General features: G+C 39.7%; 13 protein-coding genes and 1 pseudogene across 19 annotated transcripts; 7 read left to right on the top strand and 7 right to left on the bottom strand.

Moving 5' to 3' along the window:
- Positions 1 to 15,007: 15,007 nt before the first annotated feature.
- On the bottom strand, positions 15,008 to 21,852 carry Wdfy2 (WD repeat and FYVE domain containing 2). Its single transcript, XM_065221606.1, has 5 exons — positions 21,350 to 21,852; positions 18,247 to 18,594; positions 17,921 to 18,160; positions 17,519 to 17,857; positions 15,008 to 16,243 (listed from the first exon to the last, which is right to left on the bottom strand). The coding sequence occupies exons 1-5, from the start codon at positions 21,508 to 21,510 to the stop codon at positions 16,105 to 16,107; spliced, it is 1,227 nt and encodes a 408-aa protein (XP_065077678.1). The 5' UTR covers positions 21,511 to 21,852; the 3' UTR covers positions 15,008 to 16,104.
- Positions 21,853 to 27,872: 6,020 nt separating this feature from the next.
- LOC135701468 (putative inorganic phosphate cotransporter) lies at positions 27,873 to 59,880 on the top strand. 3 transcript variants are annotated; one of them, XM_065222278.1, is made up of 5 exons: positions 27,873 to 28,356; positions 49,680 to 50,008; positions 50,079 to 50,954; positions 59,617 to 59,749; positions 59,811 to 59,880. In XM_065222278.1, the coding sequence occupies exons 1-5, from the start codon at positions 28,245 to 28,247 to the stop codon at positions 59,873 to 59,875; spliced, it is 1,515 nt and encodes a 504-aa protein (XP_065078350.1). In that variant the 5' UTR covers positions 27,873 to 28,244; the 3' UTR covers positions 59,876 to 59,880. The 3 variants fall into 3 exon arrangements, with proteins under 3 accessions (XP_065078350.1, XP_065078358.1, XP_065078352.1); XM_065222286.1 differs by lacking the exon at positions 27,873 to 28,356 and adding an exon at positions 46,718 to 46,861; XM_065222280.1 differs by lacking the exon at positions 27,873 to 28,356 and adding an exon at positions 49,292 to 49,593.
- A 405-nt stretch (positions 59,881 to 60,285) lies between these two features.
- On the bottom strand, positions 60,286 to 63,568 carry PIG-X (Phosphatidylinositol glycan anchor biosynthesis class X). Its single transcript, XM_065222409.1, has 5 exons — positions 63,356 to 63,568; positions 63,149 to 63,278; positions 62,938 to 63,086; positions 60,583 to 60,763; positions 60,286 to 60,490 (listed from the first exon to the last, which is right to left on the bottom strand). The coding sequence occupies exons 1-5, from the start codon at positions 63,457 to 63,459 to the stop codon at positions 60,332 to 60,334; spliced, it is 723 nt and encodes a 240-aa protein (XP_065078481.1). The 5' UTR covers positions 63,460 to 63,568; the 3' UTR covers positions 60,286 to 60,331.
- A 193-nt stretch (positions 63,569 to 63,761) lies between these two features.
- On the top strand, positions 63,762 to 66,784 carry Ced-12 (engulfment and cell motility Ced-12). Its single transcript, XM_065222024.1, has one exon. It carries the CDS (start codon positions 63,881 to 63,883, stop codon positions 66,041 to 66,043), a length of 2,163 nt encoding a protein of 720 aa, XP_065078096.1. The 5' UTR covers positions 63,762 to 63,880; the 3' UTR covers positions 66,044 to 66,784.
- A 724-nt stretch (positions 66,785 to 67,508) lies between these two features.
- On the bottom strand, positions 67,509 to 70,820 carry Patsas (patsas). 2 transcript variants are annotated; one of them, XM_065222039.1, is made up of 4 exons: positions 70,759 to 70,820; positions 69,509 to 70,614; positions 68,956 to 69,447; positions 67,509 to 68,896 (listed from the first exon to the last, which is right to left on the bottom strand). In XM_065222039.1, the coding sequence occupies exons 2-4, from the start codon at positions 70,436 to 70,438 to the stop codon at positions 68,705 to 68,707; spliced, it is 1,614 nt and encodes a 537-aa protein (XP_065078111.1). In that variant the 5' UTR covers positions 70,439 to 70,614; positions 70,759 to 70,820; the 3' UTR covers positions 67,509 to 68,704. The 2 variants fall into 2 exon arrangements, with proteins under 2 accessions (XP_065078111.1, XP_065078103.1); XM_065222031.1 differs by lacking the exon at positions 70,759 to 70,820 and having other exon boundaries at positions 69,509 to 70,724.
- A 9,622-nt stretch (positions 70,821 to 80,442) lies between these two features.
- ThrRS (threonine--tRNA ligase) lies at positions 80,443 to 86,147 on the top strand. 3 transcript variants are annotated; one of them, XM_065222014.1, is made up of 6 exons: positions 80,443 to 80,487; positions 81,471 to 81,516; positions 81,569 to 81,951; positions 84,170 to 84,247; positions 84,320 to 85,760; positions 85,830 to 86,147. In XM_065222014.1, exons 1-6 carry the CDS (start codon positions 80,458 to 80,460, stop codon positions 85,973 to 85,975), a joined length of 2,124 nt encoding a protein of 707 aa, XP_065078086.1. In that variant the 5' UTR covers positions 80,443 to 80,457; the 3' UTR covers positions 85,976 to 86,147. The 3 variants fall into 3 exon arrangements, with proteins under 3 accessions (XP_065078086.1, XP_065078085.1, XP_065078084.1); XM_065222013.1 differs by lacking the exon at positions 80,443 to 80,487 and adding an exon at positions 80,863 to 80,958; XM_065222012.1 differs by lacking the exon at positions 80,443 to 80,487 and adding an exon at positions 80,875 to 81,174.
- Positions 82,511 to 83,908, bottom strand: LOC135700924 (uncharacterized). The gene is made up of 2 exons (XM_065221598.1): positions 83,038 to 83,908; positions 82,511 to 82,979 (listed from the first exon to the last, which is right to left on the bottom strand). The coding sequence occupies exons 1-2, from the start codon at positions 83,863 to 83,865 to the stop codon at positions 82,512 to 82,514; spliced, it is 1,296 nt and encodes a 431-aa protein (XP_065077670.1). The 5' UTR covers positions 83,866 to 83,908; the 3' UTR covers position 82,511.
- A 4,366-nt stretch (positions 86,148 to 90,513) lies between the features above and the next one.
- Positions 90,514 to 113,722, bottom strand: Su(dx) (Suppressor of deltex). Of its 2 annotated transcripts, none has more exons than XM_065222191.1 (6): positions 113,355 to 113,722; positions 94,906 to 95,153; positions 94,313 to 94,815; positions 91,871 to 93,891; positions 91,608 to 91,806; positions 90,514 to 91,267 (listed from the first exon to the last, which is right to left on the bottom strand). In XM_065222191.1, exons 2-6 carry the CDS (start codon positions 94,937 to 94,939, stop codon positions 90,998 to 91,000), a joined length of 3,027 nt encoding a protein of 1,008 aa, XP_065078263.1. In that variant the 5' UTR covers positions 94,940 to 95,153; positions 113,355 to 113,722; the 3' UTR covers positions 90,514 to 90,997. The 2 variants fall into 2 exon arrangements, with proteins under 2 accessions (XP_065078263.1, XP_065078257.1); XM_065222185.1 differs by having other exon boundaries at positions 94,906 to 95,156; positions 113,359 to 113,722.
- A 7,398-nt stretch (positions 113,723 to 121,120) lies between these two features.
- Hel25E (ATP-dependent RNA helicase 25E) lies at positions 121,121 to 124,810 on the top strand. Its single transcript, XM_065222010.1, has 7 exons — positions 121,121 to 121,176; positions 121,447 to 121,667; positions 121,949 to 122,353; positions 122,550 to 122,668; positions 123,717 to 123,848; positions 123,911 to 124,313; positions 124,387 to 124,810. Exons 2-7 carry the CDS (start codon positions 121,469 to 121,471, stop codon positions 124,398 to 124,400), a joined length of 1,272 nt encoding a protein of 423 aa, XP_065078082.1. The 5' UTR covers positions 121,121 to 121,176; positions 121,447 to 121,468; the 3' UTR covers positions 124,401 to 124,810.
- Positions 124,811 to 131,853: 7,043 nt separating this feature from the next.
- Positions 131,854 to 152,325, bottom strand: LOC135701552 (uncharacterized). The gene is made up of 5 exons (XM_065222398.1): positions 151,877 to 152,325; positions 134,054 to 134,241; positions 133,774 to 133,891; positions 133,398 to 133,710; positions 131,854 to 133,330 (listed from the first exon to the last, which is right to left on the bottom strand). The coding sequence occupies exons 1-5, from the start codon at positions 151,936 to 151,938 to the stop codon at positions 133,061 to 133,063; spliced, it is 951 nt and encodes a 316-aa protein (XP_065078470.1). The 5' UTR covers positions 151,939 to 152,325; the 3' UTR covers positions 131,854 to 133,060.
- Positions 152,326 to 160,114: 7,789 nt separating this feature from the next.
- On the bottom strand, positions 160,115 to 160,862 carry ND-13A (NADH dehydrogenase (ubiquinone) 13 kDa A subunit). The gene is made up of 3 exons (XM_065221590.1): positions 160,686 to 160,862; positions 160,385 to 160,564; positions 160,115 to 160,306 (listed from the first exon to the last, which is right to left on the bottom strand). The coding sequence occupies exons 1-3, from the start codon at positions 160,803 to 160,805 to the stop codon at positions 160,238 to 160,240; spliced, it is 369 nt and encodes a 122-aa protein (XP_065077662.1). The 5' UTR covers positions 160,806 to 160,862; the 3' UTR covers positions 160,115 to 160,237.
- Positions 160,863 to 161,040: 178 nt separating this feature from the next.
- Positions 161,041 to 177,474, top strand: LOC135701496 (uncharacterized). Its single transcript, XM_065222308.1, has 4 exons — positions 161,041 to 161,526; positions 175,408 to 175,654; positions 175,873 to 176,421; positions 176,584 to 177,474. The coding sequence occupies exons 2-4, from the start codon at positions 175,417 to 175,419 to the stop codon at positions 177,156 to 177,158; spliced, it is 1,362 nt and encodes a 453-aa protein (XP_065078380.1). The 5' UTR covers positions 161,041 to 161,526; positions 175,408 to 175,416; the 3' UTR covers positions 177,159 to 177,474.
- A 13,182-nt stretch (positions 177,475 to 190,656) lies between these two features.
- Positions 190,657 to 200,909, top strand: LOC135701226 (sodium-coupled monocarboxylate transporter 1-like). The gene is made up of 9 exons (XM_065222003.1): positions 190,657 to 190,761; positions 197,125 to 197,574; positions 197,636 to 197,701; positions 197,763 to 197,814; positions 198,062 to 198,129; positions 198,936 to 199,090; positions 199,154 to 199,294; positions 199,357 to 200,281; positions 200,338 to 200,909. The coding sequence occupies exons 2-9, from the start codon at positions 197,125 to 197,127 to the stop codon at positions 200,362 to 200,364; spliced, it is 1,884 nt and encodes a 627-aa protein (XP_065078075.1). The 5' UTR covers positions 190,657 to 190,761; the 3' UTR covers positions 200,365 to 200,909.
- Positions 200,910 to 251,482: 50,573 nt separating this feature from the next.
- LOC135700906 (uncharacterized) overlaps positions 251,483 to 252,567 on the top strand; it is a 1,411-nt pseudogene continuing 326 nt past the window's right edge.

Below are 252,567 nucleotides of genomic sequence, written 5' to 3'. Positions count from 1 at the left end.
AATCTTAAATTTTTTTAAGTTAAGAATCGAACTGGAGGTTATTTCCAAAATTATGCACCCCTATGGCAATGACTAATTTCTTGTAAATTTCATAATATTTAAGTGCGAAAAATGAAATACCTAAAGTAAAAAACGTACCAAACGTGATCTACAATGTTGTTCTTTTGCCATATGAAGTTAAATAAGTGTATTAAGCTCCGTAAACCATGTTGCTTAGCAGCAGTATTAGTTATGATTTAGAAAATCTGATTCCCTCCCATCAATCAAGTGGTATAGAGGGGAATCTGAGATCTCGAGCTTGAAACTTGCTGTGGAAATTTTGTTGATCATAACTTCATGTTTGAATGTATGCATACATGCAGGCAAACATTGAAAATCGTTGTCATTATTGCAAATTTACCTATAGCCTGCCAATTTTCTTTAATTTACGATCCATCTGCGAATATGCAATCAAATCTTATATATTTCCTTTTTTAGGTAGCTGTTAAGCTGTTTCAGTGTTCTGCAACGAATACGTTGGCCTTCTGACAAATACTCTCAACCTTCGCTAACTCAGTGGTTTTCCCTTTTCAAAAATTGCTCACAACCGTTCTCCCTATCAACAAAACAGTTAGATAGTTAAATATAAGACAAATTAGACTAACACGGGTAACAATGCATATTTGTATGCACTGTCGTAAAGGTACTAGAGCCCGTTTAGTTGTTATCAAGTTTACGCATTTTCAAAGAGAAACCTGCGCCAGAACACTTTCAGCTTTGGAACTTCGCGCACCGCATGTCATGTTCGACGTCTAGTGTAGTAAACTCTTTCGTTTTAATTTGCAACAATTCAGAAAATTTACAACCGTACATAAATCTTGATACGAATGGCTACAGCACTCTACAATATTACCAAATACCAAGTCCAAGGGAGGCGTCTCTAGCTAAGATTTAGGGACGATTTTGTTTTGCTGTCGATGGAGGATGAAGAACGGAGAGCAGATGGATTTAGAAACAAGAAATGACAGAAGACTTTTCGTAGATTGATTTGCTAGCGTAGGATTTTTAGAGCATATAGATTGCTGATTCGTAATCTATGGAAGAATGGGATACTATTGGGCTGAATCCAATATACCATCAACAAGTGATCAACATTTTCTACTAAAAACTTAAAATAACATGTTGTATTTTCTTATGCACAATTATCTCCTCTCACATCCAGTTTGCTCAAGTCCGCCTTTTGGCGGGGTAAATTTAAAAATCAAGGACAACAAATGTCGAATTATTTAATAAATGTTGTGCTAAGGGTCGGAAAGTTACACTATTTTTCTATCATGAGAAATCAATTTCAAAACCATTCTGTTAAGTTATTTAAAAAAATGTTTTCGAAGATTTTAATAGAAAAAAGGGCAATTGAGGGTTAACAATTCATTTAACATGATCAATAAAGTGGCTCCGGTGGTGTAGTGGTAAGCGTGATTACCTCTCACCCCAACAGGCCTGATGCGCCGCCGGTATGTTCTGAGGCATAACATACTGATCACGCCTTCCTTCGGAAGGGAAGTAAAACCGTTGGTCCCCGGTTCATGCGTTGATGGATCGATAGGCAGGGTCAAAGTGTGGGAGCTGCCTCCCCGGCGTCGGTAGCATTGCTTCTCAGCATGGAAAACAAGATCGACGGAGAACAAATCAAGGAAAAAAATATACGATCAATTATGATTTGTGTTGAAGGAAGATTCTTTATGCAACATATGATATTGAAACAGTTGACTACAAGAAGCCATATTTCATCATTTCACTTATAGTAATAAGCTGCTAGAATGTTACGCCAATTGGCTCACTTCCTTGATATTCGGTTTAAAGCAACCGACAAACGCAGGTAGTGAAAATAATATGGCAAAAATAATAACTCATGCGGCCAATTAGCACTAATGACACTTTCTACTGATTAATAATGAATTGATACATAACGAAAATAATGTTACCTGTCGATTGGAGAAATATTCTAGGGAACTTGTGTTCGACTACCCGTTGGGTTGCTTTATTTTACCGCTTAAACTACAAACCAAATCGACAAGGTAACCCCTAGCAGGATGCATCAATCTGTTTGTGCACAGAGCTCAAGCAAGTCAGACAGTCGATATCGAAAGTTTCCACCATGTGGAATAAATTGTTAGTGACGGGATGTATCATCCTGATGGTTGCTGGTAGCAGTGTAGACAGCGAAAAAGGTATGATAAAAATATATATTAAGGTTCAATTTACTTTGATGCATTTTCGAAAAATGCAAATGCAGAGCTTTTTGCAATCTGAAAAGATGCCTCAAAAAAAACTGCATTTGAATTTTTCGAAAATGCATCAAAGTAAATTGAACCTTAATGAATAAGTCAACAAGTCCCTCTGACTAAAGGGGTATGCACATAAAAGCAACTTGTATTCTCTGATATGTCTATGGCAATCAATGCCAATTACCTTATGCAATTTAAGTTTGTCAGCCAGCCTCATTTAAGTTTGAAAATCAGACAGAATTTACTTCAAGCATAAGTTTTAGCAAATTATGATGGTTTTGGATGCATCCATTTGGTTTAACAGCTACCTTTGCTGAATAAGTGAAATTTTTACCAACTAAAACGTGTTTCTGGATTTCAGAGAAAAAAGATGATACCCATCAAAATGAGCAGGAACATACAACAGACACAGCCAAGGAAGCAAAATCCATCAAACAGAAACGTTCAGCAGGGGGGTATTACTACTATCCTAAGTATGACTACGTTCCAGAGCCCGATTATTATCCACAACACGAATACGAATCCTGCGAGGATCACGAGGACCACGAGCATCATGAGCCCAACAAGCACCACGAACACCACGAGCCCTATAAGCACCATGAGCACTACGAGCACCCCAAAAAGCACAAACCTAACGAGCTTCACGAACACTACGAACACCACGAGCCCACCAAGCACCATGAGCCCAACAAGCACCACGAGCACCACGAGCCCTACGAGCACCACGAGCCCCACGAGCACCATGAGCACTACGAGCATGATGAGCACCACAAGCCTGACGAACACCATGAGCACTATGAGCATTATTATACGACGACTACAACTGCAGCGCCTTTCAAGCTGAAACCGCTTAAAAAACCTCTGCTCGATCTGTTAGCTCCTCCACCAACTACCACAACGCATGCACCGTATACAACAGCCCACGGACACTACGATGATCACGATCATTACGACGAGCACTACACCACGACTACTCCGGCACCGCCTACCAAGCCATTCAGTGCCGAGCACCTAACTGCCCTATTGGGCAAAGTGCGAGACCATCGGGTAAAGAGTGTAAACTCTGCTGTAGGATACTTGTTCCCACCACCAAGCTACCGATCCGAATCCAGTAACTGCGGTTGCATGGAAGAGATTAATCAACTGCAGCACGCCATCCTTTTACTGCAGGAAAGCATCCGACAGTTGAGAATCTTCGTAGAGGCCGAGGAAGGAGCTATTCTTAATGGTAAGACTAAGGTTGTGAAAATTGCACGAAAGATCGATGAGACTGCATAGTTTGTAAGCTACAAGGATCAATAAACAAATGAAATATCAATCAATCAATCAATCAATACAGAGCGTCCCGTCAATTTCTCCTGTATCCGATTCAGGATAACATTGCACAGAACTTTGAGAACAATCAATATACAGTAACTTGATGCCTCGCCAATTGTCGCAATCAGTCAAATTCCTCTTCTCAAGGACCATCACTAAGTAGACCAGAGCCACGCTTCGGATAGCTGCTGCTATTTCCAGCAGTGATGCGCCATACCCTTGGTCGATCATGCCGAGATGTTGAAATGTGAAGAAGTTGTTTCTGTTAAACAGTGGGGTCGCAGTGGGGTACCCAGACAACCAGAAGTCGTATAACAATTTACAGACAGTATCGTAAAATGCTACAGTTTTAGTCAACATCGCATATAATAATGGCATACATTCCATTATATTTAAGTTAAACCATGTCATGCAAAATTCTGAATTATATGCGATAAATTATATATGTATCACAAATCAAATCGGATTAAATCGTAAAACTTTACAAATTGACCTTGTTATTACAGAGTATCGTATATGATGTTAAATCAGCTTAAAAAAAAAATCAAAAAATGGATAAGGTGACCATCTTGCTGTCGCTGTAAATCAATGAGCATAGGAGTATTGAGCGAAAACTTAAAACCTGATAACTTAAAAAAAACTTAAAAACGAAAAAAAAACACATCGCTGATATATTGGACAACTGTGTAAAAAACCTATATTTTCAAGGAAAAATATAAAAACATATTACGACCTTTGTCTACAAGCTATGAAAACCATAAAAACAAATATAATTAAAGCTTTTTGATACGAAATTCCATTTTTTTTTAAATATTATTATATTTTTCCTGAAAATTATTTTTAATTACCTTTTATTTGATATTTTGATCTTTGAAGTAGGCCAAGTTATGATTTTTTGAAAAAATATTGTTTTGGACCACCCCAACATGGAAATGGTCACCCTAATGACAAAATAAAAAAATATGTATCTAATATTTTTCGATAAGGATCAAACCCAAATTTTTTTACGAAATTATGAGAACCACTATATCGTTTTGCTATGGAATGGCTGTATCATAGACAAACAGACGTAACACATTGAGCATTTTCACTGTAAAACATCGTCATCTGTTGCGTACACTGACATGGGTAGTACGCTAAACAAATGGCGGTAGTGTGTAAACGTCAAACGCAATGGAATAGACTATGCGTGCTGTGCGGTATCAATACCCCTCGAGTAGAGATGGTAGCCGTTAGCTACCTATCGCAGAGCCCCTCGGCTTTCAGGCACGGCAAGCGACAACCGTTTGCCCCGTTATACGACGAGTAATAGCAAGCATCGCCATCGATCCAGCCAATCCTCATCAGATAGCCACAGGGTACGGACGTACAGGTAAGTAGCTCCAGCTACAACGGTATAGCCACGCATCGCGGCCAAGGCCAAAACTCCACATAGGCGATCCTGCCATGAGCTTTCTGGAAATGCTTTGATCATTTAGAAGGCGCGTCTAGAAGACGTGGTTAGGGATACCACAAGGCGCGTCTAATAGACCGCCGGAACATGATTTGTGGTTATGGAAACCACGAGGCACGTCTAGAAGACCGCCGAAACATGATTTGTGGTTAGGAATACCACAAGGCGCGTCTAATAGACCGCCTGAACATGATTTGTGGTTATGGAAACCACGAGGCGTGTCTAATAGACCGCCGGAACATGATTTGTGGTTAGGGATACCTCAATGTGCGTCTAGAAGACCACCAGAATGAGGTTATGGGTAGAAACGCCACAAGGGGTGTGAAAAGCACCGAAGAACGTTTGTCGATTATACAAATCGCAAAATGCGACTGGAAGACCACCGGAGTTCTAGTTGAAAAATGCTTTTCCAAATGCGCCGCCTATCATGTTTTTTTTTTCCTTATCAGAAATACGGGCGGATTCCATACCATTTGATGAATGCCCAGAATTGAACCTTGCCAAAAATTAAAATAAGAGAAAATTCCGTGGAATAAAATATATATTGCCAAGCTAGCCCATGTCAATTAATAATGGACTAAAGCATTTTCTTTTCCCCGCCTAGTTGAACATCATGTCAAACGACGGAAGATACGTGCGAGCGCCGATCGATGACGGCAATCAGGAAGAACTAACTCCCATTGTCGATGATTCGGATGATAGCGTAATGGACGAGCTGAACGACGGAAGTTTGGATTGTGCGGATGAGCTGGAGGTGGTGGCTCACGAAACAGTAGAGACGGAAATTCCAACGCTTCACAGCGATGACGTTAATAGCAGACTGCGAAAGCTAGAGAAGATGATTGAGAACATCGCTAAACAACGCCGATTTGAGACCCCAATGGTAGAACAGTGTGACGAAAACAATAGGTTTGGTCCGGACTCATCTTCGTTTCCTGGGTATATCGACAAAGGAAGCAACATCCGTTGGGACCTCATCCCAAAATTCCCAAAAGATATCCCATCAAACAAATTATGGGAGAATTGGCAAAGCTTCATCGAAAATTTCGAGATTGCGGCATCCTTGTCAACATTTGGATGTCCCTCAGACCGTGCCAAACTCCTATACCTGACAATTGGTAAGAACCTTCAGGACATTATAAACGCAGCGAATCTGCAACCAAACTACCATGATCCTAGGTGCTATTCAACCTTAGTCGAAGGTATCAACAATTATTTCAAGTCTATGACTGATACAGCCGCAGAACACGACGCATTTCAGGCCATGCGTCAGGCTAAGGGAGAGTCAATCGTAGCATTCCACGCTAGGCTGACTCAGAAGGTGCGCCTCTGCGGATACAGCCCAACCGATCAAATCCGTTTCATTCTGGCTCAGCTACTCAAAGGCATGCAAAATAGAGAGCTAGCAGTGGCTGCCAGAACATACGGACACAATGCAAACTACATCGCACAAGCTGGTACAAGGGTCGAGGCATACAAAGCTGATGAAGTGGTTACTGAACACAGCTCCGACGTTTATGCTGTCGATCGTGAAAAAGCGCCTAGCCGAACTAATCACGAAAGCCACCCCTCACGCAGTTTCAAGAAAATTGAGGAACGCAGGGCCACCAATCCGAAGAGGCCCAAGGGATTTTCGCAGAACTACCGTGAAGGACGACGATCTCGATGCTGGAGATGCGGGTTCATGTTCCATAAAAGCGACAAATGCCCCGCTTTGGACAAGCGATGCAATTCTTGTGGACGCGAAGGGCACTATGCTATAATGTGCCGCAAGAATCATGTCAACAACATTCGAGAGGAGGAATCAAGGCCGATGGTTTCACGCGAATGGAAAAAGGACCCGAACAACGATCAGGTATAAAACTGTTTTTTTTTCTATTCTTTTATTTTTTATTTTGTACTTATCTGTAGTTCGACCGAGAGATAAATCACAATAAACTGTATGAACTGCATTTAACTCTTACTATTCAACAGTATGTGGCTCACACCAAGGCTCACATAGTAATTGTACACACACAAATTGAAAAACCCCTCCACCAGCCACTTTTATTTATTTATGTTTTCCTCCCCTAGCAGATAAACGCAGTTGCATCTCTAAATGATGCAATTGTGAGTTGTCGTCTTAGCTCGTCCAGTCCATATGATTTCCTGGTTGACTCGGGTTCCGACGTGAACATTGTTGGGGAAAACGATTGGACACTCCTGGAAAATGAATTTATTAACAAAACGGCTAAGTTGTTACCTATCGACCACCTCATTCATAGAGATCTTCGAGCGTATGCATCAACAGCGCCGATGGTTGTACGCCGAGCATTTAGAGCTGAAGTCGAAGTTATAAAAGCGTCTAAGCCAATCGTCTCCGCAGAATTTCTCGTCGTGAATGGAGGTCGTCGATCAATACTAGGGCGGCGCACAGCTAGTGAGTTGCGACTCTTGGAGGTGGGCCTGTCGGTTAACAACTGTGAAACAACCACTAACGTGGAAACCTTCCCAAAAATGCCAGGCGTAAGCGTAAAATTTAGTGTAGACACATCAGGGGTGTTTTGAAAAAGTGATTGATGACGTTCCGGATCAATAAGTTGGATTACCAAGGCAAGGAAGAGCGTCATATGCATTTATGTTAGCAGACCAAAAACATATGTAACGTCACTTTTAAAGAGAGACAATTGAATCTTCTATTTTTGTTTCTGTAGCTGCTGAATTAAATAATGCATTATTTATTTAATGCAGGAGGGGGATGTGCGGTATCAATACCCCTCGAGTAGAGATGGTAGCCGTTAGCTACCTATCGCAGAGCCCCTCGGCTTTCAGGCACGGCAAGCGACAACCGTTTGCCCCTTTATACGACGAGTAATAGCAAGCATCGCCATCGATCCAGCCAATCCTCATCAGATAGCCACAGGGTACGGACGTACAGGTAAGTAGCTCCAGCTACAACGGTATAGCCACGCATCGCGGCCAAGGCCAAAACTCCACACGTGCCAACTTAGAAAAATTATCCATACCAAATTTAAAAACACACCTTAAACAACACCCAAATGATCCACAATCCATATTTTACGTAAAATTTAGCAACACAATTGTAATAATGTATCGCTAAATTTTTACAGAATGAACATTGAAATTGTACGAATTGTCCATAAACATATTGCAAATGGTAAAAAAATAAAATATTGCAAAACATATAAAACATGTGCGCCAAAGAATTCAAATCGAAACTATGTTTGATACAGTGCACAGTAGGCAAAAATTTACAAAACCACGACTAAATTGAATATCTCGGCTGCCAAACGGTTTCAGTCAACATATGATACATATTCTCAAAGGAAAAACTCTGCTGAATCGATTGGTGGTGGTTTCATTGGCTAGGACAATTTTTATAATATGGCCACTTTATCAGTCGTTCCAGATTATCCGGAGAACCAGAATATGGCCACTATACCCCAAAATGTAGTTTCCATATTAAATACGTTTTGATCTCTTGATTCTGAACAACATAGAAAAAATCGCAAGGTTCTAGGACAATTTTTATAATATGACGCACTTTATCGGTAAATCCAGATTATCCGGAGAACCATAATATGGCCACTATACCCCAAAATATAGTTTCCATATTAAATACGCTTTGATCTCTTGATTCTGAACAACATAGTAAAAATCGCAAGGTTCTAGGACAATTTTTTTTAATGTGGCCACTTTTTCGGTCAATCCATATTATCCGGAGAACCAGAATATGGCCACTATACCCCAAAATATAGTTTCAATATTAAATACGCTTTGATCTCTTGATTCTGGACAACATTGAAAAAATCGCAAGGTTCTAGGACATTTTTTATTATTTCATATATACTTAGTACTGTCAATTTCCAGTAATATACGTTAAGTAAAGTGTAAAATTATGTCGATCGATAGTGGCATTTCCTACTTTACCGGGCACTCGAGTTGATCCCGGCCCTCTATCTCAGTACACAAAAGTCTTCGTCAGTACACAATCGATTCAGCAGAATTTTTCCTTTGAGAATATGTATAACATGTTGACTGAAACCGTTTGGCAGAAAGGTTATTTAATTTAGTCGCGGTTTTGTAAATTTTTGCCCAGTGTGCAGTGTTGGAAAAATATAAAAAAAAATCATATCTCACCAAAGAACAAGATCATGCTCGATTTTCGTTGACAAAAATCAACACGCAAACAACTGCGGTTGATATTGCACGCTGTGATATAGGGAGCTACACCGTCGGGTTAAGCTCACTTATTTTGACATCTGGCAGCGGTTTGTTTACATGGACTTAGAAAAAAAAATATTAAATTTTTTTTTTTTAGATTTTTTGGAGAGGAATATTTTTTCGACTAACAAGCAAAGGTAAACAAACCACCACTGTATGTCAAACTGATGAATGCGGGTTCATCGCGTTCATTCGTGACGTCAGCGTGCAGCTTCCTATTGCAGCTCGGAATTAGGTTTTGCACCGTCGGGGCTAACCTCAATTAGGTATTGCACCGTCGGGGTTAACCTCAATCTGATGACAGTTCAGTGGTGCTGTTTACGTGGACTTAGTCAATTTTTTCTTGGGTAGATTTTCTGGATAATTTTTCAGATTGCAGTGAGATGTAAACCACACTTTTGCAATGTTCACGAGCCACATCCTTTCACCACGCATTTCCTCGACAATTTTCAAGTTAAAATTTTGAAATTTTAAAATATATTTTTTTTTTGAAAAAACGACGAAGTGCTTGTAAATAGTACTACTGAACTGTCAAAAAGCTTCAGCCGATTTTTTTTTTCCTCTGTTCGGGACCTAACACTACTGCGACCAGTAAATTGATCTATTGTAGTATATCCCGTGTCCTTAGTTTAGTGCATGTCGTATTACTCCATCACTATTGAGAAATGATGAAGTATTCGATTTTTTTTTACAGTTGTCACTCTTGCATTTATCGCAAGGATCCGACTCTAATTGAAAGGTCCCGCTATTAATACCCTTCGGAGTGTTGAAACACCCTCCAAAGGCGCGCCCCTTTGTCAATCAAAATTGGATTCCTTAGCAACAAAATTAAGGTATGACACCGATAATGACCATGCATCAGAACCCTAGTCTTAACCACTTCAAACTAGGGAACAACGAACAGAAGATTAGGAATCACATAGATGAAGACAACTAACTCATTTTTTTCCTTCTTTCAAGATCATCCTCGGTAGACAAAGCCGAGTCTTGTCACTATCAACAAGGCATAAAAAGTAACAAGGACTAAGATGTGTTCCTTGGATTACTGAAAAATCCTGTTCCCCTAGTCAGGAACTAGGGAACATCGAATAGAAGATTAGGAATCACATAGATGAAGACAACTAACTCATTTTTTTTTTCCTTGTTTAAAGATCATCCTCGGTAGACAAAGCCGAGTCTTGTCACTATCAACAAGGCATAAAAAGTAACAAGGACTAAGATGTGTTCCTTGGATTACTGAAAAATCCTGTTCCCCTAGTCAGGAACTAGGGAACAACGAACAGAAGATTAGGAATCACATAGATGAAGACAACTAACTCATTTTTTTTCCTTCTTTCAAGATCATCCTCGGTAGACAAAGCCGAGTCTTGTCACTATCAACAAGGCATAAAAAGTAACAAGGACTAAGATGTGTTCCTTGGATTACTGAAAAATCCTATTCCTCTAGTTTGAAGTAGTCAAGACTAGGAATCGGTGGTAGATCTTACATCCCGTAACGTACCACGAAAATGTGATCTACCCACTTTACGGGGCTCAGCCGATTAACACTGAGTTCATTTGTGACGTCACGCTGCCTAATCGGATGACAGTTCAGTGGTACACTCAAAAAGGTTCAGACGATTAACACTGAGTTACGGTGGTGTAGTGGTAAGCGTGATTACCTCTCACCCCAACAGGCCTGGGTTCAATCCCAGTCGGCGCCGCCGGGATGTTCTGAGGCATAACATCTCTGATCACGCCTTCCTTCGGATGGGAAGTAAAGCCATTGGTCCCCGGTTCATGAGTTGATGGGTCAATAGGTAGGGTCCAGGTGTGGGAGCTGCCTTCCTGGCACGTCGGTAGCATTGGTGCTAAGCACGGAAAACAAGATCGACGGAAAAAACAAACCAAAGGAAAAAAAAAACACTGAGTTCATTCGTGACGTCACGCTGCAGAACCTAATATCAAGCTAACAAAACTCACCAGCTGCAAATCTCACCAAACTGTGGTGAGATTGAATTACATGATTTTGGCTTAACACTCGAACGCAACGAAACTTCCATAACGGCTGGCAGCAGTCACTTCGTGTCTGCCATCGGTGAAGAGATAAAAGAGATAGCATTATTATACCTTCTCTTTCTAAGAAAACGAGCCGCAACGGAATCATTTTTGCATCGATGCAACTCACAGCTTGATTTTTGCCATTTTTGCACGTTGTGAATAGTCTCGCAATATCAAAGGAGCTTGTAAAATCAATATCAAGCATGATATTTTGCTCCAATATCACGACCGGAAAATATCAATTTGCTAATGATTATGCCATAACTGGTTTGATAATATCTAAACAGTTTGTTTTCCAAAATTTACGAAAACAATTAATATTGGAAACATAAATGCCCCAGTGTGCTGATTTCTGAACATTTTTATACAATGTTATGCATAAATGTAGGGGTGACACTCTTGCCCCGTATAGAGTTTATTTTTAGGAACATGATTTATGATCAATTAAAGGAAATATTTAATAATTTATCGTTATTAAAGCTTCAATCAACCTTCAATGGTGACGTCTGAATGCAGAAATTGTGAAAAAATAAATTGGTAATGCCGAAAACCTTATTTTATGATGCCGTATTCTTATAAAACAAAACTAGTTTTTCAATACATCACCGAAAAATGATTTTTTGCATTTTTTACGACTTCGATTCGGACAAAAGTTTCTAGAATGCTCCATAGGAATACCATGCTTTGATTCATAGTGAGATAAGATTGAAATGTTTTCATTTTCAAGATATATTGAGGGTTGCACTCTTGCCCCGGGTGACTTTCTTGCCCCTAGTTCCCCATAAATCCTCTAAGCTGCTAAAAATCTACCCCATTTAAAAATTGGCTCACTTCCTTGAGATTCCGTTTAAAGCAACCGACAAACGCAGGCAGTGAAAATAATATAGCATAAAAATAACACATGCGGCCAATCTGCACTAATGATACTTTCTACTGATTAATAATGTATTGATACATAACGAAAGTTATGTTACCTGTCGATGGGAGAAACCTTCTTGTGTAGCTGTCTTTGGACTACCCGTGTGGTTGGTTTATTTTACCGCTTAAACTATAAACGAAACCAACAAGGAAACCTCTGGCTGAGTGCATCAATCTGTATCTTCACAGAACTCAAGCGAGTCAGATAGTTGAAACCGAAAGTTTCCATCATGTGGAATAAATTGTTAGTGACGGGATGTATCATCCTGATGGTTGCCGGAAGCAGTGTAGTAGACAACGAACAAGGTATATTTAAAAAATGCATATTAATGAATAAGTCAACAAGTCTCTCTGATTAAAGTGGTATGCACATTGGAGCAACTTGTCTTCTCTGATTGCATCCATTTGGTTAAGGACAAGGTTGATAAAATCCATAAATGACCGTTGTCATGGCTGATTTGCCATGATAGCGACCATTTGTAGATTATATCAATATTGTCCCTAACAGCTACCTATGATTTCTGAAGTTTTTCACCAATTAAAACGTGTTTCTCTCCCGTTTGCATCCAGTTGTTTTAAATATAAGGTTGATAAAATCCACAAACGACCGTTGTCATGACTAAATTGATCAATTTAGATGGTCAAGTTTTGAACCTACCACAGCATGCTTTTGGCGCTACTGTATATGGACAACCAAATGTAAAGTACTGTGGTAGCCACAGAAAACCTCAGTATTTTCATTGATCCATTAGCATTGTAAAATAAGCCACCATAGCGGCCATTTGTGGATTCTATTAATCTTGTCCTTACCAGCTAATTATGTTCAATTAGTGAAATGTTTTACCAACTAAAACGTGTTCTTGGATTTCAGCGAAAAAAGATGATGCCCATGAAAAAGAGCGCGAAAATACAACAGACCCAGCGAAGGAAACAAAATCCATCAAACAGAAACGTAAAGCAGAGGGGTATTACTACTATCCTAAGTATGACTACGTTCCAGAGCCCGTTTACTATCCGCAATACGAATACGAACCCTGCGAGCACCACGAACATAGTGAGTACCACGAACCCTGCGAGTACCACGATCCCTGTGAGCACGACGAACACAACGAGCATCACGAGCACCACGAGCACGAACACCATGAGCACTATGAGCCTGACGATCACCACGAGCCCTACGAGCACCATGAGAACTATGAGCATTATTATACGACGACTACAACTGCAGCGCCTTTCAAGCTGAAACCGCTTAAACAACAGCTGCTCAATCTGTTCGCTGCTGCACCAACTACCACAACGCATGCACCATACACAACTACCCACGGATACTACACCACGACTACTCCGGCACCGCATGTTTTTCCACACAGTACCGAGGAACTGGCTGCCCTCTTGGGCAGGGTGCGAGACCATCACGTAAATAACGTGCAATCTTCTGTAGGATACTTGTTCCCACCACCAAGCTACCGATCCGAACCCAGTAACTGCGGTTGCATGGAAGAGATTAATCAACTGCAGCATGCCATCCTTTTACTGCAGGAAAGCCTCCGACAGTTGAGAATCAACGTAGAGGCCAAGGAAGGAGCTATTCTGAATGGTAAGACTAAGGTTGCCAAAGATGCACGAAAGCTCGATGAGACTGCATAGATTATAAGCTACAAAGATCAATAAACAAATGAAATAACAATCACCTCTTATTTCAAAACGAATGAAAATTATTATCTCCTGAACTATCATAACAACAAAACATTTCCAATTATTAATTAACTCACCGCGACAATTAAACTATATTTCTTATTTTCATATATAACGATATAACGTAATTAATAACAATTGAATCATTCACAATAATATTATCAATAGATGGGAGATTATCTCATCTGTTAGATGGTGTTATTACTTTGCTTGTTTGAATGATCGGCGATGGATGTCAAAAGTGACAGTTACGTTGTATCGAAGTACACCTGTATTTAAAAATGAGGTTTAATTTAGATAATGCTTGAAAACACGTTTGAAGTTATATGAGTAATATCAAAACATTTCGTGAGCCTCCCTTAGCTCAGCCGGTAAAGGCGCAGCTACAAAGCAAGACCAGGCTGGCTCGAGGCGGCTGGGTTCGATTCCTGGTCCGGTCTAGGAATTTTTCGGGTTGGAAAATTTCTCGACTTCCCTGGGCATAATAGAGTATGATTGTACTTGCCACACACTTATACTAATACGAAAAGTAGTAAGGCATCGAAAGCTCTCAATTCATAACTGAGGATATGCATCTAGAACACTAATAGCGAATTCGTTTATTATCGGGGTTAACACCAGTTCCAACCCAGTGTGAAACCGAACTTTTTGTCAGTGTGAACCTCAACCTGAGCTAGGTTTTAAAAACAAACGAGCAAACTGACGTTTGTTAGAAAACAAGCCGACCCAATCTTGATACCCGATCCAGGTTGGAACTGAATAATAAACGAATTCGCTATAAGTTTAGATCACAAACGACGTAAACTCGAAGAACGATGGGACGTCACGTGTCCGCTGGAAGTTCCTGCTGACTTTTGAAACCACTTGTCAACGGCAAGCCACATGGATGTAGAGCCAGTATGTCTTCAGGGACGGGCTGCAGAACTCGTAAGAATTTCACTCTCTTGAAACTTTCAGTCGTTGAATTAGCTTCAGTAATTTTGACTGGATCCGCAACAGAACATAAAAATGAAATCAAAAGTTCCGAAGAGAAATCAAACGTTATGTTCGTTCCAACGCACAGCCTGCTCTCCCAAAATAAAATACCGATCAATTTGTTTTTAAAAACGAAAGAATGAATGATATATTTATTATCTTCTGATTTATCATAACAATATAATTTTCGTGTAATATACATGCATGTATGCCGTTTTGTTAATGTATTTTCTACGTTTATTTTACATCTCTCGGAATAAGTTTCGGATTCGATTTGTTTCCCTTAAGTTTGTCACAGTTTTGTGTTCTTCACCTGACGACGTCTTCAGTTTCTTCGCTTCCCTACAATGAACATTGAAAGCACCAATTACACCTCTAAAACTCGTCTCTCTATCTTGTAGTGTTCGCGAGTCGTTGATTACTAGAGACAAGGGTTGTGATTCCTCGTGAAATCATAGACCAATGAAACCATGTTCAATACTTTCCCGGAAATTCGAAACACAAACTTTAAACGCGAAGAACTTCTATTGATACATAAACAATGAATAGAGTAACCAAGTATTATCTCTTCAACAACAACAAAAAACCGCTGTATTTGTAGTGAATACAGCTAATGAAAAAGGGGGACAACTCATCAGGTCGACAGATAACTCAAATTTCCACTTGTTTCCAGAAAATCTAACATACATTACAATAGTTATTCAAGTCTTATTGGCTACTATCATTATAGTTTTATTGTTAAAGTTTACAGTTAAACTACACAAACAACGGGCTCTCTTCGCACAAATTTTGGTATAGCTACTGTAACCACCCACGGACCCCACTTTCGTTCTCTTCATATATGTGAGTTTTAGTATTGTAGCCGAATATTAACTATGATGTCATTCGTTTATGAATTTTATTTCACCTAGTAGTTTCCAATTATAGTATAAAAAGTTAGTTACTTTTCATCCATATGTTACACGACGTTCCCTACATTTTAGTTACCTTCAATCACTTGTAATCTATTATAAACAAAATAAAGCCAAGCTTAAAACGATATTTATATGTGTGAGTGTAGTACAGTACAGTGATAATACAATTTTATTTCTGCAATCCAAAATCTTCCTCGTACCTGGCCAATATTAAACTGAGAAAGGGGGGGGGGGCTTCACGTGCAAAGCGGTTAGAAACGCGAAAACTAAACTGTGTGAATGCAATAGTTGGACGTAGCTCTTAAGGCCAAATGGAGGAAAGGTCCCAGATCTTGATGATGCGATCCTGTCCGACGGTAAGCAGTCTTTTTCTCGGCTCGTCCAGATCCATCGCCACGATGCTGTGCTTGGCGTCATGGAATGTCGCCAGGGATGGTCGCCTATAAAGGGGAAGAATTATCAAACACTTTCGTTAAATACCTCGTTATGCTCAAATCGTCTATTTTGCTGTGCTGGGCCCGCTGTCACAGTATAACATGTTGCCTACGCACCTGCCACTGGGCTGAATTGAACCGATTTCTAAATCATTATCTACATACCTAACTAGAATATTCTGTGAAAATCGAAAAACTACGAATCAAACTAATATCCCCAAACTTTTTCGGAAACTGCTAAGGTCTAGCTCCTCTTTCGCCTTTTCATATTTCAATTGATTTTTTTTTTAAATATTTCTCTATATTGCACTGGTAAGGTGACCCTGATAAAAATGTTATGGTTAATTTGCCAAACCATTTGTGGAATAGTTCAATCATTTGAGTTATCATTCGTGTATGGTATTTTTGTATTACTATGGATGGGTTTTGTGGGGTACACCTTACAATAGAAGGATGCACACCAGTCACACCCCTCATTCAGCTGTCATGTGAATGAACTTGTTGTTGATGTTAATTCAGCACGAGGATCCTAATGGTGAGCACGACGACAGTAGCTCGGACTGGTAAGACGTACGCCGTAAAAATATATTGCCAGAACCACCGTACCGCGCCACCAATCAAGGCACACGCACATTGCATCCGTCGGTGATCCGTTGCGGCAAATCTGACAGTTAGACAATAGATTCAGCTTTCACTTTGCCGCAACGTATCACCTAAAAGAAAGAGGAGACAATAGGGAGCCTTTTATGAACCAATTTTCTGTCAAACATGAACCAGCGCCTGATTAGTTGGGCGAACGTATAGAAACGCGAGAATGTTTACAACAGCAAATCTTTTTTCCTGTATTTTAACAGTCACTCACAATGAAATAGTTGTTTCACGGTCGTTTCCGCGAGAGAAGAAGAACATGTCACAGACAAAAAAAAGCCAGTTATCTCCTCTATCTCTTAGCGTATCACTAACGGATACAATGTCCTAATTTGAATTCCTGTTCTCGAAATTTGTGCATGGATTGAAGAAATTATAACTGCATGCTGCAACTCAAGAAAAATGCTCCAAATTTAAGAGATGTTTTGTTGAGTTTTAACAACATTACTCTTGAACCCGATTTCTGGTAGTTAAATTCAAAACTTCAGAGCCAATAGAAAATGTCAGCCTTTTGAGATTTCAGCCTTATGCGTAGGACACCCTTTTTTACAGCTTGACAGACATTGACTAACCTGATAAATCGTTAATCTGGTTCATATATCTGCTTCATATTAATTTAAAATCTATACTCACTCTTCGCTCTTCAATCGCTGGAAGCACTGCTCACACACACGCACATCGAACTCAAATCCCATGATGGGAATGTTGATCCGGTTGGTCGAACATTTGTCGCACACGGCCTTGCCACAGTAGCGACAATGGTGCTGACGGATTCCGATCTGCTTCTGGTCGATCATGGCCCGCAGATTCCAGAAGAAGGCCCTCGTACAAAGCTGGCATGTGTCCGATTCAACCCACTCCGGGGCTACCTTACGCATGGCATTCATCTCCCAGAACACAATCACCGAATCTTCGCCGGCCGAAACCAGCTGTTGCGTGTTGCTACCATACGTAAGCGCTGAAACTTTATTACTGAAAGAACAAATGATTTTCAAATCAATGTCAACCATACATTGACCTTTGACTGGGACTCACTTGTGTCCGTGTAGTTCGTATGTCGTTCCGCGTTTGCCACCAACATCCCAAACGATGACAGTTTGATCGTACGATCCGCTGAACAGAAGCTGTGGTCCCTCGGCCCAGTATAACGCTCGGACAGATCCAGCATGCCCTTTCATCGTCGTTACCACCGCCGCTCCAGTTGCGCTCAGCTTCAGCATTGTAATTTGGCCACTATAATCACCTACGAATGCATACTTAGAAAGGGAATCATATCTAGTTAGGAAAGGATCAAGTTATGGAAAATCAATTCAATCTACGCCGTTAAAAATAATCAACATTTCGCTCAATCAAAAGGATACTGCATGGCTGTGCATATGGCCTCGAACGTGTAGCAACCGAGACGTTCGCCAGTTTCGGTGCTGTGATAGACAAAGAACTTGTCCCGTCCAGCGGACAATATCCATCCGGTGTGTTTGGCAAAAATCACATTCGTAATGCGTGCTTGATGCGCTAGGTACTCCCGGATCGGTGTCAAGCGGTTGCAATCATCGGACAGTGTAAACTGTGAAATTGTTCCATTCTCCTGCCCGATGAAGAGTGTTCTGGTTTCCGGTGTGTAGAACAGAGAAGTGCATCCTGATGGCATATACTGACAAATCGATGGCCAATACTGGCCGGAGTCACGTCGCAACCACACGCGAATCGTTCTAGAAATAAATAAAGCATAAGCGTTGCCATCAGAATTCCAAGTTCATGTAGGTAACAGAGAGAGGCATACAGTGAGTAGTCTAGAAGCGAAGCTGATTAGACGCAATGAATCACATTTGTCGCTGTTTGTCGTAATGTCACGACCTCCAATCGATAGAAGAAAGAAGAAAACGGAAGATAACGGGTTTGTGTTATGAGCACATCGCTTTTCAGTATATGAGAAGTTAAAATTGTCTTTAAAGGCTACCCAAAAGAGGCACGTCATTTGAAGTTCTTAATTTCATAGGAAAAAAAAAGACTATTGTATCAAATTATATGGAGAAGCTTAAAATCTGAAGAAATTGAAAAAAAAACAACTTCCTCAAAAAGTATTGGTGTATAATGTGAGCCTGACCTATTGGTGGAAATAATGTTGTAATTGGTAGTTGTTAGCGTCCCATAATAATAAAAAAACATTTCTAATTAGTATATAATTGTTCTCACTGATGGTTGAAATTAATTTTTATTGCTAAATCACTGTCTTTCCTGTGAAACAAGAAAAAGGATCTGCAAAACGACAAAGTATTTTAACACATAAGCCCCGTTCAAACATTGCATAGCAAACCATGAATTCTAAAGAAATAACGATAAAACATTTAACAGGAACTATCAGAGTTGGAATTAAATGCCTAAAATGGGTAGTTGGACTGATCCCTTAGCTTTCTTAAAATTAATGAACCCTTCAAAATTTTCAATTCCCCTGCAAATCCAGATCATAACCAAATTTGTTCAAATTTGACACCGTTGTTAGGGACCTCAATACACATCGGAAGAGCAGTGGGGAATAGGGGGTTGTGATTCACCATACATACTTAACCCACCCTAATGTACATCTTTTAACTAAGAGACACACCTGCTTCAGAACGAGTGATATTAACAGTTATCATTCGTTGTTTGGGACGCAACCCATCTACTCATTTTTTGTTGGCATGGTTTTTCAGTTTTCTAACTGTAGTTTATCAAACAAAGCAGCTTGCTAGATTATTCCCAAGTAAAAACAGTAAAATGTCTAGGGTAGTTTGACACAATTTTCTTACGGGATATCTCCATTATAGTTAGGACGTCACTCAATTATCGAACTCCCAACTAAAAAGCGAATGATTAATGTATTCCAAAAAAAAAAGTGCGTTATGTCCCCAAATATGTTACCTTGAAAATGACTGTTCAGGCTTCTGGCAATGGCTTATGGCTCCTCGGAAATGCAAACTACTACTAGTTCATCCTCATACAGTGCATCGGTTATCCGATGGATTGAAACTGTGCTTCCGCAGTGCTATACCGATATCCGGTTCCAGATGTGGGCGGCTTGTTTCAATCTGTAGTATATTTTTAAAGGACACACCAGATTCAGATCTCCAAAATCACAGCCAGTGAATGCATGACAACAGTTTCCTGAATTTCTATGTTCAGGTACGCCGTCTGAACGTTTACGTGTTCGATCTGCATACTTCGTTGGTAGGCTACAGGATTCTTCGGGAGTTGCCCAACGAGTTTTTGGTGAAACCATGTACTACCAAACGCGCCTCGTAGCGGGTCACGTTTCCGTTTTTATCCTCTTTTCGCTTGAAATTCTACCTGCACACAACTTTACAGGCGCAAACTTCCTTCTGAGACTGCTCAATCGCTGCTCTCCAGAGTTCAATCATCGGACCATTGACGTTTCGTTGAATGGTTGTGGGATATTTGAAATCACCATTCCAACGGCTTCACAGTATCGGTAATCCCTTGTTGCTTTCTTCGAATCGCCTGACATTGGTGTGTCATCAGATTCACTTCTTGATTCTCGTTGACTGCAGTCCAGGGACAATCATTTTCAGTGGTTACCAACGTATATTCCTCCTCGTCTGCTTGAGTTTCTGAATGGGTTACTTTTTATATTATCCTACTTAAGACATCAATCAACACCATTTATTATATAAATGCTATCAATCGTTAAGGAAAAGGGGCGACCCCGACGTAGTGGTTAGCATCCAAACCTCTCACGCCAAAAGTCACGAGTTCAAACCTCACCCCCGGACAAGTCACGAATTGACCCAAAAGTGTTAAAGTGACTATAATAAAAAAATTATAATAATAAGAACAAGGTTCATAGAATCCACAAATGGCCGTTGCCTTTAGCTCATTTGTCTTGTGAAATTTTAGCGGTTTTTAAATGATTCTATCAATCTTGACGTTAAGATAACATAAAGCAACTTGCTTCAATCGTACTTTATCAACTTTCATTTAAAAAAAATACTTCTTTTTTATTTTAGTCTTAGAGAATACGTAAACCATTCATCATTGACCACTTTCTGCTTAAATTTAACATGGTAGATTTAGTAATATTATACATATAGAACGTATACCATGTATAATTTAATGAGTTTGAAGATAAGCAAATGAAAAAAAGCTGACAGTGAAGAATAAAAAGAAAAAAATCCATGAAAAAATATAAATCATTCCATATATATTGCACAAACATGGTCCACCAGCAAAAGAATACAGACACTAATTTTTATCAGTAAACAGAGCACCATTCGTATCTCCACTAGCCTCTCAGGTCATTGAACAGTACGCAAAGTTTGAATATTTTTCTCCCATCAGTGTAACAAAAATATGTGCCAAAAAACGACAGTGACCAGCGTAACAGCAACAGTCAGTAGATACGTACATACATAGTTGGCTAAGAAAAAGTCAGCAACGAACGATAAACAAGGTAAAATTCAATTAACATACTTGTCATCACAAACACTGATAACACCTTCCTCTCCGGGAATCAGTAGCGCTGCGTTCACGTCATCATTGCAGCCCTCCAGCTTGTTAAGCAATTCCGGCTTTTTCGTCGTACTGAAGCGATCATTTGCACTACGCGGTGCGGGCTTAATCTCTGCGGCCATTGTCAGCTTCCGATTCCGATTTTCACACTTTCCCGATCGCAATGAAAGTCTCCTCAAACGCAAATGGAAAAACAAAACTTCGAGGCTTTTTTTCCACCTGTGAAATTTTGTTCTTTATCGGTAAACTCCTGGGGCAGAAGAACAATAGGTAGTCGAAAAAATCACAAAAAACGCCCGACAACGATGACTAAAACGAAAAATAACAACTTTGGGCCGTTTTCTCCCAACTTGATGTGGTGTTTGACCACTATATTGCTGCTGGTTTTGGTTAGTTGGCGTAGAAAAATACGGATAGATTAACAATCACTTTACTCGGTAGATAATTGTCAAATGTTTTGACAGCGTACAGCAAACTCGCAATCACAGAAAAAATAGGTGTAGAATTCACACCCACACATGTGCACAAATCGATTGGCATCGTACAGCCACAAGGTGACGACGAAAACAACCGTTGGATTGTATTTGCGTCGATGGACACGTCACACTTCATGAATGAGTCATTCAAGGAACGTAAAGCAGCTTACGGTATGAGGTGTAAGCATGTACGGGATGTACGTCGAAACGAGGATGGCGGCGAGAGGATTTGAACGTGTGGTAGTGTCGATAGGCAGCGAACCTTCTCCACTATCAAATGCGGTGACCTTGATCCATGGTGTGGTCAGATGAAGTGTGAGTTTATAGCATTTTATGGGAGATATTTTATTTTGTGTTTTGAAATGAACGTTGAAATTTTGCTCGTCGGTTCGTTGCTGGCTGTAGTTGAAAATGTAATTTCACCTAAACACACGCTAATTTCATAATGCCAAATGAAATGGCACCAATTAAATTGAATGGTAAATTGATTGTAATTTCTGCTTCATTAGAAATGCAATGTGGCAAGCACAATAATATTCTTTGCCCAGGAAAGCCGAGACATTTTTTTCTAGACCGGACCGGAAATCGAACCCACCGCCTCCGGCTTGTGCCTCCGTGCCTTGGCTGACTATGCTATCTGAGACCCAGAGCAAATAGATAGAGTACAGCAAATATTTCCCACAATTATAACGAGTTACTCATGAAACAAATGAACCTGGTCTAAACATATAGGGTACGGTGGTGCAAATTATGCATTGCTAGTGTATGGCTGCTAAAATTATTTAAGATGTAGGGTAGAGAACTTCGGCCTAAGCACCCATTTTGGGCATATCAAGCAGAAAACATCAAATAAATCCATGATTTTGGCGTTAATAGGTAGATTATACGTTTGGTACGATACTTTAGTTCAAATGCTACCGAACGAAGTCAATAAAAACGCGTGATATGAATGTTTGCACCCAATATTCTCAAATACAAATGAAGCGCTCCGACCGAATCAATGTTTATCTTCATGCGACAGGCCGAAGTGAATTCATTGGCGTTTCAATGCGTTAGGCCGAGTTTAGAATCCGTAGGCCGAGTTTGGCGTCAAGAAGCAGTGTTAGACTTTTAACAATATCTCAACAATTTGTTTTTCTTTATCAAATTTTACGGTACGTACGGAAAGGTAAATAAATTTGGAAGCCATCAGTAATAATAACATTCCGCTTGGTGCTAAACTACGCTAGATTAAGAAAGACTAAGTGCGGGTTGTGCTTAATAGGCCGGAAATGGGGTAGTTAACCCTAATTGAGTATGGTTCGTTACAATGTTTTCTACAAAGATCAAGTGTGTTCCATTTCCAAAACAATTATTTTTTATGATATTTTAAACTTTTTTTTTATTTGATTCCAAAATGACAGTGGGACAAAACGCCTGATGCATCGCAACATTAATCAAATTAAAAAGACGTAGGGTCACATAGAATAATACATAAAACATGTGATAAAAGTGAATTCATTCCATTCATTTGTGACATATACTGTTAGAAGCTTCTATTCATCAAGCGCATTCCGTAGATACCCATATTGCATGGGTTTAGATGCATATTCGATGTCCGGAGGCCGCCATATTGGAGTTTGGTCCGCCATCTTGAATTTCAAAAGGCAGCGGATGTTGATTTTCCACTTTTGCTCATCATTCCCGGTCCGTAGATACCCATATTGGGTTTAGATTCGCTGTTCGGAGGCCGCCATATTGGATTTTGGTCCGCAATCTTGGGTTGAAATCCACCATTTTTATTTCATCCGGAATGCTGACCTAGAATTCGAAATGTCCCAGACTCTAGAATATAACATATCTTCGAATCCTATGATTTTCGATGATTTTGAACTTGGTTGATATTGGTGCTCATTGATTTTGGGAATCGAAAATCACAGCTGATATTGGTGCCTATGATTTTAGATGATATTGATCTTGAAAGATAGCTGATTTTGATTTTCTGATCTTGATTTTAGCCAACACTTTCAAGCTGATGGAGAGAATGGTGCCGTACGGTTGCATGCTCTCTTTTTCTCTCATCATCGTGCTTGGTGTTTGACGAGGAAAATCATGAATTCGAACGTTAACCGCTTGATCTGTACTCCTTTTCTTCATTATGTGCTGTAGATGGTGCTTGGCTGTTGCTTCATCTACCATCTCGACATAAACACAATTCCGGAACTGAATTATTATTATGGAACTGAATGTCTACTGCGTCTACAATGTTGAACTTCATGTTCACGGTGTACGACAGATGCATACGGTCGCTTCGGAAGAAATCCACTACCAATGTGTTCTCACGTTTCGCACCCATATTTAGAGGAAACCATTCGATTGTAGCACGATACCGCAGCTGATATAAGAAATACGTCTATCTCGCACGGGGCTTGGCTGTCAAGTGGTGATTCTTAATCGTCTATTGGTTGGTCCTTAGTTTTAAAGTGGTTAAGACTATGTTTTTGATGCATGGTCATTATCGGTGTTATTGCGTAATTTTGTTGCTATGGAATCCAATATTGACTGACAAAAAGATGCGCCTTTGGGGGGTGCTCTCACTCTTCGAAGGATATAAATAGCGGGACCTTTCAATTAGAATCGAGTCCTTGTGATGAAGGCAAGAATGACAACTGTATCAAAATCGAATACTTTATCATTTCTCAATAATGATAGATGGAGTAATACGACATGCAATAAACTAAGGACACGGGATATGCTACAATATGGTCACAGTGACGGTATGCTTACGGGTCTTAGTGACAACAAACTGAATATTTCCGGGTATGTTAGATTTAGCCGGTATATTTGGCCAATTTAAACGTTTTCGGCATTTTCAATGTAGACGTAAGACCGAAAGGTGTAAGATCAATTTTTCCCTCGTGTTCCATCTGGAACAACTTTTTTTTCAACTGCACGAATAGTGAGGTAACATTCAGCACTGAAATAGGAGCATTATCGAAACAAACTACTGTTAAAACATTCCAGACTGACCGCTAGGGGCACTGCCATTAAATAAACTGCGCATAATAGATTCTAACTGGGCCACATTTTATTACTTACCCAAGAATTAAGCAAGCGAAGACACCAAAATATTGGGTTATTGGGAGGTTTTGTGGAAATGACACATAGTGATGCTAAATGTAAAGAAACCGAAAATCCATCTCCCACTGATTCATCCTTTCACATATATACCAAATTGATATTTTAGAGCAATAATCAAAATAAACAGACAATACATGAAAAGGCTAGTTTCCAGTTGCTTTAAAGGCTAGTTGCCTCCCTAAGCGGACCCTCCGCATCCTAACTCTTCTGTTAATCCACTTAATGCTACTAGACTGTCTAAATTTTCTTATTTAAGTTCGTTTGATGATTATGATATCTATAGTCTAATTTAATAAATAATTTAAAACTCTAATCTACCTACCATGCTTTATAAAGTACCTGCACTTGTGAATGTAATCCAAAATTTAACGTGTTTCAAGTTGTTTTTGACTTTGATCTATATTTAATATATATTAGGTTCGTCCCAGGTGACACCTTCAAGTGACTAAAATGCTTCACTTTGAAGTTAGTTCCCTAGCTGATTTTTAAATTATATAGGGTATATGCTTCAACTACGCTCACATGTTTCCACTATGTCGCACCACAAAAATACGTATGGTTATGTCACAATAGAAGCACGCCACAGTGGAAATCCCGAGCCATAGTTCAAACACTTATCCCAAATCAAAGTGAAGCACATATAAGATTAGTTGCAATACCATGTACAAAAATGGTGTTTAACATTGTTCCCTGAGTAATACCTCAATGAAAACAACAACGAAAGCTTGTCATGCAAGTAGAAGGAGTACTGTTGGGCACTTTCTGAAATATTTCAATAGTATAATTCCCTTGCAAACCCCAATAAATCTATCTGCGTAAAAATAAATAAAATAAGAGTGATTTACGGCAAAACCCGCCAGTATCGCACCCAACGTCAGTGCCTATACGTAAGCGTACTACAACGCGGCTTTCAAATAAAGGAGTAACAAGTGTGATACTATCACTTCAGGCTAGAACTTTGGTTCTCTCATGCAATGGTTCATCAGAGAGGGGAAGCTCAGTAATCCTCATCGCATGCTCATGACGCTATTCTGTCACGGCAAAAGCCAACGATGCGGGACCTAAACCCACCGTCCCCAACGCTCCAGTATGAAGCATAAGATTAGGCCCGCCCACCAACGTCTAGATTACTAACTAGCCTAGGGAGGGATGTTAAGGTTGTCTGCATTTTCAGCTAAGTTGAGTGTAAAAGAAATGATTTTTACCTGCACTGATCATGAATGCTTTCAGCAATCTGAAAGATTTCCCATAAGAAACATATACAACTTGTTGATCCCCAGTCCCATTTTGAGCTGCACCTGTTGAAAAATACCGTAGGTCCCAAAATAAAACGAGTTACTCAAGCGCTCAAGTTTCAAAGTTTGTACATTAATTTACACGACATTAATGCATCACATAATGTGATGAACCACGCATCCTTCGACGATTAATAAGCTAAACATGTTCCGTTACGAATGCGATCAGCTGCGAACGACCGCCAACCACACGCGTAGCACCAAAATGATACTTCAACCCTGAACAGAACACGTTTAGCAATCAATCGGTGTGCTAAACGACACATTTATGGATTCTCGCATTTCCTTAATCACTTCACCGTCTCCTACTTACATATTAGTACACACAGGTATTTAATTTATGATTATTATAACCACTCGCTGGTTCGGGAGCTTACAATCTCTCACTTTACACCAAATCTCTCACGGTTCACGCATCAGCGCGCCATTCAGCAGGTAGCGGAACAAACAAACAAACATGAAAGCGATTCGAAAGCTCTTTGCGGCATCTTGACTTGACGTCGCATTCGATCTCAAGTGTGGAAAATCGGAAGTGGTTGTAGAGAATGTGCTATCGGCTACCGGAAAAGCCAGCAAGCAATTGATATAATATCGTCTTTCCGATGGGTTTGTCACGTTTTGTTCACTTCTATTTATTGAATTGGTTGGCAAAAAGTGCAAATGTGCCATTGTTTTGCTGATTGATAACAATTTCTATTCAAGTGTTCATGTAAATTTGCAGATGGATTATCCGACAAGGCTTTCATCGATGGTTCAAAATATTAATAATCACGCCATACCGGAGCATCGAACTCGAGACACTGATACTGCGGTATATACATGTTTTGATTTTAACTTTATTCGTGAGGTCACCAAGTCCACCGGTAGTAGGAGCACGCATGCTATCTAAGGTGAAGGATCTAAAATCATTACGGTTGTGCCTGCCAAGCATAGGCATATAATAAATCAATGAGATGATTTGACTCATCTAAAACCTCTATTAACGGTGGAGGTGCCTAAAACACTGAGGTGACTGATAGTACGATAGTTGGCAATTACAATTTCACTAAATAAAAGAAATGTAAACTTAGACGAAAACCTCACCATTCCACTACCCCATGCTAGCGACCTTCAGTGTTGTACTTTGGCAATACTTTAATGCGGGAAGCTTATTTGCCTGTCATATCACGCTGGTATAGTTACTTCGGTTCCTACACACAATGGACTGCATTCCTCCATAATTGAAATTTTATCATTTTCAATCGAATGTCCGTAGGTGCCCTCTCCAGCCTCCAGTTCCACTGGACCGCTCTCGCCTGCTGTTTAAGTTCCCGCTGCTCTCTCTTTAGCTAAACAATCACTCGAAAGGGAGAACACTACAACAGCTACCGCATTATTGGTACTGCTGCTGCTAGTCGGATCGACATTATCCCGTATCGAACAACAATCACAACACTTTTACCGCGGTCCTACAGATAGCGGCGCGAAGTAGTTTGCAGTAGCTGATTATTATTGGTAGTGTTAGTACACTAGTAAAACTACTATCGACGGTGGGACTCCATCGCTCGGTAGGTACTGGCGGAATCGGAATCGAGCAATCACTTCATTCTAAGTTTTGCGTTCGTTCAGGAATGAGCAAGGTGCTCTGAGCTCCAAAGCGCGCGAAAAAAAATCGTTCATTGTTCGTAGAACTTGAACGGGTGCAGTGCACACCCGGAGTTCTGAGTTATATATATTTTTGTGATAAAATCGGTAATTAGTTCCCACAATGCTATGTACCGGCGGTCTGTGATTTAAGCTGAAACTCGGGGGAAGTTGTTTGTTCAACACAGTGATTTGTGTGGCGGGCGAAGAAAGTTTATGCCAAATGCATGCTGGTTGACAGTTCCCCGATTCAATCGTGATTTGCAAACCGAAATAATTGGAAAGTAGCAAACCTGTAATAGCGTTCGAGCGATAAAAAAAAAAAGAGTCAAGTGAACCACAATGGGTGATAGCGAAAAAGCAAACCGCAGAAACACCATCGAAATGAATGGGTTTAGCAAAGACTGCTTATCCACGGAGAAACCCAAAATCAGCGACCAGGAAACAAATGCACGTTAGTATCCATCAACCAAGCCATGTGAAATTTGTTGTCTATATATCCAAATCCCATTCGTCAGCTTCTCACGTCCACATCTCGATCCGATTACGCAGCTACTCTCCATTATTGGCACAAATGACAGACACATTTTTCGGGCTGTAGGCACGATAACCTTTGAGCATACCTACATTCGTCAGAGGAGAACAGGTTCCACATTAAAATTAAAAAAAAACTCATTCCGAGTATCTTCAAATGTTTGCACGGAGCGAGATTCGCGCTATGTGAAGGTCTCACATGCGCTGCCATAATCAAACTCAGTGTCTGGTATTTGGGTTATGATGATATTCGAAAATCAAAAACAATTGCAAGTTTTTGCGAGTCGGCGTTTGATTTGCTTCCGTTAGGAACAAAAAAAAAGGCGATCCAGGGCACAGCATTTTTAACCCGTTCAACTACTCATTGCAGCGTGGTAAATGGAACGTAAGCGAATAGAAACAAATGGCTGACGATTGTTTGCAAATAGTTTACTAATTGGTTATGCAATGGTTCATATCAAAAGTTAACTATAATGTTCAACACATTTCTGTCATATTTAATGTACAATGTGTAATGTACTACAAAGGGCTTCAATTTTCATTTTTTGATGGATAATAATGTTATCAATAGTTGGAAAGAATGCCTAAAAATCAGAGTAGGACCAAGTATAATTGAATCAAATTGTGGGAATTAAAATTAACCAAATCTTTAAAATATTCATAAATATTTTTAATACATTAGAGAGTTTAATTTTTTCACATTCATATATCAGTTTTAAGTTATGTTCATGGGATCAATCTGTCGTTTTCAACTTCATATCAAACTAAACAAAACATCAAAAGAAGCAGCATCAGTTCAATGATAATATAAAAATCAATTCTGCTTATTCACAGTTTTTAGCTGTGAAAATTTTATACGTTTCGGTGAAAATCCAAAACGTTATTAAGAATTTTTTTGCTGCTGGCTAAACAAAAGTCTAATGGAGTGAAAACATACGAACTACTCTCAAAAATATATTCGTTCTACAATCTGACGCAATTGTCACCATAAAATTACCTTTTATCTAGACGAAACTTTGGGGAAACTTATCTGAAAAAAATCTGCTCAGAATTTCGAGAAACCAAGGGGGGATCAAGTGTGTGCAGTCTCCCCATCCCCAAAGAACATCACTAATTATGGGGAGGAACGTCAACTTATAGGATTAGGAGCAGATCAATTACCAATAAGTGTACAAGCACACCCAAATCTAGATTTGCGAATCCAAAATCGGTTTCAAAAAATTAGAATAAAAATATAAAAATTGAAAACAAAAAAATATAACCGCGCAAATTTAGGTTGGGGTGTAATCGTATTCCATTATGAAATAAAAAAGATGATATATGAGCCATGGATCAGCGATGCCCTCTAATGCCCGAAGAGATGAACCAGCCTATGGCTGAAAGTCTCTCCTTAATAAAGATAACCTAACCTAACCTCAAATTTCCGATTGTAAAGGGTGATACGGTCAAAATTTGGTCAATATCAACTTGACGTATTTCTTTCAATTTTGCATTTAAAAAACCTGAATACCCCTCATTTTGAAGGTGTGTGTGTGTAGAATGTTGCTCCTATTTTGATTTTGGAATTCACTCTTCAGTTGTCAAAATGCCGTCCAAGCAAGAAGAGCAGCGTATCAAAATTTTGCTCGCGCACCGCGAAAATCTGAGCTACTCGCACGCAAAGTTGGCAAAATCGCTAAAAGTTGCCAAATCAACCGTTACAAATGTAATTAAAGTGTTTGGGGAACGTTTGTCGACAGCCAGGAAGTCTGGATCGGGGGGAAATCGAAAACCGGAAGCCGCTGAGAAGACAAAGAGAGTTGCCGGTAGTTTCAAGCGAAACCCTAACCTCTCTCTCCGAGATGCCGCAAATAAGCTGGGTGTATCGTCTACAACCGTGCATCGAGCCAAAAAACGAGCCGGACTATCGACTTACAAGAAGGTAGTGACTCCAAATCGCGATGATAAACAAAATACGACGGCCAAAGCGCGATCCCGGAGGCTGTACACGACGATGCTGACGAAGTTTGACTGCGTGGTAATGGACGACGAAACCTACGTCAAAGCCGACTACAAGCAGCTTCCGGGACAGGAGTTTTATACGGCAAAAGGAAGGGGAAAGGTAGCAGATGTTTTCAAGCACATGAAACTGTCAAAGTTCGCAAAGAAATATCTGGTTTGGCAAGCCATCTGTACCTGTGGCTTGAAAAGCAGCATTTTCATAGCTTCCGGGACTGTCAACCAAGAAATTTACGTGAAAGAGTGTTTGAATAAACGTCTGCTGCCTTTCCTGAAGAAACACGGTTGTTCCGTACTGTTTTGGCCGGATTTGGCATCTTGCCATAACGGTAAAAAAGGCCATGGAGTGGTACGCCGCCAACAACGTGCAGGTGGTTCCCAAGGACAAGAACCCTCCCAACACGCCAGAGCTCCGCCCAATTGAGAAATACTGGGCTATTGTCAAGCGGAACCTAAAGAAGACCAAAAAAACTGCTAAGGGCGAGCAGCAGTTCAAGGCAAACTGGCTTTCTGCGGCGAAGAAGGTGGACAAGGTGGCTGTACAAAATCTGATGGCAGGGGTCAAGCGTAAGGCCCGGCAATTCGGATTTGGAAAAGCGGAAGCCTAACTGAATATTTTTCCTGAATTTTATACTAATTGAACTTGAAAAAGAAATTTAATTTGATTTTTTAAATAAACGATTTCACCGATTTACACGCGTTTTCCCTTGACCAAATTTTGACCGTATCACCCTTTATTTTAGCTTATTCAGATAATAAAAGGCTTATACAGCTAAAAAGAGACTCTTAATTAGCCAAATTGTTTGTTGGATATTTTGGTCAATTTTGGAGAGAAATCCATCTTGCTGTTAAACGAAACGTACGACACCCTATGTCGTTTACATATAAGGAACCTAGATTGAATGAAAAGAGCACTATAACTCAAACATTTGCGAATTTATGTACCTCAACTCATCAAAACTGGCCAAGTAGCTTCTCTTACAATCTGTAAGGGTAAGATTTGTTCCTATTGTAGTATGTTTCACGCTTTATATTGAAAGTATACGATTAGATTAAAAATAGAAGACAATTCGTTTTTCATCAATTTAAATATTTGAAAACGTGATAACTATACTATAACTATACTGAGATGAGATGAAATATTTCGTTTATTTTTAAATCAATAAATCGCAATCAAGAACGATATCTCATGTTTTACATTAAAAATCATCGTGATTTAGGACATATTTACCATATATTTTACATAGGTCATTCGGTACACCTGGAGATTACCACAACAGACAGAATCACAAATCAATTACGTTTTGATTTATGGAAGGCACTTCTCGCACATTATCGGTACAAACATTGATTTGAACCACTACCTTGTGATGACAAAAGTGCGAAACCAGAATCAATTTTGGTTTTATGATGGTTCTGTATACCATGCTTTAGACTTGAATAATGCTTTAAAACCTCTATAAACAAATAAATTTTCCTTGGGAATGGCTTCCATCTTCTTCCCCTACACTACAAATGGATGGCACAGATTTACACATGGTACATAGATGTAATTTCTGGCCTCAGTTGAAACATACATTATAACATATTAATTCAAGGGGTGAGACAACTTAAATATATTTAAACATATCATAAAATATTTCTAAATATCAACGAAAATATTAAAGTTTTTTCAAAAACTAATACATGTAAAAAAAAAAGAGTTTTTTGATGAATAATGTTTGCTCTACGGATAATTTTGTTTTTAAGTCTAAGTCAAAATATTTTGATATATTCAGTCAAGGTGTGCAGCCCCCTGCATTAATTTAACATGAAATTATTTAATTTTTTATTCATTTTCATAAAATTTTACATGCATTTGTGCTTTTACAAGGCAGTGAAAAATTCAATTGAATTTAATTTAATTTACATTGAACGAGCCGTGGCCAGTGGTGGCGGTGAGGGGGAGAGGGGGTACCCCTCATCCCTCTCCAACTGGGGAGTTTGGTAAAGAGAGATGATCAACCCGATTCGTAACTTCCTCAAAGTTGTCCTTGTTCGCTTTTTACTCTCTATATACAATTTTTACACTGCCGTACTCTAACGGAACTATCAACTCTATACTTTCATTTCCTCATCTATAACATGACCACTTTAAGTCTGTTATTTGAAACTTAGCATCTTCAACTATATATCAAAAATATTGTTTATATTCATAGAGTTATAATCCTTTTCCCTTTGTCCTTCTCCTGTTCCTTTTCCTCTTATCTTGTCAGAAAGCGAGTGACAGCGCTATAGCCATAAGCCATAAAAGGCTAGAACAAGAGTAAGTGCTCATATCCCAACTGTCAGGGGAAATGGAGCATCACTTAACTAGAGTCGGTGTATAATGAGTCACGCCAAGAGAAAAACAGTTGAACTCGCATCACGGTTTTCGAAAGATTCACAGCAAAAAATAAATTTTAATATTACATCCAAGAAGATGCACTTCAATCATGTCAAAAATGGCCACAAAAATAAACAAATGCAGTAAAAGCAACGTAATATCAGTTCATGCACTGTATTAATGATAATTTTGTCCTTTTTGGCAAGTAATATTACACCATATTTTCGACACAATTGAAGTGCATCCACTTTGATGTGATATTAAAATTATTTTTTTGCTGTGTTCCCTTTCTTTTCACTTGGCAACAGAGGACTTCTACATCAACTTCAAATGACTTCTAGCGAGAACAAAAAATAGCGGCTGTAGTGAATCATTATGTCAGTGATTTTATCAAATTATTTTATAAAAAAAATAATAGAAATTTCCATTACTGATCATTACCAAACGTATTCCATGACAATTTAATGCTCACTGCGTGTTTATGATCATTTCTTCAATTTTATTTTATATGTTATTGCAATACCTTTCGTGGACCTTTCATAGCATCGTAATGTTTGTTTACTTTGCACGATAAGTAGCCGGTTTGACAGTTCAATAGGTAGACTTGGCTTCACTCTTGGCGTGACTCATTATACACCGACTCTACACTTAACCTTTCTAGTTTAGATGCTTCCAACGACCAACCAATCATATAATTATCAAAAACGGATCGTACGGTACTGAGATGTCCACGTTTCATCCATTTATTACATTCTGAAGCATCGTGTTTAATATTTGATTTAAACAGACCCGATGTTTTCTAAATCATCTTGCCCCTTAAATGCTGCACAGTAGGCCTGGCCGTTTTTTATATGTGACGAATCTTTGATGTGAAACATATATCAAATAGACAAGAAAAATGATGGAGGTACATATATCAATCAGCCAGTTATTGAAAGCTGCCTGTGTTGGTGTTAGATTAGATTAGATTAGATTAGTAAAAGACAAAAAAAAATATCAGCAGCGCAGCAAATGCTGCCATTGGGAAATTACACTAACAAGTTAGACTCGTGATTCGTATTCATCGGAAAATGTTCCGGTCATAAAGCGTGTCCGGAAATATATTTTGTATCATCACACGAACGTTGGTTTAACTGAAATCCAAACAAATCTTTTTCTCAAAATTTATGATCCTTTACAACTTTGTAATAATAAATTTAAATTTCACCCTCACGTCCAAACTTTCGGACCTTTGACTTGACTCCTTCCATCAAAGTTTGGACAAGCTTCTCTCCCCTGTTTTGTAAGCTTTTGTCCACTTCTGCTTGAAGTTTTGAACCGATTTTGACTCTCCTTCCATTTTCCGACAATCAGCCTTCATTATTGTCCAAAATTTCTCGATCGGTCGTTGCTCTGGCTTTTGGAGGATTAATGTCACAAGGTACCACAATGACATTATTTTCCTCGTACCATTTCTTCGTCACTGCTGAGTAGTGGCAAGATACCAAATCGGGCCAAAACAGGGTGTTTTGAGAATGCTGCTTTCCCAAGTAACAATTTTGGTTTTATAAGGGTTCATGATTTAGACTTGTAGAATGCTACAAAACCTCGAAAAAGCCTGCAATGTTACGTGGGTTAGGTTTCTTCTGGGCTTTGAATGACCTCAGTCCACATCGCACTTTAATGTCATGCACAGTTGACTTAGCTACATCTACTTTTTTGGCAACATCTCTGATCGAAATGTTGAGCTTCCTCTTGTATATTTTCACCACTAGTTTCTCATCTTGTTTGTTGCGTGTTCCCCTTTTCAACTGCTTGGTTGGCTGCCTCTGCACCGTTTAGGTTTGTAGAAACTTGCTGATGACATTCGACACCATTTGTTGAGTCACCCCGAACGAATTCGCGATTGTTTTCTGTGAACGAATAGGATTTTCTAACCACTTGTCCAAAATAAGAGTTCGCAGCTCCTGTTGTCGAGACGTTCCTTTAATCGGCGTACACAGTGCTGCACCATCTTAATCGTAGAAGAGCGAGCAAGCGGTACACAAATTAGTGGGAAAACAGTGAATCTGTTCATCCCCGTGTGCTAGATAGAAAAATATGATAAAACGTCTAAAACCTCTATACGTCAATTTAAGAAGCCTTTCACGTTAGCCCTTTACACAATGGAAGAAGGAAAGCCTTTGATTATGATTTGTTTACTTAAGTATCCTGTGCACCGTCAGTGGTGCATACTATGAGACCATGATCGTGTTTTCTGAAAAATTATTCCCTTACTGCTTGTTGATAACTAATTATGACTGACTAGAATCGATTTGAGGACGAATAGAGAACTTCCATATCCGTAGATGGCTTGCGTCATCTATGAAAAATTGAAATTTGACTACCCAATTCTGTTTCATGTAATGGTTCACTTAGTTTTAGGATTCCAGAAACTAACGTAAACGGCACAATTTTTATCCTTGAAGATTTATGTTGTCAATCAATTATATTTTTTCCATTGCACGATTATTGCATCTAATGTATTAAATATCCTCTATATTTCAACTCAAATTTGTATGTTTTCAAATCCATCGCTGATTTGACCATGTCTATGTTTATGTCACTGTATGATGTTGTTTATATAATGAGAGCTCAGAGGTCTTCAGCTAACTACTATTCATTCAAGCTGGATGATTGCTTCACGGTTGAAATCCGGTGGTAATATGTATTGTTTATCCTGAGGGTGTTGGTTGTGGCAAATGGCTTGTTGTCACGACACAGAGCAAAATACCAAGTACCCACATGATGGGGTCATTATGTTAAATTTTTATGCTTAGAATTTGCAGGTCAGAAGTGAATATACTTCAGTCGAAAACTTTCCTGCCTAATATGGCACTGACGGGGATGCGTCTCGTAAGACGAAAGCAACAGATGCAGTTGACACCTGAACCACAATGTACCTGATAAGATGTCAATTTCAATTATTGAAGATGATTATTTTATGAGTGTATTATGAAACATATTATTCATGTTTATTAGTTACGCCACTTAATATTGTGTCATACCTAGTTGAAATTGCGTCACCCATAATAATCAATGAACTTAACTGTGAACGACTAAAATAGCGTTGATTTAACTCTTTTATAGACATGCAAGCGTCACTTTTGATATAAAGTCATAAAGGACTCGAAGTTCAGTTCATTCAAAATTAGTTTATTCCAAATGTGCAGTAATGAAATATGTCACCTTAAATTACAGCTCACATTATTAAGATCGGTTTGCCAAAGCTGCCCAATCTTCTTTCACTTACCGTTTTATCTATAGGGACCCATCTAATAACAGCGTAAACCGGCAGCTACGAGTTGGACGCGCTCGCAGCGACGAACCTTGATACTGAACTTAGTATCAGATTTTGCCCACGTGCCGGAACAGTGTGTTGTATTGTTGGCCATCATAAGTTCTGCACGCTTCAGTTGCTTTGCCGATCAGACGATCTAAGATCCAATGCCAGTAGTGTTGAGTGTAGCTGAATGGTTTCGGCCATCCACCGCTACCTTTATATAGGGAATAAATGTCCTGAACGTGATCAAACTGCTTAATTTGGAAAGCTTCCTGCCCAAAGTACTTTGCTGTGATTATTATTATTAGTGCCGGTCAATTGCGGTCAAGGTGATTCAAAAGTCATCATACCTCTGTGTTCGAAAATCCTCCGCAAATAGAGGCATGTTTGTGCTCTGAGGTTATGACAACGAACAGGGGAAAGAGCTGTCGATCCACATAATAATTTTATACAGGCAGCATTTGTTATCAATCCATTTCCACTGCCACTTCACGGGGTCGTAATTAAAAAGTCGACAAACAGTAGTTAACTTTATCAACCGTTGCAATTGCATACGTATTGGAAATCTCGGTTCCAACCTGATTTGCTATCAGTGAGATTGATAGTGCGGTATAGGGCCATAAACTATTTATGATGCAAATATTTAGAAAAAGCATTCTTATCAGTGAAACACTTACATAGCGACAGATAACAGTAATCTGGACAGAAGGAATCTCCAATAACTCACGATTTCAAGTGACCATTGTGAAAGGGCGGCATTGTTTTGAGCAATACTGAATTGGCAGTGCTAGTTCAGCGATCCATGAAGCAAGCTTCTACGCCTCGACGGGATTAACTTGTGTGTAGCGCCACTTTAACGGTGGGATTAGTTGTATCAATTTGGTGGTAGTGGGTTAAGGTTGCGTGCTGTTACAATTGTGACCTAATTTTCAATTATGCTACCATTGAAATCAGTTTACAAAAGCCACAGTGAAAAAATTCAAAATAAATTTACAGCAAGAGAGTTCCTGTTCTTGAACATCGCTGGTCAGTTCTCAAGTACCTAATCTTTAACATTTTCACTGGATGTACCGTTACAACGATTGGTAAGCACTTCATTTTCGTCACTCATGAATAATTTTGTGCGTAAACCACGACCACAAAAACCTGGCTAGGTTCTGCTCAAGGTATGCCATCATCCAGACGGGAGAGGGTTATGGTGACACCATTCATCAATTATAAACGGGTTTTTGTTTTGAATTTAACGGATTGTTTGTTGCACGCAAATCCAATGATTTGCCAACTGGATTATTGCTCAAAAAAACTAAGTGGAAGTTTTCCAAAATTTCGCTAGTATTTAGTGACTCTTAAGAAAAACGGTTCCTAATTGAATAATTCACCATCAGAAGCCCTGCCAGTTTGACATTTTAATTGAAGTCTAATCATTCAACATGTGAACACATCATCCATCATCCATCATCAAAAGGCAAAAGTTTCAGCTACCTCAGCATGCACACGTGCGCCCGATCTATATCGGATAGCAGGGAGCATTCGAAAATTACATAGGTACCTACATAATGAGTAGGAATTTGTAGCTCCAAAAGGTGGACACCAGAATAAGATATTCTCGATTAACCTGTGCGAATAGCCGGCGATCTACTGACCAGGTGTTATAGCATAACAGTAGAAATGACTGAGAAATTTTTCACTGAGTAGAGCAGAGCCAATTGATGACGAACTATCATCATCATGATTGCCATGACGGACGGCGTCGACTGACAACCGGACAAGCGGAACTGAGCTGAGCGTAGGCACCCGGCTTTGGAAATGTGCTGTTGATGATAATGACATGATTTTATTGTTGAAGCATGATCTAATGTGACGTTGATAGCACTGTTACGGCTTGGTCAAAACAATATGGACGAACAGAATGGCGGTGAGCATAACCGCTGTTGTTAAAAATAATTAAAACTAAGTTTTACATTGCTTCTACTCAATTCACTTTAAAAAATGATTTTCGGAAATTTGAAATCGTTAGATGTTGATATTTTGTACTTGTAAGTTACAAGAGAGATTGTAAAGCAAATGTTTGACACACAGAAAAAAACTGTAAATTTCGCATTCACTATCAGCGATTACATGATCGATGAGCGTTCAATTTGAATGAGTACTCACGGATCATAAAATCGCTGGAGTTTCTTCAAACTACCAAGGAAGATTCTTCCGATTTCCGTTGAAAAACTAACTTCTTATTTTACCTGAAAGTCTTTTCCGACACGGACAAGAAGCGGCGCGAGACTACTACCAGAGTGTTTTTTACTTTTCCCGGAATTATCTCTTGAACTTTCTTCCTTCTTTTCACGGAAGCTAGTTCCAGTTTACTCTGACTTCCACCGGAAGATTCCAGCAACTTCTCCTGAAAATACACTACCAGACAAAATTATAACACCTCGCACTTTTTTCTATCTTAAAAAAAGTTCAAAGAGCTGTATACATGAAGTTTTCTGAAATCTGAACTGCTGGTTGATCAAGTATCCAAGACTGGTATTATTTTGAACTTGATTGACGGAATCTATATGAAGTTTGAGCAACTTTAACAAATCTATGTAATTTTTGGAAGTACAATAATCGAAATGCGCAAAAATGTTGCTCAATTGTCAAAACCAGTGGCGTCCTGTAAACTCATTTTTTACCTGTGCACCAACTTTAAAATCCAGTTTTAATGCCATATTCATACTCATATCGGTTGAAAAATACACTTAATGTTCTAGTTTACTCGATATCTATTCATTGCAAGTAATATTATGATGAATGTTTATGTTTTGAGAGTTGGTGCACAGGTAGATTGAGGTTAAGGAAACGCCACTGGTCAAAACGTCATATAGTAATATAAGACTTTTGGTGTTACTAAAATCTATTCAGCACGAAAAAAGATACATCCGTTTCATTTTTACACCAACCGAAAAAATGGCAAATTTAAGTGCTCGTCTGCTGGTGCCTCGCTGGATACGCCCAAGACTGGACGGGCGGTAGCTGGTAGCCGTGAACGGTTCCTGGCGAAAGCACTAAACGCGAACCTCCTCCTTGATGACCATGTACCAATGCAAGTAAATTTGTTTTCGTTGAAGGAAATATTACAACAAAGGTTATTGCTATTAGATATTTTTACAAACAGTGCCAGATAGCAGATATGAAGCTCAAGTGGAGGTGCCGGGCACAAGTGTTATATCCTAGACAAATGGTATGTTATAAATTCGCTGTTGTCGTCGTCGTAGGCACATTCGTAGTCGCTGTCGTACTCGCCGTAGGCAGTATCGTTAGTATATTTAAAATTAACCATCAGTCGCTGAAACTATATGAATTATCGCGTATTTATGTTGCTCATGACATACCAAGTGAAAACTTAATCATATTTTGCCGTGGAGTGTTGTGGTTTTGAGATGCTCGATAGCCCTAGAGGGTCAGTTTTGCTTAATGAGCAGAATATCATGGGTTTAACCCCAAGCTCTCCCACAACATCATAAACGGCCATCGTTGGGTTCAGAGAGCATAAAGCGCAGCTAATAACCAATAGTTGAATTGTTTAAACCATGAGTTTTGGAAAGGGTGTATGCGTGAGCTATTTTGGAAGACATTGTTGGCTGCTTTCAAAGACGTCGCTTCATTTGAATAGTTTTTTGTTAAATCGGTCGTAGATTGTAGGGGCACGGTGGCTATAGAGCAACCGTTTTTGTTTAATGAGTAGAAGATCATGGGTTAAAACCCAAGCTTCATTACATTACTGAGTTTATCTATCATCCAGGCCACTATTGTAGAAAATTGTTAATATCAGAAATTGAAGGAACGGTTCGGTGTTGATAATTATATTTAAGAACGTAATGATTAGTTTTTCTCTGCCTTCACTCAGGTTAGATCCATTTGACGGCTTTCGAAAACGTTATTTCATTTGAATAGCTTGTTTAGGGCTTAAACAATCGTCACGTCAGTCATAGCTTGTTATGATAACCTGAACAATACGTAAAGAGCAAATCAAAATATTGAACGTCGTGTGAAAGATTTTAATGAAGACCTAAGTACTTTTTCGTAGCTTTTAGTTTTCGAATTTGAATGGCTTGTTTACTGAGCAGAAAAACGTGGTCCCAGGTCCTTTCATATTAAAGAGATGTATGGCCAAATCACTTGTTTATCGTGTATTTGTCGTCGTCGTCGGTGCCAGGTTTGAATGATCACAACAACTGGAGTAACGGTATGATGTGATACGAGGGGCTCGGTGGCCTTAGAGCGACCGCTTTTGCTTACTGAGCAGAACATCATGAGTCTAATCTCAGGTCCATCCACATTCAAGATTCGTGAATCGTTTTATTTGATAATATGTCTACATTGTAACATAACATAACAGCAGCGATGATTAAAAAGGAGCTCGTTTGCCTAGTGGCAAACATTTTTGCTTACTGAGCAGAAGACCGTAGGTTCAATCCCAAGCTCCTGCGCGTTATATGATCGTTAGGACATCAATTCAGCTTATCGTTTACAAAACGAACCCTGCTGCAAACCCTACCCTCTTACCCAATATCCCAGTGATTAATCGTGGAAGTGCACAGGTGTTCTCAGTTTCCATCAAAGCGAGTGTCACGTCAACACATTCCTACCCATTGCTTTCTTGACATGTTTCGTGCGCGGCCGGCGCTGGTATTTCTTAGTTTGAGATCACCAGTTTTTACACATGATTGCTAGTCCCAAGCATCGTCTATTGGTTCTCTGTGTAATTACAGCAAATCTGGCAATAACAGAGTAGCAATCATATTTCATTAAGTAGATTTGAACACTACTTTCCAAACGTTTTACCAAACCAACGATCGTTGCTACCACTCTGAATGTACAATTTTGTGGAAGTGATAAAATATGCAACTTTTAACTGTTCCTAAAAATCGTATCAGAATTAGCATTTCTTCAGGTAGAGTGTTCAACGAAATAACTTGTTTTACCTAATTTTGGGTAGCTGAATATGAATATTAAATCATATTTCGTTAAAACGAACGATTCAGTATCATACAAATGGTTTTATTTGAAAAACTGATCTTAATTGCCTACATTTAAGCGCGTTTTAAACTATTTTGCACAACTTTTTATGAAATTTTAACACCAGATTTTTCATCTGTGAACACAAGTCAAGTATGTATGCTAACATACATGATCAACTTCACCCCAGAATGGAAAATTTGTATTTTAGTATAATTATAATCTAATTTTTTATTTATTTTTTAATAAAGCAATCATGGGATGAACTAAAAACCAAAGATTTAAGTAGGAGAAATGGATGTAATGTCGGCCTAAATGCCCCTAATTTGGGCCCATACATAAATTCAGCAATGGACTAAATTTTCAATAGCGACCAAAAATATCCATTAGTATCGTCCCAATAATGCGTTCATCTAGAAAACATTGATAAATAGCAGATTTTTAGCGATGGGCCCAATCTTAGATCCATAGGCGAACATTCAAGCCATTTCCCCTATGTACACTAAAGGAGAAAATTAAATCTTTGAGTTGTATTAGTTAGGTAGTTCCATTTTTATACCTGTGAGCTTGATATTTTTTTTACATAGGGGATGAGAACTTAAGGGGGTTAGATTTTCTTTATTGGGAATGATACTGATGAAGACTGCACATTGTAGTCGAAATACGTATCTGTCATGGATACCAAAATTAATTAAGTGAAATTAAATGGATGATAACCTTTTTTTGCTGTTTTATTTAATCAATCATGGGACTTAAAAACTACATTCGCACATTAGAAAAGCATTTGTTAGTACAGGTTTGAGAGGAACTAGTTTGTGTGCCAAACATATTGTTGAAAACATATTCAGGTTTATTGGTAAAAAGTGATCGACTTGCCCCCGTTTAATGGTAATATAATTAGGTCCGCAGAGTTAAATACCAAAACGGACAAAAGTACAGTACTGGCAGAAATAAAGTGCTCTGTAGAAAACTTTTTCTTAAAAACGCGATTTTTTGTTATTGTATCGATATTAAAGATTAAGGTTTATTTGGAAAAAATATAGCATTTTCAGTGCTTCAAAATCAAAACACTGATATAAATTACTTCAATCAATTACAATTACAAATTTGTTTACATGCACTTTTGGCCCTGGTAGAAAAAGGTGCTCATTAGTGTTAGTAATTTTAGATGAGCGCACCTCTCTCTTCATTCATCTTGAATCTGTCATAGCTCATAGACGAGTGCACGGGTGAACTTTTGTTCATCTACTGAAAAAAAAATTGACACAACAGCGGGGCCCTGTTTACTAAAAATGAACACATGAATAATTCTCGCGTAACATTTGAAAATAGCCTATCTACTTTTGTAAACAATTTCCTAGGTCCTTTTCACGAGAACCGAAGTACGCCCACGCAAACCAAGGTGTACGGGAGAATTTTCCCTACGCGATGGTGTTGTTAGTTTGCGTGGGTGTATTCGGTTCGCACGAAAAGGGCTTAACATGTTTTGTGTACACAAGTTGATAGGCCCGTTTCAAATGCTACGCGAGTATTATTCATGTGTTCATTTTTAGTAAACAGGGCCCCGCTGTTGTGTCCGTTTTTGTCAAGTGAGTGAACTCAAATCCATCCGTGCACTCGTCTATAAGGATGCTGCACGCTGACGTCACGAATGAACGCGATGAACTCGCATTCATCAGTTTGACATCCAGTGGTGGTTTGTTTACCTTTGCTTCGTCATTTTTAAAAAGATAAAGATATCTTTTTAACATCCAATATTGAGACTATCACTACATTTCTATTCAATTTGCCAATATTATCGACCTACCACATCCCAGGACACCACTTCCTATACAGAAAATAATTTTGCGCCTAGTCACCACGACCAACATGTCAAGTCATCATAGTAGTTAATTGATTTAACATCACACTTTGTACGCTTTGGTTACATACGACCTGTCCAAAAGTGATTCTAGAGCTCAAACCTCCAGGTACACGGTAAGAACAAATATCCCAAAGTGACTCATTTTAACAAATCTCGGCACTATATTGCAGGAAGCCATTTGATTGTGTTCAATTAGTGTGGAATTGACAATTCGCCTCTACCCAAAAATAGTTAGTTGTCCCAAAAGTAGGTGAATATGATTATACTCAACGTGATTATACTCAAAGTCAAAAGTAGGCAAAAATGAACTGGTCGCTGGATATTTTTTCTTATCGTGTATATTTTTGAATCATCCTTTTGCCGCCTTTTGCATATCAGCTGATGGTTTCGAGCAGTGCAACCAGAACGACACATATGTTTTCTATAGAAGATTTCTATAGGTTCATTTACTTTCATTTTTTGTCTTGAAAAAGAGATTATAAGAAATTGTTTTAAACATTTATTAGTAATGGTTTCTAAATTGAACACGGTTTAAGCACCTTAAAAAGCAATAAAAGCATTGTTTTTACACACTTTGTTTCAATTAAATCGACAACACTGAATACGATGATAGATGATTCGTACATGCGGTGTGTAGAAAAAGGTTAAAAAACAGTTTCAGCTTGCAAAATTATTCGCGGCTCGCGTTTTTAACGATGCAAATGATATTATTTAAGTAAATGTCGTTTTTAAAAGTGAATTAACTTAAAAGTGCTTGTAGAAGCACGTGTCGGAAATGTTTTTAGTGTGGTTCTGAGAAGTGAAAGCTAGTGAAAACAGTTATGGAAATTTCAAGCCCTGAGCAGAACAAAATCGGCTGATCGTAGTTTTTAATGCAAATATTACCAATGCGTGAATGAATTGGCAATATTCATAATACTTCATAATAATATTCATACAATTCAGGCCCATGTTTAAGGTATGTAATTAGTAATTTACGGTTTTGTAGGAAGATGTCTTTCGTACGCATACCAAAACACGTTTATTTAATGATTGTAGGGACAGCCATTGTTACATGACGTGCCGTATCACCTTAAAGGGAAACCAAGAGCCATTGCTGTACGGAAACTCATCGTGAGAGACTGTGAAAATTGCAGCCATGTACGCAGTAAGTTATTCTGAGGCCCGAAAGGTATGGAAAAAGTGTCAGGAAACCGGATCGGTGGCGGACAAGTCAGGACGTGGCCGAAAACGGATTACTACTCCTCATGAAGATGCTTGTATTGTTTGTCAGGCGCGAAAAAGTTCAAGTCCGAAAGCAGAACAAAATCAAACGATCTATGTTTGCGAAAACAGTACGCGGAAAAACCTGTTGAGTTTTGGAAACACGTTCTATGGAGTGAAGAGAGTAAATTTGACCAAAGGGCGTCAAAAAGTTTGGAAAAACCAAGTAATAGTTTTTTGGGCCGAAATCTCCAGAACACTATTAGAACCACCACAGACCATTAGGGAACATTAGAACATTAGAACATCTATATGGATAAATTTTTAAACTTTTTTATTGGACAATTTTTTGTGATATTTCGCACAGAAAACCATTTTTAATCTTTCAAAATCAATTTCTGTGCTAAAATTAAAAATATATATACAGCCATTCCATAGCAAAACGATATAGTGGTTCTCAGAATTTCAAAAAGAGGTAGTTTTGTTCCTTATCGAAAAATATTAGACAGGTATTTTTTTATGGGTGACATTTCCATGTTAGGGTGGTCCAAAAAATAAGTTTTTTTTCTCAAAAATAACTTTTTTCATAACTTTTGAACCACTGGGCCGAATTCAAATATCAATATATCAAATGAAAGGTAATAACTTCTTACTAGAAATATAATGACATTATAAATGTGATTTAGTATTGCAAAACATTAATTGTATTTGTTTTTTATTATTGTCATGGTTTGTAGACAGAGAGCGCAGTATGTTTTTATATTTTCCTTTAAATTTTATGCTTTTTTACACTAAATACATACGAAATATCAGCCTTGTGTGTTCTATTTGTTTTTGAGTTATATTTTTTTGAAATTATCAAGTATCGAAGATGCAAAAAAATATTACAATTATGCAAAGTTTCATGGAAATGGTCGAGCCTGAAATTGCTTTTAATGTTTGGCAGTTTCACCTGCTAATCTGACATCTCGTTACGAAAAGAGGATTGAATTCGCACTCCAGCTGGAAGAACTTTTCTTGCATTTGAAGTTTTCTTATTGTTGGTGTGGTAGAAATTTCATCAGAAATAAAATAAACAAACTATTCTAATCTACAGCGCAACGTAAAACTTAAGAATCGTGAAAAATTAAGTGAACTTGAAATAGTGTTTTTAGTTGTCTAGTCTGAAAAGAACGCCTTTTTTGATGCCCACTGCCTTGAGCTTGAGACGAAGAGAAGAAAGCATACACTAGAAATCTCTGAGTACCAATCGGATCGTAAAATTCCACTATTAAGGTGAATCGTTGTGACATCCTTAGTCTCGGAACCACTTAGAAACATTAAGTGCACAAATATTAGCTTCTACGACACGTGCAACATTCAAATTGTTACTCTTCGTTTGCTGCACTGTTTGATACATGAAGTAGCAATTCCAGATGAAATTGGACACTGATTTCCGAGATTTGTGTAATTGAAAATTCGAAGTGGAAGTGCATGTATAGCCTACGTAGCGGCCATTTGTGGACTCAACAAGGAATCACCTTCAGCTGGGGACTGATCCTAGCATAGTGGTTAGAATCCATACCTCTCACGCCAAAGTCACAAGTTCAAATCTCACCCCAGACAAGTCACGCATGACCCAAGAGCGTTAAAGTAACATTAATAATAATAACAATAATAATAATAATAATAATAGTAATAAAAATAATAATAATAACCTTAAGGGGGGCGACCCCGTCGTAGTGGTTAGCATCCATACCTCTCACGCCAAAATCACGGTTTCAAATCTCACCACCATACAAGTCACGAATGTCCCAAGAGCGTTAAAGTGATTATATTAAAAAAAAAAAAAACCTTAAGTGGGGATCTGGAATAATAAAATTTATCAATTACACATTTCAAATCGAAAATGGATGAATTCTTCTCCAGTATTCTGACCAACCTCTCTTCTAACTTCTCAGACTAGACTCACAAGACTCAAAATACGTAACCAACATTACTGATAAAGCTTACTGATCAATGTTAATAACGGTCGACAACAATCGGTCATAAAAGAGAATATCACTCGTGCAAACATGCTATGGTATTTTGTCAGAATTATCCTGCATTCGGTTTGCCATATTTATGACCAGAGTAATTAAACTTGAGTCATATCTTGTTAAACTCAACTTAGCCCATCAAACTACAATGGCCATCAGAAGCGCGTGAACGGTCACCCTGATATCCTCAGGAGGAAATGTGTCACACTGCCACACTACATAAACTTGTTTTTGAGTAAACACTTAATTAATGCAAATATCGCTGACAAGCCGATCAAGTGTGACACCAGCAGGTAATCAACGTGCAACGAAAATTGAACCAAAACAGGTTTTCCGTTTCATTGATATCGTCCGTCAAACTCCACCCGCCTGATAAGGACTACAACCGAACGCTACAAGACTCCTGTTAGTTCTGGTTAAACATTTACCCTAGATAGGTGACTATCGTCTCGGAGAGGAAGATAGGTTCGTCTTCGCTTCGATTCGATTGATCAGTTTTCGCAAAAAGGGTACCGCCTTCGGTATAGAGTATAGCTCCGAGCTGTCGCGTGATAGGACATCGAAAAGACACTAGTGGAGTCAGTGCTCTTTAGAAAATTCAGCAACAAATTCTGTGCCGCGAATAATAAAGCAATTCCGGTCCGATAGCGAAAATGGTGCGAAATCGCCGTGACGAAGGTGAGCAGGATTGCTTAAATTATAACCCAAGTGAATTGGGAGATCAGTATTAAAAATTTTCGAAGATTCCTAAAAAAATTAATGGCTACTCATTGTAGAGTAATTAATTTTCATATACTAGAATAGATTGAAAGTAACTTCCACTGGATATTATGCATAAGGCGGGAAAACAAAAGTGATTGCATTCTTTGAGCATTTGTTTCACACGGTGTGGGAAATGAGATTGTTGAATTACTATATATAGGAAGGACGCACGTATGAATCGGGTGCCGTCAGTCGTCTAGCAGGAACTAGACGTTTTGGGGTCGATAATCGGTCAGTAGTGTTGTTCATCGCGGATATTCAGTAGAATATGATTAGGTAGAATCAGACAGTAGTGATTATATACTAATAGGTTAGTCAAGATGGTTTCTTATCACCGGTAGAAGCTACATCAATCAATTTTAAAGGTGTATGCTGCAGTGGTAGTGAGATAAGAAGAATAAGACTGACGACAAAATTGTTCTGCCTAGTTTGTCCAATCTAAGTCGCAGGTATATGAAAAATTGAGCAATGTGTGATTTTTTTTTATTTTTTTCAAATTTGACACATTTTCTGCATTGATTTAGTATGTTTTGCACTACTATGCCAGGTTCAATAAGTCGGGTATTTCTAATATTTTCTAATCTTTCATATAATCAGAAAATTATAAAACACTCTTCATGGAACTATGAACTAACGTGTCAAAGTGCTACGTCCACTGCGAATTGTCTATGTCTCCAATCCATAAACAAGGCATCGATGTAACTAAAACTAACACAAAATCATCTTAAAAACTATGTATCGTCGTATCGACACATAACCAACCGAATGAAACCCTACTCCATTCCTTTCCATTTGATTGGTTTTGAGAGAATGAATGAATGAAGTTGAGAGAAAAATGATTCTCTGCGAAATTGGCAACGGCAAGCCTCAAATCTTACTCTCAGCAAAGGGACCTCAGATAGTAAGGTCAGTAAAGGCACAGTGTTAACAAGTTGGAGGCGGCGAGTTCGATTCTCGATCCGGTCACGGAAATCTTTCGGGTTGAACATTTTCCTTGGGCACATGGTTGGCATAGAATAGTGCATCCTGGAACGAGACTAGTTTTTACAAACGTCGCGACATTTTTTCCATTATGATTTCCATGACATTTACCACCCTGAACAGAGCACTAAATTGAGAGCCGGCTGATCGCTCGCTACAGAAGCGTACACAATTCTATAAAAAAGAAGAGGAAGAATCGTACAGCAACAGGTTGGATGGATCGATACAGCTATCGCCAATGACTAATATTGATATCGCCACTGAAATCTAAATAAACGCTGTTAGAAACATTCTCAGGTTAGAGAATTGGGTTTAAACCTTATGCTTGATCCAAACCGATTTTATTTTTTCAAAGCAGCCTGAAAATTGTTTCTTTCAGTATTTTGTCGAAATTGTTTTCTGGGTGAATACTGAGACTTTTTAATATGGAAATTTCACTAATGCAGCTTAAATGCAGAATTTCATGAGATTTTAAGTTATTTTAAAAGGATTTAAAAAATTTAATGTGAATAGCACGAAACGGTATTGAAATGATTCCAATCCAAAAATTAAATTAAATTAAGCAAATTAAGTCAAACACAATTGTCAATTAAATTTAACCGTTCCTTTTCTGGACATATAAAATTTCAAACTAACTCTTTTTATTGGGTTCAATTTTAAATTAAAGAGGCTTTTATCATTGCCTAAAATCAAGCGATTTAGCCGAATAGGTAGATAGGTTCATTCTCTCATAAAACCGCCCCTATATACGATATCCTCAGTTGCGCATACACCTTCAAACGGCCACACTATACAGCTGTAACGATAATAACAAGAGAGCGTGAATTGAACAAATTTACGTTTTCATTCGTATTTTGTACCAAAGCCAGACAGCTGCACAGCAGTGGAGAAAACTGTTTCGTAAACAAACGACCCGTATACAGAGGAAATATACTGGTGATGTCTACAGTTCAAATAGAGGAGAAGACACTATGTGGATCTCTTTATCCATATCACTACGCGGAAAGAATCCTTATATCTGTACTGACAAACGAGGTGTCTCTCTCTAGGCCACGCTGGCTGTGAAGGAACTCGTTTCACCGCATTCTACAATCAGCCTTCTCGTTGTACTGTTGTTCCGAATCTCCAGACGACACATCGTGTGCCGTCGAACTTTCTGTGTCAGTGACTATAGTGCATTATATACGCCTAATTAATTCCATACGGTACAGAAAAAAATCATTCTCAAGTGACGAACATCTGGAATCAGAACATTGAGCCCTGAAAATGGTTCCTTTTCTTTGTTCCTTTCTTTAACTTTGCTCTAACCGAGAGATACAGCCAAACGCAGTCAAAAAGTGTGGAAGTGAATCATACTGAATCATACGCATACAGAAACTGATGCCATATGGCATGAATGCAAAAAACGAGGTGCGATAGTGAACCTGAAACGTAGACAGTCAGCGTCGACGAGCTGCAATAATGCATTATGCTGGTGGCCTTGCAATCGTTCTCGCTTATCGTTTCTCGTGCATTGAGTAGAGTGCAAGAACACAACCGTTGGAGTGTGTACTGTCGGAATAGCCAAAGCAAGAGCTATATGTGGATATAGCATATACATAAGAAAAATATGTTCAACTGTTGCGGTAGACGCTATGACTACCGTCCCATCGATCTTGCATTTCAACGTAATTATCGCAGATATTTTTAGATTATTGGGGCACTCAAGAGTTTTATCCGAATACTAATTTGATCTTATCTCTATTCTTTCCAGCAAGTGGCTTCGGTGTCCGCCATGTACAAACGTTGCTGCTTTTCTTCGGCCTCACGGTTGCCTATGCCCTTCGGGTAAACCTATCGGTGGCAATCGTGGCTATGGTTGATAAGACGGGTACTACAGGGGACTTCGATCACTTCGACTGGAGTGAGCAAACCAAATCTGTGATTCTCAGTAGCTTTTTCTGGGGTTACGTTGTAACGCAAATCCCGGCCGGCCAACTGGCACAACGAGTAGGTGCGAAGGTACTGCTGCTCTTTTCGTTGGGAATCTGCTCAACTCTTGCCGTACTGACGCCACTGTTTGCACACCTCGGAGGCAGTAAGGTGAGCTATATTTAGTGTAAATATAACCTTGCAGCAAATCTTAGTAAAATCATACGTTTTTACATTCCAGCTGGTGATAGTCCTCCGAATAGTACAAGGCCTTAGTCAAGGTTTCATTTTCCCATCGACTCATACTCTCCTATCGAAATGGGCTCCGGTTTCGGAGAGAGGTCGTCTCGGCACGTACTGCTATGCTGGGGCCCAATTCGGAACGGTTGTGATGCTGGCCATCAGCGGCTTCCTTGCATCGTCTCCCATCGGCTGGCCCGGGATATTCTATGTGTCCGGAGCTGCCGGTATCCTGTGGACCGTTGTTTGGTTCTTCTATGGAGGAAACTCGCCTGTTGAGCATGGATCTATTTCCCCAGAGGAGCGGGATTTCATTGAAAACTCGTTGGGCAACCAAGATCACAGCAAAAAGATCATAACGCCATGGAAGGCCATTTTAACATCGGCACCGATGATCGCCTTGACGGTCGCACACTGCAGTCACAACTGGGGCTTCTGGACACTGCTAACCGAAATGCCAACCTTCATGAAGAACGTTCTCGAACTGGACATCAAAAGTAATGCACTGCTATCCAGTTTGCCGTATCTGGTCATGTGGATTCTCAGCATGATTTTCAGCCCGATCTCCGACTTCCTGATCAACAGACAGTACCTTTCTCGTGTAATTAGCAGAAAACTGTTCAACACAATCGGTCTGTGGATTCCAATGGCCGCCCTGTTGGGACTGGCTTTCGTGCCTAAGGGAGAAAAAGATTTGGCTATCGTACTGTTAACTACAGCCGTTGGAATCAACTCGGCAACCTACTTGGGCTTCCAGGTGAACCATATCGATCTGGCACCGAATCATGCTGGTACAATGATGGGAATTACCAACTGTGCGGCCAACATTATGTCCATCATCGCCCCACTGATAGTCGGAATTGTGCTGCAGGATGCGGTAAGTAGCTGGATATCAAACTCTTCTACGTTCCACGACCATGTTTCATCAAGCATATATATGTGAAAATCCATATCCGGTTCGAAAATTGCCTCAGAGAGTATTTTCTTGAGTGCCATTGAGCATATAGTAATTTCACTTCTATCAGCATTGGTCGTTGGCATTGATGTACGTAATGGGGGTGCCTGGGATGCCTCCTCCAGAATGATGCAGGTAACTCCTGATTTTTTGACGTACGATTACGTCTTTCGGCAATATATTGGAGGTGCAATTTAAAAAAACCAAAATCGACCGCGTTACGAAAAATGCTCAGGTTTTGACCACTTATAATTCTGTCAATAGCGAATGGATTTTAATTCTAAACAAGCCAATCGATGGGAAATTGTTCTACGACTCTGCTAAAATGAACAGCACTATTGAAAATTACACAAATGTCCAACTGTTGCAAAGGTGACCAACATTATCACCGATTGCCTGCAAAAAGCGATTTCCCTAACACAGATGTCAAAGTCGAATTCCATCAGGTCTCGCCGAACGATGCTTGTTCAATCACCGTGTTTGGTGGTATCCGGTCGGTCGTCATCAGCAGCAGCAGCAGTGCTTTTGGTGCGTGGCGGTGAACATTGTTCTCCAGTCTAGGGGCACGGAATAACCTTTAATTCCAACGCAGGCAACGGCTGTAATTAAATTAATTCCATTAACTGCTGCTTTAATTACATTAATTACACAATGTAGAATATTAACTACTTTTTAACTCCATTAATTACAGTTGAAATTTCGTAATTAAAGTACATTAATTACATTTTAAATACTTTAAGTTTCATTAATTACGGATAGATAATTTTAATTACCGTCAGTACTACTTCAAAACGCATTAATTACTTTAAGTACTTTTGATTGCATTTTAACTTCAACGCACTGGTTCTTTGTATTGCGTGCCCCTCGTCTCCAGTACACAACGAAAGGCTGCCCGCAAGCAGCGAGCTGCAGCCCACATGAGCGTCCATTCACCGAAGAAGGAGGAAGAAGCAGCACCGCTACTGATCGGATTCAGTTGCTCGTCGTGAGCCGCTGTGGGCCATCTATGCCAAGCGCTTCACCCTCGTACCAAACAACATACAGTTCGTCAGCCTTATTCGTGTTGAACACCCTATTAGTTCAGCATTACTCAACCATCACGACAAAACGGTTGTTTTTAGGACCAATATAAATTATTGTTGTTTAAGAGTTAATTTTTATTGAATATTCGCTCGCCTTGTTGCCAGCCACATCACCCCCAAAGCTCTTTGATAATGTACCCAGCAGCCTAACGTTTGTGGTCAAATGCGTAACAGTATTGACGTGATACATAAAAATTCTCGCAATCACCGAATATCACATGATCTTGTCAATTAACCAGAAACACTTTGAATTAAGGACGCTAGAAAAAAGCAAAAAAATCTTAAATTTATAAGATTGATAGCGAATATCTCACGATTGAAAATTTTAGCATGAAATTCCTCCAATCAATTTATGCTTTTTTTTATTATCTATTGAAAAACCAAAAATTCCGTGCGTAATGTTCCCTAATACAATTCGTATGGTTATTTTGCTTAACGACGTGTTTGGGGTATCATCCAAACCATTTGTGAAAAAGTTCGACAATTTGGGTTATCCCGAGTCCGTAATCCTACGTGAAATCTACGGTCGTGTCTTGGATACAAACTCTTACTGTTTTGTATCGAATATATCGAATATATAAACTATGTAAATCTCTAAATATAAATTATATAAATCTTCAAATATCGAACATTTAAATTATATAAATCTTCAAAAATTCTGGAGGGAGCCTAGATCATTCTAGAGGGGTGCTGGTCCCCTAGGCACCATCATTAGCTACGTCAATGTAGTTGACAAGGCTACGATTTACGATTACAGTGCAAGTCGATTGATGATGGGAACCTTAATAAACTTCCAAAAGGTGCTGGCGCACACCTCTCATACCTCACCAGCTTGGTAGCTTCGTAAATATCACTTGAACTGAATAGTCATCATTGTCATGATCAGTAATGCTAAATACTCATATCGATAACAACAAAATGCTGATTTTCACTAGCCACTTGATAACATTATCAGTTCATCTAGTGTCAAGTATCAATGTCGCTCGCTTCAATGTCAGTGTTAGTAATGTTATGGCAAATGTTTCTCATTTGTGCAAGTTTATTGGTTAGCATTTTTTAGAGAGCTCATTGGTACTATTGAAACAATATAATGGTCACAACAAATAACAGAACTACTGAAGTAAGATTTTTTACTATATTACAATGTGAAAGTCGTTTGCACCCTACCGGTATACAGTATTGGACGAAACATTTGCAACCAATAAACCAACATCATGAAACTATTCAGAAAAAAAAGTTATGGTAGGTAAATTTTCAGAAAGACTTATGCAAACGTTTACAAACAGCATACTTCAGGTTTATTTTAACAAAAAACTCATTATTCATACAGAATATTTCATGAATTAAAAAAAAAATACAAAAGAAAATGGACAAAACAAGTGCAACTTTGCATATTGTTCGCCAAATTTTGCTTGGCTTCCAATATTTTGTAGCAAATCCTTTATTGTCGATTACAGCCTTGCACCTTTGGGGCATAGACTCGATCAGGTTGTCAATAAAGTTTTGTGGAATCGCTGCCCAAGCCTTTTGGATTTGTTCAAACAATTAATCCTTATTGCGAACACCTTCACGATCAATTCTTTGATTCACGATCTCCCAAAGATTCTCGATTGGGTTAAGGTCCGGAGATTGGGGTAGCCAGTCCATCACAGATATCTGGTTATCCTTAAACCACTGTTTGACCACTTTGGCGGTGTGCTTGGGGTCGTTATCTTGTTGAAAAATCCATCTGATTGGCATATTCCATTCAGCATGAGGTAGCATGACATCTTTTAGGATGCCATTGTACATGAAACGGTCCATAATTCCAACGATGCGATGAATCGGACCAAGGCCGTTAGCAGAAAAACATCCCCAGACCATTACGTTGCCTCCACGATGTTTCACGGTCTTTTGGCAGTAGCGTGATTTTAAGCGTTTTCCGATTGGTCGACGTACACGGCAAATTCCGTCGCTCCCGATGATGTTGAATTTCGATTCATCACTGAACAGGACCGTCCGCCATTTCTGCACAGTCCAGCCTATGTGAGATTGAGCAAACAGGAGTCTTTTCTTCTGATTTTTCAATGAAATTAGAGGTTTCTTCGCAGCTTTCAGGCGTCGGGAGAATAATCCGGCTTCAACGGTACGTCGTCTGACTGTCCGGTCCGGAACAGATAGCTGCAATTCCTTTTGTACCTTGAAGGATGACTTAAAAGGATCCTTTTTAATGCATCTGGCAATCATAGAGTCCTCTCTGGAAGTGGTGGAACGTGGTCTTCCCCCTCTGTGGGAAGCAGTAATCTTCCCGGTTGCACGAAATTTGGAACATAGTCTTGATATGGTCCACTTTTTCACACGATATTTATCACAAACCTGTTTTTGCGACATTCCGCACTTGTAGTCCTCGATAATTTTCTTTCGCAATTCCAATCCAAGGCTGTAAATATTGAAATCTTAAAAGGTTTATCGTGCAACATTTACCTTGCGATGGTAGAATAACGCAATATACAACACTTTTGTTGTAAAATGAAACCTTTCCCACTTGTTGCACCAACACTTTGACAGTAAAAGCAAAAGAAACCGTAATGTTGCACTTGTTTTGACCGACGCAAAATAGTGCTTGTCAACAAAACTCTAACGAGGGGCTGTCATTCAATTACTGATTACTCATGTAATCATGTAGTACAAATCCAGACTTCCGAACCATCAACTGCAGTAGCTTACTTTCGTTTCAATTTTAGAACACTGACATTTACTGTCGCGTTTTGTTATTGTTCGATATCAGTTGCACATGTTTTGTCCAATACTGTATGTACACCCGGTGAAAACTTACTATTTTAAATTGGCTCACTACTTGACTAGCCTATTGGTCCCAAGCAAATCGATTAACGTACCCCATTCTAGTCGAAATTCTAGTACTACACTATGTTTGTTTTGATTCGCTATGAAAGTTTGACAGATAAAATGAGACGTTCGTAAGTTTTCCTATGTTTCGAGGGGTGCACCGATTAGCTTAGGACCGAAGAGAGTACTAGAGCTGAGCCAAAAAGCACGTTTCTTCGCGACCTTCTGGTCTTAGAGTTACCTCTATGATATGTACAAGTTCTATTACAGATTTGTATAAGGTTGCAGGTTTTTGAATAAAATATTCTGAAACATTTAATGTAAAATTAATTGCCAGGGAAATATCTAATATTAGAAAACAAGTTGGCAATATGTCGAATAACCGATGGAGTTACCTTGAAGAAACCAGACATTGTAGATCAGTTTTTCTAAATTTAGGCAATTGCATCTCAACAGCCAGGGTGCTGGAACCGTAGTTTTCGCCGTGTGAACAAACAAATATGGCATCGATGGCTGATTTTTTTTCTCAGTTATTGCAATGACAACAATTCAACAATTTCAATTGACGTTAGATATGGCTCCAGCAATTGCTTTCACTTCCGGCACTGATATTCGTACATTCAAAAAAGTCCACACGTCTGATCGACGTGTTTAAACACTTGATTTTTCATATGCACAATCACATTTATTTTAAGTGTATTTCACCATGGTTTCAATATATTCAACACGTTGATTTCTAGTGTTTCAAACTTTGAAATGTTGATAATCTTTCTCTAAGTATCAATTCATGTGAACTACACATTGAATCTAACATTTAATCACACTATTGTTCAAAACCGATGATTTTGAAGTGTTTTGCATTTCAATGCTATGTGAATTACTTGTTCTGCCAGGTAAACATCGAAAACCTGATTTGTGACTTCATTCTTATCAACCAGTCTCATAAAGGGTGATACGGTCAAAATTTGGTTAATATCAACTTGACGTATTTCTTTCAATTTTGCATTTAAAAAACCTGAACACCCCTCATTTTGAAGGTGTGTGTGTGTAGAATGTTGCTCCTATTTTGATTTTGGAATTCACTCTTCAGTTATCAAAATGCCGTCCAAGCAAGAAGAGCAGCGTATCAAAATTTTGCTCGCGCATCGCGAAAATCCGAGCTACTCGCACGCAAAGTTGGCAAAATCGCTAAAAGTTGCCAAATCAACCGTTACAAATGTAATTAAAGTGTTTGGGGAACGTTTGTCGACAGCCAGGAAGTCTGGATCGGGGGGAAATCGAAAACCGGAAGCCGCTGAGACGACAAAGAGAGTTGCCGGTAGTTTCAAGCGAAACCCTAACCTCTCTCTCCGAGATGCCGCAAATAAGCTGGGTGTATCGTCTACAACCGTGCATCGAGCCAAAAAACGAGCCGGACTATCGACTTACAAGAAGGTAGTGACTCCAAATCGCGATGATAAACAAAATACGACGGCCAAAGCGCGATCCCGGAGGCTGTACACGACGATGCTGACGAAGTTTGACTGCGTGGTAATGGACGACGAAACCTACGTCAAAGCCGACTACAAGCAGCTTCCGGGACAGGAGTTTTATACAGCAAAAGCAAGGGGAAAGGTAGCAGATGTTTTCAAGCACATGAAACTGTCAAAGTTCGCAAAGAAATATCTGGTTTGGCAAGCCATCTGTACCTGTGGCTTGAAAAGCAGCATTTTCATAGCTTCCGGGACTGTCAACCAAGAAATTTACGTGAAAGAGTGTTTGAATAAACGTCTGCTGCCTTTCCTGAAGAAACACGGTTGTTCCGTACTGTTTTGGCCGGATTTGGCATCTTGCCATTACGGTAAAAAGGCCATGGAGTGGTACGCCGCCAACAACGTGCAGGTGGTTCCCAAGGACAAGAACCCTCCCAACACGCCAGAGCTCCGCCCAATTGAGAAATACTGGGCTATTGTCAAGCGGAACCTAAATAAGACCAAAAAAACTGCTAAGGGCGAGCAGCAGTTCAAGGCAAACTGGCTTTCTGCGGCGAAGAAGGTGGACAAGGTGGCTGTACAAAATCTGATGGCAGGGGTCAAGCGTAAGGCCCGGCAATTCGGATTTGGAAAAGCGGAAGCCTAACTGAATATTTTTCCTGAATTTTATACTAATTGAACTTGAAAAAGAAATTTAATTTGATTTTTTAAATAAACGATTTCACCGATTTACACGCGTTTTCCCTTGACCAAATTTTGACCGTATCACCCTTTATATGAGAACAACCGTGGCCTAGTGAGATCGAACGGTAAGACAACGGCAGTAGCACACCCCTACAGTCCAGGATCAATTGATCATTTAGATGGTCATGTTTTGAACCCACCACAGCATGCTTTTGGCGCTATTGTATATGGACGATCAAATGTAAAATACTGTGGTATCCACAGCACAGTTCTGTCAAAACGTCAGCATTTTCATTGATCCATTCCCAAATCAGACCCATTAAAAGAAGGCAAGTGTATGCTCTGGCCCTCCTTTGACAGCTTTGTTTATATATTTTTCAATGCAATTTTGGAGTCGTTAAAGTAGAAATCGATAAAGTAGAACATTGTAGAACATTGAACTTTAATGTGCAAAGCTATTGATATCACCATGTGCGGCACATAGACTCAAAGTGTGTCACAATTCGAACCAATAGTGTTGAGGTATTGTTCAAAGCATAAGATTCACACATTAAATGGATGTGTTTCACAATAAGTGCAAAATTACGTGCACTCAAAAAATAAATCACATTTCCGATGGAAAATATCCATTATAATTTCACATAACTTTCATGTGATCTCATAATTCCGGAGAACTTCGAGATTTGGGCGTAATTGCTATTGTAAACAAATACCGTTCCGATTCAAATTTCGGACGATTCAAATTTCGGACACTTTCATTTTTAATTAAATATTACATCCAGTTAGAAACAAAGTAATAATGTTAGATGATCGTGGAGGGCACTAGTCAAAAAAATTTAAAATTTACAAGACATGTGGATCATATTCGACCGAGATAATCAACTTTTAAAAGTGTCCGAAATTCGAGTTTAAGTGTCCGAAATTTGAATCGGCACGGTATGTCAATCGCTTATTTCTTGCGAATAAAAGCTCAATCTCGCGAACAAACTATTCCGAATGACAGAGGAATCATTCCTCTACATGAGTGTTAGTTTTCTAGGGTGAGTTTTTATTCGCGAGAAATCGGTGATTGAAGTGTTTGTTTACAATAGGGATTACGCCCAAATCTCAAATCAGTCCGGAATTGGGAATCGCACCACGAAATCACATGAATCTTATGTGTCCAATGAAGTTCATGTGATTTATCACATAGAATTCAGGTGATCATATGAATGTTATGTGAATTTCAGGTAAAAATAATTAATTTTGTTATTGGAAAAATATCATGTGCGTTCCCAATGGAAACTATATCAAAGCTTTTTTCAGTGTGTGGAACTTTTTAAGCGTAGCGAGCAGAGCAAATCCACGCCAACTAACGAATCGATTTTATTTTACCCTCTCCGAATACCATGATACTTCACATAACTATTCATTAGGGGCAGTGAACCAAGTTTATGCTAGAATTCGGCCATTTTTACTCTCGCCTTATTTTTTTAAACTGGCATATATAGGACATTGGATTCTCATTTCAGGAAAAAAAACACACATACAAACTGAAAAAAAACAATCACAACGTTTCATTGTTAACAGTTGTTTTTTTTTTTAATTTTTTGGCTTTGTTTTTTCAGAGTATATTTTTTTCTGAAAAGGTAATCTAGTTTCCTACCACTTTATCTCAGACGTCATTTCGATTAGATGAGCCGTTTTCATGCTATGATTTATTGAAAAATATACGCCATGTTGTAAAATTAGGCGAGAGTTAAAATGACCGAATTGCAACAAAAACTTGGTTCGTGGCCCCTAGCAAAGAATTATGCGAAGTATCATGAAGGTCTGAGAGGTAAAATCTGAAATTAGGGTATATTTTTCGCAATTTGACATGGATTCGCTCAGCAGCTCGATACGAATATGACTTGGAAACAATTGAAAATCTTACTTTGAGCAGTTCCACTCCAAATTACGAATCGAAAAAACTCGGCCTTCTCTGTTTTTCATGAAACTATGCGTAATTATGTGTTATGGGCAATCATTCATATTTTTACAAAAAATCGACCATCTTGTATTTTTTTCTCAAAATGGCGTTTTTGTAATTTTTCAATAAATTGTAGCACGAACACGTCTGATCGAAATGCCGTCTGAGACAGAGTTGTAGGGAAAATTAAAGTCTTTCTGGATCAAATATCCACGGATTTTTTTTTTAGTAATGTTGAGTATAAATTCCAGAAAACTGTTAAAACTAAAATATCTCAAAAAGTGTATCTTTAATTTCTATAACTTAAAAAAAAAAAATTTCCGCTCGCACACGCTTTCAATATCACGCGTGGTATTGGAACAAAATATCATGCTTGATATGATTTTACAAGCTCATTGTAACAACAAGTAAAAATCAAGCTAAGAGTTTGACTCGACGCAGATTTAATCAAACTTTGTTTAACGCACTAGACAAGGGTACTAAAAATAATATTTGTATTGCCATTTTAGGATCCATTGTTGACATTTTTACTGATTATTTGAATTCCTTTTGAATTTTACCTCTTACAGACGGACCCAGTTCAGTGGCGTACAGTGTTCTACATATCTGCCGCAATTTACTTCCTAGGTAATTTGGTATTTATAATATTGGGCAAAGCCGACATCCAGCCCTGGAATGAACCCCGACCGGATAAGAAGGATGGTAAGTGAAATCGTTAGCTAAACAGAGGGACATTTCTTTCATCCTTCTATTTACCTTGCAGATGATACCGAAGCTGCCGTGCCAAATAATCAAAATACCACCGAGCGAGTTGACCACGTGGATTGAGAAAACCGAAAGAAACTAGATACTTTTAATTAATAAAGTATACTTAGTCTAGTCCAAAGTTGATATGATTCAAACAAAAACAGCCTATTCAAATCATGGGTAAACCGTTAAAAATTTCGTCCTAACGAAAAGTAAAAGAATACAAATCGAGTGCTCTTAAATTGCTGCTGTAAGCAAAGCAGAGACGCAGGGTTTCCAGAAAAGGCTTCCGATGTTATTTGTGACTACCTATTAGTCGTAAGATACAAACAACAGGTACTAAGATAGAAAGTTCAATTAGGCTGCAGGACTGAATCTGAGCATTCCAGTTGCATAATTTAAGAACTGTAAGATATCGATTATATTTTTGTGATTGTTGCCCAGAAAAATGAAAGTATATATTTTTAAAATACAACTAAAAAAAATAAGACTACTTACGATTGTTCGTTGCGTTTTATTTGAGATCGTATGTCGGCTTTACAAAAGTTTTTTGTTGATGCGCTTACCCGATTTGATGATGATGTAAATGAGATACATGCTACCGATCCAGCTGACGAGAAGGGTGGCGGGAAGGACGAATCTGTACGACGAACTGTTACCCACCGGTATGAGGACACTGATCACTGTCGGTACATTCTGCAATCGAATATCACACGGATGTTTCTTTTGTTCAATATTCCTCGAGTAAATGAAATAAAAGATAACGCGAATAGAAATGTTCAACCTACACTAAACTCCAGCTCCTGCCAGTCGCAGTACTCGGCCTCATTAAGCTTGTCATAGTCGTATATCTGGGCACTGCTCGGACAAGGATACCGGTAAGTTCCCATCGACTTCAGAAGGCGTTTGGTGCTCGATCCGCGGCACTGGACGTACAGAGTTGGGCTTTCGATTTGAATGCGCTCGAATCTAGTAGGGATGAAAAAAGAATAAGAAGCATGTATCAGCATAATTAAAATTCACAGTGCAAATTCGATATCTTTTCTTTCCTTAATTTGTTTTCCGAGCAGAAGTTTGACATTTTTGTTTCACCCATCTCTGGGGAAGCTGTGGCGTATTCAGGCTTTATTATTGATTAAACTGGGTGACGGCCCCGGCGTAGTGATTAACATTCATACCTGCCACGCCAAAGTCACGAGTTAAAATATCATACCCGGACAAGTTATGAATGACCCAAGAGTGTTTAAAGGGCTATTATAATAATAAAAAAAAAATGTTTGAACTACACTCATAAAAAATACACGTTAATGCTACGTGAAAAATCACGTAACCTCTTTAACACCCCACTTCGATCATTTGCACATGGCTCACGTCTAAAATTAAATTTTGATAACATTTACGTGATTTTCATGTTCGTTGATGCTAAGGGAATTTCAAGTAAAAAGTAAGTGATAATCGTGCACACTCTACAACATATACACATCCAATCTACGTGCGAATGCTTCAACTTTCATGTATACATGATGGTAGTAAAATTGATAAATATATCACTTCAATGTGATTGTGTGTGATTGTGGTGTGCTTACGTAAAATGAGTTTAAGTGATTTACATGTATGAAAAAGTTAAACAATATGGCTGCATCGATTTTATTAGTGGAAGAAGTGATTCAGCATACTGCAACTGTTTAAAGGTATTTTTATATTATTTCGCTTTATTTGAAATCCGTCATACACTGCTAATTAAATTTATTTCGATTTCATAGGCTGATACAAGATACAATTTACGGGGATTTTCCAAAGGTCAATTTAACCTGACTGGCAGTAAACAGTGCAAACGGATATTGCATCTGAATCGTCATGATCAATTAAGTGTTGGAAAAGCGAAATGGTTAGTATTAACGTTTCAATGACATACTTGACGTATTATTAAAAAAATACTAAAAATGTTTAAATATACTTTTCTTGGAAAAAATGGAAAACAGAATTTGTTAAATCTGGTAAAGATCACTTCAAAATCACGTCAACATTACGTGCAAATCCATTCTAATTATAGTGGAAACCACGGAACGTAAGCGTAAGATGAACAGTATTTTCCAGTAAATATCATTACAAAATCATGTAAACATTACGTGATAACCGCTTCCAACTTAAGTGGAAATCACGTTATATTTACCTTACTGTTCACGTTGACCGCTGAATGGGAATATTTTTGGCTACCTGTGTATTAACGTAAATGTTACGTGAAAAGTAGTATGGACGAAAGTGACCTATGTTTTCACGTAGATCGGACGTGCATATTTTTTGGAGTGTAAGTTAACTTCTAATCAAAAATAATAATTTGTAAGAATAAAGGGTGTCCACGAGAGAAATTAACCACCAAAAGTTCCGCCTTCTTTTAGTTCGGCATGATCTTCAAAGGATACCATATGACAATTAGTAGTGCCAAAAATGTGCAGCTGTTGATACCAAGGGGGGGAGGTGGCCGTCAAATACGAACAATCGTCGCCTACCTCGCATAACTGGTTCCAAACGTAAACAAGCCATAAGAAACCTACAGCGTTTGTTTACGTTTGAAACCAGTTTCATACAAGATGATCAGTAGGCTGATTTGACAGCACTTCCCCCCTCCCCCCAGGTTGATACTGGCTAAATTTGGAACGACATCTATGGTTAAAATGAACAAGCATCTACGACCTACGCCCTTAACTGCCTGGATAACAATATTGTGAAATAGAATGCACGATATTACACTTTTTGATACCAAGTGGATCTTTGTAATTTACGAAAAAAATAATTAGATTTTGACGAAGGTTTATGTGAGAGTCAATTCTTCCAATTACGATGTCAAACAAATTATTGTCAATATCGATTGAAATCATTCTTTTGACAAATCCTAGCATTGCCTATAATAAACAATTATGCAAAGTTTAATGCTAATCACAGAAAGTGAAATTGCTCAATTACAATATGAGACCCATTGCAGAATTTATTATTTTTTTTCACCGGAAACATCAGAATTCCAAAAAATATTAGTCTTGATCAATAGCTAGTAGAGCTAAATAGAAGAACTGAAGTTGAAACCTGTTAACTCATATAGTGGATCAGAAAGAATGTTTTTATTTAATTACAAAAAAAAAGCTTACTTCCTTTCCGATGGATCGTGATACCGGAAGTGGATAGGCAACGTTATGTTCACTTCCTTGCGTACAGTCTCGAAAAGGTACAGCGAAAATGGACTCGCCTTGCTGGCCGGTTTCTCCACGTCGACATACAGCGGAATGTAGCTGTTGATCTTAAAAATAAGAATAAAAGTTTTTTTCATACAATCGGAGATTGGAGCAATTCTACCCGTACCTTTTTGAACTTCTTCAAGTTCGTCAGCTGATCGGTATCGACGTACACAGCGGAAGGGAATTGCTGCAGAAGCATGAAATCACAGGACATTCTACCTATTCCACCGAATTTCAGTGTGTAATGGACATCTCTGACAAAATGAAGAAAATAGTGATTATTTTTCGCAGAAAAAAAAACATTTTGAATGCATTATTGATTTGGACGCACCTATGAAAGCCACTGTTGTAAATATGCATGTAAAGAAAGGAACCTAGGCACGAAGCATTTTCAATTACAGCAAACAATATCAGAAACGGAATGAAACGAATCATTTCTACACAAATTGAGCAAATTTCACCAATATTCCATGTAAATTAACACAAAACATTAGATAGCTTAAAAACTCTACGCGAATCCAAATAACTTCCGGGCGGTTTGTGTTTGTTTTGGATTTTGAGACTGAGACGGATCAGGTATGGCATTGTTCACCGCTTAAACGGGCTTCGCTGTTTGAATTTGCTGCATGGGCACAGAGCATTTTAAAATTTGTTTGCAAACTTTCGCACACAACCATCCCGAGTGCTTGTGTGTGCGAAGTTTTGATTAATCACATCCTGATTGTCATTTTCTTTCTTATCGTGTCGGGGAGAAAAGTTTTTGTTCGTAGAAAAAGTCGGATTTTCCCGTAAAACCGTGATCCATTTGTGGCCGATGTGTGCTCTCCCGTAGGAGTAGAGTGTTGTGCGTGTTTAAATGTTACCGAAAGCTGCCAAAATGCCAGCGATTCGTGATAGTCATGTAGTGAAAATTGCGGTCCAATTTGAGACGGGAATCGCCCAGCTCATTGAGTTTGACCAGAGGCAACCGCTCACTGCGATCATCCAGAACTTGTGTCCATACTGGGCTATCCAAGATCCAGGTTGCTACGCGCTAAGGTTCACTGATGTGAACAATTACTACGTAACGGAGAAAAATCGTCACGAGGTGAAGAACGGATCGGTACTGATTATGGTTCATTCACCGTCGAAGATGGCCAGCGATATCCTGGAAAAGCTGAAAGGCGGAAAAGTGGACGAGATGTTGAAGGTACTGACGGAGCTTCCGGCACTGAGTGCGGATGTTACGTTCGCACTGGAGTTTATCAAAGAAAAAGGATTGGACGAAATTGTACGCATTATAGAAGAACCTAAATTTGGTGAAAATATTCTCAAATATGCTCTGTCAGCTTTCGTTAAGCTGATGGACCACGGAACCGTTTCTTGGGACGTTTTGCAATTATCTTTCATACTGAGAAACATCGCGTTTATCAATGGAAATAGCAATAAAGAAGTTATTCAATCGGCGTTGGCAATTTTGGAAAATATTGTTCAAAACAGTAGTAATTTCTCGCTGGTGGAGAAGGATGTTACGCTGGAAGTGCTTTTGAAATTGCTTCAAGATTCGCCGTCAACGGTGATACAGCAGAATACCATTGCCCTCATAAATGCACTGTTTATAAAGGCTGATGACGGCAAAAGGAAGATTATTGCAGCAACCTTTAGTTCGAAACAGTATCGGAGTGTCATCAATAGCGTTATCACGGCGAATATGGGCGCGGAAATTGCCCATCAATTGTACGTTTTGCAAACGCTGACGCTGGGATTGCTAGAACAGCGCATGAAGACTCCGATCGACGTTCAGGATCAGGATGCCCAAGAAAAGATCAAGGAACTTCGCAGAATTGCCTTTGAGGCAGATGGTATAGATCCTATTCCGGATGTAACGGCCCGCCGTCAGCATGGTGGGTCGTACTCAATCCACTACAAGAAACTTGGGTTCAAATGCGACATTAATCCGGCGCAGGATTTTTTGGAAATCCCCCCTGGTGTTCTAGCCCTGGACTGCATGGTTTATTTTGCTCGCAATTATACCCAAAATTACACCAAAGTAGTGCACGAAAACAGCTGCAGAGCGGACGAGCATGAGTGCCCCTTCGGGCGGACAAGCATCGAACTGGTCAAGGTTCTTTGTGACATTCTTCATATCGGCGAATCTCCATCGGAACAAGGACAAGAGTTCCATCCAATGTTCTTCACCCACGATCACCCGTTTGAGGAATTCTTCTGCATTTGTATCGTTGTCCTGAACAGAACCTGGAAGGACATGCGTGCCACCACGGAAGACTTTGTCAAAGTCTTCAGTGTCGTTCGAGAACAAATCACCCGCAGTATTACGGGGCGCCCTGCATCCCTGGAAGATTTTAAAGCCAAAATTCATACTTTCACTTACAATACCATCACCACGCTTCGTCAGCAAGAACGAACTTCCCGCGAGGAGTGTGAATCTACGGCGTCGGCCATCGTCTCTCTAAAGGAGAAAATCACACCGGAAATCATGTCGCTCATCAAGGAACAACGGCTCGGCTACCTGGTGGTTGGAACTCGCTTCTCCAAGTACACCGGAGGCAAGCGGGAACGGGACAAGTACTGGTACGCTCGTCTGTCGCCGAATCACAAGGTCATTCACTACGGCGATTGTGACGAAAAGACGGTACCGACCCTGGAAGAACTCAACAACAAACTTCCGGTCATCGACATCCGCCAGATGCTTGTGGGAAAGGAGTGCCCCCACATGAAGGAAATGCGTGCGAAAAAGTCCACCTTCCCGCTAGGATTTTCGCTCGTCACCGAGTCCAGCGACCAGCAAACGTTGGACTTTGTCGCTCCGGATGAGGCCACATTCAACTATTGGACCGACGGTATCAACGCTCTTCTAGGGCAACCGATGCTCAGCAAGCAGAAGGATGACGATTTCGAAACGTTGCTATCGATGGAAATCAAACTGCGACTGTTGGATACCGAAGGGGTAGACATCAGCAAGGACCCACCGCCGATCCCGTCAGAGCCGGAAAACTACGACTTTTGCTTCGACAGTTAAGGTAATTGTGTATGTGCTCGATCTATATGATACGATTTTATTTATGCTTTACTGTCTGGATCTGGAACCAAAGTTTTTTTTTTATATAAATTGATATACTTTTACGAGAAGTTAAAGAAAATTCATTCCGATGGGGGAAACTATCATTAGAAACGATGGCCGGCTTATGATAATCGTAAATATTAGCAGGGCAAAAATAGGTAATTATTCTTGTAATCTTAACGAATGGAAGCAGGGATGCATTTTGTGTATTTGAGCTTATGTAATTTCAGTAACCAAGACGGTTAGACGGAAACTCGCAATTTTAGCACAATATCCTTGCGCTTAAGCATTTATTTTTTATGCGCAATTGTGTGTTGAATTTTAAACGTAGATAACACTATGCGTCACATGAACGAACAGTTCATGTTTAAAAGAAGGGGAAATACCGTAAAAATGATTATGTTTTGTTCTTTTGATCATGAGCTGTTCTATCATATTTTATTTAAATGCAGACCGCGCGAATATATAAAATGGAAGTTGCCCGGCGCACTTCGCTATATACACACTCAGAAATTATTACCGACTTCGGCAATAATGTTACCGAACTTAAAACACCTGAACGTTCGGTAAAACTTTGACCCTCATTTCAAAAGCTGTTTCACTTAATTCCAATTTCAAAACACTGTCCATGTAGAAATTGTTCGATTCGTTCAATCGTTACAATATCCGCTCATGTGCGCGTCATTGACGTTTATATAAGGTCTGGGCCAAAGGGCTTATTGGTGTTAGTGAAATGTGCAAATGGTTAGTGGTGTTCGTATTATATTGCAATGTTTATCTTTTTACACGAAACAGCTGTTGGCAGTGACGTATTTCTATCTGTTCTCAGTATGTCGGCAGTGACGAGAGCCTAAATTTATAAAGAAGCGACATGTCAAAATTGGAACAATCGATTGTCTGTCAAAGTCATAGAAAAAGTCATTCCAATCGAGCACAAGACCTGTCAAATGGATAAGATGTCGTCTCTTTATAAATTCAGGCTCTTTAGTCTTCATGTACTACCAATAAACGCATAACAGTCCCACTAGAATAGGGAATCAAGCAAAGATGTACTGCCATTAAAAGCCTAACAGTCCCATATGGATATTTGTCAGAAATGAGTTATCCATTAGAATCAATTGTAAACTACCGGTATTGTACACTGTGCATTAAAAGTTACATATTTTGTTCAGTAAATATCGTGAAAATACCAAAACCAGGTTCTCCCATCCATGAGAGCCAAAATAGAAATAAATGTTCAACAGCGTTTTTCTCGGCTTGCTGTCTTTCCAGATGGGACTGGGGCTTTCAGACTCGACTTTCTCCGATTTGCATGAATTGTATTTCACGCGGAACCATTCAAAAGGTCGAATTTTCATCGACCGATTTTATTTACCGTTTTTTCCTCATTTTTTTTCACCGAAAAATAAAATCCAATGTGGTATGACTTGTTACAAAAGTTTTATTCGAAGCGTTATAGCCATCAAAATTTACGGTAAAAATATTTCTTTCATCGAGATACAATCTGGTATTATAACAGTATGGAAAGCAATAAATATTGAAAAACACAGGCATCCGCTGCTGTTCATGAGTTTTCAGAATACATTTTATGTAGTTTTGGAGTGTGTTTATATTTTAATCTAAGTACTAAAACGAAAACAAAACAAACACTATTTTGTGCAATTTGATGAGTTAACCTTTAAATACACATACACGAACGAAAATATCAATGCACATTCGTAGGTTAATTTACTTCGGAAAATAGTTTCGTGTATTATTATATCAAATAAAGTAAAGACTATTTCTTATCAACATTCACCTTCAACGTAACATTAGTTCGCATATAATTTTTAAACTTTAACAATATACGATTCTTAGTTAATATCTATCAAAAATGAAAATATACTTCCTCCCGTCAGACTAAAATCAATATCGTTAATATATTGTTCCACTACGAAAGTGAAAAGAAATAAATGATCCCAATAAATCAGTGAAGAAATAACATTTAAATACGTATCTATGTGGACTATAGTAAAATAATGTTCGCCCAACAGGTTGAATCGTATAGAGCGCAAAAAAAATTACATTCGTGTACTCAAACGTATTTGGAAAAATAATAAACGTATTTTATAATCAATAACTGAGAATTCCGTTCTACGTACGGATGGAATTTGAAAGAACTTCCTTTCTCAGTGTGATCACACCACGCGATTGATAATAATAGGTATCCAAAAGTGAGCGAGAAGTCGCTTAAGGCCCACGCACATTAGATCCGGATCGGACGCGTTGCGGCAAAGTGACAGCTAAAGCTATTGTCTAACTGTCAAATTTACGTCAACGCAACGCAAGCGGATCCAATGTGGGTGGCCCTTTAGGGAACAACTCTTTTGCTCATCATTCACTAATCGACAAACGGTGCTGTACGGTGTAAGCAAAGTCAAATGCGGCTGCAGCTGCTTAATCTTTTCTCTCGCTAGCTTTCAAGCTCTAAGCTTCGACCTTTCGGATTTGGTGCCGTAAGTATATATCTGGATCTAGAGTGGTGTAAAAAATGCGGAGCAAAAATGGAATCCAACTGCAAGGCGCTTGCCCCTAGCTGCTAGTTAATCGTTTCCTATTCACGCTCGGGTTGGGTAATTTTCAAAGATTCTCGTCCAGCATGTAGTCCTGTTCGTCCTGGCGGTCCGGCAAGCAAACGAAGAACTCGAACAGATTCAGCACCGGACCGCGGGAAAATGGGTTCTGATAGCGACCACGTTTGTCCCGTAGATATGGGTAACGTTTGTAGTTGAACATCTCGTTGGTCGTGAGGTTCATGCATGCGTGGAGGATCTACGGAGAACGTTTAAGGTTAGCTTAGGAACCTGAGATTGACCCTCCATTATGCTTACCGAAGTACAGGTGAGAATCCATCCCAGGCCACAGAAAACGAAGGCTTCCACCAGTCCTAGCACGTACAGTAGACTGAATCCTTCGATCATTACACAATAACAGGCAAAGTAGATCGTGAATGAGCAGTTGATCGCTACGCTCAACACAAACAGCAAGAACCACATGCGATTTCGCAATCCAACGCAGTTGTAGATAAATGGGCAGTGATGATCAAAGTACGACACACATCTGTTGCAGATTCTGCAATGCTTGGCTCGCAGTGGTCTCAGGCATCGGCAGCTGTGACATAGTCGTGATAAAAATGCATTACGTTTCTTCCACTTATCAAAGTAGGGAATCTGTTTGATGGCCCGGTAGTACGTATCCGAGTTTAATGGAATATATCCCGGGTCACGACGATTGGCTATGATCCAACTAATCCACATAACCGCATTCCAGTAGATGAAACAGTAGTGCGACCTCCGTAGAACGTTCCACGTTATTGGGATGCACTGAAATGAAAGATCGTTGATGATCCGTCATCTATAGCGAGTATTAAGTAAACCATCTTACCCTGATCATATACATTGGATACCCCCAAAGCAGTACCGAGAACAGAAACAGAATCAACGGGCCCTTGGAGGCCCCAGCGCCGCCAAACAGCAGACTCCAGATCTCCGAGATCGGTGGCATCCATCTGGACTTCTTCTTGATCTCATTGTGAAGCAACTTCACCACATCGTTATTCCGATGGCTCTGAGCCAACATCAGCGGAGTTTTCCCATTCTTATCCCTCGGTTCTAGTTCCAGGTTACGTTTTTCGCAAAGTATCTTCACACACTGCAAATTACCCGACAGGCAAGCCAAATGCAACGGTGTCGATCCGAAGTTGTCCGTTTTCTGCAGATCCACGCCCGAATACATCAGCAATCTGATCAAATCGGCATGCCCTTTATACGCCGCCCAGTGCAGTGCCGTATCGCCGTTGATGTCCGTAAGGTGGTTCTGAGCACCCATTCCAAGCAGATATGCTGCAGTAGCCGTCCTTCCGTACATACAAGCCGTCATAAGTGGTGTCAGCCCCTTAAAGTCGGCAGCATTAACTGCCACTCCGGCTTGTAACAGAACTTGCACAACCGCAGCATGACCCTTCCTGCAGGCCCAATGGATAGGCCTCGGACCTTGCGTTCCCAAACAAGGCAGATCTACCGGAGCATTGCGTTCTACCAAGTAGCGCATCATCTCCACGTTGCCATCCAAAGCAGCCCAGTGAGCCGGAGTGTACCCATGCTTATCCCTTGCACTCAACGCTTCCGGGCCGACCTTCTCCACCAGGTTTTCCACCTCCGACAACTCGCCAGCCTTGATCACATCGAAGATGTCGTCCATGCTGCTTTGGATCAAGACCTCGGTGCTATCCGACCGCACCAGCAGGTTACTGTCCTGGGTCGGTGTCTTTTCTTCCTCGGTGTGGGGATGCTCGTCGTTTTCCTCCGTCACCATGTTGCATGATGCCGTCAGTGGAAGCGCCCACACGAGAGTGCGAGCGCTGCCGGGACTCGGATGCACTCGGGACTGCGTTTTGATACCGTTATCGAGCGCCACTTTCACACGGGAAGCTTAGTTAGGATGGGGATGGTCTGATCTCGTCAGTTGCCTGCTGCGGTGGTCGGAAGATTCTAGAAGATCAATATATATATCGTTTTAGTTAGCACCTACGGTAACGGTTGAATTGAATTCAATAGTATGGATTCAGGAACTAGGGTACAATTTGAACAACTTAAATCGATGGTAAGATGTTCTATTTTGGGAAACTAATTCACCTAGATTCAGAAGTCTCCGAGCCGTCTGTGAAAAATGTAAGGATATCGATTAATGTTACTGGGATGGTGGATATGACACTAGTGCGTCATGCGCATTGCAAACGCATCCTTAAAATCCTGCTGTCCTTATGGTGATTATGTTGGAATGTGTAGAAAGTAGAGACGAAAACAAAAGTAATTGAGATAGGTCAGTATCGTTTTGATACATATGTTACCCATTATGTACAGACGTTATCAACAAGAGATATGCGAAACAGGCTTAACTCATTCGTAATGCCATGCCCTTAGTCGCAACGTTATTCTCTCGGAACTCGCTACACTGGTATGTTCGTCATATTAATTTGAATGTAGTATTATGCCTTGTTCAGACTACAGAGTTATAACATGTTACAACGGTTGTCAAATAGTTGCAACACAGAAACCACCCTCAAGATAGAGATATAACATGTTATAACTCTGTAGTCTGAACAAGGCATAAAATTGTACATTACAAAATATCTTAGTCACTACACTCCACTGCGTCCTAGCAAGAAGTACGGTCGACTTAGTTCGCGCTCCGTTATTTTGGAAGTTTTCTCGCTATTCGCTTGATTTAAATTATCAGTTTTTTCTCGCTTAGAGTTCCTAGCTAAATAATTAACTAAAAGTGAGTTTTTTCTGAGAAGAAAGTGTGTTTTCGGCATCATCGGAAGGAAAATAGTTTTTGCGATTGCCAATTCGCCAACCATTTTGCGCACCATCGGTGCGTGGTAACGCATACCTGCACACGGATCATCGTCATCGAGTGTCAGCATCTGCCTCCGCATTTACACCGCTCATCTATCATCGTGTGTTCAACTGAGTGCCGACCCTTACATAAGCACACACCAACGAAGACCGCCCGCACACGCGGATCGAAGATCATCCACGCTGCGCGTCGCTCCGCTGCTGCTGTTTAAACGCTCGGTGGTAGTAGTATAGGATTATCAGATAAGTTTTTATTCTTGTTTCTCTCTTTCGCCCACCAGTTAAATTTTAAGTTTGTGTTCTGTGTTTGTAGTTTTTTTTTTTGTGTATTGTGTCCGAGTGATTATCGTTTCAGTGGTAGAGCGTTTTTCGCTCCCACTAGTACGGCAAAATGGACATTTTGTCGCAAGACGAAATGGACGTTTTGTCAGAAGATGACACCACTTTGCCACGCGATGGCAAGAAGGGTCGAAAACGTACATCATCTCAGAAGAAAGATGATGTCATCCCTGATTCATCGTCTCAGTCTGGCAAAGGACAGGCTCAGATAAACCCCCGATCGCGAGCCTATCCAGATGACTCGACTGGCCCATGGGTTGTCTACTTTCAGCCCAGAAACAAACCTTTGAATGTAATGCAAATTACTAATGATCTGACGAAGCGATACTCGGCCGTGACTGAAATTACGAAGGTTAGGCACAATAAACTTCGTGTCTCCGTCTCTAACCTTAAGCAGGCTAACGAGATTGCTGCCTCCCAGCTCTTCACGCTCGAGTACAGAGTTTACATCCCAGCTCGTGATGTGGAGATCGAAGGTGTGGTCACCGAAGCGAGTCTGACCCCCGAGATCTTGGAGAAGCAGGCGGTTGGCCGTTTCAAGAACCGTTTGCTTCCCCCGGTGAAGATACTGGATGTCCAAAAACTGGGCTCAGTATCTGTCAGCGAGGGTAAAAAGAGTTTTACCCCCACAGACTCGTTCCGTGTGACCTTTTCTGGTTCAGCCCTTCCTCACTACATCGAGCTGGGAAAACTTCGACTACCTGTGCGTTTGTTCGTTCCCCGGGTCATGAACTGCCAAAACTGTAAGCAGTTGGGACATACGGCCTCCCACTGTGGCAGCAAGGCACGCTGTTCCAAATGCGGGGAGAAGCACGAGGATGGCGCCTGCACAGTCACTGCACCAAAATGCGTGTACTGTAAGGGAACTCCTCATGGTCTCTCGTCATGCCCGGTGTACAAACAACGCGGGGAGAAATTACAACGCTCACTCAAGGAACGTTCCCGGCAGTCTTTTGCGGAAATGCTTAAGACGGCCACGCCATCGACCAACGACAAAAATCCATTCTCTCTTTTGTCAGATGACGAGACTGACTCTGACTTGGCTGAGGAGGGAACTTCTTTCTGTTTTTCAGCACGGAAACGAAAACGCATCCGTTCGCGGAAAGTTGAGAATGAAGAACCCCAAATCAGCTTGCCCAAATCAAGGAGTGGTGGAAAAAAGGAAGTTTCTACTCCTCCTGGATTCAGAAGAACTGACTATATCCAGGATTTTCCACCTCTCCCGGGGACATCCAAAACCCCTGATGTCCCATTTTTAAGAACAGAAGCCCCTTCTTCATCTGGGTTGTTCTCATTTGATAAAATTGTGGACGATATCCTCAAGTACCTGAATATTTCTGATCCTCTCAAAAGCATTGTTCTGGCAATGCTTCCTACTGTGAAGACCCTCTTGAAGCAATTGACATTGAAGTGGCCCCTCATTGCAGCAATCATTTCCTTCGATGGATAATTTTCCAAACGAGGTCGGGGATTTGATCACAATTCTACAGTGGAATTGTCGAAGTCTTATTCCTAAATTAGACTCTTTTAAGTTTTTAGTTCACAATAATGATTGTGATGTATTTGCTCTTTGTGAAACTTGGCTCTCTTCAGATATTGATCTTCCTTTTTATGATTTTAACATTATTCGACTGGATCGTGAGGATCCGCGTGGAGGAGGGGTACTTTTGGGGATTAAAAAGTGCCATTCCTTCTATAGAGTGAATCTTCCACAATTTACAGGTATTGAAGTTGTCGCATGTCAGGCTATTATTAAAGGTAAGAGCCTTTGTATTGCTTCTGTTTATATTCCTCCTAGAGCCGTTGTGAATCGAAAACAACTTTCAGATATATGTTCAGTACTTCCTGCTCCACGGTTGATTATGGGAGATTTTAATTCCCACGGTACAGGCTGGGGGGAACTGTATGATGACAACCGTTCTACTATGATATATGATCTCTGTGACAACTTCAATATGACAATTCTTAACAATGGAGAAGTAACACGTTTGGCTGGTCCATCCTCAAATGGAAGTAAATTAGACCTCACACTTTGCTCTAACTCATTATCGTTGGATTGCACGTGGAATGTGATCCAAGATCCCCACGGTAGTGATCACTTGCCGATCAAAATTTCGATTGCCAGTGGGTTCAATCCGTCGGAATCCGTTAACGTCGCGTACGACCTCACCCGTAATATCGATTGGACAACGTTCAAGACCGCGATAGAGGAAGCCGTGTCGTCGGTAGAAGGGCTTCCACCGTTGGAGGAATATAACTTCCTCTCCAATCTGATCTTGGACAGCGCGCTTCGAGCTCAAACTCGGCCGGTTTCTGGAACGTCTTTGCGTAGGAAACCTCCTTCCCCTTGGTGGGACCACCAATGCACTGAGGTTTATCGTAAAAAGTCCGACGCGTTTAAGCTTTTCCGGAAACGTGGAACACCCGTGTATTTCGAAGCGTACTTGGCTCTTGAACGCGAACTCAAGAGCCTCATCAAAGCCAAGAAACGCGGATACTGGCGGCAATTCGTGGACGGATTATCGCGTGAAACGTCGATGAATACGCTTTGGAACGCGGCGCGAAGGATGCGTAACCGGTCTTCGAACAACGAGAGCGAGGAGTACTCAGATCGTTGGATTCTCAAGTTCGCGCGAAAAGTATGTCCTGATTCCGTGCCGGCACGGATGATTCCTCGCGAAACGACGAATTCGGTAGACGAGATCAGCCAGCCTTTTTCAATGCTGGAGCTCTCACTCGCGCTCCTTTCATGTGGCAATTCGGCTCCGGGGGCTGATAGAATCAAGTTCAATTTGTTGAAGAACCTCCCAGATGTCGCTAAGAGGCGCATGTTGAACTTGTTTTGTCAGCTCCTAGAGCTCAATATTGTTCCGGATGATTGGAGGCAAGTGAGAGTTATAGCCATTAAAAAGCCTGGAAAACCCGCGTCAGATCATAACTCGTATCGTCCCATCGCGATGTTATCGTGCATTCGAAAATTGTTGGAGAAAATGATCCTTTTTCGCTTGGACAAATGGGTTGAGACGAACCACCTACTCTCAGATACTCAATTTGGTTTCCGTAGGGGCAAGGGAACGAACGACTGTCTCGCGTTGCTTTCCACAGAAATTCAGTTGGCTTTTGCTAAAAAAGAGCAAATGGCTTCTGTGTTCTTGGATATTAAGGGGGCTTTTGATTCAGTATCGGTTGAAGTCCTTTCAGACAAACTCCACGCTTGTGGCCTTTCTCCATTAATTAATAACTTTTTGTACAATTTGCTGTCAGAGAAACATATGAGCTTTTCTCATGGAAACTCTACAGCTTCTCGATTTAGTTACATGGGTCTCCCCCAAGGCTCATGTTTAAGCCCCCTTTTGTATAATTTCTACGTCAGAGAAATTGATAATTGTCTAAGTGACAACTGCACGCTGAGACAACTTGCAGATGACGGAGTAGTGTCTATGACAGGGCCCAGAGAGGCTGACCTGCAAGGACCCTTACAGGATACCCTAGACAATTTGTCTACTTGGGCTATTCAGCTAGGTATCGAATTCTCCACGGAGAAAACTGAGTTGGTTGTTTTTTCTAGGAAGCATAGCCCAGCACAACCGAAGCTTCAACTTTTGGGTAGGCCGATCACTCATTCCATGTCTTTCAAATATCTTGGGGTCTGGTTCGATTCCAAATGCACCTGGAGATCCCACATTGAGTATCTGAGACGAAAATGCCAACAAAGGATCAATTTTCTTCGAACAATTACCGGAACGTGGTGGGGAGCCCATCCACAAGATCTTCTGACGTTGTACCGGACAACGATTTTATCGGTTTTAGAGTACGGTAGTTTTTGCTTCCAGTCGGCAGCTAAAACGCACATCATCAAGCTGGAACGGATCCAGTATCGTTGTCTTCGAATCGCGTTAGGATGCATGCACTCGACTCATACTATGAGTCTTGAAGTGCTGGCGGGCATGTTGCCACTCTCTGATCGGTTTTCGGAATTATCCCTCAGGCTCCTCACCCGTTGTGAAATTATGAACCCACTGGTGATTGCAAACTTTGAGAAGCTTCTTGAGCTAAACCCTCAAACTCATTTTATGTCATTGTACTACGTGTACATAACACTGGATGTCAGCCCTTCACAGCATAATCCTCATCGTGTATGCTTCTCCGACTTCGGCAATTCAGTTAGTTTTGATTTATCCATGACGCGGGAGATTCGTGGGATCCCAGAACATCATCGTTCTATGATTGTTCCGTCAATTTACGCTGCAAAGTTTGGCCAAGTTGATTCCGCAAGATCATTCTTCACAGATGGATCACTAATAGAGTCGTCCGCTGGTTTTGGTATTTTTAACGAATTTCATAGCGCCTCTCGAATGCTTCAAGCTCCTTGTTCCGTATATGTTGCTGAGCTGGCGGCAATATACTATACGCTAGAAACGATCGCCTCACTTCCACCAGATCACTATTTTATTTTTACGGATAGTCTCAGTTCTGTCGAGGCTATTCGCTCCATGAGGCCGGTAAAGCACTCCTCGTATTTTCTCATGAAAATACGAGAGCTTTTAAGTGCTTTATCTTTAAGATCTTTTGTCATCACCTTTGCATGGGTCCCATCTCATTGCTCGATTCCGGGCAATGAGATGGCTGACTCACTTGCTAAGGTGGGCGCTATGGAAGGCGATATTTACGATCGACAAATCGCCTACGATGAATTTTTCTTCATTTATCGTCAACAGTCACTCGTCAGCTGGCAGAATAAGTGGAGTGAAGGGAGTTTGGGACGATGGCTATATTCGATCATCCCTAAGGTGTCGAAGAGTCCTTGGTTCAAGGGGTTGGATGTGGGTCGAGACTTCATTCGTATGATGTCTCGCCTCATGTCCAATCACTATTCGTTAAACGCTCACTTGTTCCGTGTTGGGCTGAAGGACAGCAGTCTCTGTGAATGTGGACAAGGTTACCAGGACGCAGATCACATTATTTGGTCTTGTGCTGAGCATCGCGGAGTCAGATCTGAACTGTACGATTCCCTTCGGGCTCGAGGTAGACAACCTAATGTTCCAGTTCGGGATATTTTGGCTAGACGCGATCTGGAGTTTATGAAACTCATATATGTTTACTTTAAGAATATTAACATTAGATTGTAAGTTTTATTAACCTTGTGTTTAGTTTGTATTTTGTACGTGTGGGGTTTTTTTTTATGTTTGTTTTCAAGATGAATAGAAATTAGTTCATGTTTTAGGATTAATTAAATATTTGTATCGTAAACCACATTTCAAACCTCCCTCTCCCTTTTCCCATCCAAAAAAATTGTAAATCTCCACTAACCTCGAGACAACCGCGAGTATCCGGTCCAGCTCCTTTAACTTTAAATATAAGACATAAATAATGTATAACGAAAATGATAACTCGGCTCTGTAAAGTTTATTCGATTGAGCCTGTACAAATAAAGTAATTAATAAAAAAAAAAAAAAAAAATATCTTAGTGATGAATAATGAATTATGCATGGATCAATGAGAATGCTGAGGTTTTGACAGAACTATGCTGTGGTTACCACAGTATTTTACATTTGATCGTCTCATGCTTGGCATACACAGTTTTGGTCACGAAATGCTCATTTGCTAATAACTTTGCACACAGTTGACGTAACATAGTTCTTTTTGAAGCAGTAGATAGAATGGAGTGTAAGCTTGTTATAGATATGTAAAAAAAGTAGATTTTAATTCTAGTAATAAACTGTATTTATTTTTGCGTAATAAAAATGAAGTGAGAAATGCTCGCTGCACATCTCGGACTTTAAGTGTAAAAAATCATTGGTGTTGATTCAAATGTTAAGATTTACCTACTCTTTGCATATCTATTGTAAACTATGATCCTAATCTATCAAGTACATTAAAGAAAAACAAATTTCAACAACTGAGTGAAAAGTTTTTAACAAATGAGCAATTGGTGTGTACAACTGTGTATTCCAAGCATGCACCCAATTTCGATTTTGAATTTCACCCAAACAATTTGCTGAATTGGTTTCAATAAAATATCTTGGAATTCAGTATCCAGTATTTTGCGATCGCTTATGGCCGCCACAATCTGGCTGAGTTTCTGGTAGGGAACATAAGATTTGAAGTTTGGCTTGTGTCGTTTGACGTGTAAACGATCAAATTTGAACGTTTACACGTCAAACGACACAACCCAAACGTCAAATCATATGTTCCCTACCAAAAACTCAGCCAGAATGTGGCGGCCATAAGCGCTCGTAAAATGCTGGATTAGTATTTTTAGTATTCCTGTCTACTTAAATGACAGGTCACGCAAAACATGTCTACGCTATCTGACAACAATATGTGTACTTAAGCCCCAAGAAGTTTCGTTATATGTGATCTTGTAATGCTTGTACGTTTTCTATAATGCTGAATTAAAGCAGTGATCTGTCATTTCTAGCAGGATGTTTTTGTGTGTGTATGTTTTTTTTTTCATAAAACCAAAGCAGAGAAAAACAGCGAATGCAGCTCTTCAATTATTTAGAAAAATGAAGAGGAAGACCGACCTTCCACATCCATAAAATTGTCATCCACTAAACTCCTTTAGCTGTAGATTTCAGACATTAATAATGTATAACGGAAATGATAACTTGGCTCTGTAAAGTTTATTCCATTGAGCCAGCCTGTACAAATAAAGTAACCAACCTGCGTTTGCTTGTACACCTTTTCCACGGAATGACCAACCGTTCGGAAGAAAAAGGTTGCGGATGGTGCCAGGAAGTTATTCGGGTGATCATGCTTTTAAATTATACTGTATCAAAGGAGAAGGGTGATAGAATCTACAAATGGTTCACGCACAAAGCTGGCACTTCATGCTCCGCGGTAAGTGTTGGCAGCTTTTGTAAACAAAACAAATTACTCTTGTTAACATATGCATGTTACTGCTATAATGTGTTTTTTTTAAATTTTGTTGTTATTAATAAACGTTTTGTTTGAATTTATTTCACCTCGATTACAATACTTTTTAACTCAATAAGAAATCTTCTGAATATTTTCTAAGCAGAATGCTCGTTTGGCGCACATTTTGACGGTTCTCGCTGCTCAGTTGACTCCAATGTCCTTTATACAAGCTCTAAGCCAAAGGACTTATTTGTGTTAGTGAAATGTTTAACTCCATGCATCTACACGGATAGAAATCTCCTTATACCTTTTGGCAAATTTCTATTGCTGATTTTTCATAAAATGTATAAGTCAACTAATAAGCAGACGCCTTGCAAAAAGTTAATGAAGACCATGTGTCAAATGAAATGTATAAGCGATCACACATACCTTTTATGCATTCTTTTAGGACCTATGTGGTTTGTCTTATGGAATGTATAAGGCTGATGTTTTGGCAAAAATGTATAAGTGAAACACATGAATAAAACAATTGATTTTCGTTTCGTGTAGTAATCCTATAGAGATTAACGGAAGCGGCTATCTTGAGTCAATCCAATGACGTTTATATAAGGTCTGGGCCAACAGGCTTGGTGTTAGAAGTAAATATCAATGCCAACATTTCAAAGGGGCGTAATTGCTTTTGTAAAAAATGGCTTTAGCCGTCGATTTCTCTCAAATAAAAGCTCACTCCTCCATGTTAACAATGATAGCTGATATAGGAAACATTCCTATACCTGTTGATGTTATTAATATTCATGAGTGAGCTTTTATTTGCGAGGAATCGACGCTTAAAGCCATTGTTTACAAATGTAATTACGCCCCTTTGAAATGTTGGCACTAAATATATTGTTAACATTGCTGAGCACTTCAGCCCATTTCAAATGGTATTCTAGATTTTTTCCAAGGAAAACAAGCATGCAAAGATGCTTAAGTAGTAGATTTTTTGCACCCACAAAGTTTCAATGGAATCTAAGAGGTGCTGCGTCTTTATCTTTCGAAATAACTCATTTCAACTCAAGCACTTGATTGGCCGACTATTTCATCTTTTTCGGTCTTACATTGAAAGATCTATAGGATTGCAACCCTATAGATCTATCTATGTAAGATCAAGAAAGGCTAAATGATCGTATTGTGGTATATTTGTGGTTAATGTCCGACTTGACGCCACTGAATCAGATCAGATAAAGCCATTGACGTAGCTAGACAATTTATCTGGAGGGGGCCTAGATAATTCTGGAGGGAAGCCTAGATAATTCTGGAGGGGGCCTGGCCCCCCTGGCACTCCCATTAGCTACGCCAATGGATAAAGCATATGACCAAGTTGTGAATACTTCAAAAAGTGCATATTTCTGAACCGTTAAATTAAAAATATGTTTCAGGATGTTGAAGTCTATCTGCACAATGGCAGTTAGAAATATGTAATCAGTCATGTTAAAACCGAAGTCGTATTCTCAAAAAAAAAAAAAACGACACCCCTCTCTAAAAACGGTCAGTTGACAAGGTTTTATCAACATTAAAATTCGCGACTGCGCATGAGGAAAACATTCATATTTTCTCTATACTGACACTGATGTTGTGAAAAACTTTCACTTTCGAGCCACATTTCGCCGCATTGAAAGTACGAAAACGTATCAAAACATCATTGAACTTCAAATTCAGTTTTTTGGAGCGCTAAAACTGCTCTAAAAGTGTCTAAACACATCAAAGATCATTTGTGGAGTGTCTCAAGCAAGTATGGGAAAGAACAACAAATCAAATAAGCAGGTATGTCGCACAAATGTTTCTTTGCCAGTGCATTCAAGTGCGTTATATTCTAATAGTATAAGATATGATGATAGTATGAAATGGATTACGTGTATAATAAAACAAATTGTCGTATTTTTAAATTTACCTACCTCATTTAAAAAATCAATCTGTTAACAATCTATAAAGAGGAATTTCAAATCCAATTCCAAGGAAATTCCCTAAATGATGCAACCTGCGCTACCTTTTACAGTTTTTCATCTCAAACTCCTTCCGTTCCATCGATTCCGTCCACCGACCACCACCCATCGTACCCCTGCAGCAAAACAAATCATTTTCCCCCTCCCCTTTTTTTATCGGCTTTCAACCTGAAACGTCATCTGTAGCTCGTTGACAGTTTCCCTTGGATCCTTCTTGTGTAGTGTTGTGCAAAAAATGACTGACAACGTGCCCGTCGCCGAGCTAAAAAAACTGGATTTGAACCAGCAAAAGGCATGAATTTGTAACATTTTTAAGTAAATTTCACCTAACGAACTATTGTGCTGGAGAATGCGCCTATCGGCGTTGGTGGCCGGCCTCAATCGGACTATTAATTTGCGTTTGAATTTGTGCAGTAGTAGCTTGCTAGTGCAACAGTACCAACAACAACAGCAGCAGCAACTGCTGCGGCATCCGACTCAGCCGCCTCGGAGCCAATTTGCGACACTGGTTCGTGGAAGATAGTGTTCCGTTTTTTAGGTTCAAAAGTGCCTTAATCCGTTTTTAGAGTAGATTTTTTTTTATAAGTGGACTTCGTCCAAGTGGAATTTGTGTTAATTTCGTGTGACCGCGGGCGAGCTCCCAAATTCATGCACGTCAGCACTTCGGTTCCCTTTCACTGTTTTGTTACATCATTTTCTGTATAAAACTGCTTAGCATTATGGATGAAACATTTTCATCTTGTTTACACATTCGATTCTTTTGCAGCATGGTAAATTTTCTAATGCTTCATTTCCGTTTTTCAGGCAAGTAAGATGAAGAAAGAGAAGCAGAAGAATCAACAGGAAAAGGGTAAGTTTGAAATGATGCATTGTTGATCAATGACTCATTGTTTGTTTTCCAGGAAGCGGCGGTTCATCTACAGCTCCAGCAGAGAAGCCTGCTCCCGAATTCATCGATCATCGTATCAAATTGTACGATGAACTAAAGGTGCAGTATTTGGACGAGCTTTCCAAGAAGCCAAAAAATCCAATCAAGGTAACCCTTCCGGATGGTAAAGAGATCGAAGCGACAAGCTGGGAATCGACCCCGTACGATGTGGCTAAGGGTATCAGCCAGGGACTGGCCGATAATACGGTCATCGCTCGCGTGAACAACGAGCTGTGGGATTTGGACCGTCCCCTGGAGGTTGACTGCAAGCTACAGCTGCTGAAGTTTGACGATCCGGATGCGCAGGCCGTGTTCTGGCACAGTTCGGCGCATATTCTCGGCGAAGCGATGGAGAAGGCAAGTAGTAATCCATTATTGTGGTTAACGATAAATTCCAATTCGTATCTATTTAAAATATTTTGGATGTTTTCTGCAAAATCGAGGACTTACTTTAATTTTGTTTTTAGCCATTTTTAAACACTAAACGTGATACACTTTCAATCAGGAGCATGCTATTACTATCAAATCCAATGTATAAACCATTTACCTCACATTGATTTTGGTACCCACTTTCTGGTTGTCAATGAAGATCAAGTTTTGGAATTTCGATTTCGAAATAAAAATCAAAGTTTCGGTCTGTTTTCAATATATTTTTTTCAGGGCAATGAGTAACAATACATTGATTAATTAGAAGCCTAATATTTTTTTACTGGTGTTTTACGATGATTAAAAAATCAAAACAAAAATATTGAACACCATGTTGAATCTATTTTCTTATACATCTATTTTAAATTAGTTCAAGCAAACAAAACTGTGTGCAAGTGTACTTTAACGTTTAATTCTATAAATGTAATCGACACTTAAAGTTGCGATAACGGATTCTAGCACAAATACTAATGACCTCATTTTCCATCTCTTCACAAATATCCCAATCGCACAACGTCCTGGATCAAGCCCCGCATTCGGTCTCGGAACATTGCATCCGCTGCCTCAGTCTTGCTGAAGAGATTTTTGTCGTCCACATTTTCCCCTCCACTCTCTTGGGCCTTCTTTGCCAGCTCCATTTGCTTTTCGATATCCGGCACCTCTTCGTTCGGTGTACAGATGATCGGTAGCACCAGCAAGCTAATCAGTAAGCCAAATCGTCCGAACCGTTTCAGTTGCTTCTGGAACGCTGACTCCGGGAATTGACGTTCCGCGTCGCCGCCCAAGAGATTCAGATAGTCCACGAGAGATGTGTAGTACGTCTGGAGCAGTTCTTCGTAGTGTTCGGCACGAAGCGCTGCATCAGTCGACGTGAATATGAAGTACATCAAGTCTAGCACGGGTGAACCATAACGGCACAGTTGCCAGTCGATTAAACGTATGTCCTTTGGAGTGATGCTCTGAAAATACACATTCTTAAATGTTACCATGGAATGGAGGTTTAAACATTCTACTTACATCGCTTCCATAGCTGTATAACATATTGTTGATCCAGCAATCGCCATGACCCAGCACAGCATAAGGCTCAGCTTCGTCTACCTTTGCGTCCTCCTGATACAAGTCAGTAACCACTCCACGGACAGATTCCATCTTCGTCCTACACAACGCATCGCTTTCGTCTAGGGCATGGATTGCCCTTTCACATGTTCCGTTCATCATCCTTGTCATGCCCTTCGTCGGATCGAACGTAATCAGTTGGCTCAGTGGGTCACTGAAGTGCTTGAATTTTTCGAAAGCTTCCGGTTGCTGGTCCTTTAATGCAAACGAAATCGCGTGCATTTTCCCAAGTTGCTTCACTAACATATGCGTATGATCATAATTCACCGGTTCCAGCTTGTTCCACATCTGGAAATGTGTCTCTCTCATATCCTCCATGATTATTAAACCTTCCAGTTTTTGCATATCGCAATAAGCATAGTAGCTCTTGGGGAAGTTCCAAAATCCTTCAGGATTGTACTCCTCAATGCCTTTCTCCTGTTGAAATTTGCTAATCATTGGTAGAACTTCCTTGTAAGCCTTGACTTCTCGGTGGAACAAAGAAATGGTATACTGCTTGCGAATTTCGTGCGTTGGAAGCGTCTTGCACAGGACCACCAGCTCATCACGACCGGCTTCCCGGATGAACACCTTAAATAGCTCACCCATGTATCCGTCGCCATTATTGGATCCATCTTCGAACTCGAACCGGTACAGTCCATCTGTGAATCCTTGTTCCGAGGCTACCTTCTTCAAGCCACCCTGGATGTATTCCGGGAGTTTCGCAAATGCCGATGATTGATCCGCCATTTTTAGTCTAGCTCACGTTTGAATCTACACATTTTTTTGGCAGAACGTTTCATTTTTATGGGATACTATTATCTGCGGTCGTCCATCCACTATAGACGATAAGATAAACAAATTTGCAACCTGCCAGATGGTCGAACTTTCTGTGTCCGTAGATAGCGCCAAATGGCAAGCACTTAATTTGATAGCGCAATCGATGGGTGCACCCGTGTAAAGCAGATCATGCGAGGTGCTTAGTCATCTAAATACAAGATACTTTACCTCGGTCAGTGGGGCGATTTGTAAATTGGTTTTATTTTTGTTGTAGCGTTACGCCGGTCACCTTTGCTATGGTCCACCAATAGAGAATGGATTCTACTACGATATGTTCTTGGATGGAAGTGGAGTGAGTATTTCCTATTGCATAACTAGACAACTAAACTAAGTTCTAAAACGAAACTGTCCTCTCGCCTTGTAGATCTCCAACCAAGACTACGGTGCCCTGGAGAGCGAGGTCAAGAAAATTGTCAAGGAAAAGCAACCCTTCGAACGGTTGGAAATGAAGAAGTCTGACTTGTTGAAAATGTTCGAGTACAACGAGTTTAAGTGTCGTATTCTGAACGAGAAGGTTACAACCGAAACCACAACCGTCTACCGATGTGGTCCGCTGATCGATTTGTGTCGTGGACCTCACATCCGGCATACCGGCAAGGTGAAGGCATTGAAGGTTGTTAAAAACTCTTCGACCTACTGGGAAGGTAAGGCTGACGCCGAATCTTTACAACGTGTTTACGGCATTTCCTTTCCCGAGCCCAAACAGCTGAAAGAATGGGAAAAGATTCAGGAGGAAGCCGCCAAGCGTGATCATAGAAAGTTGGGCAAGGAACAGGAACTGTTCTTCTTCCACGAACTCTCTCCGGGTTCGTGCTTCTTCCAACCGAAAGGAGCCCATATCTACAACTCGCTGATGAATTTCATTCGTACCGAATATCGCAAACGTGGATTCCAGGAGGTGATCACTCCTAACATCTACAACTCTAAGCTGTGGCAGACTTCCGGTCATTGGCAGCACTATGCAGAGAATATGTTCTCTTTTGAGAGTGAAAAGGAAACATTTGCTCTGAAGCCTATGAATTGCCCGGGTCATTGTCTGATATTCGATCACCGTAACAGATCCTGGCGCGAGTTGCCTCTGCGAATGGCTGATTTCGGTGTTCTGCATCGTAACGAACTGTCTGGAGCCCTGACCGGACTGACACGTGTGCGTCGATTCCAGCAAGATGATGCCCATATCTTCTGTATGCCCGAGCAGATCGGACAGGAAATCACCGGATGTCTTGAATTCCTAGCACATGTGTACGGAATTTTCGGTTTCACCTTCAACCTGGTTCTGTCCACTCGCCCTGAGAAGTACCTTGGTGACGTCGAAGTATGGAACGAAGCCGAAAAGGCTCTGGCCGAATCTCTGGACAAGTTTGGTCAACCATGGAAAGAGAACCCCGGAGATGGTGCTTTCTACGGCCCGAAGATCGATATCACAATTATGGATGCCCTGAAGCGTAATCACCAGTGCGCTACAATTCAGCTTGACTTCCAGTTACCCATCCGATTCAACCTAAACTACATTGACGATAACGGCGAGAAGAAGCGTCCGGTTATTATCCATCGGGCTATCCTTGGTTCGGTTGAACGTATGATCGCCATCTTGACTGAGAGCTACGCCGGAAAGTGGCCCTTCTGGCTGTCGCCGAGACAGGTTATGGTGGTTCCCGTTGGACCGCAGTACGACGAGTATGCCGACAAGGTTCGTCTACGCTTGCACGATGCTGGTTTCATGGCCGATGCCGATCTGGACGCCGGTGATACCATGAACAAGAAGATCCGAAACGCACAGTTGGCGCAGTACAACTTTATTTTGGGTAAGATTGGTTGCAAGGTCGAAGACTGGTGTGAGAATCTCAAACGAATTTTAATTTTGTATTCAACAGTTGTCGGCGAAAAGGAACGTAGCTCGGAGACGGTCAACGTGCGCACTCGTGATAATAAGGTTCACGGTGAAGTGTCGGTCGCTGATCTAGTTTCAAAACTGCGCAGGCTAGCAGATGAGTTCACCTTAGGTGAAGATCAGTTCTAAGCTATCTACTGGTTCCGGAATGCAACGGTTCAGATTATTCAGACTTTTCTGATGCATTTAGGTGCCGATGATTCGAGCTCTTGGAATATTATCCAGTTCTAATAATTTATAATTTCATAGTTGCTTCAAGCAGAATACGTTTTCGTCTGAAATAAAATATGCAGGAATAAAACGGGTTGGGTTTTGTTGAGTGTCCGAAATGTCCATGGTACCTATCAGTGTTGGAAAATTATCAAAAAATCAAATCTCACCAACACTGCGGTTGATTTTGCAAGCTGTGATATCGCAGCTCGGAATATCAAGCTAACAAAACTCACCAACTGCAAATCTCACCAAACTGTGGTGAGATTGAGTTTAATGATTTTTGCTTTACACCCGAATGCAACCGAAACTTCCATAACGGCTTGCAGCAGTCCCTCGCGTCTGCCATCGGTGAAGACTAAAAAGAGATAGTTTGCTTTCTCTTTCTAAAAAAAACGATGTGCAATGGAATCATTTTTGTGTCGAGTTAACTCTCAGCTTGATTTTTGCACGTTGTGAATAGTCTCGCAATATCAAAGGAGCTTGTAGAATAAATATCAAGCATGATATTTTGTTCCAATATCACGCGTGATATTGTGAGCGCATGAGAGCGGAAAAATATCAATTGATTTCTGATTTTCGTATATTCGACCGCCATATCATTCTGCCGCGATTCTATAACATTTGCCCGTATGTCACTACTTAGTCCGAACGTCACTAGCCCGAATGTAACACAAACCGTATCGTTTGAAATTTGCCTGATCTTAAACTCAGTATAACTTTGTGGACTTTGTCATCAAATTTCTGAAATGTTTAAATATCTGATATTCTGAAATTCAGGGTGGCCGTAGTTGATCATTAGGGGTAGTACTCAACTTGGCACTGATGAAGTCTGCAAGTAGTAGACGAAATACGCGTTTCTGTCAAAATATAAGCAATTATAACGGAATTTAAAGGAAATAAACCAACCCACTCAAAGCTCTTCATAAAGCGATTCAGTTAAAGGGTTAATTTTTAGTTCTCCTTACAATGTTTTTGAAATACTTTGCAGAATAATCTGGAACTAATATTTGAAAAAAAAATTCTTTGGAATTCTCATCAAAATTTTCTAAATAATTTTTCAACGTGTCAGAATTCTCAAATTTTGTCCAAGCCCATGCGTCATGATTGAAATTTCGAAAAGTTCAAAATTTTTAAAACTGGCATTACCTCAGAATCATGAAAGTTTTTTAAGTAATCTTCAAATAATTTCGTAATCCAAGATCTCAAATATTATTCCGTAAATCTCATGGGAATTTATATAGGAAATAGTTCAATCGATCACTTTATAACATTCAGTACAATGACCCACTCGACTCAATAGTGTTCAGCCTAGTGCCCTTCGAAAAATTTACAAGTTACTTACAAAAATTTCGTAATATTCTGTGACTTCCAAATTTCGGATTTCCAAATATTATCTAAAATTGAGTTTAACAATTAGCTGTGATCTTTAAGCCTTATGCATTTTAAAATTATTGAAAATTTAGTGGTTGCTGAAATTAACCATGTCGTTATTTTCTAGCATATTTAGCTGTTTGAAACCGGGGAAAAATACGTTGGGCACCAGGGCAAAACCGGAAATGTTATTTTTAAAATCCAGTGGCCACCCTGCTAACCGTATAAATATTTTAAAAATATTCAAAGAAATGGTTGATAAAAATAATGGTCCAATAGTGGATAATAACGGATGGTATTCTATAGTCAGGGCAATTTCTGAATCCTGGGCATAAATTAAAAGTTAGATATCGGGTTATAAAAGGAACAAAATCTTTTATAACCCGATATCTAACTTTTAATTTATGCCCAGGATTCAGAAATTGTTCAAGATTGCAAGATTGGAGGGGACGACTCTGATGAAAATAAAAGGAAAATGGGATCGCTCTGATGTTTACAGAACTTTCTTGAAGTTCTTAGAAATCCCGTGAAGATCATAGATTTTCCTTAAATTTGCTAAATTTTCCCTCAAATTCACGAGAATTTTCCTAAAATTCTAAGGATATCCCTGATGTTCGCAGAACTTTCTCTGAAGTTCGTAGAATTTCCCTGGAGTTCACAGAATTTGCCTGAAGTTTTTCAAAGTTCGCATAAATTCCTGAAGTTTGCATAACTACCCTGAAGGACTTGTTATTTAAGTAAACATTCTGATTGTTATACATGTAATCATTTTTTATAAGTTGTTTCAGGTTTCTAACATGCCTTGAACTGAAATACGTACCATGACTGCTCTAAAGAATCGCAGGTTACCTGGCTCATACCGAATCAGCAGGAACATTAACTCGTCTACAGTGTTTCTCGGCAGCAACCATTGTGTGGTCCTCCTCAATGTTCTTCATCAGCAGTTCTTTCAGTCGATGCGTCGTCGACTTCGGAAAGCAACCGTTTCGTGATGAATGTGTGAGTGCTGACCACATTTTGCGTCCATTGCTGCAATGGAAGCGCTCTGCTCCCCGTTGGCGAATCTGCCATACAATGAAACCATTGGAAGCGGCTCCCGTTCTGGTGGAGGAGGCTCATTGGATTGCGGAAAATAAAATGTTTATTGTGTTGTACCTTTTGATTATAGAGCTTTTCGACGTCTAATCGGCGCACACTACTATACCATTTAAATCCAACGAGTGTGAGTAAGAGGGAAACAGATTAGTGGGAAAATACACCGTGATACATGTGCGATAGATAGAGAAAGACGATTAAGCATCGAAAAGGTCTATAGTTATAAGATGTATTGTATAGTGAACAAGAATCCTCGGCTGTGTAAAGTTAATTCGGTTCAGCATTATCAAATAAATAAATTAATAAACAAATTAACTCGTCTATGCTATGTTAAATCAGACGAGTATACGTTGTATCTACAGAAACTGCGTAGCGATTACAGCACATTAAACTTAACTTTAAGACTTCCATCCCGATAAGATCTTCAACTTAAGCGGGGATACTGAGTTGATTGTTTTGTTTCGATTTTATTATATTAGTATTTTGAATATCCCGTACCCTGAATAAACAATCAAATCTAGTGATTCAATACACTCGGAATATTTATTTTACTATTATTTTCATCCGTCGTGATTGGAATCTTTCTCTTGTTCCTCATTATACCAGCTTCCACTGCATTTGTATCAGCACTATGGAATAAGCCTCAGTACTTTCACGAAATTGAGCGTATTTTTTATTTCTACGCCACTAAAAGACAACGACAAAAGCGATCGAGCTGCAGGCAATAAACAAAGGGCACCGCAACAATAGCCTTTTGGAGTATACAGCGTGATTGCATGATCGACACCAAGAGATACAACTGATGCTACCGTCTTCCTTCGACAACAGCTGAGAGCGAACTGATTGTGGCGGCATTGTCAATATTGTATACATATGTTTGCCTAATCTTTGTTTACTGAAAAAAATATGAGACGCCACTGTAAAGGTGATATTTACTGAGAATGAAACCATCGGACATCGGTTAAAGATCTTTTTGCTGATATTGTTCTTTATTTGTAAAACAGAAAAAAACATAATTTATTTCATTGGGGAAATCGTTCTGTTTAGAATATCAAATATTTACACTAAAAAAATCCATATATAGAAAGAATATAATACAAAACTTGCCGTTTAAACAAAACTATCAACGAAGATTTTACATCACTATCATAAAAATTGAAAAACTCCTAAAAGCTTCGCCAATAGAACCCAACCTAGAATTGCGCATTTTGCACTGTTTTAGACTTCTGATCGGTAAACAAACTGGCACAGTATTTTTTTTCGAAAATGTCAGAAAATCTATATACCGACATATTTGAAAGTGGCAGCAACTGTAAGCCACACTAACGTACTCGAGGCTGCATAACCCTTTGATGAGGCCAACTTTTAAATATTTTGGCCAGTGCGAAAACATTACTGTGTAATCATTTTAGCGCCAGGAGTCTATGAAAGTGCGAAATGCACAATAATGATATAAAATTTTACTTCATACTGTCGTATCACCGGTTTGAATAAAATTGTTTTATTGTTGCAATTGCTGGTACCACGCCATCAATCAATTTATTAGTTTTTTTCCCTATCGGATTCATATATCAAGTAGCTATAAAAGATGTCGGTTTCAGGATGCATAGTAAAAAATAACGATTAGGTACTCAGACAAAATGTATGAAATTTTCTCTTTTCCAATTTACTAGACAGCAGTTACAGACAGTTCTTTTTACGTTATTCAACAATTTGGTAATTTCTAACATGGCCCCGACGTTGTCCTTTCATATTTGTTTTTCCTTTAAGTGAAAATGATACTATTATGATGCGCATAATAAGTCAAACCGAGGGTAAGAAAAGTTGCGGGTTGAAATCTATTGTTTTGTGGGTGGTTTTCTTTATTGATTGGTAAAATCGAACTTCCAGTGAAGTTGCGCTAGTGGAATAGCTATTTTTTACTAGTACGTTTTTCATCATTATCATAGACAACAAGTTTTATTGTGAATGTTTTTTTTTTTTATTCCTTTGCTGAAGTGACGTTTATTTCGTCTAACTTTTGTCTAATTTAGCTAGGCCTAGTTGCTTTGTTTTATTTACAAAAGTTTAATAAGATATATTACATTATTTTCTTCACTTCTCTTTTTATGTATCACGATTTTTTTTTTGGAACAAGGGAAAAACTAAACGGATTGCTCCGGGTTCGTTTTCTAAGGTTTGGGTTATTTACAAATTTCAATGTAGTCCATTGATTAATGCCGGTTATTTCCGCATCCAAATAAAGAATTCGGTTGTAAAAAAAATGTCTGGCTAAAATAATACGCTAAATTGGATAAAATCACAATATACAACCAACCGAGAACATAACAACTTTCCACATAAAAGCAGAAAAATACCGCTTTGTTCTAATCAATTCAAATTGCGAATTTTCTATCACCGCAGATATTTCTGTCGTTTCACATTTCCACTCAAAGTTGTATCCCACCGCCAGCATGCCAGGAATGAGCGCTTTTACTCCTGCCCAAAGCCTTCCGTTTCTTCGATTGCGTAGTTTAGCTTCTCGACCAGCTGATCGTAGCTCTTATACGGCGGTAAATCCAACCGGTTGAAGCACGTGTGTGACCGGGGGAGCCACGTGTCCTTGCCGACCTTTTCGATGCAGAACCGCTGGGGACCGTTCGAGCCCATCAGTTCGGCGAATCCACCGACCGGCACCCGACACGTTCCCGTCACAAACTGTAGCAGTCGGGCGCGCTTTTCGTTGTCAGTTTCTCGTACAAACTGTAGAAGAATCAATTGTTAGCTTTGCTGCCATGTATGCGTGAATATTTAAGTAAGGCGACCAGAGGATGGGGGGATGTCCCTACATTTGCTCAAGAAATTATCAAAGATTTACTTTTAGAATCTTGAGATTCTAGAAATTCATTGAACTACTTATACTTATATCTAAAACAATATCTTTGGAATCCTTTGAGAAGTTCTCCCTAAATTGCTTGGTTTTAAATGCCTCAAGCTCAACATTTCCAAATTCTTAACGGAATTGCCATCAATCTTCTTCCAATTATGTTTCCAACACATCTCCCCGATCATTTGTTAGACGATTCCGTTTGTCGATACTAACCTGCCAGAACCACACCATCTGCTTGCTGTTACGATTGTAATGCCGGTAGATCGAATTCCGCTGCCAATCGTCGACGTCGATCTCCTGCATACCGCAAAGCATCAGTTCCAGCTCCCGCTCGTCAAAGTACTTCAGCCACTCCAAAGGCACCACCTCGTTGAAACCGTCCAAAAAGGTTTTGGTTTGCTCTTCAATACCTCTGAAAATTGAATGGGAAAATTTAATGATGACCTTTTTTTCCATTCAGTTACACAATAATCTACCTCGTCATTCGCCATTCGGTCATGAGTGAAATGTACTCCTCCTTATTTTCCTCCGTTACTCGTTCCTTATCGCCTTCCTCTTTCAACTCGTGATGAATAATCTGCCCCAGCACCTCGAAGTCCACACTGAACCACAACTCCAAGCCACACTCGTCGATATTGTTATCCCGCACCCAGATGAGCGAATTGTAAAACTCCGGGTCAATCGTTTCGATATCTTTGGTAGTTAGCTTCTTGTTCAGCATTCGCTTGTAGAACGGCATCGTAAAGCCAGAGTAGATAAACCGCCCATGGTACAGAGCCATCGCGATAAATCGGCCAATAAATTTAAAATACTGCAAGTGATCTGGATTGACGTAGCTGGCAGGATTGATTTGTAGACTGTAGTTGTTTTTGTTGGCATACTCGAACAGACAGTACATTGGATTGAGCACCTCATGCGATAGCAAGAAGAACCATTCTCGCGAAACGCCACCGTAATCCAAACCTTCTTCCCCTCGGAAGATGATGTACAGCCGTCGCCGTAGTTCGTAAGCTGGTAGTCGCATTATTTGGTGGTAGGAGTCTTCAAACAAAGTTTGACGGGTGAGAGTAATCTTGATATGAGATGCGAGGGCATTACTTTGACACAGGTACCGGAATTGACTGAGCTTCCATCGGAAGGACCGTTCGTAGGCTCGTGGAACTCCGTAGACACCTTTTCCACCCTTCGGTGCACCAGGCCGTGGGTCTTCAAATGTAGTTTTTCGATTGTTATGATCTACAAAGAACCGCTCCCCGCTTGCTGTGTATCGGATCTCCCATCCCGGCGGCAGCGGTCCTTCGGCAAGCATGTTTACTTCTTGACCTTGAGTTCGGGGATCTTCCCATTGCGTTGTTCGATTTTTGTGATTCACAAAGTATACACGATTATCCGGTTGAACCCGTTTTTCCCAACCATCAGGAAGTGTTCCTAGGCCATCATCATCCTCTTGCACGGATGTCGTGTTCGATTGTTGAGCATGCTGAGGATATAGGAACCTTTGATTACCCTGTGATATGATGTGTTGGCGTTGGCCTTGCCAATGTTGGAAGTGCATTAGCCGTTCGCTGTTCGGCCGCTGCCAGGTCGTTGTTCGAGTGTTATGATCTACGTAGTACACTCGACCTCGTGCATCTCGCCGCATTTCCCAACCTGCAGGCAGTGGTTGTGGCTTTTCCCAATACGTAGAACGTGTGTTATGGTCCACATAGTACCGACGACCGTATTTATCGACTCGCATTTCCCAGCCCGCCGGAAGAGGTTCGTCATCAATTGGATTTTGTTGCGCCGCTGCTGCTTCTAACAGCATCTGTTGATCGGTTAGACTTCCACCGATGGGAACCAACGCACCTGGTGATGCTCCTGCTGTCGCTACTTGCTGTGGACCACCGTTCATAGGCACCAATGCACCACTCATGCTCGGCTGCGCTTGACCATGATTAGCACCATTCGGAACGCCATTAATCAATGAATCTTGCGATGAATTAGAATACACCGGACCAAGACGCGGATGTCCAGTTGCCATTGAATGCATCGTCTGAGCTTGTTCCTGTTGTTGCTGTTGATCCCAATTTATCCCACTACTCCGGCGGACAGCACCGGTTGATGCTCCGGGACCCATCGGAGAAGCTCCTCCGACCATTGGCATCGCAACACCGTTACCCATTGTGCACGCCGAAGGCGATGCCGATCCAGTGGAATGTATGCTTAGATCGTTGAAATTTGCCGCAGCACTGTTAACCGATACACAATCACCCAAGCTATTGATATTACCGTGACTGTTGCCGGCCAAAGGGGAATGATGGGGTTGTACTGGGTACTGTGTAGACGACGATTGAATACTTCCGGGGCCACTGGAAGGGGGTTGCAGCTGTGACGATTGAGACTGTGACGAAGATCCACGGAGTCGCATGCGTGCACGGATACCACCATTTAGGATACTACTTCGGTAGCTGTTAGACCCACTACTGGTGCCGACCATGTCCAGTGCTGAAGATAGCTGTTTTTTTTTTATCGGGGGAAGAAAGATGGTAAGGGTACAAGGTATGAATAATGAACAAACAACACTCTATAAATGCTATTGATTTTCCCACGCGAAAATAGTTTGCTGTGCTTTGGTGCTATCAGTATCATGGGGGCGTTAAGTGGTTGTATGTTGTACGTTTCTTCATGCAAGAACTTCTAGTGCGAAATTTACCTTCTCCAATGTTCGTACTTTTTTGTATTAAACGGTAATGAATTGCTGAAAGTTTCCTCATACCTCATACATGAATTCATATAATATAAAGTTGATATATATTGAGTTGATCAACATGTACTAAACGCACCTCACACCCAGCACACACTCTTTCTCCCGAAGGTCAACACTCATTCATGTAAGCGTGACAAGAAAATAACATACACCCTTACACTACACTTACCCCATTGCCGTTGATGAGTGCTACTGCTGCTACGTCATTGCTGTGACTGCTGCCACTACCACTGGTGTTTAGCCCTACAGCACCACTGCTGCCCGGCCGCAGTGGCACCGTTCGCATATCTATCTTCAGCCCATTTAGCACTGCTACCAGTTCACCGGTTTTCGATGGCTGTCGCGGTTCGTTCACTTTCGAACTGGACCCGTCCGACAGCAGGTCCATGCTGAGTTCCAGATTCTCCAACACACCATTGTAGTGTTCCAGAATGTTGGCCAGATAGACCGTCTGTTGACCAAGAACTGAGTCCTTCCGGAAGCTGGAGTGATCCAGCACCCGAAAGTGTAGCAACGAATTGGCCGACACGATCACGGTGAAGCGCTCGTTCCATTTGGGTGCGTTGGTGTTCTTTAGGAAATCGGTCTTGCGGGTGCTTTTATTGTCGATTGAAATCTCCACGTAAGGGTTCGGTTTGAGGAAACCATTGGTGCGTAAGGAGGCGTACTCGACTGGAGGTCAATGAAATGATTTCGACGCGGACATTGTTCGTTAAAATACATTTTTTTAATAATATAATTCAACAATTCTACAATACTCACTCGTAACACTCAGCTGATGTATTCCCTCTTCCATCTGTTGTGTCGATATATTAATTATATACTTTAACGACGTTCGTCCACGTGTTGCTCGTTTGTTCTACCGACCGTGTGCAGTCCCCCTCCGTACGTATAAGGAGGTGGCTGTTGGTCACGTTTTTATACTGCTGTCGTCGAGTCGATCCGTATCGATTAGTGGAACGACACCTGCTCCCAACCCAATATCCCCCACGTTTTTGTAGTGTGGAAAACTTCTGCAAAAGCAATAAGAACGAATCGTTACAATTAAAAATCTAATTAGAGGTATCACGCCGTGTCAGAAGTGGCGGATTATTCAACTTTCATGTGGTTTTTCTTCACCGAAAGCTAGTTTGGGTGCTTACATTCCTAAATCGGTTGATTTTAAAATATTCTATCGGCAAAAAAATGTTGGCGCGTTTTTATATGGAGAGCCTTGTCTCTTCCGAGCTGTCTCCTAAAGTTGGTATGGAAAATCATTATTTGAATAATTCAAATTTCATCCGATAGTATACTTTAATATCAACCGATTTAGTACTGAAGCACCCAAGTTAACTTTTAATGAAGAAAAAACCCCAGGTACGTGAAAAATTAATAATCCCCCACTTCGGACACGGCGTGGGTATGCGGTCATCAGTTTTGATTTTCATTTAATGATAATTACGTCTGCTGAAGGGGTTTTCTCCTTCAACGGATATTACTTTTCCTTTCATCGATGACGGTGTGGCGGAAGAAAAGGAATCGCAACGAGGAAGAAAATAACTGCTACTAGGTATTGGTAGAGGCAATATGGATTCAAAGACCCAATGGTGTGCTTGTCGTTCGAATGACTGTACATATACTACAAAATGATGAGTCTATAACCTAGCATGTGCGTGACACCCCAAACCCAGGCACTGTGGAGCTGGTTTCTTGCTTAGCGTTCAGGCTCAGCAAGTGGGAGCCTATTATTGAGAGGATAATCGTAGCCAGATTCACAACACGGGTTCGGAACCTTACCATAATCCAATGTTATACGCTAAACCGGCGACTGGATCGGTCAGTTCCGAAAACACGGACTTTGAGCGTGTCATGGGACGCCACGGTCTCGGGGAAATGAGTGAGAACAGTGAGCTGCTTATACCAAAAATCAAATCGGAAGATCGAGGAGAGAAGAAAGAGAAGCAAAAGCTGTGATGGAATGGGCCAAAACCAAGAACGAAGCCCGTCAACCTTACTCGACTCTAGAAATAGTATATTACCAAATAGTATATTTTCCAATTACCTGTACAAATTAAACCTGAAATAAAATCTGCCTTTTCGACTGCAGGAACTTATTTCGGTTATCCTTCATTGTAGCCTTTTTTCCGGAGAAAGACATTCTTGTTGTTACAAATTGTGTCGTAGTTCGATGTCGGTGTTCTCCCGGAGAGTTGAGTTCTTCGATGGTTCGACGCCATTGTCTTTAGATAGATGTCGTCTACGTTGTGGCCCTGGATCACTTCCAACACGTGCTTATTGGCTAACCTTAACAGTTTTTCACTGGTGCTAGATACGGAATGATCGTCAAGCTCAGTGAATAATCGTTTCACCACCAGAGCCAGGTTTTTAGCGAACTGTTTGAAGTTTTCGTGCTTCACCGAAATTTGCTTGGCTCCCAACGCCTGTGAAACAGCCCAGAGTAGTTTCTTCGTATGGTTCTCCTCCGTTAACGTCGTCACCGGTTGGTTGATGAAGTTTGAACACATTATTTTCGAGTTTTTCAACGATTGAAGTTTTCCCTGTTCTTCCTTAATTAAATCCTTTCGAGGTAGCTTTCCCGGGTGAATCAATTTCTCGTCATTCTCTTTGTCGATGGATCGTATTATTTTGCAACTATCCAATTTCTTCAGATCGGGAGAGATTTCCCTACGACGCAAACGAAGCTCACTGGATGTACCGATCGCATTGGAATTGAAAGTGATTGCGCCATTGCGGAGATTGTCCAATGAAAAAACTGATCGTCGATGGGCCAAGTGACTGACGCGGCTTGCAAGGGATTCATTAACCAATTTCCTTCGGAAAATTCGTTTTTCCACGCTGGAAGGTGATTGTGGTGCGTTGAATGTAGAACTGGTCTCCGACCCTATGAAGCGATCTACGTATCTAAGTCCAAGCATTTCGATGTTCTCGGTTACGCTGGAATGATTATAGCTGAGTCCATGCGCCCTGACTGTCAGCAGATTCGGCCATTGAAGTTCATGAATATCTTGCAGCGAATGAGTAGGTTTGCTTAAGCACTCCGCGAACTTCTTTCCCACAACTTGATCTGTGTGATGCGACAAACGATCTTCGTTCTGTTTGTACTGTGTTAAAATCTGACTGGCATCCATGTGACAGTCTGTTACGCATGGAGGTGGTGGAATTCCCGTTAGACTTGTTTGCAACTTTTTCAGCAGTGCTCGTTCGAACCGTTCAATTGACTTTGCGTCATCCTGCGCACTTGTTCTGTTGAACTTCTTTGTTAAATTGATCAGCTCAGTCTTTTGCACAGCATCCACCGTAGCTTCATTATTTCCTTGTGTTACAAAAGTAGTATCCGACTCCACCCGGTCACAATCGAAAACGTGCATTTCGACCACTAAATTTAAATGAATCACTACAAAGTGAAAGTTCAACACAACACTCGTCACATTTCCTTGGCAATATTACTTTTTCTTCAGGATGAGCTTCTTGTACCTAATGAATGTAAATATATCTCACAAAACTTTGCAAACCGTCCTTAGTACATTGATCAATTCTCTTCATCTACTTTCTCTTTGGATCGTCACGACCTACTAAAAATATTTTCGAATATGTTCGATACACTAATATAACACAACGACAGGAAACGTTTTCGTTGCCAAGTTATCAACGGAATGAATCTCGATTACTTTTGCAAAGGGACGTATGTATCTGTTTATATAAAAAAAAAGATTCAAATGTCAATTTGTCGAAACTCTTAGCACTCTCACGCAAACTTGAACCACCATCAGAAAGGATAATGTTTCCCCAACAAAATGGTGCTGTTAGTTTGCGTGGAAGTGCTAAGAGTTTCGGCAAATTGACGTTTGATGGTAATCGAGAAAATAGTCAATAAAAAGAATCGATCAATGTGCAAAAACATTAAAATATGAACTTTGTCAACAACAGGACTTTTCTAAACCTTTTTCACTACTCAAATTTCAACCTACACTTTGAACGTCACTGTTAGCGACTCTTTAGGATTAGATAAATGATGCGTATCACTTATTACGCTATCGCACGCTTTGAAGTAGCGCACCGTCGTAGATAACCGGCTTTCTACCTATTTCCATCGTCGCCCAACTTGGTACTGAAACAAAATAGCATAAAACAACACACACTAACAGGTTTCGGACGTTTGGCGAGGCAGTCATCCATGTCTGGTGACGCGACGGTGGGCATACAAAATTGCAGGTATAGTGGTAGTAATGGAGAGTTCTTCTATATGTCGTGGGATTGTATTCACTTATAATTAGGTCTACATCACCACGTGCTGTTGGTAGTGGACAATCCAATCAGATGTTCGTACATACTTATGAGGATTTGCACATTTTATTTCATAATCGTGTGCTTTTGATTGCTTAATTATCTGACAAGCTTATGTTCATTGAGTATAGCACCTTTCAGAGAACAATAATGGGTAATGAAAATAGACAAAAGAAGGTTGAACGGCCAACTATTTATTAATGGATCAATGTCTGTAAGTAGGGTAGGAACTACTTCGGCCTAAGCGCCCATTTTGGGCCTATCAAGGAGACAACATCAAATAAATCCATGATTTCGGCGTTAACAGGTCAATTATGCGTTTGGTACGATACTTTAGTTCAAATGCTACCGAACGAAGTCAATAAGAACGCGTGATATGAATGTTTGCACCCAATATTCTCAAATATAAATGAAGTGCTCCGACCAAATCAAACTGAGTTGGTTTCGATCATATCTTACCGGTCGGCAACTAAAGGTTACCATAGGAGATTGCAGATCAGCTAGCTTCTTCGCCACATCAGGTATACCTCAGGGAAGCCACATGGGACCGTTAATTTTTATACTGTACTTCAACGACGTGCATCTGGTCATCGAAGCTCCTCGGTTATCATATGCAGATGACCTCAAAATCTTCCTACGAATCTGCTCCATTGCTGACTGTCACTTTCTTCAACGTCAACTGAATGTATTCGCTAGTTGGTGCAGGTTAAACAGAATGGTAGTGAACCCAGCCAAATGCTCCGCTATAACGTTCTCACGAAAACAACAACTGATAATATTTAGCTATGACCTGCTTGGCTCGACAATCGAACGCGTGAATCAGGTGAAAGAGTTTTGTATGATCTTGGATTCGCAGCTTTCATTCAAGCAACACATTGCATATGTTGTTGATAAGGCGTCAAGAACTTTAGGGTTCATTTTTAGGATAGCTAAAAACTTCAGTGATATCTAAAGGGTGATACGGTCAAAATTTGGTCAATATCAACTTGACGTATTTCTTTCAATTTTGCATTTAAAAAACCTGAACACCCCTCATTTTGAAGGTGTGTGTGTGTAGAATGTTGCTCCTATTTTGATTTTGGAATTCACTCTTCAGTTGTCAAAATGCCGTCCAAGCAAGAAGAGCAGCGTATCAAAATTTTGCTCGCGCATCGCGAAAATCCGAGCTACTCGCACGCAAAGTTGGCAAAATCGCTAAAAGTTGCCAAATCAACCGTTACAAATGTAATTAAAGTGTTTGGGGAACGTTTGTCGACAGCCAGGAAGTCTGGATCGGGGGGAAATCGAAAACCGGAAGCCGCTGAGACGACAAAGAGAGTTGCCGGTAGTTTCAAGCGAAACCTTAACCTCTCTCTCCGAGATGCCGCAAATAAGCTGGGTGTATCGTCTACAACCGTGCATCGAGCCAAAAAACGAGCCGGACTATCGACTTACAAGAAGGTAGTGACTCCAAATCGCGATGATAAACAAAATACGACGGCCAAAGCGCGATCCCGGAGGCTGTACACGACGATGCTGACGAAGTTTGACTGCGTGGTAATGGACGACTAAACCTACGTCAAAGCCGACTACAAGCAGCTTCCGGGACAGGAGTTTTATACGGCAAAAGGAAGGGGAAAGGTAGCAGATGTTTTCAAGCACATGAAACTGTCAAAGTTCGCAAAGAAATATCTGGTTTGGCAAGCCATCTGTACCTGTGGCTTGAAAAGCAGCATTTTCATAGCTTCCGGGACTGTCAACCAAGAAATTTACGTGAAAGAGTGTTTGAATAAACGTCTGCTGCCTTTCCTGAAGAAACACGGTTGTTCCGTACTGTTTTGGCCGGATTTGGCATCTTGCCATTACGGTAAAAAGGCCATGGAGTGGTACGCCGCCAACAACGTGCAGGTGGTTCCCAAGGACAAGAACCCTCCCAACACGCCAGAGCTCCGCCCAATTGAGAAATACTGGGCTATTGTCAAGCGGAACCTAAAGAAGACCAAAAAAACTGCTAAGGGCGAGCAGCAGTTCAAGGCAAACTGGCTTTCTGCGGCGAAGAAGGTGGACAAGGTGGCTGTACAAAATCTGATGGCAGGGGTCAAGCGTAAGGCCCGGCAATTCGGATTTGGAAAAGCGGAAGCCTAACTGAATATTTTTCCTGAATTTTATACTAATTGAACTTGAAAAAGAAATTTAATTTGATTTTTTAAATAAACGATTTCACCGATTTACACGCGTTTTCCCTTGACCAAATTTTGACCGTATCACCCTTTACTGTCTAAAATCTCTCTATTGTTCGCTTGTTCGATGGTCGTTTGAGTATTGTTCAGCGGTTTGGAACCCAAACTACAACAACGGTGCCGAGAGAATTGAATCTGTTCAACGTCGCCTTCTTCGTTTTGCGTTGCGTAGATTGCCTTGGAATGATCCGTTTCGATTCCCCAGTTACGAAAGCCGTTGTCAACTTATCGACCAAGAACTTCTCCGGACTAGAAGAGACACAAGCAGAGCCCTAACCGTGGCCGATATCCTGCAAGGAAGGACAGATTGCGAGGTTATCCTGAGGCAAATTGACCTGAATGTTCAACCCCGACCGCTTCGTAATAACCTTATGCTTAGACTGCCTCTACGGCGCACAAATTATGGAGCGTACGGTGCGATTTGCGGACTGCAGAGAACATTCAACAGAGTTGCATTTGTTTTCGACTTTCATTTCTCCCGTGATGCGCTTCGTCGAAAGTTTTCTTCTGTTTTTGGCCGGCAGGAGTAACTGACTATAAGATATATGTTTTTTATTTCATGACCATGCTTGAATGTATTGTTTTACCATAGTTGATAAGGTTAACATCATTGGGGCTTCATCAATAAAACGACTTTATCTTCATCCGATAGGCGGAAGTGAATTCATTGGCGTTTCAATAGCGTTTCAATGCGTTAGGCCGAGTTTAGGCGTCAAGAAGCAGTGTTAGACTTTTAACAATATCTCAAGAATTTGTATCTCTTTATCAAACGTACGGAAAGGTACATACATTTGAAAGCCATCAGTAGTAATAACATCCCGTTTGGTGCTAAATTACGCTTGATTAAAAAAGACTACGTGTGGGTTGTGCTTAATAGGCCGGTAATGTGGATAGTTAACCCTATGTAGTTCTTTGTTCACCTATGCTTGCTAACTTCATTCGAGACTGTCACTTATGTTCCTTAACATGCCATTGAAAATAGGAACTGCATTTGACGTTCGTTACCGATGCAAACCAGTTGGTTCTGCGATAACAAAGTTTCTACTCATTTTGCTAAATAAAATTCCCTGATTTTTTCAGGTTTTCGAAAAATTTCCAGGCAATTTAAAAAAAATCAAAAACGTTATAAAATATGCTACTGTGTTACCTTATAACGAATATACGTTGTATACGAGTACCCCGAATACAACGTATAGTTCGTCTAATTTTACATGGCAAATGGTATGCAAAATTAGACGAGTCATACGTTGTGTTCGGGGTACTTGTATACAACGTATATTCGTTATAAGTCAGGTAACGCAGTAGGGGAAATGTCGGCTTCGGCAATACCTAAACTTATTATAGTCAGGGTTTATGGTTGTACCATAGAGGTAACTCTACACGCAGAAAAATTGATTTTTGTTTCAGGGCCTAATGTATTTTGTTATTGATTTAAACATATCAGGCATAACATTAGATAACGGCACAAAAGCATTTGTAAACAAACTTTCTATGGCCCTTTACTCGCGAACCAAAGTACGCCCACGCAAACCAACAACATCATCGGATAGGGGCAACTATCACTACTTTAGTTCGCGTGTAAAGGGCCTTAGAAAGTTGGTTTACAAATGCTTTTGTGCCGTTATCAAATGTTATGCCTGATATTATATCACTATTTCACAAAACATATTTTTGAATTAACAAAATGGATTTTAGAATCAACAAACAGATGATTGACTCTACAACCTACAACATTCAAAAATATTTTTCTTTGAATTAACCGGATAATACATTTGAATCAATACCAACAATGTATTGGGCCTTGATCCAAAAATATATCCATTTGAATTTAAAAATCATTTCTCTGCATGTAATACCTGAAGGTCCCGAAGAAACGTGCTCAACTTTTTGGCCCAGCTCTGGTACTCTCTTCGGTTCCAAGCTAATCGATGCACCCCTCGAAACATAGGAAAATCCACGAACCCCTCATTTTATCTGTCAACCTTTTATAGCGAATCAAAACAAACATAGTGTAGTACTAGAATGTTGACTTGAATGGGGTGCAATCGATTTGCTTGAGACCAATAGGCTAGTCAAGTAGGGAGCCAATTTAAAATCGTTTGTTTCCAACGGTTAGTACAACCAACCATCAATACGAAAATAACGATTTTAAATTGGCTCACTACTTGACTAGCCTATTGGTCCCAAGCAAATCGATAGCCGTACCCCATTCTAGTATAAATTCCAGTACTACACTATGTTTGTTTTGATTCGCTATTAAACATTGACGGATAAAATGAGCTTGGGACCGAAGATAGTACCAGGGCTGAGCCAAAAAATTGAGCCCGTTTTTTCGGGACCTTCTGATCTTAGAGTTACCTCTATGGTTGTACCATAGAGGTAACTCTGAAACTAGTAGGTCCCAAATAAACGTGCTCAACTTTTTGACTCAGCTCTGGTACTATCTTCGGTCCCAAGCTAATAGATTCACCCCTCGAAACATATGAAAATCCACTAACCCCTCATTTTATCTGTCAAACTTTCATAGCGAATCAAAACAAACATTGTGTAGAACTAGAATTTCGACTAGAATGGGGTAGTCAAGTAGTGAGCCAATTAGCTACATGGACCTGCCCCAAGGCTCATGTCTCAGCCCTCTTCTTTATAACTTTTATGTTAAAGATATCGACAACTGTTTGGCAGAACAATGCACGCTAAGACAACTTGCAGATGACGGTGTGGTTTCCGTAAGAGTTCCACATGCCGTGGACTTGCAAGGACCATTGCAAAGTTCCTTAGATAACTTGTCTTCTTGGGCTAGGAACCTAGGGATCGAAAGCGGTACCGAGCCCAAATGCATCTTAATCTTTTGGGCAGAAACATTACTCAATCATTGTCTTTCAAGTATCTAAGGGTCTGGTTTGATTCAAAGTGCACTTGGAATACCCATATCACGTATTTGAAGCAAAAATGTCAACAGAGGATCAACTTTCTCTGTTCATTTTGCGGCACATGGTGGGGTGCTCATCCGAGAAATCTCATAACGCTTTATAAAACAAATATTCTCTCTGTTCTAGAGTACGGCTCTCTCTCTGCTTTCTCTCGGCAAGAAAATGTCACCTAATAAAATTGGAACGAATTCAATATCGTTGTCTGCGTATTGCTCTCGGTTGTATGCACTTAACGCATAACATGAGTCTCGAGGTTCTGGCAGGAGTAAAACCCCTCCAGAACTAATCAAATGCGGAGTGACAAACACACTTATAATTGAAAATTTTGAAGAAATTCTTGGGCTGAACACACAATCTCGATTTATGAGAATCTACCACCACTACGTATCGTCAGATATGTGCCTTCCTTGTTACACTCCAGACCGTGCTCACTTAACCAATCGCAGTTCCTCAATTGAATATGATCTGACCATGAAACAAGCAACTCATCCGATCAACTTCGACCTGTTATTATCCCGCGTATTTTTACTGGAAAGTACCAACACGTCAATTGCGTTAACAGATATTTTACAGACGGGTCTCATCTCAGTGGATTCACTGGCTTCGGTGTCTTCAATGAAAACTCTAGCGCCTTCCGCAAACTCCAGGAACCTTGTTCCGTTTTTGTTGCTGAGCTGGCAGCAATCAAGTTCGCATTGGGGATGATTTCCAACATGCCTGCAGACCATTACTTCATCTTCTCGGATAGTCTTAGTTCGATTGAGGCTATTCGGTCGATGAAACCAAGTAGGCACTCATCTTATTTCCTTTCAAAGGTAAGGGAGCAGATGAGTGTGCTGGTCGAAAGATCATATATGATTACCTTTGTATGGGTCCCCTCACATTACTCAATCCCAGGCAATGAGAAGGCGGACTCTCTCGCAAAGGTGGGGCGCGCAGGAAGGCGAATTTTATGACAGGCAAATTTCACACGATGAATTTTACCATTTAGTGCGTCAGAGTACCCTTTCGAGTTGGCAAACCGATTGTGACAGTACAAATCTTGGACGGTGGTTACATTCAATTATTCCAATGTTTCTTCGAGAGCGTGGTTTAAAGGTTTGGACTTAAGTCGTGACTTCATTCGCGTGATGAGTAGACTTATGTCCAACCACTACTCGCTAGATGCTCATCTCAATAGAATAAACCTCGTGGACAGCAACATCTGTCGGTGTGGAAACTTTTTTACGATGACATCGATCACGCAGTTTGGCAATGTACGGATAATTACGCCACCAGAGAGCGACTTTTGAATACCCTTGAGGCCCAAGGAAGACAATCCTATGTCCCTATCAGAGACGAGTTGGGAACTCGCGATATCTGCTATATGCAGTCGGTTTATGTGTTTTTTTCAAATGTCTAGCATAAGAATTTAATTCCTTTTGTCTTTTGTCTCTCTTTAATAGTTTTTGTTTGTCTTGTCCCCCCGTCTCGATGAGTCTCATCGTCGCCCACTGGTCACCATAGCCGATCGAACTCCAGACGAAACTAGAACCGCACTACCATTCATACTGGCGACAACGCTCTGATGAGACAACGAAACCTTATCCCCAAACTCCTCCCCTGATCCTATCCTTCGACAATGTACCTCTCTAACCTCGAGTAAGCCGCGAGTATTCGGCCCAACTCCTACTAGACATAGAATTAAGAGAATTTTGTTACAAACAAAGAACAATGAACTATGGGCTCCGTAAAGCTAACGCGATTGAGCCTTCCAAATAAACGAACTAGTTAAAAAAAAGTGGTGAGCCAATTTAAAATCGTTAGTTTCCACCGGTTGGTATTACTATTGAGAAATGATAAAGTATTCGGTATTGATACAGTTGTCATTATGCAAGAATCCGACTCTAAATAATTGAAATATCCCTTGGAGTTTTGGAACAACCTCCACGCGCCCCTTTGTTTGTCAAAAATGTATTCCTTTGCAACATAATAACCATGCCTCAGAATCCTAGTCTAACCACTTCAAACTAGAGAACAGCGAAGCGGAGATGAACCAGCGTTCGGCTGAAAGTCTCCTTAATAAAGATAAATAACTAACTAACTAGAGAACAGCGAATAGAAGATTAGGAACCACGTAGGGGAAATGACGGCTTCGGCATGACAGACTATTTTCGGCAACTCAAATTGAAACGCTAACTTCACTGGATTTTCTTACGAAAACACTTCGCTGAATGCATTAAAACTATTCTTTAGGCTTTCAGCTTCAATTTGATTATATTTTTCCCAATCTAGCAGAGATTTATTGAAAAATGAAACACAAGCACTAGAAAATGCTGCTGATTTCGAGTTGCCAGTTCAAATAGAAAGGTTGCCGAATAAAAAGATGTTGCCCACAATAGTGTCGCTCTCACTAGAGAAGATTGGAGCTTTGTAAAAGCGTTTCAAAACAGTTTTTGACAATTCTTTCGACTGAAATTGTTAGAGCAGCTGGCAGCAAATGATTGTAAACAAACCAATACTGCATATGTGTGCGTTCCTTAGTGAAAAAAAAGCTATAGAAAGTGTGTCGCTGCTTAGGTTGCCGAGAATAAGTAAATTCCCCTAGTTGAAAAATAACTACTTAACTCATTTTTCCTTGTTCATCGTTCTTAATCGGTGGACAAAGCCGAGGTAAAGTAAAAAGGACTAAGATGTGTTCCTTTGATTACAAAAACAATCATGTTTCCCTTGTTTAGTTTGGGCTAGGCTTCGAGGGTAGATCTTAATGTCAGAAACGCATGGTAACGCACCACGAAAAGGTAATCTACCAGGCGTTACTGGGCCACTTCCAGAGCCTTAAAAAGCACAATTATTGAACCCTAAGGATTTATTTAGTTACTGAAGACAAATCCAGAATTATTATGTTCAAAGAGTAAAAACTACTAACGAGGAAGATAAAGTTGGTAGTATTAATAGGGTGGTAACAGAATTTTCATTTAAAAATTTCTGGTTATTTTCGGTTTTTCTGGTGAATAATTCGAAAATTTCCTGGTTTAATAAACCATGCTTTAAGCCGACCATTGGAAATTTGTTTAATTGCTTCTATCAATTTGGTTGGACATTTGTTTAAGTTTTTAGAAATTTTTTAATAAAAATACCTAACCAAAAATAAAAGAATTTCAGTTTGAATCCCAACATTTTAATTTCAGACAAATAATTCATAAGAGTTTAAGAACAACGGTATAATAAACTTTTCAAAACACCACTGTAATGCACTGAGCCCCGTTAAATCTTGATGATTCTGTATAAATGTATTCATACATATTTTTGTATAAAATCTTAATCTAAATCGACAGCACAGGGATTTTCGAACATAGGCAATAACTTTCGAAATGTCACTTTTAATCACGAGTTAAATTTAACTCGGCAAATGGTTCACAGCCTAAGGCTGTGTTCCATTTGGTAAATTTTCACTTAAATTTGACACTTGGAAAATAAATTATAATTTTTGAAAATCCCTCTGTTGTTGATCGATCGATTTTCGAGAAGGTGTTTGTTAAAATTGATTCCTGGTCTGTCAGAAATAAGTCTGGTACAATAGCAGGTTTAATTGAAAATTGTCCATCTGTAAAATTTAAGTGAAAATTCACGAAATGGAACACAGCCAAAGCCTCGGCCTAAGCCTTTTCTTAAGGAGGTATTCCCAATCTTTTGCCTTTTTTCGGCCTGTTTTTCAATTAATTTTTTTTCAAGGAAAATGAATAGTAATGCGCCTAACTCTTTGGGATTCTTGTTTATTGAACATTAAAGTTTACAAATAAATTTTTTTCGACATAAAAAAGACATTATTGACGTCACAAAATGGCGGCAAACAGACCCCTGTTCGCCGCAAACGCCTGGACGGGCGAAGACTTTTCTCTGGAACGGCTTCATCTGAAACAGATTTCGTGATGAAATTAATAATCTGATAAGATTCTCTGGAGCTTCTCCCGTTGGCAGCAAAAAATCTTGAAAATTAACAAAATGGCGGCCATATGAAAAAACAGGCGATTTTTAGCCCGCTTTTTTGCAGCTTTAAGGTGCTTCAAACAATGTTAAATGTTAATATTTTTGGCTGAAAGTGGGAGAAGCTACAAAGAATTTAATAAGGAACAAAATGCGCAAAGATTCAAGTCAATATCTCTTATAGTTTCTGAGAAAAATCTTCGCCCGATAAAAAAAATGTGGTTTCGAGAAAAACGCGTTTAAAGTTTTGACTTTAGTTAAAACCATTTGGGGGTTCTTACCATTAGTCAGCTATGCCTGGACACCGAATTCGCTGATCGGAAAACGGCTTGGGGGGATGAAAGTATATAGTCTAAAGTACAAAAAAACGTGAAAATAAAAAATTTGATTTTTTGAAAAAAAAGATCGGGAATACCCCCTTAACGTCAAATAAATGCAAAATAAATAATCGACTCTGCCTTACACGGTAACCGAAAAAAAAACCCAATAATGACTACAAAGTAAGCATTTTTGAGGGAAACTGGAATTACACATTAAATGAGTAAAAATTTACACATTTATAAATAATTACAGCTACAAAAATAAGTAGTAAGTAACAAATACTCATAGGTAATATTTTTACTCATTTAATGGGTAGTCCCAGTCTTTCTCGAAAATGCTTACTTTGTAGTCAATATCGAGTCTTTTATAATCATTTTTGGGTATTTTGCGGTTACCGTGCAAGGAGTAGGGCCTGGTTTTGATTTGAAAATTTTCAATCATCGGCCCTTGTACGTCACTAGACCATTCAATGGAACCTAATGGAACGAAACAAATATATGTTAGGCCGTTTTAGCATGTGAACCTCACTGAGGCAAAAGAACGTAAGAATTCCATAAGAACCACTAATGAATTTTAGCCACATCCAAATCGGTATGAATTTCATTGATTTGCCTTATGAAAAATGTTGACAAAAAATAATAAAATGCAGCAGACAGGAACCGAATTATGGACACTTAGATTACATGACAGGAATGTTGACCACTCGTCTTTCAACGCTTGAGAGAATGAAATGGTTAAAGGCATTAATTTAAGAGCTACCTCTTGTTAGACGAACATCATTGATAAATCACGCTTATGAAATTCATGTGTCGTTCATAAGTCGAGCCTTATGAAATTCTTAACTTTGTTTGCCTCGGTGATGAATGATTCGAAAAATTTCGTTGATCGGCCGTTATGAAAATCAAATTATTTTTAATGACCCTCCTCGAACTGTTCAACCAGGCCTGGACTGACCGCCAGATGCCGAACACCTGGAAACACAGTCTAATCGTACCCATTCCGAAAAACCCCGGACCGGCATTACTGCCTAAGGACTTCCGACCGATCTCCCTGACCAGCTGTTGCAGCAAAATTATGGCGCGCTTGGTTAACCGAAGACTGACGGGCTTCCTCGAAGGGAACAGCCTGTTGGACCACCGGCAACACGCTTTTCGACCTGGCCACGGAACCGGCACCTATTTTAATAGCCTCGGCCAGATCGTCCAGGAGGCACTCCGTAAGGACCAACACGTAGAGTTGGCCTCCCTGGATCTGGCTAAGGCTTACAACAAGGCATGGACACCACAAGTCCTACACCAACTGTCCAAATGGGGTCTTGGAGGAAATATTCTCTACTTCCTGAGGAATTACCTACAGGACAGGACATTCCAGGTGACCATCGGTAATCATCGATCCAACACCAGGCGAGAGGAGACTGGAGTTCCACAGGGTTCCGTAATTGCTGTCACCATCTTCTTGGTGGCAATGAACGGAATCTTTGTGGGATTGCCAAAGGAAATATACATCCTGGTGTATGCGGACGACATCTTGCTCCTAGTAGTCGGGAAAACTCTAAAAGCAATGAAGGTAAAATTGCAGGCGGCGGTCTCTGCGGTTGGTAGATGGGCCGCCAAGACAGGCTTTGCGATATCAGCCGAGAAAAGCTCGGTTTCCCATGTCTGCCAGCATGAACACCGGCCACTACCGACCCCGATTAGGGTCGATAAGCAGGCAATCCCCAGGAGGAAATCCATCTCCATACTAGGAGTCACGATTGACCGAAACTTCCGTTTCGGCCCCCACCTCAACGAGGTCAAGGCCAACTGTCGAACAAGACTAAACATCCTTCGCTCCCTATCCGGTCCACACAAGGTGAACAACCGAGGTATTGTGTGAACACCGCCAGATCCATCGTCCACAGCCGACTGACATATGGAATCGAACTTCTATGCGCGTCCAGCGACTCCATCATCTCCCGTCTTGCACCGATATACAACCAGGCTACTCGGATTGCAGCCGGTCTACTGCCATCAACACCAGCCGACGCCGCATGCATTGAGACCGGAACACTACCGTTCCGGTTTTTCATTGCGGAGTCGGTTTGTACGAGAGCCGTGTGACTCGACGAGCAACTCAGCGGAGACGGAGATTTCTATCTCCTCTCGGAGGGGAAACGAATTCTCCAAGAGACCGCCCACCAGGAGCTCCCTCCGGTGTCTAAACTCCACTGGGTCGGAGCCAGGGAGTGGGATGCCTCCCCCAACCGATCAGATAGAACCATGGCCAACCGATTCAGAGCAGGAGACAACTCGGCGGAAATGAGAACCTGCCTCACCGAGCGACTGAGAACGATGTACCATAACCACCAACTCCGATACACCGACGGATCGAAGGCTAGGGGCCGAGTAGGTTTTGGAGTAACTGATGGCCGAACATCCCATTTCTGGAAACTCCCGGACCAATGCTCGGTCTTCTCAGCAGAAGCAGCAGCCCTACATTACGCGGCCTCCCTACCATCCTCCTCCCCTCTATGCATACTCACGGACTCCGCCAGCGCTCTGGCTGCATTGGAATCTTCCACTGCACGCCACCCGTGGATTCAGGCCATCCAGAAGCACACACAACCCGGCACCACCTTCATGTGGATACCGGGCCACTGCGGAATCGCCGGTAACATTGAAGCCGACCACCTCGCGGCCACCGGACGAAGCGGCCGTCTTGCCCACAAGTCGGTCCCCAGACAAGACCTAAAAGTCTGGATAAAATCTACCATCAGGTCAGCATGGGGCAACGAATGGAACAGCAACCAAGAGCTTTTCATTAGAAAGGTCAAAGGGGAAACGGCCCCATGGACGGACACCAAAAATTACGCGGAACAGAGAATACTCTCCAGACTTCGAACCGGTCACACCCGGATTACTCACAACATGGGAAGCAGCAGCGGTGGAGGCTTCCGGAGGAGATGCGACGCGTGCCGAACAACGATGACGGTTGAGCACATCCTTATCAACTGCCCGTGTTTCCACGGATCACGGGAGTTGTACGGTCTGGCCGACAACATTCGGGACGTCCTCCAAAACGACCCGGTAGCGGAAATCCAACTCATCTGCTTTACGAAGGAAGCAGGAATCTACAAAAATATTTAAAATACGATATTGATAGCAGGCCCGGCAACCCTGCCGGCAGCGGCTGCCAGGGTCACCTGGCAGTTTCTGCCGGTGGGGCTCTACCGGGGTCCTGAATTTAGTCACTATAACACGAAAAATACTATTTTGATAGCAGGCCCGGCAACCCCTGCCGGTAGCAGCTGCCAGGTTCACCTGGCAGCCTCTGCCGGTGGGGCTCTACCGGGGTCTTTTAGACAGCCTTTGAAATGAAAATTTGACAGCTAGCTGAGACAGGAAACATAAGTTTCAAAAACCAAAACTCTGTACATTCTAAAAACTCTGTAAACCCCCTTTTCCCCTAGGAATACCCCCCTCTGGGGTATTCGGAGACGAGCCAGCCAACGGCTGAAAGTCTCCTTAATAAAGATATATAAAAAAAAAAAAATTATTTTTAATGATTTTTATCGATAATGCGGAACATTCCTATACGACCGGTAGTTATTTAGCGGTGCTATGCAATGGTATCAAAAAACGGTTTGTTTACATTTTGGTCATAGGCCCTTTTCAAAGTTACGCGAGATCTCTAAACGGTTATTTTTGAACGCCTTTTTTTATTAAGGCAGGGCCGGTAGGGGTTGATGTTTGAGTAGGGTTTATTATTAAAGAACCGGTAATTGGAAAATTGAATTTAAATGGACACCCTGAAATTTTTGCGATCAGTTTCGAGCTCTCATTGAACAAAGCTAGTAGTGTCCAGTTCTGTTTGTCACTTGCACCCGTTTAATACACTGATATCTTTTTTTACGCGGTTTTTTTTTACACGGTTTTTCGCGATTTACGCGGTACATTTTTAACGATAAATCGACAACGATACAACCTATCGAATTGATTCCAATCACATTATCCGTTTCAAGCTATAGGTAATCAAATGGCATACTTTAAAAAAAATCAAAATTTTTTGTGTAAATACAGAAATTTTTAAAATATGTCTATTTGGACCATGCTGTTATTACAAATGGCATCGAAATCCGATTTTTTTAAAAAGTTTAAACATGTGAAAAATCAAAATCTCGTAGGTTTTTTTTTACACGGTACGTATCCTCCGTGTAAAAAAGACCTGAGTGTATTTCAGTGCCACCATTTCAAAGGGGCGTAATTGCTTTTGTAAACAATGGCTTTAGCCGTCGATTTCTCGCAAATAAAAGTTCACTCCTCTAAATTAACAACGCTAGCAGGTAGAGAAAACATTCCTCTATCTGCTGGTGTAATTAATTTTCATGAGTGAGCTTTTATTTGCGAGAAATCGACGGCTAAAGCCATTGTTTACAAATACAATTACGCCCCTTTGAAATGTTGGCACTGATTTGGTTGTTTTCACTATTGCTGGATCCATAAAAAAAAACATTATTATTATACGTATACGTAGCGATGGCATTCTGCCAGCCATTGTTTCATTTTCCATCAGTCGCCAGTGACACTCGAGAGTTCTGGAACATTTTTCTTATCAGTACCGTTCAAGGCGTTCGATGTATTTTCTTGCGCTTTGTTATTTCGTTTTTTTTTTATGGTAGTTAATGATTCACCGTGTTCTCATCATTCAAGCGTTGTCAAATTGCCAGTTGCCACAATATCCATTAATTATTGCGTTGAAACTATTTTTGCTGAAGTGAACAAACTGGCTCTACATGAATATTGATTATTTGCTGAATTCCCTGTTAAATTAAGGGGCAAAGATAACTTATCTATAAAATATAAAGACAGTACCACAACAGAACCAACAAGAAGAAGGTAAACACTTCAAGAAAAACAAGAAAAAGTTGTAATTTACAGCTCGTTTGTTTTGGAGCTCTCCACTTGAAGACGATGATCTTTTTGTGCCTTATTTGCGCTCCCGTGAGTATAATTCCCTGGAATTTTCGGCTCGCTACTCGCTTGATTGCTATACGCAGCTTAACTGGAATTTGTAAGCCTAATTCACAGTGCTGTTCCTCTAATTACCGCTGCTTGCTCTATGGCAGCCGCTGTTGTTTCTACTTCTCACTGCTATCCACCCAACCGAACAGAGAGAGAGAGTGTTGATTAATAATTCATAATGCAACGATCAGGTCCACAACAGAATCAGCCAACACTCCGTGTTGATCATTTTTTTTTTATGAATTTATGCTCTGGAACTATAAGGATTCCTCCACATCCACTTCATCGAACTACTTTCCTCCGGTCAGTCCACTCGCTGACCACAGGAATTTCCATGACTCAACCTTATATAATTTCGTCACCTCCATCGGAAAAGACACCGAACCCCTTCGGGAATCTGGCTCACTATTATCTTCCCCGTCAACCAACCCGTTTCCACCATACAGCACACTAAATCCCGTCTGACATAGCAAAAATTACATTAATCACACTCACTTTTTTCCGCTTCTATTTTCCCCGTTCAAACCGAAACGGATCTTCTATTATTTTTTTTTTTGCTGCTGTTGTGTCGTCAAAAACAGCTTTGATTCACTGCAGCTGCTTCTTCTTTTCCCACTTTCTACGTCAAGCGAACCAGCAGTTTCCGAAAATTATTGTCTTTTATGTTCCTCCGACACTCACGCAACGTTCGGAACCGTTCACATTGCTCCTGCTGCCGGGAGGAATTGGTTTCGCACTCGAAAGGGAACCTCTTAGCGACACTTTTACGAAAAATATAGCACTTAAATTTGACGATGCAGAATATTTTCTTCGCTTTTCCAAATGGCTACGATTTTGCACTTTCTTGCACCCACCAGCAGCAAAAGCATCAACTCGCGAGTCGTCAGCCGTCAATGGTGTTCAGTCAAGGGTACACTTGTTGCCATCTGTCATCGGGTGCAGATCGATTATTTTTATTAATAATCAAGCCGAACAATGGATTAGGTCCTAAGTAATATTGATCGATTATCTTCAACGACTTTCTCTTTCGAAAAATTAGCTACAAAACCGTTTTTCCCGTGTTTGCCATATTAGATGCAGTCCCATATGGTAACCACTAGAGTCGGTGTATAATGAGTCACGCCAAGAGAAAACAGTTGAACTCGCATCACGGTTTTCGAAAGATTCCAATTCTTTTCACTTGGCAACAGAGGACTTCTACAACAACTTCAAATGACTTCTAGCGAGAGAAAAAATACTGCGGCTGTAGTAAATCATTATATCAGTGATTTTGTCGAATTATCTTAACAAAAAATAGTAGAAATTCTCATTACTAATCATTACCGAGCGTATCCCATGACAATTTAACGCTCACTGCGTGTTTATGCTCATTTCTTCGATTATATTTTATATTTTATTGCAATATCTTTCGTGAACCTTTCATAGCATCGTAATGTTTATTTACTTTGCACGATAGGTAGCCGCTTTGACAGTTCAATAGGTAGACTTGGCTTCACTCTTGGCGTGACTCATTATACACCGACTCTAGTAACCACTACTATTTCGTGGGTTAAAAATGAAAACAAAATACCACTAAATAAGGTGATCCAAGAGACGTTTCTCAGTGGAACTGACAACTAGAAATCAAGAGTGTGTGAGTGATCTGGTGTTAATGGTGCTGAATGTACATAAACAAAGCAGAAATTCATATGAGACTGAACTGTCAGCTCTACTGTGATCTGTCAAAAGCTCTTGGTAAACAAAAAAGTCAGCTGATCGCAACTCCGGAGAACTTCGAGATTAGGGCGTAATTGCTTTTGTAAACAAACACTTCATTTGACGATTTCTCGCGAATTTAAGCTCAATCTCAAAATCTAACAACACAAACAGGTAGATGAATGGTTCCTCTATCATTTGGTATAGATTGTTCACGAGATTATTCTGTTATTTGCGAGAAATCAGCGATTGAAATGTTTGTTTACAAAAGCAATTACGCCCAAATCTCAAAGTTCTCCGGAACTGTCTCGTGGACAGCCTTATTTCGGTAGAACGAATATTGTATTTGAAATGAATACAATTGGGCTCTTTAATTTTGCAAACTACAGTAGAAACTCTTTATAACGACCATCTGTATAGTGACAAATCTCTCTGTAACGACATTTCCACAGGTCCCTTCAAATTATCATAGAAATCCTCTTCTGTATTGCGACATTTCGCTATAACGACCTTTCTCCTTAACGACACACCATCGTTGCTTTTTACCCGTACTTGTCATTCTCTATTGCGACATTCTTCATCTAAGAGTGGTTTAATAGCCGTAGACAATATTAAATTTAAAGATTTAATAAAAGATGTTTTTTTGGTCATAGATTTTTTGTTTAAAAATTTAACCATCGGTATTGTTTATTTTACTTAAATTCCTACGGTATGGAACTCATTTGTAAACAATAGATATTATACATATACCAAATTTGCCTACATTTAAACTGAATTTAGACCACTTGAACGAGATTTTCACGTAGAGTTTAACTTACGAATTCTTGTTAATAAGCAGATGCATTAAAGTTCGTGTCAAGTAAAACTGCATTGCTTTCGCTTTCAGTTTACGGTCAAAAATGAGTTCAAAAAATAGAAAAGCATTCAAATTACAGAATAAACTGGACATAATCGAAAAATTCGAAAATTTAAAATGCTCACTGAGAAAGGTATTGATTAATTTGGAGGTAGAAACATGTATGTAATGTTTCAATAATATTATTTATAAAATTTGTATATTCCAGACAACGTGACTTTTGACGACGGCCTTTGTGAAGGAGGACTTTGACTGACGATGACATACATAGTAAGTATTGTCCACGATCAGCCATCAGCAGCAGTATCGATGTTCAAAATCACTCAGCGACAGATGAAACTGTTGACAATGAACTAACCAGCGCGCCTTCAAAGAATCAACTTTCAGATGCTTTCCAAACAATCTATGCTAGTTTATTAACTACGGAAGATCTGCAAAAGGACAGTTTCAGCAAAAAAAATTTAATTAAAAAACAGGTTCTACACAGACAAAAATTCTGAATTTTAACTTTCGCGTAAAATCTCCTCTCGTTTTATTTTGAGCTACAGTTGGCATAAACAACGAAATCATTTATAAGCTTGCATACAATATTGCTAATTTAAGCGTTATTGAGCTCAAATTTACACGAAATATCGTCTAAATTTACACCAAATAAAGCGTTAATTTCATGTGCGCTATATCTCTCAGAAATTTACATGAATTTTTCAAACGGTATAAGGGACGAATGAATGGAATGGGTTTAATCTTAAACGATATGTATTGTATTGTTAAAAATCGATTGCAATCATCTAAAAATATACTTTGATTGTTTAGCATGGAGTAACGTTTCTCTCTTTATAACGACATTGAAATTCTATATAACGACTATCTTTTATAACGACAGTTCTCTAAAACGACAGTCCCCTGCGATGTCGCTATAAAGAGCTTCGACTGTATTAGGTTCTGCAGCGTGACGTCACAAATGAACTCAGTGTTAATAGGCTGAACGTTTTTGACAGTTCAGTGGTACTGTTTACAAGCACTTAGTCGTTTTTTTTCGAAAAAACAAATTCTAAAATTTCAGAATTTTAACTTGAAAATTGTCGAGGAACAGCGCGATGAAAGGATGTTGCTCGTGGACAATGCAGAAGTGTGGTTTACATCTCACTGCAGTCTGAAAAATTATCGAGAAAATCTACCCAAGAAAAAAACGACTAAGTCCACGTAAACAGCACCACTGAACTGTCATCAGATTGAGGTTAACCCCGACGGTGCAAAACCTAATATCGGTTTTTATATATCACCTGAAAGAGCTTCGTTTTCTGCTCGGTTTTCTGAGCATAGACCTTTTTGACGTTTGATAGTCTTTCTCTGTCCAGCACACATGAATGAATGAACGGTTTGTTTTCCCACTAATCTGTTTCCCTCTTGCTTGCACTCGTTCAATTTAAATGGTTCAGTAGTGTGCGCCGATTAAACGTCAAAAAGCTCTATAGCGATATATTTTTCGAACCAACACACTTTCATCTCGATTTTTAAATCAAGATTTAGAGCAAAATAATAACTTCACTGTTTGACACTAAACTGACAAACTGACAGCTCGCTCCCATACAAAGTGACATCGAGGGGCGCTAATAAGGTGAGTTTTATAAATGTAATCGTTCTTATTTAAAATAGTTCCAGTGTACCAAACAAAATTGATGAAATTTTGGTTTTGGGTTATGCATTTACCTCAATACCCTTAAAGAACTCAATTGTTGTTGATGTTACCATGCTGCGTCAAAAACGTTAGCGTAGTACATGCGCTAATACCAACAATCATTACGAAACTAACGATTTTAAATTGGCTCACTACTTGACTAGCCTATTGGTCCCAAGCAAACGATTTACGTACCCCATTCTAGTCGAAATTCTAGTACTACGCAATGTTTGTTTTGATTCGCAATGAAATTTTGACAGATAAAATGAGGGGTTATTGGATTTTCCTATGTTTAGAGGGGTGAATCGATTAGCTTAGGACCGAATATAGTATAAGAGCTGAGCCAAAAAGTTGAGCACGTTTCTTCGGGATTTTCTGGTCTTAGAGTCACCTCTATGGTACAATCATAGAGGTAACTCTAAGACTAGAAGGTCCCGAAGAAACGTGCTCAACTTTTTGGCTCAGTTCTGGTACTTTCTTCGGTCCCATGCTAATCGATTCACTTCTCGAAACATAGGAAAATCCACGAACCCCTCATTTTATCTGTCAAACTTTCATAGCGAATCAAAACAAACATTGTGTACTACTAGAATTTCGACTAGAATGGGGTACGTTAATCGTTTGCTTGGGACCAATAGGCTAGTCAAGTAGTGAGCCAATTTAGTACAAGAGCTGAGCCAAAAAGTTGAGCACATTTCTTCGGGACCTTCTGGTCTTAGAGTTACCTCTATGGTAGTACTGTTGCCATGTGGTACACTGAAAAATTGCAATAGCAGGTTCGTCACCAAAGTTTGTGCTTTAACATCCTGTTTACGTTTCACTTAAATATGAGCTATTTACTATATCCGGAGAACTTTTAGATTTGGGTGTAATTAAACAAACACGTCAATCGCTGATTTCTCGCGAATTTTTATTCGTGCACAATCTCGCAAACAAACTATACCAAATGATAGAGGAATCATTCCTCAACTGTTTGTGCTGTTAGTTTTTTTTTTTTGATTGAGTTTTAATTTACGAGAAAGCAATTACGTCCTAATATCGAAGTTCCTAGGATTTTCACTTTTGTTGGTAAACAACATTGGTTTCGAATCCATTTTTAAGTTTGCTAGAAAGAAATGAGAGCTCAACTTTGGCATGTAGATACATTGTGTTTCAGAGCATCTATTGGCCAAATTTGTGTGTTCTAGGACCCTGACGATAATAAGTTAAGGTATTGCCGAAGCCGACATTTCCCCTAGCATATTTTATAACGTTTTTGATTTTGTTTTAAACTGCCTGGAAATTTTTCGAAAACCTGGAAAACTCAGGGAATTTTATTTAGCAAAATGAGTAGACACTTTGCTATCACAGAATCAACTGGTTTGCGTCGGTCACGAACGCCAAATGCAGTTCCTATTTTCAATGGCATTTTAAGGAACATAAGTGACACTCTCAAATGAAGTTCTTTCACCCCTACCTGGTAGACCGTTTAACGAGACCTTAATAGAATAAAGCAAGCATAGGTGAACAAGAAACTACATACGTGTTTTTAGTCGTTGTAGACAGTTTTTCAAAATGGATAGAATTGGAGCATATGAAGACTACCACGGACTGTAGAACGGTTACTAAGGTTTTTATAAGTATTTTTGCAAGATATGGAAAACCTGATGTTTAAGTCACCGACGGAGGCCCCCCTTTCAATTCTGGAAGGTTAGTAAAGTTTTTTGAGAAGCAAGGAATACGGGTAATGAAAAGCCCACCTACCACCCGGAAAGCAATGGACAGGCAGAAAGGATGGTTCGTTTGGTAAAGGATGTGTTTAAGAAGTTCCTTCTAGATCCTGAAATGCAAAAACTGGATACTGATTTACAGGTTTCATATTTTTTATTTAACTACAGGTATACAATTTTGAATGCTGATGGTAAATTACCATCAGAAAAACTCCTCGCGTATAAACCAAAAACCCTTTTGGATTTGATAAATCCCACAAAAACAGTTCAAGGAATTTTGACACTAATGTGCATGATGATTACTATAACATGAATACTAGCAAGCCTGATAATTTCAATGATGATTTTGCTAAGCTAAAAAATGGTGATCTGATTTACTACAGAAAAAATAACAAGACTGACATAAGAAGATGGCTTCCTGCAAAATATTTAAGCAGAGTTTCTGAAAATGTTTTCGAGATTTCGCTCAGCGAAAGAATCATCACGGCGCACAAACAACAGATTAAGGTTTATGAAGGTTCTCGCCCGAAAGCAAACAGACGTTTAGTTTTCCATGGAGAGAACAAGCAACAAACCAGTACCAAACGAAGAAGGGAGGACGATTTTGAAGATGACGGAGAGATCTCAGATTCTGAATCCGAGTTTTATGGTTTGCCGGCGGATTCTTTTATTTTTGGAGATCATCCCTGTGAACAGCAAGTTGAGGAGATTCAACGTTCAGAAGTACCAAGAAACATAAGAAAAACCAATCGAAATGTGAAAAAGAAGCTGAAGAAGGATTTCGTTTATTATTGAAATATTTTGAATTCTCATTAGAATATCGATTACCAGAAGATTACATTTTAACTTAAGGAAGGAGGAGTTGTAGTGATGTTAGTGAAGAGATTTGAGCTACGGGTTAGGTTTAGAGATAAAAAGAGAAAACGAGAAATCAAGAGAGTGAGTTCTCGCTAACGAATGTATAGAAGGTAAAGACGATAATATATGGGTTCAGAATTTGTACAACCATCAACGGATTAAGTGTTTTATTATTTACTCACATCACCTCGACTCGGTACCCCTTTTTATAGTTATTTCAAGTACCACAGTACCAGGCATGGAAAATCATTTGCATTCATTTCATACATTCATTTACATTCATTTGCCTTTAACTTTTGTCATCAATAGCATTCCGCAAAATAATGTATTGAGCTTTTGTAGGTTTTGTTATAAGCTACAACTTTTGCTCTTAACTCAAATCTGTATCTCTTATGTATCACGAACTAGAGTGGGCAGAACTTGTTACTGTTTTTCAGTGAATGTAAAATACATTCACTGAAAAACATTAGTGGCTTCTGTTCGCTCTGGTTCGTCATGCATAAGAGAAACGGATTTGACTTGTTAACAAAAGTTGTAGCTAATAACAAAACCTACAAAAGCTCTATTCATCATTTTGCGGAATGCTGTTGAAGAAAAAAGTTAGAGGCAAATGAATGTAAATGAATGCACGAAATGAATGCAAATGATTTTCCATGCCTGCACAGTACCGAGTGGAACTACACAGCAAAAAAAGTTGTTGAATACTCGGTTGAATATTACATCGAAACTGCTGCAACCAGGTCAATCCATCGGCTGTGTAATATCACATTGTACGATGTACATCGATTTTGCGAACAAAATTACATCCATTGATGTAATATTGTATCTGCTCTTTGCTATTACATCATTATTTCATACATCAGCTTGAATTACGTTGATCGATATTACATTTTTTTTGCTGTGTACGTGCTCGTGCACTTTTGTCGGAAAAACCTCGGGAAAACCAAGGGGGGGAGGTGGCTGTCAAATACGAACAATCGTCGCCTACCTCGCATAACTGGTTCCAAACGTAAACAAGCCATAAGAAACCTACAGCGTTTGTTTACATTTGGAACCAGTTTCATACAAAATGATCAGTAGGCTGATTTGACAGCACATCCCCCCAGGGAAAAACAACTAACCAACCCTAATAAAAAATTACCACAAACGAACGATAACCTAAATCATTGAACAATTCCACAAATGGTTTGGATGATACCCCGAACACGTCATTAAGCAAATTAACCATACCATTTTTATTAGGGAAGCTCGTCGCTTTTGATAAGGAATTTTAAAAAAAATGTCCAAATTTTTTTCAGTGCCAACCAAAGAATAACATTCAATAAAAATTATTTCTTTTGAAAACAAATCAAGCCAAAATGCTCACCGAGCTTACCTATGACGCGCATCCCCGGTCTCTGATTTTCTGTCATCGTTCGGGTTTTGTTCATCCATCATACCGTTCATTACTACTTGTTCATTCGTGTCTGCTACTTCAGCCAGTTGTGACCGCGTTGCATTTTTTCTCTGCTAAAAAGGTGAGTTTTCCGATATTATTTGAGAGGTTTTGGTATAATTTCATCTTTTTGTTGTAAAGTAAGCGAAGCCCGCTCCAAATGAGGTAAAATTTAGTGATTTTGGTTCGTTTTCTCGCGGGGAAAGTAGAATTTAAATTAGCGAATTTTACCTCATGCTGAATTTTTCAAAATGGCCGACCACTGGCTTTAGCCGGTCGGTGATGTGGTGGCGCTATGCCACTGACGGCTTGAACATGTAATTCGAAATTCAATGTTGATATTTAATTTTAGTTTCCAAACAAACGTTTCGATAATGGCTGACAATGATGATCTTTTGGATTACGAGGACGAGGACCAGACCGAGCAGGTTACCACCGAGCCGGCCGAACAGCCAAAGAAGGATGTAAAGGGAACGTACGTTTCCATTCACAGTTCCGGTTTTCGGGATTTCCTCCTGAAGCCGGAAATCCTGCGCGCCATCGTCGATTGCGGTTTCGAGCATCCGTCTGAAGGTTAGTATTGTATTAGCTGTGATCTGAATTCAGATTATGCTTAATGCGTATTTCTCTGGCAGGCATAGAGATAAGCTTGAATGCCTTCAAGGTTGTGTCCGTGTTGCCAGTTCTTTTGGCTTGTCAAAATGATGATAAATCACACTATTTAGTAGATAGGGACATCTGATCTAAGATGATTGATTTGTGAACTTTACTGAACGATAAAAATGGAAATTTTTGTTCATTAACATGCGTGGATGGATGGATTCTAATGTTTGTTTGTTTGTTTTTCTTTCCAGTACAACACGAATGTATTCCACAGGCGGTGCTCGGAATGGACATCCTGTGCCAGGCCAAATCTGGCATGGGAAAGACGGCGGTGTTCGTGTTGGCCACGCTGCAGCAATTGGAGCCAACGGAAAACGTTCCGTACGTGCTGGTAATGTGCCACACCCGTGAGTTGGCTTTCCAGATCAGCAAGGAGTACGAACGGTTCTCGAAGTATATGCCCAGCATTAAGGTGGCCGTCTTCTTCGGCGGTTTGCCAATCCAAAAGGACGAAGAGGTTCTGAAATCGAGTAACCCGCACATTATCGTTGGAACGCCGGGACGTGTTCTGGCCCTTATCCGGAACAAAAAGTTAAATCTGAAGCACCTCAAGCACTTCATTCTCGACGAGTGCGACAAAATGCTTGAACAATTAGGTAAGAAAAAAATACGGTTATCATTCTCAACCATACCTAAATGATGAAAACAACTCCATTTTGTAGATAGGGACATCTGAGTCTCTTCTAGTGATTGATTCCATATATAATTTCTGATCTAATTCGTGCAAGACAAAACCTGAATGATAATCAGCTTTACAACGTTTAACCAATTTTTTATTTCGCTTCTTTACAGACATGCGTCGAGATGTGCAGGAAATCTTCCGCAACACACCGCACGGCAAACAAGTGATGATGTTCTCCGCCACCCTTAGCAAGGAGATCCGGCCAGTGTGCAAGAAGTTCATGCAAGATGTAATTAGAACCAATTCTCCTACTATTACTACTACTACTGTCTCCTGTACCGCTGGGACTAGCACTTCAGCTATTGCCTATAATGTCCGCCTCCTCGAAAGCGATTGTGTTGGTGGGAATAGTTTACCGTACCGCTGGGATTGTGGGTTTAAATCACTCCAACCGCTAACGCACAACCAAACCGTTAAATCATACTCCTGGCCGGTGATCGGAAAGGTCTCCTGAGCATAATATCAAAATCAACCCTGTAAAAGTTGGATTCTAAAAAAATACTGCGAAAGCTGTCAAGTGAAAGTGTCTGGACGTGACACACCTTGGGACCTTGGTAAGGTTTGTATGTCCCGATTTGGCGTGTGGAGAAGCTGCATCGGAAATGGCCAGTAGATATTCTTAAAACCTAAACCTCTTAATACATCACCAAACCGTTAATACAGGGCTTTTCAGGAATCACTAATAGTTCTCAACCGTCTAAATTGATATCATAAATAATAACAATGCCAACAAATCTACTGGCCTAACAGCGACGAATAAAGCGGCGTTGGTTCCTGACTAAAGATGTCTACCGGAAAAAATAACACAATCCTCTGGATGAAGAACGGTTCCACTTCCCTGGGGGCATGATTTTGATGAAAATCGGCGATGACGACGAAGAAGCTCACATCGTCGACCTCAACAGTTGGTCGACTGAACGAGCAGAATCCGTATGTAGCCAGTCTGTAATTTCTTAATTGCTTAGACATTGTCTCATTTCAGATCTAAAGTTGCTAAGTTAGTTAATGATTCAGTTAGTTTGGATCCTAAATATGCGATGACGTGAAACTTTCCCACGAAACCAACAGAAAGTTGTTACTGGCGAGAGCGAGAGCATTTAACTTTCAGTGGCAAGAGGAAATTCAGCGCGGTGCTGGCAGTCCGTTGTAGATTAAAGTCCCTTCAGTTTGATTCCCCCGATGAATTGTTGACGAAAGTGGCCGCGATTGTAACCGAACCCTTCTCTGTTTCCCTTTCTGACATCCTCCATTTCATGTGTAATATTGAACAACGATAGCCTATGGAAGTTTACGTTGATGATGAAACCAAGTTGACTCTCCACGGTCTGCAGCAGCACTACGTCAAGTTGAAGGAAAATGAGAAAAACAAAAAGCTCTTCGAATTGCTCGATGTTCTCGAATTCAATCAGGTACTTCAGCAGCAGGATCAATTTTTGTTTGTAGTACCCAAGCTAATGCCAGATTTTTACAGGTCGTCATCTTTGTGAAGTCCGTCCAGCGTTGTATGGCCCTGGCGCAGCTATTGACGGAGCAGAATTTCCCCGCCATCGGCATCCACCGTGGAATGGTTCAGGAGGAGCGATTGTCTCGCTATCAACAGTTCAAGGATTTCCAGAAGCGTATCCTAGTGGCAACCAACCTATTCGGACGAGGCATGGATATCGAACGTGTTAACATCGTGTTCAACTACGACATGCCAGAAGATTCGGATACCTACCTGCATCGAGTGGCTCGTGCTGGCCGTTTCGGTACCAAGGGATTGGCCATCACGTTCGTTTCAGACGAAACCGATGCCAAGATTTTGAACGAAGTCCAGGACCGGTTCGATGTCAACATCACCGAACTGCCGGACGAAATTGATCTCTCGTCGTACAGTAAGTTCTAGCATTGAAAGCAACTCTTTCACTTTGTTCTAACAAAAAACACATTTCTTTCATCTCTTTTCAGTTGAAGGGCGATAATTTGACTTTCTGAAACGTGCATCGGAGAGGCACACAGATGCTTTTTTTTTTAGTTTGTTATATCCCCTATAGTGTAGAAGATAGATCGTAAAATACTCTGAGTCAAGTTTTTAACACGATCATGCGTCACCACCAAGAAACAGGAAAAAGGAGATCTACTGCAGAGTCGTGTAGTAGAACGGCAACAGCGCGCTCTTGGTGCTCGCGAAGCTTCACTAACATTCGATTAGTTTAAAAACAAACAAACAGTACGATAGAAGGAATCTGCATTCTACTGCTTTTTCAGTAGGTTTATAGTTTTTTTTTACTAGAAACAACTAAATCAAACTTGATCCCATAGGTTTAATTCCGGTAAGCTGGATAAGTAATAAAAAATGATTTGGTGAAATTGTACGACTTCAATTCGAAGAGTTTATAACGTTTGAATGTTGAAAGAACAGCCTGAAAGTTTGTCACTCACACTTAGTTTATTTCACCGAGGCCGGTAAAATAAATTGCCGAGAAACCAACAGCCGAAATTTTTCGTTAAAAATTTCGGTAAAAGTATAGAATACCGAACGCTTGGTAATTATCAGTTTTATTCAACTGTCAAATTTTACCGAAAACATCGGTACTATGCCGAGCGTTCAGCTTTTATTTTACCGAAATACCTCAAAACAAGAATAAATCTTTTACCAATCCTTCGGCAAACCGTGCATGGACATATTTAGCTTTTGCCGACTATCGTTGAAATTTCAACTCAAATTAATTGGATTATTCAGAATAGCAATAATAATAATACAAAATTAGTGAAAATTCCGTAAACAAGCCTTTATTCAAGTTATTCTCACAATGACACATTCTTTCTCACTCTTCCACTCACCCATCAGCATGCCCCGGGACTAGTTGTTTGAAGAAAAGGCAGCATAAGCCATCTCCTATCTGTATAAATCTGTAAATCTGAAAACAAATAAAGATTTATTACTTACAGAATAGTTGACTCAGCACCACCTTCACCATCGATTTGCCGCAATATTTCCTCCATTTTACACTTCATTGAATCACACGCAACACTTAAAGCAACGCAACAGACGACTTACTCTCTGCCAAAATGGCTGACAATAAATGTGCACAACTGACAGATACTTGCTCTTATTTTCAATTGCCGAGGTTCGTCACTTTTAATTACCGAAGTCGGTGAAGCAAGATTTTAACGAAATTCATGGTAAACCATTACCGAATTTCAGTAAATACTTTCGTATAACCAAAAATCGTTAATTGTATATACCGATATTCAGTAAAAACATGTTTTCTAACGATAAATCAGCAAAAATCGCGTTTTACCGATTAAGTTCAGCAATCAATTTAACCGAGATAAAAATATAAGATTAAGTGTGCTGAGCGTTCTTCTGCGTCTGGTCTGGTCCTAGCACGTCCTATTCATAATAATCTCACGAAAAAAGCAACCGATTATATTCAGCTATGACCTGCGTGGCATGATACTCGAAAGTGTCCTTGGTGTGATCGTGCATTAGCAGCGTGTACTAGAGGTACTAGATTAAAGGAGTACCTCAATCGATTAATAATTCTTGGTTGCAGTGATGTTAACAATTTGTAGATCTGTTCACGAAAAAGTGGACACCCTCCCCCCTATTCTGCGAGTCACGTGACTCTCTCTAACCGGTGAGGTGACAATAGTCACCTCGTGTGAGGTGACTCTCCATTTGATTTGCATGGAGAGTCACCTCACCGGTGAGAGAGAGTCACGTGACTCGCAGAATAAGGGGGCCTGTTTTAACTTCATTAATGTTAAAAATCTAACACTGCTTCGCGATTACGATAAAGTGGTGCCCTACCCTATTCTTGTTTTCGTTAGAACCGTATTTTTCAAACAATTTTTTTGTATGGAAGAATAGTTCGTTCTAACGAAAAAGAGAATATGAGCGAATGACTATAAAGTACGCAGCTTTTAACGAACATTAAATAATTTTACTCATTCGTGAGTAATTGTTACTACACAAATGAGTAGCAGTTAGTCATTATTGAGATTTCTGCAGTAACCATGTATGAAACATTCATAAACGTCTATAAAAAAGCGTGAGAGTTCTACGTAGACAATCGTCCATACATTTTTTGTTAAATTTTGTATGGATCGTACACAATTGGGAGGTGGCCAGCAAACCAGGAAAACCATCACTGAGTCAAAAATCTCGAAAAAATGTCATGTTCTATGACTGAAAACAAATGTGAAATCATCAGAATCATGGAAATGTTTTACATTATTTTTATATAGATTTCTGTTGATACAGATCACGATGTCTTGAAGCATTTTCTTGCTCCGAGATCATTGTATCAAGTTTAAGTTTTCTAAAACAAATTCTTGATTTAATATATTCCTCTAAAATTCGCTATAATGACCCATTCAGCCCGATTAGCCGAACGCGTGACCTTAACAAAAATCCATAACTCTGTAATTTGTAAATGCTGACGCTTTGAAATCATAAAAGGGCTCGAGCTTTAAGAACATAATCAAATTAAAACTAAGACCTATTCTGCGCCGCGAGTGAGGTGAGGTGTTTCTAGTGTGACCACAAACGAAGTGACAGGCGGCTAGCTGGCAAAGAAATCCATTTAAATAATGTGGTTCACTGTGCTTGATGTGAAGCTTGTGCCATCATCCACCAGATGGGTTAGTTTTTTTGTTTTGATTTGAACAAAGTTGATTTTGTGTACAATGATTCTTTGACAGTGTGCAAAGAGTGCGTATCATTTTGTCATTTTTTTGTGCATTTCAGTTTTGAGTAGAGTGAAAGAGATAGAATCAAAACATTCTAGTACATTTGGTGAAAATGCTAGTTCAATCTAGTAGTAGTGTTGCCATGTGGTACAATCCAGTAGTAGTGGTGTTGCCATGTGGTACACTGAAAAATTGCAATAGCAGGTTAGTCACCAAAGTTTTCGAGCCGCTCCGTCTGTCACTTCGTTTGTGGTATAGGCCTTGTCACTGGCCTCATTTTGACGATTCGATTGGAACAACTTTTGACAGACGTCCATACTTTTAGTGTAGGGCTTTACCCTAGGCCCCCTTATTCTGCGCTGAGAGTGAGATGAGGTGATTCGCTGTCACTAGTGAGGTGACTCTTCGTGCAAATCAAAAGGTGCGTCACCTCACTCGCGGTGACTTTCATCACCTCACATACTCACATGGTTTTACCATAGAGGTAACTCTAAGACAAGTAGGTCCCGAAGAAACGTGCTCAACTTTTTGGCTCACCTCTGGTACTATCTTCGGTCCCAAGCTTGTCGAATCACCCCTCGAAACATAGGAAAAACCAATAACCCCTCATTTTATCTGTCAAACTTTCATAGCGAATCAAAACAAACATTTCGTAGTACTAGAATTTCGACTTGAATAGGGTACGTTAATCGTTTGCTTGGGACCAATAGGCTACTAAAGTGGTGAGCCAATTTAAAATCGTTAGTTTCATATTGATTGTTGGTTTTACTCTGGTACTTTGGTGCTAATTTGACAGCTCCTCCTTTTCCTCTATGATTAAGCTTGGTACATGTCGCGCCGCGTTGCGGAAAATAGTGCATTCTAGATAACGTTATAGGAAAGCATGATTCATGCAAATTGGGTTGTTTAGGGGTATAGTAGTAAATACATATTCGTTATCTGCATTAAAAATGGAACCGAAATCCAAAATTTCATCATTTTTGGTACACTGGAACTATTGTAAATAAGTACGAATTACATTAGCAAAAATGACCATCTTAGCGCCCCTTGGTGTAACTTAGTATGGGAGTGAGCTATCAACGAATAGATTTATAGGCCTATATTCTGCGCGGCGTGTGAGGTGAGATGACAGTGAAGTAATGGTGAAATGACAATTGTCACCTCGGGTCGGGTGAGGTGAGTCTCCGTGCAAATCAAATGGAGAGTCACCTCACGCGAGGTGACAATTGTCACTTCAGAAGTAACAGCGTGTCACCTCACTTCACACGCCGCGCAGAATATGCCTATTAGTGTCAGCGATCGGAAATTTAAATCTTGATTTAAAAATCGAGATGAATGTCTACGGGATCGATAAAAATATCGTTGTGCTCAGAAAACGAAGCTCTATCAGATGGTGTATAAAAATCGGTATATTTTTCGAAGTTAAATTAGCCAATTGTGCTCGTCAATTTGAAAACAACTAAATCATTTTTTAATTGTTCATTGTGGGAAAGTAAGAATGGTTTTGAAGGCATTACCACAGACAAACAGACATAACTCTCGCAAGTTGTTCATCGACCAAGCATTTAGCCAAATATTTGATTTAGCGGTCAATTTAAAAGTATCGTAGTTGGTAATACCGCCACCTATGGCGCGCACAGTCAATTCCCTTGCGTTTGACGTCTACACACTACCGCCATAGAGGTAACTCTAAGACCAGAAGGTCCCGAAGAAATGTGCTCAACTTTTTGGCTCAACTCTGGTACTATCTTCGGTCCCAAGCTAATCGATTCACCCCTCGAAACATAGGAAAATCCAATAACCCCTCATTTTATCTGTCAAACTTTCATAGCGAATCAAAACAAACATTGTTTAGTACTAGAATTTTGACTAGAATGGGGTACGTTAATCGATTTGCTTGGGACCAATAAAAATGTTATGGTTAATTTGCTTAACGACGTGTTCAAGGTATCATCCAAACCATTTGTGGAATAGTTCAATGATTTGGGTTATCGTTCGTTTATGGTAATTTTTTATTAGGGTAGTCAAGTAGTGAGCCAATTTCAAATCGATAGTTTCGTATTGATTGTTGCTACCGCCATCTGTTCAGCGTACTGCCCACCACAGTGTACTCAACAGATGGCGGTAATGTTTTTGAGACGATGTTTTACAGTGAGAAATATTCAATGTGTTATGTCTGTTTTTGTGGCATTACATTTCAGTGCTAACATTTGAAAACGGCGCAAAAGCCATTTGTAAACAAATGGTTTGTGGGCCCTTTACTCGCTACCCGAAGAACGCCCACGCAAACCAACAGCATCTTCAGGAAGGGGAAAATTTCCCCTACCCGATGTTGCTGTTGTGTCGCGTGGGTGTACTTCAAGTAGTGAGTAAAGGGCCCACAAACCATTTGTTTACAAATGGCTTTTGTGCCGTTTTCAAATGTTAGCACTGATTTGTTGTCACCTTGCTGCATTTAATCTTACATGGTTGGAGCTTAAAGACGAGCTTAAAGATCACCAGCGCTGCTGACGTTTTCGGCAGTTTCAAGAACTGGATTGCATTGCAGGGGGTTGAATCTACTAGACTTATTTCTGACATACCAGGAATCCATGTTGACAAACACCTTCTCGAAAATCGGACGATCAACAACAGAGGGATTTTCGAACATTATAATTTATTTTCGAAGTGAATTTAAGTGAAAGTTCATCAAACGGAACACAGCCAAGTATAGAAGTATCGAAAATAACGTGATATTGCAATCATTTTTATTGAATAATAACCGGGAAATTAATGAGATTTAAGGGGTTACGCCTACCTGCAAACTTTCAAAAAATCGATTTTTTTATTGTCCTAATCGAAAGTATATAAAGTCAAGAATATTTCCTCAAAAGATCAAGTTGATCCGATGAAAATTGTGAAAGTTATGCGACGTACAAAAATATGCATTTATAGTGGACTAAACCCAACTTGAAATTTTAAACGCGATTATCTCGGTGCCAAACATTTCTCGAAATGTATACATTCGATTCGTCCGATTCGTTTTGATTTCTGTTCAGTACTATTTTGTGCAGTCCACGATCGTTCGGATTTCGTCTAACATTTAATTTCGATTTTTTACAGCCGATCAAAGACAAATTTTAAGGATCAAAAATCGACACTTCAACTTTGCAAGGCCGCCATTTTGTCAAAAAAAATTAAAAAATAAAACCGAACGATCAAGGACTAGTTTAACACATGCTTAACGATTTGGCATGGTTTTTTTTTATTTTAGATGACCGCAGTTGGCACCGCAAAAAGCGTTTTTTAAAACATCGTCCACGGGGAGCAGCCGTGCGGGGCACCAGGACCTCGTTTTTACAGCATCGACTGATAAATGTACCATTTAATGTGTGTTCAATAAACGGCAGAAAACCGATTTTCAATATGTTGCGTCGTTTTCGAGAAAAAAATTCAAACTTTCGCTTTTTTTCGGTCTTGCAGGTAGGCGTAACCCCTTAAACCGAGAATTTAAAAATGAAAATTGACTGTCCAGCCTGCAATTGCCAAACCAACCCAACACAAACAACCTCCTCACGTCACTTTATTTTGTAATTAGCCTCATGTTTTCCTGTGGAAAATCTCGGAAATCTGCCGAAAAATTGACGAAAATTTTACTCAGTCTAGAAGTAGTATCAACAATCAATACGAAACTAACAATTTTAAATTGGCTCACCACTTTAGTAGCCTATTGGTCCCAAGCAAACGATTAACGTACCCTATTCTAGTTGAAATTCTATTACTACACTATGTTTGTTTTGATTCGCTATGAAAGTTTGACAGATAACATCAGGGGTGTGTGGATTCATGCAGAACATGCAGGGGTGAGTGAAATAGCTTGGGACTGCTTGGGACCGTTGTTCTGGTACTGAGTGAGCCAAAAATAATAATGATTTTCTTCGGGACCCAGTGGTCTTAGAGTTACCTCTATGGTAGTATCAATAGACTGAGGGAATCCAATCTTTACTTTTATCATATTCATTCCTAGAATAACCTGGAGTTTGCTATAATGGTGCTGATTTTCTATCCGCATAACTGTCTACGTATAGTTAATGAACAGGCCCTCACATGAGTATCTTAGTCCCCCTTATTCTCCACCGCGAGTGAGGTAAGGTGACTCGCTGTCACGAGTGAGGTAACTCTCCGCGCAAATGGTTCAGGGATATTCTACGAGATGTGTGACTCTGTCACTAGTGGGGTAACAAAAGTAACGTCGTATAAGGTGACTCCCCACGCCAATCAAATGGGGAGTCACCTCACACGACGTATCTTTTGTCACCTCACTAGTGATTGAGAGTCACACGACTCACAGCATAGGCCTATCCTGCGCTGCTTGTGAGGCCTGGCTGGAAACGTCGGTCCGGTCACGACAGTGAAGTGACCTATTATCACTAGGGAGGTGACAATAGTCACTTTATGTGCAGTGACTCTCCGTGCAAATCAAATCGAGAGTCAACTCACCTCACTCGCGGCACAGAATAGGAGTTCTATTCTGCGAGTCGAGTGACTCTCTGTCACTAGTGACGTGACAAAAGTCACGTCGTCACATGAAATATGATTTTTTTTCTGTTATAGGCTACAAAACCATTAATAACCACAAGCTTTTGGGACGAAGGCCATCCCGCTATCCAACGTTTGGAAACCTCTGATACAAAAGACAATTTGGAGCCGCCACATAAATAAATGGAAATTTCGAAGTTTTCAGCATGACAAACATAATTTATTTTTCCACAATGAGAGAAATGCTGATTATTAGCATTCTAATGCTTCATATATTTGTTGTAAGACGGTTCTTCAAGTTTGTAGGGAAAGCCATTTATAATTATAGAGATAATGTATGTTTGTTTGTTTTAGTAGTCATTTTTTTGTTTTTGGTTGTTTATGTGTATAGAGCCTTCTACACTGCTTTCCTTGTCATCTCTTCTTCCTGTTCACGAAAAGTTCTACCGAATCAATAAAAATTCTTACATGATAAAAAAATATATATAATTTACTCTCTTCTTTCAGTCACCGGAAAAAACATCTACCTAAAACTCGCACACAGACTTACCTTGCTGCTATGATGGATAGTCTCCTTCCTCCGCGTAATGTAAGTAAGGTATGTCTGTGTGTGTTACCGCGGTTGCTGGTTTTGCTTCCGAAATTTAGTCTTTTGCTTCATGTAAACGACCGACCCCCCATCCGGGTCCAACCACAACAATCAGCTGTTGAAATTATTAGCACTAAGAATAGCAAACTTATTCGATAAGTCGTATCGATAACTGTCTAACGTAAAAGAATATCACAAACACAAACGTTTCCTGGCTGAAGTGGCTTGCATAGCAGCGACAGCAGCAGCATAACAACGGTTGAACCGACGATGATGGACCGGTTTTCATAACTGTCCTCGCCGTTGCCACTCATTGCTCATAATACTGGTTCGTTCAACTGGTGTGGACTGCATCCGCTGCGAAGCCACCACTTCCCCAGCGAGGTGCTGGTAGCTGTTGATGTTGTACAATGAAATTAAGACTTCAATACTACTTAAACTAATCATCACTACTAACGCTAAAAGTAAGTTTCTCAATTGTAAAACTAAAACATCGACAGGACATTCGATATTGCTGCGCAAGACTGTTGCTGTCTGTTGCTCTGATACATCATAATCATCATGACCGTTATTAATATAGGCTTGCATTGGATAGTAGCAATAATTATCAGGGTGAATATTTGTTAAACGATGATTCCACTCGCTAACCGAGTGGACCTGTTCTACTTCTACTACACACATATTTGGCTCACTAAACGACGACAATGACCGGTGGTTGGCAACGTTGACGGTTGCCACCCCGATGGTAGGGAAGTAAGAATTGTAAAAGAAATGGAAATTGAACCGATGATCTACTAGTATTGTAGTTAGCTCATTACGGTTTGTCTGCGCTTGAAGTCACCAGAGGTTCTTCGGCAAAACGTAACCATTCTTGGAGAAGAGGTGCTTGCGGCAGCCCTGATCTTGATCCAGCAATGTACCGGCAACGGATTCGTCACTACCGCCACCCTGTTTGGGCAGTGCCTTTTCGAAGAACGGTTTGGCCGTAGACCCCCCTTCGTCGCCGTACGTAGTTATGGTTTCCTTTTGGCCGTCCTTGGTCGAACGGGTTATGGTCGTTTGGGTATGGCCTTCCGAATCACGGACCGTTTTGCGCGTTTCATACGACTGTAAAAAAAAAGGCAGCATTAGTTTAGTCGACATTAAGCTAAGGCAGCCGACTAGAGTGACTTACTCCATCGGGTTTACGGATTGTTTGTGAGATGATGCTTTGGCCAAACATTCTCGGGCCCTGGAACGTTCCCTCGAAGATCCCATCGTGATAGCGTTGGGAGGGAATTTTACGCGAAGGACGCGCACGTGGTGCCGGCGGCAACGGTTCCGATTCTTTGTAACCATGAATCCAGTCCATAATCTTCTGTTCATCGGTCAACTTTAGCTTTGGCTGTTGGATAGAGCTGACTTCCAAATGCTTCTTTCTCGGTAGCAGCTCTTTCAGTTCCGGTGAGATACGTTGCAACAGGCTGTGCAACTGGTCCGGGTAGATTCTGAAGAAATATGTGTGAATGAATATCTCCGCATTAAAAAAAACTATAAATGAATAAACGCACTCTCCGTCCAAATCCGTGTCGAGACGTTTTTCCGTTTTGAGCTCTTTCTTGATTTCGTCCTCGAAACCGGGCTTGAGGAAGTCCTGCTTCAAGTCGCGCTCGAAATGTTTCACGGTATCTGCAATGCAAGCGAAAAAGAGAGTACGGATGAGAACGGAACAAAAGCAACACTCACATGTGATGTAACGAATATATTATCAGCTCACGTTTTGTACCTTTTGACTACTAAACACGCAATACAATATGCGAAAGGATTTCCATATATGTGAGGTGAACTTACCATCGTACTCCTCTAAGCTCTTCATCATCTCCTGGATTTGGTGCTCGAAATGTTTCTGAATCTCAAGAGGATTGGTGAAGATTTGGACACCGAAGATTTTCTGGTTGTCGAACAGGTCATCGTCGCTGTCGTACTCCTCTACCCAGATGGGTTTCCGAAACTCATCCTTGACAACCGGCTTTTTCTTTCTGTTAGGGTGAAAACAAGAAACGTATATGATTTCCATTGCAGTACTATGAAGTTTATCTATTGGAAGATTTCACGAGCAAACGAGATCTAGGCGGCGCTGCTGTGCTTGTGATGATCGAATCAAAATTTATGTCAAACTGCGAACAAATTTGTAAACAAGCATAAGAAAAACACTTTTTGGTACTTAAATAGAGGAAATTGTTGTAAATTTCTAACTGAAAACGGTTAAAAAACGTTTTTTCCAAGCGATGGTAAGTAAATTAGTCAAAGGAATGCAGTGTAACTTGAATTTATTGGGTGATATTTTTAGGAAGGAGGGAAGCCTACTCAGTGTGCTGTTCCCGGTTGCAGGACACAATATGAGACCAGAATGTTTACTACTACAAGGACTCACAAATTTTTCAAGAAGTGGTACGATTTCATCAATCTCGAAAGGAATGGAGAAGAGAAGATTTGCAAGTTGCACTTCACCGAAAAGGATTTTATCATCAGTAGGTTTTTTCATCTATGAGTATGAATACAAATTGAAGTAATGTTTGTGTTTTAGATACTCGTAGAATGGTACGCCGCGATGCCGTGCCATCGGTGAATCTACCTGAAGCAGATCCGTTCTTAAAATCCGATGGAGTATGCTGTATTTCCACTTGCCGGAACCGGTCAATGAAAATGCTGACGGCTTTTCCAACGGCAGCAACGATGGAAGAAAGCACTGCGCTTGATAAGTGACGTGCCAAATGCTTGCTTGAGGGTGTGCCCGCGGCATTTTAAACCAAGCGATGTATTAACCGGTAAATATCCTGAACACTGACCAAGAGCTTAGTAATTAACTAGGTATTTTTTCTTGTTCTAGTAACATCACGATATTTAAGAACCAACGCCGTTCCAAACGTTCGTGTCAAGCGACTTGTTCGCTGCCCACGTCGGCAGATTCGACGTCTGGAGTATACGCCAAAGCATTTGAAGGACCATACTTATTACCGTTCCATATTCAAGCCCCGGAGATTTGAGTTAGGTTTTGAGCGCTTGTAACTTTGTCATTTTTTCAGTATAACCGATGCAAATCACATCGGCATCGAAAACGCAGCCACCCTCGCGGATTAGTCGGACGGAATCAGCTACATAGTCCAGTATGTCGCATTCGCTGGTTTTGATTTCCTCCCGGCCATCAGCTGAAATTCAAAACAAACATCACATAACCCCACTTCGACTAGCAAACATTTTTTGAAGGCATTATAAGAAAGGAAAATCCTGAGTTAATCGCCACAACAATGTATTTCACTTGTGACAATATTGAATTCTTACCTGTGGATGCCATTATTTTATTCGGGAAAGGATTTTAATTTACCGTAAATTCAAGTTTCGTTTTGCGGACCGTGGAAACTAATGCGGGAACCGAAGAAACATCCTCTGTTCACTAGTTCTTATTTCCACACACAGAGTTCGCATGAGCTGTCATAGTTTTGCTGCAAGACGCCAATTTAAATTTCTATTTCTCAGTCATTCATTTGGATTCATTCTTAAATTCATTGCACTGCCTTTAGTTATTACTCAAAGAATTCCCGAAGAATTCTCTTGAAAATTCTCACGGAATTCTTCTCAGCATTCGCAAAGTATTTTTCCGAAATTGTCATGGAATTATCCTTGGAACTACTGCTCAGGATTATCATAGAGTGGTCCCAAAAACTCCTTGAATAGCTTTTCAAAATTCTCTTCGAGCTTTCATTGAATGCTCTACAAAAATTGGAATAACCTTCGAATACATCTTGAAAGTATCCAGAGGCGTCGCGTGCCTCATTTGTTTACCTGTGCACCAAACTTTGTTCGTTATAGTTTACCACCACATACCTATTAGTTTTTTTTTTTTTCAATGCTCCATGAATTCGAAGGACATATTCTCTATTACTATATTAATCACTACCGTAACATTTGAAGGACCTATCATGTTGTGTAAACAAAACTTGTATGGCCCTTTTCGCGTTAACCGAAGTAGGAGGAATGAAAAACTTAACTAATTCTCGTTTTTATCACAAGGAAGTCGAAGAGTTATTTTTCGACTGAAGCGTAATGAAGAATATCCGTCAAACACTTCCGAAAACATTTTTTGATACAAAACAGTGTCAAAATCAAAAGAAAATTCATGAAGTCCCCGTTGGTAGCTAACTTGAATTAATCAACTCTTTATTCATCAGAACAATACTATCAGAATGGACCAGGGAAGCTAAACTCAACCGACGCAACCATCGGCAGCGTTGCCAGTATTCCAGATTTATCTGGATTTTCCAGATTTTTAGTCACCTTCCCAGATAGACAGACAGACCACGTATAATTCCAGATTTTTTAAATATGTTCCAGATTTTCCCAGATTTTTTAAACAACGTTGGACATTATTGAAATTTTAAGGTTATTCTGAAAATAGTTCACAGTTAACTGTAAGGCGAATTCTTTGTGAAATCAAATGAGAATTTCAAGCTTATTCTGAGTAGAATTACATCCAGTTTTGTAGGTTGCCCATCATTTAGGCATATTGTGAGTGCCACGAAGTGAGGGTTCGATTCCCGCTCCAGCCGGTTCAAATTTTGGCAACCTGAAAATGTCCTTACTGGTCTGATAGGTGTGGTGTGTTGTCCGTTGTCTAGTGTTAAATATTCAGTCTGTGCAACCTCTGGTTGAAGACGGTGTCAATTGTCTTGTCAACTCTGCTGAAAATTGCATGGAGATTTTGTCAATAAAGGAAATACAATCCGGAAGAGAAATCATAGAAAATTCTTATGATGAAACTTAAGGGGTATGCTGATATGAATCGTGAGAATAATTTCAATGGAATTCTGTCCAATGTTTCTATGGAGATTAATTTTCATAAAATTTTAAGCGCAATTTCTGGTAGACTTTCAAAACCATTTTGGCAAAGTACTTGAGTAGTTAGGTAATACTGAAAAGGATTTCAGAATAATTCTGACCTTACCTACAAAGCAGTTCGAAGGAAATTATCGGATAAGTCTGAGAAGAATGTGACAGTCATTGTGTACCAAGGAAATTGTTAAGAATATTTTAAGAATTTCATAGAGAAAAATGGACACAAAATTGAGTCAATTCTTGCCAGTTTGAGGGAGTTGTGAAATTGGAGAGTGATTTATAAGAGATTACAAGAGGTAATGATTAAAACTCTTAGAATTTTACTGGAAAAGTTTAGATATTTTCAAGATTATTTTAGGGGAATATAGAAAAGAAATATGATTGCATTCGAGGATGATTCAAATTGAACTAAAAATAAAAAAAGGCGAAAAAAATTATTCTTTGGCATAAAATTATTCGTAATGGTCATGCGAAGAGTGGAGTTACCCATAGTTTAGGTAAACTGTGTGTGAGTTCCGCGATGTTAGGCTTTGATTCCCATTTCAGCCCGGTTAATTTTACTTCAAAACAATCAAAAAATAAAAAACAATTCTAACCATATTTTCTGCTGTATTTAACTCAATTTTTGAAATGCTGTGTAATGGATATTTGAACTTTTTGGGCACACTGTGTCAATACTTTTCAACTTTTGGATGATTTTAGCAATGCTTACAAGTTATTTGCTTTATATAATTTATTTAAACATGTAATTTATAACCATTCTTGTACTTTAAATAAATTCCAGATGATCATACTGACCTATTTTTACGGGAGATTGGCACAGAACTTTGATTTCAATAGCATTATGTTAAAAAGAGGATTTTTGTGGCATTCCAGATTTTTCCAGATTTTATATTTTACCTGGTCCAGATTTGTCTGAAAATGACCTGGCAACACTGCATCGGAGAGATTTGATTGAGAGATTTACAACTGACAAGAGAGTGAGAGCGAGCTTTTGCGCTCTCTTTCTCCATTAATCTCTTTGCCTGCAAACAGATATCCAAGTGCACAGAGAGAAATGCACACTTTGGCATGCATGCACATCACAAATATTCTTCAAATTAAACTCACACATTCATACCGGGCTGCAAGTATGATACACGTCCAAAGCGTACCAAACTGCTGTTTCCGTGTTTCTCCCGTTTGACGCGTGACTGCTGAAAGTTTCAATTACAACTAGTGGTGCAAACCGCCATGTATTGTGGAAAATTTGTGGTATGTTTCAAGAGGTGATAGAAGGTTTGCTTGGCTTACATCAGGCATTTGAACATTCACAAACTTGCCACCCGCCACCCAAAAAAGCTCGCTTTTAGGTGCACAGGTTGCACATGTGGACGCGACGCCACTGAAAGTCTCCCAAGTATTTCCTTGCAATAATCCCCAACTTTGGAACTATTCTCGGAATTCATTTCCCTTGGAATTTTTCTCTGAATTCCTTTGGAATTATACTCACAATTTTCACGGCATTATTTTCAGAAATCCCTTTGAATTATGTTTTCCCTTTGTAATTGTGCTCATAACTTCCTTGAAATTCACCTACAGTTTTATCATAGAGGTAACTCTAAGACAAGAAGGTCCCGAAATAACGTGCTCAACTTTTGGGCTCAGCTCTGGTACTCTCTTCGGTCCCAAGCTAATCGATTCACCCCTCGAAACATAGTAAAATCCACTAACCCCTCATTTTATCTGTCAAACTTTCATAGCGAATCAAAACAAACATTGTGTAGTAGTAGAATTTCGACTAGAATGGGGTGCGTTAATCGTTTGCTTGGGACCAATAGGCTAGTCAAGTAGTGAGCCAATTTAAAATCGTTAATTTCGTTTTGATTGTTGGTTTTATTGCGAAGGCAACATATCAAGAAGACTGGCAACGGTCCCATTTTTCAAACGAATGGTATGAGACAGGTACACGTTATTTATACGTTGCTTCCACCTTCACTCGAGCGCAGCGCTGCCATAGAGGTAACTCTAAGACCAGTAGGTCCCGATGAAACTTGCTCAACTTTTTGGCTCAGCTCTGTTACTCTCTTCGGTCCCAAGCTAACCTATGCACCCCTCGAAACATAGGAAAATCCACGAACCACTCATTTTATCTGTCAAACTTGCATAGCGAATCAAAACAAACGTAGCACTAGAATTTCGCCTAGAATGGGATACGTTAATCGATTTGCTTGGGACCAATCGGCTAGTCAAGTAGTGAGCCAATTTTAAATCGTTAGTTTCCACCGGTTGGCACTACTGTGCCTGTCGCTTGGATTCAGGCAAAGTTGCCAGTCTTCTTGATATGTTGTCTTCGATTATTGTCAAAATGAGTTTGTAATTTAAGTCAGAATTCATGTTTAATTTTACTCTGAATTTATCTTTCTAGTTGTCCTGGATTTTCTTTCTTTAATTGTTATCTTCCTTAGCTAGTTTGGCATACCTTAAGCAGGCTTGACTTTTACTCGCACGTGTACCAAGGAAGTGTATGTGTTGACCCACACGCCGAGAAGAAAACACGATGCACGCGGAGAAAACTTTCGTTGCTCGCCGTGCACGAACGCTCTAACGGAGAGCAGGAGCATTCCCTATCGTGCATGAACGTAAAACGAAGAGAGAGAGAGAGACCCGGAGGAGAACAGTGTACGATCCTGGCAGTACGATTCGGGGTCTTGGATTTACGAAATCATTTCTCGATGAACATTTCAAATGGTCCTATCTGCTTTGATCGATTCTCTTAATCGACTTTCTCTTTTCATAACCACTGCTATGCAAACAGATTTCGCGTTAATTCTACCACATAGTTTGATAAAGGAGGTTCTTATCTAGCGTCCAAAACGTCAAATACAACAGGGAAAGGTTTTGCAGCTGAGTTATTGACGAAAGAGAAAGTCGATGAAGAGAATCGATCAAAGCAGATAGGACAATTTGAAATGTTCATCGAGATTTGTCGTAGTCAGTTCATATCGAAAAGCGTATCCGTAATAGGATTGGGCGATCTTCAGAGAAAGATCGATCTTATATTTGGCTCTAGAATCGATCCACTGATTAAATCGGTACCAAAGAATCGATCTTTGATAGATCGATCTTATGGTTTTTATTTCAATTGACCTTTCTGACGCTTATGACTCGCACACTTGCATAATCCCAAGTGCTTAGTTTGCTATCCTAACTTTCGCTTGGTTTGTTATTGTTATCCTCACTTTTCGACAATGTTTACGCTTGTTTACGTTGGTACCCCAAGAAATTCTTTCAATTATTTTTTTTTTATTTCATTAAATGTTGTCATGACGGTAAGGAGCAATGAGCACAGGAGGGAGGTAGCTGTATTCATAAATATCGGAAACCTAAATAGTGACGCCATTGTAGGGCGCAATGCTGATGTTGACTTATGTATGTTCCTTAAATTTACCTCGCAGTCTGGGGTGAGCAGTGCTGTAAATTTTCATATCATTCGATTGAAGATGAACCAATACAACCATTCAATCAATTCTGTGTAAACGAATTCACACATGACCATAATTCGAAGAACCCCTTTCTCATTCGAAGCTCATTGTCACTGTCAATTGAGTCACTCACTATCAATTGATATACAACAGTGGAGTATGGAAGAAATCCAGCAAAATGATCCCGAACAGACAAGTCAACCCGATGTCGGATCAATGGAAGGCTAATTTAAGGTCGATGTAGACCCAATGTCATGTCGTTGTCGGGTCAATTTTGGGTTTATGTCGGGTCAATGCCAGGGCAACATCGGGTTGGAGTTTGGTAGAAGTCAGGTTGGCTTAGCTTTTTCGCCGGAATGTCGACCAGAGCTCCGTTTATGTGTAGGTTACACTCAATTGAATGATATATAGTGTTTCTCAAATGAGAATGATCCATGCCTTCGTCAAATGACTAAGCAACTGATATCACCCATTCGGAGGAGGTCCCCTTTGATAGTGGATAGCTGCTTTTCTCATTTTCATCAAAAATGTTCAATTGATTTTGAGAATTTACAGCACTGGGGGTGAGAGTAAATCGTTTTTTCAATGTAAATACATTAACAAAATTTAACACCTATTGTTTTCCGAAGATCGAAAAGATCGAAAAAAGACATCGATTTTTTCGATCTTTTCGTGGACAAAGAATCGATCCGAAAAATCGGAAACCGAGTAGAAAAAGATCGATCTTTCAAAGATCGATCCAAGATGGTCCAATCCTAATCCGTAAGCTGTGGTTAGAACCATCATTGCCCCTGGACGAAGAAAAATCGATCCTGAAATGGCTATGCTTGCAGAGACAGTGTTGCAGATGCCTCGCACGCAAGTGTCTATCGAACGCGCTTTTAACAGCCTTGGTCAAATAATGACCGAGCATCGAACTAATTTAATTAATTAATTAATTTTAATTAAATTTGTTAGAGCAAATGGTAATATTATTGATAATATTTACTTTAACTATACGGTTTAAAGTATGTTACTTCATTAACGAAATTTTCAGTCGGAAACAGATTTGTCTCTTACAACTGGTTCTAAATGTTTTGTATTTTCAGACAGTAGAAGCGATACACTTTAAAAAATTAAGATTGTAGGATTTCAAGATTTTTAAAATAACCAAATTCTTTAGAAAGCAAACTTTAGTCATTTACCATGATTCTAAACATTGAACAAACTCCTTATAAACAATGAATTTGCTCAATGGAGGTTTACGTAAATTCGCACTGAGACCATAATACAGAAATTATACAGATTTTTGGTCAGTCACATAGAGATTAAAAAGATTTTTGCGATGAAAATACAGATTTAAATCTGAAAACATTAGGCAACTGGACAGTGTACAAAGCACAGGGAATGCGCCAGCTGTTATGAGGTAAGGAAAATGCGCAACGCAATCGTTTCAGCGAGCATGCTCTTGCTCTGGTAAAAAAGCCGAGTGTATAGCCAAGTGTAAAACTTCGGGATTTCTCATTTGCCGAAGTGTATGCGATGAATTGCACTCTCGCACTCACGTACAATCGGTGCGCTTGAACGTCTGGTGTAGAGTAAGCCGATCTACGGTGCGCGCACCATTTTGTTGGATGCGGTGCACGTAGCAGATACACTTTTCTCTTTACTCACACCGAGGAGAGAACCAAGCCTGAGTCCTTAAGTATGAACTCTCTAAAAATTATCATGGAATTATGTTTCGGATATTACTTGAAATTCTCCATAAATTTGCCCGTGAAAACTCCTCAAAATTATCATTAGCTATCCTCAGAATTCTCTTGAAAATTTCTCCAGCCCCCTGCTGAGTAAAATGCAAATGTGAAATTCCCGGTTTTTCTCGGTTCAAATCTCAATAAATTGCCGGTTTATAATATTCAATAAAAACTAAAGAATTCAACGATATTTTTTGCAACATGACCAAATACCCCAGCAGGCCTGGGTTCAATCCCAGTCGGCGCCACCGAGATGTTCTGATGCATAAAATCTCTGATCACGCCTTCATTCGGAAAAGAAGTAAAGCCGTTGGTCCCCGGTTCCTGAGTTGATGGGTCGATTGGTAGGGTCCAGGCGAGGGAGCTGCCTCCCTGGCGTCGGTAGCATTGGTGAGCAGCACGGAAAACAAGGATGCAAAAAAAACACGACCAAATGCAAATTTGCGATAATATTTGTGGGTAAAGTATTTTTCAAGCTGAAAGTATAATTCAACGAAATGGTTCGCTTACGATATCAGGGCTGGTAGCAATCAGTGCTGTCAAAAAGAGTGATTTTAGTGACCATGTTGAAGAAATAAGTGACTAAATAGTGACTAAAAAGTGACCCTGAATTGAATTGAAAGTAAATTTTAATGAAAACTCTTAGGAATTTCTGAAGAGCACAACTCCTGTGAACTTCGAAGGAAAATTCCAAGGGCATTCTGAGCATAATTTCATAAAGTTTGTGAGGAAAAAAAAATCGGAGCATAAGTCATTTCATTTTTTTTTCGTAAATACTAAAAGGAGGATTACAATTAAATCTGAGAATAACTCCAGGACATCTTGCAAGGAATTCGAAAAATAAATTCAGGTGAGTTTGCCAAACCATGAGAAGAAATCTAAGGAATTTGTGAGAAGAAATGCCATTGAATTCTTAGGAGACTTTCAATGTGTGTAGAATTCCAAGGGAAGGAATGAGATTCAAAAGGTAATCTGAAATGAATTCAATTAATATTATGATAATCTTTCCAAAGGGTGTCTTATTGTGGACAATTTCAAGGTAATTCCGAGGAAAATTAAAAGAAAATTGAATTCGGAGGATAGGTTCATCGAAATTTCCATTGAATATGGAATGGACTATTCTGAAGTCTTCAGAACTTCCCAATTTGTCCTGAAGTTAATGGAACTGCTTTGAAGTTCTTTTGTAGTTTGAGAAACTAGCCTGATGCTCTCAATACTACCCATCAAATTCTAAAACTTCCCTGAACTTTATAGGACGTGCTACAGTTTCCTTAATTTTTCTAACGACCATGAATCTCTTCTAAAGGTTTAACAATTCGCTGAAGAGAACCTAAACTTCTTTAAACTTTATGTGACTTTTCTAATGCTAACGGAACTGCTCTGAGGTTCTCTATTCTTTGAAGTGCACGGATCTCCCCTTGGGCTCCATAGATTTCTATGAAGTTCTAAAAATGCTCCTGAAGACCACTGTTCTTCTGTGAAGTTTTCGAAGTTTTTCAAAATTTCTGGAACTTTTGTGCTCCCACAATGTTTATGGAATTAGAGCGAAATAATTAATATAGTTATTTTCACTGAAGTTCTCATGATTTTTCTGAAGTTCATGAAACTTCCATTAAATTATCAACACTAATTTAAATCTTCTTCAATAGCCTAGACTTTCCTGGTGTTTATTATTAAAACAGGGTGTCTACTACCTGGAAAAATCTGGAAAACCGGGAATTTACAGGGAATTTTATTTTTTTCTGAAAAAACCTGGAATATTCAGGGAATTTTGGTTCCACTCAGGGAATTTTCCAATTATCACTTCATTCGTAATTCAAAAGAAGTTTTTCGCTCAGTTTCTCGAAACGTTTCTTAAGTACACTGATCTTGACAAGCATCTGACAGCTAAGACAACGTGTGCGAACGAGACAAGTTCATTCAGAGAGTCTTGTCACGCTCGCTCTTCGCTGATTTGTATGTGGAGGATCAAAATCGTCGTAAAAAGGAAACGACCGAAAAAGAGAGACTGGCAACCGACAAAAGGAAGCATACGAAGCATGTATTGTATAAGAATAAGCATGCCAGACAGCAGGTCTGAGAGCCTACATATAATTTTTTTGAGCTTCAGAGAGGGTCGGAGATCTACTGAGAAATTTGTTGAGCTTCAGGGTAGCTCGTAGATCTTGAGAACAGAACTACAAACAAATTAAAAGTAATTAACAGAAATTCATAAAAACAAAATCACAAGAGAGGTCGTAGATCTTCAGATAAATGTTCAAAGAAATTTTCAAAACTTCAAGCAAGCAAAAATAATTTCAAATCAATTTGTAAAACTATAAGCGAAATTTTGCAAATCTTCAGTGAAATTCGCATAACTTCAGACAAGTTAAAGAATCTACAGTGAAATATAAAGTATTTCACAGAAGTTTGGAGATCCTCGAAACATTAGTCAACATCAGAAAAGTTCGTAGATCTTCAGAACAAAGCTACAGAACTTTGAAAAAAATTACAGGACTTCGGAAAAAATCAGAAGAATCTCAGAAATTTTAATGGATCTTCAGTAAAAATTGCAGAACTGCAGGGAAGTTCAGCGATTAAAAAAAAATATTTACATGATTTCAGGAAAATTTGTAGATCTTTAGAGAGGCATTTAAAACTTCAAGGAAGCTCAAATATTTTCAGATAAGTTTTGACAACTTTAGGTAATCTTCAATGAAAGTTTCAAATCTTCAGGGTAACCCGAGAGGAATTTACAAAACATCAGAGAAGTTTGCAGATCTATTTATTGAGCCTCAAGTTTTTTTTTTTGTAGATCTTGGGAATAGAGCTACGGAGCTTAAAATAACTTTACAGAACTTTAAAGATATTTGCAGGAATTTGACAGAAAGTTTCACAGTTTCACACAAATGTGAGATCTTCAGAAAAATTCGTTAAATGCAAATAAAAATGAAAAGCACCTCAATTCCAAAAACAAATCGCAGCTAAGTACTAAAGTACAATATTTTGCAGAACTCCATGGAAGTCGGAAATAGATAGATCTAAAGAACTTCAGAGAAGTCCGTAGACCTTAAGAGAAGTCTGTAGAACGTCAGAAAGTTCGTACGTTTTTAGAAAAAATTGCAAAACTTCAGCAAAACTCACAGATCTTAGGGAAAGTTCGCCGATCTTTAGATCAAGAATCCACAAAGAAATTTAAAGAACTTTAGAAAAGTTCGGAGATCTACTGTGAAATTTATTGAACTTCAGGACAGTTCGTAGATCTTTAGAGCAGAAATACAGTACTTCAAAAAACTCTACAGAATTTGAAATAAATTTTAGGAACTTCAGAAAAGTTCAGAGGGTAGATCGTAAATCTACTCAAAAATTAGCAGATGTTTAAATAAATTTTCTGAATTTTACTGTGTTTCTTGGATTTTGAAAAACATTTACCGAACTTCAGGTAAATTCGCTGATCTTTAGAGATATTTGCACAGCTTCAGAAAAATTAGAAAAACTTCAGAATACCCCTAAAACTTCAGGAAAGCTAAAAAATTTCTAGATAATCTTTTCATTCTTTAGAAAATTGTATAGATGTTCAGAGATATTTGCAGATATTTATCGAATCATGAAAATCTGCAGAGAAAATTGCAGAACTTTCGAGAATTTTGAAGATTATTAGAAATTTTGTGAACATCTGAGATAGTCTTTTCAGATAATCTTCTTCAGAGATTCAGGAACTTAGTAGATTTTTAGGAAAATTTGCAGAACTTCTGAAGAACACACAGAACTTCAAAGAAATCTGTAGAACTACCGAGAACTTTGCAGATCGTCAGGAAAGATTGTTGACCTTTAAAGAAATTTTACCCGAGAACAGAAACACAAACTTCAGGGACGTCAGAAGGTTTGAAAATCTTGCAGAATTGAGTTGTTAACAGACATTTTCAGAACTCAAGGAATCATGTAGATCTAGTGAGAACTTTTCCCACTAGCTTGTCTAAAGTTGGTTTCAACATCCTGGCGAGGTTTTGAAATCCATGTTCATCTTCATATCACAGCTCTTGAAGGACAATATGAGCCAGATCCCTGCCTGTGTTTCTCCTGAGCAACCATGTTCTACTCCACAAAGTTCACCTTCTCTTTCTCATTTTATTTAAAATAATAAAAGCAAATACGTCTGCCGAAACTAGAGCAATTTTCCGGTAATTCATGATGGAAGTATTTACTATTGGTGCATTTACTAAACATAAATTGTACAAATTAATATTAAACAACCTATGTTTATCTATTCTGCTGTAATATTCAATAACTTTTTTGCTGTGCCGACTTATAAGTACCAACGCCCAAGTTTGAACAATCGAAAATAACATAAATCAATAAGTACATAAAAGGGATTCCAGATGGATAAATAGATACAATAATAATGTGTATAATTTGTATGCACCTGGAATTTTTTCATCTGACCTGGAAAAACCTGGAAAACTCAGGGAATTTGATTCCTTGGATTGAGTAGACACCCTGTAAAACTACCTAAACGATTATTGAATTTCTTTAAAGTTCTCTAGACAGCCATGGATTGATCAGTATATTTTAAGAACCCGCAACTTTACTGAAATTAATTGATTTGCCTTGAAGTTTCGACAATTCACTTAACTATTCTAACCATTATAAACGCTCACTTATTTTCCCTGAACTTATCTACGCTTACCTGAAGTTCTCTTAATTTGTCTAATAATCCGTAAAATTTTCTAATACATATATATTCAAAACTCTGACAATTTTGGATCAATCATAGAGTTCTTGGAATACCCCATAACTCCACGGAATTCCTTGTAAGTCGCTGCAAATTTGCTTAGGTTAATGGGATTATTCTGAAGCTATCTGATCGTCCTCGAAGTACTCGGAACCAGTGGCGTCGCGTAACCTCACTTTTTACCTGTTCAACAACTTTGAAAACGTTATTTAGGGCGAGATTTAGGGTCATGTTTACATTCAATTCAGTTTCAAAAGGCATGGGGTCTTCTAGTTTCACTGATTTGTATCCATTGGAACAAATATTGTTTTGTTTGTTTACGTTTTGGGAGTTGTTGAACAGGTAGATTGAGGTTAGGGCGAAGCCCTAGGGGGACGAAATTATACCATTCTACATTTCATTTAACAGATTTAACTAAAATTTGCAAAATAATTCAGATTTTTTGGATAAACTTGATTAATAATGAGTAATAACACGCGCCTGCCGATATCTTCCGATTTCATTCACTATTCTTCGATAATCATGGATGAGTTATCTATCTGTTTACTGTAATATGTTTTAGTGTGTTTATGTTTACTGTCACTTTCATGATCGCGCGGTTTTCGCATTCGGTAAATCTCGAAAAAAAAAATCGCATATCAAGCGGCACATTCTTCTAGGCCACTAAACTCTTCCCCGAAGTAACAACAAAAACCATCCTTACCTGCCAATCTTCCGTTCAGCAAAACAGTTCCGTTTAGTTGATGCAATCTTGGACCCCAAGCAGTGGCAGACGATTTGATACTGGAAATATGACCAGAAAAAGATCCAGCAGATGCGCTTATCTAAATTGAATTCCAACATCTGAAAGAACTCATCGAGGACAGGACTAGCATCCACCCCAAGGTCAAGTTAGCCAATCTGCACTTCAAAGAGTACCCGGCTTAATACTCATCCCCTCCGTCCTCTGTCTCTGCTCCATGACTACCGTCCCATTCTCTGACCCATAGATTCCGATCGCGCTAATCTACCTAAATATCAGTGACAACGCCTCGCAAATCCCCTAACCACTCCCCGGTTCGCAACCTATCAGCAGCAGCAGAAGAAGCTTAACTCCGGCACTCCGCCTATACCGCTCCCAAACAACAACATCTCTCTCAAAGTCGAGACAACCCCTCACCTAGTACTCCCGAGATCCAGCCGTCAACCAAAACTCGTTTGGTCTTACCGAGGGTCTTACAACCATCTCAGCCTCCCTCCTCATGTTTATTAGCCATGCAAGTATCCAAGCAAACCTGGTGCTGCTCGGTCAGACGTCGGTTTCGCCTATTTGGACAGAACCCGTTATCCAGGTTGCGATTCGTGAACTCGAAGCACCCACATTCCTCATCGAACTCTGACGAAATCCACCTCAACATCTCGACACTGAGCGTCCATAAGGGCCAATATTGTAAACGTAAACAATGGCTTCTCTGTTAAAATTCCCTAATTCAAAATCTAACCATGCAATCCACTAACTCTATCGGCTCTTCATCTACACAATCATTGTGATATTTTACTTGAGCGAGTTTTCATCTTTGAGAAATTCGCGGAAGAAGTCATTGTTTACGTTTGCGACATTGGCCCTTATGAAACAGCAGCAGAGAGTTGTTATTTGTAATCTAAGAGAAAGAGGAGACAACTGGCTTCTTACTCATTTATCTCTATCTATCTCTATCTCTATCTTACGCACTACAAATCAGCCAATAACGAGCTGGTTCGCGTTTGACAGAAAAGTGGTTTGTTTTCGCCACCGTATTGGCGTTGACGGCACCATCGAAAACTTTGCTCTTCCAGCAAATTTAGACAGTTTCTTATGGGAATTTTCGGTGGAGTGAAAGGGTAGTACAAAGTCCGCCATGTTTCACGCACAGTCTGACGTTTGCTTATGGATTTTCTCATAAGAGTAAAGAGCTACAGAGTCGCCGTCAACGCCAATTGTTTCCTCTTCTCTTACACGCTAACTTGAAAGTACCCATTAATGGTTGAAAAAGACCCATTTTGAAGAAAAGTGGCTTAACTCATTAAATGAGTAAATTTTTTACCCATTAATGAGTATCTGTTACCCATTAATGAGTAATTGTTAATCATTAATGGGTAACAGATACTCATTAATGGGTAAAATTGTTTAATCATTAATGAGTTAAGCCACTTTTCTTCAAAATGGGTCTTTTTTTACTCATTAATGAGTACTTTCAAGTTAGCGTGTAGGTTGTAATGATAAATAATCTGTCATGTGTGATAGATAGAGATGTGACCCGATATATTAGAGATGTGATCGATAAAAAGCCGATATTATTGATTTTAAAGATTTGAACCCGATTATTTCGGATAAAATAAATTTGCATGGATTCAAATCAATTCATCAAACTAAAAGTTATTTTTGGATAAAATTTGAATAAATCTGGGACTTTCGTCTCCCTCGGCGACGCCACTGCTCGGAACTTCGCTGAATATCATGAAACTATCTAAATTCTAAGTTCGCTGGAATTTCTTGAAGATATTTATCGCAGCTTGCTAAAAGTTCTCGCATTTTAATTAATTAATGGAACTTCGTTGATATTCTCTAATCAACTTAGCTAAATTTTCGGATTTTTTAAAGTTCTTGAAATCTCCATGATATGACACTCACGTTTTCCGGATGTTCATATAATTTTTATCACGTTCCAGAAATTCTATCGGAGCTTTCCTGAAGTTGCCGGAACTTTTTTAAGGTTTCTAAAATTTCCTTGAAATTATTTGAACTGCCCTTTGATTCTCTGATCTGTTTTGATGTTCTTGAAGCTTCCCTAAAGAAGATTAATTTCACTGAAATTCTTTGGACTTCTGTGAAGTTCTTGAAATATTTCTGAGGTTTTCATAAATTCTTTGATGGTCCCTGTACTTCCCTGAAATTCTAGGAACATCTTATGGGTTTTAATTTTTCTAAATTTACGATTATAGATATTTGAACTGCTCCAAAAAGTATGAACTTAAGTCATGGCAACTAACAAATATTTTTAGATCTCGCTTTTCTTAGGTACTTGGAACTTCTTAAAATTTGCACAATACCCCTCAAGGTTTCTTTTTTTTTTCGTTTGGTTTGTTTTTTCCGTCGATCTTGTTTTCCGTGCTGAGCACCAATGCTACCGACGTGCCAGGAAGGCAGCTCCCACACCTGGACCCTACCTATCGACCCATCAACTCATGAACCGGGGACCAACGGCTTTACTTCCCATCCGAAGGAAGGCGTGATCAGAGATGTTATACCTCAGAACATCCCGGCGGCGCCGACTGGGATTGAACCCAGGCCTGCTGGGGTGAGAGGTAATCACGCTTACCACTACACCACCGGCGCCGTTCCCTCAAGGTTTCTATATTTCTCAAGTTCGCTTAACACCTGTGATGTGCTCTGAAATTCTAGGAACTTCATAAAAGCTCCTGAAAATTTTCGAATGTTAAAAGAACCGATCTGAGGAGCCCGGAGTTTGTTTATGGAGCTTCACTGAAATTCTCAGCATTTCCGTTCATTCCTCAGAACTTCTTCAAAGTTACTACAATTGTTGTGAAGTTAATAGGACTACAATGAAAATCTCTAATCTTTCATTAAGTTAATAACGAACTTGAAATAAATCATTTAATGTTTTCGTTAATTCAGCTACTTTGACAATTTTCAATATCTTGAACTTGTACATGGAATACGAAACTTCATCTTGAACTAACTCAAATTAAGTACGTTTTTTAACTTTATTAAAGAGAGGAATTAAGTAAGTACTAAACTTCAACATTCAATGGATTTGATTATAAAGTTGTTTCTTTAAAACGGATTACCATGTTTCAAAAACGTTTGGGTTAATTACTGTTGTTTTTGATCTTCCAGAAAAAAGCATATTTTGAACGCATTTTAAAAAGCAAAAAACCGGGAAAACTCAGGAAATTTTATTTAGAAAAATGATTAGACACCCTGTAGATAGAGAAAAACGATTAAACGTCACAAAGCAAAGAATGATCAATCTTGAAATAAATTTCTTGCTAAAAAAAAGTTGAAAATAGTGACTGATTACAAGAAAAAGTGACTTTAGTGACTTGACCTTAAAAAAGGAGGCTTTTTAGTGACTGGCTTGAAAAAGTGACCAAGTCACTAAAAAGTGACTCGCTGATTTTATGAGACTTCGGAGGAAAACTTTCGAACCGTATCAAGAGCTTTTTAGTTTCTTTACTTCCTATAAAACCCATCAAACACTACCATTTTGTTTGAGACTTTACTAGAACGCTCTACGTGAATCTGACATGATTGGTTATGAACTGAAAATTATCAAGAAAGCATTGGTTCGAAACTGGAAAAAGAAATAACTAATGGCGTCGTGTTACCAAAATTAGGAGTGCACTATATTCTCGCATGTTTTTCAGCATTAACGAATTTTCATTTATTGAGATCCAGATTTAAAATAAATCAATAACATATTAACAAAAGTTTCCAAAAGTTGTTGTAGGGGAAAAAATCGATAGCCGGTTTTAATATTAATTAGCCTCACACTGCAAAGAAGAGTACCTAACTTTTTTTCTAAGACCAAATAACAGGATAAATAAAAAATCATTGATCACCTATTTGTTTTGATGTTACATATTTTCAAAAATTTCCTTTAGGAGAAAAGTTCGCGGCAATAGCAACATGTTCGCTCGATATTGTATAATGAAAACAATTTCAGCCTTGAGCTTTGTTTTGACGGAGGACATAACATATTTTTGCTTTTCTTATAATATGGGAGGGTGTCTGGTGAAAAATGCGCTCACCAACACTGTCCTGTTGGGACAAAAAAAAAACCACAGGGAAAACCACCTCGGACCACCACTAACTACTGGCCTCAGCACTCACCTCTTGTCGTCGTCGTCGTCCTTGTGACCATCTAGGCCCATCATCTTCTTCAACAGATCCATCTTTACGACGCAAATTTTGACCGGATTTATGGAACACTGGGTACGAGAAAATTCCTTTCAGCAGAACCTTTTTCTGCTACGACGACGGCGCGCTGTTGTAATCACTGTCTTTTTTCTTCTATCAAGGATCCTGCTGCGAAGATCGAGAGCCGAGCCTTTTGCACTTTTCTGATGGGTTTCCTTTCCGGATGGTTTTTGCACTTTTTCTGGTTTATACCTATCAAACGTTACCGACTACACTTTAACCGTACAATATGTCACAATTTGGACACAGTTTCGCACTTTTACGGGTTGGATTTGGGTGGAAATTGAGCCGAAAATTCGCAACGCACAAAGGGATTTTCTAGAAGCGACCAAAGTTATCAGACGATACTGGACTGGCTGTGAGAAAAGCTGAAAGTTGTCAAAAACATTCGAACGTTCTTGCGCACTGGTGGGGGAGCTTTTGGCAAAAGTCACGTACACGGGAAAGCTCTTCGCTCCTGCAGGGTGGTAGCAGATCTGTGGTTACCATTTTGTTTGTTTTGATATTGACGCGATGGGCCGATCGTTTGTTTTTGGTAAAAAGAAAAACTGAATATCGAAACCGAGATCGAAACACTTTTCTAATAGCGAATTCCATTTATTATTCAGTTCCATCCTGGATCGGGTGTCAAGATTGGGTCTGCTTGTGTTTTGACAAACACCTTCTCAAAAATCAAACGGTCGATAAGGCTGTCCACGGGACAGTTGCGATTAACTGAATTTTTTGTTTACCAAGAATTTTTGACCGATCTTAGTAGAACTGGCAGTTTATTCTCATATCACGCAGAAAAATTTACCACCGAAACAAAAATATTTGAGGTAAATTTAAACGTATACTTAGTTCGTTCTGGACACGTATTTCATGTTAGAAGTCATTGATATCAATGATGATGGTGATTTTAATGTTCGGGATGGTTAATGAGCGCATCGTAAAGTGCGCTTTTGCGAGAATTTAATTTGTAGTTTAAAACTTGTTTTCAATTTATTATAAATAATTCATAGTTTAGGGCATCTTCAGCGGTGGTCCAAATCCTGGTTTTGGTCTATTTTTTTAGAACAAACACAAAAACACTGCTGCACCGGTGTTCCAAATTTTGTTTTATATCTGCATAATTTTGAATCTGGTAGGTATATGATTTGATCTATTTTCGTCACAATTTGGAACAAGAAAAATACTGTTCCAAATCACTCTACACGCTCGTTCGAGCTAACTCAAAATTGAGTAAAAAGTCACAAAAAAGTTTCTACTCAGTTGAATAAGATCTAGTTTTGCCAATATTAATTTTCTCTTGAGTTAATGTTACTCAAATTCATAAATCACGATTACACATACTATGACGTTTCAAAGCATGATATGAAATTAACTTGTACTCAATTTTGAGTTAGCTCGAACGAGCGTGTGTTGGATTTTTTGACAGACGATGGGAAATAAACCAAAACAAATAGATTCTTCAGTCAGGTGCTTGTTCGTGGCAGTCTTTTGATTTCGCTTGTCGTTTTCTGTCGGTGATTAATTCGATTAATGATAAATTTGTTTGCTTTCTGTTCAGTTGAAGGTAAGCTGTAATCAAATTGAGCATCCTGGAAGTTGAACAACAAAGAAATTTTTCCTGTAGAATGTCACAGCCACATCCCAAGCGAGGTAGCAACTGGTTGGAGGAGTATGACGAACAGTTATGTCGATCGTGGCTATCTATTTCGAAGGATGCTGTCAAAGGAACAGACCAGCATAGGGGAGATTTTTGGAAGGTCGTGAAAGACCACGCACAGTCCCAAATTCCGTCTTTCGCCAGTAGCCCAGCTGATGGAATACGGCAGCGATTCGCGATGCTGAGCCACCATGTGGCTAAATTTGTAGGTTGCTTTGCGTTCGTAAACAGGCTGAAATGCAGTGGAACAACCAACGTCGACCGCTTTCAGGAGGCAAGGAAAATGTTTCTCAAAGAAATGAAACTGAAAACATTTAAAATTCAGCATTGCTACGAAATTTTGAAAAACGAGCCAAAGTTCAAGGAGTTTCAAGATTCCCGGATTTTAATGAAGCCAAAACGGAAAGCTAACGTCTCAGCAACCAGTGGTAAGTTTGAAATCTGGTAACTGTTATTAGTTTAGAAATCATGGACATTTTAATTGCAGAGAGCGAACCTATTGCGTCAACGAGCAATGATGATTCTGTATGCAATTTCTGATGACCGGAACGGAAATTACGATCCACATTAGGGCGTCTTCCAGGACGCGAGCCTTTCCGTTTTAGGTTATGATTTTCTGCTGCCAAATCACAAGAAATATATGATTATTATTTGGTATGATTCAATGAATGAATTTGCGGGTCACCTTCAGCCAAACGAAAAAGCAAATATTCTTCATTATCCTCCGATAGCGAGACACTGCTGGCAGTAAAGATTACTTGGTCAAACCAATCCATCTTTTGAAAACAAATATTTGAATCCGGATTCAAAAACTCTGCCCCACTCGAAAATGGTTGAATGTTTGACAGTTAAGAAAAAAAAAATACATCACCAATGCTGATCTATTTTGGCTGGTTCTATTTAGTTTTCACTGTTCCAAATCCAGTATAAAGTTGGTCCAAAAATAGACCACCGCTGAAGACTCCCTTGAGTATAAACATTTATATTTTTGAATAAAATGAACAAACAAACGTGATGCTGGAGTTTTTAAACCATCATCATTCCGATAGTTCTTATGTTCTCTGCGAGGTTTTGATCGCGAATAAAATCATATTTTCATGAATCTCCTGAAAAGCACGTTGAGTGGATCAGTAAACTCACAGCTTCGACTATGTATAAGAGATCAGCTTGATTGGTTGGAAGACAGACAACTAATAACTCCAATAATTTTGAAAATAAATACATTTCCAACGCTATCTCACCCAGGATTACTTCCACTCACTTGCTATAAAAAAATGTTTTTCGGTACATATTATGAAATCATGATATAGTATAATGCTTGTTAGTACTTGTAAGTTACAAGAAGAGGTCATGAAGTATATGTTTGACACATAAAATCTGTCAATATTGCTTTCAGTGCGCCACAATCAGCGATTTTACAACTCGTGAGCGCTCACGAATCATAAGATCGCTGATTGTGACGCTCTCAAACCGGCGAAATTGACAGGTTTTATGAGTCAAACACATACTTTACACCATCGTCTTGTTACTCACAAGTACAATATAGCATTATTGCATCTAATGATTGTATAATTCCGAATAATATTTTTTTTTATAGCAAGTGAGGGGAAGCAACCCTGCTCAAATTTCAAAAAGCATTTTGTGTTGATGTCTTGAAAATTATTACATATAATAAAATAGTGATATCTGATTTTAAAAATTACCTTTTTCACAATTCTTGTATGGAGACATCGCTTTTAACGATTAATTGAAACAATCATTAGAATGAATAAGGGCCTGTTCATAAACTACGTAGACAGTTTTTTTGGGATTGTTGACCCCCCCTCCCCCTGCGTAGACAATTGTCCATACAAAAAAATTAAAATTTGTATGGGCCATGGATAATTCTCAACCCCCCCCCCCCTCCCAAAACTGTCTACGTAGTTTATGAACAGCCCCTAATATGGTAAATAATCAAGGGGTAAGTGACTCTGCACACCAATCTTGGGTCATATTTTTTGTCAGTGTGCCGCAATTGTGCCGATTGTGGCGGTTATAGAGCAAGCTTTGTATTTCTGACACCTTAAACGTTTTGGTTTGAAATCGCAAGGATAAATCGGATTGATGATGATGCGGAAAGTGGCGGGTGTGCGAAATCTTGGTGTTCTGTGTTCATAGGATAATAAAAGTCCTGTGTTTTAGGGTTTTAAAATGTACTCATAGGCAGATCAGAAACCTAACTTTTTGTGCTGTGAAAATCAACGGTCTATCAGCGGCTGGAAAGAGTTGGAACCGGTGGGGAACATTGTTGGAGACAGACTATAGAGGATGTCAAAGTAATGGTCGGGGTGGTATTATATCCCCAACATTGGGGAAAAAAATAGAGGATGATGAATAGACTTTTGTAGTTTGAATTAAGGGTACTAATGGTATCTGATTAACTGCTTCTTTCTCTTGAGCCCACTCTAGAACCTACATTTTGTACTTAGACCTATAAATGAACTGCTGGTCTGAGTTCCTCTGGTACATTAAATTAGAGGATGTTCCTGAATATACTGTCTGTGGAATCCTCAGGGTACTTCCGGGTGAGTAATTGTTTGAATAATTAACACTTGATCTTAACAATATACGAAACGTTTCTAGATAGAGCTGGAATTAGGGCCTAACAGCTTTTGTAAACAATGACTTCTCTTGATGATTTATAGAAATTCAAGGCTCACCCACGCAAACCAACATCCTCATCGGGTAGGGAAAGACTTCCCCTACCCGATGAGGATGTTGGTTTGCGTGGGTGAGCCTTGAATTTCTATAAATCATCAAGAGAAGTCATTGTTTACAAAAGCTGTTAGGCCCTAATTCCAGCTCTATCTAGGTTTATTCTCCTTCTGTTCTTAGGCCCGCTACCTCTTGCTCTTACACTCTACTTAACCATAGTCACTCTCTCGTTGCAGGTAGTTTGGTTTATAGGACCATAGTCATGTTGCCCAGAGTAGAGGGCACCACATCTCGTTTTTTCTCTAAAACCCAAAATCATGCTCCTTAAATTTCGAAGGAAACTTCACTGGACGTCGAGCCCTAGAAAGTTCAAAGTGAGTCAGTACACTCTTATCGGTATGCAGAGTCGATGGGGACGGTTCCGGGTCATCCCGCTACTGGCGTTCAGACGATGTTGCAGTATCCTCACAGCTATCTGCAACCTCGTGACGATCGGTAATTCGCTTCAAGTGTGCTACATTCCGGCGGTAAACCTTGTCGGATTCCTTGCTTTAGATCGTTACACGAGAGCCCTTCTTGTCAACTACTACACGACTACACATTCATTAGGATTGAACGTAGTAGTAAGTTTGTTCCCTGGTAACAGATCCTTGACCAGGACGGTGTCCCCAATCTTCAACTCTGAACGTCTATCATGACGCTTTTCATCTTCCCTCTCCTTAACCCTCATTTTCAATGAGAAGTATCTCTCTGCTACTTCATCTCTTGATGGCATAACCTCAACGTCGGTAAGTGATGGAACTTGAGATCTGATTGTCCGGCCAAAACAAAGTTCATACATTAACAAATATTCTTGCAAATCAGTCTTCCAATCACGGCCAAGTGCGTGGCTAATTTGTAGACGCTTCAACAGGAATTCCATTCCGTTGGCAATAGTTTTCAAATGATGAGCTGATGAATTGTCTAGCATTATCTAAAGTGAGCGTGACTGGAAATCCAAGCCGAGTAAAGATTTTGTGTAGTCGTGAAATAGTTTCCTCTGCGGTAATCTGCCTCATTATCTCGATCTCCTTGTAGCGACTGTAATAGTCGATCACAACGAGAAGATAGTCTCTACACGGAAGTGGTCCCAGAAAATCTAAAGCTAAGTCAATCCACGGTTTAATCGGCAAGCTCTCTACGTTGCATCGGTTCTGGTTTACTCGGTAGTCCTACTAATCTACATCCTTCGCAAGCTGTCACGTATGCCTCAACTTCACGGTCCATCTTCGGCCACCGGACACGGTCCCTCATTCTACGCTGCATCACGGTCTCTCCCGGGTGACCTTCATGCGCTAAAACTAGCATTCTGTTTCTCAGAGACTTTGGTACGACTAATTTCGATCCACGTACCAGTAAGTCCCCAACGAACCCTAACTCGTTCTGAAAAACTGCAAAAGGCTTACCTTCGCTTTTGTCCCACTTCCCGCTTCGGACATGGCGATCCAGAGCTCATGATCGTCAATTAAAGCTTTCTCTAACTCGCTCGTATCTATTGCTGCTGATTCCATAATAGCCAAAACCAGGAATTGGCTGTCACAATCAAAATCTCGAGAGATGCTTTCGACTGCCAGTCGCGAAAACGGATCAGCGACATTTCCTGATTCTTTGCGGTATTTCAGGTAACCGCTTGTAAACCAATTGGTAGTACCACAGACAAACAGACATTGCATATTTTTCACTATAAAACATAGTCGCAAAAACACTACCGCCATCTGTTGAGTATACTGTTATGGGCAGTACGCTGAACAGTTTATAAACATCAATCGCAAGGTAATTGACTAGGTGCGTCACAGGTGGCGGTACTACCAACTTAAACACATTTAAATTGACCGTTAAATGCGTGTTCGATGAACAACCTGCGAGTTGTATGCCTATTTGTCTGTGGTAGCACGGTATTACCGCAGCCTGTGGTGCGCATATATGGTGGTTTTCATTTGATGGCGCAGATTTGTTTAGTATTGAAAAATATCGTAAAAATCAATAGTTTAATTGGTTAAACAATAACAGCGGTTGTTAAACATGCTCAAGAATGGCAAGTTATTGTTAATAAACAAGATGTAATCTGTTTCACTCCATTTCATAGGCATGGCCGTTTTGGCCCATAAGGATGGACACAGGGCACTCTTGCCCCGTATCATTTTCAACAAGCAGGTTTGATATGATGTTTTGATAAATCCATTAACAGCTCTTGACTTGGTTTTTGGTGTGATTTAATTCAAATTTTTTTGTTGATTCATTGAAGACAATATCATAAAATTGCAGTTTGGTGTGCAAACTCCGATAAAATCCACGATATGAAATACAAAGAACATTGAACGCCAAATCCTTAGGGTGATGCACTTGCCTCTAGATTCGCTAACTGTAACACGATGGTAATTCAGTTAAAAATCGTTGCACCAGACGCAAGTATGGCATTTGATTTTTTGAGTATTGCTTTCGATCAAGATCTTGACTAGAGATAGAGATAGAAGGTCACTGCTTTCGGCAATATTGTTCAAGTAGACAAAATCCATTCTATACTTTCGCTCGATTTTCCTATACTTACTAGTAGGTAGGTAAAAGGTTGTTATACGTATTTCTTATCTTGACTATAACTTGAGATCTTGAATGATTGGAAAGTTGCTGATGGTTTAGACTGAACTTTTAAAAGGCATGAAAACTGCATAGGGTAGAGCGCTACTTCGTCGTAATCGCCCATTTCCGTTCTATTGATCAGAAAAGATCAATAATATCAATGATTTCACCGTGCACAACTCAATAATAGGTTTGTTCCAATGCGTTAGTTCATTAGCTACAACATAAACTCTGTTAGGGCGCATTGTATGAATATTTACACTCATTGTTCTCAAAACAAAAGAAGCGTTCCTAGCGAATCTCCTTTTTCTACGTTTATCCGTAGGACGAAGAAAATCTAATGGCGTTTCAATGCGTTAGGACGGAATTGAAACTCGTAGAACGAATTTAGAATCAAGAAGCAGTGTTAGATTTTAGACAATATCTCAACAATTTGTGACTCTTTTTCAAATCCAACGGTACGTATGGAAAGGTGAATAAATTTGCAAGTCATCTTTGACAGAACTATTCCATTTTTTATTTAAACTCGTTCAGAAAAGAGAGGTAAAGCGCGGGTTGTGCTTAGTAGGACGGAAATTAGATCAAAAACCCTATGTTCCTTAGGTGAGCTTTTCCATTTGTCTTGCGAATATAACCACATCTTCATCAATCGAAAATAATTCCACCAAAACAATTTTGTGGCACATTTTCAGATTCACTTTGGATGACCAAGCATGAAATTTCTCAGCTTCAAGCTTACAGTGATTTAAATTAATCAAACTTTCATTGCTGAGAATTCAGATATTTTTGGTTTCCTACACGGCCAATGAGATCAATCTAAATTTGAGTGCAGTTTACTCATAATCGCCAAAAGGGCAGGAACTCAGCGTTGAGTAAATTTGCCTCATGTTTTCCAGTACCAGTAGTACCAGCAGTAGACTGAGTGAATTCAATTTTTACTTTTCTCATATTTGGGATTTTTTCCTGGACAAACCTGGAAAATCATGATACAAATTTACTCATCGCTGAGTTCCACCCTTTTAGTGATTTACGAATAAACTAAACTCAAATTTTGGTTCATCTCTTTGGTCGTGTACGGAGATACCATGTTTCTTCGTTTGAAATCGAGGAACTTGTCAATGTCCTCATCACAAAATCACTGTATTAGGTACACAAAAATTGTACATATAAGATTAGAATTTCGTAGCATTAAATTGACTGAACAAATCTACAGCGTGTTCACTATTATCATGTATTGTATTTGAATTTTAACATACGCCACGGGATGCCTACTTCAGCAAGCGACCAATGTACAAAACTTCCAATTTAAACAATCTTTAATGGTGATCATCCTTTTTCTGGAAACGTTGTCCGCAGTATCCGCAAGAATGAGCTCCAGGTTGGTCCTAAAAATGAGCAAATATAACTATTTTACTCAACAGATCCTAGTATATATATAAAAAAAAAAGTGTAAAGCCACCCACCAGATTGATGTACACCTTGGGATGTCCGAGAGCTGGTTCGGTACCACCGTCACAGTACACAACTCGCGACGAGCTCATGGTGATGGGCGTTTCATCGATCATCTTGATGGCCCAGTTCTGATTCACGACCTTGGCGGCATTCACAAAACGGGCATTCCGGTAGTCCTTATCGTCGTAGAACTGCGATCGGAATCGAGATCGTAAGATTATAGTTTGTTGTTTAGGACTGAGTCTACAATCACTACTTGCGTAATCGTTCCGTCGAGCTGTGTGAGCCCGTACGATCAGCGAGTTCGCTTACCTGGCCAGTGTGGGTGATTTCGTCCTTGATAGAAGCGCAGCGCGAGGCCAGAATCTGTGTGGTGATGCTGCGCGTTCCGATGGTACGGGCCACGGGGGAAATAATCATCCGGCAAGCCATTTTAGCACGGAAGGAATTCCTTTATTTTGGTGTCGAGTGAAAATTAACTCGGTAGTCGCGAATCCTGATGGATGGCTAGTCTGACAGCTAGAAATGTCAGCCGCGGTTCAGTGGATTAGGTTACCAATCCAGTAACTTGACAGCTGACGGTCTCCGATGGTGATTGTGTTGGTGTTTTCGGTGAACACCCACTTTACTCCGTATGGGAAACATTCATCGATTCATCTCCCCTTTGGCAGTGGTGTTGGAGCGGATGAAGGAAAAGTATTTATGAAAGCGAAAAAGTTCAATATTTTGGTGGCGACGATTCGGAGTGCCAGGAGGAAAAATCTAATTTTCAATCGGAAAAAGGTGTAATTTCTGTGTAAATACAAGTGTAAGATTATGCCGTTGTTAAACTGAAAGTGTACGCGTCGGTAGCGAATGGCTAGCGGTACGCGAAAAAGCGGAAGTGCAGTGTGAAAGTGGTGTGCACACCAAAACGCAGAAGAATAGATAGAGGAGGAGTGCTGCAGAAAGTGTTTCTTTTGGATTTTGTTGGTGCTGCTTGCCTAGCCCATACCCCCAGCTAAGCCACCGAAGAAACCGCAAAGACGACGACGACGACGACAGCAGAAGACTAGAAAACGCAGGCAGCTCGGCAGAAAGTCGGGAAAAGTAGGACAAAATCATTTTCACTAGCATTCGTATTAGTTTTTGTCCAGTTGCCCAACGTTAGAATGTAAGTGGAGATATTGTTTTTTATTTATCACATTATTAATACCTATTACTAACTGTTGGTTTGCACTTGTTACAATTGCATCAGGGGAGTTTGTAGAAAATATAGCGAATTTCTATTCCAGTCGATGTACTTCCGTTGCATTTCAATTGTGGCAGATTTCAACTTGGGATGCACAAAATATGAGTAGCATTTTTCGAAGTTTTTTTTTTGTTTTGAACAAACCTACCTTCCTATCTATTATAGCATGTCATTTATGATATGAACTGGTTCAATCTACCAGGGGGCCTCAGATTCAATCTAGGGGGCCAGATAGCCTGGACAGTAAAGTTACGGCGGCGAATTCGATTCCCGGTCCGGTCTTAGAACATCTTTAAGGTTGGGAATGCTCTTGACTTCAATAAATTGGTCAATTAATGCATTAGTTGACGTTTAATTTATATGTTTTAAAAGCTCTCAACTGTGGAAGACGTGTATCTAGAACACAAAGTTAGAGCCGGCAGAACGCTCGCTACAGAAGCCTAAAAATCCTAGAAGAAGAAAAAAAGGAACTGGTTCAATCTGCTATTAATGGCGTTACATTGAGATAAGTTATTCGTATTGTATTAGTGTTCTTTTTACGTTTCAGAACCATTGTAGTTGTTAGGATTGTCCAAATTAACGTTTAGAATTATTAAAAAATACTCTTTAATTTAATACTGCTTACAACTAACTTCAAACATTGATTCCGGTGTAACCAACTTCAAACGTAATATTTTTGGTGAAAATTTAGACCAAAGTTGACTTTTGAATTCCAGTCCAGAATCCAATTTCAGAAGACTGATAGATAAAATCATGCAATAATTAACGGGATCTAATCTTCTACAAAAAAAAAGTCAAAATAGCCAAATTGATCTAGATATTGATCAGAGTAGATCAAAATAATTACAATTAAATTTTCATAATGAAGTATGCAATATTCTTCTCAAGAATTTGTAGCCGGGGAGATTGCATAAAGCTCTCGTCGATATTTTGGTCTAAAACTAGTACTAATATTGATTGTGTAATTGGATGAAGAGCTGTAACGTTTCGTTACGTGCATCAAATCTTATTAAATTTTGGCTGCTGATTCACCGTACATTCAATGGTTATTGGTGTAGTTTTGAGCTTGATTGGCTGATGTTGTCTGAAGTTAGGCCGGTTGTTAGTAAAACGCTTCTTATTCTATCTCCCTTTTTCAAATTGGTATTTCTTGAAGAAAGATGAACCAAATGAGCTTCTATTACTTTTCATTTTTAGTTGAAACGTTACCCTACGAATTGCCTAAAAATATGCTGAAATCAATTCACGAGGAAAAAAGTTAAAAATTCCAAATAGAATATTCTCAATCCACCAAAAAGTAAGGCCTACGAATAGCTGCAGTTTAAAGTGCAAAATGAAGTATCCACATTTTCTAAATAGCTTCAAACCACATTATTATAATGATTTATGTACCATGAATCACGGTTGACCGGTGACTGTATCTTCAATAAATAAATCTTTTAAATAAATTTTAAAATTCAAAGCAAGGGATAAGTCACTCAACACATTGTGCCAAAATTAGATTCGGCACAGCTTGGGCACATCCATCAACACACCTTCGGCACAATCTCGTAGGCATTGGATTGTTGTAAATAAAATGGAAGCTCTGCTGGACAGCTGTCATTGAAGTTGTTCACAATATTACGTGCTGTTTGACTGCATATTTAGGAACAGCCTCAAATTGAATATACCAGAGAACCAGCAGTTCAATTATCGGTTCACTTATATATCTTATAGTTCTAGAGTGGGCTGAAGAGTAAGAGACAGTTAATCAGACCCCATTAGAGCCCTTTATTCAAATAATGGTGCAACTCACATAAAACAAACTACAGAACTCATATGCATCATCATCTATCGTCGGTCTACAACAATGTCCCCCACCGGTTCCAGCTCTTTCTGGCCGCTAATAGACCGTTGCTTTTCACACCACGAAAGGCTAGGATTCTGGTCCGCCTTTGAGGGCATTATAAAACCCTATAACACAGGACTTTTATTGTCCTATAAACAGAAAACACAAAAATTTCGCATACCCGACACTTCCCGCGTCATCTTCAATCCGATTTATCCTTGCGATTTCAAACCAAAACATTCAAGGTGTCAGAAATACCGGGTTGCTGGGATGGGTATTTTACAAACAATCGCAGCTTGCTCTATGACCGGCATAATCGGCACACCTGTGGCACACTTGCGGCACACTGACAAAACAGATGACGCAAGATTATTGGTGTGCGGAATGACCTACCCATTGATTCAAAGGCTTTATTTTTTTTAGGTTCACAGGTTTCACAGATTTTAAACTTGAACAATTTTGTTTTGAAATTCTAAATAAAACAGCAAAAGGGTTTATCTTCCATTTAATTCCACTTAATTAATTTTGGTATCCATGACAGATACGTATTACGACTACAGATGGAAGATAAACCCTTTTGCTGTTTTATTTAGCATTCCGCTAACAACCCAGTTTCATTACTTCATTGAAATTCTAGTCTTTAACATAATAATACTTGTAGACATTTTCAAGAATCTGAAACAAAGATAAATATTCATGATGTTGGGCATTAAACATTTACCAAGTCCACAGATTTCAATAATAAAATCATCCAAACAAGCAAAATGTGCAAGACTCATGGTATTTGGTATCTGAGGTATTCGAATTTCTAAGCAACTCATTTCAAGGGATGAACGTGAGAAAAACATGAAGTGAAATTTACTGTCAATGTAGTTCTGCGGAACTCCCAATTCCATGTAAAACCTAAGAAGAATACTAAGATAGTTCTTCTGAGTAGAGTTATTAAGAAATTATGAATAGAATACAAAGAAAACTTTAATGATAATTCATTGGAATTACTGAGGTCAATTCCTATGAATTTTGAGAAAATTTGGAAATGATGGCTGAGGATTATTTCATGGAAATTCAGAGGATAATTTCAAGAAGTTTATAGGAGAAAAACAATCCAGTGCTCGGATTATGCGAATTTTCGGTAAAGCTTTTCGAGTTAGTCATCATAGAGCCTCTGCTCTCCCATTGCAAGCAGTATCTAAGCGAAGATCAACGTGGCTTCACCTCCGGTTGATCTACTACCACGAATCTACTGTGTCTGACATCGTACATCACGCAAAGTATGATTGAAAGGTCACATGATATCATCTACACTGACTTGTCTGCAGCCTTCGATAAGATCAATCGCCAAATTGGATAGATTCGGCGTTAGCGAAAATCTCTTGAGATGGTTTCGCTCATATCTCGCCGATCGTCAGTGTGGTAATCTATGGTGACTGCCAGTCCGAAATTTGCGCAGTTTCGTCAGGAATACCTCAAGGAACTCATCTGGGACCGTTCATCTTCTTACTTTACTTCAATGACGTGAATTTAGTTATCGAAGGTCCACGGCTCAAAATCTACTCAAGGATCCGCTCGATCGATGATTGTCAATTCCTCCAACGTCAGTTTGAAGCATTTGACAGCTGGTGCCATTTGAACCGAATGACGGTGAATCCTGCCAAGTGTTCAGTCATCACCTTTACTCGAAATAAGTTGGACTACCGCGCGATCACACTGCTGAGCGCCGCCTACAAGGTACTCTCCCAAATTCTATGCCGCCGTCTGTCACCATTTGCAAGAGAGTTCGTGGGGCAATACCAGGCGGGATTCATGGGTGTCCGCGCTACCACGGACCAAATTTTCGTGATTCGGCAGGTTCTGCAGAAATGCCGCGAATACAACGTGCCCACATCATTTGTTCATCGATTTCAAATCCGCATACGACACAATCGATCGAGATCAGCTATGGCAGATTATGCACGATTACGGATTTCCGGATAAACTGACGCGATTGGTCAAGGCGACGATGGATTGGATGATGTGTGTGATGGTGCGTGCAAGGTGATGAACTTTCGTGTCTGCTATTCAACATCGCGTTAGAAGGTGTGATCAGAAGAGCTGGGATAGACACAAGTGGCACGATCTTCAGGAAGTCCATTCAGCTTCTTGGCTTCGCCAATGACATTGACATCATGGCACGGAATTGAGACGATAGCGGAAACGTACTGAAGGCTGAAGCTAGGCGGATTGGACTTGCCATCAACGCATCAAAGACAAAATACATGAAAGGAAAAAGGTTCTAGGGAAGACAATGTTAGCCTCCCACCCCGAGTTCAGATTGACGGTGACGAAATCGAGGTGGTCGATGAGTTCGTGTATTTGGGCTCACTGGTGACCGTTGAAAATGATACCAGAAGAGAAATTCAAAGACGCATTATAGCAGGGAATCGTGCCTACTTTGGACTCCGGAGGACGCTCCGGTCGAAAAAAAATTCGCCGCCGCACGAAGTTGACTGTCTACAAGACGCTGATTAGACCGGTGGTCCTCTACGGCCACGAGACCTGGACTATGCTCGTGGAGGATCAACGCGCCCTTGGTGTTTTCGAACGGAAGGTGTTGCGTACCATCTACGGTGGAGTGCAGATGGATGACGGAACGTGGAGGAGGCGAATGAACCATGAATTGCACCAGCTGCTGGGAGAACCATCCATCGTCCACATTGCAAAAATTGGGCGACTACGGTGGGCTGGGCACGTCGTAAGAATGCCGCACGACGACCCAGTGAAAATGGTTCTAGAAAGCGACCCAACAGCGATTGGTAAGGTAAGTTTACTCGAAAGAAAGAACCAGTTATTTTCCACTATGCTCTCCGGGACACCATTATTGAACGTGTGAGCCATGTAAAAGATCTAGGTGTCATCCTGGACTCTCAACTTACATACAACCAACACATCTCCTACGTCGTAGACAAGTTGTCAAGGACATTGGGCTTTATCATCAGAACAGCTAAGAATTTCCCCGTATTGCTCCATTCTAGAATATAGTTCTGTGGTTTAAGGTCCGAACTACAACAATGTTACCGAGAGAGTCGAGTCCGCTCAACGCCACTTTCTGCGATACGCTTTGAGAATGTTACCTTGGAGAGACCCGTTTCATTTGCCCATCTATGATTGACTTGGAGCCTCTTCGTAACAGACGAAGCCCTGCTTGTCGCGGACGCGTTACATGGCAGAATTGATTGCACCGAAATCTTATAGCGAATTCGTTTATTATTCAGTTCCAACCTGGATCGAGTATCAAGATTGGGTCTGCTTGTTTTCTGACAAACGTCAGTTTGCTCGTTTGTTTTTAAAACCTAGCTCAGGTTGAGGTTCGCACTGACAAAAGTTTCGGTTTCGAACTGGTTCCAACCCCGATAATAAACGAATTCGCTATTAGAGCAAGTAAACATTAATGTCAAACTCCGAATGCTTTGTAACAATGTTATGCTGAGAATGCCACTACGTCGGACAAACTATGCAATCAACGGTGCAATATTCGCCACTGCAGCGAGTATTAAATTTTAATCGAGTTTCATCAGTATTTTTACCTGCCACGACAAACACTTCGGAGACGTTTCTCTTCATTCTTCTCCAGAAATGTAAATCGGCAATAAACATGTTTTAATGTTCTGCAGTTTTAACTTATGACTTACTTTAATTTTAATTTTAAGTTAAACCATCATTGGGAGCATATCGAGTCTGTTGATGTTGACAAAAAAAATACTTCGAGCGTATGGCAAAATAAGGATTACAATTAAATCTATGAATATTTTCAGGAGAACTTCAAAGGAATTCCAAGAGAGTTCTGACTTGAATGCCATACACAGTTTGAGGAGCAATCTTAATTTTTTTTAGGAGAACTGCAAGTGAACTTTTAGGATAAACTCAAAGGGGATGCTAAAGTGAGCAGTTCCAGGCAAAATAGCGAAAAAATGGTTTTGAATTGACCTTCCCAGATCTGCATGGAACTTTGCGTACTTGTTTGCAGGGTTCTGCACTTTCGAAACAAAGAAAAGAAAATGAACTCTCCGCAGAATCGCTTCATTTCGAGCAATATCATTTTCGTGTAAGTCATCGTGTTTCTTGTTATCGAGTCACGATGAACATTCGTCTTTTCAAACATGACTGGACTATCACTTGTTTCGTTCGTCAAGTGCCTCAGTTCATTTCATTTGAAGCAAAGACTTGTTTCAATTGACGCAATGAATGACTCGAAAACTGCTTCCTTCATTTTTTCCTCTTTCACTTCAATTCGGGGTTCATTCGACTTCTCTCGACCTGACGACGCAGGCATAAAAATATAGTATCCGGATAGTATCCACACAATATCGACGAGAAGAAGGTGCCGAAAATCGATATTCGACGTTATTTTGGAATCCAAAATGGCGGCCATCGGATTTCAGAAAAAGTGTCAAATATCCCACCACAGACAAACAGACATAACACTCACAAGTTGTTCATCGAACAAGCATTTAACGGTTAATTTAAAAGTATCGTAGTTGGTAGTACCGCCACCTGTGGTGCGCACTGTCAATCGCCTTGCGTTTGACGTTTACACACTACCACCATCTGATCAGCGTACTACCCACCACAGTGTATTCAACAGATGACGGTAATGTTTTAGCGACGATGTTTTACAATGATAAATATTCAATGTGCTTTGTCTGTTTGTCTGTGACCCTACAATAGGATCTTTTCGGAACGGGGATGCCACGTAGATGCTGAAAATCGGTATCCGACGCCATTTTGGAATTCAAGATAGTGGCCATTGGTTTTATGAAGTATCAAATACCTTAAGATATGGGTATTTTCGGAACCAATATGGCAGCCATAAGGAATCAGAAAGTGTCAACTATCCTACAATATAGGTATATTCGGAACGGGGACGATGCGTAGATGCCGACAATCGATATTCGATGCCATTTTGAAATCTAAAATGTTCCATCAAGTTTCATAAAACGTGTCAAATACCTTAAGATATGGGTATTTTCGGAACGGAGACAACGCGTGGCTGCCGAAAATCGATATCCGATGCTATGTTGAACTCCAGCAAACGTGTCAAATACCCTACAATATGGTTATTTTTGAAACGGGGACAACGCGTAGATGCCGATAATCGATATCAGATACCACTTTTGAATCCAATATGGCGGCCATGAAGGTTCAGAGAGTGTCAAATTATAATATGGGTATTTTCGGAATGGGGACAACGTGTGAAATGAAAATCGATATCAGATGCTATTTTGGAATCCAATATGGCGGCCATCGGGTTTCACAAAAAGTGTCAAATACCCTAAGATCTGGGCATTTTCGGAACGAGGACGACGCGTAGATGCTGAAAATCGATATTCGATGCTATTTGTAGGCTATTTGACACTTCTTATGAAATCGGAAGCCACCATCTTGAATTTGAAGATAGCGTCGGACATCTATCTCTGGCTTCTAGATGTCACCCTGTTCCTAAAAAAACCGTTTGTAAGGGTATTTGATAGAATTTAAAACTTTTTCTCATACCGGAAACCGCCATCATGGATTTCAAAATTTCGTCGGATATTGATTTCCAATCTCCAAACCTCACCCCGATTCTAAAAATACCCATATTGATGGGACGGCATCAGCATTTCCCATTTTTGTCTGAAATAGGAAGCCGCCATATTGGATTTGGAAAAAGGCGTCGAATATCGATTTCCGGCCTCTTGGCGCCATCCCGATTACAAAAATACTAATATTGATGTGTATTGGACTGTATGTATTTCCACTTTTTCGTAAATTGAAAGCCGCCATCTCCAATTTCAAAATGGCGTCGGATATCGATTTTCACCCCGAGTAAACAAATACCCATATTGATTATAGTCGCTATATTCATAGTCTGGCGGATAGAATTTCGACCTATCAAAAAGTGGAACCAATACAATATATTGTAGACTAACAATTGAAAAGGTCCTATCAACTTTTATAAACCAAACGTTGATTATTCTTTCCTCGACAATTGAACGCAAATTACCGGCATCATCGGATAGGGGAATCTTTCCACAAACCCAAAGGTAGTGTTAGTTTGCGTAGGCGAGCCTTGAATCACGAGAAAACGGTTTCCAAAGTTTTGTTCGCAATAGCTGATGTGCTCTTTTCTGTTGTTGGTCGTGATTTGCTCGATTGGTTCCGCTATTTGACAGCTCAATTGATTCCCGAGATTCTATCCGCCAGACTGTGAATATAGCGACTATAATATTGATGGGTAAACAAACCACCCGACAATGGTAAATTTGACATCCACGTGCACAGATCTGAACCAAAATGAACCGAGTGAACAAGCAACAAAAGTCATAAAAACTGCACGTATTTGGATCGAACAGCTTTGCTTCAATGCATGCAAAAGTAAGTTCATTTGACAATGAAATAAGAAATGAACACGAGTCAAGCTAAAACAAACAGCATGAAAACTGATCGAAAGTGGTTCTGTTGATGTTGAGGGGGATCTGCTCGAAGAGAAGACAGAATGTCTTTCAATTGAAAGTGATGGTTGACAGCTTCATCGTCGCTTGACGATTTTCGATTGAAAGTGACTTTGTGGGGCCCTGCTTGTTTGTTCACATTATTACTAGAAGTCGGCCATTTTGGATCTTGTAAAGTTTTCAAAATGGCGTTCTTGAAAATGTTCAATCACTTTTTGCAATAGTGGGATTGATGGTTACTTGGGCATGGACACTTCAAAATTCGTAGAATGTTTGGTCAAATTTTTTAACTTGTTGTTAGTATGCTTTCTTGTGTAGTTTTTCACAGAAAATGAATGTCTCAAACGAGTATAAAAAAACGTTTTAACAAAAAGTTCAAAAATGTGACCAAAAGTTCTTGTTCTACAATTTTTGTCAATTTTTAAGTGCCCATAATTTTAAACAGTCCAAAAGCTTGCATTTCACACGACCTTTTGGTTTTAAATGTGTTGTTGTTGTGTGCATCCGCGTTGTCCCGGTTTGCTTTTAGGTTGCCATCGTTGATCTAGGCAGCTGATTTAGATCCCTGGAAGAAGGGTTTTTCTCGTGCCTGATCGATGGCCAGCTTCACGCTTTCTTCAATTTCTTTCCAAACAATCTTGCTTGTCAACTTTTTGAGCCGATTTCAGCAGTTGCATCACATCCGCGGCAGCTTTCCCCAGTGGCTGTAGATTTAGAATGCGATCAGATGCGTGTCGATATCGAGCGGTCGGAGGAACTTGGTCGTCTTATTGAGGGCCAGTTGGTCCAGTATCGGTTTGTGCTTGTGAAGGGGTGCTTCTGGATCATCGGCTTGGCTCGGTTCGGATTCCACTGCTTGTTGTCTTTCTCAAAATATTTGAACGGTCAAATTAACCGGGTTGTCAAACATCCCATTTTTCACAAACAAACAAAGCCAGTCCGATGACTGGCACTCTCGGCACTGCCGGCACACGTGAGGCACAGTGAGATTTTTTTTGGCATGAAATAAGTGTGTAGAGTGACACCACCCCTAGACACCAATACAACCAACTCGAAGTAGGTAGAATGTTTGAATAAACGCCAACAAGGAGATCGCGAATCGTTTAAAATTGTTTCAACTTGCCATTATACATTATATACTTTTAGCTCTACAACTTTGTCTTAGGCGGTCAATCAGAAGTGCCGTTTCCATGGAAAACATTTTTGAAAATTTTTAAAAGCGTTATTTTGAAAATTTCACAAGTTCCAAAATGGCCGAATGTTCGAAAAAAAAAATCAGTTTCATGTTCATGTTCATGCATCGGTCGAGTTTTTCCGATTCGTCATTTGGCGTGGAACTACTCAATTGTGTTCTTCAATTTTGAGAAAAAAAAAAACCGGTTTTTATATAGGGTAAATTATGGCTTCGGCACCCATTGACTGTTTTCGGCAACCGAAATTGAAACGTTAATTTCACTGTATTTTCCCATCACAACTCTTCGCTGAATGTATTAAGCCGATTCCTTACCTTTTCAGCTTCAATCTGATTACATTTTTACGACTGTGCAATCCTGTTATGCCATATTTTTCTTTAATTGAAATATACACACTACAAAATACGGCTGATTTCGAGTTGCCGATAATAGAACAGCTGGTTAACACGCAGTTCAAATGGTAAGGGTGCCGAAGAAAAAGAGACTGCCGACAATAGTCACACTCACTTGAGAAGTTTGGAGCGTTGTAAAAACATGTTCAACCCGTTTTGATCAATTCTGTCGATTGGAATTGGTAGAACAGCAAGCAGTAGATAAATGATAACAAACAAACCTGTCATGTATGTGTGTGACGCTGAGAAATCGCCAATAGAAGTTCGGACGCTGCTTAGATTGACGAGAATACGTAAATTCCCCTACCATCTGAATGAGCTTCGTTTTCTGAGCACAACGATATTTTTTTTTTCGATCCCATACACTAATTCACACATTTTAATTGACGAATTTCCATGTGAAATTTCACATGATTTTCATGTGACCACACATGAACAGGGTATCCCTTAGCTCAGTCGGTGAAGGCGCAGCTACAAAGCAAGACCATGCTGGAGGTGGCTGGGTTCGATTCCCGGTCCGGTCTAGGAATTTTTCGGGTTGGAAAATTTCTCGACTTCCCTGGGCATAGAAGTATGATTAGACTTGCCACACAATCATATCAATGCAAAAATGGTACAGGCATCGAAAGCTCTTAATTAATAACTGTGGAAGTGCATCAAGAACACTAAGTTGAGAGCACGCAATAAGCTAATATGCGATATGCAATAAGCTTGAAAAGCGAAGAAGAAGAAGAAGAAGACACATGAACAGAATCCACCCAGAAGCACACATGAAATTTATGAGTCAAATGAATAGTGTGTGTGTGGTTACACATGGCTTTCATATGTACACATATGAAGTATGTTTCCGACACATACATATATATCATTTGTAGATCACATTGCAAAAATTCATGTGTGGGACACATCAAAACGATCTTTGAAATCTATGTACACGATTCCCTAACAAAACCTTATTTGCGAAATATGTGATTGTGAGTGTTATGTCTGTTTGTCTCTAATCAAATCTAATACCAACAGAGTCAGTTCTTGAAAGCATCCTGGAAAATGATATATATACCTACATCATTTTTCTTATCTATTTGGTATCTGTTTCACATCGAAGATGCGTCACACATATCAAAACGGCCAGGCCTATTGTGTTGCATTTAAGGGGCAAGATGATCCAGAAAACATCGGGCCTGTTTAAATCGAAGATTGAAACGATGCTTCAGAATCCAATAAATGGATGAAACGTGGATATCTCGTACCGTACGTTCCGATTTTGGTAATTATATGATTGGTTTATTGGTCGTTGGAAGCATCCAAGCTAGAAAGGTTAAGTGATGCTCCATTTTCTTCTGACGGTTGGGACATGAGCACTAACTCTTGTCCTAGCCTTGTATGACTTATGGCTATAGCGCCATTACTCGCTTTCGGAAAAGAGAACAGGGAAAGGAAAAGGAGAAGGACAAAGGGAAAAGGATTATGTGAAATCTATGAACATAAACAATATTTTTGATTTGAAATATACAATATAGAAATGCATCACTACCCGAGTCTTGTCACTATTATCAAGTCATAAAAAGTAACAAGGACTAAAATGTGATCCTTTGGTTACTGGAAAATCCTGATTCCCTAGTTTGAAGTTGTCACGACTTGTCACGGTGGTAGATCTTATACCAGTAACGCACCACAAAAAGGTGATCTCCCAACGTTACTGGTTTGAAAAGATATAAATTTACAAAATGGAACGAACTCATTGAGCCTGCCTGACATGTGTTGATGTAGAAGTCCAAATTGTAGACGAAGCTTGACGAAGATCAACATGAACTAGGTAGTCCGGTTTATGGTAGTTGCGCGGAATGTCTTCCTTCGATTTGAGATAAACAAATGTTCGGATGTATGTAGTCGATTTTTGATGTGCATTGGCAAGCCTTTTCGTAGCCAATAGTCAGGTTCAACGCTGCGACTCAACGAATGATGGAACTAATGATGGGACGAATGATGGGACGCCTCGTGGAGGTTCTACTTGGCTTCGGAACAGCTTCTCAGCGGCAAATAATAGGGACCTAGAATGAGGAACTAGAAATTATCTACTGGGCCTGGTTATGGCCAGATCATAACCGATTATAGATTTAAAAAAAACTTCACGGAAAAGACAAACGTCAGGTTCAAACACACGCACAGCCTACTCTCATGAGTGTTATTTCTGTTTAACTTTGACATAAAGTTATGTTAATAAATATTTCAAATCCAATCTAAAAGTTTAATTTAATCATTCTGTATTGGTAATCATACTTCAACATATTTTGCTATTATTAATAAAAAAACTGGATAAAACTGGACAAATTCTCAAAAATCTTGTTTCAAACTTTAACTATTCGACTGGATGTGTCGAAAAAACTGGAAGAATCCAGTTTAAACTGAATTGTTGCCATCACTGCTACGTTCAATATGTGCGTGTGGATGACTTCGCTAATAAAATTAACCATAAAAGAGAGCTTAACGACGTGTTCGGGGTCTCATCCAAACCATTTGATACTTTACCCATCCTGGATACAGTTCGTTTATGGTATTTGTTGATTAGGGTTACCACTATAGTCGCTATATTTATAGACTGGCTGATAGAATTACGATCTATCAAAATGCGGAACCAATTCAATATATTGTAGACCAACAATTGAAGAGGTACTAACAACTTTTATAAACAAAACGTTGATTTTTCTTACCTCGCCAATCGAACGCAAATTACCAGCATCATCGGATAGGGGAAACTTGCCCCAACCCAAAGATGGTGTTACTTTGCGTAGGCGAGCCTTGAGTCACGAGAAAAGGGTTTCCGAAGTTTTGTTCACAACAGCTGATGTGCTCTTTTCTGTTGTTGGTCGTGATTTGCTCGATTGGTTCCGCTTTTTGACAGCTCATTTAATTCCCGAGATTCTATCCGCCAGACTATGAATATAGCGATTATACTTACCACCGGAGGTTTGAGCCATAAGCTAGCGTTAGTGCTGAGGAAGTACGGGAAAGTGAAGCGTGTTATCCGAGTGAAATTTCAAGCTGAGCTGTGCTTCGCCACGTACACAAGTGTACTTGGGGATACAATAGGGTGGTTTAAAATATCAATTTTGCTCCACCAAGCTCAATCAATTTCAAATCAGGTCCTGATAATTTTACCAAAATTTGATGTTTTTATATGGGAATTATTATAGGAAAGGTGAACTTTTCCTTCTCCTCATCTTTGCTCGTGCTATGGAACACCGAACATAGAGTAGTAATTTAAAAATTGTATGTTTTGAGCCAGCTAAAATTTGTGCTTTAGAAGTTTCACGCGAGTATCACCTTAGAGAAAAGCATGATTCTAAGAAAGATGCGTTTTTTTAAAAGTCTATTAACCAACCATTATGGTATACGCAATTTTGACGAAGTCGAACAACTCAGTGAGACAATCATAACTGATCCTTTTCGAGCTATCAATTCTTCAAGCACCAAACCACAATGACATATCTCAATATTTTCTTTTTTTTATTTGTTCGGTAATTTCAAACGGATTTCTGGTGTTTTTATTTTGTTGGAAATCATATTGGTTCCCCTTTCCTGGGGTTAAATTAGTCACATCATATGCTGGCGTGTACGATTGTCAATTCATTTTTTTTTGTCGAATCGGCAGACAAACTGATTGATTTCTCCTGTCATATTTTTGCCTGAATGCTCAAAAGTAAATTGTAATGCATTACTGAAAGAGTAATGATCACTAGAATTTTTTTGTTAAATATAATATTCCGGACGTTACAGTGCTTTTAGATGGCAAATCCAGGTATCGTGACCAAAAGATTAACGGATAAACAGAATCCGAACAGAATCATTTTGAAAAAAAAAGTCTCCACTGCATTTTTCTGTGTACTGCTCGAAGACTTAATTGTATGTTAATTTTTCCCCAGAATCGCAACATGACGTCAGTGCAGAGTCAGGAAGACCTGGAAGCGCGCATAGCGCGCATCAAGAAACGCAACGAAGAAATCGAGAAGAAACATCGTGAAGCAGAAGCGGACCGACTGATGGCGATGAAGGAAAATGCGATGGTAGAGATCAAACCTCCCAAGGATGACGACTGGCCACGGGAACACAAGTACGACAAGATTGATTTCACATACGATCTGGATGAGGAAGCCCTCGCTGAACTCGAAGGTATAGTTACTAGAAGCATTGCATTCAAAAGAGAAACACGTGCCTGGGTGATCAACCTGTGTTTCTTCGCACGCTTCTCTGGTCCAATCTATCATTACTTTTGTCGTAACATTCGTTCATTCGTTCTCTTGCCCGTGTTCATTGAAGCTAATCGTTTTAATTGGTTTCGTGGTCTAATCTCTCTCAACAACTGTTTTCTGTGTTTTTGTTTTTTGCAGAGAAAAAGAAAGAGAAGAACGCGTTCATCCAGAAGATTGCTAAAGACTACAAAGTTTTCGCCGAAGGTGAAGGCCCTCCACCGGATCCAGCGTACAGCTTTCTAGCGGATGTGGAACGTGATGGCGAAAAAGCACTCCCTGGACCCGTTGGCCCCGGTGCTAGTAAGGTCAACAAAAATAACTTTGAACGTAAGAACCCAACCAATCGAAGTGGTCGGCAGGGTAACGGTGGCAACATTGGAAACGGTGGTAATCGGGGTGGTGGCCGCGGTGGCGGCAAGACGAGTTACAATGGTAATCTCCAGAGGTCACTGTCGACCAATGAGTACGATGGGCGGCGACCGCCGGAACATATTCGACACGGTGCCGGCGGCGGCGGTATCGGATTCGGTCATAAGCCGGGTGATGGAAAGTGGCGTCGCGATTGGGAACACGACAGAAGCAAAGATGATGGCTGCATTCACAATGCTCCGCAGAACAATGGGTTCAAGGGTGAACCGAATCTGACCGTATCGGTATCGCAGGATGGAGAGTTTAAGAGCGTTAAAGGTGAGTGGGGTGTGGGAACTACAGCATAGTTACTTGTTGAAAGGTTGCAAGAATGTGACCAGGACAGTGTTGTCGATTGTTGAAGGTCCACTGTAGAACTGTAAACAACTTCATATTTTACGACCCTTGAACTCGCTAAATACATCCTTCTTTACGTTTTAGTAACGTCCCCTCCAATCATTGGCAGTGGTCGGGTTGGCCCTCGTCAACCGGCGAAACCACAGTTCCAGTTCCAGACGGCAGGCAATCAGCCGATGGACCATCACCACCATCCACATCACCATCAGCAGTATCATCCTTCACATGGCCATCCAGCGCAGCAGCATCAAGGAGGCGCTAAACAGCCACATCACCGGAATAATGAGAATTTCAATAGAAATTCCTCCGGTCGAAAATCGGATAAGGACGCGAAACGAGGCCAAAAACCCCCGGGACCGGGACAGCCGGCCACAAGCAATAAACAATCGTCGGCCGGGGTCAGTGTCCAGGATCGGCTGAATCGCAATCGGGTGGTGAATATCGATAGAAACGATAACTCGATCAAGGTCAGCACCAGCAACAACGGAAGCGAGACTGCTTCTCAACCGCAACCGAAGGCGAACGCCACGCTGAAGACGATTTCGAAGATTATCGAAAAGAATGCAGAAATTGACGAAAAGTTGGCCCGGCAAATGCACCAGGAAAACGAAAAGATGGCCAACCGAATGAAGGAACTGCGGATGCAGGACGGGGCTTAGGAAAAAGAGGGGAAAGCTGAATATTGAGCTTTTTTGAAATGTGAAACGAGAGCTGCGCTTATGGTAGAATCCTCTAATCCAGAAGAGTTGTAGCGCTGCGCACACTAAACCATAACATTATTAAAACACTACGATAGTGCAAGAGATGCAAACGAGAAGCTCACATGCTCCCTAGATTATATGCAACCGCTGCTGGAGGAAAAAAAACACTTCATTACTAGTTGTAACACTGTAGAGAAGAGGGCAAGTTTGGATTAAGTGCATAGTTGGCAGCTTTCTAAGTAATAACCTTCCTCAAAGAAGAAGAAGAAGATAATGATGATGATGAAGAAGAAGAACATAAGAGTGATCACCCCGTGGATTTCTGAAACCTTATAGGCTAGAGCTCAGCATCACGCCAATCCCTCTGTTCCCCATTGTCTTCGGCGTGCAGGCCAACGCAAGAACCAGTTTTATTCGATGCTGTCCCTATTTATTATTTATATACACACATTTTCTTATTTTAACCTAAATTCTAACGAAACAAAGTTTTGCATATTTAAATTATTTAAAGTAGTTGTCAAGCATGTATGTTATACCGTATATTATGTTTTTACATTATTTTTTACACCCATAACGTTATAAACGGATCGGAAGCATTTAGAGACGCAACATTTATCATTGGTGAGGCAAGCTCGAGAATTGTTTCTAGTAACCTACTTTCATTTTACGATTATATTTTACACATTTAGCATAACACATTCATAAATGTTAAAGAAATATATTGGAAGTAACATTTGATGATAAAAAAACCGGTGCGTAGTTGTCTTTTTTTTATCTATAAAGGTACAACATTGAAAGAAATGAACCTACTAAATACAACTTGAGGAAGGAGTGAACCACGTGGAGTGAATGTCGTCGCCGAGTGTGAAAGTAAAAATGCGCATGAGAGAAACGTAGAATTCACCACGTTGGAGGGTCGCTCCCATGCCTACTGGATGGAAGTAATATGGGTGTAAACATTATTTGGCAGACAGAGGTAGACTGTCAGATGTCAGGTGCTGTAAGTGCGGTGATGGTCACTGTTGTTATTGAATTAAACAAGCGGAACCTAAGGCAATTAAACTTAATACTGGGACTAAACACATCCGAACATTACAGGTGAGTGGTCGAGTAGAAGAAATTATCTGCAACGCAAGCGGTTCAGTGAAGAGTACTTCAGTGCATTTGCGTCATGGTGATATTTTTTTCAATTGCATAATTTTTGCGATGTACCTACGACACAGCAAGCGGCGATTGAGTGGTGACGTTAACATTTGTTTACCTACAACAGTTCCTTAAAGTTTAGTGACATCAAGAACACTTGTAAGCATTTTGTTTTCTAGTTCTTATTAGTAGAGTTGAAGCGCAAACAGATTGAAGAAAAGATGAAAAGAGAAACTCGAACCAACTGTTGGTATTTTCCGTACACGTATCTCGCTTAAATGTAGAGACTTCTTTACTGTCTTGGAAACATACCTAACTATACTAAATCTCTACATGTTACGTAGATCGTTATTTTGGGGATATGGAAAGCAAAAAAAAAATCCGGAATTCATCCATATGTGGTGAGATTTGACCCTTATGCATTGTTTAAATTCCAATCAAAATGCCCTAATCTGCAGCCAGGAGCCGAAGTCAGTAAATTTTGGAATGACGTAAATGTGGAGAACCTTAAAATCTCTCAATCTCAATGTTTGATTACAATATGCGATAATGTAGGTATTTTTCTAGGACAGAACAATCTAACCATATTTCACTTTATTGTGGTCCCTTGAGTTAAAATGTAGGGTATAAGGGAAAGTGGAGCAATTTCTCCAATGAGCATTGTGGCCACCCGCTTAAAATCAAATTATTGAACATATGTTTCAAGAAATATGCTGCCGGTTAAATGCTTGAAGCCTACTCGAACTATCTATTTCATTGTAGTCTACAAAATTACTTTTCTCCAGACCGAATATTCTAAAAACGTCAAAAATTTCAAAAGATTTCTTATCAGAACATAAGGTCTATCTGCAGTTTCTTATAGAATTTTGTCAATATTCATTCAGCAGCTATATAAATGTTCATTGGTATCTTATATGATCCGATGTTTTTCTAGTTTTCAATAAACATTAAAGTTTTTGTTCATAACATATGGGAAATATGAGCACCACTGATATTCCAAACATTTTTTTACTTAAATTCTTCAATTTTATATTATTCCTTTTATAAATATGGCTTACGTTTTGAAGCATATGAACTTACTTTTTGAAGCAGCTGCTTTGATACAAAACTAGTAATTCACAAGACTGAAAAATATAGCCCTAAAGAGGCAGTACTTCTTAAATTTAATTTATTCTACAGAAAATAATTGTTTCTTTTAAATATTTTTATGCCAATACCTAAAACTGTTCACTGTTTGACTCTTCATAAAGTCTGAAGAGAATAGAATATTCTTACCGGTTTTTTACAAGGGCACTCATACCACCCCGAGAGGGGGCTCATTTTACCCAAACATTTTTATTTCGGTTTCAAAACTAACATTTTTTTAAATCTTCTTTAAAAGGATTCAAAACTTTACTTTTTATATTCAATTTGTATTCATGATGCAAATAGGGCTTGAAACTATCCATTTGGTTAAAATTCATTCGATTTTCCCACTGAATCTGGTATTATTAGTGATGAATTTCTTAAGGTGGCCAAAGTGCCCCACTTTCTCCTACTTATGAGCTAGTACGTCCCATTTTTTAGGTACCACCATCTTTAAGAGTTGATATATTGCACGGTTTTGGTCATTTACCGCCAACCTAAGCATGTGTTTATTTTATTGTTGAGGATGGAACATTGGACCATTTGTGGAAATTTGACCCAAGGAACATTTGTCTACATTATTAAAAAACGTTATTTTGATGTTTCATTTCAGTGACTTTACTAATACCGTGAACCCCCGCTAATCTGAGCGATACTTGATGCATATTAAAGGGGTTTATTTTTAATTTGAGCTTCTAGTAACCCTAAGACCATCAGATTGTTTTGTTTTGATTCTGCGTTTCGTTTCGCATCGTTCCATTTTGCTTTTCTCCATTCCATGTGCTAAAATTTAGCGACGTTTGAGCAATTTTTAGTTTGCACGGTGTGCAGATTAGCGGGGTTCAAAATAAAAAGAGTTCAGTTAAAAACGGTCAGATTACCGGGGGTACTTAGGTGGTGTCTTTCAGAACGAGTAACATTTACAGATTCTCTTCGTCAACTTTCTCTTTGTTTCCACGGCCATGTAATGACATTTCCAGGTATTTTCAGCACACAGATCGATAAAAGAAGCTTTTATCTAGCATCTAATCTGACAAACACAACAAGAAACGGTTATGTGCTCAAGTTATTAATGAAAGAGAAAGTCGACGAAGAGAATCGATCAATGTTACTTAGGACCTAATGCAATGTTTAGCTTTAAAAAAGGTTAAAAATATGTTCTTGAAGTCGTGTAGGACAGTGTAATTTGGTCGGAACTAACCAGAATTTTTACCCTTCAAAACGTCTGAATAACACGAAGGATAAATAAAAAAAAACGTTTTTTGAATGTTTGATTTATAATAATTTTAGCATAGAGGTACATAACTCTAAGACTAGGGTCCCGAAATAACGTGCTCAGCTTTTTGGCTCAGCTCTGGTGATTTTAGTGCTATGCAAATTTCTATAATTAAGACTTTAAAAAAAATCTAGTGCTATACAAGCTTGCAAATGCTCATTTCGCATAAAATCTTTCTGAAATTATAAATTCTGAAATAATGAGATGTTATAATGATTATTTGTAATGCCTCGGCATTGATAAAACATAGAGGTAACTCTAAGACTAGAAGGTTCCGAAATAATGTGCTCAACTTTTTGGCTCAGCTCTGGTACCATAGAGGTAACTCTAAGACTAGTCGGTCCCGAAGAAACGTGCTCAACTTTTTGGCTCAGCTCTGGTACTATCTTCGTTTCCAAGCTAATCGATTCACCCCTCGAAACATAGGAAAATCCAATAACCCCTCATTTTATCTGTCAAACTTTCATAGCTAATCAAAACAAACATTGTGTAGTTCTAGAATTTTGACTAGAATAGGGTACGTTAATCTATTTGCTTGAGACCAATAGGCTAGTCAAGAAGTGAGCCAATTTAAAATCGTTAGTTTCGTATTGATTGTTGGGTAAAACCTAGTGGTAGTCTGATTACTACCAGGTCCCAGGGCTGATATGGATTCTCATTGGAAAGATACTCACTATTTTGGAATTTCAAGCAGACAAGTGAATGTTTTTTTGCTATAGAAATGAAGATTTTAACTTCAAATGTGAAGCTCCTTGTTTATGAATTATGCAAATGTTGCCTTGATAAAAATATCTACAGAACTTAACTTAAATGTTCCAAATTAGCTGAAATATTTCAAATTTACTTAAGGTGAATAGCTGTGAAAGCCTTATTCAATAAGGTTATAGTACGTTCAGACTACAGAGTTATAACATGTTATAGCGCTATCTTGATGGTGGTTTCTGTGTTGCAATTATTTGACAACCGTTATAACATGTTATAACTCTCCAGTCTGGACAGCGTTTTACATTAACGAAAGAGAAAGCCGATGAAGAGAATCGATCAATGTTACTAAGAACCTAATGTAATATTCAGCTTGAAATAAAAGCGCCCACAAAACATATAGGGGAAATGACGGCTTCGGCATGCCAGACTATTTTCGGCAACCCAAATTGAAACACTATTTTCACTGGATTTTCTTACGAAAACACTTCGCTGAATGCATGCAAACGATTATTTATGCTTTCAGCTTCAATTTGACTATATTTTACCACTGAGAAAAAGCAATCTAGCAAGGTTTTCTTGAAAGAAACACACGCACTACAAATTGTAGCTGATTTCGAGTTGCCGATAATAGAACAGCAGATTTACATGCAGTTCAAATGGAACGGTTGCCGAAGAAAAACTGGTTGCCGACAATACTCGTTCTCACTAGAGAAGATTGGAGCTTTGTAAAAGCGTTTCAAAACAGTTTTTGACAATTCTTTCGACTGAAATTGTTAGAGCAGCTGGCAGCAATTGTAAACAAACCAATACTGCATATGTGTGCGTTCCTTAGAGAAAAAGGCTATAGAAAGAAGGTTGCTGCTTAGGTTGCCGAGAATACGTAAATTCCCCTATGTATACAACGATGAAACTGGAACTTCATGTTTCTTCTTCATTCCTTTATTTAACGTCGGTCTCTGTTCCGCAATCTAGTGCCAATCACCGACGGACATCGATTGCCATCCATTGACGGCAATCGAATGTGCAGGAAGGCAACTTCCACACCTGCGTAGGATATCGCACCCATTCAACACACATGGGCCGGGACCAACGGCTTTACTTCCCTTCCGAAGGAAGACGTGACCAGAGATTTTTATGCCTCAGAAAAATCCCACCGACCTCGGCTGGGATTGAACCCAGACCCATTGGGGTGTTAGAAAGCAGTCACGCTTACCACTACACCACCGGCGCCGGCTGAACTTCATGTTTGCTGCAGTGTAGCAAACAGAGGATTGCAATTTCATGAGCGATGTCACAACTGTGTCCGAGATTTGTGCTCTAGAAATCATGAAGTGATAAGACATATCAGCTATCATGACGGTCATTTTTGGACTCGGCTTCTCAGTCTAGGGTAATTCAAAAGGTCATTTGTACATTGCCCAATTGGATAGTTTGCAAACATCAAACATAATGTTGATTCAATCAGCGTCCATATGTAGGTTGCCAGTTATGCTATTTTCATACCTGAATTTGGTATCCATAAGGTATTTTCTCCAGCTCGGGTAAATATGAAATTAGAATATTAGAAATTAGTAGAACAAAATTTGATAACACGCTCTTGTGAATGCAGGTACCTACATTTCCAAAGGCATTAAGAAGCCAATTTACACTAGGCGCTCTCAAAGTATAAAAATATTGCTCCGTCTCAAGTGATGAAAACAGCCCCTGAAAAAATTGACGGGTTAAAAAAATATTTGTATTACCTCTAACATACTGATATTATCTACTAAGACATAATCCAAATATTTGTACGTTTTGACTATAGTTTTACGATGTTTTGTATGGTGAACAAGAATCCTCGGCTCTGTAAAGTTAATTCTAATGAGCCTTATCAAATAAATTAATAAACAAAAAATAATCCAAACATTTAGGCATATGTTTGGTCTGTGAATATCATCCTTAGTTGGTCGGATTTTAAACGGCTTTTTACGTGGAAATTCAGGACAGTTTTACCACAGACAAACAGACATAACACATTGAAAATTTCTCACTGTAAAATATTGTCACTTAATCACAACCGTTGAGTTCACTGTGACTGGCAGTACACTCAACAGATGACGGTAGTGTGCAAACGTCAAACGCAAAGGAAATAACTAAGCGCGGTACAGGTGGCGGTACTACCATAGAGGTAACTCTAATACTAGTAGGTCCCGAAGAAACGTGCTCAACGTTTTGGCTCAGCTCTTTTACTATCTTCTGTCCCAAGCTAATCGATTCACCCCTCGAAACATAGGAAAATCCAATAACCCCTCATTTTATCTGTCATAGCGAATCAAAACAAACATTGTGTAGTACTAGAATAGCGAATCAAAACAAACATTGTGTAGTACTAGAATTTTGACTACAATGGGATACGTTAATCGATTTGCTTGGGACCAATAGGCTAGTCAAGTGGTGAGCCAATTTAAAATCGTTAGTTTCGTATTGATTGTTGGTACTACCAACTAAGAATCATTTAAATTGACCGTTAAATTTCAGCTAATTTTTTTTTTAAACTTCCAGCAAACTCTGAGAAAAATAGAAAAGATCTGAACTTTGAGATCTTCACGGGTAAGTTCTGAAAACTACAGGGCAGTTAAGATGAAGAACAGATAACTTAGCGACAGTTTAATTACATTTAAAAAAAATTTCAGGAACTTTGGATTTGTCGAAGCGTTAGGGATGTTTCAAAAGCTTTTGGAATAATTTGAGAACTTAAGGACCGTTCAAAAAACTCCAGAAAAAAAAAACGCAGGAACTTTTCAGATTTTCCAAGAGCAAAGTCCCGAAAACTTCAAAGAAGTTGGGAGTCCCACGAAAGTTAGGAAATTTGCGAAATGTTTAAAGATGTTCCGAGAACTTCAAGAAATATTTGAAAATTTTATGTTAGTTCCATGAACAGCAGAAAAAAATACGGGAATGAGAATTTCTTGGAATTTCTATGAATTTAAAGGAAGTTTCGAAAACATGAGGGTAGTCCCGAAAACTTCAAGAACGTCCAAAACTACGGGCAAGCTATAGGATATTTTTGGGGGCGACCCCGGTATAGTGGTTAGCATCCATACCTCTCACGCCAGAGTCACGAGGTCAAATCTCACCCCCGGACAAGTCACGAATAACCCAAGAGCGTTTAAGTGACTATAATAAAAAATAGGATGTTTCAGATAAGCTTCAGGGTAGTTATTTGAAATTATAAAATTCCAATGAAGATCAAAGAGCGTCAGGGCAGGCCCATTAACTCCAGGAAAGTTGCCAAAACTTATGTTGAGTAAAAAAATGTTAAAGGAAGTTACGTAGCTTTGAGCAGTCAGAACTTGCTCGTAGTTTTGAACTCAAATTATCAGGAAAATTGCGAGAATTTTAAGAAAGTTCCGAGAACTCCAGGTAAATTTAGAGAACCTTAGGGCAGTTCCATTGAATTCAGAAAACTGTCGGGAACGTAGAACTTTCAAAAATTACTGCGAGCATCTGGGAAGTTTAGAGTACACACTACTAAAAAGTAATGTAAATTTCGGTTCCCTGAGACCGACACATGTAAGCGGGCCTTTTGACATCAAAATCAGTTGAAAGAGACGTGAAAATTAATTCAATCAAACGTTCTCTTCGTCGACTAGCTGATGTTTCGGTTTGAGAACACTTAATTTTACATGAAATGTTTGTTTACGTTATATGATTTATGTCCAATATGAATTACGTCTCGTGTAAAAGTTTTTATTTCTAAGTGTGTACTTAAGAAAAATTTCGAAAACTTCACTGAAGTTGCGACAAATTCACGGAGATTCAAAGAATGCCGGGAAGTTTAGAGATCTTTGGGGCAATTCCAGGAACATCGTCAGAAGAATAGCAAACACTTCAGGAAAGATAAGAGAACATCATTCATTTCGGTTCATGAACAAACTGGGGGATAATAAGGGAACTTCTGTTAAATTTTGGGCATATCAGCTTCAACATTCAACTTAAAGGAAATTGCAGTAACTTTTATGAAGTTCTATGACTTCAGGGATATCCTGAAAACTTCAGAGATGTCAAAAATCATCTGAGGAGAAGTTTGCAGAACTTTAGGATAATTGTGGAAACTTTCAAGAAAGCTATCTCTAGAGATTTCCATGGATACACAGAGATCTCAAGATCTTAAATATAGACTTTCGGGGAAGTTTAAAGATCTCTAGTTTTTGCGAGAGGATACTCAGCAGTGCCAAGATCTGTAAATTTAAAATTCTATATATTCTATATAAAATATGAAACTCCAGGCAAGTTCAGAAAATCGCAGGGAATTGTGAATACTTTAATGGAAGTTCAATGAGCTTCATGGAAGTATGTATCAAAATTTTTTGATAAATTTCGGGAGCGTCAGCATAGACAAAATAATTTCAAGGCAGTTCAATTAACTTCAGGAACTTTTCGGAAATTTTAAAAACTTCTAGGAAATTCTAGAAAGTCTAGAGTACTTTATTGAAGATTAAAGAAGAACATTGCCATTAACATCAGGAAAGCATGGCTTCAAGCAGCGATAACTTTTGAATAGTCTAGACCTACAGGAATACTAACAAAAAAAAAAGAAAAAAATCGTTTTGTTTTAGTTTTTTAATCTACAAGGAAAAGTGCTGATTACAGTTTATCATCCACGGGATGAGAAGATCTTCATCAGGGCTAGTTTTAGATTAAGATTAAGTCCCATGAGAATGGCCAATTGCAAACACAGTAACTTCTGAAATAAAACATCGTAGGATTTAGATTAGTATTTATAAGTTTTATAGCTAGCAGTTAGAGGGAGTAAATCCCCAATTACAGGGGTGCATTAAAGAGGGCGCATAAATTTGAGATATTATATAGATAGCATATCCAAAATCATTGAATAACCAGATCTTTATCATGACCTTGATCAATCTAAAGTCTTGAAAATATATACAGTGGACTTTATTGAAATTTTTTATCAGCTGAAGATCTTTTGAATACTTCCTGATCAACCTGCAGTTTTGCAAAAAAATCTGACAGACGTCATTTGTATTTATGAACAGTTTGAGATCTTCAGAATAATACTTGATAAATCTGAAGTCTTGAGAAAATATCCAAAGAACTTTACCGAACAACCTCCCGTCTAGGGAGAGTATCTTAGATAATATCCTATAATTTCTACGTTCCCCGGTTAAATTCGTTAAAGTTGTAGAACATATTCTGAACTGCATTTTTTTCTCAAGCATCTTGGTAGAGAGCTATGTAGAGAGAACATCTATGAACTTCACCTCATCCTTTTCTACGTGTGATCTGGAAATATCCCTTATATTAAATGAAGTTAAAAAAAACTTCCAGGAAGTTTATTGAGTTTTCATTTAAAAAAATTACCTGTACTTCTATGAAGTTTCACGCAGTTCTTTGAATTGCTACGTAATTTACTGCTACTCACAAAATTTGATGCATTTTTACAATCTCGTTGATTTTCCACGAAGTTTCTCAAAATTTCCAGAACTTATACGGAATTTTCTGGACTAGTATAATTCTACTGAGCTTCAAAATAGTACCTGGAATTAAAAGATAGTTCCATAACATTAAGGATGTTTCCTGAAATTGAACAAACTTGTACAAAGTTCCCACTTGTGCAATGTGGAATCTTTACAAAATTCCCTAAATTTCTACGAAGTTCTCTGAAGTTCCAAAAATTATGTTGGTAGATCTGCCATCTATGAGTAGTAGGCCATGTATAAACGGTACACACCTAGAAATTATAACTGACTTTGATAATTTTCATCTAAATCCGAACACAGCTGTAGCTGTTCGATAAAATATGGGTAGTTCAGTTTAATTGTTTTAAAACTACACAACAACGAATACTCCAGAGCATTTCCAGGCCAAATAGCAAATAGAATATAAAAGAACTACAAACTTGACCTTCTCCAATTTGCATGAAATTTTTGAATAATTCGACAGTGAGCATGCATAAGGGCGTAAGCGCGATGATCGATTCTGAAATTTCAGTTCAGTGCTGTAACAGATTGTATTTACCATCAAAAGCAACAACGAACGCACCGAGAAATGTTAATCCAAGCGAGTTATTAACAAAAGAGAAAATCGACGAAGAGAATCGTTCATCGCGTTTACGCCCTTATCCATGCTCACTGTCGAATGATTCAAACATTTCATGCAAATTGAAGAAGGTCAAGTTTGAAGTTTTTTTTTAATCTGTTTGCTGTTTGGCCTGGAAATGCTCTGGAGTATTCGTTTTTGTGTACCTTTAAAATAATTAAACTGAACGACCCATATTTCATCGAACAGCTACAGCTGTGTTCAGATCGACGAATCGAATTGACCTCTGAAACAAAGTTGAAGGAAAAAATTACTTTTCTGGAAAAATATACACGGTAAATTTGTTAAAGTAATTTCGCGTATAAATCAAAAAAGTGAATAAAATAATAAAATAAAATAACGCACAACATTTTTGAATACTTTTAATTACAAAGCTTATAAAAATGCTATCTTCTGATATCTTTGTAGTCCAATACTTGAATTTAAAGTGAATTTTAAGAATTTTTTGTTTATTATTTTTTAAGTCTAAATATTGTTTTTAGCGCAAAATTTCACAAAAAATTGTTTAAAAAATAAGTTTACAAATTTGTTGTTTTACGAATTTTGTTCATTTCTATATGTCCAACATGAAAATTTCACAGAAGATAGCATTTTTCGTTAGATAAATTAGATAGCATTTTTTATTCAGAAATATTCAAACATTTGGTAAGGTTTTGTTATGTAAGGTTAGTTATTTTTTATATAAGTTTAATATTTTTTTTTACAAAAGTTTAATCCATTTTTTACCAAAAGTTAGTCGAATTTTTGTACCATGTATATTTGTCCTGGAAAGGAATTATTTTTTCCTGCAACTTTGTCTCAGACATCTTTATGTGATTGGAAGTGACGTTTTAATGTTATTATTTGTTGCAAAATTTCGAATACGCTCAGTTTTTTTGTGGGATTCAAAATAGTCCAAAATTTGCTCAAATGTGAATGATTGACCATTACAAACAATTATAAAAAGTTTCATGCAAATCGAAGAAGGTCACATCAGATCGCTTCGTCATTTGGCGTGGAACTTCTCTTCACAATAATGACAAGATTTCTCGTATCAGGTTTTGTAAACAATGCATTTGATCGTCGATTGTGCGTAACTGGTAGCTCGCACACGCTTACTAACACCACTAGCAGGTAGGGGAAATTTCATCTATCTGATGGTAGGCGTGGGAGAGCTACCAGTTACGCCAAATCGACGATCAAATGCATTGTTTACAAAAGCTGATACGTCCCTTTGAAAAAGTTATCGAGATTTGATCATTTTAATACACTGAAAACAAAACTAACTCAGAGAGTGAGTCACTTTTACTCATTCGAATAGAGACATTTCTAAAAGCTATCTAGCACGCTTTTAAAAAATTCTCCATACGAATGAGCAACAGTTACTTATAACTGAGTAAAAATGACTCACTCTCTGAGTTAGTTTCGTTTCCAGCGTAAGGTTGAGCGTATTTTGAATTTATTTATGAGAAATATGAGAAATAGGAGAAATAGGCTTTAAAATTAAACGCAACGTAACAACCAAACGTTCAGCTGTTTACATTTCGGTAAACAATTACCGAAGACGAAAATAATTTCTGAGTGTTGATAACAAATAATGTATTTATCTAATATACAAAACATTGTATTGTAAAACTTATGATATAACAATACAATCAGTTGTAATGGGACTTTCACAATAACAAAAAAGGGTTTTTAGTTACCAAGAAAAAGCAGGCTTAAATAATTAATTAGACTGTTCAACTGTCGTTGGAATTTTATCGAATTAGCTAATATCTTTTATGCTTGAAGCCCAAAGGATGGGCACTAAGACGAGTCAGAAGTTCTTGTTTCCCATTTCTCTTTCGGTTGCTATGTTGCACCAGTACAGCCATTAAGATTTATCACAGTATAATCAAATAGAGAAATTGCTATCTATGCTTGCTATGCAAGCATCATATGGCTTGTTAAGAATCCAATGGTTTGGAAGAACGTGATTAGCAGCGTTTTTGCAACCGTTCAAGTTTTGTAAATACAATGTTGCAATTTTGTTATCACCTTAATTCTACGTAATCCCACTTTGTTGACACTCTCATTTGCGTCGGTTTTCATTCATCAAAGCTATAAGCAGCCGGCGCCGGTGGTGTAGTGGTAGGCGTAACTGTTTCTCCCCAATGGGTCTGGGTTCAATCCCAGCCGAGGTCGGTGGGATTTTTCTGAGGCATACAAATTTCTGGTCACGTCTTCCTTCGGAAGGGAGGTAAAGCCTTTTGTTTCGACCCATATGTGTTGATGGGTGCGATATCCTACGCAGGTGTGGAAGCTGCTTTCCTGCACATTTGATTGTCGTCAATCGATGGCAATCGATGTCTGTCGGTGATTGGCACTAGGCTGTGGAACAGAGACCGACGTTAATAAAGGATTTAAAAAGAACAAGAAGAAAGGTAAAAACTATGCATACGCAAGGTTGCTGCCAGTCTTTTGCTAAATAAAAGTTTATCAGAGATCTGAAGTTATAAAAGGTTATGATGATATTTTGCACATGTAAGTTACAAGAAGAGGTTGTAAAGTGTGTATTTGACTCTTCATATATTTCCCGATCATAAAATCACTGATTGTGACTCTCGGAATGTGAAAGGTTTTATATGTCAAACACATACTTTACACCTCTTCCAGTAACTTTCAAGTTCTAATACTTTCATAATTACCAAAAACATTTTGTTATAGCAAATGAACGGTTGCAACCCTGTTGTATACGTACTACTCATTTCTCGTGTACAAAGTCTATTTCATTAGGTCACCAATAAGATAATAACGCATTACATTTACACACATACCGTCAATCTACGTATCGATGGAACCGGCACTTGTCTACATATAGTCTAGCTGAGCGCAATTATCACAAACGAAGTCATTCTTCGGAGGGGGTGATGCATAGCCAACGACATTTTTAACAGCCTGCAAAATATGTATGAAAGAAAGCAATGTAAAACTTACCATTGCATATGACGATCATCTCGATCACGATCACCATTCGCCCATAAACATACAAACTGATCGTCATGTTCGAAGTGCGAAGTCACATGTTAATTATCCTCGGAGGTTGCATGAAAGTACGCTGTGCATGTAGTAGCTCGTAGTTCGTAGGCATTCGTGTCGGTCGTCGTCAGTCGAGTTTTAATCGCTGACCAGTTCGGTCTTCGAAGTTCTTGGTGCTTAGCTTACTCTAGTGTTTGGTTTTTCATAGAGGAAAGGGTATGTTTTTGTTATTTTTTTTTGTCATTTACCTGTGTTCTTTAGCTGCTAGGCTACCTGACCAAGAATCGTTATTGTGATATGTGTCATATATTAGCAACATAATGTGCAATTACGTAATATGGAAATGCTATCGAAGCCGTACGCACGGTACTATCTATAGTCTCATTTTGGTGCACAGCAATTGAGATACTAAAATGGAATTAGCAGTGCTTAGTCGCAGTTGTGTGATGTTCGGGCTCTATTTATACATATGCTATATGCTGCATAAACTATAGCAAACAAAACGAGAAATAAGGTTACATTCGTAACCCGAATCGTGTGGCATAGTACTGAGTTGAGTGTTTACTAGCTGTACAACTGTTAGAAGATAGTAAGTGATAACAAGTTTGGCAATGCGCCAGCATCATTTTGCCCAGCCGCCGTCCCCGTGTAGGATGATATTTCAAAACTGTGCTGTAATACATAGATTCCTGAGTTGAGCAAACTCTCAAAGAAGTGAAAGGTTCAAGGTTTTGTCGTGCGTCGTCGTCGTCGTCGTCATCGTCGCGCGCAGATGATCGAAATGTGCATGCTGTACTTTGAACCTGAGTTGAAATGCGCGTGCAGCAGCTCTAAAACCGGCTTATGAACTTACTGATCCGGAACATGAGGAAATTTCCTATGACTAGTTGATGCAAAAAACAAAACTTGTTTCCATAAGTTAACCGACACCTACCACGACCAGCTTGTTCAGCAGTGTGTTGACGTAAGGAACGACGATGGCCGAACTGCTGATAATAAAGCTTTATCAAGGCCAGAGCGCCGGCGTCATTGTCGCTTTGGATATAAACTTGGTTCGGTAACCCTTCCCGGACAGTGAAGATAAACAAACTCGAGCTTATCACACGGCTCACGTCGTCATCATCCGTTACTCTCATTAAGAGAACTCAAAGTCTGCCTATAGTCAGTTCGGCAAGAGAGAGTTAAATCTATAAGCCATAATCGATAAGGATGCACATGTAGTTTGTTTGCTTTACCGAGTCCGAAACGAACTAGGTGCAACTTTTTGATTCACGTGCACGTTGTCAGACAAGCCTAGCATGCAAAATGATGCCTGCCGAATGAATGCGTACGACTTTGAATTCTAAAGGGGTGCGATGTTAATGAATGAATGCATTACTCTTTCTAGGTCAATTTATGGTGGTCTTTGGTCGATTAGATTCACATAAACAACTTAAAACGGGCTGCTTGTTTAAGCATAGTAAAGGCGCGGAAATAAATTCGGCTCGTATATGCGGAATTAACTCACCAATGTGTACATTACCATGATAGGTTCATTTCAGGACAACATTTAAAGAATTCACTAATTGAAACTTAGCCATGATAATACCCATTTTTGGATCCCATCAACCTTGTCCTTAAGGAATTTCAATCAGAATAAGGACCCATGTCAAAACTATAATGGGTTGTTAAGTTTGAAAATTATCTCACAAGTTGGTGCTAGAGATCCGGAGGCAACGTTGTTTAGAAGGCTAAGACCTTTTGGATCGTGAACAGTTTACTGTGACATTCGCTCACTAAAGGGTGTCCACGATGAAATTGCCACACTATGAAATTGCTCTAACTTTTTAACCGTTGGGTAGAATGTTTTAAAGTCCTGTGATCAAAACTCGCGGAAATGGAGTCGAAAGAACAGCAAGATAAAATCTTGCGCATTCATCACGAGAACAAGGATCTCTCGCATCGTTCCATCACTAAAACGTTGGGAATCGCGAATTCCACGGTGTCGCGAGTGATTAAGCGGTTCGAGGAACGGTTGACCACCGATCGGAAGCCCAGAAGTGAAGGAAAAAGTATTCCATACAACACCAAAAATCACAACCGCGTAGTTGGGGCCTTCAACCGAAATCCGAACGCCTCCGTTAGGGATGTGGCTAAGAAGCTACACCTAAGCCGAAGTTTTGTCCAGAAGGCCAAAACTAAGGCTGGGCTTCGAACGTTCAAGGTACAAAAGGCCCCTAATCGCGACGAGAAGCAGAACAAGTCCGCCAAAACCCGTGCCAGGAAGTTGTACCTCAACATGCTGACGAAAGTTGAATGCTGCATCATGGACGACGAAACATATGTGAAGGCCGACTTCAAACAGATCCCCGGCAACCTGTTTTTCACGGCCAAGGATAAGTTCAGCGTTCCGGAGCATGTCCGCACTCAGAAGATGTCCAAATTTGCGAAGAAATTCCTGGTTTGGCAAGCCATCTGCACGTGCGGGAAGCGGAGTGCACCTTTCGTGACCCAGGACACGATGAACGGACAGGTGTACATAAAAGAGTGCCTCCAGAAGCGGCTGCTTCCTCTCCTGAAGGCCCACAACGTCCCAACAATCTTCTGGCCGGATTTGGCCTCATGCCACTACTCCAAGGACGTGCTGAAGTGGTATGCGGACAATAAGGTCAATTTCGTGCCGAAAATGTTCAACCCTCCCAACACTCCGGAGCTCCGCCCCATCGAGAAGTACTGGGCGATTATGAAGCAGCACCTTCTTAAACGACCTAAGGTAGTGAAGACAGTCGAGGAACTGAAGAAAGTATGGGTTTACATGCAAAAAACGGTTGATTCACAGGTTGTGCAGAATCTTATGGCCGGGGTTAAGGCCAAGGTGCGGGCATTTGCGTATGGACTGTAAATAAAATACGAGTTAAATGGTAAAATGAAGTTTAATAGTTATTTCTCGCCGTAGCTAGAAAAGTTCTGAACAGCTAGCTCATACATAAATGGATGAGGGGACTTGAAGTTTTTCTTCAAATCCACAGGCAAAAGAGTGCGCATTTGACTTGCCCTTTATACTGCTGTGGCTGTGGGTTTATCACTACCTAAAGCCTAAAGATGTTATACTAAACACATACTTATTCGAAACCGAACGTTTGATTTGAGAAAAGTCACAGTATTTCATGGATAAGATAGAAAGAGGGCATATTTCCTCAAGAAACAGATACCTTATTCTACATATATTTTTCATGACACTACGAACACGCTGTTAAGTACATAATGCTGATGCATGATGTTTTTTTTTATTAGAGTTGTCCTCCAAATTAAAGAACAAAAGGTGTGCTTAGATCACCACGTAAGATCGTTATAACCCTTCTACTTCGCTGACGTATAAACCAAAATTTTGTTCAATATTGAAAGTACCGTCTTCTGATAAGGAAAACACAACTGCCTGTTACGTTATCATAAAATTCAACTTTCACTCTCTTCTTTGCTTCAGTATTATAAGACGATTTGGCAACGTGATTTGTTTTGTTTACAAAAGCTGCCAACACTTGCCGCGGAGCAAAATGCTTCAGCATTGTGCGTGACCTAATCTTTGTGTACACTACAAGTTAGTTTACGTTGTTTGAATTCTTAGTGATCTGGTCAACTATGTTTCCTTAAATTTCGAATAACATTCCCCCCTATTCTGCGAGTCACGTGACTCTCTCTCACCGGTGAGGTGACAATATTCACCTCGTGTGAGGTGCCTCTCCATTTGATTTGCTTGGAGAGTCACCTCACACGAGGTGACAATTGTCACCTCACCGGTGAGAGAGAGTCACGTGACTCGCAGAATAAGGCAGATTTATTGAATATGAAGTGCATTGCCATGTTTTGCCCTAACTGCGGTCGTGAAAGTGCAACAATGTGAGAATTTTTCGGTTTCCGAAAAACGTTGAACTTCGAAAAAATGGCTGGTGTTTTGCGGACTACCGTCGGATTTTTTGCAGTGTATGTTACAATGATAATAATTTGGTGGTATCTAGTTAAAATGTAATGGTTCTTCCAGTACCACTACGAGCACACGCTATTGTATTTTACTAAAGAAGGTGGGAAACTTTTGAAGCTGCCTTGAGCGATCCCGGTTCATCAGCGCCAAATGCATGTTGTGCGAAAACGATTCCGTGATTTGACGTCGCAGTGCTTTTGACCAACAATATCAAAAACATGCATTTTACTGCTATATATTTTTTATATTTATTTTCTGTTTGAATTTATATCACCCCGATTACTTTTTACAATACTTTCAACTGAAGCATTCGAGCAAACGATAAACATGCTCGTTTGGCTCACATTTTGACAGTTCTCGCTGCTCGATTAGCTCAAAATAACCGCTTCCGCAAATCTCTATATATAGGATTACTAGTTCGTATTTTAATATTCACATCTGATTGCAATTTAGGAACCAAATGTAATAGACTACACTCAAAAAATAAATCACATTTCCGATGGAAAATATCCATTAGAATTTCACATAACTTTCATGTGATCTCATAATTGGGAATCGCACCACGAAATCACATGAACCTTATGTGTCCAATGAAGTTTATGTGATTTATCACATAGAATTCATGTGATCATGTGAATGTTATGTGAATTTCTGATAAAAATCATTAAATTTGTTATTGGAAAAATATCATGTGCGTTCCCAATGGAAATTATATGAAAACTTTTTTCAGTGTATGTATTCGCATTTTTATGTGGTCCTGAATTTGGCCAAGTATGAAATCCAAAATATGTACACAGAACTGACATAATAGGTTACTTAAGCTGTATTTTAAATCAATGTCAAGAAAAATACCCGAGAAGTTTACTTAACAGCTTAACGTAGTCTACGTCAACCATACGGTCGTATCTTGTACACAACCCCACCGATTTTTTATATTCGATTTCAAGCTACGGCGTCCAAAAAGATGATGGAAGACGTAAGAGAATTGAAAGCGGTAAACGTTTAAAAGAAATATTTCAAGTAGATGAAAAACCCACATCTTTTAGACCTTGAGGAATATGGTGGCATTAATCTAATTGCAAACTAATCGAGTGTAAATTTTTGCAGAAGGAATTAAAATCAGCGTCTCCAAAGCTCATTCATTTCAGTCGGTAGCGAACGTTTTAACTGGTCTCCGAGAGAATGAGCGAACTGCCTCTCTGCGAGTGTGGGATGGTTTTTGTTTGCTCTGCCTTTGCCTTGTCGTTTATTTGAGAGGGACGACTCTATCTAAGATGCAGGAAAATTTTTGCTTTGTTGTTGTGAGATGCGCGCACGCTTAGTAGATGGAAAGAAGATTGCTGGAGATTTTGCAGATTTGCTGCAAAAAGGTGAAGAGCGATGTGAGTCGATGGACTTAGATGCAAGAGATAAAAAAAAAGATTTTTCTCAGTCAGACTCAGTTAGATGTCTTGCCAGTAATATTAGCAGTAACATAATGTCCATGTAATTTTAAGATAGTATTCACAGCTATATAAACACATGAACGTTTCCTTGTGATTGAACAAAGTGATAAGATTCTTGCTTGTGACGTGCTCATTGTAAAAATTCCGGCTTTATTTGGTTATTGCGATGGAGTTTTTCCATTCCACATAACTGCAGACATAAATAAATGTCATGATTTTACCATGTTTACCAATGCTTCTCGATCGGTATTCAATGAAACATTGCTCAACTATGCGCTAGGCTATTATTATCGCCAGTAGATTGAACCCATTTGGCATCGATCTACAACGATGTTGTAAGATGTGGGTTTGTGCGTGATGGAATGTTGTTGTTTCGATTGAAATTCTCAGCTCGCTTTCAATCGTTGATAAAGGCAATTTGATTCAATTGTAGCCGATTGATTTCGCCGTTCAATGGGCTTGTATTACAGGAAGACACGTTTGTCAGTATCTCATCTGGCGATCTGAGTACATTTGCAATGGCATGCTCATTGGCGTAGCTAATGGGGGTGCCAGGGGGGCCAGGCCCTCTCCAGAATTATCTAGGCCCCCCTCCAGAATTATCTAGGCCCCCTCCAGAATTATCTAGGCCCCCTCCAGATAAATTGTCTAGCTACGCCAATGGACATGCTCAAGGAAAGGGAAGGTAATGCCTTGCCTGTTTTTTATTGTTGTTGGTGGTGATAAGAAAGTTGGTATTTTTTTTTTGAATACCTAGATAATTATACCTACTACCTATATAGAACACTACGTACATGAAGAAGAAACCACCAATCAAATTGTAAAGTCACTGTCTGCCTGAATTAGGGTTGTTGGCGGTGTGCGATAAGGAATTTGATATTTGGTTCCAACTGTGTCGATAAAAAGTTGTACGTTGCAGGTGCGACGAATTTCCCTTGCACTTTGGACTTATGAGTAACGGAGTCAAGCTTCATTCTACGAATCTACTTACGGGAAACGTAACATATTTTTTGCAAGTCTATACTTATCAAACCAGGCATCAGTAACTGATTATTTATAAACTCATTGTAGATATAAACAAACCGGTGCAAGGATCATTGTACTATACTTCAGCTTTTGACTTTGATTGACAATTCCAATTTATAAGCCTTTTATCGTTTTCTTCTTTTCCCCTAGATGTCTCTTGTGGACACGTTGAAGGAGCTGTACAAGTTCAGTGCAATAGACTATGGCGTGTTTGCGTCGATGTTGATCCTGTCGGCAGCGTGTGGGATCTACTTTGGATTTTACAAGCGAACCGTAAATCAAACACCGGAAAGTAGCGATGACGAGTGCGGTCCCAGCAGGAGCAGTAACACAAGCAATGGAAAACGGATAGCCAGCTTCGGATCGTCTTCGATGGACGAGTACCTGCTGGGGTCTCGGAAGTTGAAGGCATTCCCAGTGGCGATGAGCCTGGTGGCGGGATATATATCGGGTGTTACGATCCTGGGGACACCGGCGGAAATTTACAACTTTGGTACGCAGTATTGGTTGATTGTAATACCGATCCTACTGATGGGAGTGGCCGTTTGTACTATCTACCTGCCGGTGTTCTGCTCTCTGAAGCTGAATTCGTCCTATGAGGTTCGTTGTAAAAGTAGTTCAAACCGTAAAGCAACTTGAAGTTCCCTTTCGTCATTTTCAGTACCTGGAACTACGATTCAACTCATCCGTACGGTCGATAGCTTCTGTGATGTTTGTATTGGACGAGGTAAGTTTCCTGTAGAATTCTAATAGCTTCGTTACAGTAATCCGATCGCGTTTCATTGCAGCTGTTTTTCTTGCCAATGATAATCTACGTACCGGCACTGGCATTCAATCAAGGTATTTAATTAGCACTTCATTAGAATCTAAAACGGCTGCGTCAATGTGTATATAGTGAACACAACGTATTTAGCTACAGGTACAAAGTTGATTGCTTTGTAACTGATGTTTATTTATAAGTACTGACTGAGGAAAGCGAATATACTAATGCACATTGTTCGTAGGCAGTTTTAGTTCCAGAATTTGTCACTTTATATAAATGTTGATTAGCTGCGGATAGAGAATAATTTTAAATACATATTTTCAGTCACTGGATTCAATCTGTACATCATTGGAGCGATTGTATGCGTGGTATGCATATTTTACACATTACTGGTAAGTGCTTTTTTCTCTACTGGCGTTCTTATCAGCTTGAGCTATTTATTACCATAAATACGGTACTTAGATAACCAACAAGCCCATTGATGGCAAAGCCGCTCTAGATTACTCTTAGACCAGTATGTCGCACGTATTCATTTAAGGTGTGCCAAAACCCCAAAAGATAACATTTTCTCGAATGCTACTAGCTCGAATGCCACTAGCCCGAATAGTTTGAAAATAGTCTGATTTAGAGCCCAGTATTAGTAACTTTATAGAAAACTCATATCATTTCTGACTTTAGATATTAGATTCTGATCCTCCATCAATCATTCAAACACTAGAAAAAAAATTTAAAAGTTCTCGAACGAACTGTTCATGGAAGAATGTTTTCTAAAACATTAAATTTTGACGATTATTCAAACTTTAAAATCCTAGTTCTCACCAATTTGCCCAAAGTCTATTTTTAAATCTCAAATAAAAACTTTATTCACAATACAGTACAACTCGAACAGCCATTTGGAGCACTTCGGGGAGCTTTAGATAAGTTGCGAGAACAGCGTAGACGTTCATAAAACTGAAAATGAATAATGACAACGGTAGCAATATTTAGGAAATTTCAGGGATGTTAATTAACTTATGAAAAGATCACAGAACTCAGACTCTTATCACTCCTGGATATTCTTTGAGATCTGGTCCCACGTTGTGGTATTTGAAAATTTATTTTACAGAAAAAGGCTTGATAATCAAGTTTTGAAAATGCTTTAACACTATTTTTGGAAGATCATTAATACCTTATCCCTTCTACTTGCCTTCGTTCCCAGGGTGGCATCAAAGCGGTCGTCTTCACCGATGCCTGGCAGGTGGTAGTGATGTTCATCTCAGTTGTCATCGTGGTTGTCCTGGGCACCATCACGCTCGGCGATGCAGACATTGTCTGGAAGCGAGCGGAAATTGGAGGCAGAATTGATTTCTTCAAGTGAGATCCTACCGCAATGCTTTCCGTAAATATTGGCACCAATTATCGATTTCTGAATTTCAGTGTGAGCTCATCGATGTACGAACGGCAAACTTTCTGGGGTGTCCTGATCGGAGGTTTCTTCTACTGGACGTCGTTCAACTCCGTCAACCAGACCATGGTTCAACGGTACATGTCGCTGCCAAATTTAAAGAAAGCGAAACTGTAAGTTCATTTTGTTTCTTCAAAATCGATCTCGGAACTGAAATTCGGGAAATATTTCACAGATCAGTCGGAATGTTTACAATCGGAATGGGAGTGTTCGTATCCGTTTGCTGCTATGCCGGTCTGCTGATCTACGCTCACTACTACCAGTGTGATCCAACGTCCGTTGGACTAGTCAAAACCGACGATCAACTGTTTCCCCACTATGTAATGGAAATCGTTGGACACCTTCAGGGAATCCCTGGCCTGTTTATTGCTGGTGTCTTCGGTGCTGCTCTCAGTTCCTTATCTGTGGTGCTTAACTCTACCTCGGCTGTTCTGTTGGAAGACATCCTGAAAGGAATGTTCCGTGTTAATCCTAGTCCTAGGGTAGCCAATATCTTTGTTAGGAGTAGTGTGGTGGTACTTGGGCTGGCAGCCATGGGTTGCCTGTTCATTATCGAAAAATTGGGAGGAATTTTGAGTGTCGCAACATCACTGTCTGCCATCGCTGCTGGCACGACCTGCGGAATCTTCACCCTTGGAATGCTGGTGCCATGGAGTAACTCGATGGGGGCTCTATCTGGTGGTATCGCCGGTGCTCTTTTGTCCGGATGGGTTTCATTGGGAGCACAGTATGCCAGTGCTAATGGTGATATCAGTCCGCATAAGCTACCAGTCTCGGTGGATGGCTGCCCAGTGGATATGTTCTACAATAGTACTATTGTCAATCCGGTCTATCCGGATGAATCGGGCGTTTTCTTTATGTACCGTTTATCATACCACTGGATCACACCAATCGGCGTGCTGACGGTTATGATTGTTGGGTCGATCGTATCGTTCTTGACGGGGCCGAGGAATTTGAAGGATATCGATCCAGAACTGATTTCCCCGGTCATTCATCGATTCCTACCGCAGGAATCATTCGGAAACTTTGGATCCGCAAGCAAGGAGGTTCCTATTCACATGAGCGAGGAAATGCAATCAACTTATGGAGTGGAACGATTGGTAAGCATGGTGCAGGGAATACAATTTTCAAAATGGTTACAATTTGTTTATTTCAGAGTGCCAAAAGGAAGCGATCTCCATGAAACGACGGAAGAACGTTCAGCCAAGACAGAATTCCAGTTACTTAATGCATTCACTGTATGCAATGATGGACTTTACTAGATGAGTAGTACTTCGTTAACCGTAATCTCCTAGAGAAGATGCGAGCTGCAATTGGAAATTGCGTTAAGATTTGTACAACAAACACTGGACTGCAAAAATAGTGTGTTTTGCTCAACAACACTTGGATTGAGCAGATGGATTTCTCAGTTTTATATTTATTACAATTAGAGTGGCGTCTTAAAAAAATAAAATAGCTTGATTGAAGGAGACATTTTCTATGTGAAGGGACGTCATACTGCAATTATAGGTACAACATTTCTGTAACTGCCTGTGATACAATCAAAAGAATTGTTTAGTTTGTAAGTAGAGTAGCGTTGTAGGTTTTTAACCAAGTAACTTTTAATCTGTAACGAATTAGTAGCGTGAATAAAACATTTGTAAAAAATCATAGCTCTTGAACTTGTGTCGAACCGAATTCGGTAAAATTTATATCTATGAAGTCTGATATTTCGAGAAGCTCAACATAGTTCAAAATTTAAAAAAAAAAAGGTTGAAAAGTATATAGCAAATTATATTAATCGATATTTTCCCTAACTTGACGGAAATAAAAGTTTTTTTTTCCGTTAGCGTATGTCATACAAATTTCTTAAAATTATCTTCATAACTCGATATACTCCCTAAGTTGAAAGAGCCTTCAATTAAGAATCATAATTTAAACAATTTAAAAATTCTGAGGTTTTAACTGCACAACTCAATTGATGTCTCAATGGCTGAACGAAAGGTCAATTCAAATTTTTTATAATGTCCAAGTTTGCAGATATATCAAGCTGAACAATGCATGAGGTCATAAGTAAAATTATACAGATTCTCTTCGTCGACTTTCTTTTTGAATCTTCACGGCCATGATATGACGTTGCCCAGCTAATTTCAGCACACAAATCGATGAGACAAGCATTTTATACGACAAACGTGGCAAGAATTTTTCAGTACCCAAGTTATTTACGAAAGAATAAGTCGATGCAGATAATCGATCAATGTTACTTCTTATGACTTAATGCATTGTTCAACTTATATTAACAATATACAGTCAACTCTTGAAGGGACCATCGAGTTATAGAATTATCGACTTAGAGAATAAACAAATTTTTTATCATCTAAAATTTTAAGAATAATTCAGAAATGCTCTACTACATGATTTCGAAAAATGGTTCAAGGAACATTTTATGGAAGCTAAGAGCAGCTAATTTATAATATTAAGCCAGTTTGCACAATACACGCAATAGGGCTGCATGAACTAAATTTAATTTGTCAAGATATCAAAGGTTATAGTCATTTTTGGATGTGGTACTATCGCCCTAGTAGTGTCCGAGTAGTCAGAAGCTCAGACTTAAATAAAGTTTGACGAGCTTCCGTTATGTTATGTTTTTAAAATTATAAACACTAAGATATTTGTTCTGCCAATTGGGACGGTCCAGTACTAACTGAATCTTGAAGATTTTTCTTAATCCAGGATCATAGAATTGTCTTTACATGAAATCTCATAATTTATTAATATAGGGGAAATGGATGTAATGTCGGCCTAATTTAAAATGCCCCGAAATTTTCAATAGCGACCAAAAATATCCATTAATACCGTCTCAATGATGCGTTCATATAGATAAAATGGATAAATATCAGATTTTTAGCGATGGGCCCAATCCATTTGATCCATAGGCAAACATTAGAGCCATTTCCCCTATAAAGCATGTCCAAATCCTGAATCTTTATTTTTTTATTTTTATAAAAAAAACCTCAAAATCTTTTTTTTTTTGTTAGAATCATCCTGATACCCTGGAGGATTTGCAGGATTTCTTCAGTATTTTCTGAAGAATTTGCTTGAATTGTCTCAGAATATCCACAGAGTATATCTTAGACATCTTTCTGGTATTTTCTTATAATTTACTCCATAGTACTCTAGAAAATCAACTGCAGAATACTCTTTGAATAAAATATGAAATGCTCTTAAAATTTCTAATAATTTATGCAGTATTACTTAGGAGTTTCCTGAGATTGTTCTGGAAAATTCACTAGGAGTTTTCGTCAGTTAGTGCTTCAAAATCTCGATAATAATCAGCGATATTCAAAATTCTGCTTTGATCATTCATTAGAGCTAACAGTCATCGTCAGCGAATCCAAATACATAAAGCAACCAACGATACAGACAAAACGGTTTTTTTTATCTTTATTTAAGAGATTTTTAGCCATAGGCTAGTTCATCTCTCAGCCAAAACGGTTGCTACGACTACCATGACAAACTTGATCTGTAACAAAGTTTGATCGGAGTGCTAGAAGGATAATGATATATTGCTTGCCTGCTTTGTTGCAATATACATGGATGAGAGCATAGCTTGATCTGAATCGAGAAAAGACATAAAAAAAATTCCCATTAACAACCGTGTATCATCTTCGGCCTTACTTCGTGAAGCAGCCAACAATTTTCTCGTTTCCTTCTACCGCTCCGAGTGAGCTGTGTCGCATGGGTTGCTTGTCATGAATAAAATGGAAGAAGGTTATATCATTATTGCTTTCCAGTTCTGACATAGCGTTTTCATTCGGTTCGTTGATCGCTTGTCATTTAGTCATTTGAAGATATTTTTGATTCCTTGGTCATCGTCAAAGCAAACCATGTCGATTGTCAGTGACTGTCATGTGCAGATTTTTTTGTTAGCTAAATTTGAAAAGAAATTAAATGACTTGAGCAAAACAATTACATGGAGCCGTTAAAGTGAACCAGCATCTACGACCTGAAGTGCTTGGATAACAATAATGTGACTCAGAATGCACGAATCTACACTTTCTGTTATCAGGTGAATGTTTGTCATTGACGAAATAATGAATGAGATTTTTAAAAAGGGTTTTTTGACAATAAATCCTAGGAGGAACTTTATGCATAAAATTTTTGTCGATATCGCGCGAAAGTCTGTCAGTGACAATGACAAATCTCAGCACTGTTTTTTCAGCATTCACTATGAAATATTTCAAGGAATTCCTTCTAAGTTTAGCTTATTCTCATTTCCAAAGTATTCTCCGAAAACGCCCATGGAATAATGCTCCGGATTCATTTTCTCCCAAAATATCCTCGAAATTATCCTCAGAATTCTTCTTTTAATTTTCTTGGATTCCTCTTCGTAATTCCTTAGGAATTAACTTCAGAAATTCATACGAATTTTCATTTAAATTTTATTCGAATCCTTTTTAAGGGTTAACTTGGAATTCTACTCAGATCTACCTTGGTATTTAGGTTTCACATATAATCTGAAGTTCCTTGAAAGCAGATTGCACTTGATGTTTTTTTCTCACAGTTCTACCCAGAACTCCCTTGAAATGAGTTCCTTTGAAATTACCGTCCAATTTCATGAGCTTTGAAAATTATGCAAGGCTCTTAATCTTGATGTTTTTCAAATCTGTGATCATGGAAAATACCTAGGAAATAGGTTCTTGAAAATTTATCCAAGTTTTATTATTTTGAAGTTCAGAATTTCAATAAAATTTGTTCAAATTTAATGATTTTGTAAATTATCCATTTTCAAGAACTTGAAAAAAAAACACAATTCAAGCCTCTGAATTTTAAAATTTATTTTGTTACTGAAGATAAATCGGTTCAGGATCTATTATGTTCAATAGAAGAAAATAGCGAGGAAAATTAACAGCAACGGTGTTGTAGTGGTAAGCGTGATTGCCTCTCACTCTAAAGGGCCTTCGTTCAATCGCAGCCAGCACCACTTGGTTTTTCTGAGGTATACAATTTCTGAAGCCGTTGGCGCTGGTCCACGGTCCACGTGTTGATGGGTTGACAGATAGGGTCCAGGTGTGGGAGCTGCCTTCCTGGCGTCGGTAGCTTTGGTACTCAGTACGGAAAACAAGATCAACGAGGAAAATTTAATGTTTGCATAATAAAATATATTATAGGGGAAATGGATGTAATGTCGGCCTAAATTTCCCCTAATTAGGGCCCATACATAAATTCAGCAATCGACTAAATTTTCAATAGCGACCAAAAATATCCAATAGTACCCTCCCGATGACGCGTTCATCTAGATAAAATTGATAAATAGCAGATTTTTAGCGATGGGCCCAAGCTTAGATCCATAGGTCAACATTAGAGCTATTTCCCCTTTTCTTTAAAAAATCTTAGTATGAGAATTCGAAAATTCCCTGAGCTATGATTTAATTCCCTGAGAATTCCAGGTTTTTCTAAGAAAAATAACATTCCCTGAGAATTCCAGGTTTTCCAGGTAGTAAAGAGTGTCCACATTCAAAATGCATCACTTAGAAGTACTCGCCAAAAATAAGTCTTTCAACCGATTGTCATGAAATGTTCAGATAATGCAATACTATACATAAGCTTACCCGAACTTTCTCTTTAATTCCACCCATAAGGTTTTGTACAATGGTTGAATTGACATTTTTTTTCTGCTTTCAACCATGATTTCAACATTTCCTGCTCCGTAGTGACAACTTTAGGATGCTTACGGAGCTCGTGCTTCATTATAGCCCAGTATCTTTCGATCGACCGCAACTCCGGTGTGTTTGGGGAATTGAGATCCTTTGGCACGAAAAAATCCCTATTCGTCTTGTACCAGAACGTACTTAGAGTATTGACAAGAGGCTAGATCCGAAATTGTAGGAACGTTGTGTGATTTGAGAAACGGAAGCAATCGTTTCTTCAGGCACTCATTCATGTAGACTTGGCCATTAACGGTTGTAGTCTTGCTCCATTTTTCGCACGAACAAATTGTCTGCCAAATCATAAATTTCTTGGGGCGCTTCGCCACTTGCTGTTTCCTGAGGAACTCTGAAGCATCGAACTTGTCTTTTGCAGTCACACACTGGCTTCACGGAATTTTTTTTGAAGTCCGCATTTACGTATGTTCATGCATATTAGACCCAGGTTAGTGACATGTGGTGTGATGGTTAAACTAATTGGTATAAGGTATGTCGAGAAGCTTTCATTCGACTGCCATGAGTTGGAACAGAGTTTTTTTAAACTCTTTATTTGTTCCAAATTCAAAATAAATTACATTTCATTTTAACCTAGGTGCTCCAGTTACTACAGTAACTTCCCAACTAACATTTTCAGCTTTATAAGCCAACTTTTCCAGCGTTGTACTGTAAAGTAGCTGAAACAAAGCTGCAGATACAGCTACAAGCAGAAGCTAGCAAAATATGTTCGAAGAGCGTTTACTCAACTTTTTCACAACCATTATTCAATTTGTCAGTCACACTGAATAACAGCAGCCAATAAACGCTAATGTCACTTCTATGCAAATATTAATCAACTTTCAACTGGTAGCTGTAAAACAAAGCTAATAAAGTTAATATATTACTCAGTTGATGGCTTCTATACAACCAACCACTCTTGCTGAATAACATAAACATCAAAATTGCTTTTTCAACAACTAAACAACCTGTACTCAGCAAATAAACTATGTTAGCACTACTTCGGAAGCATTTTTATTTTTAGACGTGTGCAGTTTTGCAGTTTTTACTCTGCTCCTTTACAAAGCTGAAGTAACTTGTCGAGAAAAGTGATTCATGTGCACTATTATAAAGCCTCTACTCAACGAAGTTATTTTAGAAAGTCATGTATATTTGTTTAGGTCAGTTCAAAGTGTTGGCGTAGCGAAGTTGGTAGTACCTATACGGTCGTCTTGAGTTCGATTCCAGGTTTCCGGTGCAGGTTAAATAACTTGGTGGGGTGCTAATAACTAATTTCGATTAATTTGATTCTCAATCAATTCGTCCAACAAAAAAAAAAGGGTTTACAATATTTAACCCGGCTTCAACAGAAAGCTGTGTAGTGATTATTGGATAACCAGAAAAAGGTTGAATAAGCGCCTTTCAAGTTCACACACAACTAAACAGCAGGATAACAGCTGTTTAGAAGCGTAAATGGAAATGCAATAAGAGCTTGATCCAACTGTCCCAACAGCCATAAGTAGCTGACTAAGTTCGCCAGATTTGCTTGTAAAGAAGTTGAGTAAAGGTTTCCTTATATCGTATAACATTTGAATACAGCTTGAGGCTGTATTAATGAAATGAGTAAAGCGTTTACATTGCAAAAATTGTTAATTGGGTTACCAGCCTTAATTGTTATGATATATAACTAAGTGTTTTTACATTGTTCCTGCCTTGGCAATTCAGTATTTTAATCAGGTTTATAACAATTTACATCTTAAAACTAAAAACTAAAACTAAATATTATCTAAGTATAAAGGGAATTAATCATTGCAATTGAGGATTGCATCGATTTTTGCCTGAAATTATTAATTATTTTGTTGGACATTTATTCTAAAGTCTCAACATTCGAAATTCTATGTACCTCGGTAGTACCATAGAGGTAGCTCTAAGATTACAAGGTCCCGAAGAAACGTGCTAAATTTTTTGGCTCAGCTCTGGTACTCTCTTCGGTCCCAAGCTAATCGATGCACCTCTCGAAACATAGGAAAATCCACGAACCTCTCATTTTATCTGTCAAACTTTCATAGCGAATCAAAACAAACATAGTGTAGTACTAGAATTTTGACTGGAATGGGGTACACATTTCGTTCTATGGGATTCGAACCATGACCGATCACCAGCCGCTTGCCTTGCCATCTGAGCTATCCTAGAATGCATCATATGGGCAGCTAAATAATCAATAAAAGCTTAAATCTGAATACCTATCAGCACTCCCGATCGCAACTCTACACGAAAAGAAACATTCATATTGAATGTATTAAGCAATCCACATAGATTTTTGCAATGGCTATATTCCCATAAAGCTTAAAAGTAATACATATGAAGTGTGTAAGTCACGCCAAAATAATTTCATAACATAGACTTATACATTTCATGTACAATCAAACGTACTCTTTAGTAGACGCCAAATATTTCTCATTGAATCGATTCATTTATATTATATTATAAAGAATATAAATATTATGAGTCTCACAAATAGTATTAATATAAATTATCCTTGGTAGAATTGGAATTGGATTTATTTTATTCATTTCCGTTTTCAATCGAACACATTTATATAAAGGTACTAATACAATATCCAGCATTCTGCAGAACAAATTTAAAGATCCATTGTATGGAAATCATACTTTTTATGGAAATACATTTAGCTTTCTCTTTCGATTTGACAGGAGGCTGGTAGACTTCCGAATGTAGTATTTCCAGTATTTCACAGTTCTCCTCCTCCGGTTTGACTGGAACTTCTGAATGCAGTACTCCACACTTTCCTTGCTCAACGTCAGCGAGTAATTCTTCGCGTTCGGTGGACTCCGATGTTTGGCTGTCTCCAAAATCTACTTCTTCAAATCCAAGTAATTGAAAACCCTGTAAAATTAGTATAGCGTTATTATTTGTTAGTGAAAACAAGCATATTTTGCTCTCACCTTATTATGTCTCCAAATAGTGAGTAGGTTGAAAAGTTCGTCATTATTCCGATCCGACGGATCGATAATTCTTCCCAGTTCGTCTTTGCTTATAACTGCGAGCCTTTGTGAGTCGATGCCGTTGTCTGTAAACAAATACAATAGGATGCCATTAGTCTCAGTTGAGGATAATAGTTTATGATTTTTCTTTGCATAACTTACCTAATAAGCTTCGCAAAATTTCTTCTCGCAGCTGTAACTCATCCAACAACAAGGATTCAAAATTTTCGAGCGCCATATTGAACGCTGTTTCTTTTAATTCCAGAAAATAAAAAAAAGTCAAGCCTTGTAACCTTCAGCCATGAAGCATGACTTATACCTTTTATTGGGTAAACAAATATAAGGTAAGAAGTAGAAGTAGAAAGTAGATGCATTATATGTGCAAGGTTCATAAAAACTATGGTGTTTTCAGCTATAAAAATAATTAAATTGTTTTAATGAATAAAATAATTAGAATTCTTTGAGTGTAGCTACTTCAAGGAGTTATGGGAATGACTAATTCATTCATCGTTGTTTTTCATGAGACCACTGTTACCTATTCACCTATTCAATTTCCATGGAAAAGATGCTAAATTCGTTGTCGTGAGTGATGTGATCGATGATTACGATTAAAATGAATTAGGTGTAAAACATAAATAAAAAAATGATTAAGGTTGTAAAGTGAAAACGGTAACCAATATGCTATCAATTTCGTCTTGTTGTTAGCCTGAAAGAGTTTTGTGCAATAATGAATGAATACGTTGAACAAAATACATGAAAGGAAGAGGATCTTGGGAAGACAATGTTAGTCTCCCACCCTGAGTTCAGATTGACGGTGACGAAATCGTGGTGGTCGATGAGTTCGTGTATTTGGGATCACTGGTGACCGCCGAAAATGATACCAGCAGACAAATTCAAAGACGCATTATGGCAGGGAATCGTGCCTACTTTGGACTCCGGAGGACACTCCGGTCGAATAAAATTCGCCGCCGCACGAAGTTGACTGTCTACAAGACGCTGATTAGACCGGTGGTCCTCTACGGCCACGAGACCTGGACTATGCTCGTGGAGGACCATCTACGGTGGAGTGCAGATGGATGACGGAACGTGGAGGAGGCGAGTGAACCACGAATTGCACCAGCTGCTGGGAGAACCGTCCATCGTCCACATTGCAAAAATTGGGCGACTATGGTGGGCTGGGAACGTTGTAAGAATGCCGCACGAAGACCCAGTGAAAATGGTTCTCGAAAGCGACCCAACAGGAACAAGCATTTCTTCTTCCGCGCAGCGGGCAAGGTGGATCAACTAAGTAGAAGGTGACCTGTGGACCCTTCGCAGACTACGAGGCTGGCGAAGTATGGCCATGGATCGAGTAGAGTGGAGACGACTTCTTCGGACAGCAGAGGACAACAAGGCCTTAGCCTGATTGGTAAGGTAAGTACAATGTTTGTAAAGTATGCAATTAAATCATGGACGGATAAGAGCTATTATGCTGACTGTATTCACCTTTATTCAGCAATATTGTAAAGCAATGCAATGGCATCTAATAATGGTGCTAGAAAACAATTATTAGACATCTTATTAAGCATATGTTATTAAATCAATTGAAAACAGCCGAATTAATGCGTCAATGTATGTGTTAATTAGTCTTATTCAGTTTGTTATTAGATCAATCTTTTGGTGTTGAATCAGGAAGACAGTCTACATTTATATAGCTTTTAATAAGTTAATCAATCAGATCAGAGCAAACAGTGGAATAAAGGCGCATCTATTGATCTCAATGAGGTTTTTTCAGCACATAATTCGACATCCCGTTTTATTCAGGATTGTTCACTGTTATACAGCATGTATTCAATATGTATGCTTATTTGTGACTCGGAATTATTTGTTGGGAAAGTTTGCTGTTCCTATCATAATGAAAACTAATTTTGTTCAATTGTCGCGACTTAAACCTGACATCATTTTAACTTTCTACGATCAATTTCCGGGATATGGTGGGGTGTTCACCCGGAAGACCTAATTAAACTGTATAAAACGACTATTCTTTCAGTACTTTAGTATGGCTCTTTTTGCTTCCTTTCAGCAAGAAAAAGCCAGCTAATTAAATTGGAACGCATTCATTATCGTTGTTTACGTATTGCCCTTGGCTGTATGCATTCAACACACAATATGAGCCTAGAGGTTCTAGCGGAAGTAAAACCCCTGCAGAACGATTTCTGGGAGCTCTCATTAAGAATATTGATTTAGTGTCAGTAACAACCGGGTGATTGAAAACTTCGAAGAAATGCTCGAGTTGAGCATCCAGTCTAGATTCGTGCGAATCTATCTTAATTATATGTCATTGGATATTAGCCTTCCGTGCCGGAATACCATAAAGCAAATTACGAAGAAGCCAAACGTAGACTATGTACAATAAATTGGCAAAATTTAATAAGTATTGAAGGAAATGTCGATACTGAAGTAGAAAAATTTCACTTAATTCTACAAAACCTAATCTTAGAAACTGTACCATCAAAAAAAAAAGAAGACGAACACAAAACAATAAACTACCCGCATGGTTCAATCCACAACTGAAAAATTTGAAGAATAAAAAACAGAAAGCTCATAAACTATACAAAAAAGAAAAAACTGAAACCAATTTGCGAAACTATCACAACTTATGCAACCAATTAAATACAGCCACCAACTCTGCATATGAGGACTATAACCGCAAAGTCGAAAATGAAGTCAAATCATGTCCTAAGAACTTTTTTAATTATGTAAACACGAAATTAAAAAGCAGCAATTTTCCTTCGCGAATGAATTTGGATGCAAATGTAGGGGAGAATTCTTCTGAAATTTGCAGTCTCTTTGCAAATTTCTTCCAAGAAGTATATACCACATTTTCCGAAGAAGATCGTGACCGCGATTTCTTTGCATTCATTCCTGAAATTTCTAAAAACATCTCTGTCAACCAACTTTCTCAACATGAAGTCCTCAATGCACTAAAAAACTTAAATGCGTCGAAAGGGTCTGGACCTGACGGCATCGCACCCATATTTTTGAAAAACCTTTCTGAAGAACTCGCATTTCCTCTAGAGCGTCTTTTCAACATGTCTCTGAAAAATGGAAAATTCCCTGAAATTTGGAAATCATCTTATTTGGTACCTATTTTCAAATCAGGTGCAAAATCAGACGTTCGAAATTATCGTGGAATTGCTATTATTTCTTGCATTCCAAAACTTTTTGAATCAATCGTAAACGGCAATATTTTTCAGCAGGTGAAAAATCTAATTACAAGTAAACAGCACGGCTTTTTTAAAGGTCGCTCAACTACCTCTAATCTTCTAGAATATGTATCTTTCATTATTAAAGCGTTGGACAGTGGCAAGCACGTTGAAGCGCTATACACCGACTTCAGTAAAGCATTTGACCGCATCGACATACCATTATTAATCCTCAAATTACAGAAAATAGGAATGGAGCCTGGACTTTTGAATTGGCTTCAATCATACCTAACACATCGTAAACAAATAGTTCGCTTTCAAAATAAACTTTCAGAACCAATTTCAGTCACCTCTGGGGTACCCCAGGGTTCTCGTTTAGGCCCACTTCTTTTTATTTTGTACATAAACGACATTTCCTACATACTTAAAAAAATAAAATTGCTTGTATATGCAGACGACATGAAGCTCTTTATGGAAATAAGTAATTCTAGCGATGCAGAAGAATTCCAGAATGAAATCAATATATTCCACACCTGGTGTAGTAAAAGTCTACTTCAACTGAACGTAAAAAAATGTACTGCAATAGCATTTAGCAGAAAAATTGAAACACCGCATATTGAAATATCATTAGGCAACCAAATAGTAGAAAAAAGCAAAATTGTAAGAGATCTAGGTGTAATCCTAGACTCCAAACTAACTTTTATAGAACATTATAATACTATCATTAGTAAAGCAAACAGAATGCTAGGCTTCATCAAAAGGTTCAGTCATAATTTCGAAGACCCATACACTATTAAGCTATTATATACCACATATGTAAGGCCAATTCTGGAATACTGCCACCTAGTATGGAATCCATACATTTCCATACACGAAGAACGCATAGAATCTGTCCAAAAACAATTCCTTTTATATGCTTTTCGTAAATTGAATTGGACTGCATTTCCATTACCATCTTATGAAGCGCGCTGCATGCTCATCAATATACAAACACTTAAGGAGCGCCGCCAATTTGCAATGCTTTTCTTCATCAACGACATTATTTCAATGCGCATAGATTCGGCAGAAATTCTCGGACAATTAAATTTTTACACACCTTGTCGATATCTTAGAACACGGAATTTATTTTCAGAAACATCGTACAGAACAAACTATGCAAAAAATAGCCCAATCAATCGAATGATGCGCCTATATAATTTGCATTGCGGAACTATTGACATCACTATGTCCAAGCAGCAAATACAAACTAAGAATAGAATTAATGCATAGTATGTAAGTAAACATTGTAATAATCATTGTATGTAGTCTACACTGGCTTGACGAAATGAAATAAATGTTCGGGAACTTCAGGAACCTTGTTCTGTTTATTTTGCTGAGCTAGTAGCAATCAACTTCGCATTGGGGATTATTTCCGACATGCCCATAGACCATTACTTTATCTTCTCGGATAGTCTCAGTTCGATTGAGGCTATTCGGTCGATGAAACAAGGTAGGCACTCATCTTATTTCCTTTTAAAGGTAAGCAAGCAGATGAGTTTGCTGGTCGAAAGATCATATAGGATTACCTTTGTATGGGTCCCCTCACATTGCTCAATCCCAGGCAATGAGAAGGCAGACTCTCTCGCAAAGGTGGGCGCACAACAAGGCGAGATTTATGATAGAAGAATTTCACATGATGAATTTTTCCCATTAGTACGTCAGAGTTCTTTTTGAAGTTGGCAAAACGATTGGACAAGTAATTCTCTTGGGTGGTGGTTACATTCCATTATTCCAAATGTTTTTTCGAGAGCGTGGTTCAAAGGTCTGGATGTAAGTCGGGGCTTCATTCGCGTTATGTCGAGACTTATGTCCAACCACTACGCGCTAGACGCACATTTCTACAGAATAAACCTCGTTGACTGCAATATATGTAGGTGCAGAACCGGTTATGATGACATCGGGTAATGACGCCTCCAGAGCACGACTGTTGGATGCCCTAGTGGCCCGAGGTAGACAACCCTTTCGTGAAGTAAGAGATGTATTGGGAACCCGTGATCTTCCCTACATGCAGGCGATCTACGAATTCCTTTGTTTGTCTGATGTTAGAGTTTGATGTGACCATCCCCTCCTTTCCAAAAAAATTCCAGCCATTGTGTCCAAGTCTTATTATCCTACTGTTTCTGTGCTTCTTGCCCGTGCCCAGCCAGGATTTTGGTCAACCGTCTGAGAGTAGTATCTGAAGGAGGCTTCAGAAACCAGTTTCCTACCTAGCTCCTTCCAATCAAAATTGTTACCCATTAACCTCGAGCCCGCCATGAGTAAATAATTGGTACCCAATACTAACCTAGAACTACCGCTGTATAAAATGTAAATTCAAACATTACTGATTTTTGGCTCCGCAAAGTGTCACACACAACTGAGCCTAGTAAATAAACGAACTAGTTTAAAAAAATCTGCCATTTTCTCATATGACATTTCCGCGTCATCTGACGTGAAAAGGTAAATGCTTCGAACGAATTGGATAGCAAAGATTACAACCTCAGAAGAATGGTTTGTATAGTTGCTCATTTCTCTATGCGTTACTTCCACCTTCGCTCGAGTGCAGCGCTACTGTATCTGTCGCTTGGATTCTGGCATTTGATTTGATGTCTTTGACCTAATGCTCATGCATGCTCAATGCTCATACACGGAAGATAATTGACCGATGATATTCTGCAAACCTAATGTTGTTTAGCATAAGACCTCGTATCCAAAATCTACATTTCTGACTTTCCTACCGAACCTGATGCGATAAATTATTTACAAGAGTGCTATCAAAAGCACACACATATCCCGTTTGGAAACCCAACATGCTACATCCTGCCGAATTCTTTTTCCGACTGATTTCGGCTCATTTCAGATCGTGAAAATGTGTACTCTGCTTGTCGCAACACCGCAGCATGATGCTGATGATGATACATCTAGTGGTTTCCTACATGTGACTTGTGACGTGATATGTGCGTTTCAGTTCGTTTTATTTTACGAAACTCCTACACCTCTACTCCTCCCATTAGAAGCTGCGATGAAATTTTTCCGCCTTTTGTGGAATTTTCCCTTAGTTTATAAAGTGCTATTTTATTTTAAATTTTATTACGAGATTTTCCCTCCCTCAACCCCCGAGTGATACGTTCCTCGAAGCAAGCTCATACGCGAGAAGGGTCTTCTATTACAGTGTTGGCGATCCGGAAGGACCTGTAGCTACGGGGAGGAGAGTGTATGAAATAAAAAAGAAGAATCTCTTTCTGTGCTTTTCCACATTGTATGTTTGAAAAACAGCCGCGTGTGACCCAACCTCTCGAGTCTTGTGCCGGCGGGGGGAGAAAAAGCAAATAAATTACACATAAACATCCTTCCCGGGGGGGACAGGCAGCTACTAGTGGTAGGATCTAAAGTTGAAAGAGACAGCAGCAGAATCCTCCACTAAATAGAAATCGAAAAGTGGGCTGGGAACCGCAGCACAGAGAGGATCGTTGAGAAGATTTGTACAAATAATGCTATTATATTATACAAATGAGAGCGAGTGTTTGCTTTGTGCTGACTGCTATTTATTTTATTTTTATTCGTTTTTTTTTCGTGCGCTGCCATCTACCATCGAGTTTTGCCAAGAGGTCCTTTCAGACCGGGCAATGTGGAGCGTGGAAAAGTGGAAAAATCAAGTGAATTTCAAAAGGAATTTTCAAAGGAATATAAACACACTCGCGTTGTTGTGTTTTTTCCCTTCTTCTTTGTATGGTATGTGGTATGCAGTCAAACTCACATTCAGTTTATTTATATTATTCTAAATGAGCGTTGGTGGTCTTTTATAGGATGGAGACTGACCAAAGGTCCTTTTGGTGGAGTTTTTTTTTTATTTATTTATTGAAGCTGGAATGTTAGGCCGAGGATTTTAATTTCAATTGAGAATGAGATGAAAAATATAAATCTTAGCTTCGTATGAATATAAAAAATACAACATAATTTTCATTAAGGTACACCAGGACAGATATAATCAAGTTAAAGCTGTAGATTTTGAAGGTTTTACTGTGTTTAGAGTGAAAAGCGTTTTTTTTTGTCTAAAATTGCTGAAAATTATATCTTAAATCTGAGCAAATCACATGTAAAGAAACTTTGCCCAAAATGACGGCAACATTCATTTCTCATCCCACGCCAGATGACGAATCGGAAAAACTCAACCTTTGCCGATTTGCATGAAACTTTGCATAATTGTTTGTTATGGGCAATGATTCACATTTTTGCTAAAATTCTACCATTTTAGATCTTGTAAAATTTTCAAAATGGCATCTTTGATTTAAAAAAAAATGTAGCACAGGAACGGCACTTCTGATCGAAATGACGTCTGTGACAAAGATTTAGAGAAAAATAATAATTTTCTTGGAAAAATATACAAAAATTGTTTTTATTAATATCAAGTAAAAGTTTCATAAAATCTCAATAACATAAATATATTAAAATGTCCCTATTCGATTTTTGATTTTTTTAAACTAAAGCTCATGAAATATTCAAACTTCTGGAATATTTAAAACATAGGCACTTGACAAAAATCGTAGAACAAGAGCATTTTGGAGCTTGTTGTTAAAACCTTTTATCATGTAATTCATACTCAGAAACGGTGAGACTGTGATTTGTCATTTTCATTGACAGACTTTCACGCGATATAAATTTCATTCATTTTTTCGTCTATGACAAAGATTCACCTGGTAACAAAAAGTGTAATTTCGTACATTCTGTGTCACATTATTGGTATCCAAGCAGTTCAAGTCGTAGATGCATGTTCACATTAACGTTTCCATGTAGTTGTGTTGCTCAAGTCATTTAATTTAGTTACAAATATAAAAATCTACACATGTTCATCACTGACAGCATTGTCATTGACAATTGACATGGTTTGCCTTGACTGTTAGCTCAAATGAGTTACCAAAACAGAATTGTAAATATCACCGTGTATTGTCGAGATTTCGCAGCACTGCTCAGAAGGCAATATTTGAGATATCTTAAATCATTTTCTGTGAAAAATACACCTGTGAAAAATGAATAATTGCACCCTTTGCGGTGTGATGTGATGTGAATAGAACCCACCATCAGTGCAAGGATTACCTATGACTGTAGATACTTCACTGGTTGTAAAGTTCTGACTGATGGTTTGTTGCAGAAGGGTGAATCAACTTCATTGAAGACCTTTGGAAGACAAACGACAAGATGTACGTCTATCAACACGTGACAAGGGACTGGCAAATCCACGAACCCTTGTTCAGTCTACAAATCATTTGGAACCCGAACAATCTTCAACTGGAACGTACTCACCAAATCAATATATCCGGGAGCGCATTCCCGATGCTTAATTTTCTCTAGTCATTTTTAAACAATTCCTCCTCCAGCGTATCCAACCACACAATAACTAAATATCACTTTTCTTCTTCATGTCACTCTGTGCACGCATCGTGAAAAAGACCAGCCCCGATCCTTCAAGTGTACATTTTCAGATTGCACGTTAGCAATGATCAGAGCCAGTTGTCTCACAAAGAGCCGTAGACAGAGATGAATAAGCAGCTTGTGAATAAATGCACTTTGATGTTTGGTTCTGGTAGCAGGTTGGGCGAACGGCCTCCGAAAGATTTTGACCGGATCATCAACAAAATAATGGAAAAAAATACACAACGACCGACGCAAAATCGACACTGATCACTTCTTGGATGATTGGATATAAGTTTTGACACATACTTTAAAGTATTTTGAAACTATAATTGATGAATAATTGCACCCTTTGTTCGCAAAAACAAAATAGTTGTTCCAAACGAAGCCTTTTTTGCCTTCATCCGTATGAAGTAAATCCAATGAAGTACCTATGTGTTTGTACGAAATTGAAACCCGTAGGCCGAATTTGTAATCAAGAAGCATTGTTATAGTTTTACAAAATACAAACAATGTGGGACTTTTTATCACATGCAACCAGTGTTGGGAAAATATCAAAAAATCAAATCTCACCAACGCCCAAGATCACGCTTGATTTTCGTAGACAAAAATCAACCAGTAAACACTTGCGGTTGATTTTGCAAGCTGTGATATCACAGCTCGGAATATCAAGCTAACAAAACTCACCAACTGCAAATCTCACCAAACTGTGGTGAGATTGAGTTTAATGATTTTTGCTTTACACCCGAATGCAACCGAAACTTCTATAACGGCTTGCAGTAGTCCCTTCGCGTCTGCCATCGATGAAGATTAAAAAGAGATAGAAAACTATGCTTTCTCTTTCTATGAAAACGATGTGCAATGGAATCATTTTTGTGTCGAGTCAACTCTCAGCTTGATTTTTGCACGTTGTGAATAGTCTCGCAATATCAAAGGAGCTTGCAAAATCAATATCAAGCATGATATTTTGTTCCAATATCACGCGTGATATTGCGAGCGCATCATTTCTAATTTTGCCAACACTGCATGCAACAATACATACGGAAAGGTACATACATTTTGAGGTTATCTGTAGTAGAAACGTTCCATTTTGCAGCAATTGTTTCATATAACAACCGAACAAAACATTTGTAACCTAAATATTCCATTCAAACCTTGTATATTTGTTTCTTATCGATAAGTTTTAGACCCTTTTATATTTGACCCTTAAGGAGCACCTTCCTGAGCTAGGGTGGTCGAAAAAATCGAAAATTTTGCCTATATAGGGAAATGTATGTAATGTCGGTCTAAATGCCCATAATTTGGGCCTGTACATAAATTCAGCAATCGACTAAATTTTCAATAGCGACCAAAAATCTCCATAAGTACCGTCTCAATGACGTGTTCATCTAGATGAACTTGATAAATAGCAGATTTTTAGCTATGGGCCCAATCTTAGATCCATAGACCAACATTAGAGCCATTTACCCTACCCAAATTCATAAAAATTCATAACTTTTCTAGTACTGGACCGATTTTAGATATTTATTATGCAAATGAAAGGTATTTGAAAGAGCTGTCTAGAGTTTGGGGCAGGTTCCAACTCCCCCGCACTAGTGAAATCGGTAGCAGAACTTCAACGGACCGTGTACAACGGTCATACAATCCGATATTCCGACGGCTCTGCATTCCGCATTCCGCATTCCGGCTACCGGACCAGTACTCCGTCTTTTCATCGCTTCCACTACACCATCCAACAGACCAATCGCGGTTTTCACGGATTCCGCCAGTGTAGTCGAGGCCCTCGCATCGGACATTTCCAAGCATCCCTGTATCCAGGGTATTCAGAAATACGCACCCACCAACCGCTTTTATTTGGATCCCTGGACACTGTGGTATCCGTGGGAATATAGAGGCTGATCACCTGGCGGCTTCCGGAAGAGAAGCTCCTATGTACATCCGGGAGGTCCCAGCCAAGGATTTGAAACACTGCGTTTCAAAGGTGATCTGGGAATCCTGGTCAGCCGATTGGCTTCGCTCAAGGGTTACTTTCATCCGAAAGATCAAGCACGACACACATAGGTGGGATTGTGATAATAAAATTGTGATTGTGATGTCTCGCCTAAGAACGGGGCACACCAACATTTCCCATAACTTTACTGGGAACGGCCCTTTCCGCAGGATGTGCGACATCTGCCATGTCCCGCACACGGTAGAGCACATCATATGCCACTGCCCACAATATGAAGGGCCCCGCAAATTTTATGACATACCGGGGACCCGACAAGAACCGCCGCATTACTCGGCTTTCTCCGAGAAACCGGAATACTGGAAAGCATCTAACACTTGTATATTGAACCCGATCAGATTCTGCACAACCCCACAAAGACCAACCTTAGCTTCTCACCTGAAAACGAACATGAACGACCGATAATACCTGACCCACATTCTATTTCTCTTATGGATAACGCCGGTGACCTTAGAGCAACCGTTTTTGCTTACTGAGCAGAACATCATGAGTCTAATCTCAGGCCCATCCACATTCAAGATTCGTCAATCGTTTTATTTGTTAATATGACTACATGGTAATAACAGCAACTCGGTGATTAAAAAGGTGCTCGTCTGCCTAGTGGCAAACGTTTTTGCTTACTGAGCAGAAGACCGTGGGTTTAGTCCCAAGCTTCTTCGCGTTATAGGATCGTTAGGACATCAATTCAGCTTATCGTTTACCAAAACGAACCTTGCTGCAAACCCAACCGTCTTATCCAACATCCCAGTGATTCCTCGTGGAAGTGCAGAGGTGTTCTCGGCTTCCATCAAAGCGAGTGTCATGTCAACACAATCCTTCCCATTTCTTTCTTGACCTGTGTTCAGGCGCGGCCGGCGCTGGTATTGCCTAATTTAAGATCACCAGTTTTTACACATTGAGGATGATTGCTAGTCCCAAGCATTGTCTATTGGTTCTCTGTGTAATTACAGCTGATCTGGCAGTAACAGAGTAGCAACCGTGGGTGGTCCATCAAGCTCAAGTTCAAGCTCAAGCTATATTTTTTGCCTCAAAATTATATGACTAAACTATCACGTGTTTTTATTAATTAAAAATTACCTAGTACAAAATTAATTTTTTTTTAAATATGAAAGTAGTATATCTTAAAGCCTTGTCAGTAAAGTCATGATAAGTATTACCAAGCTGAAAACGGCAGATTCGATTTCCAATTCGATCTTATTGGGAATTTGTCAAAGATTTCCTGACAATATCTTTCTTCTTCCGAAAACGAAAATCGTTTTACAATAATATAATTTTCATTTTCTGGCTTAAAACTATGATACGATTGGGTTCCGAAAATTTGTTTTACATTAGTAGGGTTAACTATCTCATTTCCGGCCTATTAAGCACAACCCACACTTAGTCTTTCTTAATCTAGAGCAGTTTAGCACCAAACGGAATGTTATTGTAACTGATGGCTGCCAAATTTATTTACCTTTCCGTACGTATCGTAAGATTTGATAAAGAGAAACCAATCGTTGAGATATTGTCAAAAGTCCAACACTACTTCTTGACGCCAAACTCGGCCTACGGATTCTAAACTCGGCCTAACGCATTGAAACGCAATTGAAACGCAAAATAATTCACTTCGGCCTATCGGATTAAGATAAAAATTGATGCGGTCGGAGCGCTTCTTTTGTTTTTGGGAATAATTGGTGCAAACTTTCATACCACGCGTTCTCATTGACTTCGTTTGGTAGCTTATTAACTAAAGTATCGTACCAAACGCATAATTGACATGTTAACTCTGAAATCATGGATTTATTTGAAGTTTTCTGCTCGATGGGCCCAAAATGGGCGATTAGGCCGAAGTAGTTCTCTACCCTATAACGGGTTTTGATTTTCTTGTACATTGCTTTATAATCTGTTTCTGTAAAAAAAAATCGTACCTAGGGTAAACGCTCCTATAGTTGCGGTACGTTAGAAGCGTTAGGTTCCTTTAGTTGTGTATTGAGTCTCCATGCACAACTATAGGAACCTAACGCTTCTAACGTACGGCAACTATAGGAGCATTTCCCCTAGTGTTCTTTTGGATCTGGCTTTGAAATAGCCCATGGGTAAAGTTCATTTGCCGTTGTTATGAGATGACCTTGTAAACTTGATCGAGCAGCATTTCGTTTCAAAACTCCTCCCAATGCATGGACCTTGGCATGGACCAAATGGACCATATGGCACAAATTAAAAGTTGTCATTTTATTTTTGTACTGACTGCCTGATCTATTTAACAAAAGTGGATATTTTTCAGGGCATTTGGAATATTGAGATATAACAGGATCAACACAAGTGCTACTACACACTTAGAAAAAATCATGTAAATTTAGGTGCTCTGAGACTGACATATACGAGCGTCAATTTTGACATAAATTTGAGTCATAACAGACGCGAAATTCAATTCAATCAAACGTAATTTCTCACTGCGTCCTAGCAAGAAGTACGGCCTCTCCTTTTTATTCTATACGTAAACGACAATCTCACATTCTCAAAAAACTTAAATTGCTTATTTATGCCGACGACATGAAGCTCTTTTTTTTTCATCTCACTGCGTCCTAGCAAGAAGTACGGTCGACTTGTTTCGCGCTCCGTTAATTTGGAAGTTTTCTCGCTATTATCTGACGTAAATAATCAGTTTTTTCTCGCTTAGTGATTCCTGGCATAATTCCCGATAAATTTATCAAAAAGTGAGTTTTTTTCTGAGAAGAAAGTGTGTTTTCGGCATCATCGGAAGGAAAATTGCCAATTCGCCAACCATTTTGCGCACCATCGGTGCGTGGTCACGCATACCTGTGCACACGGATCATCGTCATCGAGTGTCAGCATCTGCCTCCACATTCAAACCGCTCATCCATCTCGTGTGTTCAGCTGAGTGCCGAGCTTCATACAAGCACACACCAACGAAGACCGCCCGCACACGCGGATCGAAGATCATCAAAGCTGCGCGTCGCTCCGCTGCTGCTGTGTAAACGCTCGGTGATAGTAGTATAGGATTATCAGATAAGTTTTTGTTTCTTGTTTCTTTCTTTCTCCCATCAGTTAAATTTTAAGTTTGTGTTTCTGTGTTTGTATTTTTTTTTCTCGTGTATTGTGTCCGAGTAATTTTGATTATCGTTGCAGTGGTAGAGCGTTTTTCGCTCCCACTAGTACGGCAAAATGGACATTTTGTCGGAAGACGAAATGGACGTTTTGTCGGAAGATGACACTTCTTTGCCACGCGATAGCAAGAAGGGTCGAAAACGTCTGTCATCCCAGAAATCAGATGATGCCATCCCTGGTTCGTCATCTCAGTCTGGTAATGGACAGGGACAGATAAGCCCCCGATCGCGAGCCTACCCAGAAGACTCGACTGGCCCATGGGTTGTTTACTTTCAGCCCAAAAAGAAACCTTTGAATGTAATGCAAATTACTAATGATCTGACGAAGCGGTTCTCGGCCGTGACCGAAATCTCGAAGGTGAGGTACAATAAACTTCGCGTTGTCGTCTCTAACCTGAAACAAGCTAACGAGATTGCTGCCTCCCAGCTCTTTACACTCGAGTATAGAGTGTACATCCCAGCTCGTAATGTGGAGATCGAAGGTGTGGTCACCGAAGCGAGTCTGACCCCCGAGATCTTGGCGAAGCAAGCGGTTGGCCGTTTCAAGAACCCCTTGCTTCCCACGGTTGAGATACTGGAAGTCCAGAAGCTGAACTCAGTATCTTTCAGCGAGGGTAAAAAGAGCTTTACCCCCACAGACTCGTTTCGGGTGACCTTTTCTGGTTCAGCCCTTCCTCACTACATCGAGTTGGGAAAACTTCGGCTACCTGTGCGTTTGTTTGTTCCTCGGGTCATGAACTGCCAAAATTGCAAACAGTTGGGACATACGGCCTCTCACTGTGGCAGCAAGGCACGCTGTTCCAAATGCGGGGAGAAGCACGAGGATGGCGCCTGCACAGTCACTGCACCAAAATGCGTGTACTGTAAGGGAACTCCTCATGGTCTCTCATCGTGCCCGGCGTACAAACAACGCGGGGAGAAACTAGAACGCTCTCTTAAGGAGCGTTCCAGGCAGTCTTTTGCAGCAATGCTAAAAACAGCCACACCATCAACCAACGACAAAAATCCCTTTGCTGTTTTGTCTGATGACGAGTCTGACTCTGACTTGGCTGAGGAGGGAGTTTCTTTCAGTTTTCCGGAAGGTTCTGCACGGAAACGAAAACGCATCCGTTCGCGGAAAGTTGCAGATAAGGAACCCCAAATCAGCTTGCCCAAATCAAGGAGTGATGGAAAAAAGGAAGTTTCAACTCCTCCTGGTTTCCGCCGAACTGACTATAACCAGAACTTTCCATCTCTCCCGGGGACATCAAAAACCCCTGATGGCCCATTTTTAAGAACAGAAGCCCCTTCTTCATCCGGGTTGTTCTCATTTGATAAAATTGTGGACGGTATTCTCAAGTACCTCAATATTTCTGATCCTCTCAAAAGCATTGTTCTAGCAATGCTTCCTTCTGTGAAGACCCTCTTGAAGCAATTGACATTGAAGTGGCCCCTCATTGCAGCAATCATTTCCTTCGATGGATAATTTTCCAAACGAGGTCGGGGATTTGATCACTGTTCTACAGTGGAATTGTCGAAGTCTCATTCCTAAATTAGATTCTTTTAAGTTTTTAATTCACAATAATGATTGTGATGCATTTGCTGTTTGTGAAACTTGGCTCTCTTCAGATATCGATCTTCCTTTTTATGATTTTAACATTATTCGACTGGATCGTGAGGATTCGCGTGGAGGAGGGGTACTTTTGGGGATCAAAAAGTGCCATTCCTTCTATAGAGTGAATCTTCCACAATTTCCAGGTATTGAAGTTGTTGCATGTCAGGCTATTATTAAAGGTAAGAGCCTTTGTATTGCTTCTGTTTATATTCCTCCTAGAGCCGTTGTTAATCGCAAACAACTTTCAGATATCTGTTCGGTACTTCCTGCTCCACGGTTGATTATGGGAGATTTTAATTCCCACGGTACAGGCTGGGGGGAACTGCATGATGACAACCGTTCTACTTTGATATATGACCTCTGCGACAGCTACAAAATGGTGAGTTGACAACCTGGAAGGAGCGGAATACCTAGCCCTGGTCCTCACAAGTTCCTACTTCACGCCTCCTCGAGTCATATGATAACAAAAGACTACCAGCTGAAACATGGACACAGCTGGTTGGCGTAGCCTGGGCAATGTTGCCAGTCCGGCAATAGCAAAGTGAAGAGGTGCGACGCGAACACTGGCGCGGTAACCATAGTACGGTGATAGAGGAAATGCTTCACCAAACCTGAGCGTCTGCTCACCATGGAGGTGCGGCTCAAAACGGCGTCTGTTCTCCATGTTAGGAGCGGCTGATCACCGTCCTAGTGCCAGCGTGGGACTCTAAACAGAGCTGTGCACGATGGTCCCCCGGCGAGACAGGGGGTTGGGGCAGGCCCAACAAGCCGCCCTGGAAAAAAAACAAAGTTGCAAATACCGAAGAAAGAAATACGGATCGGAACAATCGGCACAGACCTACGCGACGAAATAAGGACTACGATTGGAAACTCGGAACATGGAACTGCAAATCGCTCGGCTTCCCGGGTTGCGATAGGTTAATCTATGACGAACTTCAACCACGCAACTTCGAAGTCGTAGCACTGCAGGAACTTTGCTGGACGGGACAAAAGGTATGGAAAAGCGGGCATCGAGCGGCTACTTTCTACCAGAGCTGTGGCACCACCAACGAGCTGGGAACCGGCTTTGTAGTGCTGGGTAAGATGCGCCAACGCGTGATTGGTTGGCAGCCGATCAACGCGAGGATGTGCAAGTTGAGGATTAAGGGCCGTTTCTTCAACTACAGCATCATCAACGTGCACTGCCCACACGAAGGGAGACCCGACGACGAGAAAGAAGCGTTCTATGCGCAGCTGGAGCAGGTGTACGACGGCTGTTCGCAACGGGACGTCAAAATCGTCATCGGTGACATGAACGCTCAGGTAGGACGGGAGGCAATGTATAGACCGGCAATCGGGCCAAACAGCCTGCATGCCGTATCGAACGACAACGGCCAACGATGCGTGAACTTTGCAGCCTCCCGGGGTATGGTAGTTCGAAGTACCTTTTTCCCCCGCAAGGATATCCACAAAGCCACCTGGAGATCACCTGACCAACACACAGAAAACCAAATCGATCACGTTCTAATCGACGGGAAATTCTTCTCCGACATTATCAACGTCCGCACGTACCGCAGTGCGAACATAGATTCGGACCACTACCTAGTTGCAGTATGCATGCGCTCAAAACTCTCGACGGTGCATAACACACGTCGAAGTCGAACGCCACGACCCAACATTGAGCAACTACGGGACACCGGAGTTGCCCAGGACTACGCGCAGCAGCTGGAAGTTGCACTACCCACGGAAGAGCAGCTTGGCGCAGCTTCTCTTGAAGATGGCTGGAGGGACATCCGTTCAGCCATAGGTAGTACTGCTGTAGCGGCACTAGGTACTGCAATCCCGGACCGAAGAAATGACTGGTTTGACGGCGAATGCAAACTGTTAGTAGAGGAGAAGAATGCAGCACGGGCGAGAATGCTGCAACACCGCACGAGATTGAATGTGGAGCGATACAGACAAGCGCGGAACAGACAAAACTCGGTTTTCCGAAGGAAGAAGCGTCAGCAGGAAGATCGAGATCGCGAGGCGATGGAAAATCTGTACCGCGTAAACGACACACGGAAGTTCTACGAGAAGCTAAATAGTTCGCGCAAAGGCTACGTGCCGCAAGCCGATATGTGCAAGGACTTGGACGGTAACCTTCTCACGAACGAGTGTGAGGTGATTGAGAGGTGGAAGCAGTACTATGACGAGCACCTCAACGGTGAAGCAGCAGAAAACGAAGGTGGCACGGCAACAGACCTTGGAGCACGCGCAGAAGACGACAGGCTACCGGCCCCTGATCTTCAAGAAGTTGAGGAGGAGATCGGTCGGCTGAAGAACAACAAAGCAACTGGTGTAGATCAACTACCAAGTGAGCTATTGAAATACGGTGGTGAAGCACTGGCTAGAGCGCTGCACTGGGTAATTGCCAAGATTTGGGAGGAGGAGATATTACCGGAGGAGTGGATGGAAGGTGTCGTATGCCCAATCTACAAAAAGGGCGACAAGTTGGATTGCTGCAACTACCGCGCGATCACACTGCTGAGCGCCGCCTACAAGGTACTCTCCCAAATTCTATGCCGCCGTCTGTCACCATATGCAAGAGAGTTCGTGGGGCAATACCAGGCGGGATTCATGGGTGCCCGCGCTACCACGGACCAAATTTTCGCGATTCGGCAGGTTCTGCAGAAATGCCGCGAATACAAAGTGCCCACACATCATTTGTTCATCGATTTCAAATCCGCATACGACACAATCGATCGAGATCAGCTATGGCAGATTATGCACGAGTACGGATTTCCGGATAAACTGACGCGATTGGTCAAGGCGACGATGGATCGAGTGACGTGCGTTGTTCGAGTATCGGGGACACTCTCGAGTCCCTTTGAATCTCGAAGGGGGTTACGGCAGGGTGATGGACTTTCGTGTCTGCTGTTCAACATCGCGTTAGAAGGTGTGATCAGAAGAGCTGGGATAGACACGAGTGGCACGATATTCAGGAAGTCCATCCAGCTCCTTGGTTTCGCCGATGACATTGACATTATGGCACGGAACTTTGAGATGATGGCGGAAACGTACATCAGACTGAAGGCTGAAGCTAGACGGATTGGACTTGCCATCAACGCATCAAAGACAAAATATATGAAAGCAAGAGGTTCTAGGGAAGACAATGTTAGCCTCCCACCCCGAGTTCAGATTGACGGTGACGAAATCGAGGTGGTCGATGAGTTCGTGTATTTGGGCTCACTGGTGACCGCCGAAAATGATACCAGCAGAGAAATTCAAAGACGCATTATGGCAGGGAATCGTGCCTACTTTGGACTCCGGAGGACGCTCCAGTCGAATAAAATTCGCCGCCGCACGAAGTTGACTGTCTACAAGACGCTGATTAGACCGGTGGTCCTTTACGGCCACGAGACCTGGACTATGCTCGTGGAGGACCAACGCGCCCTTGGTGTTTTCGAACGGAAGGTGTTGCGTACCATCTACGGTGGAGTGCAGATGGATGACGGAACGTGGAGGAGGCGAATGAACCACGAATTGCACCAGCTGCTGGGAGAACCATCCATCGTCCACATTGCAAAAATTGGGCGACTACGGTGGGCTGGGCACGTCGTAAGAATGCCGCACGACGACCCAGTGAAAATGGTTCTAGAAAGCGACCCAACAGGAACAAGAAGAAGAGGCGCGCAGCGGGCAAGGTGGATCGACCAAGTAGAAGGTGACCTGCGGACCCTTCGCAGACTACGAGGCTGGCGAACTGTGGCCATGGATCGAGTAGAGTGGAGACGACTTCTTCGGACAGCAGAGGACAACAAGGCCTTAGCCTGATTGGTAAGGTAAGTAAGCGACAGCTTTAATATGACAATTCTTAACAATGGAGAAGTAACACGTTTGGCTGGCCCATCCTCGAATGGAAGTAGATTAGACCTCACACTTTGCTCTAACTCATTATCGTTGGATTGCACGTGGAATGTGATCCAAGATCCCCACGGTAGTGATCACTTGCCGATCAAAGTTTCAGTTGCCAGTGGGTTCAATCCGTCGGAACCCGTTAACGTCGCGTACGATCTTACCCGTAATATCGATTGGACAAAGTTCAAGAATGTGATAGAAGATGCCCTAACGTCGGTAGAAGGGCTTCCACCGTTGGAGGAATATAACTTCCTCTCCAATCTGATCTTGGACAGCGCGCTTCAAGCTCAAACTCGGCCGGTTCCAGTAACGTCTTTCCGTAGGAAACCTCCTTCCCCTTGGTGGGACCAGCAATGCACTGAGGTTTATCGTAAAAAGTCCGACGCGTTTAAGCTTTTCCGGAAACGTGGAACACCCGTACATTTCGAAGCGTACTCGGCTCTTGAACGCGAACTCAAGAGCCTCATCAAAGCCAAGAAACGCGGATACTGGCGGCAATTCGTGGACGGATTATCGCGCGAAACGTCGATGAATACGCTTTGGAATGCGGCGCGAAGGATGCGTAACCGGTCTTCAAACAACGAGAGCGAGGAGTACTCCGATAGTTGGATCCTCAGATTCGCGCGAAAAGTATGTCCTGATTCTGTGCCGGCACAGATGATTCTTCGCGAAACGACGAATTCGGTAGACGAGATCAGCCAGCCTTTTTCAATGCTGGAGCTCTCACTCGCGCTCCTTTCGTGTGGCAATTCGGCTCCGGGGGCTGATAGAATCAAGTTCAACTTGTTGAAGAACCTCCCAGACGTCGCTAAGAGGCGCATGTTGAACTTGTTTGGTCAGTTCCTGGAGCTCAATATTGTTCCGGATGATTGGAGGCGGGTGAGAGTTATAGCCATTAAAAAGCCTGGAAAACCCGCGTCAGATCACAATTCGTATCGTCCCATAGCGATGTTATCGTGCATTCGAAAATTGATGGAGAAAATGATCCTTTTTCGTCTGGACAAATGGGTTGAGTTGAACCACCTACTCTCAGATACTCAATTTGGTTTCCGTAGGGGCAAGGGAACGAACGACTGTCTCGCGTTGCTTTCCACTGAAATTCAGTTGGCTTTTGCTAATAAAGAGCAAATGGCTTCTGTCTTCTTGGATATTAAGGGGGCTTTTGATTCAGTATCGGTTGAAGTCCTTTCAGACAAACTCCACGCTTGTGGCCTTTCTCCATTAATTAATAACTTTTTGTACAATTTGCTGTCAGAGAAACATATGAGCTTTTCTCATGGAAACTCTACAGCTTCACGATTTAGCTACATGGGTCTCCCCCAGGGCTCATGTTTAAGCCCCCTTCTGTATAATTTCTACGTCAGAGAAATTGACAATTGTCTAAGGGACAACTGCACGTTGAGATAACTTGCAGATGACGGAGTAGTGTCTATGACAGGACCCAGAGAGGCCGACCTGCAAGGACCCTTACAGGATACCTTAGACAATTTGTCTACTTGGGCTATCCAGCTAGGTATCGAATTCTCCACGGAGAAAACTGAGTTGGTCGTTTTTTCTAGGAAGCATAGCCCAGCACAACCAAAGCTTCAACTTTTGGGTAAACCGATCACTCATTCTATGTCCTTCAAATATCTTGGGGTCTGGTTCGATTCAAAATGCACCTGGAGATCCCACATTGAGTATCTGAAGCGGAAATGCCAACAGAGGATCAATTTTCTCCGAACAATTACCGGAACGTGGTGGGGAGCCCATCCGCAAGATCTTCTAACGTTGTACCGGACAACGATTTTATCGGTTTTAGAGTACGGTAGTTTTTGCTTCCAGTCGGCGGCTAAAACGCACATCATCAAACTGGAACGGATCCAGTATCGCTGTCTTCGTATCGCGTTAGGATGCATGCACTCGACTCATACGATGAGTCTCGAAGTGTTAGCGGGCATGTTGCCACTCTCTGATCGGTTTTCGGAACTATCCCTCAGGCTCCTCACCCGTTGTGAAATTATGAACCCACTGGTGATTGCAAACTTTGAGAAGCTTCTTGAGCTAAACCCTCAAACTCGTTTTATGTCATTGTACTACGTGTACATAACACAGGATGTCAGCCCTTCGCAGCATAATCCCTATCGTGTTTGCTTCTCCGACTTCGACAGTTCTGTTCATTTTGATTTATCAATGACGCAAGAGATTCGCGGAATCCCAGAGCATCATCGTTCCATGATTGCTCCGTCAATTTTCGCTGCAAAGTTTGGCCAAGTTGATTCCGCAAGATCGTTCTTCACAGATGGATCACTAATAGAGGCGTCCGCTGGTTTTGGTATTTATAACGAATTTCATAGCGCCTCTCGAATGCTTCAAGCTCCTTGTTCCGTATATGTTGCTGAGCTGGCGGCAATACATTATACGCTAGAAACGATCGCCTCACTTGCACCAGATCATTATTTTATTTTTACGGATAGTCTCAGTTCTGTCGAGGCTATTCGCTCCATGAGGCCGGTAAAGCACTCCTCGTATTTTCTCATGAAAATACGAGAGCTTCTAAGTGCTTTATCTTTAAGATCTTTTGTCATCACCTTTGCATGGGTCCCATCTCATTGCTCGATTCCGGGCAATGAGAAGGCGGACTCGCTTGCAAAGGTGGGCGCTATGGAAGGCGATATTTACGATCGACAAATCGCCTACGACGAATTTTTCTTCATTTATCGTCAACAGTCCCTCGCCAGCTGGCAAAATAAATGGAGTGAAGGGAGTTTGGGACGATGGTTATATTCAATCATCCCTAAGGTGTCGAAGTGTCCTTGGTTCAAGGGGTTGGATGTGGGTCGAGACTTCATTCGTATGATGTCTCGCCTCATGTCCAATCACTACTCGTTGAACGCTCACTTGTTCCGTGTTGAGCTGGGCGACAGTAATCTCTGTGAATGTGGACAAGGTTACCAGGACGCAGATCACATTATTTGGTCATGTGCTGAGCACCGTGGAGTCAGATCCGAGTTATATGATTCCCTTCGGGCTCGAGGTAGACAACCTAATGTTCCAGTTCGGGATATTTTGGCTAGACGCGATCTGGAGTTTATGCAACTCATATATGTTTTCTTGAAGAATATTAACCATAGATTGTAAGTTTGATTAACCTTGTGTTTAGTTTGTGTTTTGTATGTGTGTGTGTATTTTTTTTTGTAGATTTGTTTCTGTAATAATTGTATAATTACAGAGTTGATATAACGTCGATAGGATTAAGTATTTGTTTTAGAAATAGTGAAATTTTTGAATCATAAATCATATTCCAAATCTCCTTTTCCCTCTCCCGATCCAAACAATTGTCATCCACTAACCTCGAGAAGACCGCGAGTAATCGGTTCCAATCCTTTAATTTTAGATTTAAGACATTTATAATGTATAAAGAAAATGATAACTTGGCTCTGTAAAGTTTATTCGAATGAGCCTGTACAAATAAAGTAATTAACAAAAAAAAAAAAAAAAAACAAACGTAATTTTTGTCGAGTATGGAACTTTTCAGCCTCGGAGCCCTTAATTTTACATGACATGTGTGTTTACGTCTCATACTTTATGTCAAAGATGTATTCCTTCACGTGTAAAATTAGTTATTTCTAAGTGTGTATAACATGCGCCGAATGAAATTGTGCGAAAAAGATCCTTGGTCCTTTTACATAAATCATAAAACATATTTCATAGTGTGATTTCATCACCAGCCAGTCATATTCCTATTAGCAACTGTAAAACTGCTCAATAATTCAGACTAGGCACCCCAGTTCGGTAGAAGAGGAAGCAATCTTACTTTCTTGAGAGGAAGGAAATCTTTGTCAACAAATTGTGAACTGCTTTCCAAAGATGTTCTTTTGGAAAAAACGACCCAAAACGAACCCCATTCAAATAGTTTCCTTGAATGCTGAAAATGTCGCATGAATGCCATCGTAATAACATATTATTTCAATAATCATCCTATTCGCGGCATTCAATTGAGCCGAAAAAAGCACTTTCCCCTGGTCCATACGAGCATAGCATAATTAAGAACCACATTGAAAATGAGCACGGCTCTTTTCAACGACGAGCTGGCTTCTTTTCAAGTGGGATCCTGTTCCACCGTCACAGTCTTTGACGTGGGTGGGTGTGCTGTGCCGCATTCGCTATGGTTCGCTATTTTCCCGATGTAAATACATTAAAACTAAAATTCTTTCCCCGCACTAATGGTATCCCGTTCTACGAAACCATCGACGGAAAGTGCCAGAAAAGCCAAAACAGGATAGGAAATTCCGACGAACCCTTTCGCTAATGATTCTCTATTTAAGCGAGTCGCAGTGAATAAGACTCACAAGGTAAACAGCACACGATCTGTTCAGAATTTCAAGTTTTTTTCATTCCTCTATCTGCACAGAAGGCACCCAGTTCTCCCCTTGGAAGTTTAACATCATTAATGTTTATTTAGTTTTCGTAAAAATCCCTTTATCAAATTTACCTCTACCGTTTCACATTTGCTGTCAGGTATTTAGTTTGCTTGTCTGGCTGTGATTTAGCTCCCGGAATGTGGAAGGAGATTTTCCGGCTCCGAGAGGATGCTGCGGTTTCAAAGCCAAACCGTGCTGCTAAAATACAGAAAACCTCGATGAGGGATGTTTTTGAAAAATTGGCTCAGCACTTTTAATCACGTTCGAGTCCCCGCACCCATTCTCGTGTCGAGAGGGAAATTAAGTTTACCTGAGTACTTTGTATTACATGAAAACCGGAAGCTCTCAGCTAAAATGTCTGTATTTGCTCTGCTAGTTATGTGGAGTCGATTGGGGAGAAATTTACAACGAGAAAAAAGAAGGAAAACGAAAAATTCGAGTGAGGTTTTGGGTTGAGCGGCTTGGTGAGAAAGGTTCAGTCGTTTAATTATCCCGTTTAAATGTCGGATCAACTCAATCAAAAGCCGTCAAGAGTGGTGCGGTACCCAAATGTCCTTTGATGTTTTAGTTTCTTCGTAGGATAGGTAGAGCGAAGGTGAATTAAATTTAAATGGGTTTGATTTTTGTAATCACCTTCAATGAACATATATTAAATTAATTTTACCCATCCCAAGCGAAAGAATCATAAACTAAAGGATGAGAGACTGAAACATTTCAACCCCTAACATTGGTCTGAAGCTGTTTTCCCAACATTCATCAGGCATTATTTTTAACTCCTAATATACAAGTGTAAAAACTTTTCAGCAGAATGGAATAGGCCTATAAAACTTCACCTCTCGCGGTCATCTTGAAAAACGTGTTGGTGATGCAGGTTTCGAAATTTTGCATTGCGAGGTGTGCCTATTAAGTACTTTAAATTAATTTGATTTTGCTGTGAGCGGTAAAAAGTCAAGATCTACCTATCTGAACCACTTTTATAAAATATTTTTAAAATACTTCAAATATTTACTATAGTACGTCTACCTTATTACACTGATTTTTTTTTTAAATTTTACTACTACACTTTTAAAAATTTATATATGATAAGATTTAAAAAAGTGATAGTGGAGGTGAATAGTGAAAGTGATATAATTGTAGTTGAATTTAAAGGAAACACAACATAATAATGTATAAGGTTATTCCACTAAAACGCTCTTCAATAAATTTAGATAATACGGGAGGCTAAGTTTTTTTGGCCTATGATAAAAGTATCGTTGAACACCACTTGCAATAAATGCCAACTAAAGCCAATGTAATATGCAGCGTTAATTATGGGTACACGCTTGCACAAAAGCATGTTCAGCAGTTTAGAACAACCCCCCCCCCCCGTTCTGCTCTTTGGTTGTTCGCTGGCAACCAGACCCCCAACTGCTAACATTTTCAGAATGTGCTCGTACATCATACTATTAGTTGTAGACATTGTGCTCACAACGACGAAGACGATGAGGATTGTGAACGGCGTTGGCTACAACGGCTACGACGCAGTATGAACTAATTATGCGCGGGTGGAAAATATATTATTCAAGTATAGAGAAAAAGTCCTTTGAGTCCCACATGATGCGGTATCACAACAAGCGTTTCTGTCTGTGTAACATTTTTTGGCATGGATCGTTCCCAACTGTGACATAAAGGGTGTCCACGATGAAATTGCCACACACAAAATTGATTCGCAAAATTCGAGTTTTCATCCGATTGCCATCAAATTTTCAGGGATTGAGAAATAACTATTAAACTTCATTTAACCATTTTACTCGTATTTTATTTACAGTCCATACGCAAATGCCCGCACCTTGGCCTTAACCCCGGCCATAAGATTCTGCACAACCTGTGAATCAACCGTTTTTTGCATGTAAACCCATACTTTCTTCAGTTCCTCGACTGTCTTCACTACCTTAGGTCGTTTAAGAAGGTGCTGCTTCATAATCGCCCAGTACTTCTCGATGGGGCGGAGCTCCGGAGTGTTGGGAGGGTTGAACATTTTCGGCACGAAATTGACCTTATTGTCCGCATACCACTTCAGCACGTCCTTGGAGTAGTGGCATGAGGCCAAATCCGGCCAGAAGATTGTTGGGACGTTGTGGGCCTTCAGGAGAGGAAGCAGCCGCTTCTGGAGGCACTCTTTTATGTACATCTGTCCGTTCATCGTGTCCTGGGTCACGAAAGGTGCACTCCGCTTCTCGCACGTGCAGATGGCTTGCCAAACCAGGAATTCCTTCGCAAATTTGGACATCTTCTGAGTGCGGACATGCTCCGGAACGCTGAACTTATCCTTGGCCGTAAAAAACAGGTTGCCGGGAATCTGTTTGAAGTCGGCCTTCACATATGTTTCGTCGTCCATGATGCAGCATTCAACTTTCGTCAGCATGTTGAGGTACAACTTCCTGGCACGGGTTTTGGCGGACTTGTTCTGCTTCTCGTCGCGATTAGGGGCCTTTTGTACCTTGAACGTTCGAAGCCCAGCCTTAGTTTTGGCCTTCTGGACAAAACTTCGGCTTAGGTGCAGCTTCTTAGCCACATCCCTAACGGAGGCGTTCGGATTTCGGTTGAAGGCCCCAACTACGCGGTTGTGATTTTTGGTGTTGTACGGAATACTTTTTCCTTCACTTCTGGGCTTCCGATCGGTGGTCAACCGTTCCTCGAACCGCTTAATCACTCGCGACACCGTGGAATTCACGATTCCCAACGTTTTAGCGATGGAACGATGCGAGAGATCCTTGTTCGCGTGATGAATGCGCAAGATTTTATCACGCACGAGCTGTTCTTTCGACTCCATTTTCGCGAGTTTTGATCACAGGACTTTAAAACTTGCAGGATGTAAATAATGCACTATGAACTAAATCCACCCAAATTTTCATTAAATTCTACCCAACGGTTAAAAAGTTAGAGCAATTTCATAGTGTGGCAATTTCATCGTGGACACCCTTTATGCTCACACTGCTAATAGTTGTTGTTGCCTCTTGGCAAAATTTTGATACGTTTGTTACCAGTGGTGTAAGCAGACTACGTGTAGAATATCGAAACTTTCACCATATTATCACATAATGACGATCTAGCTCAGACGACTTTGTTGGATAAATGCTGCCTTGTGGAAAGGCTGGGTGGTTGGTAGAGAACGATGCACTGCTATTATAAATCTATAGAATATATCTCACTAAATCATGGAGATATTCTTAAGTATGTCGCAGGACCGCAAATTTTAAAATATTATCATGGGAAATGGTTCTCAATTTTAAATGATGTTGGAATAATCGTAACTGAATTAAAATAAAGTCTGTTCCATTAAGAATATGGTCGCTCAAAATGGGTTATTCATTCAAGAGGAAATAACATACAAGATCGCTAAGGGTATCATTTTGTAGGTAACTTTATTTAACTTTAAGGGAAAAATACAAGAAAATTTTTCGTCAGCTTTTCGGGTGAAATTTTGGATTATTTACTGAATACCTCCTATCATGTCTTGCACAGTAGTACTTCTCCAAATCAGATGGTGTTTTGATTGTTTTGTCACATTTCTTTAATTTTCGCTTGATAATGCCCGACATTTTTCGATGGGACGAAAATCTGGACATTTTGGTGGATTGATACTTTTTTCAATAAAATTGACATTATTCTGCTTATACCATTCAATGACATCTCTGCTGTAATGGCAGGTGGCTAAGTCGGGCCAAAACTTTACGGGACCTTCGTGTGACTGAATGAATGGCAAAAATCTCTTCTGGAGATATTCCTACTTGTAAAGGAGGTGAAAACTTATGTTTTCTTTCCACAACTGCAGATGCCTTGCCAAAACATCGTCCATCAAAATACATCCGTTATACCTGGTCAAGTCTTGCTCGTACAGCTTCCTTGTACGGTTTTTGGCAACCAGGTTTTGTTTCAGCAGTTGGGATGTTTGCTGGCAAGGTACGGGCGAAAACTTTCTCGCATACAGATTCGCCTCACGGTACTGTGCACAGTACTGAACCTTTTCGCCAAATCACGTCCAGATATCCCAGGACTGCCCTAATGATCTTAGCTCGTAACTTCCGGTCACGGTATTTACAGTCGATTTTGGACATTTGAGAACGTTTGTGATCATTACTCCCAACCACGTTGGGTTTTCAAAATATAAATAAAATTTCAATAAAATTTTCCCGATAATACTAAAAAACGCGTGATAAAAGTGCTCGTTTCTATCTTATCGTTTTGGTGTCTTCGGTGTACTTATTTTTTGCTTCATTAAGAATTTGCAAAGAAACCAAAACGATTAGTGTCGGAAACTTGCATTTTCACCACACTGTTGAATAAGTGCAAACGCGCGTTTGAAACAGTTCTACCGATTTTTACCGCACTTCAATTGTTATTTGAAGGAAGGCATCCAGTCGTAGGTTTGGAAATTGCAACTATTGTTTACCCCTACCACGATATGTGCTCCTGTCATCGTCGACTTGACGATCTCGAGGGATGCCTTCCTTCAAATAACAATTGAAGTGCGGTAAAAATCGGTAGAACTGTTTCAAACACACAGTTGGTACTTGAACGGGTCGGTTTTCATCTCTTTTTGCCAGTGGTGGCGGGGGGGGGGGGGACACCCCTCACCATCCCTCTCCAAAGGGGGAGTTTGGTAAAGAGAGATGAAAAAACCGATTTGTACCTTCCTTAAAAGTTGTCCTAGTTCGCTATTCTAATATCTATATACAATCTTCACACTGCCGTACTCTAACGGAACTATCAACTCTATGCTTTCATCTACTCCATCTATCGTATAAAAATTACCACTACAGTCTGTTATTTGAAATTAGCATCTTCAACTATGTAAATCGTTGACTTCACGTAGAAGTAATACTAAAAACATATAGTCAAAATACTTTTACAAATGAAAATCTGGTGAGGTCACTCATTGTCCTCTTAAAACAAATCAACCCAAATATTCCCTAGAAAATTTTACAAGGAAACTTTTCATGCAAGACCGCAAAACGATCCGGCGCTTGTGGAAAAAGTTATTCAGCCATTACTGATTGCTAACCAAACGAACTGCTCATTATTCTTTTTTTCTAGCAGCACTGCCAGCTGCCGCCTGCTGCTGTCTGCGCGAGGCAGTCACGTTGTGTGGGGGTGGGGGTTCACTCAGCATGGAGGAAAGCCGATATCATGCGCAAAAAATCTTCGATTTCGATGAAACTTTACACAGGTTTCCGGTATAGTACAACAATTATGTTTCACGGGGGTCATTTGGAAACAAGCGTGATTTTTCACAAGGGTGTATTTGCTTTGGCGCACAATTTATTCAAACAATCCTACTTGGAAAAACTTCGAGTGTAGAGCAAACCCGTCTAGGAAAAAAATGATGTACCTTTGGTAGTACACTCGGATGGAAAGATTCTGCCTGATATCAACGTAAAGCGCGTTGATCGGCTTCCCATTCTTGTTACTGGAGCAGGGGTGTCTAAACTTCTTTCGGTACCTTCCCTATCAAGTGGAACGGCGGATGCTGAATCAGCTGCGATAATGGAGACAATCAACGAGTGGGGTCTGCAGGAAAGAATAGTTGGAATGAGCTTTGATACAACTAGTGTTAACTCTGGCGTAAAAAATGGTATTATAACCCGTCTTCCAGTTCTACTGAAAAGAAACTTGCTACCATTGGCCATCACATCGCCGAAATTGTATTCAAATACTTTTTTGAACTATATGGCGATAAGTCGAAGTCGAACAATCTCGATTCTTTCCATGAATTCAAAAAAGAATTCAACCAAAATCAGAGCAACTGAAAATTCCGGACCGTTATGGATGGTCCGGAGCTGATTTTGAATGGCTTTCATGGAAATCAAAGCGTAATGTTGATCCTGAAAGTTGTCGAGATCTGCCCAAATTTCCAGATCCACTCGAGGGGCCGAAACAGAACTACTTAGACGATACCAATATGGAATGAAGCATTGCGATAGAAACAGAGCCAAAGTTGGGTAATGCTACCAAAGAGACTGATCATCGAAGTTTTCGCTGCACATCCACGATTTCAAAATGTATATCTCGCGACCCATCCACCTAGCACGGCTGAGGCTACCTGCCTTGTGGAATCTTAATCCTTTTGAAGGAACTCCCCCCCCCAAAAAACATTACGACCAATTCGAGGAGCTCTTCGTAATCCGATCGATGTTGTTTAATCAACAGCTGGTCGTTACAAAACGCGATGATTCCGTCTCTCCATGGTTCAGTTAAGGTCCTCAGCTCCGGATCATCCATAACGGTCCGGAATTTTCATTTGCTCCGATTTTGGTTGAATTCTTTTTTGAATTCATGGAAAGACGTGAAAAACGTGGCTGAAAGCTGATAATTGTCCTTTGTTCAGTATACTCTATTATAATTAAATATTTTCTTGTCGTGATACGTCCTCTGGTGGTCTTGCAGTCTATGTCAAGAATGGGTTGAGCTTTGATGTAAAGAAAAACATCTCTATTGATGGAATGCACTTAATTCATATTGAAATTAATATAAATGGATTGATCTACGATATTGTAGGAGTTTACAGACCTCCATCGTTCGATTTCAATCAATTTCATAATGAGCTGGAGAGTTTGTTGTCAACTCAGGGTTCACGTCCGCTTTTTATTGTCAGTGACATGAATATTCCAATAAATTTAATTAATAATAATATTGTTTGTCGTTATACAAGTTTATTGGAATCATATGATTATATATGTTCGAATACATATGCAACTCGCCCAGTTAGTAATAACATTTTAGACCATGTTATTGGACGAAAACAGGATATTGCTTGTACAAAAAATGATACAATTTATTCGGATATCAGTGATCACTTAGTAATTGTTTTATCCTTCAGAATAAGCAATCCAAAAGAACATGTCGTGTTAACCAAAAAAATTGTAGATAACTACAAACTTAATCAACTCTTTACTGGTTTTTTAAATGGTTTCGTTTGCTCTGAAGATGTTAATGAATCCATTATTGCTATAAAAACAGTTCATAATGATATATTAGCACAATGCACCAAACTGAACGAGTGAATGTTAAAACTAAACATTGTCCTTGGCTTAACTATCATGCGGGGCAATGGATAAAACTTAAAAACAAATATTTGAAAAAAGTAAAGAAAAATCCTTATAATGATCATCGGAAAGAAATGTTGAAACATATAACTAAAAAGACTGATATTGCTCAAAAAAACATGTAAAAATGATTATTTCATAAAATTATTTGAGGACACAAGAAACAACTTAAATGGAATATTGGGAAGGAAAAAACATGCTCCAAATATTGAACTTCAATATGATGCACATAAATCATCAAATTGTTCAGAAGTTTGTGAAATGTTTAATCAATTCTTCTCAAACATTGGAGCTAATCTTGCTAGTAGTATTCGAAAAAATAACTTAAATCCTTTGGGTACTGTAAGTCGCCTAGAGCATACTATTTTTCTCAAACCTACTGATGTAATTGAGGTTTCTTCCTTGATTAATAATCTAAATACTAAAAAAAGCTGTGGCTCTGATAATCTTCCAGCAAGTATCATCAAACATAACCTCAATGAGTTTGCAAATATTTTTACTCAACTTTTCAATTGTATACTGAGACAAGGGAGGTATCCAGATTGTCTCAAAGTAGCAAGAGTGGTGCCTATTTTTAAAGCCGGCGATGTGTCTGATCCTTGTAATTATCGTCCTATTTCCACACTGTCTGTAAATAATAAACTTTTCGAAAAATTGTTAGTAAATAGACTTTCATTTCTTGAACAAATTTAATGTTTTGTTTAAATTTCAATACGGGTTTCGGAAAGGATGTAGTACTTCTACAGCAATAGTCAAGCTAGTTGATTTTTTACTGAATAAAATTGATTATAAATGTATCGTAGGAGGCCTCTTTATTGACCTAAATAAGCATTTGATACTCTGAATCACAATATTCTACTGCAAACATTAGAAAGCTATGGCATACGTGGATTGGCTAATGACATTATGCGTAGTTATTTGAGTGATAGGAAACAGTTTGTGGTATATAAAGAAGCACAGAGCTCTCTCCGATAAGTAAATATAGGGGTTCCACAAGGTATTAACATCGGGCCTCTATACAAACGATACAGGAAATTTACCTCTTAAGGGAATAGCTAAATTGTTTGCTGACGATACAGCACTTTTTTACCCAAATCAGGATACTGCATCTATCGTTTCCTACTTAAACGATGATTTACAGGTACTCATAAGATACTTTGATACTAACTTACTTTCGTTAAACTTATCAAAGACTAAATATATGGTTTTCCACTCACCGAGGAAAAAAATTTCTCCACACAACAGTCCGTCAATTGGGTCTAACGTAATAGAAAAAGTATCAAGCGTTAAATATTTGGGCTTGGTATTAGATCCTACGCTCTCTTGGGGGGATCACATAGAACATGAGTATCATCTCTATGTAGCCTAATGTATCGTGTTAGTAAATTTGTGCCTAGGAACGCACTTCTAACTTTTTATTATGGCTGTATTCATTCTCATCTGCAGTACTCAAACATCGTTTGGGGACATGCTTGCAAGACTAAACTAAAAAAATTGCAAGTATTGCAAAATAGATGCATAAAAATCATCTATCACCTTCCACAATTGTTTTCCACTCTTCAACTATACGCAAATAATTCGCACAGTATTCTCCCGTTACGCGGTTTGTGCAAGTTACAGTCTTGTTTGTTTATATATGATTCGCTAAAAAATCCCAACATGCATCGTAACCTCATTTTACCACAAATCATGATCATAACACTCGCACCATTCGATTCAGCTCGACGAGATCGGAACATGTCTGTGTGTGTGTACGTGTGTATGTGTGTATGTGTGTGTGTATGTAACGAAATGAATGCGCTCACGTTTCTCATCAACCGCTCAACCGATTTGGACAAACTTGGCGCCAAATGATAGGTCTTGGGGTCCCATTGAACGCTATTGAATGGTTTTGGAATCGGTGAACCGGTTCCGGAGATATGGCCGGAATAAGATCCGGTGAATATGGGCCTTCACGCTGGATTTAACGGAAAACGTATCAAAACCATCATATACCATTCGACTCAGCTCGACGAAATCGGAACATGTCTGTGTGTGTGTGTGTACGTTTGTACGTGTGTATGTGTGTATGTGTGTATGTGTGTGTGTATGTAACGAAATGAATGCGCTCACGTTTCTCAGCAACCGCTCAACCGATTTGGACAAACTTGGCGCCAAATGATAGGTCTTGGGGTCCCATTGAACGCTATTGAACGGTTTTGGAATCGGTGAACCGGTTCCGGAGATATGGCCGGAATAAGATCCGGTGAATATGGACCTTCACGCTGGATTTAACGGAAAACGTATCAAAACCATCATATACCATTCGACTCAGCTCGACGAGATCGGAACATGTCTGTGTGTGTGTGTGTACGTGTGTATGTGTGTATGTGTGTATGTGTGTGTGTATGTAACAAAATGAATGCGCTCACGTTTCTCAGCAACCGCTCAACCGATTTGGACAAACTCGGCGCCAAATGATAGGTCTTGGGGTCCCATTGCCTTCACGCTGGATTTAACGGAAAACGTATCAAAACCATCATGCGACACATCAAATTACTACAGAATTCAAAAATAAGATCAATGCAAGTCGTGTTAAGTGTTCCAGACCACATTGGACACACTTGGACATGTTCCGGGTACCCCGGGGAAGTTGCTTGAATATGCAACCCATTAAATCACATTAAAATACGATGATAAGGTGATTGGTAGCCTCACCAAATAGACTACACCCGGATATATTCCGGGTACCCCCAGGCAGTGGCGTAGCGTCGCTGGATGACACGGGGGTGGGGGGCTTGGTCACTGATAATGACAATAAAATAAATAAACTTGAATAAGTAAGAAGGGTCTGATCACACCATAGGTGGATGAATTTGGGTTTTTTAAGTAGTTGCTACCAAAAATTTGTTTTTTAGCATTCATTTTTCTAGTTGATGTTATGCTCTTTCATTCGATTATACATCAGTTATTGACAGCTCCGTTTATGTGATATTTTGAACGGCCATGGTAACGTTGTGGTATTGATGAAAATTTATCAAGTGAATAGTGTTTTCAATTGTTCTCTAGGTGTTTTTCAGATGGGTTTCTATCACTCTATGAAATTATAAGAAAGAAGGGCATGAAAGTGAGTTCACGGTGGCTTCAAGAATCAATGACCGTCCTATCGGTTGGTCATACTCGGATGGGTGAAACTCATAACTAAGCCATAATGATGGTAACGTATGACCGAAGCTTAAAATCATCCCAACATCAACTCCACCACTATCATTGACAGCAGCTTCAAGAACCAATGACCGTGCCAGAAGATTGCGTGATCCACAGCCTTTATTACATAAGATAGATTAACTGACCCAATGCTGAAAGCATAGTAATGTGATATAGCATTTTGAAAAACAAAGATACAAGATATAAGAAAGAGATATTTCAAATTTTTTGACGCGTTTTCTAAAACAAACAAATTTATTTCAGACTTATTCTATTGAATGAATAAAGAAGATAACTGAACAACGAATCGTCAACCAGTGCAGTGTTGCCATAATAATTATTTCATGACTGAAAACTATACATCAGTTTTTCAGTAATAATGCAATTATACTATACTTTTTATTTTATTCCATTGTCTATTATATAAGACTGATCGACAGATCAGTTTACATACTAATCATTGTTCATACATTTAACGGTTGATTTATTTTTTATAGTCAGTAGTGAGTCACCAGTTGCACGCATAGCGCATGTTTATTTATTTATTCGTAAATTAATCAAATCGTAGATTACATATTAACATTAGGACTTATGTTCTATGACTTCGCAGGGTTCCGACATATATTTTTAATCCTGTTGAGGGCATATTTAGGTCAATTATTTCACAATGATGATTATAAACAGTCATCATCTGATTTACCGGTTCAAATTTAGCGTAATTGGTCCGATGGCGATCTACTGCGAACAAGTGCCGATTGCGTAATTGTCGGGAAGGTGCATACAAATTTAATCCTGACAATATATCAGCTGAGTCAATACTTTGCGAAATGATATTGTTAAATTAAGAAATCTTTGCGTAACCTCGACGTTCTTTAAATGTTTGAATGCCGATTAACAAGCAACGTGCTTCATATGACGGGAGATGAAAAGCCGTCCAACGAAACTTACGTAGTGCATAAAATAAAAATTGCTTTTGGATTGACTCTATTCGTTCTTCATGCTTTTTCATATAGGGTGACCAAACAACGCTACAATATTCTAAAATTGACCTCACATAAGCAACGTAAAGTGATTTTATTGTATAAGGATCTTTAAAATGGATACCGAAACTTTTTATAAAATTAAGCATATTGCCTGCTCTATGTATTATTGTGTTATAATAGTCCACAAATGTCAATTTAGAATCAAGAATAACACCTAAATCTTTTACATTTTCACATTGTTGAATATTTTCATTACCTAATGTAATAATCAACTAAATACAATTTAATCCAGGTGAGGAGCTTCATCTCAATTCCCATTTTTTCTAATTTAAAAATCAGCATTGGGATATCAATTCTGTCAAACACTTTGCTGAAGTCCGTATATAGAGCTTCTACTTGTTTACCTCTGTCCATTGCATTTAATACGAAGTCCACAAACTCCAAAAGGTTTCAAAAAGCCGTGTTGTGCACTAGTTCTTCTTTGTTTTATTTGGCCAAAAACGTTTTTATTTATAATTGATTCGATGAGTTTTGGAATGCACGAAATGATAGCAATCCCACGATAATTTAGAATATCGGATTTTTTACCTGATTTATATATGGGTATTATTCTTTCGGGTATATACTGGAATCAAGTGACATATTAAACAGTCAGAATAAAGGAGTTGTAAGTTCAGTTGCTAAGTTTTTCATAAAAATAGGTAGGGTTTTATCTGGTCCTGAACCTTTAGTGGAGTCCAAATCTCGTAGGCCATTCCAAATATCATGAACCAAAATGTTATTAACACCAACAGTAGTTGAAAAGTCAGGAAAATAAGAAAGATATTCATAATCACGATCATTACCTGAAAATTTCGTGTATGTTTCTTGAAAAAAAAGTGGCGAAAAGATTACATATATCATCAGAATTATTACCTTCCTTTTCATCCAATGTCATTTTTGATGGAAAGTTACACGATTTCATTTTATTTTTGACGTACTTGAAGAAGTTTCTTGGACATGATTTATTCCATTCTCAGTTTTTATGTTATACTCAGACAGTGCCAAAGAAGTCGCATCATTAAGTTGATCACAAATACTTAAATACTTTTCGAGATTATCACGATTTTTATGATTTCTGTATATTTTGTGAGCTTTTTGATTACGATTTTTCAAGTTAATCATATGATTATTGAACCAAACCGAATATTTGGAGGAACAATTGCGTTGTCTCCTTTTTAATGGAATTTCCTCGTGAATTACGTCAAACATAATTTTATAAAAAACCTCCACTGCACATGCAACGTTTACCTGATCCTTCAAAATGGTTTGTAAATCTATTTAGTTTAATGTTTGAACACTACCACCATCTGTTGAGCATAGTAAACAGATGGCGATATGGACGATGTTTTACAATCAGACTTTCTAAAGCAGACAAATTTAACCGCATTTGACTTTCTTATGGTCTCCTGGCTTAAAATGCCCTAACACGTTACGTGTTTAATCGTTATGTGATCGACAAAAAGAACACCTTTAGGAGCTCGACAAGGGTACTCGGGTACCCACAAATTGAAATACTTGCTACTGCGGACAATTTTGACCGATTTGGAATCTTTTGGCACCATTGGATTCAAAAACTTATTTTCTTTATGGACATTGCCTAAAATGTCCATCCGGAATCGTTTGGTTCCCGGAAATCCGGATTTCCTGTATAATGTTCCAGAACTAAGCATTGCCACTTGCCTGAAGGAATCGATATCAAAGTATCAGAATCTCCTTCAAGAAACAATTTCAGCTCACTTGAGGAAAGGTTTATCCCCGGAACGGCCATTCTGGAGCAGGTTCTCGTAGGGCCTCTAGTGGACTCTTACAATATGAGTATCAAAATTCATGACTTCACAGCAGGATATTGTTTATCATAATTTTGTGATCATCCGATGGATTGACCCCTACACTATGCGTATCGTAATGCATGAATTTCCAGCAGGAGACTGTTTATAATAACTTTGTGCGTGCTTTAAACGTCACTAATCTCTACGGGAAGCTTCCCCTGATATTCATATGACGAAAGAATGGCATGGGGTATAGTCTCCGGTTGTAAATTCATGAATTTTGATACCCATATTGTAGGGGTTTCTTCCAATGCGCTTCTATGGCCACTAGAGGCCCTCTGGAAACCTGCTGTGGAATGGCCGTTCCGAGGACAATCCATCAAATCACCACAATATAAGGATACACAGTCTCTTGCTGTAAATTAATTAATTTTGGTACCCATATTGTAGGGGTTTCTTCCAATGCGCTTCTATGGCCACTAGAGGCCCTCTGGAAACCTGCTGTGGAATGGCCGTTCCGAGGACAATCCATCAAATCACCACAATATAAGGATACACAGTCTCTTGCTGTAAATTAATTAATTTTGATACCCATATTGTAGGGGTTTCTTCTATGGCCACTAGAGCCCCTACGGGAACCTGCTCGAGAATGGCTATTCCGGAGACAATCCGTCGGATGATCACAAAATTATGATAAACGGTCTTCTGCTGCAAATTCATTAATTTTGATACCCATATTGTAGGGGTTCCACGGGAACCTGCTCCGGAATGGCCGTTCCGGGGATAAACCTTAAACGGTTCCTCAAGTGAGCTTCCTCAAGTGTTTCTTGAAGGAGACTCTGATACTTTGATATCGATTCCTGAAAATGCTTAGTTCTGCAACATTATACAGGAAACCCGGATTTCCGGGAACCAGACGATTCCAGATGGACATTGTTGGAAATGTCCAGAAAGAGAATAGGTTTCTGAATCAAATGGTGCCAAAAGATTCAAAATCGGTGAAAATTGGTCGCAGTAGCAAGTATTTCAATTTTGTGGGTACCTGGGTACCATTGTCTAACTCCTAACTGGTAAAAAATTTCAGGACTCCCCCCCTTTCGAAGCCCCTTGCTATAATATGAAATCTTTCTTCATGAAAAGTTGTCTCTCCACGAGTTCTAAGATGTCACTGAATTCTGGTTTCCTGATGTGAAAATAACTGTATAATAAGGTACCCGGGTCGATCACATAACGGTTAAGACACAACTCTCTTTATGAGGCTCTACCGCCTTACAGACGTGTATGACACCAAGAAGATTGCAGTACAGAAGTATGCCGCTTACTGAAGAGACCGCTATAGTTTTAGAAATAGCACCAAATGACACATCGAGATACAGTTTTCATATATTATAGATAAATTTTGTGTTATTTTCACATGGCCCTTGCACAACAATAATACCACGGGCTTAGATTGGTAGTACTGCAAACATGTGAATAATATACCAATGTAGAAAGGGGGTGTACCTAACAAATGTGACGTGTTGGGGCATAATAATATTGTAAGCATTTTTCAAAATCCTAAATGGCGAATTTTAGCAAAAATGTGAATCATTGCCCATAACAAACAATTACGAAAAGTTACATACAAATCGGAGGAGGTCGATTCAAAAATATAATTTTTATTCATTTTGCCTGGACTGCTCACATGCTAATTAAAATTACCCGTAACCCCTTAAACGCCTGAGCTCATATTTTGAAAATACCATCTGACCCCACTCATTTCTCCTACAACGCCTACAACCCACCGTCTAACGACGACTGTGGGGGCCGTTGCGGAAAATGTTGTAAACATAATAGAATAAAACTTTTTTAACCGATGTGAAACCTTTCGGAAAATGTGTGTATGCTTAAATGCGGGAAAAATATAAGTGGAAACCCCCCACCTACGTCTTCTCTTGCACCATCATCGCCGGAAAGCTGCACATTGGTGGTTCGGCTGGGTGGCATCATAGTTGAATGTAACAGCTTTTCGGGTGAAATAATAAAATTTTTGATAGTGTTTTAAATTTTCCATCACTTGGTCGTAGCTAGCAAACAGCCACGAGCGTATTGTTGTACGGTTTCTACCCTGTGATGATGGTTAAAAGCTGCTCGGTTGGCATCAAGTGTAACGTAATATAGTTTTATTATAATGATAAATTGCTATTTATTTATGGCTTTTTGTTACCAACCGGACCGAAGTTTTTGAATAGTTTGCGGTGAAAATGGTTGGTTGTTTTCGGGTTCGTGCAACTCGTCGTCCTCCAGAGCGAACTAATGACGACGACGACGATGATGACGATAATAAAGCATAATAGCATTAATACTTGTCCAAAATTGGCTTCCACTTGACGGTTTGTATGGGAGGAGTGTGTTTAATTACGAACAAGCGGAAACTTCACTTCCGGACGTTGGCAGTATAGAATGTGGCATGTCCCGGCTAATAGAAGAGCTTTTGAAAGTATACATTTTTCGACGTTGTACATGAATTTTGCCAACTATGTTCATGTTTCACACGATGACTAATTACATCGCGGAAAGAAGCAGCAATTTTCCGAGTTTTCACAGGAAATGAGATATTTCCATCGACGATGGTAGATTTGTTTGGTTCACATATTTTTCTTGAATATTTTACAATTCATAATTAAATGCAAATACTTTCGGAAAATTCATCTCATTCAGCGGAAGCAAAAAAAAAAAACGTGTTTGAACACAGTTACAAAAGGATTCGAGTTCATATTTGATTCCTCCGGGTCGAAGTGAAAAAACTGAGAGCGGGAGGTTTTCCACAATGAGCAAGATAAAAAGGTTTCCCACTGTGGTTGTACAATTAGTCGGGGAGAAGGTTAAATATTTAATTTTCTGGTTCGCATATGTGGGGAATGTTAATATTATGCGGAAAAACTGTGGGAGCTATACAGAAAGTGGGCAAGATGTGGGTATAATGATCATCAAGCATACAGCTGAGAATAGTGGTGGATTTGATTTCCGTTGGGAACGGTCCCGTAAATCTAAAACGTTAAGCATTTTTTTTTATTATGGTCACTGTTGCTCAACAGTCCTTCGGATCGAGCATAGAAAATGATTTTGACAACGATTTTTACCTGTACAGGAATACTTGAGAGTGATGGTCGACGACCGGCTAAACTTCAACAGCTACGTCGACTACGCCTGCGAGAAGGCGGTGAAGACCATCAATGCGTTAGCTAGAATCATATTGTATCTACGCACTAGCGTGCACAGGAATCTTGTTAAGGAGGGGTATTTTTTCTATGGTGCATTTTGAGATTGGGGAGTATTCCAAAGTGCGTAGTGGATGGTGCTATCCACCCACCACTGTTTCCCTACTGTTCAATTTAGTTAATTTTATTTATTTTTTGCTCCGGTGGTGGTTCATCTTCTTCAACGCAAACTGCTTTCAGACAGCCTGTGGAATTGGCAATTTAATCCCATCATTATCAATATACCTGATGACAATCGCCAACTGCTCGTGGTAGCCACAATTGCTCGTCTCATCTGCAATGAATTCCACTAGTTTTCCTCGCAAGGTTTTCACGATGTTCCGCAACATTACAATATTACGACGGAATCATGTCATTTTGAATACGGTTACTTGTGTACTGGCAATTTTTGGCACCTTCCGCCATGTGTTTTTCCAGCACAGGATCGTAGTTAGCCACCAACTGGGTGGCACACTTTCCGCTCCTTCCGAATGCTCATAAAGTGGTCGGCCACCTTTGCAAAGGATGCGCACAATATCGATGAAACTTTCCATTATAAAGCGATTTTGTAGCCGCTTTGCCTCACTAGCAGCAATCATAGCTGTTTTTTTGGTGGTCCAGTTCTTCGTCGATACCCTTCCTGGTTGTGAAATTCTTCCACGCTTTCATACTACCAACATGGGTATCACTGCGATTGTGGTTGCCCAGCAACTTGGTCGCTTTCTTCCAATTTCTGAACCCTGCAGGAATCGTTGTAATAATGTTTTGCGTCATGCTCTTCTTTACAGGTTAAAAAATATAAACCAAAGAAAATATATTCTTCAAGGTACTGGTATCATCTTTTATTCAGTTACCTTTCTGAAATTTTGTGCAGTACGTTTTTGTATATTTTGAAGGCATCATTACAGTTTATTTTGGACTATTTCAAGGTTTTGTAAGTCCTTTTATGCTGTTGAAGTTACAGTTTTCTATTACAGTTGCGAGTACGTTGAACATAGTCATTATCAGCAAAAAATGTAGTTCTAATTTTTTTCTTCAAATTTTGACCTAAATGCCAAGGCTTATAGGACTATTAAAAAGGATTAAAAATATGTAACGATTGGAACAGCGCACACAACTATTTTGACAAACGAGTACAGTATTGTTAACGGGATGACGACTTGTGCGAAGGATTGAGCATGTCAACCCTGTCCCAAAGTACCGCCAGTCGGGTTGACAGAAAATGATGCCGAATATTCAACATGTTCTAAATATCATATAAAGGACAATCCCGAATTTACTGCAACGCACATAAACAGCTGTAACTTTTTAACCACGGTAACAAATTACTTGACATTTTCAGAGAAGATACTTAGACAAATTCTTAGTAAGACAACAATAGACCAAGGTTCAATGGCAAACTATTACCCACTTTTTAATTAGTGAATCCAAAAACTGTCTTTAAATTTTGTACAATTGTGAAATAGTCCATCCTCAGAATTCCTTGAGGTTCTTTTAGAAATTTTTAGAACTCAATGAGCTCTTTTGAAATTATTCTCCGAAGTCCTCTGGAATTATTTTTAGAACTCTTCTTGACTATTAATCAGAACACCTTGGAACTGAAATTCCCTTAGAGTTTCAGAAGAACTTCCTCTGTATTATCCAGAAATTATTCCCGAATGAGCTAGAAATTATCGGTACTCCCGTGAAATTTTCCTCAAAATCCCTCTGGAATTTCACTCAAAATTTAATTTTCTCGAAATTATTTTCGGAATTTTCTTGGAACTATCTGCAGGATTCACTAGAAATTATTCGCAGAATTTTCTTGGAATACTCCCCAGAAATCCTTTCGAACTGTCCTCAGAATTCAATATCCTTGAGGTTCTAAACGAATTTTTTTAGAACTCTCCAAATAGCTCTTTTGAAATTCTTCTCAGAAGTCCACTGGAATTATACTTAAAACTCTTCATGATTTTGTCTTAGAACACCTTGGAACAGAAATTCCTTTAGGGTTTCAGAAATTTTTCAGGGAATGAGCTAGAAATTATCCTCGGAATTCGCTTGAAATTGGTGCAGATTTCCTTTTTTCCATTTTCCACCAGACATTTTCAATATAGCTGGTTTCTCCTATCATCAGAATATTGCAGGTTTCATCATAAATTTTCAGTAAAGCAGCTTCCCTCCAATCATCAGAATGGTGCGAATTTTACTCCAGAAATTATTATTAAAATTTATTTCTCTATTCAGCAGAAGGATGCAAATTTAAGACCAAAAATTTTCCGAAAAGCTTGTCCTTTGTTTACCAGAACGGTGCAGATTTTGCACCAGAAAATTTCAATAGGGGAAACAGCCCTATTGTTGCGGTACGTTAGCAGCGTTAGAAGCCTATTGTTGTGTATGGAGGTCTCCATACCCAACAATAGGCTTCTAACGCTGCTAACGTACCGCAACAATAGGGCTGTTTTCCCTATAGCTTAATTTTAAATAAAGCTTGTGCCTTCATTTACCAGACCAGCGCAAGTTTTTCAACAGAAATTTTCTGTTCATTTAATTAATCAGAGCTATGCAAATTTTTCACCAGAAATTTCCAATAAAGCATGCTCCTCCATTCACCAGAACGGTGCACCAAAAATTGTCAGTGAAGTTTGTTTCACCATTGTAGGATCTAAGCAACCATTGGTTTTGTAACAACCTTAAAGCATGAGAATAAATATTCATTATCAGTTGTACCTCGGACCGAACCAGACGTTTCTACATTTTGGCGACGAGCGATAAAAGTTACCCACGGATTTGGACACTCCACCCCAGAAAATTTTACTCGGACCCCCGTGAGATGGCTTGGCCTATGGTGAGTACTTGTGATAAAGCAGATTTTCGAGAGAGTTTGCAGTGGGAAATTCTAATGTACCAAACCTGAAATCATTTCCGTGGATAGGAAATTCTTAGGGATGATTTTACCTGAGAAAATTGAATTTCAATTTCTCCCGTAAACCCGGAATTTAACATCCTAAGAAATAGAGGCAGTTCAGGGTATTTTTTTTCGGAATGAAAATCCTAATCGCCTAGGGATGATTCTCACTAAAACAATTTTGTTGATGACGTGAGACCCGGTGATTCTGGAAAATTCTAAACAAAATACGCGGAACCCATAGCAACGGGATGAAGTACGCAGTGAAATATGTAAAAAGTATCATTATGTGGAACCCAATGTTTCATGGGATGCAGTACGCAGAAATTCCTAATGTGAAAGAAAGCGGAACCTTTCGTTTGGAATGAAGTACGCAGGAAAATATGAGATATTTTAAGCGGAATCCGACGTTTAAGGATGTAGTACGCAGTAAATCTGAACTTAGAGAATGTTAAATGCGGAACCCAACATTTGGGATGAAGTACGCAGAGTGATAATGTGATGTGTATTTCAGTGCGGAACCTGAGTTTTGTGTAGTACGCAGATCACATGAATTTTGATAAAAATACGTCACAGACGTAGTGTAGCTCGTAAAGTACCTTAAAATGCGTGTTTTCTAGGTAAACCAGTTGATCCCTCCGTTTGCCGAAGATGCCGGCGGACCAGTGTCTGCCCGCTGGGAGAAGTGGCGTGAACATTTTGAAGCATACCTAGCATGGAAGGACGTTGACAATCAGGAGGAAAAATTCAAATCCCTGATGATGTTCGGTGGACCAGACATCCGGAAAGTGGTCAAGCAAGTTCATGTTCACGAATCACACGCTATGGAGAACCGGTACCACATTGCCATGTCAATGTTGGACGATTACTTTGTACCGAGACTCTCGAAAACGTTCGAACGTCAGAAGTTCCGCGAGATGAAACCAGCTGTAGGTGAAAAGTTTGACACTTTTGTCATCAGACTGAAAAAGCAGGCAGCCTACTGTGATTTTGGAGATCAGCTGGAAAGCATGGTAGCTGACCAAATTATTACAACTACAACGGATGTGAGTCTGAAGAGGAAGTGCCTGGAAAAAGACTTTAACTTCAAGGAGATCGTAGCGATCGGTCGTACCCACGAGTCTGTTCAAATACAGATGAGCGATTTGGACAATCGGAACGGAAACTTACAAAAAGTCAGCGCTGTCGAAACGGAGGCCAATGAAGAGTCAATTTTGAAGGTACGCTCCAAACTCGGAGGACCAAGGCGGTTTAGATGTTTCCGATGCAATGGCAGACATGATTCGAAAGATCCATCGTGTCCAGCCAAATCACTCGAATGCAGAAGTTGTGGTCAAGTGGGACACTTTTCCCGCTGCTGTTTTCAAAAAAGGAAGAAGACCAACGGACAACCGTCCCAGTACAATCGTTTCGGAGCTTCCCGTAAACAAAAGCGATTCGTACGAGAAGTATCTGTAGATGGAACCGAGCGCAACTCAGATGTAGTTGATCTTTTCCATCTAGGAGCAGGAAAGAAGCTGGTTCCAGTATCTGTTGGAGGAGTTTGTTTGAAGTTCGTGATTGACACAGGAGCAGACGAAGACGTTTTAAGCGAAGCGGATTGGGCTACGTTGAAACGCGTTGGGTTTGAAGCATACTCTATCAGGAGAGGAAGCAGCAAAGTATTCAATGCTTATGGGATAAATACACCGTTGAAAGTGCTTGGTGAAGTCGACGCAGAAGCTATGATCGACGGTCGGAGTACCGACACTACGTTCTACGTGATCCAGAATGGGAAATGCTCTTCTCTCAGGTGACACAGCAGTCAAACTTGGATTGGTGAAATTTTTGCAAGCAGTGAATGATGAATCGTTCCCACATATGGATGGTAAGCAATAATTTATACAGGTAAATTTAAATAAATCCATTCTAAACTTCACATGTGTACAGG

This window comes from Ochlerotatus camptorhynchus, unplaced genomic scaffold (assembly GCF_037179485.1).
Source record: "Ochlerotatus camptorhynchus isolate MF236.1 unplaced genomic scaffold, CSIRO-AGI_Acam_v1.1 ptg000014l, whole genome shotgun sequence".
Taxonomy (NCBI): domain Eukaryota; kingdom Metazoa; phylum Arthropoda; class Insecta; order Diptera; family Culicidae; genus Ochlerotatus; species Ochlerotatus camptorhynchus.
Note: the sequence above shows the minus strand (reverse complement) of the source record. Positions and strands in the feature narration are given on the sequence as shown.

Excerpts from the sequence above, each read along its gene's own strand:
- Ced-12 (XM_065222024.1), top strand. The coding sequence starts at position 63,881 with ATGTTACCGAAAGCTGCCAAAATGCCAGCGATTCGTGATAGTCATGTA.
- Hel25E (XM_065222010.1), top strand. The coding sequence starts at position 121,469 with ATGGCTGACAATGATGATCTTTTGGATTACGAGGACGAGGACCAGACC. Across the intron at positions 121,668-121,948 it reads TTTCGAGCATCCGTCTGAAG|TACAACACGAATGTATTCCA; the intron begins GTTAGTATTGTA and ends TTTTCTTTCCAG. Across the intron at positions 123,849-123,910 it reads ATGTTCTCGAATTCAATCAG|GTCGTCATCTTTGTGAAGTC; the intron begins GTACTTCAGCAG and ends AGATTTTTACAG.
- LOC135701552 (XM_065222398.1), bottom strand. The coding sequence starts at position 151,938 with ATGGATCTGTTGAAGAAGATGATGGGCCTAGATGGTCACAAGGACGAC. Across the intron at positions 133,711-133,773 it reads GACACGGATTTGGACGGAGA|AATCTACCCGGACCAGTTGC; the intron begins GTGCGTTTATTC and ends ATATTTCTTCAG. Across the intron at positions 133,331-133,397 it reads CAATCCGTAAACCCGATGGA|TCGTATGAAACGCGCAAAAC; the intron begins GTAAGTCACTCT and ends TTTTTTTTACAG.
- ND-13A (XM_065221590.1), bottom strand. The coding sequence starts at position 160,805 with ATGGCTTGCCGGATGATTATTTCCCCCGTGGCCCGTACCATCGGAACG. Across the intron at positions 160,565-160,685 it reads AAATCACCCACACTGGCCAG|TTCTACGACGATAAGGACTA; the intron begins GTAAGCGAACTC and ends TTCCGATCGCAG. Across the intron at positions 160,307-160,384 it reads CCAAGGTGTACATCAATCTG|GACCAACCTGGAGCTCATTC; the intron begins GTGGGTGGCTTT and ends GCTCATTTTTAG.
- LOC135701468 (XM_065222278.1), top strand. The coding sequence starts at position 28,245 with ATGGGTGATAGCGAAAAAGCAAACCGCAGAAACACCATCGAAATGAAT. Across the intron at positions 28,357-49,679 it reads CGACCAGGAAACAAATGCAC|CAAGTGGCTTCGGTGTCCGC; the intron begins GTTAGTATCCAT and ends TATTCTTTCCAG. Across the intron at positions 59,750-59,810 it reads CCGACCGGATAAGAAGGATG|ATGATACCGAAGCTGCCGTG; the intron begins GTAAGTGAAATC and ends TTTACCTTGCAG.
- LOC135701226 (XM_065222003.1), top strand. The coding sequence starts at position 197,125 with ATGTCTCTTGTGGACACGTTGAAGGAGCTGTACAAGTTCAGTGCAATA. Across the intron at positions 197,702-197,762 it reads TGATGTTTGTATTGGACGAG|CTGTTTTTCTTGCCAATGAT; the intron begins GTAAGTTTCCTG and ends GTTTCATTGCAG. Across the intron at positions 199,295-199,356 it reads AATTTAAAGAAAGCGAAACT|ATCAGTCGGAATGTTTACAA; the intron begins GTAAGTTCATTT and ends AATATTTCACAG.
- ThrRS (XM_065222012.1), top strand. The coding sequence starts at position 81,016 with ATGCGCCTATCGGCGTTGGTGGCCGGCCTCAATCGGACTATTAATTTG. Across the intron at positions 81,952-84,169 it reads TCGGCGAAGCGATGGAGAAG|CGTTACGCCGGTCACCTTTG; the intron begins GCAAGTAGTAAT and ends TTTTTGTTGTAG. Across the intron at positions 85,761-85,829 it reads GCAGTACAACTTTATTTTGG|TTGTCGGCGAAAAGGAACGT; the intron begins GTAAGATTGGTT and ends TGTATTCAACAG.
- PIG-X (XM_065222409.1), bottom strand. The coding sequence starts at position 63,459 with ATGATTCGTTTCATTCCGTTTCTGATATTGTTTGCTGTAATTGAAAAT. Across the intron at positions 63,087-63,148 it reads ACTTGAAGAAGTTCAAAAAG|ATCAACAGCTACATTCCGCT; the intron begins GTACGGGTAGAA and ends CTTATTTTTAAG. Across the intron at positions 60,491-60,582 it reads GGCAGGAGCTGGAGTTTAGT|AATGTACCGACAGTGATCAG; the intron begins GTAGGTTGAACA and ends ATTCGATTGCAG.
- LOC135701496 (XM_065222308.1), top strand. The coding sequence starts at position 175,417 with ATGACGTCAGTGCAGAGTCAGGAAGACCTGGAAGCGCGCATAGCGCGC. Across the intron at positions 175,655-175,872 it reads AGCCCTCGCTGAACTCGAAG|AGAAAAAGAAAGAGAAGAAC; the intron begins GTATAGTTACTA and ends TGTTTTTTGCAG. Across the intron at positions 176,422-176,583 it reads AGAGTTTAAGAGCGTTAAAG|TAACGTCCCCTCCAATCATT; the intron begins GTGAGTGGGGTG and ends TTTACGTTTTAG.
- LOC135700924 (XM_065221598.1), bottom strand. The coding sequence starts at position 83,865 with ATGGCGGATCAATCATCGGCATTTGCGAAACTCCCGGAATACATCCAG. Across the intron at positions 82,980-83,037 it reads TATACAGCTATGGAAGCGAT|AGCATCACTCCAAAGGACAT; the intron begins GTAAGTAGAATG and ends GTGTATTTTCAG.
- Patsas (XM_065222039.1), bottom strand. The coding sequence starts at position 70,438 with ATGGTGACGGAGGAAAACGACGAGCATCCCCACACCGAGGAAGAAAAG. Across the intron at positions 69,448-69,508 it reads ATCCAATGTATATGATCAGG|TGCATCCCAATAACGTGGAA; the intron begins GTAAGATGGTTT and ends CTTTCATTTCAG. Across the intron at positions 68,897-68,955 it reads GGATTCTCACCTGTACTTCG|ATCCTCCACGCATGCATGAA; the intron begins GTAAGCATAATG and ends CGTTCTCCGTAG.
- Wdfy2 (XM_065221606.1), bottom strand. The coding sequence starts at position 21,510 with ATGGCCGCAGAGATTAAGCCCGCACCGCGTAGTGCAAATGATCGCTTC. Across the intron at positions 18,161-18,246 it reads GCCATATGCACAGCCATGCA|ATATGATTCCCTTTCTAAGT; the intron begins GTATCCTTTTGA and ends TTTCCTAACTAG. Across the intron at positions 17,858-17,920 it reads TACGAACTACACGGACACAA|TAATAAAGTTTCAGCGCTTA; the intron begins GTGAGTCCCAGT and ends TTGTTCTTTCAG.